Source organism: Patagioenas fasciata, chromosome 11, assembly GCF_037038585.1.
Source record: "Patagioenas fasciata isolate bPatFas1 chromosome 11, bPatFas1.hap1, whole genome shotgun sequence".
NCBI classification, from domain to species: Eukaryota; Metazoa; Chordata; class Aves; order Columbiformes; family Columbidae; genus Patagioenas; species Patagioenas fasciata.
Genome location: NC_092530.1, coordinates 20,981,940 through 21,194,119, shown reverse-complemented (window position 1 = coordinate 21,194,119; position 212,180 = coordinate 20,981,940). Strand labels below are relative to the sequence as shown.

The following is a 212,180-nucleotide window of genomic DNA, read 5'->3' as shown; positions in this document are numbered from 1 at the left end:
ACTGTGTCCTCCTTTGCTCAGACTCCAGCTATTACTTTATGCTAAAATCTGCCAGTTCAGCTCACTGATCCACTGAAAAATCACATTTTGGAGGTGTGTTGTTTTTTTAACAGGCCAGCAGGATGAACGAGCTCCCCCTGTATCTGCGTGAGCACTAGGGGCAGGAAAAAGCAGCTGCAAGGTGAAAAAGCTGAAGGAGAGCAACAGAAGCCCTCTTTGTCCTGCCGTCCCACTTTGCCACTGACCTGGGCATCCAGGGAACTGCCCTAAACACCCACCAAACTCTGATGAGCTGCTGTGTCCCAGAGACCTCAGAACGGTAACTGTGGAGCCCAACATTTCGGATACCTGTCACATTAATCCCTCTCGTGCATGCATGTGAGACTACAGAAGTGTTTTGTGCAAATATTATTGCCTGATAAATCGATTCAAAATTAAATAGTAACAGAAGGAGTTATCAAAACTCTCTTCCTAGAGGTGTACAGGTACCCTGTGCAGCTTAGTCCTCTTCTACTACAGAGGTAAATGATATGTGAGTTACAGCCACCTTTGGAAGCGTCCACATTCAAAGTGGCAGTTCCCCAGCAACATACTGGTTGCCCTCGCTCTGTAATTTCAACTGTTTTCGTCACAGTCCTAGTCTCCGGGACTGGCAACCTCTTGGGCTTGCCCTGAAAATGGGCTTTCTTATATGACATGTGTTATACCTCTGAACTAAACTGGTAGCTAAGGGGCACAGGAGACGAGGGAAGGAGAAATTGAAGTTTCCTGCTGCAGCCTGATCTCAGAGGAAGCTGTTGTTTCCTGCAGCTTGGGCAAGGAAGCCCTCCAAGCCAGCTAGATATTTGCTTCAAGAAAGAGATGTAGCTAGTCAAGAGCTGGGTAGGACAGAGCAAAAAGCGGTGCTGAACAAGGCTGGAAAGAATCCTACCAATCCTGCCAAAAAAAACCCCAGAAGCCACCAGATCTGCCTCTGCTACATAGCGGTACTTACATGTGTGCTATCAGGAAAGACAATCCCATCACCACCTGGCAAGAACATGGTGCATCCACAGTCCAGCCCGGGTATTTGTGGAGTCTCCTCTCCCAGTCCAATGACGAGCACATTGCAGAAGGGAATGGAGAGGGTCCAGACCTCACCGACAACCAGTAACTCTTTTTAGTGTTGCTTTTCTGGGACGTTCATCCTTCTCCTCCAGAAATGCTCTCCTTTGGAAACATGGGTCAGACAGAATCCATTTGAGAAGAAAACCACTAAAACAAAAATAAATCCAATGCACTGATACAAGAGTACGTGCTGGCTGATGTTATTCCCCAGCGTGCCCAACACCATCACCATCCCTGCTGGCACATCTCCCCAGCTTTCACCTGAACCAGATTAACTGAACACATCTATGTACAATAAATAACTTTTTCTTAATGAGGACTAGAGAGTGTGCAATACGAACTACTCCATCCTTAGATCTACAGGGTCAGTAATCTTTGGCAGAGGACTGAGATAAGAAGCTGGAGGCAGCAATATCTTCAGACATCTGGGAGAGAGTACTTGTAAACAGCACAAGATTTCTGAACACAGAGGAAGAACAAATATCTAATGTTACAGTTTGAGGAGGGTGACAGCTCTGTTTCCAAGTGGCTGGGTAGAAGATGACAGCAAGGTCAGCAAGGAAAAGTGACCTGAGGAGTGAAGCCACCGGATCCCAAGGAGGAGCTGGGTTGTGATTCCTCCAGTCAGGAAAAATCAGTCAATACCCAGACTGATGGTCGTAGGGTCTGAAAATGCAGAGTGCATTGGCAGCTTGTTCTTCTGCAGAGAAATGCACACATTAAAAAAACTGCTTCTCAGAATACTGAGAGCAACCTCTGTAATCAACCTTCCCATCTTCTGTTCCTCGCAGCTGGAGCTGCCATGGGGCAGAACCACTTTCCAAGGACAAGGACACCTGCCAGGCAGATAACATTTACAAGAAGGTGGCAGTTTACTTTTAAAGCATTGGAAAAAAACATGTCCATAACTTCAGTTTCTGGATTTCAGGAATTGTGAGACTGCATTATGCACTTACACCTGCAAAAAACCTCAACAAACTCACAGAAGAAAATCGCATTGCAGGAGGAGGAACAGGCAGCACTGCCTGAAGACACAGAAAAAAACTCCAATCCTTTTCATTTTCCTTTTATTAACACTTTCCTAATGCACAGTTTCTCTCTGCACCATGAACCACATACAAGATACACCAGTCACTTTGCTTAATGTTCTACTGGAAGGTGCTCAGACATTGCAAATGATGTACCTGGCCTGAATGCCTGTACAGAACAGCAGATTGTCTGCTGCTGAATTCCTGAGAAAATCTCCTTGAGAGACATCAGACCCACTCACTAATTCTGCTGGGGGCTTATTAGCTGCTTCTCTGAACATTCAGCAAGAAGCTTCTCAGGTCTGTGGCCTGAAAAATGATACATTGAGACTTGCTACCAAGAAAAGAAGGGAAAATTAAAGCTTTTAGTATAACTAATAAAAATGACTTGATGACAACCAATTTCTCCTGCACCTTTAGGGAGCGCATGGCACAAATTCATCCCAGATAAAATGCAAGAGGTTCTGTATTATCAAATCACAGTCTTTTGAGACATAGTTAGGAAGATTTTTTAAACTTTATAACATAACTACTTCTATTGAAATTTCCTTTGAGACCAAATATATTTGAATATTAAAGAACACAAATTATGGTGAATTTCACTGTAGATATTAGATACCAGCACAAAAAATCACCAGATGTTCTGGATAATATAGGAGGAAAAAAAAAGCAATTCAAAACCATCTCAAATACCTTTTATTCTAATTTGCATGTTTACATCCCCTTATCGTGTCTAACTTTAAGAATGAAAGTTGCACATACCTGAGCTAGGATATCTTAATTACATCTGAAAAAGTATTTAAGAAAGCAGAATGGTGGATAGGAAGAAAAGATACAGAAAATAAAGGCATTATTATACTGGGTACTGTTGCTGTTCTTAATCTGATTGCTGGAGATATTTGAAAAAACATGCTCGGAAGGTCTGGGAGCTGCAGGTAGGGATGGACAGTGTCTGCAGGTCTAGGACAGGCACGTTTCCTGGAACTGAGGGGGCCCTGGGGATGTTCTGTGACCAAAACATCATTCAGCCCCTCTCTGAAAAGCAGCCGTTCACTTGAGAATTCCCACCGCTAATCACTGTTTCCTGAGTTACAAGGTTTTTCTCTTTTTTCTGGCCTCCATTTACCCCTTTAGAGCCCTTCCACAAAATAAGTTAAAATTCAGACATGTTTTTGTCCATGAAGCTTTTTTTAACTGTAAGTGGGTTGGAGAAGCAGCTGTGGTTTGGAAAACATCCCTCACCTGACCCTCTCACACCTGACTCATGAAGAGCTGGACTCTCATGTAGGTTCCCAGATCTCCCAGCACAGCAGCAGGTTCAGCACTGTATAGTTAAGAAGGATTTTATTTCATTCCTTATAATAAAGATTTAGCCTTCTGGGGGTAGGTCTGTATTCCTTGAGAGCGAGAGGGTTTTGGAGATCTCATCTTTGCTTTGGAACACGCCAGCTATGATAGCTGTGGGTTGTACTGGTTGTCTGATGGGGTGTCCAAGTGTGCATTGGAGATGGCTGTACTCCATCCTCTGCTCTATCCTGTACTCCATCCTGTGCTCCATCCTCTGCTCCATCCCATACTCCATCCTGTGGTCCATCTTCTACTCCATCCCGTGCTCTATCCCGTACTCCATCCTCTACTCCGTCCTCCAGCAGAACAGCCCAGGGTGAGCTTCTGACAAGGTTAATGGAGTAGAGGGAGTCACAGCTGAAAGGGCAGAGAACAATTACAACTCTTCATGCTAGTTGCTTAAATGTATTTTTCTTTTCGTCAGACCAACTAACATAAAAGACATTTCTGAGGTGTGTAATAAAGGATGCTAATTGATGGAATATGAAACTTTAAATGTGAAACTATATAAAGATTATTTAAATTTAATTATATGGTTTGAAATATAATTTATGTCTGCCCTCCTTATATATGGTACTGGTTTACCCTGTGCATATATATTATGTCATGGAAATGTGTGACATATGTTACTATGTGTTTCAACCTCAACATTTACTTAGCCAAGGATATAATTAACACCTTGATAGAATGAAGCACCTCCCATTTGTATCAACTAGTGACTGATTAGTCTGTATTGAGCAAGGGCCAGACCTACAAGCATTCATTGGAATAAGCCTCTTAATTCTTTCTGTTTATTTCCTCATATTCAAGTGAAGCCCTGAACAAAACAGAAATTAACCATTCTTAGCCCCAAAATCTATTTTTTGTTCTGATATTAGCTTTTGTTTGGTTTATGTGATCCTGCTTAAAGTATCATCCAGGCTGCTGGAGGTTCTGGGCTGAGAGGGCACGTGGAGCTGGCAAGTCAGGTTTAGGCAAACCCTGCGATCAAACAAGACAAGGAAGCTTGGTAACAGCCATTGACTGGTGCTTCATTAGAAGTTAAATCTTCACTCACTAAATGTCGTAGCCACCAATTGCAAAGAAAATTATCTTGTCATAGCATGTGATTTGTGCATTGAACCAGAGAAAATACATCTAGCATTAAACACCAGTTAATTTGGTCTACCAATCTAGTAGTGACTGACCACCCTGGCACTAGATAGAGCCAATGTCTGAGCATTCCAGCAGCTGATAAATTCGTTTCATTTAATTCTGGTAAATTAGAAATACCTTCCATTTCCAAGGTAACAAGAAATCTGAACATACAATACTTCACAGGATCTATTCTTTTTATTTCCAGGTGCCCTCCTTTTGCTCTTAGAAAAATCAGCATTGCACTGTGAGAATACAGGGTTGCATTCTTCAAAAGGGGAGGGATCCATAAAATATCTTTAAAAATACTCTCTTATCTTGTTTTTCAGGGAAGATTTTAGAAGGCTTTGTATACATTTCAGTACAAAAATCATTAATTTGCAAATGGCAGTGTTTGTGTTGGGAAATGTATCCTGCTCTTTCTGTAAGAAAAATGGCTTTAACTTGACGGACTCTTTTCCAAAAACAAAAAAAAAGAAAGAAGCCAATGGATCAGAGAAGCCTCTGCCTGCCTTGTGGGAATCTGGCTGAAAAGGGAACATGAGAACATGAGACAATCCACTGACAAGTGCCATCAGGATTTTCCAAAGCAGACTATTTCAGATTTCACACACATCATTTTTTTTTTTCATTAGGAAACTAACCAGAACAACACTTGCTCAGAGATAATGCGCTTTTCACGGAATATTTGACACTGGGAAATAACTAGTTTTCTCTCTTTAAAGGATGCGATCAGCCTTACTCCTAAAGCCCTGAGCAGTCAGACACGGCACCACAGGCTCCAGCGCTTGGCATCGATAAATAAATCAGGTGTCTTATCTCAGCCCCCAGTGGTACTGGATGACTTTCCTCCCTTCCAGCCCGTCTGCCCCCGGATCTGATCGTGTGTTTGATCCCTTCCCGTCCCTCCAGGCCGCGCTGCGGGGCTGCTCCAGCCTCTTCCACTGTTCTCCACCCAGGAGCTGCTATTGCTCCTGCTCAGACCTTTAAAACCACTTTAGATGTGCACGTATGGGGGGAGAGGGACTGCCGGCTTCCTTCTTCTACAGCATTGACTTTATCCAGGGCGTGATACTGTCCAGCCACAAATTCCAACAATTAGGTGCTGGGCTGCATCTTCTCTGAAAGAGCCACCTTGTATTAGAACCCTGTATAAAACCAGAATCAACGATGGGAGCGTGCTGCAGGAATTTTAAAGAGCTATACTTCTGCAAATAACAGTATTTATTTACTTTAAGAATGAAGTACACATATTTAAGAAATGTGCTTAGTTCCTTCCTGAAAAATTTCAAAGGTGGGCTATTAAATTTCCTATCAGAAATTCAGTTTTCATTAAGAGTCCTTAAGAATCCTGATTTAACTGAAAGAGCAGACAACAATTTGTTAGTGTTTCTCAACAGAATTACAAATACATTGTAAATCCATTTTAAAAAGACACTAAAAAATTAAACAGAGCAATTCTAATCGTAGCTAGATATTAAAATAATGTTGGATTTCTGTTGTTTGGCGATCATTGTTTGAATGCTAAGAGATATTCAAGGATTAATTCTGTGATTTTATGAATAGATATTTATTCATGTTTGGATATTCTAACAATGTTTTTAATGGTGTCTTCTCTCTGGAATTGCAATCTTAACTGTAATTTAACAAAGCACGCAACTTAAGTTCTGCTGCACAAAATACCTTTCAAGCCTTAACCAACTTTAGGGTCCTTTAACTGCCTTTATAGAGAATTTTAGGCTAGGAGGAACAAAAGGATGCACTTTTCACGACCCTGGAACCCTGTGACCACTGGGAAATCAAAAGGGTGGTGACACGAAGGAAAACTATTGTCCACAAAAATAAGCTCTTCAAGGGGCACCAGGAATGCACAATAAAATCCCAGTTTCCTTTGTGTCGCTGTTTATGCCTATGGCTTGCATCATCCAGAGCTCAAGAAAAGATCTAAGCCAAAAAGGAATCCTGGTTTCTAAGAAAATTCCATATTCTTCTAAAAAACCGAACCCTATGTGAAATGGGATCTTTTAAGAATTCTTCGTCTCTTTACAAATAAAATACGTAACTCCAAGGTAATGAAAATCCTTCTGTGGGAATCAGAGAAGTGGATTTTCAAAGTGATTCCAGCAAACAGGAGCAGATGGGAAAATAACCTGATTTGTCAGGACTGGAGGATTTAGTGAATTCGTTGCCTTCTAACTCTGTCGTTACTAGAACGCAGCAGCATGTAAGAGCTTAATTAGGGAATCAGCTCTACTTTGACCCGAAAACATTTCAAGTAAAAACACACACACACATACACACACACACACACACACACACAAAAAGGACCGGTCCTAAATTCTTAATTAAGCAAAGCCGCTATTGAAGCTGGCAGCCTTTTTTTTTCCATTGAAAACTGCAAAACATGAAAAAATAGCTAATAAAAACCATAGAGAAATAAAAAAGTGTGAGCCTCATGTTCTAATCTTTGAAAATAATGTCATATATATTGTTTTACAGACTTTTAAAAAGTTATTGCTGTTAAAGTCTTTTTCAAAGACTTTTTCTAATTGAACTTGAAATCAGTGAAGAGAAAAAATCCCATCGACTTGAATAAGCTTTGTGTCAGGGCACTGCCTGGCAATTTATGCAAAACATTAGAATTAAACTTTCTTCTAATAAAACTGGTTATTAAAAATGTTTACAGCTAAAATATGCATTTAAAATGCCTTTTTTGGTGTATAAATGTTACTCGGAGATTTGCAGAGCAAAGTTAAAGTGCTGCTCTAGTGGAACAAATTCAGACAATGAAAATGGTCAGATACCACTTGTCAGCAGAACTGAAATCAACTGATTTTTCTCATTTATTGCTAGAGACTTTCACAAAAACGTAAGCAAGAGCATGTTTGGAGGGAAAAAAACCTGTTTGAAAGGCTGTAGCTTTAACAGTCTCGTTTATGTCAGGAAAGTGGAGAAGTATTTGTTTTAAAGATAATTTAAAAGTGTATAATTTTAAATGATTGTGAGAATATTTGTGGGGAAAGATTACCGATACATTTTATGTTGCAACTGTTGGTCATCTCTTCAGGAACATGTCATCTAATTGCTTTTATAAAACCAATTAATCTGTCCTGAAAGCAAAAAATTTTAAGTTGCTAATGCATGTTATTTTTTTAATGATTATTTTTGGTTGTGGATCCTGTAGTGAGGATAAGAGACTTTTAAAACTGCTTATGCACAAGCTGGAAGAAGCAGCAGAACAAAAGCCCCGCGGCCCCACAGGCATTCCGAAAACTCTGTAAAAACCCAAACCTACAAGTGACCTCTTGAGCCCTGAGGCTCCTCATGCACCCACCACAACTTGAAGCCAAACTGTACTTACTCCTCCTCATGTTTTCTAACAGTCTGGGAAGTGATTTAATATATTTTCTACAAAGCAGAAAATAAAATGATATGGGATTCTGTGTAATCTTGTAGCAAAAAGTAAAGAACTGAAGCATTCTTAATGGTTGATATATTTTGTTCACATTTAACCACAACGGAGGTCAAAATGAGATTACAAACACAGACAAATCTTAAGGAAAAAAAATCACGTTAGAATTCATATTATTCTCACTGAATCTTCAGTCTTCATGGAGTTTTGTGCTTTCTGGTGAGTACAGAGAGGAGCTATTTACCTTCTAGGCAAGCAAAGCACCAGCACAAAATGCAGGGATGCCACTGCGGTCACTCACATTTGGAAACTCCTCAGGAGGAATGTCAGACAATAGGATGTAAGGAAAAGAGGGATTTAGAAAGGAAAGGAAAAGCCAAGGTAAATCCAAAGAAACAAAATAGAAAGGCACATTGTTTTAATGCTTTACATTACAACATGCGTAAGGTACAGCATCCCTGATACATTGAATGTTTTAAATTATAGAGAAGTTGATATGGAAAATCCTGCTTCGGAATCTGCATTTCAGTTTTAGGTGGGAATGTGTGGTAAATGGAAAAATATATGTATACTGAGCACAGTCTAATTTGCCTTTAAACCTTTTATCTTCCGAACTACACAGTTTTAAAAATCAGAACAGACAAAATGTCATACAGATGTACATGGCAGAAAATATACTTTAAATCACTTTAAATCAGAGATCTTTTTGCTGTCTTTTTATACAAAATTCGAGGTCCATTCTAACAAAAGGATGCACTTTGCACGACCTTGAGAGCCTGTGACCATTGGGAAATCAAAAGGGTAGTGACACTAAGGAAAACTATTGTCCAGAAAAATAAGCCTCTCCAAGGGGCACCAAGAATCCACAATAAAATCCCTGTTTTCAAGAAAATTCAGGCATTTCCATAAAAAAAGACTGATAAGATAAATAGAATGTCCTCATAAGCCACAGATTCTTAATAATACAAAATGTCTAAGTCCATGGTAAACAAAGCCCCAAGGAAAAGGAACATCTCGGGACGGGGGCTGCTCCAGCCCCAGGTCGTGACCCGGCACCTCCTCACAAGGTACCTCAAAAAGCATTTCTGAGCTGCAACTGCATCGAGCTCGTTCTGCGTTATATATATTTCAGTTCCAGCTTCACTCCCGTGCAGAGCTCATTAAGCTCCTACAACTCCCTTCTCGCCGACAGATATGATTCCAGCGTTAACAATTATTGCTGCCGTTATCTCGAAGCGTCTCAGTTTACATGAGAGCACACGCTGATCCCAAAGCAACCCCAGCACGCCGCTGCTTTCTTGCTGTTTGCCCTTAAATTTTGTGCATTTGTTTTTTTTTTCTCAGGTGTTTCAATTAATCCATTTTTAAACATTAAAAAATCGACAGTAAATGAATTTTGCTATGCATTTGCGTTTTGCTTTATAATTTTGAATTAAGATCCTTCATTTTTCAATCACTTTGTTTGGACTTGATTCTCTTCAGTTTCTTCTAACGATTGTATGGGAGAAAAAGATATTTGTGATAGATTCAAATATCAGAATGTAGTATTTTGTGAAATAAAGAAGAGTGTAGCTATGATGACAAAGCTCTCTGCAGAATGTATGGTTTTGGATTGAGTCCTGCCTGTAGTACTAAACTCACCTTTTCCTATCTCAGTCCTGTAGGAGGCAGAACTCAACAAATCTTTCACCATTTTACCTGACACGAAGGAATTGTCATCGAAAGCCGCGTTCTTGCTAACCAGGACTGGCAAGGATTGATTGAACAGAGAAAGTTATACATATCAATATTTTTAGTGGATGTGTACTTTGTAAAGGCTCATCCTGCAAATATTTACATGCACGAGCAACTTTACTCACATAGATAAAGCTACTTGGATGTTGAGGCATTTGCAGAACTGGCTTATAATTTTCATTAAAATCTAAAGAAAATAATGTATGAATTTTCTCTATGAATTAAAAAAGTGCATATGTAATAGCAGGACTAAGGAAGTAGATGAACTACTTATTAACTTAGTTTAGTATAAATTCTTTAGAATTACTGTCTCCAAGAATTGCTACACATTGGCTTTACTTTTAATTGTTATTCTTGCAAAAAACGGTGGGGAACATTATGAAAGTTATAATGTAATGAGTGTCAAGGGCGGAATCATGATAATCTGAATGTTTTCACTCATTTTTGCGAAGCTGACAGCTCTGTGATGTAAACTGCAAATGTGCCTCAGCTGGTTGCATATGGCTCATGTTTAATCAGAAAATAATTTAATGCAATGAGCTGCACAGTAAACTGTTCTTAAACATTAACAAAACCCACTGTCCTGAGATACATGATTTAAATGAAAAACTATCTTTCATCCACATCAATTCCACGTTCTATCCAGGTTAATTAAATTACACCATAGAAACATTGCTTTTAAACTAGACTTAATAGGTTTATTTATACAGTAGGAATAAATTCATGCAAACATGGGGAAGCAGGTGTTTTTCCAAAGCCAACAACTTTAAGTTCTAGAAAAGGACTATGCCGGGATGATTTTTTGCAAATGTGATGGGGCAGGAGCTGGTCTCATATCCCGTCCTGCTGGAAGGCCAAGGACATGTGGCACTGCCAAGAGAGAGGACACTGCATCTGCTGGCACATCACCGCGGCTGGAAGCTGATCTGATCAGCTCTGCAGAGGAGCTTTTTGCTGTGCTGCAAATATGTGGTGCAGGATGGATGCTGGACAGACATCAGATGGATCCTGCACTGCCATGGGATCCTGGACTGCCATGGGATGGATCCTGCACTGCCATTGGATCGTGGACAGCCATGGGATGGATCCTGCATTGCCATCAGATCCTGGACAGCCACCTCCACCACAGGTGCTGCTGTGCGTCCTCTGCCAGCGCACACAACTCCAGCTGCTTCCAGCTCCTGTGCTCCAGGCTGGGGCATCTTCTCAGCCTCGGGCTTCACCCCAGATGTCCCTCCTCTCCCTCTGTTATTAAAGCTGGTGGGTGGTGTTCAGGATCCCTTTTCTCAGCGTTGTACTTCAGCCCGTTTGCAGCTGGGGGGCAGAGCCACACTGGCTGGTGCGGGCAGCCGGGAAAAGCCGCTTTCTGGAGGTTTTCGCAGTTCTGGAGGGGGAATTCCACCTCCTTTGCTCGGTTACACATTTAGTTACTGCACTCTGATGCAGAATGGAAATGATGCTAGAAAGGAAAGTATTTTTGCCAAACCCCCCCATCTTTGTGTGTGAACCCCACTCGGTATCCATCTTCAGCCTTATTATGAGGCTGGGCTGGGGCTGTGAACTTTATTAGTCCAAGCAAGCACATTTTCCTGATGCATCCTTCCTCAGGCTAAGGTTTGCTTACCTCCTGTTATGTTTTTCTTTTTTATCAGAACATTTTGGGCTTGGGACAACAGAATCTCCCATTAAGAATGCACATCCAAAAATATATTAAATTACTGTTAATACATTGATTTTTCTTAGTAGGGACCTGGAGGGCGCACAATACTTGCACTGGAAAAAAGCATTGCCTGGGGATGAGAGGTGAGATTCTGTGTTATGCCTCTAGCCATAGCTCTGGGAACATATAGCAGGTTTAAGCTGGTTTTATGCCCTTTTAATCCTCAGCTGCTCTGCAGGCTGGAGTACAGACCGTAGTGTTTAGTCAGCCTGAGGTCTCAATGTGTTGTAACTACCCTGTGAACTCAGCTCTTCCCTGGATTTCCAGAATGCTACTGCGAGAGGCAACAGCCTCTCCAAGATACACCCAGCTCCTGTACTAGTGTTTGGAAGAGAAATCACTGAAGGGAAACTTTTACAAGCTGCAGCACGAAATGCCTCCTCCAAATGGATGTAAAAATTACTTCACACCACCCTGCTCTGTGGAGCTCATCCTAATTGATGGGATTTTTTATTTAGTGGTTACATACACTGATTTCTGTCTAGGACATCTGCTTTTGGGCAGCTGGCACTCTTGAAGGTATGATGATGTTGCTGAAGAACAATCTGATGTGCAGAAGAAGAGTCCCTCAGGGACGCTGCGGTGCTGGTGGGATCTCGTGAAGTCTGAGCATCCTGCCAGCTGCAGGTGGGTTACAGACGCTGCCCCGCATCTGCGCGAGTTTTGTATGTTTAACAACCCGAGAGCTTCTGTCGGCAGCGCACTCGTGTTTCTTCTGAGAAAAAAAAAGAGGGGAATCCTAGCATTTCCTATTGCGTGTAACTGTCGGAATTCAACATCAGAAAAAAAAGTATCAGCTGTTTTTTCAGCTGTGCATGATGAAACAAGGCGTATGCACACTGCCAGTTTTATTATGTGCAAAAATATCCATACCTCTGCCTCTTTTTAGAGTCTATCTGTCAGAAGCAATTCTCAAAATCAAATATCTGCTCAACCCCCTGAAGTGTCTACAAGCTGATCAACAGGGAAAGGTAAATGTGTTTTTTACCTGAGATGGAACTTTTGGACAGAGAGCAACACACAGCCCACGTGATGTAATGCAAACACAAGGACAAGTTCTGGGTCTCTGGGTCTTCTCATGTGGCCCTGACATCAAACACTGATAAAACCTGTAGATTGCAGAGGAAAAAAAGCAGGTGATCCTGCACTGTGCCCTATAGTAACAGAATAACAAAGCTCGACAAAAAAACATTGATGTTATATGTAACCTGTAGTCAAACAGTAATTTATTGACTCATTTCTAAAATGTCACATGGTGTAAGGGAAGTGTATTTTGGTGTAAGGGAGAAGCATCATCTAGAAATGAGTCGAGCACATTCTTAAGCTAAGGCACAGTGAAGAAGTTTTAACCAGTCCTATTTCATTCTGCTGGCTTGAAGGAGACGCTGAGCGTGCACCCAAAGGTCCGCGCAGGGACGGGGCCACCGCTCCCCTGCCCTCGCACAGGGGGACGGGGCTGAAGAGCCAATCGCTCACGTCCCAGTGACCCCACGCCTCTGTGAAACGTTTGTAGGATCAGATTCCCACTGTAGCCACCTTTGTAACTTGCTTGGATGGAAAAATTACTGCTCCTCAAGACAGAGCTTTCATGGATTGCAAACTTACACACCCCTCATTTAACTTATTTACACAGTTCTGAGGGCCTACGCGCATATTTAGAAATGTGGCTCGTTGTGTGTAATGTTTTCTATCTCTGATGCCAATATGGAGCCTTACCAAAAAAAAAGAAGATTTACACAAAATCTAGACAGCTCACAACATATTGTGATTCCCAGCTGTGGAGCAAAAAGATCTACTAAGCAATTTTGCAATGGGGGAAGTTACGTGCTCTTACATAATAGAAAACTGTACCTCATATTTCATATGCAGGGATATATGCATATATACAGATAAGAAACTTAATTGAAATACCAGTAATATTTAGTAAAATTGGAAGCCTGTCTATGGAAAGTTATGGACTGAAACAAAGCAACGAAGTTGTAATATGACAAAAACCTTCTGATGAGGAAGGCAAATCCCAAACCACAGAGACTTTATCGTAGTAATTTGGGCAGGTATAATCCCTGATCGGTGGGAGAAGGACGCGTAGTGTGTCTGCAGGTGCATTTAACAAGAATAAACCCACCTAGAGAATCTGAAAGAGAAAATACACGGCCAGCTGGACTTCACCTTCAAAACTCTTGTCTTCAAAGAATTGATTTTGACATGAAAAAGATGCAAACCCCGTTACTGCACAAGTGAATATGCAAAGCATTTCTAATAGAGCAGCTCAGCTATTCTGTGAGCAAACACGGGTCGTTTAGTCACGCAAGTAACTGCCCTTTCAATTAGACAATTTACATCCACATTTCAGGACTTAACCCACCTGAATCTGTAAAGAAATAGATGAAGAACTCCGTACTGTGAAGGGAGGAGTGCATTTAACTTCTCATGATGGTAATGAAAGTCAAAGCAACTCACAGAATCAAAACCTATAGAAATCGCATAAAATCGCTGCATAGAAATGTCACTTCAGCCTGCTAGAAAATAAGTACAAAGCAAATGAAAAGGATTAGAAAGCTAAATGCAGAATTTAGCATCCTTACATAGCTACCAAACTAAGAAAATAAATGACAGAGCTTTCATTCTGTACATTTTGTTTTAATAAACTTGTTTATAAGAAAGAGCTCTTCAAAAGACAGGCTTGAGACATCAGTATGCAGCAGTCCTTTACAGCATAGCAGAGATACAGCAAATATTACATTCTTTATCACAGCAATCAATATTATATTAAAAAAATCAAAATCAGACATGAAGTCCACGCCACCAGTAAACATTGGTTTCTCATTTTACAGGTAGATGGGTTTTATTTAGGAGGGCTTAGTGGTTTATAAGCACATTTCACATAACAAAAATGCAGAGTAACACAGCTTATCTGTATCTTTTCTATATTAAATAGTTTTACAAATAAATAAATAGAAACTAAAAGGTGAATGCCAGTGTCAAATGTTTCACTAATACAATGACAAAAGCGTGAAGAATTTTGTACTAAAAACTCTATTATCAGTCATTTTTCATAGAGAAGAGCAAATACATACAGACTATTCAGAAAACTAATCTTGACTTAAATTTTTCATTAAAATGAGGAAAAATGTGAATAGTAATCTCAAAGTAGCTATTTTTATTCTGTCCTCACAAGAGGAAAATAACTTTAACTCTCCATATTTTCCAATGGAATGCTTTAAAACAATTTAGCACCAAGTGACAGGTCAGCCCCAGTTACATGAAAAATCCAAAGTGTGCAGAAGACAAATGACGACAGATTTTTAAGGCTTGAGCTCCGCAAAGATTTAGCAAAACCGTGACTGTGGGAGCACCCACAGAAAACGTCAGCAGCCTCTGCGGCATCAGAATAACTCTGTACCTAATGATTCAAGTATTTTCTTTTAAATAGCCCTTTAAATTTTTTTGTTTCTTTTTAAGACAACTTGATCTCTCGGAACATTTTCTTCCAAAAGTATAAAATATTACGTCTGAAAGACTCCAGACCTGGTTGTAAAATACTTTTTGGGCATTGATTCCATGCTGCTGTTCAACAAGTATAGTAGTTCTTCCTAAGACTTTTGACTCTGCCCAGAGTTTTGAGAAATAAGTTAGATTTTATTAATCTGACCAAAATCTCTCCATGAGCAACTGATGTGCACCTTTGAATAGTTTGTTTTGAAAAATAAATTCCTGTTTCATAAAGATACATCCCCTTTATTTGTTTCTGGTGTTAATTTATTTTATTTGACGCATCTGGGTAGTTCAGCACAACTTACTGTGCTTTCTCCATCATGAAAAAGGTCAGACAATCATTCTGCTTCTTGAAGGAACGAGAAGTGGAGGAGACAGTCCGAGGCAATTCTTGAACATAGTTATTACAGAATCAGTAACCAAGCTGAGATAGAACAGAATTATCTGTAACACTGAGAAGAAAAGTGCAATGAAGGAAACAGAAATAGATTCTCAGCGTGATTCCATTACAGAAAAAAAGGTATCCAGGTTTCTGTGTATTTGGTACAAGCAAAGAGTGAGCTAGAATATTTCACAATAAATTCTGAATGTGATTTTTGGGGAAAATACTTTTTCTTTGTATCTCCATGCATCTCGCTTGGTTTCCATCATGGTCCTCCTGAGCTGAACAGAATTTTCCCCCAGTCAGTAACGTGTTTTACAAGCGCCACCTTACAATCTATAAATCACGGGTGTTTGAAAAGGCCGTCAACACAGCGCAGAACTCGCTGCCCAGCTAACACACAGATGAAGGCTTTAGCAAGACAATACCCTTTAAAATATTAAAGAAACGTTACGGCACTTTTTTCTTCGACCATCACTTTTTTTAGCAACTGATGTGTTTGCAGACCCCAAGACTCCCTTCCAAGATACACAAAAATACAAGTCAAAGGTCGGCAGGAGGATGTAAAAATACCATTTAATCTTATCTGTGTAACACTTCATGTAGACTTATTTCACCATTTTCAGGCTCTCTTTGTTGAAAGACTAATTTATTTCTGACCTGCCAGAAAAGAGATAATCAATTTGCAGCATGCGTTGAGTAAAAGCTGCTACGCTTTCACATAATTTTATTCATATTTAAGATTTTAATAACTTGTGATACTTTCCATTTTAAATAATTTTTAAAATCGATGCAAAGCATTTTTTTTTAATGTAAAGAAGAAAGTTTTCTAGTACCATGCCACATTTCGTCCTTGTTTGCTACAAGTTTTTAAAAGTTTTGTTTTACAGAGTTAGACATGAATTGGCTTTAATTTGGGAATGTTTTCTGTCCTGCTGTGCCTCTATGAGTTGCTGGGGCACTCCTGTATTTTTCAGTTGTGTCAATTCACTGTTCCATTTCCGCAGGGGCATTGATAACAAATTTACACACCCACGCTAAATTATTGACTTTAATGTTGAGCATTTTGCTCTCTTTTAGCATTTGCAGCTTGAGACTTCAGAAAGGTACTTTGCCTAAGCAAAAGAAAATCTAAATTTCAAATTTTACTGTGTCCTCCATTACACAAAATCTCCCTGCAGCTCCAGTTCAGGAGTCAGTAAATTCAGTATCTACCCCAGACGCTACAACATAAAGTTTGCAAAAGACAACCCGGCCGAGCATTTCCACTGATAAAGAAGAAAACAAATTGCAGTTTCTGGAACAAATAATGAAAGAGCCTCCGCGATGGATGTGCCTGCGGAGAGCCCTCCCGTCTCGCTGGCGGAGCACTTTGATATGGTGGCTTTGTTTTAGGCCTCACACATGCACGCAGGGAGGAAAGTCTGGGAGCTCGGCAAAACTTGCCCTTCAAACCTGAAAGGACTTGGCCGGAGAATTTTAAAAAATAAATTAAACAGAAGTAAACACAGGCGGGGAAAAAAGCCCCTTTCTTGTTGTGTAACAAACGTAATACTGATAGATTACTCCCTCGTTTCCATGGGGACCTTTTTGTTCTAACTTCAGATACCAATGATTAGGGTTAAATGAGGCACCTTGTATATTTTTGCCGCGTGGAGTGGCTGAGGGAGAAGTGGGGCCAAACCGTTCATTATCGATTGATTTTTTTTTAAAAAAGATGATTACTTCCAATCCTTAAGGAACAGCGACTGCTCGCAGGGCACAATTAGCACATTTTTAGCATTCCTGCGAGGGCCGCCCGCCAAGGCAGCCCGACCGCGCTCCCCCAGCCCAGCCGCCCCGCTGGGGCGCGTGTCAGGGCCGGGGGTCCCCAACGCCGCTCGGTCTCTATCGAGACCCCTCGGGGTGCACGGCGGCGGTTCAGGTGTGGGTAGGACACGGCGGGAGGGAAACGGGAGCCGCCCGCGGCCGGGTGGCACCGCAGGCCGGGCCTGCCACCGCGTAGGCCACACTAGGCCGGGCCAGCCCAACCGCCACATCACTTCACGGCTTTTTCACCCCCAAACACCCACAAGTTTCCACCCAGCGCCGCACTGAGGGGGTCTTAAGTGGCCACGGCCACGCACGGCCATGGGGGGCTGCGCGGGTGCTACGCTGGTTTGTGTTTTAGACGAGGGGAAGGAAGCGGGGCCGGGGCTGCCCCCCGCCATGCCAGGGCCCCCTCGGGGCGCGGGGCCTCCCACCAGCAGCGGTGCCGGGCCCGGGGCGGACACGACGCCCCCAAAAAGTCCCCGCTGTCCTGCCCCCCGGAGCCTCGCAGCCAGCCCGGTCCCCCGGCCGTGCCGCCGGGCGCTGCCCGCCCCAGCCGCTCCCCGAGGTCTCCGGCCATCCCCGCTCTCCGGGCGGGAGGCAGAGGAGCCGGGCGGCGATGGCTGCCATTGGCCGGGGAGCCGCGGCTGCAGCTGCAGGACACAATTAATTATGCTAATGGCGTAGGGAGCGGATGTACTTTTTTCCCCCCTTTATTCCTCTCTCTTTTTTTGGCTGGTCGGTGCGGGAAGGAGACGCCCTGGGCTGGGATCACATGATATTGTCTTCGCGCCACTTTCGTAAAACCCTTTTTATTCCAGGGCTTTGCTCGGGCTCAAAGGTAACGTGTTTATCTTTCCATTTTCTCGCGCTTTCTTTCGCGCTTCTTTTTTCTTTCTCTTCCCCAAAGCCGGCGCTGCCCCGAGGCTGCTCCCCGCCTTTGCACGCTTTTTATTATTTTATCGCCTTTATTTTTTTTTTTCTTTTATTTATTTTTTTCCGCTTTTCCTTCCCCCGCTCTTACGCGGCTCCCGCCAGCTGCCGGGCTGCGCCGCAATCTCTGCCGGGCGGCACGGATTGCCCGGGGCGGGGGTGCTGCACACCGGGGGGGCAGCCCCGACCCCCGTCCCGGAGTGGGGGGGGCGGCAGCTCTTTGCGGGGCGCGGGCGGCCGCCACCCACCTGTAGGAGTGCGCGGGGCTCGCCCTGCCTCCCGCGTGGGCCCGCGGCTTCCGCGGTGCAGCCCCCCCCCGCATCGCGCCGCGCCCGGTCCGGCCCCCGCACACCCCGCAGCGGCTGCTGCCCCCGCCGCCCCGCGCCCATGGCCGGCGGTTCCCGCGGCACCAACAATGGACGTGGCCGCGGCGGGAGGCCGGAACGTGGGGTTCCCCGGGCGGCCGCGGTGCTGCGGGGCATCGGAGAAGGAAAGGGGGTCCCCGTGTTGCCCCCACCACCCCGTCACCGCGTCCCGTGCCCGCCCTGGGGGGGTCCCGCGCCGCCCCCGCGCGGCCGGTGCGTGGGGGGAGGGGGGGGGGGGGCGCGCGCGCGGCGAGCACATGGCGGCGGGCGCTGCCGGGCGCATGCGCGGCGCGCGGGGCGCGCTGGGGCCTGTAGTGCGGGGCGGGCCGCGAGGCGGCGGGCGGGCGGGTGCGCGCGCGCTCGCCCGCCGGCGCGCGGAGGGGGCGGGCGGGAGCCGGACCACGCGCTCGGCGGAGCCGCCGTCCGTGTGCCGCGCGCTCCGCGCCCGCCGGGCCCCTGGCGCGTGAGGCAAGACCGGGGGGAGGGCGGGAGGGGAGAGGGGTCGGGGCGGCGCGGGGGGAGCGGCGGCGGGAGGCAGCCGGGCTGCCCCGTCGGGCCGGGACAAAGGGGCCGCCCGCCGCCGCGCGGAGCCGCCCTCGGCGCAACTTAGCGCGGGGCTCGCTGCTCCACTTTCCCCGGGGGCGCGGGGGGGGCCGGGTCCCTCCCGGTGGCGGGGCGGCGTGGCTGGGGGGGTGGACGGGAGGCTTGGCGCGTTTTTGGGGCTTTGAATGGAGGACTGCATTTCCCACCGTGCTTTGTTCCTGCGCTTTAATCGCCGCGGCGGCAGCGCGCGCCCCCCGGACGGGGCGGGTAGCACGTGGCGGAGCGGCCCCGCAGCCCCTCGCGGGGAAGGGGGGCGAGCCGGGGGCGGGGGGGCGCGGGGTGCCGGGCCGGTACGAGCCCGCTCGGAACCTGCCGGTGCCCCCGGGGATGCTCCGGTTGCAGCCCCGGCGAGGCGGGGAGAGCGCCCTGCACGTGGCGAGCGCGGCCGAGTCGTCCCCCCGCCCGCCCCCGCGAGCAGATGGTCAGTGCAGGGGAGATAACGGCGGCCGCGCCGCCCCGGGGGGAGATAAAGCCTCACCCCGCGCTGAGCCCCACGCCGCGAACACCCGGAGCGGCTCAACTTTTGTAATAGCCACTTGGGGGGGGGTGGGGGGTGTCTCTGCTCCCCCACCCCCCCGAGCATCTGCTCTCCCTGGGCATCCCCGGCAAAAGCCTTCCTTCCTCCGCAGGTTTGTAACGCTGGGGCTTGACAGCGTGGCTCCGGAGGGAAATTTAAATTTGTTTTTATATCTGTATATCTATATATTTCCCCTCCCTTACAACAAGAGTCTGTCGCTTTTGTGCTGCTCTGCAGTTAATGGCATCATCTGGAGTACAGATACTCCATTATCTGGTGCGGAGGGTGCAGGATCATGTGTCAGAACTTTTCTTATGCTGCTTGTGGTGGGGGGGGAATGTTTGGTGGTTGGTGATGCAAGATACTCGGTGAAGCTCTGGGAGGGAGGTCAACTGAAGTGTCTCGCATGCTGTAGTAATGCATCAAAGGCACAAGAGTAGGAAACTGGGATGTTTTGATACCCATTACGGTGCTTTTTAACCACCAATTAAAAACTCTGGAGGAAGCCATTTTCACCTTAATTCGACTGAAAATTAGCTGCAAACTCTACCTTGTTTGGTGCACTCTCAAACTGCTTTCTCAAAACTCTGAAGCTATTCCTGCCCCTAGACTTTAATAAGGAAATCTGTGCTAAATCGAGTAGCAAATCCATATCTGTGTTACGCAACATTAATATTGCTCTTTTCTTTTGGCAGGTACTGTTGGCTCCTGCGCTTCAGTCAAGACACTTCTGCCATGCTTTAACTACTCTGCAACAAGGAGACCTTTTAAGTGGAAGAGTTTGTCTGGTGATGGGCCTTGAGTTGTGCAAAAGTGCTTACAGTGCAGGTAGAGTTTAGGATCTACTGCAGTATAAGCACTTCTGGCATTACTGTGGCGATTCAGTGACGGTGGTGGGTCACGGACACAACCAGGATTGTTGTTCTGCTGTGTTGGAGATGCCTTACAAATGGTTCTTGTGTTAAGGTGCATCTAGTGCAGTTAGTGAAGTAGCGTAGAATCTACTGCCCTAAATGCTCCTTCTGGCACAAGCTGCTGCCTGCACGTCCGAACAAAAAGACCACGCATCCATCTGGCTTTAGCTCAGCGATTATAACTTTAGTTAAGGCGTTTTTTTGTTGAAGGCAATTGCTCGGGAAGTAGTTTTGTCCTAGCAGTATCAAAGTGCTCATAGTGCAGGTAGCTTTGAATTGGACCTACTGTAATGTGGGCACTTATAGTACTGCTAGATAAAGTGCATCCCAGCTAGTGACAGTTTCTGGAGAAGACAGTGCTAATTACAGTCAGTTTTGCAGGTTTGCATCCCAGCTTACTAAAATTGCTGTGCAAATCCATGCAAAACTGACTGTGGTGGTGGTGAATCTGTGGTGAATAACGGGTTTTGAAGTGCCTTTCCCCCCCTCCCCCTTTTTCCATGAAAGATCTCAAGATGCCTTGCGCTGGTTTCTCCATGGGTGGGGATTTGTTGCATTACTTGTAGCTGTATGTAGAGTATTGCACTTGTCCCGGCCTGTGGAGGAAATGAGGACTTGTCTTCAGGCCGCACTGCCCTGAATTTGCCAGTATGGTAAGCTTTGTTTTGCTGTTGTCGGGTGGATCACGATGCAATTTTGATTAGTTTAGTAGGAGAAAAATTGCACGGTATCCATCTGTAAACCGCAAGACCTTCATCGCTGACAACTTAGCTTTTGTCAGTAACCAGTTCTTACAGCAGAGCCTGCAGTAGTGTGTACAACAGCTTGGTGGTGACTCCGCAGCTTGAAGGGATGGGAAGAAAGAAAACTTCTCCAGATACTAAGGTTTGTCTACCATTTAAAAAGACAAAAAAACCAAAACAAATCGCAACACCTGGAAGAGTTGCAGTGGTCCAAGGAAGGACATTTTGGGAGTTGGTTTCTGTAATAACATGTAAGTGACTGGTGGACATACCAATAAAAAGATTTTAAAATAAAACTTGTGTTTAATAATGTATCTCACTAAAGTGTGGTTGTGGTAGACAAGGGAAAATAAGGGGGACCCTTTTTTGCTGGCTTGTGGGTTACAGCCTTGTCTTGCCTCCTCCAGCAACCTCCTCCCCCTTGATTTTGAAGGGGGTAGATTTGCTACAAACCTCCTCTTGCTGCTGCTGCTTTGAAGGAGGCTCTTTGTGGAGAAGGGGGGGTGTTTCTCCCCCAGGCCAGGAGAAGGACGTCCTCAAGTGATAGTGCTCAGCACTTGCCCTCCAGCAATAGTCCTGCTCCTTTCTGTTTGTTGTTTTTTTTCCTGTTTAACTTGGTGAGCATTGAAGTTGGGAGTGGAGCTGGAGCTCATCTTGAGCTGCTGCCCCTGGGAGTGGGGACACCTGGCTTTGTCCCAGCTTCAGGGGCTGGCAGAACGGCGTGACCTGCTCTGCTGTGGGAGCAGGGGCTGGAGCTGAGGCTCTGCTGCATGAGCTGAACGTGGCAGCCCGAAATCTTGTGCTCTGCTGTTGGGTGTCAATGCTGGGAGAGTCTTTGACCGATAGGGTCAGGTGGCGGAGGGAGCTGAACCTGAGCTGTGTGTTGTGGGTGGGCAAGCAATGGTGTACCTGGGAGAGCTGTGTAGAGACTGCTGCTGTGTTGCTGTAGTGTGCAAAATGGTTTTTGGGTGGCCTGCCCCCTAAGGGGAATCCCTGAGTGTCTTGTGGAGAGGATTGTTTGGATGCTCAGACTTCTACTGTTTTTTCTCTTCTGTTCTGCCCTCTTAAAAGCGAATGGTTATGTGCATGTTATATGGCAGAGCTGTTCGGAGACTTGCTCCAGAACCGCAGCTTGGGGTCGCTGCAGTTGCCTCAGTACAAATAGATGTGGTTCAGTTAAGTCGGCAGCACCAGCAACTTTGCACCACCCTTCTTCCCCCAACTAAAATATTTTGAGATCTGAACGGATCATTTTTTCTGGTCTGTCTTAGAGTAGTGGCCAATGCAGCTGGGCTGATGCCACAGTGGGTGCCTGATGCAGTCCTGTCCCTGGGGTCCTGTGCCCAGGCCTGGTTTGGGAAGTGGTTGTACATGACAGGGAAGAAAATACACCAAGCAGGGCAGTCCTGGCTTAGTTCAAGTCCATTCGCAGAGCTTCTGCAAGAGCTTCCCTGTAGCTGGTGGCTCTGGGTGATTTTTCTAGCCCAGAATCTAATCTGAGTTGTAATCTCACTTGTGCTTTGGAGGGCTGTAATCTGGACTTCAAATCCTTGTGCAAACAAAATGGAAATATGTTGCCCAAGTGTAAGGCCCTTCGGGCCTCACCACTTGTTGACAGTGAGGAAAAATGGGTTGCAGTATGTGCTAACTGCGATTTACTGTAGCGCATTGTACTCTAACCGAGTGGAAGGCATCAGGCTTTGTTAAAATGGGGAATGAAACCCAAGTTTGCTACTGTGTTAACACGTCCTTGGGAGATGCTCCAAGCCTGGCTCTGTATTGCTGATACTGGAGCTGTACCTAGCTCTTGTGTGGGGTCTTGTAGGTGGTTTTTCTTGGGTGAACCAAGCCTGTGTTAATGGGGCCAGTGCTGGAGGGGATTTGGTGCCGCTGCCAGGTGTGCTCAGCACAGCTGGTGTGGTTGTCCCAGGACATCTTGCTAGCAAGGGCTTCTGAGCACTGTGGTAGGGCCAGAGCTTGAGGTGGGCACCCGAAACTGTCCCGCCCAGCCGAGCTGCTGGCAGGTGACTGATGGTCTCAGTGGTAAACAGGGTGCGTGTTCGAGTTATCAGGGCGAGAGGGATTGTTTGATCCTGCGAGTGAAAGCTAGCTATTAACAGCGTAGGTGTTTGCTGTGCTGCTGAGTATCTACACAGTCTGTTCTGAGTGACAAGCCTGCGGCTTGCAGTTTGGGTGGTTTGCGTGGAATTTACTGACTTTGCTCAACGTGCTGAAATTCGGGAGTGAGCTGAGTGTTCCTGCAGTTGTAAACTGGCTCTGCCATCAAGAGGAGTAGAATCCTCCGCTCTCTTGGGAGCAGCTTCTGTAGAACAGTGCGCTGTGTGTATAGGTGTGTTCCTACACCTATGGTAGTTTGGTTTATTGTTGTACTCCGGTGTTGCAGCACAGCGTGGGGAGGTGGTGCATCACCAGGACTTACGCGCTGTTTTTCTCCAGGGTGGTGGTGAAACGGTGAGGAGGGGTTATCCTGAGGGATGTCGGCATTGCAGGATTTGGAAGTGAAACGTGCTCCTGTTCCCACCTTAGCGCATCTCTGAGGCTGGTGAGGAGGAGTATGGTGTGATTAGAGGCTGCAGGGGCTTCACGTGATGGCGAAGTGTTGGCTCTGAGCTCTCATTCACTAGACATCTCCCACCGAGGTGTCTGTCCCGTCTCTGAGCTCTGTTGTCCTCTCCTCTCACACGTGGGGATAAACTACTGGTGTGCATGCATTACAGAATCCCCTTTCTGAGCAGGTCACCCTGGGCCACCCAGCCTTGTGTCAAACCTACAGCTGGTTTTACGCTGCCCAGATCCCCACATCATGGCTTATGTTTTCACAGATTTAAAAATGCTGACCCTGAATTTTGAAATAACAAATAACCTGTCTCTATACTAGTAGCACTGTGTGGGATTGCCTTGTCTTAAGCTCAGAACATGACTTTGGGAGATTTTTCAGGAGGTGCCCTTTCCAGCATTTTGGGTGCCCCGTATAACCAGGTGGAGCCCCAGGAGGCCGAAAAAAAGCTCAGGGGAAAAAAAAAACCACAAACAAACCCAACCCAAGGCAAACCAACCCAAGAATGGTGTTCTGTGTGTTTTGGATATCAGCTCTGTGAAGGTGGATGCAGAGCTGGGGTGAGCAGAGCTCGGCAGCGGGGTACCCATCTGTGGAGGGAGCTGTGGAGTTTGTCTCCAGCTCCCTGCGAGGGGGGAATCCGCAGGGTATTTTGCTTTTCTGATGTACCTTTTGACTTACCCTGTCCCTGCCCTTGGAGGAGCTGAAGCTGGGGGAACCCCCATCTGTCTGGGGATCCCCTGTCTGTCTGATCCCCTCTGCACCCCCTTCTCTGGTGGGCAGCCCCAGCGCTGCAGGTCTGGGTGTTTGGACGCTGCGTTAATGCTTTGCTGGAGGAAGGGGGTGAAATCTCGGCTGAGCGTGTGCTGCTGCAGTCATGGTGCTGGTGCAGGGTTTGCTGTGCTGCTTTTTAAACGAGGGTTTTTTAATGTAATCCATGCGAAGTGTTGCAGCCACGGGGCTGCTGGGCATCGGTGCCGAGGGGCTGAGGCTGTTCCAGGAGCTGTCGCAGCGGCTATTTCTGGGAGTGGGACGTCAGAAAGGAGTCGGCACCGGTAATTTTTTACTGGAAGTGTATAAATAGGTACGAGCACATGCAGACGTGAGGGCTTCTTGTGGAAAGAGACAACTCTCGTTCTGGAAACTTCAGAGGACTTCTAACATCGGAGTGCCTGGGCTATTTTTATGGAGCGGGAATATTTCATATTATTTCAGCCTCCTTCCTGCCACGCAACACTTTGTGTTATTTAATCAGCTTGTGGTTATTCCCAGCTGTAATCAGTGTTTATCTCACGGAGCATCCAGTGGGTACTTTCCTTTTCTCTTACAGGAAGCTGGTTAAAATCATTCTTAATTCTTCTGAACTGTCATTTCTTTTTAAAGTATTTTCTGCTGTTGATGGTCTTCAGGGTGGTGTGTTTTGGTGGTGTTCTTTTTCTTTTTTAATAGCACGTTCATGTCTAATTCAGTGCACCAAGCCCAGGTAAGTGTTTTTAACTGGTGTGTCTTTCACAGCACAGCCTGTGTGCTCGCTGCCCTTCAGCTCCCGTTGCTCCCAAGTTACATTGTCCAAAGTAATTACAGTCAGTGTCCATAAAATTCGGGTTTTGTTTTCACGTGTTAATAGGTTTAAATTATAGCTGACAGAAGGGTGTAAGTATTTCTGATTTGCTTATATTGGTCACTGAATGAAGCGTTGTCCAGATCCGAATGAGCTCTCAACCTGGGCACGCTGGCTGAAAAGGCGATTACAAATTGCATCCATCCGCAGTCTCCTCCCCAGCTGCACTTCTGTATCAAATCCCCAGATACACCAGAATAACACACCTCATTCTCTTTGCCGTTTTCCATGTACTTACTGATGTAAGTTACGGGACTTCTGCGGTCAGTGTTCCAGCTGCTGCAGCTGGGTCAGAAGTCACCAGTTAGTTGGCTAATTAACTTTCCCATTGGAAGTGTTGCTTGTAAAGGTTACGTTTCATTTGCCAAAGGATCTTATCAAATGTAGGGAATTGTGGTGCTGAACTAAAGGGGAAATCACCAATGCTGGTTTTACATATAATGATACGTATATATACCATCATATAAAAGAAGAAATTACCGTTTTGTTACTCTGGTGATACGGAGCTGGAGTAAAGCAATTTTTGTTGGGTTTTTTTTAAATGGAAATGGGCTCTTTGGTGCAAAGTTGCCATCCTTGTGCTGTTCTCTGCTGGTGGAGGGACCAAGCCCAGTTCCCTGGTAGGTACCCTGCAGCAATAGCAAATGGCTGGCAGGACGGACTGGAAGCTTGAAAGAAGTAACAAATCTCCGGGGACTTCAAAGGCCACGTTTTGTCAGCCAGCCTGCCTGCCTGCTCAGAACTTCATTGCAGCAATGAAAAGAAAATTAAGATCTTCCTGCCCTAAAAACACAGCCCCCCTCCCTCCTCCGGAGCCGGACCACTCCTCCGTGTTCCTTAACAGCAAAGCCCAAAGCGCTCGTTCCTTCCCGTACCCAGCAGCGGTGCAGATGCTCGTTAATGCTTTAACAAACACAATTTTCAAAGCAGCACCAGGTTCTAGAAAGTCCGCTCGTATTAATGTTTAGTGGTCTGAGATGGGCGCTTAAAGCCCTGGAAGTGGCTTGGAAAGTCGCAGCCCGTCCCCCCATGCTGTTGGTGATGGTTTTTCAGCTGCAAACTGGTGCTGCTCATAGCTGAGTTTTCAGCTTTCTGCTGGGGATGTGGGAGGAACTGGGGACTGATGGGGAAGCCCGGTCCCGGGAGATGGGAGATTTGTCCTGACGATGCTCCCTGGGCATTGCTGTTCCCTCGAGGACGCTGCAGGACTGGATGAGGTGGCTTCACTCTTTTATTTTGTCTTCTTTTTTTATTAAAAATGGTCTTTTGTATTGACAGAAATTTTCTGGTTTGATGAAAAAATCTGGATTTGCGTTGATATAGGGTAAAAAGGGTACAGAAAGATGGGGAAAAAAATCGTAGTCTTCACTCTCTTTTGGCTTACCAAAACCCCAAATCCTTGTTTAGCTCAAAGGAGCAACTTCTACTAATCCAAAATGTTTATGATGATGACAACAACCTTATAAATCAGTCCAATGATGCGTTTGAACGTTATCCTTCAATCCAACAGCAGCATATAACAGGGCTTAACTGATTAAAAATGTTTTAGTTCTTTTTATTATGATTATAGTGCAGAAAGGCATACGAGATGGCTACTCACCTTCTGTCTTGTGCAGACTTCATGGTAAGTGCTTTATTTGCTGTAAAAACCATGCTTCATTTTGAAGAAAATAAGTTTGAGTTAGGGCTGTATCAGTAGAATGTGGTCCTTCCACAACAAGCCTGCGTGTGAGCAGCGGGGACGGGAAAGAGCGTTGCCCTTGCCACCTACCTGTGCAATTTTAATTACCGTATAGTTACTGTGCTGTAAATGCAGCAAAATACCGTTGCATTCACTCTGAGCGTTGCTGATGGGCCATTCCCGAGGCAGCAGTGTGGTAAACAGACCTGCTCAGAATTATTTTTATATACCAAAAATCTCTCTTTACCCAGTTAAGCCTCACTCTCCAGCTAAAACATGAGCCTGGCTTGTTTTAGGAGGTGATGACAAGGAGATAAAATGGAATTAGAGCCTCTGCTCGAGTGCGGGCAGGGCTGCAGTGCTGCCTTTGGTAGTTTCTCACTCGGGCAGTTTGCGTTGTGACGCTGAGGCTCCAGCTGCTGGAAGGTTGTTGGCGCGGACCAGGATTAGCAGGTCTCCCAACTCCTCAGATGTGGACTTAGACTTGTGTGAGCATCCTGCTCTGTGGACTTAGACCTGCTCGTGCAGCCGCTTTGCCTGGGGTGCCCATGGAAAGCGTTGCCCATCGGACCCGCTGCTGCCGGAGACTGGGGTAGAAAGCGGGTGTTATGGTGAAACTCCGCTGCTGCTGCTTTTTCAGGCTATAAAAAAAAAATACATGAGCGCCATCTAGACTGATGCCATTTATTGCATTTCCCCCCTAATTTTCTAACGGGCTGTCACAGGTCAGTGTCCCAGTGGAGGCTGCGAAGCATCACAAGTGAAATGGGGGCAAGTTGTTGGTGCTCGGTTGTGCTGAATGGAATCAAGGAGCTTTGTAAACAGGAGCGTTAAATGAAGGAGCTTGGGAAAAGTGGGAAGGTGCCTCCCCCATGGTTCCAGGTCAGGCCCTGGTGCTCGGCTGGGCAGCAGCCTGTCCCTCAGTGTGGCTCGGAGTGACCGTGCAAGGCTTTGGGGACCCTCCTGTCTTGGCAGGAGCAGGTCCTGGGCCTAGAAACTTTTCACTTGTGTTGGGCAGGATTTGCCTCGCTTCAGCTTCCCGCTGTGCGATCCTGTTCTGCTTTTTCTGTGCTGTTAAAAAGCTCTTGGTGATCAGAACCAGGTCCACTTTGCTCGTGTGCCATCGGAAGCTGGGGGTGTTGGCACCAGAGGTGTGCAGCTCTCGGTGTGAGTGCAGGTACGTTATATCGCTGGGTTTTGGGTTCCTGCGAGCTCTGGATAGCAGCCACCGCGCTGGGTCCTGTTTGCATGTCGAGGGATCATGTCTGAGCTGTGAGCTGCAGCCACATACCGGTGCTCATTTTGGGGCTGGCTATGGGCCGTTTTGCTCCTGGCCCTGCAGCATCATCTGCTACCTGTTGTTACTGTCCGGGCTGCCAAAATGCAGCTGGTGTGCTCTGCTCCTCAATACCGCAGCCTGGCCTGGCACCATGGCTGGTTTCTCAGTGCTGATTTGGAAGATTCATTCATATGACTGATTATAAAAAGAATTGGTTGAGTGGGGAAGGTATGGCTTCCTTGGATCTGTTACTTGGGCTGGTTTTACTTATTCTGGAACATGTTGATTCTGAGTAAAGCTTTTATTCGCTGTCATGATGGGATGAGAGAAAATGACCTCAAGTTGTGCCAGGGGAAGTTTAGACTGGATATTAGGGAAAATTTCTTAATGGAAAGGGCTGTCGGGCATTGGAACAGGCTGCCCAGGGAAGTGGTGGTGTGTCACTATCCCTGGAGGGGTATAAAAGACACATAGATGAGGTTCTTAAGGACATGGTTTAGAGGTGGACTTGACAGTGTTAGGTTAATGACCGGACTTGATCTTAAAGGTCTTTTCCAACCAAAATTGTTCTATGATAAGCTGAGGCTGTCCAGAACTCCTATACGCAGTGTGAGTGGCATTGCCTTCCTGAGCCAAGCCTGCACCTTCACAGAAAGCGTTATCTCAGAGCTGTTGAAGAAAAACTACTTATTGTTCTCCTTGTAAACTGAATGCAAAGGGGACTTTTCCTCATTTTAGATGCTGGAGCCACAGGGCTCTGCCTCTGCTGAGGGCTTGACTTGCCTTTGTGCAGCTTCCCCCTCGCCAGTGCTGTGGGACCAAGCTGGGATTTGGGGGACCCGGCTGAGCGGTGGGAGCGGGTGCTGCAGCCCCTGTGCTGGGCACCCGTGGGCTCTGTTGGGGCACTTGCCCATGGCTAGCTGGTAATTACCAAGGCAGCAAGAGAAGTGGGTGCTGCGCAGATGGGAAGGGAGATTGGCACAAAAATGAGTGAGGAAAAACTGTGAGAGATTTTTCTGTGAAGGGCTCCTGGCCCTGGTTCCTGTTCCCTGCCACGGCGCATTTGCTGGACGGTTTTAGTCCAAAATCTTCAGCCTCCTGGTTTTCCATTCGCCACGTGAGGGCAGGCTGTTTCTAAATAAAATACAGTGAGAAATCCTCTCCAGCTCACGCAGCTGATAATCTCCAGCACAAGCCTCCCTCTTGCTGGGGAGAGCTGCGCAGTGCAGCCCCCTCCAGTTTCAACCCCCCAGTCCGAGGGGGGTTGACAGCGCTGGACGAGGACAAATGTGCCCGTAGCCTGTGTGTGCAAAGTCCATCTGAACATTACGGTTTCCCAAGGGAACCGTTCCAGCGTTTGCTGTAACTATCTCACTGCTTCGTTATTCCCCTGGGCAAACTCCATTTACTCTAATGGCATTAGCTCTGCATAATAAATGTCTCTTCTCATCGTGCTGCTGCGGTGCCAGCCGCAGGTTAGTGGTGTTTTCTCGCCCTGGTACCCGCATCCCCCCCAAGTGCTGGGATGCTCTTGGCAGCATCGTGGTTCTATCACCCAGCCCCATGGGGATTTACTGCCACGGTCTCATGCAACTTCACGGCTCTGTAAGTTAACACAGCTTCCAGTGGTTTTAGAGAGGACAATTGACTGGAGTTAGTCTGATAGTTTTTAATGCTGCCTCTGACTCAAGTTTATTCCTCTCCTTAACTCCTTTTTTTTTTTTTTTTTTTTTAATGGAAATGTAACAGCAAATACGCAGTGGGAATATATGGTTTTAAGAAAAAAAAAACAATGTGGATTTCTCTGTGTAGAAAACAATACTCATGGTTTTATGACTCATGGAGTTAAAACCAAAGCAAGGACACTTGGGGTGTCAAAGGGGAATGCTGAAGGCTTTGTTGTGGGTGACCTGGGTGGGGGCAACCCCATGAGTGACTCCAGGGAAAGTCCTCTGAGATGTTCCTCTTCAGTTGCGCTAACAAAACGCTTCCCTCCTGCAGACAGGGTGAGCGGGCAGGCTGAAATTTATGCGTCTGAGGAAATCCTCCTGCTCGCAATCCAGTGTCAGAGTAGCAGATGTCTGTTAATGTGTTATTAGAAGTGACAGAACAACAAGAAATGAGGGTAAAGCCCAAGCCCTATGGTGGAGCAACATGATGGCTGGTGAGGAAAAGCCCACCAGGTATTGTTAATCTTAAAATGTCAGAAATGTGTTTTATTGCAGTCACCATGACAAGTCCCTAGCAGTTATCTTGAGAACGATTCAGTCAGGGGATGTGATAGGGAATGCCCCCAGTGTGGCTGTGTCCTGCTCACCAAGGGCTCCAACAAATATATTGCCTTTTGCAGGTTTTTCAAAACTGCACTTGGAAAACAAACAAACAAACAAAACACACATACACAAAAACAGAACAAAAGAACAAACTTAGCGGTGGCTGCTGGTGGAATTGTCTGAGAAGCTGTTGGTGTTTGGAGCCCTGGCCATCCTTTGCTGTGACTTTGTGCCATCCTGCTTTTGCTGCCCAAGCCCTGCCTGCCCCCGGGGCTGTGCCGCAGAGCTGCAGGCACCATTGGTTTTAAATCAAAGTCTGTTGTCCTGATCAACTCTTCCTAGATACGCTTCCTATTCGCTTGCTCTCTCAAATAATTTTTCATGTCCTACTGTGTGGAACATCTGGGAGGACACCTCAGCTCCATTTAAAGGTTTTATTAGTGTCTTCAATTTGGTTGAACTATTGCAGCTCTGTGGGAGAAATGTGTCTCTGGACACAGTTGTGTCACGGGTGGAGGATGGGGCAAACCCACAGCAGCCTGCACTCCCACCGTCTCCCCACTATTGCTCATCCTCACTTAATCTGAACTCCTTGAGCCCAGGTCTCCCTGTGGTTGTGCCAATGACACTGATGATGTGAACCAACCAAATCTGGGGATTGAGGCCGCTGGAGCTGGGGAGATGCTGGTGCCATTGGGGAGAGAGCGGCATCGCTGATGTGCCCTGACCACTGACAACTTTATTTTCTCCTCCTGCATTTTTTAAAAAAAGCTGCCTTTTTTGGTTTTTTTCCCCCTCCATCCGGAGTAACATAAATAATTACTGCTGAACTGTTGGACTTCAGGACAGAAGGAGGCAGTTTCTTTGGTTGTTCGTGATGAGTCGAAGTGTGGAGCAGCAGCTGGGGATGCAGGTGTTGAGTTCGTCCTCCTGCCAGGCCTGGATGCGGCCACTCAGCCCTGGTGGAGACAGAGAGGTTATTTATCTTTTAAAATGATTGTTCTGCTCTGCTATCGCACTCCCACGGATTTACAGGAGTAAACAGCTGATGGGTCATGGAGTTTAAGGATTCAATTTGGAAAAAACAGCCCGTCTGTGTGCTACTAATGAGGGAGAAAGAAAAGGTGATGTTCTGTGGGGTGTTACCAGCTGTTGAGATAAAGCCTTGAATCCATTTCTGGTCACATCCTGACATGTCCCTCGGTGGTCCTGGCACCTGGAGCAGGACCTGGCAAATGCTGCGTTATCCTTTGGCTGATCTGTCACCCACCAGTGACTGCTGGCAGGACTGGAGCTGGCCGAGGAAATTCTTCGCTCTTTTTGGCTGCTAATGATAGTAATGAGTTAAAATATTAATAGCTCTTCAAATGAAGGCTCCCTCTGCCCCTAAATCCTGGCCGCCTCATCACCTAGAAAACGTGCAGCACTAATTTGAAAAATCATTATCACAGTGAATTAACTCCTCTGCTACATATGTAATCATGCACCAGCAGGCACAGAAACGAGCTGGTCGGAGGAAAAAGAACCCCAGACTTGGTGGGTATTAGCACCTGGTTTACAGTTGGTATTGTATCAGTCCCAGAATTCATGGTATAACAGCAACAATTCCACTGTTTCTGGGTACCGGGCCTGTGAGCTGCTTTCCTGCAGTACTTCGATGCCACTGTGTCAGGGTCTCTGATGTGATGCCAAGCTCAAATCCAAGGAAATCCAGAGCAAATACCTTTGCAGAGTTGTATGAGGTTAGTAGAGGTGGAGGAAAGCTTTCCAGCTGCTCTGCGGGGAAATCTGTCCCTCTGGCAAAATGCAGGGGCTGAACGTCAACGAGAAAAATCCCACCGACTTCAGCTGGGGCAGGATTTGGGTTGGGGGAGCGGGTTTAAAGGCTCAAAGCGCTGATGCCGAGCCCAGCTCTGCTGCTTCATTTCCAGCACTGGAGCCCTGAGGACTAACCTCTGTTTTAGTAAGGTTCAGCCACATTAAATTGGACTATGTTGTTCTGTATCAGGTCTGCTGCCATGGTTGCCGCAGGAACTGAAGTGCCATCGGATGCTGTGTGAGGTATTTGGGCTGGTCTCTGACAGAGGTTGTCCCCATCACAGGGGTTGTCCCCCACTTCTCATGGGCTGTATGATAACAGGGAACACACAGGGTTTCCACCATCGGCTTCTGGCACAATTGAGAACTTGAATATGGAAGAAAACCTGAGTTTCTCTTTGCTAGTTTGGGAACCTTGGTGACCGCCACTGGGCTCCTCATGTCTGGCACCAGCCCAACGGTGGGCTGAGCTTAGGATGCTCAGCCTGATGCCAAGCACCGGGCTCTGCCGTGCAGTGCTCTCCTGCAATTCAGCTCACATTTAAAATACCCACAACTACATTTTAAAACTCAGCACTTTTCCGGATCCGACCCCGTGAACACAAAAGGCTCCTCCAGAATGGTGTAAAACGCCCAAGGAGACAGACCAGCTGACCTAGGCTTTTTTTTTAAATTGAATTTGTGTGTGCATGACCATGGGGATGAGAAAACCAGGGCAGTTTGTGCATTAATTGCTTGCCAAACTGGCTAATATTGCTAATGTGCCACCCCTTTGATGACTGGGTGTAGTGATCATTTTTTAACATTGCCCATAATGGTTAAATACAGCAACTTCCTTTCAGATAAAAAAATCTATAGCACCGATGTCCTTGTGTACTTGGGGATTTGGCCTGTGCTCACACTGATTCACGGAACACGGCTCAGAAACTCCCTCAGTGCCAAATCCATGGCACTCCAGCTGGGTTTAGCTGAGATGGTTAGAAGCGATTTCCCAAGTTCTGTCGATGCTGAGTTGCTCGGATGAGCTGCTGCCTGGGTTGGTGCCTCCTGGGGCTGTGGGGACACGGGGGAGCCCTGGTCACCTCTCGGACACAGTCCTGCAAACCAGGTGAGCTGCCCAGCCCTGCTCCTGGCTGGGACTGAGTGGTGCAGAGGGGTTTGGGTGTCTTGCCCAAAAGGCACTGTTATTTGCCTTTTTTTAAATTTTCTTTTTTTTTTTCTTCCCCCAGGCTGTTTTCTGGCTGCTGTGTTTGCTGTCTGCCTGAGGCTGTTGGCTGCTTCTTGATGGTGTTGAGAAACCCAGAATGGCAAAGCTCCTGCTGGGATCCCCCTCTGCGTGCTGAGCCTCCGGAGAGTCTCGCTTTCCACCTGTTCCATCAGCTTCTGTAGAGTCTCACCTTGTCTCCATCATCACATCCTCGTGACAAGGGGAGATGTTTCACTTAGGAGACGCCAGATCAAGATCACAACAGTTTTTGGGTTAGGACATCCAGCCTGCTTGGTAATCAGAGGAAGCAAAAGGTGAAATCCTTGAATAAACCTTTGTAAAAGACTTAAGACCTATAATTAAATACCAAGCTAGACTTGGCTTGTTCTGCTCTATCACAGTGAAGCTCTTGCAAGTCATAAGGGATGGTCTGAGGTCTCCGTGGTAGTTACAGACTCTTCCTCTGGAAAGGCTGTGAGTGATGCATTTATAGACTATATCAAACCAGTTGATATATTAATAGATGGAGCAATCCCTGAGCTGGCAAGCTGCAGCTATGGGTTCTCCATCCTTGAAATAACAGCTGCCCAGCATGGGGCCTGATCCTGCTGTGCTCCAACCCAGACGGTTGCTCCCTATAACTCAAACCATGAAGCTCAGCATGGTTTTGTCCAAGTGCAACCTGGTGTGCTCTTACGCTACTGCACGCTTAAAAGCTGCAAACAATGCTAATTTAATCATTATTCTGTGTTTCCACACAGATGTTGACATTTCACTATTGTCCCAGAAATAAATGTCAAGTTATTCCCATTCAAAATGACAATTGAAATGTTCAGAGATTCCATCTGCAGCTGCATTTATAGCAGCCTGCCTGCCTGCTAAGCCAGCATTTCTAAGCAGGTTTGTGAATGGGCGGTGGTGAGTTCATGTGTGCATTAGAGAGCTACCTAGGTTAATTAATTCCCTTTCTAGCTATTATAACCTTTACAACCAGGGCAGCTGGAGGGGTAGGTTTTCTCTGAAATCAGTAATTATGCACACTGTGGGACCAGCTTTAGGATTTCTGCTGTTGTTGCTACCTGGAAAACAAGCAGCATTCAAGAAAGAGACAATAGGGAATGTGAACGATCCAAACAGGACAGATACACAATTAATCTGCAGCAAACCATAATCCAAAATCCAGTGCAGAAACACTGGCACAGTGTTTAATTTTGCACTTATTCTCACCGCTCACATTGTTTTAATCTCTAGCTGTGTCTCTGAAACCACTCTGAAACCACTGAAACCCATGCTCTCAGCAGCTATTGAAGCACTTTTTTTCCAGTTGAGAGCTCAGGTAAATCTCTCCCTGTATCACCGAGCCAAAATGAGCGCCACACACTCAGCGTTTGCCCTCTGATACTGAGCACCAAAAACCATCTCATCAGACGCCAACTTTTCCTTGCTCAGCTGTAGAATATTTTTTCAGAGCATCTTGTCCTGCAGCCTGGCCCAGGAGTAAAGGCCAGTGAGCGATCTGGGGGAGACACGGCAAGGAGGTGGGATGGGGAGGCGTTTTCATCTCTTATACAGCCCCCGATCTGCTCTGACCGCTCAGGCCCTGGCATCACTGTGCTGGTGACAGACGAGCCAGGCTGGGTGGCTCTAAGTGGCCTCACCAATGGCAAAGCTGCCAGGGCTGTTCAGCCTTGAGAAGAGGATGCTGAGGGGAGACCTTATCGCTGTCTGCAACTACCTGAAAGGAGGTTGTAATGTGGAGGGTGTTGGTCTATTTGCCCAAGTAACAAGTGATGGGACAAGAGGAAATGGCCTCAAGTTGTGCCAGGGGAGGTTTAGATCGGATATTAGGAAAAAATTCTTCATGGAAAGGGTTGTCGGGCATTGGAACAGGCTGCCCAGGGCAGTGGTGGAGTCACCATCCCTGGAGGGGTTTAAAAGGCACATAGATGAGGTTCTGAGGGACATGGTTTAGTGCCAGAGTTAGGTTATGGTTGGATTCTATGATCTTGAGGGTCTTTTCCAACCAAACTGTTTCTATGATTTAGTGGGACCAAAGATCCAGGTGATGTTAGTGCCCTCCTGCTTGATGGCTTTAGCTGCTGTGTGGTGTGTGTAGCCCATGGCTCGGCAGCTTAAAAGGTGAAGGCAATGTTTTCTGCCAGGGCGATCTGCTCTGGAGCAGGGGACACCAAGGGAAGGAAGGGGGCAGGCAAACCCTGGGGTCTCCATCTTATAACATCTTCAAATTGAATCAAATTGTCTCCAGACCGATACAGATGGGCAAGGGGCAGAGGCAACAGGAGGCAGTTTGAAGCTGTGTTGTACAGAAGGGGAGATAATCCACCCAGTGCTTCTGATCTCAGAGATTGTGAATTAATGTCTCCTCAAGAAAAAGCCTCAGGTGATCACAAATACTTCCAGAAAAGAGGCAAACCACCTCAGCTGGTCTCAGCCCAACAACACCATGAAATCAGCTGCAGCTCAACCAGTGCACACCTGCCTTGATCTGGGTCCTGGGGATGCTTTTTAAATTATAAAGCAGAAAATGTCCCTTTTTTGGAGGGAGGCAGCTTGCAGGGAGTGTGCTACTTTCAACCATATGAGGAATTGTTGAGATTATCAGCCAGAAGCATATGGAGCCCCTATTTCTGGAGAGTCTGAAAATGAAAAAAGATGGGTAATAAGGAATAATTTGAGGTTTCATTATTATTACATTTAGTGGTATGGTTGTCTCTTTAATGCTTTATATGTTTTTTCCACACGAGATAGGTGAGCTTATACTACACAATAAAAAGCTATTAGTTTTCTCAAAAGATTGTAGATTTTTTTTTTTCCAAATTGCTAAATTACTTTTTCAATTTTATGGGAATACTCTTTCATTTGTGCAAAATCCTGTGCTCAGACATTTAGGCCAATCTCATCATGCAAGACTATTAGGTGAACTAATTGGATCTGTCTGACTCGTACATTTCTATCAGGAACATCTAATAAATGTGGAAATCCATCTGGAAATGAAGGCGGCGTCTTCATGTTCCCAGGACCACAAAGATTTCTGGTGTTGCAGGCACAATCTAAGCAAAGCCAGTGGGAATTATCTGCTTTCCCATTAGCAACTTTGTGAAAGCTTTTTTCCAAGGTATGAACCTGAACATCTTCATAATTGTCAGAAGTCGCTAAATGCTGCAGTTTCTCAGTGGTATTAAATCGATGCTAATCCTGAGAAGATGCAGGGACATCTCTCAAATGGTCTGTCACCGCGGTGGGTGTGAGGGTGACCTTGCCACTGTGATTCCTGATCCCCTTCAGCCCACTCCTGAATTTATCTCCTCACTGCCCCTGCAAAGCAGAGAAAAACCATTACCCCCATGTTGCCAATGGAGAGCGGTGGGAGCAAGGTGGTGAAGGAGCTCCCAAGGCCGGCTGGTCTGAGGGCATTTGAGATGGAGCTGCTGCACCCTAAATCCCAACACTTAAATGTTCACCTCTGCTTGCACATCTTCATTCTTGTAATGCTGCACAGCTGATGCTTAATATGCTTATGCAAGACTATCACTAACGCCTTTTGTCCTGAAGTTTCACTTGTAAGGCTCCTGCCTGGGTTCAGCTAGGGGTTTGCACACAGACCTGCTTTTAGCGGGATCGCTCTGTAGTTTGGCGTTTGGTGGTTTCGTTGAGCGGGTCCCAGGAGGGCAGGTGCTGCTGGCCTGTTTGCTGGGCCTTAGCGCTGTGCTCGCAGGGGAGCCGGCACCTCTCTGTGGCAGGATTTCTGCTTAGCACCATGTCCTGTGACTGAGAATCGGTCTGTGTTCCCTCAGCACTCGGTAACGTGTCGTGTTGCAGAAAACCTGCAGAAAAAAGCGAAACTTTCATGCATTTGCAAGATGCTTGCATGGGCAGAGTACGTTGGTATTGGTTCAATGCTTTGTATGCTAAAGTATCTTGCTCTTAAACTGAACGCACTTTCTCCTTGAGTCACGGTCTTGCTTTCCAGGGGAAGCTAAACCAAAGCTACCCATGCTCATTCTGTGAGTACTAAATCCTGGTCACTGACAGCATCGGGATAGGTCAGTAAAACACCAATTCTCACTTGTGCCAGCAGTTTCTATCGGAGCCAAACCTCTTTCTCCCCATGATCTTCCTGCTTACTCTTGCCCAGGTCACAAATGGGGACAAATCCCGGAGGGGCCATGGGTGAGACCTGAGTGCTGCCTGCTCCATGCTGCTGAGATCAGCAGGACGTTTGCTGCTGCCCTCGGAGAGGGTGCAGCGAGAAAAAGGGGGGCACAGGGAGGAAAAGTCACTTGGCTCTAAGCGTGTATTGTTTAAATTATTCAGTTTTTCCTAAAACAGCCCATTGAATAATACATCGTGGTCACTTTTCTTTCTAAATGCTTGCACTTAGGCTGAGGTTAAAATGAAGTCCTAAAATGCCACTTGCGCTTGGGTTGCTCTGGAGACACCACCAAGCAGTGCCTCGGTCCCACCAGCTCTTCTGCCCAAATTTCAAAGCTCTGGCTCCCATGTTTGGGCTGTACCAGCTCCAAGTGCTGCCTGGTTGGGTCCCCTGCTTCCCGGTACCATGAGGCTGATTTGAACAACCCCAAATCACTAAAAATAACAAGCTTGGGCTTATTTCTATTTGCTTTCTCCATTGCTGGCCAAGCCTTCTGGAGTCACTTGTCAACAGCTTTATTCCTTCTTCATTAGAGTGGAATTTTGACCTAATTGCACTAATCCCTGAGTTTCTGGAAGATGTTTGAAGTGTCCTCCACTCAAATAAAAACATGGATCGGGGTGAAGCACAGCAGCTTGCTCTCCCTTTCTTTCCCATCCTGTCCCTGAAACACGCACACACAGAAAGATTTCTGCATTTGAGGAGAATTTCTACTTAAGACACCACATGTCAGGGGTGGGTTTTCAGTCTTATTTAAAGGGCTAGGGGGAGTCAGAAGAAACTACCTCTGCTTCACATTTATCTGCTTCTCAATTTCTGCTTAATGTTTAATAGTAATAATATAAACAAAACTCCAACCCCCCAAAGAGCTCTTTGAGAGCCCTGACATTTACATGTTATGCGCAGGAATGATTTAGCATTTAAAAACAAAATAAATCTCTGTATGCAAGGTGGTTCATTATTCTAACTGACTGGAAATGAGACAAACGTGGATGTCTACTGAGGCTCCTTTTGAAAGAAAACTTCCCTTCTGTCGATATGCTGCCCTCCTCTGCAGAGGGGTGAAACCTGGATAAGTATCCAGCAGGATAATTAGTTGTTGTTTGGGAAATGCCTTCAAGTGTGTAAGTATTAAATCTTTATTTATTTTATTATTAGATTATTTGGCTTGTGCGAGAAGAACGCAATCTTTATGACAAAGCCCTTCGAGACCTATTCATAGCCTTGCAGATGCAAGTGAGGATGCTAATAATGAGAAGCTCAACACGTGCTGAACTCCGAGCCTGTCTGAGCAGGAGGGAAACTCACTCGGCTTCTTGTGTAGCTGTGGCTCGAGTCGCTTCTGGGAGGGCCAGGCCATGAATGCAGCTGAAAAATACTCATCACGGCAAGGTTGTGATCTCCCAATGGGCAGCTTTTCCTCCATGGCGTCGTGTGCAATGACCTTCCTTCATAACAAAGAAAAGAGTGAGAAGCCCAAAAAGGAGGGAGAGAGAAGAAGGTGCTGGGGGGGAGCACAGCAAGTAACAGAGATGTTGTCCCTCCTGCTGCGCAGTGGCTGGCCACTGCGGGAGCCCATCGCTGGCCACTGCGGAAGCCCATCGCTGGCCACAGAGCTGTCCTGTCATTGATGGAGGCTCTTCATGCTGTTTGACATTGCTTTGTCCCACGGTCTCTTCCCCGGCTGGGACTCGATGCTCGCTGGGGCTGCTCCAAATACACTGGCTCCAGCAATGACTCCTGATCTGTGTCGGTGAGGGAGAGGAATGCTGTGTCCCTAAAATTTCTTGAATTATGGCATATAAAAGTTGCCACTGAGTCACTCACCTGCTCATCTACCCACAAAGTAGTGTTTGAGGAGCAGTCTAATGCTTCTGATACCTTTGGAAGAGCCTCATTACCATGCGATTGGAGACAGCTTCTGCATGAGCCTAGCAGAAATGCTCAGCTAATATATCTCTTCACAGAGTTTTTGCATGTAATATTAAGCATTAAAATAATTTAATAAGGCATAAATCAGATTTTATGTGGTGCCACTGTACAGGAAAAAAGTACTCCTGGAAAGACACTTGAATATGTCGTGGCCTCCTTTGGAGTGGGAGCAATTTATATATTCAATATAACTTCTATTGGTTCTGCTGTAAATCCCACCTCAAAGCTTGTGTGCTCTTTGCATTTTACAGCAGGACTTCAGGAGTGTGTGCAGCCACATAACTCTTACTGGTCTGCAAAGATCCAGCCTTGCTTTGCACTTAGAGCACGCACCGGGCGCCACCTCGTCTGTTACTTTGCCTGCTTGCGGAGCTCACTCTGTGCTGCTGAGCCTGTGCTGCTGTGGGGAAACGGGAGTGCAGCATCTTTCCAGAGTTAAATCCCCAGTGCTCCCCATGCCTGCGCTGAAGCTGTCAGTCTGCTGGCTCTGTGCAGGGCCGGGTCACAGCAGTGCCCAGTCATTTTACACCCCAGCTCCCGCATGAGCGGGATGCCCGTGGCCTGCAGCCCCAGGCTGGTAATTGTTGGCAGCACTTCATTTTCGTAGGTGTATGCTCTGGGTTGATCCCTTCTGGGCTGTCTCCTGGCAGCATCTCTTCAGCTGATTAATCATTGGGACCATGATAAATGAAAATATCAGCTTGAGAAATGTCTGCCCTGTGCTCCCAGCAGAGGCAGCAGTGCACAGTGAATAGTTTTCTTCCGTTTCTTCTGCTTTGATTCATCTCAGGTGATTCTCTTCTGCCTAGGAACCCTCTGGGATGGGTCTGCCAGCGCTCAGCCCCGCTCACTGTGAGCTGCAGAAGAGATGGGAATTGCAACTGAGGCAGTGGTGAGGAGTGCTACGAACATCCTCCCTCCCAGACGGCTGCGTCCCATGACCAGCATCCCCCAAACTCCAACATGCCGCAGGTTTCGTCCTTTCATAATGTGTTTTGGGTCCTCCAGAGATGTGGGGGGGTGTGGAAAAGCTTTTGAGCCACATCTTCTGTGTCAGTTCATTTTTAGTTTTACCAATAATTGGATGGTTAGCTGTAAATCTAGCTGCTCCCTGCAAAACTTGTGTCTTATCTACAGTTAAGAGATAGTTTGGAAAAGTTTGGGTCTGGCTGGGATTTTGTCCCATGAAATATTGTACAGTTTCAGAAAGTTTTCTGTCCCATGGTGGGAGAGAAGATTTTCACAATCTTGTAAACAAAGGGGAAATCCCCAAGACTGGAGTGCAGAGATTTTCCAAGGCTCCGGGAGGCATTTCTGATGTAAGTGTGACTGAGACTGGTACATACTTGCAAAAAACCTCCAGTTCTGAAGTATTTCATTTTTGGAGAGGTAAAGTAGTCTGTCCAGGTATTCTTGATGTACAGCTCTATTGGTATCTGCAGTGTCCTGAAGTGATGCATCTTTCTGAAGGCTTCGCTGCTTCTGCTGTTTGATCTGCTCCCAACAAACTCCAGAGAGCTAGTGATTTATCAGCCACTGCTTTTTGGGGTGAGAAAAAGGCTAATGCTTTATGAATCTATCAGCATTCCTGTATGGCACATGGAATACAACATCCTGCCAAGGAGGGGAGGGATGTTTGCTACCTGGCAATCCATCATCTCTCCCAATACCCCATGGCAAATGCACTTTTCTTTTTTCCATCAAACAACGTGAGAGTAGTGTTTTATAGCGAAGAGCTTCTCCCTTCTCCTCCTCCACAAGTAGTTATTAAACCCTACAAATGCAGCTTCTGCAGGATGCAGAATAAGATGGAAAGGGTCATTTTGACAGGGAGAAGCCATCATTACCTGCAGCTCTTGATTTCAACAGGACACGCAAGATCTCAAGCCACGGTCAGCACAGCGCAATCACAGCAGGGATGAGAAAGCCAGGCCAGAACATGCCCATGTAGGCTGACAGGTATCTGCTAAAGCATGGACACGTGCCAACAGATGCTCGAGGTTTTTTCTTTTCTCCCCTGCCCCACGGTGATTTCCTCTGCTATAGGCACGGCTCAGCTGACCTCGTCCCCATGGAGCTCACCCATCCCTTCCGTAGAGGAAGAGCAAGTGAAATGTGTTGATAGCCTGGTGAGTGTCTACTGGGGAGTATGAATCCCTCTCCTACATGTCTCCTTGGCGTTTTAATTGATTCAGGGTTTTCCCAGTGGAGAACTTCATAAGAGCATTTGATAAAATCAGCTACACGCGATCCTGCCTCTCATTACTTACAGGCTTGAGGCAGGTGGATGATTAAGTGAAATTTTTATGGTATGAGCAGTTGTAACAAAGGAAATTATCGTCCTGGATATGAGACAACGACTTGGCTCTTACTACATCTGCTGGCAGACAAGTAATCCAGTGACTTTGCCTCTGATCTTGGAGCAAATCGTCTGCTTTCTCCTCTGGGACAAACCTGCACTGGCTCCTCTCTGACATTAAAAGGACAAGACACGTGGATGTGCGGTGCTCAGGAAAATTGCTTTAGACCTCCTTTGGGCTGTTGTGGTCCTGATGGACGTGAGAGTGTCTGCTATTGTCACCCAGAGAATGCCTCTGCAGGCACGGCATGGAGAGTGCCCTTTGGGCTCAGGAACTGGCTTCTGACATAGCTCCTTGTTGATAAACTTTATTTTTGCAGGGAGTCATTGTCAAGATAATGACAGATCCCACTGTGAAGCCAGATGCAGTAAAGGGCAGTAATGTTGTTTTCTAATTTGGTTTGAAATCTTAAAGCATTCCCTCATCTTAGCAGAGATACCTAAATGCCGCCTATTTGGCACTGTATGTAATTCTTTGCTATAATGGCATGCTTGACAGTATCTGTGTACTTACCTGGAACAGTAAAAGCCTCCTGTACTTAATGAAATACACACAGCAGGTTTGAAGATGAACACAGGATATGCTCGAATGCTTTTTAGACAACTGTAATTCAGACCATAAACATAATATAGATTGCAATAGTGTATATAAAGGAGTGCTTCAAATACCAGCCTTTGTATTCTGCAGTTCAGCCCAATTGATTTCTAACATAAAGCAATACTGTACCCAAAACACAAACTGTTGCATAAACATAACAAATCCATCACCAAGTCAATGAAGAAGATGCAGAAAAGATATATGAACTATCTAGCACGACTTGGCTCACATGAGCTGAAGCACATGTCACGGTCTTTCATGTAAGGAACCAGGAGAAATGAAAATGTGTGAAGGATGAGTCCTCAGCCACATCACGGGGCGCATGCTGGCTCTGCTGCCTGCTGAAATCGGGAGCAGTTTGCTTTGTGGAGCACCTGCTCCCCTGAGCAAAATGAAGTTTCCAAATTCCTGCAAAGCAGGACTTTTTGCTGCCCGGTTAATGTGAGTTTTGTCAGCCGTGCTTACTAGACACAATAAATGTATAATAAATAGTGCAGTCTGCGGACAGCAACAGGCTCCGACAATCCATTAACCAACAAGATGTGTCGCACATTCCAGCTTATTAGTCTCATATCCATAATATATTTTAACAATGTCTCCCTGGCAGGCATTTTCTTAGAACAAACACACAGGTTAGACTTCCATTTTTCATCCCTCTTCAAAATTTCAGAGTGAAAAGGAGCTGGTAGCAAGCCATTAGCGATAATTTGATCCTGTGCTTGCACTAGAAATTTAAACCAGATTTTTTTTCTGTGTTTCTGCTGAAGCTTGCTCCCTCACTGTTTTGCCCTGCAGAAGCAGCACTTTGCAGGCTGGGGGTGAGCAGCGAGGAGACAGACTGGGCAAACACCATTTTGGCAATTTTTTGTATGTGGCCCTTGCTTTTTAAATGAAGCTTTCCTTCACCCTGCTTGCTTCTCTTTTTATACAGCTCTTGCCAAGCAACAAGCAGCCTGGGCCCCTTCCAGATGAGCACGCCTTGCTGGTATTTAGGGTTTTTTACTGGTGGGACAGAGCAGGGCTGTCCTGGATGCAGCAGTTTCTGCACCGAGGGTCCCTGTGGCTGGGGGACACGGGGTCCTGCCAGGCCCGGGGGTCCCTGTGGGGGTTCATCTTGGTAAGTGAGGGATGGAAACTGGTGGGGAACTGGCCTTGGTGGAGCAATCCAGCCTGCCCAGGCATGGCTGCCAGCTTCCAGCGGAGCCCCTCAGGTAATTCGCCCAGCACTCACCCAGGGGCACCCCAGGCTGTCAGTCGGGTGGGAATGGGGGTGGCTGTGGTGGGACTAAGCTCTTCCCCACAGCTCACCCTGCGGACAGCGGGGGCTCAAGACATGGTTTGGTTATTCCCGGCACAGCACAAACAGCTCGCACTCCACGTGTGTGTGCAAACCAGAGACCACAAACCCTCTGCACCCCACGCCAGATACACGCGTGGCACCGGGCCGGGTGGCACAGACAGCACCTGGGGACGCGCCAGAGCGACACCCGGACCCGCGCGACCCCGCAGCGCTGCTGCCCCCGGGCCCGCGCGAACGCGGAGCAGCTGCTGCCAGCGGCGAGGCCACACCCCAGCGTGTGCACGCGGCCACACCCCAGCGCGTGCACGGGGCCACACCCCAGCGCGTGCACGCGGCCACACCCCAGCACGTGCACGGGGCCACACCCCAGCGCGTGCACGGGGCCACACCTCAGCGCGTGCACGGGGCCGCAGCGCGGGACTGTTCGTGCGGCAGGTGGGGCGCGCGCCGGGCGGGGCAGGGTGGGGCAGCCTCCCGCGCGCGCCGCGGAGCCAATGAGCGCCGGGGCGGTGCCGCGCGCTGGGCAAGTTTGCCGGTACCGGAGCGGGCACCAATCAGCTCAAGGGCCGGCTCGGGCGGGGGCCAATGGGCGCGCGGTGGGGCGGGCTGGGGCGGTGCGCGCGGAGCCCGTCCCGGCGCTGAGCTCCGGTGTGCAGCAGCTGGTCCCGGTGAGACCCAGCCCGCGGGGGGATGCCTGCCGGTGGGGTGTAGAGGAGCGCCCCGGGAGGATGTCGGGGAGCGGCGGAGCGCTGCTGCTGTTGCTGGCCGCGCTGCTCGGTGCTCCGGGGAGTGCGCAGCCGGCGGGGGAAGCCGCCTGCCGCTCGGTCCGCGCCGCTTTCCAGGTGCTGCAGCCCGGAGCAAAGTGGGTGCCTGAGAGCCCCGTGCCAGGTGAGACCGCCGGGCCCCGTGGCTTGCTGGCCGTTCCCTCCCGGGGTTCGCTGGTGCCCTGAGGGTGGCGGTTTGCCGTGCCCGGGGGCTGCTCGGGTGCAGGGCGACACAGCTGCAGCGGCCCGGGAGGGGAGCGCGGGGAGGTCGCTGTGCGGCTGCGGGACCTGCGGAGCCGGGTGTGCGCTGCCCGCTCTCCCGCGGGGCGCTGCTCTGCCCCGGCAGCTGGGCTGCTGGGCTGCTGGCCGCTCGGTGGCGGCGACCGCCGGGCTCCGCACTTCGGGGGCCGCTCCGGGTTAAAACGGAGTCTGCGGTTACGTCCCTGCCATGGAAGTCTCCTGGCTGAGCGGGGTTCTTGCTGTTCGCTTTTCTTTTTTCGGAGGGATCTTTTACCTAGAGGACGCTTATGTGCGAACTTCTGCTGCCGGGCAGAGCTGTGCGCTGCCTGCGGAACCGGCCGCCCTCGCCTGCCGGTCGCGCTTGTCCGGTGCTTGGTGCCCGGGAGAGCGCGGCAGCCCCGCCAGCGAGCGGAGCCACCGCGCCCCCGCTGCGCCTCTGCTGGTCCTGGGGCTGCCGGAGCTGTATTCCACAGCGCAGTGTGTGCCAGGCAGCGCTGTGATGAGCAAAGCTGCCATCTGAGGGGAATCCCGCTCTGGAGCGGGACTCCGGGAGCATCCAGACCCGCATCCCCAGCCTGAGCTCAAGGGCTGCCACAGCTCCAGCAAACGGGGCTGCAAACAGGCGGCAGTGTGTTCTCTAAGCCGTGTGTGTACCATGCGGGGGTTGTTACCCATTTGGACGAGGTGTTAACTGTGCTGTGCAATTCCCCTGTGTGGTGCCGCACCAAATCTCACCACTTACATCCTACAAGGCTGCTTTCAGTATATGTGCTGTGTTCTTGTTTTAAAATGTGAGCGAAATAACTGAATGCCGTGGCTTTTAAAGGTCCCTTTTCAGCTTTTTGGTAACTAGGGAGTGTCGGCTCCTCCAGGTGGGTGGCTATGCGCTCAGAGTGTGTGTACACAAGGCGACAGGATTTGATAGCTGTGTTATGGAGCTGCCTGGAGAGCTCAGGTGCTGTGTGTTAGGTTAAATATGCAGCAGCGAATAACTGCCCTGAAAAGCTTAAGATCAAAGTATGAAAAGAAAGAGGTAACAGGCAAATGTGACAGGCAGGGGAGGTGCAATGACATCATTGCCAGCAGTAGCTGCTTTTAATAATGATGTGTTGAGTTACATTTCTTGTATTCAGTGTCGCACAGGCCAGAAATACAAGACTTGCTTCAGCAACGATCTGCTGCAGCACAGGAGGAAGGGGAGAAGCAGGGCGCCCAGGCTGCGACTGTGAGGTCTTGTCTGCTGGTGCAAATCCCAAAACCTCATGCTCTGTAGAACTGTAGCGATGGCTCAGCTTACCACCAGCTGTGAGATATAGAAGGAGAGTTTAGATTTAAATCTTGGTGAGAGAACACCTCCCTTGCTGCCCAGGGAAGTGGTAGAGTCACCATCCCTGGAGGGCTTTAAAAGGTGTTTAGATGAGGTTCTTACGGACATGGTTCAGTGCTAGAATTAGGTTATGGTTGGCTTGATGATCCTGAGGGTCTCTTCCAGCTGAAATGATTTTATCCCTTCCAATCCTTACATCCCCTTCCCATGTAATTTTTGACTCTTCATGCTCCCATCAGACTAGCTGCAGGAGGAGCGTTTCTTCTCTCCCCATCCTGCAGGACCTCAGTCTCTTGGTCAGCATGGAGCCAGCACTGGAAATGCTTTGCAATTAAATGTTTGCATGGGGAGTTGCAGGGAGGCGAAAGAGCTGCTCTTATTGCCACTAAAATGACAAATTCTGTTGTTTGTTTGTAAACAAAGAGACCTTCCCGTGCTGCAGTGTAAGTCAGTGAAATAACTTTCTTGGAGCTTTTGCCTGGGCATCTTCCTTTCCCAGCAGGATTCAGGCTGCTGGAGTTGCTCAGTTGTGCTCTTGCTGCCCTGGGAGCCCTGTCTGCATCCCTGGTCTTCAGAAGGTGGAAGGAGCCCTTTGCCTCTCTGCAGAGCCTGTGGGTAGCTGGATCAATATCTTGTAATAGGGCTGGTGTTTCAAGTGAATGCTTCCAGCTTGTTATGATGATAAAGTTCCCACATATCAAATAGAAAGTGGATTTTACATTTGCCTAAGTACATAAACTTGAGCGTAATTACAGCAATGACTGCTTGCTTATACCTCAGATCTGGCCCATCTTGCATGACTCTGTGTAGTAATTACACTTCAGAGGACTTGCTTCTCTTGGTAGCAGCTGCATAAATCTCTGTAATAGGGGAACATCACTCAAGGACTATTTCCCAGGCTTCTGTTTATTGCTTTTCTTCCTTTCATACATCTGTCAATTAAATAAAAAAAAAAGTTTTGGAGTTGCCAGCCACAAATCACTGTGGAATCAATTCTGAAAACCTTTGCCTATAGATCATATCACCCTGGAGAAACTGAGGGGTTTAAACAACTTATTTAAAATGTGGAGTTTCTTGATGCAAACAGAAAAAAATGACTCCTGGAAGCCACATTTTGCATTAAGAGCGGTCGTGGCTGAAGGCATAAGCAGAGGAAATGCTGCTGAGTTGCAACACATGCATGAGAAATGTCCCGCAGCTCCATTTTACTGGATCAGTGGTGCGTGGGCTGGGGGGACATCGGCACAGTGCTCCCCATAGGGGAGCCCAGCCACACCAGGCTGATACTTTTAATTAAAAAAATGCGAGGGAAGTGTCGTGCTGTTTCGTGAGCGGTATTAATGTTCCGGGAGCAATCGTAGCTGGAGGCGTGCATCAGGCATTGAGCAGAAACTTGGTCTCCTTCGGTTCTGCAGCCTGGGGACCAGGTTTTTGCAGCTCTGGAGCACGCTTTGGCAGGCTTGGAGGTGGGGAGCAGCACGACCTAAGTACTGTCAGCTGCGGCTGACTGTTTGGAGGGGTGGGAGGATGTAATTCATGCCAACGGTTTGAGCTAGATGAGGAGCCTGGTGCTGGAGAGGAGCAAAGGCAGCATGATGGGAAAACACTTTCCATAGGCTTTTCTGAAGTGGAGACTTCATGCCAGCTCGTGAGCCAACAACTTAATAACTGTGCTGGGGCAACTTAATAACTAAATCATTTTTTTCTTACACTGCCTGTCTTGGTTTTCTCCTTCCTTTTGTCTTTTCCCTGCATAATTCCTCAGGTATAAACAGTAACTTGAATTTCCATTTATTTTTTCTTGGTCTGTTTTTTCTCTCATTTTTGCTATTGGGATTTATTTGTGTTTGTGGTGACACTGTGGATAATTGGGCTGGTGTGTGTGTGTGGGTGGAGGGGAAGGGGTGAGTTGCTGCCTTGCTAAGATGGGGAGAGGGGATGGGTGCCTCTGCCCCTCATTGCGTGGAAGCTGAGGAATAATGTTCTCAGCAGAGATATCTGCTGGTGGGTCTGTCTTCCTCCTCCCACAGCACAGTGCAGTTTCTAACTTTTTGTTCATTCTCTTTGATGGAAGCAAATATAGATTTGCCCTAAGAAAACAGAGGAGGTGAACCTTTTGCTTTTGGAGTTGAGGTGTAAAGCTTTACAGCTGGCTGGCTGAGCATGTCAAACTTCCTTCTCTCTTTATTTTCTTTTCTTTTTGACAGCTGGTGTGTGCCAACATCCCAACTCTTCCCGCTGGCCTCAATGCACCTTTGCTTGTGAGCTGGCTCCCTTTGTACTCCTGCTCTATTATCGTGTTTTTCCTGAGTGGGACTAATGATACTCCTCCCTGTGCAGCCTTTCCATTTAGCTTAGTATGGTGGTTTAAGATCTTAGTTTACTAGATAATTGAGTTTTCTGTTCTTAATTATTTCAGGCCTGCAAGTTGCTCTCTTGATAGTTAAGAGAGCAGGAGCAGAACCCTAAAATTTAGTAACCTCCCCAGGCAGTAGTTTTATAGTGAGATCATTAAGTTTATTTTTTTTCCCAAGGGTTAATTTGAACAACATCCTGAACAGTGTTCTTCACAGTCTATGGAATGGCTATAGAGTATGTGCGTGTGACTGTAATGAATGTGTGTGCTGAGTGGGTGCCCACAAATTAACTCCATGTTTTTGATGACAGTGTTGTTGATCCATTTGTACATTTGTTAGGAGGAAACTCTTACTGTGTAAAACCTTTTTATTTTCTCCATAACTTCTTCTAGAAGATGTGATATTATAGAGTGTTATATTTGTGTGGCAATTGTCTGGCCAACGTTGTAAGACTTTGGGGGGAATGCGGAGCCAGATTGCCTTGTGAAACACAAGGTGGAATAGAAAATAAAGGATAATTAAGCAGTAATAAATATCCCATGTAGTACTAATGCTATTCCAACTTTAATCATCTATTGAATGAGGTTGGTTTATAATTTATATCTCCTTAATTAGGTTTTTAAAAAGATCAGCACTTAACCTAAGTTCTAAACAGTTGCATTTCCTTTTCCCCCCAAATTCTGAGCATTAAAAGCCAGTAACCAATTCATGAGCCCCTACTCACATAATTTAACAGAAGGTTTTTAATTAAAGAAAAAAGTATTGAAACAGTTGGGGCAAAATCCACTATATTTAAAGGGTGAATCACTGCTTTTATCTGCTTAAAGCATGATGCGGACTGTGAAACAATTAGAGAAAGAAGATTAACACAAAGCTGCAGCTTTATGGGTAATATTAACAAACTGGTGAGCTAAGAGGGCAGGATGAAGCCCTCTGACATTTCCAGACTGCAGGAGGTGAAGATGCCGCTGCACGGGGTAGCAGAGCCCTCCCGTCACATGGGGATAAGGCTGCAGGAATGTAACATTAAGCAGAGCCAGTTTCTCATTTTTGCAGTGCCTGGGGTGAATTTTTGGGGAATGTTAATCTGATTTAAGCTGCTGTTGGATCTGGGTGGGCAGGCTTGTGTGCCCAGTGGAAAGCACGGCTTGTCTGCTTGTATCGGATGACAGGATTGGAGCGATCCTGGGATGCTTAAAATCAAAATACAATCCTTAAGCCTTATGAAGGAGTTCACAGCTGCCTGTGGATGATCTCAACAGGCCTTTTTTTTTTTGACATTTATTCCACTTAAAAGTTTTTCACTTCTGCTGTGCTGACCACCTATCTGTGGGAATAATTGTACATCAAAGTAAAATTTAATGCTTTAGATTCGCTGCTAGCTGGTCTTTGGTGGAAATTCCCTGTGTCAGAAGAAGGAGCAAGAGGGAGAGCGCTGCTGAAATTTCTGCAGCTGTGGAGATTGGTTCTGTCGGCTAGGAGTGTATGCACAATTACTGCAGCATTTACACTGCTGCTCCCCAAGATGGCATAAATGGCCCGGTGCTGCGAGGGTGCCTGGCATCCCTGCGCCCGTGGAAGGGGCCGCATCCAGCTCCTCCTCACCCATACGAGTTGGGTGTCAGAGGGTCAGGCTGTAGTCCCTAGCATTGCATCAGTATCACTGGTCTTGCAAGGATTGGCAGGTGAGCATCAAAATGCAATTTAATAAAACTGTTGGAGTAATTCATGGGGCACTTTCTTTCAAAAAATGATTTTGTATTGATTTATAGCAGAAGGAGGAGGTTGTTTGCAAGGACTGAGACTGGCATTACAAGGCGTAATGACTTGAAACTTTCAGAAAAAGAGGGGGTGTGTGGGCTGGGAGATAAAAACAGTCTTAACAGTAAGGGCCATTAGGCATGGGAATGGGCTTTGCTATCTTGCAAGGAGCTATCACTGGGGGTGTTTGTGTTAGATAAAATGTCTAGAGGGGGTAGACTGGGAGGCAGCCGGTTGGATTTGATGACTCACAGGATCTTTTCCGTTGTGTTTATGCAGCCAAAAAATGTGTGGCAGTTTAAATCACGCTAGTGTCTGGTCCATAAGCTTGTGGTGTCCTCCCAAGCATTCGAGTCTCTGCATCCACCACGCTGCTGGAGCACCTGCACCTTGCACAGGTCTGAGCACTTGGGGTGCAGGATCTGGGTCTCTTGGGTGATGCTGCAGCAGGAGTGCAGAAGAGGGTCCTCCAAGCAATGGCACGAATAGACCCCAAACATATTTGCTGACTGGAAAGCTCTGTCCCTGTTTCATTGATGTCTGCTGGGGTCAGTGGGGTGGGTTAGTGGCTCCTGGGGGACTGGGCTGCTGGGCATCAAAACCTCCTTTCCTTACTACTGGGACTTACAGATGGGACAGCTTAGGTCTGCTTGCCATCTGGGAAAATAGCCGGCAGATGGGCGTCAGGCCCCTGTTCCTTGGCTCTCTGTAGCAATGCACTGCCCCAAGGACTCTGTCCCCGGTGGCTTATAAGAACCTGTATTGACCTGTTGCATTTACTGTGACGTTTCTGGTCACTGGAGTTAGTTGGCTATCTCTGTAAAATGTTTTAAGCTGTCAGAGTTAATTCCCAGGCTCTTTCCTCCTCCTCTGTGATTGCTCTCCTACAGCATGTGTCTGTCTTTCTTTACTTACTTCACAAAAAGAAAAATCCATTTAAGGGGAGAAACTGGCTTAATTGCTAAAAAGAAGGATGGGAGGTGAGTAGGTGACCTTGCTGCTTCCTATCCCTGGCTTTCACTTGCACAGCTCTCTTAATTGCCGACTCTCAGATTGTCTGTATTGGTATTTCCATTAATCATGGAAGGCTTTTTTTTTTTTTTAATTTGAAATGTGACCTAATATAATAAATATAGGAGGAAATAAGGTTTGTATTAACAATAAATTTATGTCTTTATTGTAGTGTTAAAGGGACCGTGCTAAGCCTTTTTGCGGTGTAAATTGACTTGGATTTGACTTTAAAAAACCTCTTAAACTTGCTGTTCTATTACTGCTTCTCTCATTAATGCAGTGTCTTGCTGTTACATGGTTTTATGGTCCCTGCTATTTTTTTCGATGCATGAAATACCTGTCGCTGTGCTCCTCTGGCATGGGCCAGCTCACAAACTGCTGAGCCTCCATCTTTAGGTGTCAGTGGCGCTCAGTCTGTCAGAGGGCGTGACGGAGGAATTTGTGCTGCGTACTCCGTTTTGTAGAAGGGAAAACTGAGGCACCAGGTAGGGATGGTGGTGTGGGTCACCCTTTGCTATGTGCTGTTTTGCAACCATGGCAGGATTTGCAGTGGTTAAAGCTGCTTTTGCATGTGAAATGCATGTCAGACGAAGCGTTTAATGTTGTTTTTCCCAGGCTGTGCCAGGGGAAGGGATGGGGCTGGAGGGAGGAGGGTTTCTGCTGTCGCTGAGCCCTGACAGCTGGTTTTCTCGCTGTGGTGTGCATTGCTCTTCTTCAGCAGGTACCTGGTTGAACTGACATTAGTATTAATCCTCTTCTTCTAGCGTATACTTGCAAAAGTGAGTTTTGACACTTTCTAGTAATTAGTGAGACAGTGGATGTGAGTAATCCTTCTAGAGCAAAGACCTAATTTACCAAACTTGCTTTTATTGAGGGGAATAAAAACCTCCATAGCAAAAGGGAAGTCAGAAAGAGGGTTGAGAGGTGTGTGGAGCCTTCAGCCCTGTCTGGGCAGTTGGTCCCTGGCTTGGGGGCTGCTTCCTAATCCTGGTTCTAGGCAGTGCTGAGCCTACTGGGAAGCTGCTCCTGCAGCCAGGGGCATGCTGCAGTTTGGATGGCAGATACTGAAGTGGGGGGTTCTTGCTGCTGCCTGGCCCTGGATGGCTGGTTTTAATGGAGTTGTTGCTTACTGTTCCAGTTTCTAACAGCAGCATTAGATTAGATGTAGTTTTGCATGATGAGGGCCACAGTTTGCTATTGAAAGTTGATTGGGAATGAGACATTTTGTTGCTGCCGCTTCCACCTCTTCTGTTCCATCTTCTGTTATGTGAATCCAAAATATGTGTTTGTGTGTGTTCTTTTTTTTCTTGATTTTATTTATCACCTTTTCGCTAGCAATACTTCTCTTAAAATTATCTACTCCTTCCAGGAGTGAGAGCTTTGGGAATGTCAAAAACCAAAGTTTAGCATCACTGACCAGTGCTTTGAGTTGCAGATTGAACTGCCAGCGCAAGTGCTGTTCCTTTTGCCATTGTCCCTGTTTGTTTTTTCTCTACCATTCTGGTGCCTGGGTGGAGGTGCTGCCCATGCATTCCTGCAGCCGCATGTCTGCTGCTGAAAATTTGTCCCTTGCAGTGCTCAGGGCCTCAGGCCCTGTCCCTCTGCAGTGGGACTGGCACAAGTGAAGTGATGGGCCTTGGGCTTTCCCTGTTGCAATGGAGGAAGGATGAGATGGTGAAATTGCTGGGAGGACTCAGGAGATGTATGCTATTTAGAAGTCTGCACTAAAAAAAAGGTAAATTGTTATTGTTGTGCCCTCCTGTTGTTACTGTTATTGCTGTAGATGCAAAAGGATGGAGATCCCAGGCAAATAACACAGTTATTATTTGGTTTAAGTTGTTTTAAATCTTCATGCAAATTACAAACATAGCTTGTGCGCTGAGCTACGCGCATTGCTCTACTCATTGTAAATCCACAGCTTCATATCCTGGCTCCTTTTTCCATCTCCTGCTTCATCTCTTCTGACTGCCTGCTGCTCTTTGCAGATGTCCCGGCAGGGGACGGCGGGGCGATGCTCCGGGTGTGCTGGCAGGGGACGGCGGGGCGATGCTCCGGGGATGCAGGCGGGAGACGGCGGGGCGATGCTCCGGGGATGCGGGCGGGAGACGGCGGGGCGATGCTCCGTATTGCTCGGCACTGGCACGTCGGTGGATGGAGCGTGTGGGAGCTGCAGCGAGCAGCGCGCTGGCAGGCGTGCGTACCAGCTCTCGGGGGTGATCGCTCAGCAATCCTGTCTCTGCCTTATCAGTCTTCTCCTTTGGCTAAGCCGCTTGCTCAGGACAAATTCCAGAAACGTCATCAATTTGCCCAAATAGTAATTGCAGCAATGTGGAGTTGGTTTCTTCTCCACTCCCAGCAATTCCACATCCTAATGCAAATTTTCTGCCCTTCTTGTGTGTCTCTCCAGGGTTGGATCTGCAGGTATGTGTCCCCAAGGGCTTCACCTGCTGCTCGAGGAAGATGGAGGAGAAGTACCAGGCAACAGCCCGCCTGAACATGGAGCAGCTCCTGCAGTCTGCCAGCATGGAGCTGAAGTTCCTGGTCATCCAGAACGCTGCTGTTTTCCAAGGTGAGCATGGTGGGTGATCCAGGCAGGCAGTGGGAGGAAGAGGCACTTCTGCTCCTCTTCGTCGGCGCCTGGCAATCAGAAGAGCAGGTGGTTGGAAGCTTTCTGTTCACTTGGTTTCGTATGTTTGTGTATATTACATATGGTTATTTGCGATAAATAATACACCTGATTTTGTATATGCCTGCTCAGCGGGGCTTGTCCTAAATATTCCCGCAGCTGAAAAAGCAAATGTAAATTTAAAGGCTAAACATCTTCGAGTGCAATTTTAAAAATAAATGAAAACCCACTTCTCCACAAATTAAACTATCTGTGCAAGTGCTGTCTTGTCTGATTCTAACAGTCCCAAAGCCCGTGTTGCAGCAAGGTGATCTTCTTGCAAAGCTGGTGTAACACTTGGTAGGCACCTGACTAAAATGTGTGTATTGATTATTATGATCCACCGCAAAACAAAGGTGGCTGTTCCATATAAAGATGGGTAGAGGCCCCTTGTTCACCGGCACTGCCCCTCGTGCTCTGCTTGGCCCAGGGTGCCTGAGTGCTTGGTGACCCCTGATGCCACACTGTTTGGTGGCCCCTCTCTTCCTTCTCTAATGATGTGATGTATTGCGTTTTTAGCAAAACTGGTCTTTAACAAGTATATTTCTACTGTGGATACACACCAGTTTGTATTACTTAAATCTGCAATCAATTTTTTAGGACTTTTACACAAGAAAAACTTATTCCATCCATGGTAATGTGCAGTGAAATGATTGCTTGTTTGAGTGCTCTCCTATTGAGGTTCCATTGTTCTCTATTAATGGCATTTTTGCCTATGTTTAAAAAAGAAGGCATGAGCAATCAAGCAGTTTTTTCCTTCATGCTGATATTTTTGCAGAATAATTGATTTATTTTTGTTCATGCCTTGCTAACAGCAAGTCCTAAAGCCTGTGAGATTATGGCAAAGCTCTGTTCTGGTCCACAACTGACTGATGAAGTCTAATGTGTTGTTTTTCTCAATGTGAGATCAAATAAATCGCTGAGGAGGTAACGGTGCATTTTTTTTTTTTCTTCCAATGCTTCTTAATACAGTGACCATTAAGTTCCAATTCTGCTAAACAGAATGGGAATGAAACTTGTGAGAGATTGGTTTCCTAGGCATTGAAAATGTGGAGTAGTTTCAGAGATGGTGAATAACCTGGCTGGAATGCATAGTGTCTACCTCCTCCCCTACCATTTGCCAAAGACATTATAATGTTAGAGTTTCTGTTGTGTGTAGGAATGACACCCTGTGTTACCGCAGGTTGTGCACAGCATAGCAGAATCGGGTGCTTTAGCTCCGAACTTTCTGCCACTTCTGGACAGAGTTAAATCACTTGTTTTGATATTTTTATTTTATTTAAGTGTGATTTCCATCCTGGTCATGAGAGCGCTTTTCCTGTGCAGGGCTTTCAGAGCTGATGTTACTCTGAAAAGCCTCGGTACGCTGAATTGCCATTCTTCTTTGCGGTGGGGAAGAAAAGTGTTTAATTGAAGAATTGCTCACTGCTGCCAGTTATTAAAAAAGATCATGACTAATTTTAAAGATCTTTTGCAATCCCATTGTAGAAGAGGAATGCCTAGCTGGAACCATTGCTTTAATTACCTCATATTAAATGTTTTGTACTTGCCAGGGCAGATTATTAAACTTTGAATATAATGTACTTTAAGTTTCGTCTCAAAGTCTGCAGAAGAACACTTTTAAATATAGGTGGATTTTTTTTGATTGCTGCTTGTTTAGGAGTATTTTGTTGGCTGCAGTGCCAGAGGCTGGTCCTGCTATAGAAACTGTGCTTGAACCCAACATATGGTGGGTGTCTGATTTCTTGTCTTTTGGCACTGCTAATGGTAGGAGATGGGCTTCTGCCTCTAGGCATCACTAAAGAGCTGGTGCTGGCAGGTGATGTCTCACATCAAACCCCACCAGTATGCTTTTGGCTTCATCCCATATCACCAAGGTGTGTGCTGGGGCAGCTGATTGCAGGAAAATTGCTGCTGCCCTGGCACAGCTGGGGAATGTGGGATGCCCATTGCATGGAGGTGTATGATGCCTATCGCAGGGGGGATTCAGCTACAGGGGGGATGCTGGAGCGCTCAGGGAAGAGACACTTGTGACATCAGAGCTCCTGTGGTCCCTGAGCATCTCCTGCAGGTCCTGCTGCTGTGTGGTGGCTCTGTTTGAAGCTGGGGACAGATGTCCTGTGGTTTCAGGAGTTGGGACCGTAGGAGTGGGACAGCTTGAAGCAGCGCCAGCTCTGCTGGGGAGAAAGATCTGCCCGTGTGTCTTGTGTCGGGTTGTTCCCAGTGTCTGCCGGGGATCCTGCGCTGAGGATGGGTAATTGTGCCAGTCTCTAGAGCAGGGTAGTGTGTTGGTATGGAAACACATCCTAAGCACTCATATTACAAACACAAGCGTGAAACCCTTCAGAGTTAATTTTAATAAGTTTAGCCTGGCATCTAAAGGGACCGCTAGTCTGACAAACAAAATCTCACCCAGATGTTATTATTTTGCACCAAATTTAATTTCTTTCCGCTGAAGCTAGAGAGGCATCCCTACTGATAAAGATCAAGGGAAATTGTCTGGCATTTGCAGAAAATCTCATCCAGGCCTATCTGTTACAATGTTCACCTAGCAAAGTTTATTAGATTATTAGTTTTAGACCCTTGGGCTTTTTCTTTCTTGCAGTTAAGAAGGAAAAATCCCAACAAAAAAAAATCCTCCCTTTGCTAAATTTAAATGGTACAATTAGCTCCTGGTCTTATCTTACAGGCATTTTTAGAAATTATGAAGATGATTTAAGTAGTGATATAATCCTTTGGAAACTTGCTGCGCTTGACAGTGTTAAAATGGATTGTAGCTGCCTTGGCTGCAGTTAAATCTTACTCTAGGATTTCTTTGGGACAGGTTTTCTGTTTTCATGCAGTATAACTGTGCTGGTATCTGCCTGTATGTGCACTTCTCAGTTCAGGTTCTCAGCTGACGGCTGTGCAGTTCTAAATTGCTCTGAAGTTCTCATCCAAATTAACTAGTGACTTAGTGCAACTAACCTGCTGTGGCAAACTGCGAGAGCCCTGCCTACACTTTGCTTTATCTCAACCTTAGATTTTGGCTGTTTGGTGGGGTTTTTCTGGCCCTGCAACCACCTAATGTTTTTCTATTAAAATAACAGGAAAAGCTCTCGACAGACCCTACTGATTTCCTAAATATTACATCTGAATCTGTGAATGTTTCAGCTTTGTGAAAGGTAAACTTGAACAGGAAAATACCAGGGTTATTCTTGTGTGGGGGATTTTTTATCTCTTTTTTTCCCCCCCCCCCCTGTTCCCTGGGGTTGGATTGTGTGCATGTTCCTCAGTGTGATCCCTCCTGCTTCTCAAGTGTGGGAATTTTCTTTTGAGTGATCACTTAATTTCTTGTCTTGCATATTGACTGTATTGCACTGTAAATAATAGAAAATGAAAGCTATAGCAGCCGCTCAGATACAGCTCTCCATGTTACACTCCTAGTTCTTTGTCCAAGTGAAAAGGTACTTTATAAAAGGGGGAAGGGCAGAAGGACCCTCCGATTGAAGAGAAGCCTCTGCACCTATTGCTTTATGTAGGCGTTGCTGGTAATCTTCCTCCTCCAGCAAGCATGAAGCACAGGCATGGGAGAACTGACTACTGTAATGCAATGTGTTTGTGGAGAAAGTTGCTTTCATTACTTTCAGTGATTGCTCAAAGAAGTGATGAGCAGGATCTTGCGCTGCCCTTCTGCAGCCCCGGCTGTCGACATGAGTCACATCCAGGAGCCGCTCTGTGCGTGGTGCAGAGGCTGAGCTGTCGGGATGTGTCTGGCTGCTCTGCCGCCTCCTTGCAGTGATGGACAGGCTGCTGGAGTGGAGCAGCGGTGGTGTAAATCTTGAGATATGCTGTATACCTGTTTCTGACCCTGAATCTAGCCAGCCCACTGCCTGCGTGGGCGCAGAGATTGCTTCCACTCGTTTCTCACGAGGTGCCGCGGGGCTGCAGAGCTGCTGGGACTTGGCTGGAAGTGTGGGGGATGTTGGGAAGGCAGGAGTGCAATTACCTGAACTGGAAAATTGGCTGGGTGCTGCAGTGGAATCCCCCTTAGTGAAAGCCTGTGGGCTTAAAATTCAGAGCTGATCTGTTTCATCTCAAAGGCAATGGCATTTAACCTTCTGCAAATGGCAGCTGGAAGTCTGAAGGAGCTCTGTTAGGTACCTAGTGGGAGCTTGCAGGGGCTATGGAGATTTGAGGAGCTTTTGGGATGTGTGTATTGGTGTAATTTCTAGAAAGACAGTTATAAATCATTACAGATAAACCTGCTTGTATGTGTATGATATTCTTGTATTCGTAGGAGAATTATGTTTTTTATTCCCTCTGGAGCTGAGCCCGCGGTGGTTCTGGCAGAGCAGGCGGTGTGTGGAGGATGTTGGTTCATCTCCTCTTGTGTGCTGCGGTAGGATGAAGGCAGAGCTGTAACTCTTAGTCCTACTGGGCGGCTCTGAAGGCTGTAAATCCCCCATTAGGCATAAATGAAGCCATTTTTGTTATTTATAGTTATTTACACTATCCATTCATATCTGTCAGGAACGAAGGCAGTTTTGACATTGCAAGCTTCTATCAGGTTATCTTTAATCAGTTTAGAGGCACCTAAGCCACAAATATATCAAATAGCCAATCCTAATGTCGGAGTCCTCTAAAGTATGACTGAATTATTTATTTTGTTATGATGAAAATGTCTGGGCTTTATTGGGTTTTCTTTGAAGAACTTGATTCTGCTTGAAGTCTAGAAGATAAAAGATCAGTGATTGTCTCTCCAAGTTTCTTACTCTGAATCCTTCAAGGCTTTTCATTTTTCACAAGCTGCTGTTACTACTTTAGAGTCAAGGTGAGGGAGCTGAAATTTCTTTTATTCTATTAAAGAGGTTTAAGTGTAGAAAAAGTTCTATCTTTACTAATTATGCCTTGCATGAGTAAATCCGAGATGCACGCAGCATCAATTAGATGAGATGGGCTGCGTGGTGGGAGCTATTGCACGTTAATCACTGAGAAGAGTCCACTGATACCAGCGCTGCCCAGCAGAGCTTGTGTCTTATTGTTTGGAATAGCTTAATACTCCAGTGTTGTTAAGCCAATTAAGTCTGACAATGCAGAAGAGTCTTTCAGGTATCAGCAGTAGGAAGAGCCTTGGTGGACAGGCTTTAGCACTGTGCTTCTGGGGACTTTGGCGTTAGCTTCTTGCACAGCTTTTCTATGCAGGAGAAAAGTGATTATGGTTAACCAAATAAATGTAAAAAACAAACAAAAAAAAAACGCAAAAAAAAGCCCAACAACTTAGCAGTAGTCAAATGTGATATAAGTGGAGTGGTCAGTTTAACACCTGCAGGTGTGTTGTGAAAAGTGCATGTGAAAATGTGAACTCTTGCTTGTGGGCCCGTAAAATATTAAGCTGTCATTTCAGAGTGGACTCAAAGAATGAATTCGTTTTTGGAACAGAATATCAGAATTCTAATTAGAGTAAATAAGCACCACAAATAAATCTCTGTATCATCTTGTAATTCCTATGCCTAATTAGTGCTCTGCTAACCCAAGTCTCTCTGTATCCTTCTCTGATCCACCTAGCTCCAGAGCAGCAGTTCTCTCTGAAAGCTTCTTGTTTTGTTGTTGTTGTATTTTTTTTTTTTTAATTAATGTGTATTTAAAATAGGAATTGTTTCACTGGGTCAATTCAGGCCTATATTCTGCCTTTGGCAGTGGTTCCTGCAGGTGCTTTGGATACACAAAGTTTGTACTGGAAAACTGTGGCGATGTGTTTCCCAGGTTGATAATGATGTTCTAAACCGATGATTACAGGTAGGTGGAAAGAGCTGTCTGCGTGATGAGAGATCTCTGGTTGTCAGAATTGGTCTAGGGAGGTAATGTTTCCTTTCAAATAACCAGAACTTATTGTTCATAAATCACAGTTAATCTGTTTATTACACTAGCATACGAAGCTGGAAGTCTGGTGTGTGCCATAATGCTTAGCTTTAGGAGCAGAGCTGTAATAGTAGCAGCAGTTTCAAATGATTTGGAATTGGGGGATCAGCAAAATGCAGGAGTTTGTGGAGGCTCTGGGCATTAAAAATGACTGCTGAGGATTGATGAGTTTCTTTAACAAATTGTAAAATCCATCAGGCAGGAGTTAGGCCATGAAACTGCCCTCCTGAGCCGCATAAACCATGGGTTTGGAAGTATTGCATGACAGTGCACGCTGCCAGGAAGGGAGATTTTGAAAGCTGTTTGGTTTTGCTTTTCTTTCTTCCTCTCGCTGCCTGACGTATCAGTGCCAGGATGGTGCTGGCACGCAGCTCCCCAGGCTCTGGCTGTGCTGGATGGGGCTGCTCCCAGGAGGAACCTTTTGGTGCTCCTCGTGGTGCTGAGCCCGGGATGTGGGGCTCTCCTCTTGTCTGGGAACGATTCTCCCTCCTCTGCTTCAGCCTATACCAGAGTGCTTGCATTTCCCGTCATCTTCCAGAACTCCAGGCACATCTCGGACAGCTCTGCCCAGCCCTTGCAGCTGAAGGATGGCTCAGCACGCACATCAGTGGCCTCTTACGCTCCCATCTGTGTTTCCATGTGGACAGGGCCTCTCTGGGTCCCCATGCTGGGTGTCCGTAAGCTGAGCGCTGCAGGATGAGGCTGCATTGTGCCCTTTGCAGGGGTCTGGCAGCCAGCGGTGACCCTCCAGCACACCTGTGGAGGAGTGAAGTGTGTGTGGAGGATGTTCCCAGCCTGTGGTCCCTGCTTTTGGGGTATTCATGGCTTGAAGGGTGCATCTGTAGGGAATTGTGCGCAGTTGAGATCCCTTCCCTGTGTCCTGCCTCTTTTATTCTTTCCCTTGCAATTAAATAATGCTGATGCCCTTCCCCTCATCAGTGAAATGAGGCTTGGAGGTTAAAGGGGGGCTTTTTGTAACTTCCTACATGCTGCTTCAGCAGGTTTTAAACATTGCACTTAGCGTCCGGGCTTAATGGTCCCCAATTCAGAATGTGTGGAAGAATTCCTGGGTACCCGTGAGCCTTCCTTTGGCTACCGGGATACTGTCCCCTGCCAGATCTGCTACTGCTTTTCTGCTGTGAAAGGGTGTTTTGGTTTAACAGCCATTCATTCACCCCCTTGACCTCCCGGCAGGAGGGGGAGAGAATTGGGGGAAAAAAGGTAAACCTTGTGGGTTAAGACAGTTTAATAGGGCAGAATGAGAAATTATAATAACAATGATAAAAGAATATATAAAATGAGTGATGCAGAACGCAACTACTCACCACCCAGGGGTTGAGGCTCAACCCATTCCTGAGCAACTTCCCCCAAATTATATACTGAGCATGATATTGTATGGTATGGAATATCACTTCGGCCGGTTTTGGTCAACTGTCCCAGCTGTGCCCCCTCCCAGCTTCTTGTGCAGCTGGCACAGCGTGAGAAACTGGAAAGTCCTTGACTACTTAGCAACCACTAAACCATCAGTGTACTATCATCAACATTATTCGCATTCTGAATCTAAAACACAGCACTATGCCAGCTACTATGAAGAAAATTAACTCTATCCCAGATGAAACCAGGGTGGTGCTTCCCTGCTTCCAAGGGCTGTAGGGAGGCATTGGCTATGGGTGCTGCTCCCTCTGTCCCTTCTGCTCTAAATCCGTGCTAGCAAAACATGATCTTCTGCCTGTGTGCCCCATCAGAATGTGAACTGTGAGATAACCAGGGAGCCAGGGCTCCTGTCTCCCTCCAAGTCTTCTGCTTCTACAGGTGAGCTGTTTTTTTGTAATTACCTTTTGAGCTGCAAGTTGTCATCTTTTGATAGTTCAAGTACTAACATTCTTAAAATGCCTCCTAATGCTATAAAGCAGTCAAATTACATCTTCCTAGCTTGTAGCAGGATGATATAAATGGCATGTTACCCTTGAATGTGGTATTTATAGAACTGCTTGATGCCATTGAAAAATGTTTTTCTGCTTTGTAATTCCAGTACAGAAATGGGCATGGCAGCATTTTCCATCTCTTGGCCTAAAAGGATAAATAGAGGTGTTCCCATTGTGCGAAGTGTTTAAAATGCAAACAAGCTGGTTTGAATTTGCTGGGGAGGAAAGGAGGGAAGAAGCCAGCACGTATCAATAAGGACAGGGACTGTCTCTGTAAAGAAGACTTTTTGCTAGATTGTCATCTGCTTGACTTTTAAAGCAGCAATAAGACATAGCGATAAAATGGCCAATGGTGCATTTCATCTGAGGGGAATGAACTCTTGCTGAGCCAATTAAACTGTCCATACGCTGTGGTTTCACGTTCTCTCGAGCAGACTGGGTCACCTCAGGTGTGTTACTCACTCTTTGTTACTTCACCACTGATGCAAAATCAATTTTAGCAATTTATAATCTTTCATTTTACTGTGAAAGTATATTAATCTGTGAAAAACACCACTCAAATAGTGAGGGCAGATGAGAACTTTCTACATGAACGTGTACAGCTGGCAGTGCCTCTTGGATTGCCTGGTATGTAGAAGCCCATGGCTTTTGCACACACTGGATGCACCGACAATCCAGTTTTCAAGCTTTGGGCTTTATCCTTAAAACTTTCTAAAATCTAAAGGAGTGCCTTGGTCTAGTTTTTCACTACTCAACTGCAGTAGGTTGAAATTAGCTTTATTCCTCCAGCCCAGAAGAGTCAGGCCTTTCTGCATTCTTTGCAGTATCAAGAGCAGCAAAGAAGTGAGCATGGCAAATTCATAAAACAGACTGCTTGTTAGAAAATAAACGCATCTAGCATGGGTGGGGGAGTGATGCTGAGGGATGTGGGATCTTCCCTGTTGTTTTGTTTCTGTGGCAACAGTATCTAAGTGTTTGGGTTTAGGTTTTCCTCCTGCTGCTGTGAAGGGGTTGCAGGCTGGACTACTTCCCGTTCAGACCGATGTGCCTGGGGAGGTGCTACCTGGAAAACCCTTCCATGCAGTCACACTGGGATGCTGTACCTGGTGCTGTGTCCACTTGCAGCCCTCAGAGTGGAGGTGTCCGTACTGTGAGATGCGGCACCATTGCGCTGGGGTGACCTCGTTGCTGCTGTGTTGGACATTGCTTCAGGGTGACCCCATTGCTTGCTGCATGGACACTGTTTCTCTGAGGTAGGTTTTGTTTTGGGAGCTTCTTGGATCATCTCTTGCTTTACGGGTTATTGGTGGGTACTCGGTGGACCTGGAGAGGTGATGTCCCTGTGGTGGTCCTTTCTCTGCTCTACCAAGCAGAGTGTGCCAAGAGGTCTGCTTTTCTGCCTGGGGAAGGGATGGCATTTGTCTCACTGGTGCCCAGGGTTGCAAATCCTCTCCTCAGCTGAAAATAGCAATGTAATAGTTACTGTCTGGCTCAGTTGCACTCATTGTGGTGGTGTTTTTTTTCTTTTTTTTAAGCCAATAAGAAGATTAAACGCTTCTGGCTTTCTGATAAACATTGGCCTAACAGGTTTTTCTTCTCACAAAGGGAAGATATTTTTGCTCTTAATCTTGATCCAGAAGTCTCAATGACACCGTAGCTGATCACTGCTCTGGTGCAACCTGTGTGCTGGCGGTGCGTGGGTGGAGGGCTGGACTCAAGATCAATTCCTGTCGCCACACGGTGAATGCAGGAGTTGGTTGCAGCACGCCTGACAGTGTTTTCAGCTCTGCTTTGCATTGTAGATCAGTTCAAAACTGCTACAAAACAGAAGCTGGTGACCAATGTGGTAACTTTTTTCCCTCCCTTCCCTCTGCCGTAGTGCCTGGAAGTGGCATTGGCGGGATGGCGATACCTTGGCATGCTCAGACCTTATGCTGAAAAGGCACGGGGAAAATACTTCAGAGTGTATTTATGCGATGAGCTAATTAACTTTTGATGCTGGATTTAGCAGTAGTTAGACTGAACCTAATTGTTGCAGTGTGCCCACCAGCTGGCTTTCTTGGTGTGGCTTTGATGTGATGCTGGATCAGGCCCATTTGTCCTGTGTGACACTGGTGGGTCAGAGTCGGACAGCTGGGTTTGCGTGTGGCAGCTGGGGCTGCACAGGGGATGGGTGAAAACTCTCACGTGTGAAAGTAAATACATTTCCATGAAGTAATATATGTAGGAATCAATGCACCTCCTATAACAAATGAAATGTAGGAAGCACTGCATATTTAATCTGCTAATATTTTTTTTTTAAATCTTAATTGGGAAAAAAATAATCTGAAAGTGTACTTGGAGAGAAACCTCACAAACCTGTTGGTTAGAAAGTGACAATTAAAAAACCAACCCTCTGAGACAAGGCAAAACAAACAGCAGTGTAGATCAATTGTAAATGAATTCTGTTGCTGATTACTTCTTCCCAAATTTGTCATCTTAAAGTCAGAAAATCTATGATTGAATGTCATAAAGAAGCAATTTTAAAAGCAGTAGAGAACAGCAAGGCTGCCTCTAGGATTACAGCTCACAGCTTTGGAATTCATTCTTTTTGAAGGAAATTGGTGGGTAACAGATTGCAGTAGTGCAGCTTATTTGTATTAGTCAAGTTCCTATTATGATTGCAGAGAAAAATGATGTTCTTTTTTTTAGGGAAAGGAAATTAAATAGGCCTAGTAATCCATGTGAGGAGATTGGCTTACACTAAAAGGGGAGGAAAGAATGTGAGGGCTAATCAGATCAATGCATTTCCTTGAATCTGTCTCATTAAAAAAAATCAAATTGCTACTGAATTTCTGAGGAATTATATTGAAATGACACACATGCTTTTACTGTTTTTTAATTACAAAATGATTTCAATCGGCATGAGTCTCCCATCTAAGTGGGCTGTATCAACTGTTCTTAAATATTGGCTCATAAATCCAGAAAGTTCTTTAAATGGAAGAAAATAGTATCCCTGGTCCTTCAGCTGAGAATGCCAGCCCAGATCACGGCAGGGTGAGAACTATGGTTTGTACAAGAGAAATCTTCACTGGCTCATTTAGGTGCACAATTTCCCTCTGGACGAGGCTTTTAAAATTGTTATTCATGCTGTCATTTTGTCAGGGGAGTGCTCGGTCTCTGATGTCTGGCTGCACAGCCGTGATGAGCCTTCTGATGAAACCTTTGGGAATGGCTGTGTACTTAGTGAGAGCTGGATGGAGGTCTTTGAGATGGCCTGAGAAGGATTTTCGTGCGTGGTGTAATGCATTGTCCCCCTTGGCTGGGTGGAAGCAGGGCTGGGATGCACAGCTGGTGAATGGTTCTGCAGCGGAGCCTCCTCTTGTGTAGAAAACACATTAAAAAAAAATTAAATATACAGTCCTGTCTAAAGAGAAAAATGACCAGGAGAATGCTGAATCTCTTGCACAGCACTTCTTAGAACTGAAATGTTTACTACAAGGAGCTGGCTCCTGCTGTCAGTGCCTCAGTAAGAAATGTTGAGAAGACACACTATTTCTTTTTTTTTTTAGCTGACAGAACAGCAAAATCCCAGTGCTGGGCAGCAGTCTTCTGCTCGGCCTCTTGTGGAGGACACGGTGATAAATGATGGTCCTCCCTGTCTTTGCAGAAGAGCTGTGCGTGCTGGTTGGAGAGGTTAATGTTTGACCCTCGGGCTGTGTGCAGTGTGGTTCTTGTGTGTGGGGCACCACAGTCAGCTCTGCAAAAACGCACCCGCGATACACTGAGACTGACCCGAGGCTGTCCCAGGATTAGGCAGCGAGCTAGTTTTAGGTGAGATTAGGGGAAGGGATGGTGACTCTTGCCTGTGGCCCTGCAGGAGGGTGGTGTGGCTGCTTGGTGAGCTGTGTGTGGAGCTTTACCTTCTGTAGAAACCGGGGGGACAAGAGGAAGAGGATGGTGGGGTGATACTGTGAGTTGTGCTGGAGACTGAATGCCTGGAAGCGCTGCAGGTGTTTGGTGTGTATACGAACTGCCCACTGCTCCTGGTTTGCTGTAGTGTGTTGGTTCAGCTGGGATGGAGTAAATTTTCACAGAAGGCTGAGAATATCCTGGGTTTGGCTGGGATAGAGTTAATTGTTGCAGGAACCTGGGAGGGGATACAGCCAGGACAGCTGGCCCAAACTGGACAAAGGGGTGTTGGATACCATATGGCCTCATGCTCAGTATAAAACTGGGGTAACTGGCCAGGGGAGGGATCACTGCTGTCTGTTGTTTTGGTCTTGGAACATTTGGCACAATGGTGTTAGAGCACAAATTGTGGTCTGGGGTCTCTGCTGTCCCAGGATCGGCTGTATGGGACCGGTGCTTGCAGTCACTGCTGGAGAGCAGGCTGGGCATTGGTTTTTTTTTTTCGGGTCAATGAGTGATTGCGTTGTGTATGCCTCACCTTGCATATTCCTTCACTGTGTTTTATTATTTATCTTTTCCCTTTTGCAGTTCTATTAAACTGTTTTTATCCTAAAACTTAAGTTTTACCTTTTGTTTTCCCATTTCTCCTCAGCCCTCTGAGGATGTGAGTGAGTGGCCATGTGGTCCTAGTTGCTGTCCGGGGCTAAAACACATACAGGTTCACATCTGCCCAGCTGTGCTGGGTTCCTACGGCAGCTCTCCCTGGGGCTGGGACCTGAGATGAGGCTGAGATACATGCATTTTCCATCTCCTGGCATGAGGGGGAAAGCACGGATTGCAGTGACCAGGAGGTCACGCGCTTACTGCAAGTTGTGTGATCAGTGTTGTAATAAATGAAGAAAGTGCCTGCTGTTTAAATGGGTAGTCTTGAAACGGGGGAGGAAAGTCTGCCTTGAAGAGCACTTGTGCTGATGTAGTCTTCGTTGTCCTTGGGAATGAACTTTGTGATTTCTGAAGAAAGATTAAAGGTGTGTTTCCATACAGAGTAGCTCTTCTCATCTGTGTTTGCTGAGAGATGACACTTGCGTGTTGGAATTTGCAGCAGCTTTAAAGCCGGAGGTGATAAGCTGTGTCTTCCCCCTCTCTTGCTTTGTTCATAGACTGTTTGTTTAGATAACAGCCTGGAAATTATATTAGTAACCCTGTGCATCATGTTTTGCTACCAGTGAAGAATAAGCAGGGCATTTGACATTTGAGGAAATGGTTCATTTTCTAAGGGATGTGGTTCATAATCTACTTCTTGAACTAATGGACAGTATAATATTTTTTTTTTACTAGATTGCATAGATTTTTGCCTTGAAGATGCTCTGTAAAGTGCACTGCATTATTAGTATTAAATAAAAGCAAATGCTTCACATCAAATGAGAAGGCAGTCTTTGAACTGGCAAGAGGTTGAAAACCATTTATTTCTTTAGCTTGTGATGCTTCACCGTGACATAGGTATGAAAAATAATTAGGCTCGCTAGCAAGTAAATATTTGATCCTGAAATGCGTCTTCAAGATACAGAGCTGAGAGAAAGTAACCTCTTCAGATGCACATTGATTCTCCTGGATTTGTCTCACATCAACAGCTATATTGCCATTTCTTTTTCTTTCAGAAAACTACATCAGAAGAACATTATCGAGGGTGAAAAGTTTATGAAAGTTATGAACAAGCCAAGCAATCCCTGCAACCTCAACTTGGTTTATTGTGTCCAGTGCATTAGAATACAGCTTTAAGTCATAGCATCATGTGTGTTTTTCCACAACCTTATTCTGTTGTGTAAGGGCACTGACTCAATATCCCTTAGTGAGCCATTTTCTTTCTCCTTGCTGTTTGATGCCTGGTTCTTAATACTTCCAAATTACACTTATGGACAGAATTCTTCAAAATTTTCAATTGCGTGTGAATACTTCATTTTCATGCTGTTTCATGATGTCCTAGGCTGAGTAGTAGCACATTGCTTCCACAGACAGAACAAATGAAATTCAGAAGAAGCTGAATTAAGACCTTTTTTGATTGTGTTTGCTGCAGTGTAGCAATATATATTCAAGAAGGTGGTCTTCGGTTTGGATACAACCTCTTTGGTTAATGCTGGCTTTGTATACCCCACACCTTTTGACTTAAGGAGCTGGAGGAGCAGTGTCCAGCTTCCAAGTACTTCAACTTTGCCTTTAAGTTAATAAAAAGGAGTAATAATGCACCAAAACTTGGGCTATCTTTCAAAACGCAGGTGGTTTCAAGGTTGAAAACAAACAAAAATTCAACTCTTGTTTTTACCTCCTCCCCTCAGTGCACAAGTGAGTTGGATCTGGGTCCGTTCTTGCAGACACAGCAAAAAACCCTGAGCTCCACCACACCCAAAAACTGTGACAGAAGTTTATGTTTATACAGACTTTCATGGAAGCCTGTAAAAAGCTGAGTTCTGTTTCAAAGTCTGGGAAATGCTTTAGCTAATTAAAGAAAAGGTCAGCAGCATTTTTTTACTGTAGACATAAAAAAATCTTTCTCCTTTGCCTTGTTCTTGTTCTTAGAAGCAGTCAAACCATGTTTGCTGAAATAAAAATTTGCCTGAGGCAGACAAAAGGCATGTGAAGTTGCAGTCCAGATGGTTAGAGCTTGGCAAAGTTATAGGTAAGTAGGAATAGGGTCTAAAGATGAGACTCATTAGGCAACTGTAATATGCAGGGCTACCAGCTCTGCCTATCATCAGTTATAATATTTAATCTGTATGTCCGTGACAGAAAGATATTGTGCTGTTCTGAAGCGTGATCAGTCATTCAGAGGCTTGGATGGGACTCAAAAGCTGTAGCTAAAGTGAATTTACTCGCAGAATATTGAGAGCGCTTTTTATCATCTATATCTATGATGTTAGGAACGTGTCACCTTGCAGCCAGATCTGCAGGAGCAGGACCTGTTGGGGCCATGCAAACCTGCTCAGGTGTCCACGTCTCTGTTTTACTCCTTCTGTAACCCATCTTTGTAACAGATGAGCATAACAAATTTTTGTTAATAAACAAATCTTTCATAAATTTGAGTTTGTTACTGTTTCACTGATGCATTCATAATGAGAAGTTTTCGCTCTGATCCTGTAAACAGCTATGCCTTTTTTTATTCACGTTTGCAGTGCTGCAGGAGTTGGTGTGAGCAAGTTAAAGCATATGTGGATGTTCTTGCATGGAAAGCATTTTGATATCAGTTTTTAAACTCTCTGGAGACTAATCCAGCAAGAGAACTTAGTTTATGGGCTGAGAAATGATCACCTGTACAAAGACTTGACTGTAAACGCTACAAATGTGCCAGAAAAATGTTCAGAGTTCCTTAATGTGCTCAGAGGAGGAGAAACGGAACAAAAGAAGAAAAAGATGCAATTTTATCTGTAGCAAGAGTTGAGCCTGTTTTAGGTGGTGGGCTGTGGAGAAGATGGTGCAGTAGCCCAAGTTGAGCCTGATGTCACCTTTTTGTGGGCAAAGCACTGCTAAATTCTGAGAGTAACGTTGCTGATCATGGTTCACAGGCAATAAAAAGTGGGAAGAACACCAGCAGGCTGGAGCAAAGCTTCCTTTTTAAGTTGTACCAAACTCTGCTTTTGAGTTATTCTCGGTTGGAGCTCCTCTGCCCCTTTAATACCAGGTTTTGGTACTAAAATCAGCTGTTAACTCAACAAAATGATGAAGTTGGGTGGTGACCTGAGCGCTTAGATCTTTAGGGCTGTAAACTCCCGTGGAAGTGGGGTTGGTGTCTTCCATGGCCAATGCCCATTGTGTCTGATCCTTTTGCCAAGGCTGTTCTGTGGAAACATGTATCTCTTGTTGTGTTTTCATAGGAGTCTTAAAGTAACTCACTGTGATATATTTGAGGGCTCCAGGAAGAGCGTTTGTGCATATATTGGAGAGCTGGGGTCACAGTAAAACAGTGGCAGCTAAGCTCAAGGGTAAAAGAGGACAGCAAATGGACTCCTCTGTGTTATTTCTGAAGACCTCCTGCCTTGTCTTGGCTGATGCACTTTAGGAAGGCTTAAGGGATCCCTCTAAGAGACAGGTGAGGTCAACATGGTGCTTTTCTCCCATCCCCTCTATAGACAATTATAATTTTGTGTTGCCACCTCTTCATGCAGAGGAGTTGGAGGAAGAATTTAAGACTGACTGGGAACTGAGGATCAAGTGTTGCCTCCCTGCTCTCCTCCAGGCCTTGAGTGCCCCTTCTCCAGAAGATCATCCAACTTTTCAGCCCACTCCTAAGGCAGAGGCACTTGGTTCTGTGCTCCCTATAATTTGAAACTAGTTTGCTGTTCTAACCTGCCGGTGGCTAATACTACTTTTAGCTCCCTGGCCCCCTCCCCTCCGCTCTCCGTGGCGTGCCCTGTCTCCCTCTCCCAGAGTGAGATGGTTGAGGAGGTCATGCAGTATTAATAGAGAAGCAGACCTCTGATTTTGTTTCTGCTTATGTACTCTGACATTTATGACGTTTTCTGAAGTGTAAAATGTTTCACAGAAAACAACAACTTGGCTTTTGCTGAAAAATTAATTATGTTGGCACTTCCACCTTTGCAGTGGGCTTTTGTCAGAGGACAAAGCCACTAATGCAGGGGGCCTGGTTGAGATGGCGGAAGGACAGCAGTAGCATTAGATAGATCTTTTTACCTTAGTGCAGATTCTCTAATTAAACGTTGATTATCAGGGAGCGATGTAAACTCTTCAGAAGGCATTACCTTCTGTGCACTTACAGTATAGAGCTAATTTATACACCCAAGTTTATCTGCTTCATAAATCAGTCATTCCTCTAATTACAGTTAACGGACTATGACTTTCTCTGCTCTTCGGTGGCATTTTCTGTTTCCTGATGATGCACAGATACAGCGGGTACAGCAGAACACATTGTGATCCTTGTGTCCTGCTCTGGGGAGCGTGTGAAGGTACAGGTGGGGAAAAATAGCTGGGGTTTGTGCTTATGTGTGTGTGCTTCTTAAAAGCTTTTGAAGAACTAGTTTAGTAAAAAGTACAAGGGGAGGCAGAACACTGAGGGGCTGTCCTCTTGATCCTTTCAGTCCTTTTGAGTGTTGATTTTCCTTTTGTCCTTCAAAAGGAAGGACTCACCAGGGAACCTCCATTTTGGAATAGGGAGATGATAATGTAGGTTCTTGCTAATATCTAGAATTAGGGGCTACATGTCCACCTGCATGGCAGTGATGTATATTGGGTTATAAATATACAGCTGTTTGTACCCAGCCCTAGCTAAATGGTGCTGTTGTGTCTGATCGTTTCTCTTAGGGGTTTGCAGTCTAAGTGTAAAACAAGTGACAGCAGTTGAGTAGGGAACAAAAAAGGGGTGCAAAGAAACAGGTGTAATGATGAGTGTGTGAGGAGCTGTGGTCTCAGCATCACAGCAAAAAAAGGTGGGAAGGAAGAACCTGAAGACCTAGAAATAAGTAGCTTTGTCCCTATCTCTGATAGCCCTTCAGCTGCAGTGGGGCATGGAAGAAAATCAAGTAGTCAGCCAGCTTATTCAAATTTCTGTTTTATTTCTTCAAACGGTCTTCAAAAAGAAATGGAGCTAGAACATGGGCTGATAACATGAACAGAAAAAAGGAATAATTATTCTAATCGGAGTTTGCTTGGCCATTAGTATTCTATTAAATTTTCCCCTGCTTCTAATGATATGAGGAACACTGGATACACTTAAAAGGATGCATGTCATTAAAATGATATTTGACAACAGTTCTTTCACTGCTTATGATGCTTCTGATTGTTAATATAGATAAAATGTAAATGATAAGAATATAAAATCTCCCTTTTGTCTTTCTAACGTTTTCATCTGCCTATTAAAAAAATTATATGGGAAAGTGAGTAGTCTGTTATTTAGTACAGTGGTGTCACCCAGATACTTTGAAATGCTTGATGGCATAAAATGAAGTGTCCTTGGTCTATTTTGCTACTAGTAATGACATTTTAGGCTAAGTTATGGTTGCTCTTTCAAAATGCAGTTGCAACATAATCCTATTTTTTTATGCATTATGCTACTGTCTTGCAGAATATTATGTCAGGTTTTTAATAAGCTTTTAAAGCCCTGTAGCATAGGGGTGGCTGTTTTATTTGGCTGAATCCTCCCTTACTGTAATGTAGCACTGCATGGAAGTGTCCATCTCTCTTTCATGGTGTGTATTGCTCTGAAGTTTAAAAGCATGCAGAGGATGCCGTGCAGGAATGGTTTCCTGCCCAGGACCTTACAGCATGTGCGCTTGTCAGATCCCCGTTGCCCGGCTGTAAGAGGTAAAGAGGAACAGTTGGGCGCTACATCTGCTTTCAGCCATCTGACTTCTTTTTTCAGTACTTGCTGCTGCACGAGTCCATCTGGAGGTTTTGCTTCCTCTGCCTCCTGTAATGTTATCAGGGTCGGTCTTGCTCAGAGGAGATGGTAGCTGTTCATTGACTACAGCAGGGTAGAGTAATAGGGACTGTAGTAGTTGCTGACCAACACTGTGTGTATTAATGGCATGTATAGGTGCAACTGAACGCTTCTGGCAGCTTTGCCGGTGACAACAGTTCTGCTGAAAGGTCCTCTGCATGGAGGCGGTTTGGGCTAGCTTGACTGAGATGTAGTCACTACAGCTGTGAAAAATGGAAGTGTAGTTTTATTTGTGCACCACTGGCCTTGCTCCTAACCAGGCTGCTTTTGCAGGCAGCTTTTACTCCATTAGAGGGAATATGCCTTGTTCCTACCGGAGTGTTTTCATAGCAGAAGGTCTGTTCCTTTAGTCACAGAACTGAAATATTTGCTGTCTGGCAGATGTAGGTGTACAGTGCTGTTGGGTCACTGGTTTTGCAGGATGTGTCCTGATTTCTCCATCTGAGGAGGCGGTCTGCAGCTTATGCAGCCCTGCCAGCAGCGAGGGACACGTCCTGGCCTCCAACCTCTGCTGGAGGCACCGGCTGCCCCTTGGCAATGGGCTGCAAGTGTCTTTCTGTGGTCGCATTGACTGCTTTTCTACCATCTACATTGTCCTTCTGCACAACTTCAGCAGCAAGGCATCTTGTACCGACCTGTCCCTGTGTAATTGTATGTCCTCCTTCGTGCTGTTTAATGAACTTCACAGACTTGAATATAACATTATTGCTGTTGCAGAGGCCTGCTAAATATTTAAAACCAAAGCTTAACGAATGATTACAATAAGGGTTGTGTAATATGGTTGCAATAGCTAAATAATTAAAATTTTAAAAAGCGGTTTAACACATCTTTGTGGTGCCTGGGGAGTAGACAAGGATATTGTTTTAATCACTTAATAGCAATTTAACAAGCAAGGTGGTGTAGCAGATTGAGGGGTGTTAGGAAGTGCAGTGTGGATGGAGAATTGAATCGGATTAAGAGACCAGCTCAGTAAACAGGAGCTGGTTATCACTGGTGGGGGGCTGGAAACCCGGGGAGGTGAGTGCTCCTAAAGTGCCCAGTGTTGCTTTTACATGCAGCTGCGCAACTGGTTATGTGTAATGGAAAGGGGCTGGGCAAAGACATGAAAATTGTGGATTTTCCAGCTGCCTCGTGAAGCCCAGTAACAGAGAGCATCCAGCTGCACAAGGGCTGGTCTGAAACTCTTTTAGAGGGTTTCAGTCCGGAGCGGCACATGGCCAACCGCATTACTTTTGGGGGCAGAAGTGCAGGTGGTGGAGGCATGGGGTGAGTTGGGGACTTGCCAAAAACCTCTACCCTGCAGCAGTTCGGAAAGAAAGTACGAAGAGCTGCAGTTGGGACTGGGGGCTCCAAAATGGGCTGCTGGGAGCCTCAGCACCAGGCGAGAGGAGCTGTGGGGCTGGCCGTCAGTCAGGGACGAGACCAGGGTTGGTCTGGTGTGTCCCCTTGGGCTGGATGTGAAGATCCTGTGCAGTTATCTCCAGTGGACACAGTAGAAGAATGAGCTGTAGGTAATGGGGAGCTGCTTGTTTTCCAGAGTGGTGGGGTAGGCATCAGTCATCCATCCACTGCTGCTGGTGTTTCACAGCATCAGGACATCTTGTGTATATTTCTGGCTGCCCTGGGACACCACCCAGATTTGCACTGAGGTGGTTGTGTTACAGGTCACTGGGACGAGTGGTGAATAACATGGTGTAGTGAAGAGTAAGGAAAAAGTTTTGAGGTTTCCTTATGCAGGTTTTCTTTTTTCCTTGTTACTCAAACTTGAAAATGCTGATTTGAAAGGCTGTTTCCTGTCTCTCACAAGGCTAGATTTGCCCTTCTTGATACAGTATTTTTGCATACAGTTCCCTAAAACATGGATATGTTCTTTAAGGAAAGAGAAATACCATCTGCTGTTGCGTCATAAGCAGTCTTGGGCAGATATAATTGGTAGCTGTAAGGAAGCTTTCTTCTGCTTTCATTTTTGGTTCCTTCTTTCAGGAAAGCTGCAGGTGTGTCCCTGGGTGTGTGATGCTTTTTGATGTTCCCTTTCTGTTTTAGTAAGGGTTACATTCAAGTAGAGCAAAACATTTGCCATCCACCTTCCACAGGCATTAACATTTCACACTTTGAAGCCGGCCTCTTCCTTTGAGAGCTGTAACTCTGTGCTGGCCTAGATGAACATAACTGCAAGGATTATCTTTCCTTTGCCATTGAGGGTGCACGGAGCCCGTGGGATCCCGCTTTGTGTTGGCACGAGCCCACGGTTGCACACGCGCGTGGAAGGGCTGGTTGTCAGCTATGGGGACGTGCTGGTTCCTGCTGCTTTGCAGTGGTGGAAACTTTGGGGTGGTATTTGGGTGTTTGCTCTTGGGAGCTGACCTGAAAGCTGAATATGTGTCTTGACAGGTCAGTGGTGAACACACACTCCTGATTGCTACACTGAAAAAACCATTTTTGCATAGTATTCTGCACTGCAAGTCTTTTTTTTTTTTAAGTGCTTTTTTGCTTTCCTGTAAAATGAGATAAGCAATTGTTCTGTATTGACAGCTGGCTTGTAAATCAGCTGCTCACTTGCCGGAGGAGAGGAGTATGTGGAAATGCCTTACAAGCACTTTCGTGTTTTGTGATCATTTTTAATTCCAGAATATTTAGAACCTCTTTGCATTGGTGCAAAGTACAATAAAATGTGGTCCCTGACAGATGCCAAGACAAGCATAGGAATTGTTTGTCTGGGAAAGGGGTTTGCACAGAAACTGCTGCAGCCCCCAGGGAAGGGGCAGCACTGGCTTTTGGCAGTTAATTTCATTGTTTAAGGTCAGATTATGTTGAACTACATCATCCAACTAATTCCATCAACAAGCAAGATTATTTACATAGCAGAAGAAATTTAATTTGGGTGCTGCTGCTTCTGCATCTCTCTCTGGTTTTTTTATTTAGTTTGCACCTGAAAAAACAAACTGTCCATGATAGGAATGAGTTTATTATGCTTACCTTGCTTGGAGAGGTGTTGAGCTGAGTATTTCCCTTATGGCAACTTTTTATTGGTGTTTTTACAGTCCTTGCTGTAGTTGCCATTCATCTTATCCAACTTCAGGGCTGGTTATGCAGTTCCTGTTTCTTTGATTGCAGTGGAAGGAGAGTCTCTTCTTCTCCCCATAGAGAATTGCTTTCCTTTGGCCTCCATTCCCTGCTTGCCAAAGTCCTACCCGGAGTTAATTTGATGCCTTTGTAAATATTTTCAGTGTATAACACAGCAACATTGGCGCTGTGTAAAGGATCCAGGAAAAAAAAAATCAATTTGAGAGCTGGACAGAAAAATGCCTGTTAGCTAAAAACATCTGTTTCAGCAAAAAGCCAAATGTCACAGCTTCCATTTTTCATAAATCCAAGCTGTTGTCTTCCAGCCAGTGTGACTGGGGAGGTTTGCGGAGCTGCCCTCGCCTGGGTCCCTGGGTTGTGAACAGAGCTGGGATTTTTTACAGAACATCCACGGTGGGTTTCCCAGGGGAGGGCTGAGCTCTGTGTGCGCTTCTCTTTTGTTTTGCTTTGTTGTGTGGTACCTCTGGCAGCGGGCATGGATGACCCGATACCTCCACAGCCAGGGGGTTGCACAGCAATGTCCCTCTGTCTCCTTCCAGAGCCAAAGCAGGTGCCAGGGCATTGGCAGCAGTTCTAAGGGGAGCATGTGGTTTTGTACAAGAACAGCAGCATGTTTGGTGTTTGCACTTGGCAAAAATCTGGCTGTCAGAGAGAGCTGAAGAGCCATAGGACAGGGCTGTGTTTGGTGCGGGGTGCTGCAATGGGGGTCTGGTGGCATACACGGGGGTCAGCAAACCTCCAGCTTCCCTGATGTGAGAGAACTGGTAGGTTCACTCTGAAGTCTTGAACATAATGAGCAAATTGTGCTTAGAGATTATTATCTCACGGGTTTTAAAGTTTGTCAAAAACTCTGCTGTGGTAGGACTAGGGTCTGTGACCAGCTCTTCCATAGCCCTCAGATAAGCTTTCATTAGGAGATGAATGGAGATAACCGATGCCTTGATACGATCTGTTCTTTCAGTAAAGGAATGATTACAGTGCAGTAGAGTTCAATTCTGTTAATAGAAATCTCTGTTATCATTTTCTTTTTCATCTTCTAGTTAGAACAGCTTCTTGTCTTTGGTGCTGGCTCCCCTCTTCCTCCTCCTTCCCCCAAAAGAAAAGCAAACAAACGCACAAAAACTTTGAGAAGTAGTTCAGATCGGTTTCTCAGATCAAGGCACTCCCATCCCTTTGGGTCTGTGTTTCAAGACTGCGAAAGGAAAGCATCACCCTTGGACCAGAGGCACAGGCAGGACAACTGGCCTCAGGGAACTGGTTTCCCCCTGACAAACTGGTCACCTGCCCAAGATTGCATGGCTGGAGCTGCCTGGGATCATCTCCTTTGGAGGGCGATGACATTGTTCTGTTCTTTGGAGGGCGATGACATTTTCTTGCCTGTTTGGGTTTCCAGGTAGATAAGACATTAAATGGAACTAACCCAGCATTCTGCTCCTGAGAGCGGGGATGAGATTTTTATCTCTCCTGAGACTCTTGTCTCCAGTATTGTCTTTCTGCTGGAGCCCTACTAAGTGTTTAATAGGTGCATGGGCTTCTGAGTTTACAAGCACTTTGCTGGAAACCCCATTTTGTATACTGATACCCCCTGAGGGAAAGTAATACTCAGGTGTTAAGAGACTGGATTCTGTTTCACCCACCTCACATTATTATTACAAATCATATTATCTTAATGAAACAGGGATCCATGTAATAGAGAATTGGTTGTGTTGGCAAAAATTAAAGATGCATAGGAATTGTGATCATGTTACAATAATTGCCTCTACGGTAACATTAATGCTTTTTCACTTCAGTTGCTCCTTGTTGATTGAACAACCTTTTTCTGTAGGCTATGAATCTCAATGGCTCTACTAATAAAGAACTAAATAGTCTAATAATGTTTCCAAATGTAGCTTTGCTTCACTGTTTCAGGAGACAGCAATCTTTTGTCCAAACCCCAGTCTAATCTAGGAAGCGTGGCTTAAAACAGCATCTATTACTTAACTGCTACAAGAGACAGGTTCAAAATTTAAAAAAACCCAAAAGGTATAGTTCACGGTAATAGAGAACTTTTAGTCATTTAAAGCAGGAGATCAAGAACCCCAGTGACATGTATGTGGAGATGGTGCCCTTCTTGTCATGCATCCAGTGCCAATACTGAAATGCTGCTATATATACGTGGGAGGTGTTTGAAATCTGTATTTGACACTGTGAATGAAGGACTGTTTTGTGTCCCCGCCAGATCAGTGCTCATCGCTGTGTTTGCACAGATGGTGCTGCAGGTAGAGGTGCCTGGTTTGGATGATGGAAAATTGGGTGATGTGGTGTGTGTTTGGGGCAGGAGAGGTCTGGTCTTGCAGAGGACAGAGCTTTTCTGGGTCCTGTGCCTTTCTTCAAATACAGAAAACAGGCATGCCCTTTGCCTGAGCACTTGCTGGAGAGCTGTAGGTTTTCTCCTTGAAATGTTGGTTATTAAAATTGGTGAGAAGAAACATTTAAAAGGTTCTTTGCTTCATAGCTGCAAATCTTATGAATGGTTTTTCTTGCAGCTGTAGCCAAAGTAAAGCCCCGAAGTGTTAGATGCTGCTTTTTAGCTGTCACTTGAAGGGATCAAAAAGTGTTTAGTCATTTGGGATTACTGGGTTTGTCAGATTGCTCTAAACAACTTCTTGAGGAACCGGAGAATAAGATGCTCACACACACGGCTGCCAGTATCATTAATTTTCAAATCCAATTGACATCGCAGCCTAGCAGCACTAAATGTAGCAGCATCTGTGGTTTTTTTTAAGTGGTGTTGTTTAAGTTTTAAACTTGAATACTTACTAATCCAGCCACTGACCAGAAACGCAATAAGGAGCTCGGTGTCTCAGGGATCAGTAGCATCTCGCAGCGCTGCTGTCACAGCCCGGTGTTGGTGCGGTGCTGGGCTCGGTGATCCTGTGCTCTCTTTTGCAGAGTCAGCGAGACGTTTCTGGGGATGAAGTCACTTTGAGAGTTTAGGCTACCATAAATTATTGTTGCTGAATTGAGAATGCAGTGACCCTGAAGCACAAGCCTCTCATAGAAAACCCTCCTAACTTTTTAGCCTTACAGAAAGTGTGTTTTCTGAAGCTGCTTTGTTCCCCAGCCTGTCTTGCAGAACCACATCCACTGGTCCCTGGGCTGGGGACTGCAGTCTGCACATCCCCTCCTACCAGAATCATTTCTATACCCGCTGTGGTGCAGAAATCCTGGGTATGCCAAAACCTGTCTTACGCAGGGAGTTTGTTAAACTGAATTATTTTAATACTTTTTTCACAGGGGATAGAGAGTCAGCTGGAAGCCTGTAATGAGGACAACTTTAGGGCCTGCTAAAAGTGGCAGATGTGTAAGAACACTGTAATAAACATAATATCTAATGGCATGGTATGCTTTATGGCAAACAATACTGCAGCCAGTTAATGCTACTCCTTTCTCTCTGGAGATGGGCTCCAGCTGCACTTTCTTCAGCTCTGGTTAATCTGTTCAGTTCCCAGCTCGTTAATGGACTGTGAAGCCCAGATCCTCAAATTCTTCTCAAGTCTGGCTATGACCTTTAGTGGCTTTTTTCTTTGTGCTTCTAGGATGCAGCAGCTTTCCACACTGTGGCAGCCTAGAAGGGAGCTGGTGTTTTACCAGGAAGCTTGTCTGCAGGTTTGTTGCTGCGGGACGTAGGCAGTGGTGAGATTCAGAACCGGACCGACATCTTCAGTGGGTTTAGTGGGATTTTACGTGCTCTGAAACATGTTTGTATTGCACAGACAAAACTCTGGCAATGGACTTAACCCCCCAAGCACAGAGAAGCAGGAGACAGACCAACTGATGTAAAAGCCTCCCTTTAGAGCATTTTCTTTGCATTCTGGTAACTATTCCAGCCATAGATGACAAACAAGCAAGGCTTAACTTTTAAGAGATAATGTTAAGCTTCCACAGCCAGGCATTGTGTTGTGAGCAGCTATGCACACAGAGAGCTGCCGTGCCTGCATAATAGGATTTTCACTCAGACAAGTTTCACTGTAACTTCAGCGCAGACTGGCAGGAGCAGAGGGGTCTGGGGGGGGAACAGGGCTCAATTAAGTCTGTGTTAATGGAGTGCAAGGAGCCTGCCAGCAAGCAGCAAAAGTCCTGCAGGGGACTCACAAAAATGACCATTTTGTGCTCGATGCCTTAATTTTTTTTTTTTCCTAAGTTTCAACTGTAGTATCCTTGAAGGCATGTGCACACCTTTACCTGCTTACACGTAAAGAATGCACATATGTGTTAGAGACACCAAAGGCACCCCCTGGCACTCCTCCTCCTTCCCAGACTGCCTGCAGAAGCTGAGTTAAAGCTTTGCAGGTGTGCCCAACATTTCCCTTCCCCATCAGCGATACCACTCTGAGCTCTGGAAGCTGAAATCCGGTACCCAGGTAACACTTAGTGGAGAGACTGGGAAGAAGCTTGGCTGCTCTTGGCTGTTAACAAAGTGTTGTGACCAACTCTGTCACTTTATGGGCAGTGCAAAATGCTGGGCCAGCTTTGTTAGCTGAAATGTTTTAGGTGGCTTTAATGTCTTCATTGCTTACAAGAGGCAGAGGATATGCTTTTTGATTTTTTTCTTTTTTTCTGGGGGGGAGGTGGTGGTCATTGATAAAGTGTGCAGGGAAATACATTTCTTGTATATACTTGAAAATCCTTAGTTTTGTCTGCATTCCACTTACATCTTACATTTCCTGTCAATTGATATGCTTTTGATGAATGCCTTCTTCTGGTATAAAGCAACCTGAATATTTTAAATATGGCATTTTGATTAGCTAAACTGTAGATTTGCTTTGACGTGTCATTTCTTTTGTTCTAAAATGCCCTGATAATTCATATCTGTGGCAGCCAAACAAGCGAATTTATGTATGAAGCTATTGTTCATTCCCGAAGTGTCACTGCTAAATGCGGCAGAGTTTAAGCATTTGATTTCCCCCTCCCTTTGCATGATGGGAGGTCCATTTCTCAATAATGAAAACAGTTTTCTTGCAAAATTCAATTAAATGAAATATCAAACGTAAATCAGAGTTGAGCTCTCATTGAGTTCACATATGTGCCTATTGCTGCGGTGATAACACTGGAGAAAGCATTCATTCTTCAGACTGTTCTTTTAGTCTTTTTTTCTCCTGGGGGAAGGACCAACACACAACAATGAAGAGAAGCAGTTAGAAGGTTATTGGGCTGCCAAGCCGGTCTTGATGATGCTGTGTCTCTAGTGGACAGATGCAGCGTAGGGCGGAGGGACCTGGAAGGGCTTTCTGGTCCCCATTGCCGAAGGGCAGGACTGAACTTGCCTCCCTGGTTCCTGCTGGGCACTCGTCCGCTTCGGCTCTCAGAAACTTGGAAGTTTGGCAACTTTTTCCCAGAGCTTTCCTATAAACAGAAATGACTTTTGGAAAAGGCTGTTTTCCTGTCCTCAGAGCTGACTTGGACCTCAGTTGTTCTCCATGCACTGGAGACTCTCATTACAATGTGAAGTTCATACCTTTCTGGGAGCTGTAATATTACATGTTTTGAGACATAATTTCAAGGAAGCATTAATGTCTTTTATTTGAGACTCTGATCCATTCGGATGAAATGGGAAAAGGTTGGGGCTGTGAAGCTGTCCCTCAAGTCCTGATTTCTGAAAAAATTTGCTGCCAGAACCAAACCTTTTTTTTTAAAGCCATTAATTTTAAGTTTAAAAAGCTGCTGGTGGAGCTCTTAGTGTGAAACTACTTTTTTTTTTTTTTTCCTGTGTTAGAATAAGATAATATAAATGCTTAACAAGGTAAGATAGGTTAAAATAATCCAGATATATCTTGGAAAATCTATTTCAATTATGCTCTGTGTGCTTTTAGTGGAGACTATAAATTCTACAGAATTAAGAGAGCCATAAAGATAAGTGTTATAGGAGAGTACAGTCTCACATTTCACCTTCAGAAATTAAAATATTTGCTGTGAAATCAGATGTTATAAGGGTCACTGCATTGCTTGTGGTCATTAGTAGCAGGAGGTGACTGTTGGAAGAACTAAGGGAAACCATTTCCCATAACATGGAAATTAAATGTACAATTTACTGAAAATTCCTCTCCTATTAAATGGCTTGCTAATGCCAGAATGGGTGCTAAAGGGAACTTTGCTTTATATTTCAAATTTGCCTATGGACAGACCATTTCAACCTGTATTTACCTTGCATGAAATATTGATTAAATTAGCATAACATGAGGTCATTTTTTTCGTTTGTCCAGTGTAGCTGGGCAGTAAGGAAGACAAATGAGTTGTAACCAAGATGTTAATGTTTTTAAGTGAGAATACAGGGCAGCTCAGATATCAGGTACCACTTCACCGTACCCTGTACTCGTGTGTTCCAGGGTGCATGTCTCTGGTAAATGCTAGTCTGCCGCTGTTTAGGTAAAATTTGTATGACAAGTAACTATTACTTTAGACAACCGCTGGTATTGCACTCAAAACCACCTCCAGACTTTCACGTAACAACATTTTCCACCAGAAAGATGGTCAAACCAATGAGGCAGAGCATGCCTGGCCTCCTCCTCACGGCTATGAATGGAGGGAGGGTGTTGTTGCAATGTAATAAATTGCATAATGTTTCTAAATGTGAGACTTAACGCTGTAGCTGACTTTCCTGGGTTTTTTGGATGCTCACTTTGGTGCTCATCTTACTTAATTGTTAATGGGTTCCTGTGGGTTCCAATCCTGTGAAACGCAGCTGTGGGTGCTCCAATACTGTTGGTTTGATACTTTATTTAACTTCTCTTTTTTTTGCGCTCCTCCCTGTATTTCCTTTGGATAAGGCTGGTGGTTCCCCAGCTCCCACCCTGTATCTTCATTTGTTTGCAGTCCTGGTCTGAGGTGGATCAGAGGGTTCCTGGGGGCAGGAGCAGAGCGGGCACAGGGTCTGGGGTCTGTGTGCAAACACAAGGAGCAGGACTGGTTCTTTGGCTAAGATCACCCAGCAGTGTGGATGAGCTGTTCGTATTTGGAGAAGCTATATAGAATTTAGCTCCAAAATGTTGTGTGTGGTGATTGTGCTGTTTTGTCTCTTTTTCCTGTCCTACGAGGTAAAAACCAGAATCCCAGAAAACAACCTTCAGTCTATAAAGACAGTGCAAACGTTGCATTGTCATGGCTCACGTGGCAGCTTTTATTTCTGTGATCCCAAAGCGTTAACTGCGTTGAGGTGGATTTCTACATCTTGACCGTTCTGCCTTGTTTTGCAAGAGGAATGATACCCAGGAACACAGCCAGGATGCTCTGGTGACTTCCTCGCACTGAATGACGTGGTCCCCGGGGGGCTGCCTGGCAACAGTTGGGTTGACAGATGAGCATCTTAGTCCCGGGAGTCACACGCTATCAGAGACTGCTCAGCAAATACAACTGTTAGCATTGTTGTGGCAGTCCCCGGGAGGTGGAGGAACGTGTGCTCCAGCCAGCCTGCTCCTCGCTCTGCTTTTCCGGAGAGGAGAGAGAGGAAGAGATGCAGCAGGAATCAACTTTTTCACTTAAACTGTCTTTTGCACCGTGTCTCTTGTGTTAATATCAGAATAGTTTCTTCCAGGTCTTTACTCATAGATGACTTGCTCATGAGCTGGTCCATTAATAGATACTGAATTTTTTTTTGGATGATGAAGTGGTGTGGTCTCAGAGGTGATATTTTGAAGCTAGCCTCTGGATTCCCCATCTCTCACACCATTAGACCCATCTTGTATTTTGGTTCCTGCAGTGAGACTAGAGAAGTGTTAATGCCTCCTTTATTAATTTGTTTGTTTGGGTTTTTTTTCTCTGTAATGGCTATTAAAAACAAAGCCGATAGGGATGAGTTGTTTAGAGAAGGCAAAAACATGTTGCTGATCTGGGGCAAAGAGACATCTGTTTAACCTTGTTTAAAACTGCGTCTTTATGGAAAGCAGTGTAAAGGGTGGGGTGAACACTATCAATAGACTTCAAACCAGCTTTTCTTTAGCCAAATTAGCTTCTAGGATGAAGCAGTTTGTTTCTTAAACCATCCCCTATTCTTGCAGCTTTCTTCTGGATTTCTTGTAGTTCTCTTGTGTCTTCCTTAACATCTGGCACCGCAGGGTGGATTTGGTATTCAGATAATATTTCTCCCTTTGCAGAGCAGAACAACTTTCTCCTATGGCACTCAGCATCACCACTCGTGCCTGTGTATTTTTGGCCCGTGAGCAGCGTTGGGTGCTTTGGCTGCCACGTTCCTGGCTGTCCTGGTGTTTGTTGGTCCACGTGGCTCCTGCTCTCCTGGTGGAGGACTTCCCTGGGCTGAGCTGGTTGAATCGCCAGTCCAGTTTGTTAAGATGATCTTGAATTCTAGTCTTGTCTTTCAGAAATTTGAGAGGTGTTTTTTAGCCTCCCCAGGGAGGCAGTATTCAGGCCTGGGAGAATTCCCTGTTCCAGCAGAGGAGGGGGTGTCAAACAGGACAGCTGGTGCTGCACCCCAGGTGCAGGTGATGGAGTGATACCCTCCTGTAAGCAGCAGTGTTTTTTACAACCCCTGCCTTTGGCAGTTTTGCTGTTTGCTATTCATTAAGCAGTAAGACCAGGGAGAAGGCTATTTGCAAAAATCAGCTCATCCTCTTTCATGCTGAGGCTGTTTTTTCCTTCTTTAAATGCTGTTAACTAAGGACAGCAGTTTTGCCATATGGGATAACAACTGGCAGGTTTTGTTCTGCCTTTGGGCCTGGCTCTGTTTGCCCGTCGGGACTCGGGGATGCCCTGTGTGCCGTGCTGCCCGCCAGCAGCATCCCCATCCTGCATGGGCTCCTCTCCCATGGGACGTGGGAACCTCGCTGCCTTTTTCTGAGACTCCCTGTGTCCCTCGGTTCATGTGGATATCACAGTCAGTCTGCATAAATGTCCCTGGCCTCGTTCTGTCTAAAGCTGAGGGTTTTAATTTGTGGACCCCTTGCTGGGTCCTGGGGTCTGCTTCTGAAGGAGCCATGAAACTTAGAGCACCACATTGTTGTCATTTGGCACAAACTTGCCGTCCAAGCACCTGTGTGTGTCATCTTTTGGGAATTTAAGTGCAGAAAACTGAATGGTGTTGGAAAGCAGCGGGATACTGTGAAGGGTTGTGCCGTTGCAGAGGGAGGAGGAAGGCGGCTGTGCCTGGTGCTGTGTTTGGTCTCAGAGGTGGCTGTGCCTGGCACAGTTCTCTTCAATATTTGAGCATACAAGTGAAAACTGTGATTCAGACTCGCCCAACCTGGACTGGGCTTTGTGATTCAGTGACTGGAGAGGCTGTAAAATATTCATATGGTGAATATATCATGTAAAATGTGGGAGATGGTGCAAGGAGCTCAGTGCGGTGAATTGCTGGAGAAATATGGAGTTGCTGGGTCCTCTGATCCTCGCTGGGCATTAAACAGAAGATGAAAAAAATCTGCTCCTTAGGGAGCCTCCTGTCTAGGTATAACATCTTCAGTCTATTCACTGAATAATTTAAGCTGGAAAGGATGTCTGGAGCTCATCTGGTCCAACTGCCCTCTCAGGGCAGGGGTTGTGGTTTCCAAGCTCCCTGTGCTGCTCAGTGTGCTGTTTTCAAAGAACTCTTCTCCCTAGATTCTGGTCTATACACAGAGTTGCAGGGTTTATATGAAGAGGTGATTTGCTATTGATTTAACTGGTGCCATATATATGCATGAATTTTTCTGTTCAACTTATTGAATTAACTTGGGTCAGTAACTTTACAGGGGGCACCAGTTAAACCAATAGAACCAGCTCGAAATGATTACTGGATGCCATGTGCAAAATGCATGAGTTAACAAAAATGATTTAGGGTACATAGGGCTCACAGGGTATAGTAATGTCCAACTGCACATAACTGTGAAATATTAAGCTTCATCCTGACATCATTAAATGTGATGAATCTCTGCCTCTGACACCATTCAGTGAGCAATGCCTTGAACATGCATGATTCTAATGCAAAGGTGTTTGATATTTGGGGTGACGTATGAACATCTCAAATGTAGTCTGCTCTGAAGGCTGAATTTCCTACCTTGGGGCTGCCCAGAGTTTCCTCGTGCTTGTTCTCAGCGTTAGGATGTTTGTGTTTGCAGTTTCTCATCCTTCATTAATGATGTACACAAGTGTCATGGAGCCTTCCTCTTGTGTTTGTTATTTCTTGCAGTCATTGACACAGAGGTGTGTGTGATAAAGACTCATCAAAGTCATCATTACTCTACATTTATCGGCACTGAAGTGTCTAGTTTGTCTGTAAACCTCTTTTTGATCTAAGCCTGTTTCTGGCTACGTGACTCATTATTTACTTTCCTGTAGCACTCCCTTCTGAAGAGCACACTTCTGTTTTCTTCTTCTGTTTAATTCATGATCAAAATATATTAGTGTTCGTATTTGTCTCACTTTTTAACGCAGTATGCATAACGGTAACTTAAAAACCACACAGCTTCCCGATACTGCTGCTTGTCTTGATGTCAGACTCGGACGCCTTGCAGCTCATTTCTGCTCAGAGCCCCAGGCTGGCTGCTGTGGAAGGACTGTGGGTCTGTCCTGGCCCATCACCAGAGAGCTTTTGATCAGAGCTAGGAGAGAGACCTGGATTTGTGGCCGCCTCCTGGCACAGCACAGAATCCGTGTGATGAATTTTAATTTGTGCATAGTTGTGTTTTGCTGGAAAAAACAGCCAAGGAAGCCAATGGCAGCTCAGTTTGTTTCATTGGGTTGTTTTTGCATGGAATATGTTTAAAAAGGTGTATTTTGTGGGGAAAAGGAAGTAATATGGTGGATGTAAAGTATGTCTAATCCATCTCCTTGTTCAGGCAGATGTCCCATAGCTGTCCTCTGGTGAGACCCTGGGTGGCCCATAGCAAGGACCAGCAAGCTGGCACATAGCCCCGAGCACCGTGCCGGAGCAGCTTTCCCACCAGCCTCCCATGACCTCCAGGAGGTGACTCCTGGAATGTTTACCCATAAAATATTGCTTAAACCCTAATTATGTGAAACAATTTCTTGCTGCTAGATGGAGGGAGTGGTGACTGCCTGAAGGTGTGGCTCTGAGCTCCCAAAAAAATCTGTCATGCTCGCTGTTTTTCAGTGCATCTCCTTGCCCCGCTGTGGGGGCTGCAAGCAGCATTTGAGGTTTCTGTGTATTTTTGTACAGGGGAAGGAGGCAGCTGCGGAGAATTGCAGGGAGGCACAAGGAGATAATGTTGATCGTCATTGCGTAGAGACCCGGGCGCTGTGTTCTCAGTAGTGATTTGGCACGCTGGTGTGAGCTGGCCACACGAGGTTGTGAGTTTTCATTATTATTTTGTGCAATGAATAATAAAAGCTTTTAAGTGATATAGACGAGTAAGAAGGAAACTCCGTTTATTGTGTAGCATCTCTTTTTGGTGGTCTGAGGGCTTGGTTGCTGGTATTCCCATCCCTTCCTCATCTGTCTTGGTTTGCAGGTAGGTAAAGGTGCGGTGGTTCTTTATCCAGTTTGAAGGATTAAAACCATAAAATGGATGTTCTCTGATAACTAACTACTGTAGGCTGCAAGTAAACGTGGCAACTAGTTGGGAGCTGTTGAATGTTGTGAGAATTACAGAGTATTAAATGACATTGAGAAAATCCTTGATGAATGCACAACGGCTGTCAAGGTCAGGGTTTAGCGCAGCTTGTCATTCCCATAGCTTGAAATGCGGATCGCATACCACATCCCAATTGGCCTCCTAATGGCACTGAGGGTTTTTTTTCAGCCTGCAGTGGCACAGAAGTTTGAGCATTTCTCCTGAAATTAGTGAACTGTTCATAATGTCAGGTGCTGTTGTGAATTTAGCTCTTAAAAAAGATAGTTTAATTCTGTTTGGACACTTGAGAGCTTGTTGGTTAACAGTAGTGGTAGTTTTCTTACAACACTTGGTATGCTGTTAAAAGAAAGACCTTGCTCCCAGTTTTAGACAACTAATGAAGGAAGAGGGGTGTTTTGTGTGTGTCTTTGTTTTTTGCTTTGTTTCCAAACAAAAGCTTAGCTTGGGTAACTGCAGGGAGAAGGCTGAAAACCCAACAAACTAATGCCTTACAGCCTAAGACATCGAAAGACAAAATTTGTCTGCCTTGTTTTTTTATTAAAGAGTCTTGATTTTAGCCTAATAGCTTTTCTGTTTTTCTGCTTTGGGTGGGCATGCAGTGAGCGCAGTCCTCTGTGATCCTAAACCCTCTGCTGCTGAGCAATATCCGCATCCGCCCCAACCCCAGCTCTCCTCTCAGCTGCTTTCCCACCCTCCACCTGCACTGACCTTGTCACCTCTGAGCGAGGCTTCAGCCTGCCCTGCTGGTACCTTTGCTGCCTTGGGGAGCAGCTGCTATGTGTGCTGCTGGCGGGGGGCTCTGGACACGCTGGTGGGGCCTCTGCTCCAAGGAGCATCCCGGCGTAGAGTGACTCTCCCCACCTCTCCATCAGAGCTTGCTGAGCCCGTTGCTGAAGTCCCTTGTGGTGCGGGGCACGATGGCATTGGAGAGTGGGGGATGGCCAGGTGTGTACTACCATGTGCCCCCCAAGTGCTCTTATTAGCTCCTGGGAGCATGACAGCATTGCTGGTCCAGCCTCACCTCCAGCTCAGCGCTGGCACGTTGGACCCGGCAGCATCTGAGAGGCGCGTGCTTATCACTTGGTTTATCCAGACCGAAGGGGATTACGCTGCTTCTGCTGTCGCTGTGACGGATGCTCGCGCTTCACGCGCTGAAGGCACTTGCTGTGGTTACGTTTCAATGGAGGTGTCACACAAAAGAATTAAAAGTAATAAGGGAATCCCAGTAACACAGCTTGAGAGGGACCAGGGGGCTGGTGACGGTGGGGGAAGGAATCAGCAGTCCTGGGCAGCGTTTTCTCTTTGGATAGCCATTACTCATTTGAATGGGGACTGCAGGCACTTGCTTTGCTGCTTGTCCTAGCAAAGTCGTGCTTCCTGAGAAGTCTGCTGAATTATAGAAGTTTTGCTTAAGTCCATTTGGAATGTGTTTTGACTGGCAGGTATGAATTGGAATTGAATCTCTTTGGAGCACAGAGATTGCTCAGGGATAGAAAGTGTAAGAGAGGAAAGTTACTTTAAAGTGGAATAGATCTTGGGAAACTTGCATTAAACTTTGCCTGGATTTATGACCCAAATACCACTCATTCTAACATTCATGTGGATGGTGTAAGAGAGCAGAATGTAGCCTGCAATTCGGGCTGCAGCTATTCACAGTGCAAGGCAGCTGTTGCATGCTGGATCGCTAACCAGATATCAGCTAAATCGGCCAGCATCCTCCTCTTTGTCCCCTTTTTGTATCACAGAGTTGTCTGTAGTGAACATGTTCTAATAATAACTATTGAAAAGGAGAACTTGCCCCACTAATAATGAGCTTAAAACAGAATATTTGTCCAAAAGTTGTTGCACACCCTTTATGCATCACAGCTTCTGCCTTGTGCCCTGTGCTGCTCGGAGGTTATGGAGCTGTTCTTGGCCAAACACAGAGGTCCCCTTTAAAAAAAGCTTCCTTATAGTAACAGAAGAGGAAGAAAGCTTTTCAAACCAAAGCACGTGTTGTCTGTCTTGAAATTATTAGTAAAAATCAATGCAAGAGACCAAAATTGGAGAGTGGAAAGTATAAAATGTCTTTTTTTTTTTTTTTCCTCCTTTTCTGAGTGAAATTAAAATATTCTCTTCCTGCAGATGGCTGGCTGCACTGGAATGCCCCATATGTGGCGTCATGTGTGCACAATTACACATTTCATCTTGATAAGTTTGATGCATTTATGTAGCTGGCTACTTGTCAGTCATCAACTTCAACCCCCCTCCAAAGAGCCGGGGTTGTTTGTCCTTAATAACATTTTAGATCCGCTTTCTTCTTGGCTGAGTGACAGATATTAGCATATTGCTCTGGAGGGTGGCTTTGAGTGTCTGTGCGCAGTGAAGAGCAGTTGATGGGGTATCGGCAATCACAGCTAGCCTGTTTGTCATTAAGCTCAGTATGAACAAATGTGTCTGAATCTGATAATGAAGAACACAGAGGCAATGCTGGCAGCCAGACTTCTGCTTTAGCCTTAAATCCTTTGTTTCCTAATAGGAAAACAAATCTGAAGTATGGAAATACCTTGGAGAACATCCATCAGTGGGAACTTGCAGTTACTGATATAATTTGACATGTTGGGTTTATTGGGCTGAACGAGCGGTACTCTTGTTCAGCACATCTTTGTTTGAAGTGAAGAAAACATATGTTTTCTTTCTGAATAACTCTTCCCTGTGGATGTCTGGGACAGCTATTCTTTCATTGCTTGTCTGTCAGTATGGGAGGTGGATTCTAGGGATCTGTTGAAAGAAGCCTTATAAAGGGCAAAGTGGATTTTTGGGCTGATTAAGATTCCTGTTGCTTCTAATGTGGCAGATTCGGGTGACTAAACCTCCAGCAAACCCATCTGTTTGGAATTCATAGGAAATATAGGAAAAGCAGGAAAATGCCTGTTCTGTCAGTAGTATAGCATTAGAGCACACAATGGGAACAGTTCTAGTCCATCAGCTGCAAAAATGATCTCCATAAGTAAATACCACTTTTCCGCATGCAGTGTCTGTTTCACTCTTCATGCATGTGCCTGAATTAAGGATGATGCTATTAAACTGTGAGCAGAGTGGTGCGTGCAGACAGGAGTCAGGGCTCTTTGTGCCTTGTTCTGCAAGGGATGCAAAGGGAGGCAAATCCCTCTGCCCAGCGCAGCTGGTGGACTCAGCAGACCCCAGGCTCATCGCTTTGTCACGTTTTTGGGTTCAGTTGTCAGTTAGGACTACAAGCCAGAAATTCATAATCCTTGTATAAAAGCTTGTGATACTTCTGCTCAAAGCAGAGGTGACAATTATGAGTTGCATTGCAAGCCACAGTTAACAGTGCTGTAAGTAGCACGGTGCAGCAGGACAGATGAAGGTGGCTGTTGGACTATGTCTAGTTTCCCCAAAGAGGCAGAAGATGAGCAACGCACATATCTCCTGCCTCTGGTCTTTTTCTTGTCTCTCTTCTGCACTGCACCCAACTGTATGCATTGCTCTCCTCCTCTCCTTTTGTCCTCATCTCTTTGTTGAAGGCATCTCGACCCACCTGGTTTGTCCTGTTCCTGATCCTTTGCTAACCCCCCAGGGCTGGGGACAGAGTGTGGGTGCCGCAAGGGGACAAATGTGCTCGGGAGCATGTGTCTCTTCATGACCTTCACACAGGAATAGCTACAGGAGCTTCGATTCAGGTCTGTTCAGTATCTCTTTGGCATCTTCCAAGCAACAAAGCTCAGAAATTTAAAAAAACCCCACCAACCAAAACTAAAAAATACATTGCCCCGTTGAGAACAATAACTGGTGAACAGTTGCTGGCTTGCTGCTTTTATCCCGCTCTGCTCAGCTCTGTGTGATCTCAAGCAGTCTGTGGGCTGTTCTGATGTTGTGCCCCGTTTCTGTTGTCCTACCAGATGCAGGATGGAGGTTTTTGGGGACAGCCCCTGTCCCTTCCGCTGGGGATGGCTGCCACATCCCTACAGCAGTTCCCTGCTGTTATTCGGTATTAGCTTATCTGCCGAGAGGCCGGTTTTGCAGCCAGAAGGGTGTCAGACCTCTGCATACAGCACTGCTGGGCTGCCATTTGATCCATGAGCTCTTTGTGGAGAGATGAGGAAGAAATTCCTGCTGAGGCAAGTTTCCAGCATTTCTTTTAGCAGCTTATTAGCCCTGGGCATTCTTTGGTGTGTAGGTGATCAAATCAGTTTGCATCCCTCCTGCAAGATGGCAAAACATTTGTTTTTGAAATGCAATAGATCTACAGTTGCCACCCTGCAGTGTTAGGCTGACCATCCCCATCAGAAAGTCCCAACAACGATGCAGTTGAAGCAAACTGGGTATAAAAGACATGTTGCCATTTTATTCTTCATGGCAGAATATTCTGTGTCATTTCTGAACCGAGCCCTGCGGAGCGGTGCAGAAACAAGGGGCAGGGAAGGGCTGGAAAGTGGGGTGATCTTGGGCATGCGTCAAGTGGACATTTCTCCTACCAGCAAGGGAGAAGCAGAATGTGGGGGGGAGAAAGATGCAACTGGGCACCATCAAGCAGATCTTCCTGCATGAGGCAGGAGAGGTGATTTCTGGCCTCTCCTGTGCTGAATTTGGCAGCTGCAGGTGCCTTGTGATCAATGCGATGGCTGCACAAGTTAAGAATTGGGCTCTGAGTTTTAATAGACTGATGTCTTCCTGGAGAAGAAATCAAGGATGTATCTGAGACCTGGTGACTGTCCTGACTTGTGCTTTGTGGCATAGTTTTGCAACCTTCCGCACTTTTCTTTAAATTATTATCAAGCAGCCAGGATTCTTGCAAAATGCTATTAGTTGCTTTAATTCTGTTTTATTAGTTAATAAATTGTTTTAGCTGTGATTTTTATCTGTAACTCTTTAGTATGGAAGTGCCTGGGGAGGAAAGGAAAAATCCAGAAATCATATGAAAGCTTTTAATAAACCATCAACCCTCCCTGCAACGCAGCCCGGTGGGAATGGACCGCTCTGTGCGGCACCGCAAGCACCCTCAGCCTTCTGTGGGTGGCACCTTGGGCAGCTGGGGTGCAGCCTCGGTGCTCACTGTCAGCCCCCTGGAGATCACAGACCCCCATTGCCAACTTCTTTTTCAGAGAACAAGCTCACCATAACATACGTAGCATCTGGGCAAATGTTGGGTTTTTTCCTCCCCTTCATTTCAAGATCATTACAATCCACCCTATAAATCAGCGTGTCCTTTTCATGCAATTACTCTGGAAAACAAAACGAAAAAAAGAGAAATCTTTACAGCAGTGAAACTTTGTTTGACAAGTGACCACATTCCAGAAGCAACTGGAAAATGTTACTTCTACTCTGAAAAACACTTTGAAAATTGCCTGAAGGATGTAACAATTTCGAATTCCTTTGAGAGACTGATTCTTTGAAATGAATATTTGTTGATACCTACACCACACCTACTTAGTCATTTACCTTTTTAAAAATACATGCATTTTAAACCAGGCTTACTCTCTCTGCCAGCTGAGGGCAAAGCAGTGCCACCCATGGAGGGCTGGGGGTTTGCACTGGCGCACAGGGTGGTTTGCTCCCACCAGGCTGCACTGCACAGCTGGCAGAGCCCATGCTTGACTGCTGTGCTGCACACAGTAAATGTGGCTTCACTCCTTCTCTGTGCGTTCAGAGCAGCAGCTCCAGGAGCTGGACAAATCCTGGATGAGTCCTTTAGAGACAATGGGCTTGAGCATGTCACTAAGCCCTTGCATGGCCCTGGGCTGGAGCTCCGGAGCGTGCTGGGCCGATACCTGGCATTGCTGTTTTGCACACTGGTGTGTGCACACTGTTCTTGCACCTCTCAGCAGAGCTTTAACAACAGCTGCAGCCAGTTTGCAAGCAGATGAGCCCAGACCAGTGTGCTCTGCATGCAACGGATACCCCAAAACCTGGGAAAGAGCCGTATTCCCCAGCACAGGCTTCAAACCGCCCCGTTGGAATTGACTCAGCCCATCTGCAGAACTTGACGTGTATCTCTGCTGCTGTGTTCATAGGATACATTTTGCCATTTTCCAGGGGTTGACTTTTTAAAATCTTTCTTGTGAGTGGGTAGAAATTAATTATCAGCCTTGTTTTTTGGTGCTGCCCTGCAGATCAGAAATAGTCAGGAACTTCTTAATGTTTGAATGGCTTTCAGAAACAATGTTTCTAAACGTCAAGTTAATGTGCTCTGGGAACAATGAGATTCAAGGACCTGGTATGAACATCAAATTGCATCTGCAGCCACAAGGACTTGTGGGATTCTCTGAGGCAACCACAGTGGGGAGAGTTTATTTCAATTTTTTTTCAATCTTTCATCTGAAAGCAAAGTTTTATTTTTCTCATGCCTGTCCTTGCCACAGATGCAGACCAAACCTGTTTGAGATGGCAGATTAACAATGAAACCCTCATGAATGAGAAATGTAGCCTGCATTTTTTATGATGGAGGAAAAAGTAAACCCATTTTAAAATGTGCATATTTTTAAAAAAGTAAATGACTAAATAGGTGGGGTGTAGGTATCAATAAATATTTATTTCAAGGAAGCAATATCTCAACAGAATTGGGAATTATCTCACCCTTTAGGCAATTAAAAAATCGGTGTTTGTTTTTCAGGGTGAAAGTAACATTTTCCAGTTGCTTGTGGAATGTGGTCATTGTCAAATGAAAAGTTTCACTGCATGGCATTTTTTTTTTCCAAAGTAATTGCACTAAAAGGACACGCTGATTTATAGGATGGATTATAATGATCTTGAAATGAAGGGGAGGAAAAAACCCAACATTTGCCCAGATGCTGCATGTGTTACGGTGAACTTGTTCTCTGAAGAAGTTGTCATCAGTGGGGGTCTGTGATCTCTGGGGGGCCTGACAGTGAGCCCCGAGGCTGCATTGCAGCTGCCCAAGGTAAAGATGTGAATGATGTGGCTGATCCTTGTGTTTGTGGGGTTTTCAGGGCCGGCTGTTGGTACCTGCTGCAGCCGGTTCCCATTTCCCATCTACCTTTGGAAATCTTGGCGCTGGGCTGAAATGGGACAAGGAACAGAACGGCGTTGGTCACGTTGAGCTGTGAAAAGCTGGGGTTGCCCTGTCCTGCATGGTGTCTGTCAGTCATGGCCCACGTGTGCTTGGGTGGGGACACCGTGTGGCAGGGTCACCGCATCCTTTGTGCCCGAGGGACCCCGCTGCATCGGCAGTTGGTGCAGTGAGCAGCTCCTCCATCCCTCTGGGGGGTCCTGTCTATGTCTCCCAGGTGCCCCAGGGCTGGTCCTTTGGGGCTCCCTGGCCAGACGCTGGCCCTGTCCTCCTGCAGCACTCAGCACCGCCTACGAACTCATAATACCCGAAAGATGGCACCAGTTAGGAGAGAGGGGCATTTAATTTTGTGGGAATAACCAGGAAGAGTGATTTGATTTCCTTCCCACTTACCTTTTTAAAAATGCGTCATCTTGTTAACCGTGGGCATGTGCACACACCTTGCTTAAATGGTGCTTTTACACCAGCTGCTCTGAATGCATTTTAAAGAGCTGAGGAATGCATACACATCAAGGTCAATATAAATTAATAATTATCTAAGTGCTTTTGCCCTTTTCTGCCTCCAGAAAAGAAGTGAGGAGGAAGAAAAATAAAAGTAAAAGGCAGTTTAAAGTTATTTTTCTTTTAAATCTCCCAAACTAGATTTTGGGGATGATCTCAGGTATTGTTGTTTAGACTGCACCCTTGGGCCAGTTCGTACTTCATCACACTTTTTGCTGTCGTGGTGCCTGTGCTTGAACTAGTGCATGAATTTTCATTTCCAAGTTTGTTTGGGTTTGTAGTTCATATGGTTCAAATAGATTAATCATGAGCCATGCAGAACTTGTAATTATCAAAACCTGGAGTACAGAAGACATAAAAATTGACAGCCCTGCTATCCAGCTGCCAATTAAGAACAGGAATTTAAGCTGCCTGAGCATGGAGGGTTTAAGCTGGGAAGTTTCTGTTCCTGTGCTTTGCAGAAGAGTTAATGAAGAAAGGGCTCGCTCATAACTTCTCATTAAGCACTGACTGAATTTATGAAATGTTGGCGCTACTGGAATAATTAGGAGTTTTCTATTATTGATGGTTTGGATCTTAAAAGAGAGACACAAATCCCACAGCCCATGCCAATGCTCCGTGCAGTGGCTGGAAGTGTCCCCGAGCTGCGCGGTGCCTGCCCGCGCTGGGCAGTGTGCCGGGGCAGAGGAGCACGTCACTGTGGGGTTTCTTACGCTGTCAGGTTGAGCATACAGTTCATGGGTGACGTTTGGTCAGGCTGTTTGGTAGAGAAGTGGGAGCAGTATCTGAACACGTGTGTACCTGCGCTCCTTCCTCCTTGATCAGCTTGCGGTGATGCCCAGGGTAAGATGCATCATTTGCTGACTGCACCCCCAGGCCATCGGGGGAGGAGGGTCAAACACAAACAGAAGAGCTAGGAAGAATACTGAAATGGTATTTACTGCTTTTTTTGCCCCATCCTTTTATTTGCATCAGTGATGCTTCAGCGGTACCCGATGCACCAGGCACCGCACACCAGCACCCTGGTGCGCTGGGCTCTGCCAGAGCTCTGGCTGCGGAGCAAATGTCGGTGACTGTGACTGTTGCTGTTGTACCAAACCAGAATGTCTCACCTCGTGGCAGTGGAGTTGGTCTCGCACGCTCTGCGGGGAGCCCTGGCGAGGCAGCATGGCAGCTGATGGAGCCGGGCAGCCCCCGGCTCTCCATCACTATTCCGAGAGCCGGTGGGGACGTTAGGCAACCTTGTAAGCCTGTTGTAATTTTAAAGTGTTTTGATAATGTTCCCCTCAGCTTTAATGTTACATATCCCTGCGTATGTACCATAGTAATTGAAAGGGATATCGGGCAAATTTGATCTGTCTGGCTTTGACTTATGCTGTCCTTATCTTGGCCTTCGTGTCATTAAGAAAAAAATTGGTATTGATCTGAGACTATACCACTACATTGTGCTGCAATTTTTCTTCCTTGCTAGTAGAATATAAATCGATAAAAGGCAGCTGCTAGCGACGCAGGCCAGATATGGTGCTGTCATTTCTATATTGTAAATCCTACGATAGCCGATCAAATCAGTGCGTCTGCTGCTCCAAACCTGACATGATTGAATTGTCAATAAAAAAGATTTTACTGTAAGGGAAGGGCTGCTGGCAGTGTAAATGCCCGGAAGCCTCACTAAGTTTGATACAAAATGAAGTAATAAGCTAGGCTATTATTATATAATCCAAATAACCAAAATACTTGGATACTTGTGTTCTTATGTGGAACTGAATCTCTACAAGGGGAATCCTTTCATTGCAACCTGTTTGAAAAATAATTATTCTGAGACTGAGAAATCTGGATGGCTTCTTCTGAAGTGAAGATAGTTTATGTATTGGTAAAGACTAATAGAAACAGTGTAAGACTTGTACGAACTAAAGACGTGCAGTTTCAGGGCATTAGGAGGAAGTTTATTAGCATTTCTGTTTGCTCGGAAACAAATGGTGCAGGGAGGAGTGTGACTGATAGGTTGCTGAGAACAGGCTTGCTCTGCTCTTGTAGAGTCTCTGTGAATATGAAGCCAGAATATGGTGCACACTTTTCCTAGACTGCAAAAAAGGCCAGTTTATTACAAACCTATTTGTGAGCTTTTTCTTGGAAATTAGTCTGGAAGGTGCTGCAGCCGGCGTAAGGTGGTGCCGAGCTGTTTAAGCGCAGATGGAGTTTGCTGCTCCAGCTTCCCTGGGTTGAATCCCGTTCTGCCACCCAAAGACCTCCCTGGAGCCGTCTCTGCCCAGCTGGAGGAGAACGGCCGGTGGGCAGAGAGGCTGGTGTGTGATCCGCTCCCCCGCGTCCCCCTGCAAAGTGCAGCAAAGTGGAGCTGGATGGGAAGAGGAGTCTGGGGAGCACATGGAAATATGCAGTGAAAGTCAGGAAAAGTGTACCTTGCCAAGCTTCAGAAAGACCCCGCGTGTTCAGAGCACATGAGACTCTTGTAATCAGTCCTACATAGTGAGGCTTTGAGATGATCCTACAAGATCTTGCCTGGATCCTTGAAGGTATTTATGTAGATGGTCACCTGCAGGAATAGGTCTGCATCCAGCAGTGTACTATTTTAAATTTGTGTGTTCTCTTTGAATACATATTCCAAAATGAAATTACCAGTTGTAGAAAAATTATAGTGAGCTTTCTTGCCTGTATCGATGAGCTTGGATAGAATGCTTCATGGTGCCAAAGGCTTCCTGCGTTTCTGCTCCCTTTTCCCCTGCTTGGTTGTTACTCCTGGTCCTTGCTGATGGCTGGCAGCTTTTTAAGGATGTGCTAACTCTATCGCTTCTGACTGACCATGCTCTTAATCTCTTTATTGTGTTGCAGTAATTTAGCTAAATCCTAAATCCATTAGGTGCTCTTGGATTGCTTTACAAGTGTCCAGAGGAGGTGTTTGCAATAAATCCTGCCTAGTTCTCTCTGCAGACAGGATTTTAGAATTTCAGGCCTGGGCTGGAAGAAGAGAAGAGTGTTGCAGGAGTGCGCTTGTGAAGGGCGAGAAGCAGTTTAGCCGCTGCCTTTTTGCTTTTTTCCACTGTCTAGTTGATGTTACTGTCTCATTAAATTCAAGAATGGGCACGTTCTGAGAAATGACTATGGGGACTCCCAGTCCGCTTTCATAAAAACCAGTGAGGAGTGGCAGGGATGCTCTGTTTGTTTACATGGTTTTAGCAAAGCACTGAGAATTAAATAAACTTGCAAATACTTTCAGTCTTCACCTTCCACTCTCTTTTATCCAACATCAGTACAAATTAAATCCTTCAGTGCAATAAGGCTTTCCCTGGCTGGCAGTGGGCACCTGAGGTCTCCAGCAGAGGACGGTGCTGCAGGAGCACCAGGCAGGTCTTCCACCCATGGACTGCATGGGAGATGCGGGTGCTGGTGGGGATGCTCTCCCATCCAGGCTGAGAACACTTTGCGTGTGGCTTGGGGTGGTGTCTGTGAATCACCTCCACACCCAACTGGTTATTTAATTAAGCCAGACCCTTTTTGCCTTGTATTGGTGCTGGAAGAAGGGAGCGTGCAGTTAAATCCATGTAAAAGTATCTTCAGGAATGGCCACATTCTACAGTGAGGTGTCATCGGCCTCTCTTTATGAATCAATTATTTTGGTTTTTGACGTACAAAAGTGAATTGCTGTTGTATATATATTGCATGTGAGGCCTGGGCTCGCTCTGCTCACAGCTGCAGTTTCTCCTCCCTGCTCAGCGTGTTCGCATGGGGATGGCAAAGTAGTGTAAGAGCTTGGTGGTGTTGGAAAAACTGTTTGCACATGTGAGGGATTTTCAGCTTTAACTTCAGATTTGACAGCAGAAAATGTGAAGTAGCAAAGCTCAGAGAGGAGCCCTTAACATTTCCCATAATAATTTTTCTTTTCCCCCTTTTTCTTCTGTTGTGTGCATGTTAATGTACTGGACGTACTGGCATCACTAAACATGAGCCTGCTGCTTGCTACCTCTCTTTTTCCCCCCCGCTCTGTCCAGTTTGGTTCACTTCCGTGCTTGTTAGGCCTTTGTTTAGGACAGGAACTGTAGTGAGTAACTCATTTAGAGGCAAAGGAAATTAGCTTTTTCTACTTAGTTTTCCCTTTCTACCTCTGGAGGCGAGCACTGAAATTTGGCTATTTTGGGGATTTCGGTGGGCAGCCCCAGCGCTCCGCGGGGTGTCGGGGCTGCACCCCCCGGCTCCAGCACTGCTCAGTGGCCAGATCTCCAGCGCCGCATATGGGGGAAATGATTTGTGGTTTGGGGCCGTCTGAAATTGCGTCTTTTGCTTATGTGCTGCTTGATAGGTCCGGGGGATAAGTTGTGTGTCAGCCTGGGAGACGGGGAACAATAAGACTCCTGTGTTTTAAAACGGGTTGGTTTTGTTAATTTGTAAAATTAAAGGCTGGGACTCCTCCCAATCAGGGCAGGGTTGCCCTGATATTCTGGGGGAAGATGGGAGAAAGAAAAGAGAAAAATGCTGAGGTTTTTGTGGCACTTCCCCATGTCCTAAGCTGGGGGAGGTGAAGAAAAAGCATCTTCAGAGGAAAGATGAATTTGCGAAATGTTTTGCTGTCTCATTTGAGTGGAAGCATGTGGTTTTCAGTGCCCATAACCTCAGGGCATTACGAAATCATGATTAAAGCCATAAGAACAATGTGATTGGCATTAAAAGTGGTAAGTTTGAAAAAGGATACATTATGAGGTTTTCTTTAATTTGCTTTTCTTGTCTTCCGGCACTGCAGGTCACATTTTCAAGCTTTTTCCCACAGCAGAGAGGGCTGGATTGTTTTGGTTTTTAATTGTAAACTGAGGTCTTTATGTAATCTGCTCCGTCCAAAGCTGGAGCTTCAGGAAAACAACAGATTGTGCAAGATGTGAGAGCAATTCCAGTGGTTGGGAATAGGTTCAGCCTTTGTCAAAGGTGAAATTTTGCTACAAATAATCACTCATTGCAGTGGGGAATACATCAGATTAAATCCTGACTGAATTTATATACCTAATATAACATGGTATGAAAACATTCATTACGGAAAAAACAAACTTTCTCATTAAATACGTGTATAATAGGTATCTCTATTTGAGCTTTCAGGGAAGAAAGCTCTATTTGCTGCCTATACAAATTGGACAATAGTTTCGATTGTACTTCCTGATCAGAAATCAGAACCACAGAAGTTGCTCTGGGCAGCAGAAATGTAGATGGCGTTTCTAGATTTTTATGTTGTTACCCAGTTTTTTGAAGCTGTCGTCTGTTTACCTGGATGGTTAATTCATTCACGTGCAATTAAAAAAAAACCCAATGCAGACTTCATGGAGACTGCACATTAAACGCTGAGGCTTAGTAAGGTATTAGAGTTTCATCTGGGAGCCTGGAATACAGAGGATCTTTGGTTTGGTTTGTGTCTAAGTGGTCTTTGTTTAACTGATAGCTGCTAACTTTGTTTAACCGATAACACATGTCGTGCTGTTACTGGTCTTGACCTTTGTCCAGTTAAACTGGCTTAAAATGAAAGTGTTTATGGGGAGATTCTGCAGCCCTGGCGTCCATGGGCTCTTTGTCTGGGCAGAGTAGGGGTTTGGTGTCTGGGGGGAGTTAGCAGAGAGCTGCATGTTTGCAAATTTTAATGGCTCTTGCGCCACACGGCTTTTAACATGCTCCCCGCACAGCCACCATGGGCAGGAACTGCTTTTTCCATTGCCAGCTTTGGATTTGTCACTGTGGTTTTATTGCAGTTTAGATTTCTCGGGTACGTAAAATGCCATCAAATTGGTAACAGAAAGAGGAGGGAGGTTTGCAGCGTAACCTCAGGCTTAGCAATCGCAGAGCAGGCTGCTGCGTGCAAGGAGCAAATGAAAAGAGTGCTTTGTGCCCAGCTTTGTATGCTTTAGAGACAGGCTGGGTCCATGTTTGCGTGGACCCCCTTTGAGCTGCTGCTGCTGGAAGTCAGGAGGAGCTTTTCCGAAGTCCGTCACAGCGAACGGACCATGTCTGAGGAGAGGTGTCAGCAACAGAGCAAGTCCGTCCCGTCTGATCATTGGCAGCATTTTCACTCAGCTCTCTGTGCTGGCGATGCTGTTAGCTTTGCTCACTTGCTTTGCCCATCTGCCTTGAAGACGAAGGGAATCTGGGAAGTGTTTTGTGACAGAAAATCATGGGGAGGGTGGCCATGGACTTGCAATGTGGCTACAGCCAAGTGTATTTTCCAGAAAGGCTCTTGAGGGTGCGGGGGTGTTGTAGAGCATCTTTGCTCCTTTGCTGGCCCAGCTCTTTCCCTGCCTGCAGTGGTCCCTTCGTTAGCTGATGAACAGGGGGTGCAGGTTTCACTAAAGGGGGCTCAGGGCATCCATAGATGAAGGGTTGCAAACTGCCCATCAGTGAGGGCAAAAGTGCCCTGGTGCCTTGGCCTTTATGTCCCTGTTCATGGGGAGATTGTTCTGGGGGACCTTCAGGAAGAACCTTGGGTCTTGTAGGAAAAGCAGAAAATTTCAAAGAAGAGTGAGGACAGCTGTAGAATAATGCTATTTACTTCAGACAGGAAAATATGGTTTGGTAGAGAAATGGGATACTGTCTGCAAAGAGGATGCTCACTCCTCCTCGTCCATGTTGAGAGTCAAATTTGTTCCTAGTGCCAGACACAGGTAACACAGGTCTCCCCTTCTCTCTTTCCAAGGCTTTTCTCCATGCTATGGTGCTGTATGCTGCTTAAACTGAGCTACAGCTTGGGTGAGGGAGGTCTGAACCCAGATCTGAGCTTTCTTCTACCCTGGAGGTCGAATCAAAATAGCAAAGTCACGCGGACTTCCAGAGACATGGTGAGAACGTCAGCATAACTCTGGGCTGCTGGTGTTTAATTCCTTCTCCTCTCCATCCCTTTCCTCTCGTGTGTGTGGCAGGCTGTGCTGTGGCTGAGCTGCGCTGACAGTCCGTGAGTTCTGCTTCACTGATGCCTTCAGAGGGACAAACAGCAACTGATCAATTCAGATAGCGGAAAACGGGCTGGCTCTTCTTTCTGTCTCTAGAAGCTGGAAAAACTCCCATTACTCCGTTATCAAGAAGGATCCATCTCTGGCATGTCTGAGCCAGTCAGTTAAGTGCAGACCTCACAGGAAATGAATTTTTTGATTCTTGACAAGAAGTAAATGAAGAATAGCTTTTCAAGGGAAAATATTCTTCCTGGCAGGAACAGTGGTGGGCTTGGGGTAGGGAAGGCAGTAGCTTTTGGACCAGAAATCTTTGTATTTGAATCTGAGCCCTTTCCCCCTGCCCCAGATATTAAGAAAATGGGTGTTGATTCCCAAAGCAACTGAATAATTTTGCATATGTTGTTGTAACCTCTCAAATATGTCAGTGCTTCCACTGCAAGAGGGGACTATGGAAGGAAGGAGAAGCAATGTGAAAGTTTAAAAAGAGGTGATGTGTTATTCAGGAGAGTATCTCTGTAGAGGGAAGCGTGCAAGGACTTACTCAAAGACTCACTGACACAATAAATACCTGGATTGGGGCCTTTTTAGACAGGCACATGGTGCAGTATGTCTTTGAAATGAGCCTCGTGGGCTCTGCCCTCCCTGTCCAACAATAAACTAATCCTCAGGACTAATGGTAAAATTCTGCAAGGCGTGAATTCCCAACTTAAATAGATTTACAGTAAGTTAATAGATTTCCAGCATATCTCTTGCAACCTATTTGTGGTAGCATCATTTTAACATGAACAGTAATTGAAAAAATTGTCAGGTGGTAGAATATATAATCCTCTCTGACCTGTGTTTTTCACGCCTAGGGAAGGCTCCGTAATAAACATAACATTTGCGGTAGGGAACTACCTCGTGTGGAAGTGTTCAGAAGGGAGGTGTCTCCAGGTGGTAACTTTTCTTTGGAAAAAAGGATTCTGGAGGTATGAGAAGCTAATACTTAGCAGATGTCACCAAGAGGGCCACATACTTCTATATTGAGAGGTGCAGAGTAGATGACTCAGAACACTGGGAAGATGAAGATGAATCTTCAGCTTCGTTAGAAAATATATTGTGTTGGTTTCCACACACAGCCTTTGAAAGATGTGGTCTTTATTTTGAGAGGATTATACTGAAAGTATCCTTCAGAGAACGTGTTTATTTTTTCCCAAGCATATTTGTCCTTGCTCCTATTGTTATCATTATTTATAAATCAAAAGTTGTATTGATCTGGAGATTATGCATTAAACCACGTCTGAGCAGTGGTTGCTCTATTACTGAGACAACTGGCTGCTGTAAAACTTTTGGTAAATTATCAATCGATACTCTCTATGTTTCCCTTTAGAAAAGAACAAGCTGAATTTGAATTTACTGGGAATGTGGTTGAACACATGCCTCCCCGCCCCATTCAGCAAGGGATTTAAGCCTGCGAAGAACTTTCGAGAGATGGATAGTGCCATTACTTTGCAGAGGATTATTCATGTACTTGAAGGAAAGCCTGTTTGGAGCAGGTGTTGGAGCCTCGGATCGATTCCTGGCAGCAATGGTTGTGAGCCTTGCTCTTGAAAGCCAAATTATCATCTTGCACTCCTGTTACAATGGCTACCTCGCTCTTACAGGGGGGAGTAAGGAGACAATAAAACATCTTCCTTTTAAAATGGGCGTTAATCACGATGGGGCTTTGAGTCAGGTCCAAGGGGGGATGCAGGAACCAAGTGGGATGCTGGGAATGGCCCAGCCATGGCATCAACTGCTGCCACCAGGACATGTCCCACCTTCAGCTTCGTCCCCCCCCCACAACTCAACCAATCAAAACCCCCCACCAAACAAAAAAACCCTAACAACCGAACTCCCCAGAAACCAAGCAAACAATCCCCTAAGCAAATAAACAAACAAACATCCCCCAAAAAACACAAAACCAAAGAAAAACCAACCAACCAAACAAAACCCCTCCAAAAACTCCAAAACACACAACCCAAACCAAACCCAAAGCAAAAAAGACAACAAACAAAAAACCCTACAACCAGCCAAAAAAACCAATACCCAAAGGCCCCCAGCAAAACAGATGTTGTTTTGGGGAACCCTACTCAAGACACCACAGAGGAAGGAAAGAAGCTAGTCCAATTTTTGGAAAGTGCTAAATCTGGAAACTGGGGCCATGGGCAGGTCCCTCTCTTTCATGGGTGAAGATGGTGCCTGAGGTTTGCGTGTCTGGCGTGTCCTGAGCCCTGCTGTAGTGGTGCTGGCGTGGGTATGGTGTTCTGTGTGTCCTCATGGCATCTCAGACAGGACAAGGCTTTGGGTACCTGCTCTGTGTTGAGCGTGATGCTGCTAAAATATCCTGTGTGTACCTGGCGAGTTGGATGCTGCCAGGGACCATCAGAGGGACTGGTTGTGCTTGTGCTGCTGAGATGATCCATGCTATTATTTCAATGTTGGAAACCCCTGTCTTGAGACAAAATCAGCTTAAAAAATCACTAAATTGCTTTTGAGAGCCTGGGCACTGTTCTGTGTCTTGGGAACAGCTGCTTCTTAGGGAAGAGAGTTACACCGATGTTGGTTGTTGTGTGTTACTGAGCAAATGCCTTTCCCAAGTTCTGCCGGCACAGGTAGAGCACTGAAATCAGAAATAGAGGGGGTGGAGTGACTTAAAAACAGTCAACAGGTGCCCTTAAATAAGTGCAATTCCTTTGTGTCACTATAGGGATCAAGAACTGATCATCTGCCATTTGCTTTTCATCAGACAGTTGTGCTAACTTTAAAGAGAATTTGGCCAGGGGAGATTATAAAGGAAGGAATTTGCTTCTTAAATAAGTAGTCTGCTCTCCGTTGTCGGAGACTTAACAGGCTGATAAAAGCCGGCTGGAATGAAAGGGAACCTGGAAAACCCGTCTCAGATCTGTGTTGCTCTAAAGTTACTGAGACCAATGCACTTCCAAAGAATTTAGTTCGATTTTTGAGTGCAAGCTCAACTTGACCTAGTGCCTTGCTTTATCTTCATTTTTTTTCTGATGAATAAAGGAATTTGCTAGGCATGCATTTTTTCAGAAAGTGCTTATAATTTGTAGTTTAAATGGAGAAACTACACAAACTGATGTCCTGGTCTTTAAAAATGCTTGACTTATAAATTTGGGAGGGAGTGTATGGCATCATTTGCCCTCTGCTTGAAATGTAGCTTATCACTTACCTTTTAAAGGGCATACTTCTTTTTCAGTATCTTTATAACCCCATTAAGGTGGACGTTGGAACCTCCAATTAGTAAAATATGTCTGAGGGGGTGAGGTGTGACCAAGTGCTGTTTCATCTCTCTGTTTTGGAAATGCACTTTGTGTTTAGAAATAAAACCAAAACAACACCAGATGTGGCTTTGCAGTGGTAAAGTTCCTGAGTCTGTGACATTTTTTTCTGGCCAGTTACCCAGGGCAGAGAGGCCCCTTTCCCAGGGTTTTTGAAACTATTCCTGCTGTGCTCCCTGCCTGCGCTGCTGGTTCAATGTAAGAGTTGTAGATGGAGACCATCACCTCTGCAGCAAACTGGTGAGGTAAGAGGGAATAGAAGCAAAGAGAGTAAATATTTGGGGCAGAGAAAAATGCTGAAGGTGAAAGTTCCCTAGTTATGTGACATTAGTTCTGGGCATGTTATTGATATAATTATAGCGTAGCAAAAGCCTGGTGGTGCTGTTTTCAGTGATTTATTTTCTGTTCTGTGGGATTGGTTTAATTAACTTTTCCCCTTTAGAAGGAAAAAGGAAAATATGAAATATTTGGAGGGTACATATTTCTGTGTGTGGCTGAAAGCGAACTCCTGGTGGGCTGACCCCAAGCTCTGCCCGCTCAGTGCCCCCTGTTACCCTCCTGTGGGGCTGGGTTGGGGTGAGACCCCTGTGACCCCCGCGGTCCCTGCCCTGTGGAACTGCAGTTTGCCTCCTGCTCTCTCCAGTGCAAAGTCCCAGCCATCTCAGAGCACAGTGAGTGAGGATAAAAACAACATTTCCTTTGCATTAAATCGCTTGTGCAGGAGCAGCATTCACCCCACGCAAATGGTGGGTGGAGAGTTAGATGCTTTCCAAGCCCAAGGCTTCCCTCCATCCTCGAGCACTCCTGTGTGCAGGCTCTGCTGTGCCTCTTCCCTGTCGTCCTGCTGCGTGGTGCATCCCTAAACTGATGCCCAGTGATGGAAAGAGGAGCCCGAACTTGAACCCCAGCCCTTGCGTGGTCTTCAGCACCAGGCTGGGGGTATGAGGTGCATGGGGAGAGAATCATAGAACAGTTTGGGTTGGAAGGGATCATCAAAGCTCACTCAGTGCCACCCCTGCCATGAGCAGGGACATCTTCACCAGCTCAGGTTGCTCAGAGCCGCATCCAGCCTGACCTGGGATGTCCCCAGGCATGGGGCATCCACCACCTCTCTGGGCAACCTGGGCCAGTGTTTCACCACCCTCAAGAGATTTATCTTTCTTTAGTTTGGCAGGTTACCAGCCCAACAGATCCACTTTTTTGCTGCAGAAGCCTCTTGCATCTCTTCCTCTCTGCTTTTCTTATGGTGGTCCCAGGGTTTGGTTTGAGCTGGCTTCTCCAGGTGTTTAGTCCTCCTTCTCCCCTTGGTTTTTACAAAGAATCATGTTCATCCACCACTTGTGCCAGCCCTGACTGTTTACATTTTTAACTTCATATTAAATTTTCAGGAATCTCTCAAGCATTCACACATCTGTCATGGCACCAAGCGGAAATTTCCTGATGCTCAGGAAAACAAGTTACAATATAGATGTGCAACCCATATTTAATCGAAAGCACCGCCGCCATGTGTTCAAGCACGAAGTCCCACAAAAGATTTTGCTGCAGAGTCATTCTCAGAAGAAAAGGTGCTTTCTTGTGGTCCCCTCCAGCATCTCTAACCCTGGCACAGGCACAGACCACCACAGGACCTGCCCCAGGAGGGACCGGTTGGAGGTGGGAAGCTGTAGGCATTTGTGTCCTTGCTTCTGGGCTTGTAGCATATTGCATTGGTGGGCTCTGCTGTCTACATTAACAAAGTTTTTATCCATGGGATATAAATAATACATGGGTGAACCGCAGTGTGACTAATTTCTTAACAGTTGGACCTAGTCTGTGTAACTAGAATATAATAGGAGCACGTTTTCAGGGTGTTTTGAGTGGGTATAACGAGATGCTAACCTACACTATTGTTATTAGAAACTTCAGGGAGTGTATTTCAAAATGCCAGGGCACTAGATGAGCTGAATGATTAAAAATAAGTGGCTTTGGAGCTTAATGTTTTGATAGGCACAGATAATTAGGAGAATATGCTCTTTTGACAACAGCATGATGATTTGACTTTGGCTGGTGAGCAGCATTGGCTTTCAAAATGTTTAACTTGGCATCCATGGGAGCGAAGGTGAGGGGCAGGGAGCTGGAAGGAGCCCCCTCTCCTTTAAATGTTGGACAGAAATCCTGGTCTGATGATGATGGAGCAAAGGTAGAAAGTGCAAACCTTGATGGCTTAAAATTTGAAAGACAGAATAACTAAATCGTTCTAATTTTTATTACTAATGCTTTGGAGCTAATCTCATAAGCTTGGGAGCTCGAGTGCATAATTGTTGTAGTGACAATATTGTAACAATAATCCAAAAGGCTTTGTCATAGTTGAAAAAAAGCATTTCCTAAGCTCTAAACCCAAATGTACTCAGAGAAACAAACCCTGTAAGAGCAGCAGTGGCACCATCTGATGGGTTCTGTAATGCCACAGACAAAAGTAATTATGCTGCTTAGAAGAGCTTTTGTCTCCAGATAATGTTGTTAAAAACTTGCAGTGCGGTGTAATTCATAACGAAACAAATCTGGGGTTTGCTTTTATTGTTGCCAGGGGAACATCTCTTGGATTTTGTTTCCTTTTTGCTCAATATATTACAAACCTTTTCCAAGTTGGTAAATAAATATTACCTGCTGTTTGAAAAATGACTTGTGGTTCGTCACACCAGCAGTGCCTGTGGCAGCCCAGGCAAACAGTTGTTTCTCTCTCGGTGAGCTCTTTTGTGCGTATTTCAAGATCACAGGATGTTGCAATGAGTCTGAAGTTGTCTGATTCATTGGAGATATTACAGAAGCATTTCCTTTAGAGCTCACTCACATGTGAATGCCTATGGCTTTGTAGCAGTACCACGGCAATTGTGTCAGAAAATATTTTGGCAAGGTTACAAACCCCAAAACTTTTAGCATTTCCTTGATCAATGTTTGAAGTTCCATCCATCAACACTGGCGTTTGTTTTGGAGGGGCTGAGCATTTTTGGTTTTAGGTGTGTGGGGCTTTTAAAGGTTTAGAAACCCTGGACCTGAAGGGGATGCAGCAGTTGCCTTAGGACCAGGTTAATTCACTGATGAATTTTCTGCCACCCTGCCTGGAGACCTGTGTTTTTACTTCGGGGTGGAAACAATTCCCATGGGCTGAGGGATTCCAGTGCCTGGTTCTTTCCTGATGTGATTTGTGTCCGGAGGAGTGAAGCAAGAGGAATTTGCATCAATAGGTCATTTCACAGGCAATAAATGAGGTTTTACAGTCAACAGGGAAGTGCCAGAGAGCAAGAAGAGCTGAAGCAGTTTGGGAAATGGGTCTGGGGGCTCTCTGGCCTCTGTAGTTATTTCTGTACCTTGCACAGAGAGCTTGTGAGTAAGGACCCTCCAGGGAAGGCATCTGAGGAGCAAACCCAGATACATGGGGAGAGCCATTGGAGCCTTAAAGAGGGACCTCAGCAAATCCACCAAGCTTCAGGAGCTGGTTCACTTGTTGCCGTGGAGCCGTCTCATCTGTAGATGAGACTTAATGGGGGAGAAGGGGCACATTCATACCTAAAAGGCATTTAAAGTGCATTTGGTTATGTAGAGCTGGTGAGATTGGAAAATGGTCCCATGTGTAGGACAGGGAAGCGCCGCATACAGCGTTGCAACCTGGGGCGCTTCCAAGCAGGAGCATCCTGGGAAGGATGCAGTGGATCGTGAAAGGCATCACCATCTGCAGAGAGAGAAATTCTGCTCATGCCAGTGATTCCTGTTGACCTCCAGGGAGGTTTCTGCTGCACAGAAATCAGTTTCTTGTTTGTTTTACAGTCTGGGATAGTTTGTGAGGATTTGCCAATCTACTATGAAGTCCTGGAGGAGATGGCCCTGAAGCTTTAATGGGGAGGTAGCAACATGGTGGTGACACTGTGACTTTGCCTAAAATTACCTGCCTGTCTCTCTCTTTCCCAAAAATAAAATAGGGTGTTGTCTTTACCAGGTCTTAGCAGTGAAATAACAAACATGTTGTAGTTCCTCTAGAGTGAAGACATATCTTTATGTCATCAAGGTAAGGCTTTAAATGTGGGGAGAAAATTACCCAGCTTTTAAGATAGGAACATTTTGCAAAGGTGTAAATGGGAGCTGGGAGCTCAGCTCCTGATGGGCAGCGGGAGCAGCCATGGTGGGAGCTTCCCTGCTCAGAGAGAGCTTTACGGTTGCATGGTTTGTGTGCCCAGGTGTAAAGAAACAGTAAAATCAAGGTTGTAGGTGCAGTTTTAATCCCTTGGGGTCCACGTGCTGGGGGTGACTGGATGTCACACAAGCCGGCATTTCCACATCACTACTTTGCTCTTTGACAGGATGCACTATGGAAGCTGGGCTGCTAATGCTGCCAGTTTTGCTGTGCAGCTCCCTCACCTGTGCTGTGCCTTTGCCAAAGAGCACTTGTGCGGTGCGCCGCGTGGTGCACAGAGAAGGGCTCTGCCCCTGCGAGAAGGTTGTGTTTGCAGCAGAACAGCAGCGGCACGGTGACGGAGTGTCACACACAAAGCCCACAGCACGTCCTGATGTCTGATCTCCGTGGTGGATCCTGCTTTCCCCCCCGTGACAGCTCACACCTTCTGCCCATGGCCACAGTGATGCAGGGAGGTGGCTCCACGTGACTGCTGTGATGCTGGTTTTTGGTGAGCTGGCATGGGGGTGGGGGGCAGAGGGAGGGTGGACTTCCCTGTTCCTACCAGCAGCACCTTTCCAAACAACTCCGGTTGCTTGTGAAGCTGCACCCTCTGAGCTCAGACCTGGGGATGCTGGACTGGGGCTGGGTGCTGTCTCTGTCTCTGCTCTGGCTCTCCAGCTGCTGTCAGATTTTGGCTTTCACCTCTCTGGGAGGACACTGTGCAGGAATGGCTCGCTGGGATTGCTCCTGCCAGCTCCTTGCAGCTCAGGCAACTGCATCACATAATTTCTTAAATAAACCCATCAAGTCCCAGGCTCGGCTGGAGTCTCCTGCAGCCTGGGGGAGCCAGCAGGTTAATCCAAGCTCCTCCAGCCCCGGTATCGGCCCCTTTGAAGTAGCTGCAGCTCAGGAGTGAATGTACCTTCTCAGGAAAACTGACGTTTTTACTAAGCAGCAGACTTTTATTATCTGAGCTGAGAACGCAGTGATTTCCTTCTCCTGCCAGTAATCCCCACTCAGGGCACTGTTATGCTCTTTTACAATTTATTTTCTTTTCTCTAATTGCCACTTTGCAGTGGCCGTGCAGCCCTCCCTGGGCTCAGTTCTGGGGAACTTTTGCGCTTTGAAAGCATCTTAGTCCTTCCCTCCTGGCCACTGGAACCAGGCAGCAATTCCTCTCCAGGGGCTTCAGTGAGAGTCTGGCTGGAAAAATAAGCAGTAGCCCATGCTTTTCAACTGGTGCCTGATAAATGCACTCTGGAGTAGAGGTTCAGCTGTTTCACACCATCTTCACGAGCCCTGATAAGCTGCCCTGGGCAGAGGTAGCTGACAGATGTAGGGTACCACTGTGGCAGGGGTGATGCTTTGCTGATGGTGTTCCAGCTCATGTCCTGCATGTGGTCCCTTTGTTTCACCCTGGCACAGTCTGGTTCTCCCAGTCCATCCTGGGACAGAGCACCGTGGTGCTGTGTGGCGCTACAGTGCTCCCACGTTTTGTCCCTGTGCTGGCTGAGATGACTTTGGAGTACAGTTTGTGTGTGCGTACAGCACCTCTTGGTACTTGGAATGAAATGTGCTGAAGTCCTACCCAGACAGGACTGACTTTCTGGTGTGGTGGCTTGCAGCTGCTTGGGCTGTCATGTCTGTGACCCAGCCTTCTGTGCAACTGGAGTTTCAACAGTGCCACGTTATGAGCAGGGCAGGTTTTACCAGCAGCAAACCCAGGCTGTGGGACTTTACGGAGGAGCAGGAGCCTGTGCTGCTTCTGTAATGTGACGTCCCCTCCTTTTCCCCGTGAGGCTCATTCGTGGGAGCACAGTGGACTGACCCACGAAGTTTCCTCCTCTTTGAAGTGCTCAGAGTCTGGCTGTGGGTCACTTCTGCTGCTGAGGCTTTAAAATTCTTGCAGCCAGCCCTTTGAGAGGAATATTTCAGAATACACAACTACTAGGGGAGCTGGGTGTGAGAGATTTTGGATGTGGAATACTCTTTTTTCACAAAGTTTTATTATTTCTTGCATCTATTAATAGGGCAGCAGGAGGCTCCATGTGCTTTTATAGTCCCTGTTGTGCTCTCTAATGGATATATGCGAAGGCTCCAAGGCGCATAAAATAGACACTCTTAGCCAGTTATTATGATAAAAATTATGTGCATGTCATGACCTTTAAAGCAGTGGGACTGTGTGTGCATGCTCTTCTGATACGCCACTGCTCTCAATTCCTTTCTGAAGCATTTCTCGCCGTAGGAGGTTTGCATCGAAGCTTGGAATATTTTTCTAATCAGCGAATAGTCTCTTGGCTCTGATGGTAACTTGCAAAGCAGAGAGGAGCAAGAAAAGGGAAGAGGGAGGACTTTTTTCTAAGGGAACTAACAGAGAAGAGGTTAAAGGCGAATGGTGAGGCACAGCATGAAAATCCTGGCATCGTCTGCAGTGCTGTCAGAAAAACATTGGCCCAAAGAGTGCTTTGTGCTCTTTGAGGAAAAAGCTATTCTGGTGCCCTTGAGGATAAAGAAGGAAAAAAGTTTCATAATCCATGTACCCTATTTGAAAAGACTTTTTTTCTTGTTGTTTTAAAACTTTTAATAGCGCAACCAGAATTTGCTCTGCTTGCATAGCGCGCACGTTCACCCCGCTCCGTGTTGGACGCGCCGTTGTGTCTGGAGAGCTTTGCAATAGTCTGGCGGAGTGTGAGGAGCGAGGTGCCCGTTGTCACAGCGAGGGAGGCATGGACAGAGGGGTCTGTGTCCTCGCATGGCTGCATCCTGTGGTGCCAGGAGGGATTTGGGTCGTTTGGGAATGCAGATGGTTGCTCTGGGGTTGCTGGGGCGGTGTTGGGAGCTGTGGACAAAACGCTTCAGTGGTGTGTCCGGGAGGTGTGCAGGCAGCAGATGGGATGGAAAGGCTCTTTGCAAAAGTATATCGGTAATTTCTGCTTTGATCACTGCTTATACCACAGCTTTCTGTGTGCTGGTGTGGGGGGCAGCAAACAGCATTGGGTCTCAGCATAGAGTGCACCAGGGAAGGGAAGGGCTGGAAGTCCTGGAGATGAGATGTTTCAAAAGCTCTCGAGCGATGTGAGAGGTTATGCGGGGCGAGTGGCAAGGCTTGTGATTGCGTTGATATCGAACCCCCATGGAGAGGTGTCAGGCCACGCTCAGCTGCATCCCAGCCTTAACAAATGGGAAAAATAACACTTTCGGTTTTAAAAATTAAACATTCCCTTTAATTATTGAACATGAATAATTTTCATGCAAATTGAGCCTGGATGTGTGTTTCCAGAGTGACACAGTTGAGAGTGGTTACATCGCGGGGCATCAGTGACCTGTGAACTGAGAGGTGGTTCATTATTTTTAGCATTTATGAATAGTACCCTGGAGGGTGGGACACAGGCTGGTAGAGAGAGTTGGCTGAAGAAAAAGACTGTAGTTTGCCATTGTCACCTCCCCTTCTAATGCTTTAACTTGCAAACTGAGGTGTGCGTAGGCATGTCTTTGCATCTCTGGGTACGGGTATTTTGGCAGCCTCCTGGTGAGGAGGGCTGTAATTAAGGGAATAACCACCCAGTGACTCTGCTGCATGGAGGCTCTCCTGCTTGCTGCATGGAGGAGGTATGAGCAGAAAGTCCCCGAGTCTTTAAAGGTGGAGAAGGGAAAATGCACCCTGGCTTTTCTTAGCAAATTAATGGTCTTATAAGAAAACCTGAGCTTCACAGGGCAGCTTGGCACAACCTGATTTATGTGAGAGTGGTCCTGGCAGGCACCTGCCTACCACTGCCTGAAAGGAGGTTGTAGCATGGAGGGTGTTGGTCTCTTCTCCCATGTAACAAGTGATAGGACAAGAGGAAATGGCCTTAACTTGCACCAGGGAAGGTTCAGGTTGGATATTAGGAAAAATTTCTTCCTGTAAAGGGTTGTCAGGCATTGGAACAGGCTGCCCAGGGCAGTGGTGGAGTCACCATCCCTGGAGGGGTTTAAAAGACATGTAGATGAGGTTCTTAAGGACGTGGTTTGGTGCCAGTGTTGGGTTAACAGTTGGACTTGATGATCTTGAGGGTCTCTTCCAACCAAAATGATCCTTGATTCTATGGACACTGTTGCTGGCTGTCACCACCGCTTTGGACCATGGAGCAGCTCTTGTGCAGGGCGGATGAAACATTGGATCTGCAGCTGAAGTGAACCTGGTGCACTTGGGAAACCTACGGTACTGCAGGGGCTTTTCAAATGGCTTTGAGGATGCTTAGTGCATGGCAGGTGCTGGTCCAGTCCGAATATCCCCTGTGATTAAGCTCCTATAAATATTTTCCTTTTCATAATGGAATGTCAGTATTTACTGTTTCCTAATTTTAAACACTGTACAATTTGTCAAACATTTATCTCTGTCTTAAGTCTTGAGATAGAATTCCTGTTAATTTCAAATCAATATCAAAGAGGGAGAGGAAGAAATTGCAGTCTAGCCTTTTTCTTGAATCAATATTTTCTTTAAAAGCTGAAATGTTAACTAGCTCATAGGTTTTGCCATTTTGAAATGTGGCTTTTGTTTAAAGAATATATGCATTTCCCCAGAAAATCGCTGATGCTGGTAAGTTTTGCAGTAGGCAGGGCTGTGACCCAAAGCTGGCAGGAGAGGACGAGTCTTGGCAGCAGGAATGGGGTAAAGTGTTAGCCTTCCTGGTCCTGAGCTCATCATCTCTTAATAACTTCTTTTTTTTGTTCTGTTTTGCAGAAGCCTTTGAAATTGTAGTACGGCATGCAAGGAACTTCACCAACAGCATGTTTAGGACCCACTACCAGAGCATGGGGCCCAGAGCTCTTAAGTTTGTTGGAGAACTTTTTACTGATGTCTCACTGTACATATTGGGCTCTGACATCAGTGTTAATGACATGATAAATGAATTTTTTGACAGTTTATTCCCTTTGGTTTACTCTCACTTGCTTAATCCCGGCTTCCCCGACTTCTCTGTGGAAATGACTGAATGCCTGCGGGCAGCCAGGAGAGACCTCAAAGTCTTTGGTAACTACCCGAAGATGATGATGACGCAAGTGTCCAAGTCGCTGCAGGCCACGCGAGTCTTTTTGCAGGCTCTCAACCTGGGGATCGAGGTAATAAACACTACTGACCACTTAAAATTCAGCAAGGACTGTGGCCGAGCGCTGCTGAAGATGTGGTACTGCTCGCACTGCCAGGGGCTCCTCCTGGCCAAGCCCTGTGCCAGCTACTGCAGCTCGGTGATGCAGGGATGCTTGGCAGGCGTCGTAGAGATTGATAACCACTGGCGAGAGTACATCAGGTCACTGGAGGGGCTGACCAAAGGCATGCATGGCATCTATGACATGGAGCATGTCCTCCTGAACCTCTTCTCCCTCGTGCGGGATGCGATCGTCCACGTGCAGAAGAACGAAGGAAAGCTCTCAGCAACTGTGAGTGGTATTCTGCAGTTCCCCAGCTTGCGGCCACAGCAGGGCTTGGTTGTGAACCGCTAGCTCTGTGTGTTGAAACCAGCCTAACCCTGTCCTGCAGCCAACAAACCCTAAATGCTCCAGTTACCAGCTTCTCCCTTCTTCTCCCCACAGTTCTATGATTTTTGAAACTTTTGGTAGCATTTGAAATGTGTTTGCATGGGCTGGGCATCAGTTATGGGCTTTGCCTCTTTTCAGGTTGGTCAGAGCAGAAGGGTCTGGAGTCATGGAATGATAAAATAGTTTGGGTTGGAAGGGACCCTCCCAGCTTACCCAGTCCAACCCCTGCCATGAGCAGGGACATCTTCAGCAGCTCAGGTTGCTCAGAGTCCAGTCCAGCCTGGCCTGGGATGTCTCCAGGGATGGGGCATCCACCACCTCTCTGGCCAACCTGGGCCAGTGTTTCACCACCCTCATTGTAAAAAATTTCTTCCTCACGTCTGGCCTGAATGGTGTCCTGGCATCTGCCTTGTAGCTGGGGTGTGAGATTGGGAGCTGAGATGTCCCAGCATCTTCAGTACTCCCTGGGTGCTGTGCTTGCCTCAGGTAGCTCTGGAAGGCTGGTCTTGCACTCTGGGTGTCCCCTGCCTGCTTTAACATCACTGAAATGTACCTCCAATAGATGCCAAGTGAGAGTGCGTACTGTGGCATCCCCTGCTTCCTGATTTACTAAAGGAGATCTGGTTTTCCTCTCTTCTGGTAGCTCATTCCAGTTTTGGGCTGCCTTTAATCCCAGCGGTGAGGTTATTTCTTATTTATTAGGAGTGACCTGTCTCTTTGAAAACGCATTGTGTGAATTTCTGAGCCTCCTGAGAAACTGAGGCTTTCTTGTTCAGAAAATCCCACTGTTTAAATGCCAAGGACAAATGGGCTAGAGTAATATAACACTTGTTTTGCAGAGGAGATTTTTCTTGAGACACAATCGAACTGCTCCGTGCAGGTAGGATAGAGTTGGGGATGAGGGCAAAGGGCAGGAATATTGTTATAGTTTGCTTAAAGCCAACGATGATTAAAATCTGCTGCTGTTCCCCTGTTAGCTGCTTGTTCCTATCATTCTCGACTCCTGTTTGCAAAGGAACTGTGTTATGTAGGTCACTGCAGAACTAGCACTGTAACTAGACACTTATCTTTTTTGGGGACTGTGGAAGTGTATCGGTTTATGGATTTTGAGCTATGTGGCATTCAGCCAGCAGCACTCTACTGTGCTGTTTTATGTCCCGTCTTTGCTGGGTGATTGCCCCAGACGTACCACCGCACATATGCGGGCTGTGAAATAACATAGTGGCACCTGAGCAGTTTCACACCCCCCGGGTAGTTTGGCACATGTGGTGCAAGATCTCCTCATTGCTTAGAAGGATTTTAAGGACCAAATCTCCAGTAAGTTGAATTATTCTTGTGTTACGGTGACCAGGAGGAAGCTGTGGCTGAGGGCTGGGTTTTGGTGTTGGTTACCTGGGCAGATGGATGCGGGCAGGACTTGGTCTAGGGGCAGCAGTTCTGCTGGGTACAATTTCTGCTGCTGTAGAACCAGGACAGGTGGTTCTTCTGTTGGTCAGAACCTGTCAGCCCTCTCTGGAACAGCACAAGAGCAAAGGTGTGACTGTACATTTGGCCCTGAGGTTGGGTGAGATGGAGAATTCATGTTACAGGTGATAACGGTGTATACAAGAGAGAAAATCCAGCTCAGCTCTAAGCCCAGTTGGCATTTCCAAGGCAGTAAGAAACAAAACTTCTACATGTAGTTTGATCTCAAAAAATTGGTCGACATACTCAGCTGTGGGCACAAGCATCCAACATGGTTCGTACCAGCAAACCTTCCGTGCTTGTGGGTGCTGAGGCAGAACAGAAGCATCACCCTTGCAGGCTGCGTGCCAGATTTGGCAAGCGCACACGTCGGTCCTGAAAGGAGGAGTGTTTGTCCTCCCATACCCTTCTTTTATTGGCACAACAATAAAAATGTACTTTTTCTTGAAGATGTCCGTGTATACAGTGAAGGAACATGACTGTTATTTTATTGATTACTGAGACCTTAATCTGTTTACTGAAAGCGTGTTTGTGGGAAGACAAGTAGACGGAGCGCTGCTGAAGTCAACGCAAGCCATGGCAGCAGAGCCATAATCTGCCCGTCCTGTGCCAAACCAGAACATAAATTGGCTTACTTTAAAATAAAAAAATCACTGAGCATTGCAAAACCATTCAGTGCTTTCATACTTCATAGAGCTGTTGGAATTTATTAGTGTCATATATAGTTAGGTACTTATTTAAACATAACTCCTCTTGATCGTTTAATACTTGAGTGATTCTTTTATTTGCTCTAGAGACGTTTTTGAGTTATAGGAGTGTGGAGGATAAAAATCCAAGCCAAGCAAGCCAGTTGGCCAGCAATTGACGGTGGAAGAGAATGGCCACTGGGTTTTTAAAATTTATGTTTAAAACACCAGTGTTGCCCAGTTAAGGCTCTTATGTCAATCCTGAGCCCAGAGCAACTTTTTTTTTACAAATGAAGGTATGAGATGTTCAGTGGAGGAACAAAGCAGTAATGGAAGTGCTGACGGTCTTCACTACAGCGCTGCAGATGGCCTGGCTCTGACAGCCGGTCTGCATCTGGGATCTGGGGTAAATATCTCTGCCCCTAAGTCATAGATACAATGATTTTTATTTTTTTTTAAGCTGTGCTAGAATGAAAGTTCCTCTGTTAAACTTATCAGAACATATTGCGTTTTAAAGAATATACCCAGAAGCAAACAGTTGTGCGTACTGTTATCCTGTAAATATGATTGGTTTCAGACACCGTTGTCATATCAAAGTACAAAATGCCGCGGGAGTTGTCTTTGAAAATGAGGGGCTGTACTCTCACACTGGCTTCTCACATCGACCTCTTTTATTACCAACCTTGGCCACCACTGCTTCTGTAGGCAAAGTTCAATTCACCTGTATGTTATTACGGGTAATGACAGGTTATTTAATTGTCATTAAAATCCCCTGGAATTATGGAAAACTTATCTTCCATGCCCATAGTGATTATATCCTGACTAACAATGCTACTGCCCTTGCCTGCCCTTTGGGCTTCTTTGGTTTTTCACTTCTCTGGCAGTGGTTTTTCCTCCCGGTATTTCAGGTCCCTGGGTGCGTTACCTAATCGAGCATCCTTGCTCCATGTGGCTGCCCCTCTGTCCTCTCACCACCCATCCCCAGGCTGGGTGCCAGCATTTGCACGGGGTCCTGGACCACTTTTATAGCTTGCAGCAGACCTGGCTACAAAAAGCATGTGAACTTGAGCTCCAGAGGTGTTGCAGAGCCTCCAGGTAGGTTTCTGAGGAGCTCTGCGCTCCTCAAGACGAGGAATCGTGCTGCTGATAATCTGCTTTTGGACATGGTGTGCCTTCAGGCATGCATCTAGATGTAAGCCTACATACCGATGTTGTTCCTGGTGTGTAAACAGCCCTGTGGAAGAGTGAATTCAGTAATGTGGCAGTGGGCAGTTCCCAGCCCAAACCTTGCTTTAATAGCTGGTTTGGCAGCGATGGTGTGTGTTAGGGCGTTTTTATTTCTGCAGTTTGTCTGTTTAAAAAACTTCACCCTGAAAATATGCTATTAAAATACTTTATCAAGGAGGCTAAGTCTCAAGGCAGATTGACAAAAAAGAAATCTGTCTAGGGCTATATCTATATTAATTTTCCTATCTGCTCCTTTTTCTGTAGTTGAAAACGTACCTAGTGCATCCACCTCTTGTAGATATTTTAATCATGAGTGTAGGGAAAAGTGATTTCAGTCAGTCTGTTCATGCTTTCTACCACAAACACAGACAATTGGAGAGACACAGTACAAATAAACTTCATGAAATATTCAACCCCAGAACCTCTTGAAGTTAATGCTTTCTCTGCTATTGGAATTACAAGAGAGACAATAGGTCTGGGTGTCTTATGTAGCTAATAGTTGATCTCTTCTGGGGTTCCTTACCTTAAACCAGCACTGTAAATTTGTTTTGAAAGGTTATGGCGTTGAAGTGTGAAGGCTTGTCGATTTGACACAGATATTAATTTATCTACTTAAATATTTTTTTCTTAATGTTTTTCCCCTCCTTGTAACTCATCAGGGTTTTGAACCATCCCAACAGAGTGGGAAGCAACAGGTGACTCATGGCATAGTGATACACCAACCAAAAATTGTATTGCGTGTGAGGAGGAGGATGCACCGCAGGTGTGAGTTGTTGGGGAAAGGGAGGTGGATTCTGGCTCCGTGAGCTGAATTGTCCTGCGCCCTCAGCAGGACACATGTCCCCTCCCGGCCCTTGGGACTTCTGCCCTTCAGCTGTCGTGTGGTGCCTCTCTGTCTGGACACGGAGCCGCAGTTGCCGATCCCTGCCTCGCACAGCGGGACTGTCTGCTTGGCAGGACCCGTGCGTGTTGCTGTAATTAGGGTTGGGCACTGATGATGCTGTGGAGCTGATGCGTCTGTAAAATGACTGACTCTGGGAATGAGAACTGGTTGCAAAGGAGCACAAGATTAGTCTAACAAGTCTTATAGAAAAAGAGCATTATGGAAAACACCAGCAACCCACTGCCAAAAATAACCCCAAAACAACCATATTGAGAAACTTCAGTTAGTCCAGACTTGTCAGGCAGGTGTGTCCCAGCCTGGCCATCTGCATCTTTAGGAGAAATGTGAAGATGTGTGCTGAGAGAGCTGCCCAGCCCCAGCTGCTCCCCTTGTAGTCTGTGGAGGTGTGCAGCTCTATCTGCAGAGTATTGCCTGGAAATGAAAAAGCAGGGAGCTCAGCAGAGCATTTTTCTTCGCTTAGAGAACTGATGGCTGAATTTCTAAAAAAATCCTGTTAAATCACAAAATGAAGATAGCCAGACCTTGGTTCAACCGATTGCACCCATCTGTGCGCAGGAGGAAGGAACCAGCGCCAAAGGGTGCAGTTCTCAACGTGCACTGTCAGCGGATCCCTGCTGTTTTACTTCCCTGCTCAGGTCTGGGCTAACTGGGTTATATAGTTGAGCTGCAGAGCTGCTGAGGAGGTTTTATCCCAAAGATGGAGCACTCAGCACAGGCAGAGCGCTGGGTGTGAACCCAGCTCCGACAGGGGCCTTGGGAAGCTGCCGACATAGTGTAGGGAGGAACAGGAGTCAGGCAAACTGGATCCTTGTTTGCCATTGACTTTTTGGGGAATCCTGGCAGGAAGACTGAGCACGCTGAAAAGATAACCAACTACTCTGCTTGTACTGCCACAGAGAGAAGCGTTGCTCTGTTGCAAGTTGATGTAGAAATTTGCAGTACCAGTGAATACACGGGGAGGAAGATCAAGGATATGTAAGTAAAGGGGCTTTTGGTACCCAGGGATGAAACTATCACCTGTCACCATGTGCAGTGATTCAGTGTGTTTGTCAGCACAGTGATGCCAGTTTTCCCGGGAGTTGGTTTTGGAACCGGCTCACCTGGTGACTTGCTGGAAACTGCTTTACTCGATGGGTTGTAGCATCAGGGAGCTCTGCTGAGTTTTCCTCTCTGCTAATGGATTCTTTCTGTGCTGCAGCAGGAAGGAGCCTTGCGAGGAAAGCTTTGAAATTACAGCGCTGGTCAAAAAGTCATTCCCTTTGAGACGCCGAGATCGGTTTCTTTGTGCTTTTAATGTGGGTTGCTTTCTGTTGGCATCGCTCATGGGATAGTCAGCTGGATGTGCAGCCTCTGTGTTTTTGCTTTATTATTGGCAAAGTTTAATCCTCAGGCTGTTCTCTAATGCTTGCTGGTAGCTAGCTCCATTTTTCAGTTAAAACTGGAAATACAGGTGAGGTTTTGGTTTTGAGTAAGCTCAGACCCACTCATAGCTGTCCCAAGGTGCGTTTATCATGTACTTTTGTTAACCATTTTGTGACGGCCAGTGTAACATGCCTGGTAAGAGTGTTAAAGCAAGCTTCTGTTCCCACTGCAGGGTCAAAACAAACCTGATCACTGAGGACAGTATCAGCAACATTCCTGTTTCTGTGAAAATACCCTGGGAGTATTATGATTAGTTGCCTGAAGAGGTCTCAGATATTAAAGGTTTTCTCGTAGTTGGGGAAGCATATGGCAAAGTGCTGAATTATTTTGCTGCTAATGAGAGCTTTGGCTCTAGAGGACACGGGTAGCACACTTTCATAGTCCTAGGTCAGCCTTGCCCTTTTTCTGATGGGGTCTAGCGTGGGTGAAGTGGCATGCTGGTCTCCTCTCCTGCTTGCCCTGACGGTGTGGTGAGGCTTTGGGTCAATTTGTCACCAAATGGGGTCCAGCTGAAGCAGGTCAGGTGTACAGGTCTGCACTTCGGAGCGTGCGGGGCTGTGCAGAGCTGGTAGGTGGAAGCAGTGCATGAGGCCAGCGATGCTCAAACCAGTGCAAAGCCAGAGGAGATGGTTTGAGTATCAAAACAGGCTTAATTTAAAACAGCACTTTCCTTCTATTTGTGAACTTTTCTACTGTCCTCACCTTTTTTGTTCTGCCTCTGTCCTTTTAACTGGATGTGTCCTAGCCTCTGGTATGCTGTGCCATTTCGATGGAATTTGCAGTGATGCTTTTAATTAAAATACAAGGTAGCTGCTGGTGGTGCCCCCTCCTCCCTGCGCACACACACGGCAGCATGGGGAGCACCCTTTGACAGCATGTTTGATACCCAACCCAACTTGGCACTGAAGCTCACATAAATCTTTTTATTGACTTCAGTCAAAGGCAGATCGCTCAGCTGGTGACAACTGCATCCCCACTACTCGGTGGCTTAAAAAGAGCTTTTTAAGGCAGCTGCATTTTATGGGCGGGAATATCATACAGCACCCACTGAGTCTGGCTTGATCTCACTTCAACTCGTGCTGGCTACAGCACGAATGAGATGCACAAAGGCTGTACACGGTGGGATGTCTTGCATCTTTTCTGAGCTGAAGTCAGAACAAACCTGGAGATCTTGTGCAGATTAATTACTGGTTCTGTGTACCTGTTTGTATGTCCCATGGCTTGGCTTGTTCCTTGGTTCCTTGTTTGAGTGGAGGAGCTGATTTGCTCTTTTGCAACTGGCTCCCCAGCATTTAAAAAGATAATTGGTTCAGAGATGCCCTTAGTACAAAGAGCTAAAGGAGGTAATGGTGCACAATACAGTCTGAACAGTTGGAAACAATAGTACACAGCTTTGCAATATTATGTAGCTTGCTTCACTGCACAGAGCATCTTTTTTTTCTCATCTCTCTTACATTTCATGGCCTCCATCACAGTTGTATTTGGCAGCTGGACATCGGATGCTTTGGGATGTAGGAGAGGAGAGGAGAGAGCTGGTGGTCATGTCATCCAAAGCAGACTGTGCGCATTGCAGGAGGGGGTGTAGGGGGGTGTCTGTTCCTTGGGCGCTGGGCTTTAGGCTTTGAAGTTTCAAACTGTCTGATTTTGTAATAAATTGTAATGGTCAAGGGCATAACGTGAGGTCTTGAAGTAGATTGGATTTAAGCAGAAAAAAACCCAAAGTTTCAGGCTGAACCAAAGATCACAGTATCAGAAAATTCCGTCTGGGTGTCTTGAGGCTTCTGCTGCTTCAGCAGCCGTGGGAGAGGTTCTGGCCAGGGGGAGCTGCCCCTCTGGAAGGGGAGGGCTGGGGCACAGCCCCTTCACTGGGAGCTTTGCAGCTGGATCTGTTTCAGAGTTAAATCAGCCTTATGCTCAGGGTCCTTGCCAAAATCCAGGTTTAGTTTACCCGAAGGACGCTATAAGCTGGTGCGTGGCAGAAGCAGAAGGCTTTTGGGTCTGGGCTGACCTGCCTGGCTTCCGAGTAGCCGGCAGAGAAGTTACATCCATGTCATGAACTGCGTTTCTTCTTATTTAGCTTGGTCCAGACCATCCCTCCAGACAAGCCGTTGCTCTCTATGCTTACTGGGGAATCAAGGAGCTGCCTCTGGGGTTCTCTCTTAAAACTGGCCACACATCTTCATTTTATCAGAGAGGTGAAATTCCCCAAGTATCAGCCCTGCGGACACGGCTCCCTCGCTTGCTGTCCAGGTTGCCGCGACCTCCCGCAACCTCTATTAACACAGATGCCTTATTAGCAAAATGTATTCTGGCCCATTTCCTTTCCTGAAGAATTTCATCCTTGCTAAGACCCGCAGCTTTGCAACGCCAGTCTCATGCTCACCAATATCCATCTCTTTGTGCTTTTTACGCTAAACCCTCTTTTGGCCTCATTATCCGTGACTGCAGTTTCCACTAAGACCTCCATCTGGGGTCATTCGCCGGGCATCCTTCATCTTAACCGCGCTGAGTTTACTTCCAGTGACAGTAACCCCCATGAGTGTTCCTGCCTTAAAACTAGAACTAACTCTCCCATTAGCAATGCTGATGAATGAGCCAAGAACAAACCAGAAACTTTAAAGCGACCCTCTGCAAAGCAGAAATAGTGCCCAGAGCTGCCCAGGCGGAGCAGCAGCATTTTGTTTTGCACTGGAGAGGCTGAGGGGCTGGGTTGCAATGAGATTTTGTGCTTCATTTTGAATTCTCTGCCCATGTGTGGTGCTGTGAATGATATAATTTTTACGTCTTACTGAGGTACCAGGCATGATGCCATCTACAAATACACTTAGTTGGGAAAAAAAAAATTACAACAAACTACTGAGGCAGATTTTTCAGCTGTGCTCGGCAGCAAAAGCACCTCTCATTGCTGGCAGAGCTCTGGAGCAGTTCTCTCAGCCTTTTGGGGTTATTAAAAACACGAAGAGGTGGTCTTTTCCATCCCTACCTGTTGCATTCCCCCACTAATAAACCTCTGAGAGCGCAGAGCCTGCTCTCGGAGGGTAAAGTGCGCTGCTAACTGCATTATTCTTTCAAAGCCTGGTTTGATCAAGAGCAGGCTGGCTGCAGAAAGCTGTGCTGATAGCCTACAGCTACTTTGGCAGAGTTATTTCTGTTTAAAAAGTAAAAGACAATAAAAAACCCCCCAACAAACAAAAAAACCTGCAGCAGCAGTAGGGGAATTTAGCGATTCTTTATGCAGGTGTATCTTTGTAACCAAATCTATTTTCACACCCGATTCTTTTCTGTGTTGTCAACAGTGGTAGAGATGATGCTCTTAGGCACTGACCCGGAGAAGGCGAGTGAGTCTGGTGGTTAGTGCGGGTAATTCGGGGGTGACTGATGTGCTCTAAGTTATGTCTTTTTAAAGCTTATTAACTCTTGGATTGCACGTATTGATCTGTATCACTGTACAAATAAACGTCATGCTGCCGCTCTCCCGGGTAGCAGACCGCAGGTATTTCCGTGAATATCTCAACTGCCTGTGCTGGTATTTAAATCATCCATCCTCTGTCTCCTCCCTGAGGGACAGCCCAAAAAACAGGGAGCGGAGGGAAACCACACAAGGTGATGCTGGGCTGGCTCTGACCAGCAAAATGACACTGGTAGCTCAGAGCAGATGAGCCCAAAAAGGTTTGCCTGGCAAACACTGAAAAATGTCCAGGACATCTCTGAGCCTTGCTTTATGCAATCCTCACTGTCGGTTAGGAGCCAGAAAGCACTTCAGTACCATTCTACCTGAAGATGTTGTTGCAAAGTATTTTTCTTTGCAGTGAGTTGTGTGGAAATGCCCATCTTACAACTTGTGAGGTGAGTGGAAAGCAAGGAAGATGCACGAAAATGCATTAAAACCATTTAGTCCATTTTTTTGTTGTTGTTGTCAATCTGATGCTTCCCCACCCCATTTTGAAATTGTTGCCTGTCAGTTTATTGGTATCCACTTGTCATAATCAAATTCTAGTCCTCAGTTTGATGACATGAATAAAGGTGTTGTGATAAAGTCAAATTAATTTCATTTCTGCCTGCAAACAGCCTATTGTTGAATGAGCCACTTTTAATATATTAATCAGACACATAATATAGCATTGTAACGAGGTTAAAAGTGCACACCGATTTCCATTATAAAGATATTCTCAATCAAGCAGAAGCTAATCTAATGCCGTAAGTTATTCTGTACTACAATTGTACTAGCTGCAGTACATGTAAAAACAAGATGTGTTACAACAAAGTCTGAAAAAAGCCCTGCAGATATTTATATCTTTATAGAAAATAATGATTTACATTTTCAATAAGCTGGATTTGTCTTTGGGAAAATGCAATTCCTTTATCATGAGCAAAAATCTAATGGGAGTCTTTTTACCTGGTCTGCCATGTTTTGGGTAAGTTATCTTGGTGCTGACCTTTAATTGGATTAGGCTGGATAGGAAGAGGACTGACTGTCAGGGAAAAGAATTAGTATGTGTCTGGTAGCTTCAAAACTAAGAAAAATCAACAGATGAAGGAAAAAAGAAGGATGAAAAAAGAACACAGGGTGCTCCTGAGCCCTTTTTTTGGCCTTGAATGGATTAATTTTACCAGCAGCTAATCTCTGCTGTGCTGAGATATTTTTACCCCTTTCTGTTAATAGCAATTGTTATGATTCTGTTTTAGGCTTTGCTCGGGGAGGTCCATAGCTTTGCTGTGGGGAGAGCCCCGTGCACCCCTCACCAGAGGCTGGGTAATGTGCTGTGGGGTTGCTGCAGGTTTATCTGGAAAACAAATGGTTGTAATTATCCTGCTGAAGATATTCAGCAGCTTGAAAACAATTGAAAATGATTTGGTGAGTTTTGGTGCCTCCAGCCTTCTTGTTTTACTGGAAAATGGTCTTTGGAAAGAGAAATGTGGATGGAGGAAGCAGAAGGTGGCTGGGGGGGTTATTCCCATGGGGAGGTTAAAATAAGTGGGGTTATGGTCCTTTGTAAGGGATGGGTGAGTGGGGAGGAATGACGGGTACCAAACCTTTTGGGGTCTGAAGCGTTTTCTGTTTGGCACAGGAAGGGAGGAGGGCATTTTATAATGAAAAGTACTGTTAGTGGTGTAAAAACCTTTGGGATGGTTTGGGTACAAGCATTTACTGAAGTATAAATCTGAAAAGCTGCATATACCTGTGAGCACAGTCTGCTCAGGTTGCAAAACAGTTGTTGCTTTTTACCTGCTTGTTTTGATATTACCAGTTAAAGCAGGGTTAGCGATAAGCCCTGTATACTCTATTTTATGTAAATATTACACTTGCTATTGGATTGCTGATAGAGAGAACTAATTAAGGAGATGGAATATCATCAGTAGATTTTTCTTCCCTGAGATTTTATGAGTAGTAATTTGAAAAGAGCCATATTAAAGTCATTGAGGAACAAGTTAATGCTGCGTTTCTAAGAATATTGCCCTCCTACCCAAAGATTATATTCAAGAACAAACAGTGTACAGTAGCTAATTGCTAGCTGACACATTTTAACGGCTTTATACTTTTATACTTCAAAATCTGAATTGGTCTTTTTTTAAAAAAAAAAAAAGCCATGCAGTAACTTCTTAATTATTTAACAATGTGTTTCTCAAAAAATAATTGAATCTCTGCTGATGGCTGCAAGGGGGAAGTTGGACTGGTAGGTATTGACTGCATTTGCAACCCAGCTGACAGGGCTGCTGTTAAACAGCCGATTATATGCGCTGTCTCCAGCTTGCTGGCTTACGTTCCGGACTGATGGCAGGTATCTGTTTTTCCTCTCTAAATTAAGCTGCTAGGAATTTATTTCTCTCCGATTGTTGCTTTCTGTAGTGCCGTAGGCACAAACACTGTGCGATATTAAAACCCGCAGAAATCTGTGAAGGAAACCAATTAACTCGCGGAAGGAAAATCACAGACGCGCGGCGCCCGCCTGGAGCCCTGGTGCTGCCCGGCTCCGGCGCCCCGGCCTGCGGGAGCCTCTGCTGTGCTGGCTGCTGGCAGGACAGGGCAATCCCGGCATTTTCACCGCTGGCAACGTGCACTTGCAGCCCAGGAGGCCAATTATATCCTGGGCTGCAGCAAAAGCAGCGTGGGCAGCAGGTGGAGGGAGGTGATTCTGCCCCTCTGCTCTGGTCCGGTGAGACCCCACCTGGAGTCCTGTGTCCAGCTCTGGTTCCTCAACACAGCACAGACATGGACCTGTTGGAGGGGGGCCAGAGGAGCCACAGGAATGATCCAAGGCTGGAACAGCTCTGCTGGGAGGACAGGCTGAGAGAGCTGGGGTGTTCAGCTGGAGAAGAGAAGCTCTGGGGAGACCTTATTGCAGCCTTTCAATACTTAAAAGGAGCCGATAAGAAAGATGGGAACAGACATTTTAGCCAGGCCTTTTACCATAGGACAAGGGATGATGGTTTTAAACTAAAGGAGGAAGATTCAGGCTAGATAGGGGGAAGAAATTTTTTACGAATGAGGGTGGTGAAACACTGGTCCAGGTTGCCCAGAGAGGTGGTGGATGCCCCATCCCTGGAGACATCCCAGGCCAGGCTGGATGGGGCTCTGAGCAACCTGAGCTGGCGAAGATGTCCCTGCTCATGGCAGAGGTGGCATTGGGGGAGCTTTGAAGGTCCCTTCCAACCCAAACTATTCTGTGATTTTTTTATGACTCTCCCAAGAGAGACAGAGCTTGCAGCCTGCATGGACCGTGGTGCTCTCAGAGGGGTTATTGTCTGGTTACTGGCATTCTTCAACAGCTAGAAATGCAGAAAGTAATTTTTTAAGTTCTTGGTAGAAACTGCTAGTCCTTCCAGCCAATTCCTTGCTTTGCTTTTGAGTCTGTTGAGATGAAGTAGATTTAATTGCCTGCAACAGGAGGGTCTTCTAGGGGTCTGCAGTAGCAACTGGGCAAGTATTGTAGTATCCGCAATGCACAGTTGTATAATTGCAGTGCATTTAGCATCCTTAGCAGAAATGGGCTTTGATACGTTGAGTCCAAATTTTCTAGCAAGTTAGTTGTTTCAGTGATAATTTTGAAATCAGCTGGTTGAGTTTGGAGCTGTTTAGGGTTTCTCAGGGATTCAGAGTCCCGAAGGTGCGATGGCAGCGTGGGGTGAGGATCGGCCATGTCCCCAGCCTCTGCTGTGTCCCCGCAGTGGCCACACAGCACCTCAGGGGCTCCAGGTGCTGTCATGTGTTGCACCTGAATCTGGCTTGAGTCAGTCTAGTGTGCTCCTGCTTTTCTCTAGTTTGTGCTCCCATGTTTTCCCTTTTGCTCTATTGTCACCTTTCAGACAAAGCTGACTTCTCTTTCCAAGAATAAAGCCTTAGTTTGGTTGTCTAAGAAACATCATATTGCATAGATCTAACTTAAAACCATAATGGGAGTATTAGGATACTACGGGGCCCTGTTTCAGGAAGTGTCTCCACTTGGGAAAACTGCATAAGTGAAATTTAAGCCAGTGCTTTTTTCTTGGCTCTCCCAGTCCGCCGGCTGGGCTGGTGCGAGCCCTGGCTGGGGCACCGGCTGCCTGTGCTGTTGTTTGCTGCCGAGGTCTGATGATCGGAGCTGAAATACCAAATTTTGTGTTAAATATGGAATGAACAAAACACTGAAGGGAAACACTGACTTGAAAAGTTGTGCTTTAATTGTACGTCATGGATTATAAAGGGAGAAGGAACAACTGTGATCATTTAGTCTGACTTCCTCTCTACCTATAAATAACAATAAACAGCCTTTTGCTTAAACACAAAGCAGCTTTCTCTGGTGGATTAAACTCTGCATGCTGGGGACGCCAGGAGGAAGAAACATCTTGTTTGCGTTATTTTATGTAGGTTTGAAAGGGCCCAATTCAAGCCGAGGTCATGGTTCCTTTGAGGGAAAGGGCATCCAGTGCTGGGAGAAGCTGGGTCAGCCCAGGGGTCGGGATGTGGTGGGACACAGTGTAGAATCATAGAAACATTTTGGTTGGAAGAGACCTTCAGAATCATTGGGTCCACCCATAACCTAATTCTGGCACTAAGCCATGTCCCTAAGAACCTTGTCTAAAAACCTTTTAAAGCCCTTCAGGGATGTGACTTCACCACTGCCCTGGGCAGCCTGTTCCAATGCCTGACAACCCTTTCTGTGAAGAATTTTTTCCTAATATCCAATCTAAGTATGGAGGTACCTCAGATGTTGTATCACATGCATGGGACAACAGGTATCAGGTCCTCCTGGGGACAGGGTGACATGCACTAACAGGAGCAGGGATGGAAATGCAGTGCTGGTTTCTGACTGATTTAAGCTATTTGAACGCTGAGCAGCAGGGGGAAGTGCAAATGGGGATCATCCAGCTTCAGCAATTAGCATCAAGGGTTGAAATGCTTTTGCTCCCCCATGCTCTTCTGACCTGCTGCACCCACACCCTGATGCAGGTTCTGGGATAGAGTGGCTGCGTAACCATGTGATGCATGAGACCTGCCAGCTCTTGTGTCACCTGTGTCACCAGTACGTGTGGCAACACAATTCTCCTTGCCCTGAGGAACCTTCCCAGTTAGTCCTCAGGTTACACCATGGCATGGCAAATGCCTTGGGCAGCTGCTGGGGTCTGCAAGGGCAGATGTGCTGTTGGCTCCTCTTCCATCCAGTCTCAAGCTCTCTCTTATTTTTCTCTCGGTGAGCAGTCAGAACTGTCTTCACAAACAAGAAGTGAGCCCGGGGATGAGGCACCCATGGGTGCTCCCTGGGCCCTGTGTTCCTGCTGCAATGCTGAGCCACTGCAGAGTGCCTTGTCATGCTCTACATGAGGGATGGGATATAAAAACAAAGTTATATTTCCTTCTGAAAATTCCTCCTTCATGCCTCCTTGGTCTGCAGGAGGTAAAGACCTGGTCTTCAAACCAGGTGGTGATGGTCCTCAGTGTAACCTGGTCTGGTAGCTGCAGGGGTCCCTCAGCATTTGTAGCACGTGTTTGCAGCATGTGTTGGGCGTCACCACAGGCACTGGTGTGACAGACGCTCTGTTATTCTAAGCATTAGTGTTTGTGTGCATTTTACACATTATAGCGTTGCATTATTTAAAGGTGATGCATTATTAAACGCTCTTCTCCTCGGCACAGAGAGCAGGTCACTTCCCGCGATCCCTGCTGCTCCGCGAGAGTGAGTTAGGAAGTTGTCTCTTATGTAATCCCTGCAAGATGATGTCTGAATAATGGAAATCGTAATGCTATAGAGCTGATTAATAGCATTTAATACTCCATTAATAAGGAATTTTAGTGAAATGTGTGTAGAAGACATCTATGTTATCACACTCAGTTTGTTCTTTCTGCTCGAGTGCCTGGAACCAGAGGAACAATCATTACTTAGCTAATAATGATGTGCTTCCTAAAATAAAGGCCTGTAAATTCATTTTATGCCCCTAATCATATTTTCCGCTGTGAGAAGAGTGAGGAAGCAGGGAATTGTCTCTTTTCCATCTTCCTGACAAAATGTATATAATGATTACAAGCATATAATACGAGTGTTTGTCCTATCTAAATGTTTCTTCATTTCTGTTAATCAGCATTCGTTTGCGAGTGCCGTTTATGGAAGGCGATGCAATCACCGGGGTAGTGTGGCAGATTTAAATCAGTAATAAAAGCCTTGGGGAAATTAAGAAGACAAAACATTAACCACAGACTAAACATTAACATATATTAGCATTTTTATTACACCTGTAGAAATGGTAAATGTGCTTGGTTACTACTATTAAAAAGTTTATGTTCTATCCCATATCATCACAATGTATATTTTTGGTTTAAGCCCTTTAGAATTCAATTAAGCGGATTTCTATAGCAGCGCTTGAGTAATAGACTTCAGGTTCACTTTTATGGTGACTTTGTAGATAAAGAATGCATTTATGCCCCATTTATAATGCTAATAATATGTGTGATGGGTAGTGGAGTAGGTTGTGAAAAAGAACTGGGGAAGAACTGCCAAGGCAGGCGGCTGCTTTACTGAGGCTTTCACCTTACTGGTCAAACTGGGTTCCATTGCTTGGACGATGCACAGGGTTTAGTGGGCACCAGTTGTTTCCTCCGAAGGCAGCACGTTTTCTTGAGGTCTGTGGTCAGCTCTTCCGTGCATACCGTAGCAAATCATCCTTTCAGAGGCTGTGTTCAAATCAATTATAATAGTTAATCGCTTTTCAGTTTAATGTGCAGCTTCTCCCAAAGGAAACTCGGGAATAGGTATTAAAATGACATACGGGAACTCCAGAGAGCAGAGAAGATTGTGGGAGGAAATCTTCCAAAATGAGGCCAGCACCTAGAGGGGAAAAAAAATACTGAGTCTTCCTGGACAATGAATCTATAAGCAGAAGAGTTCACAGAGAAGACAAATGGAAACTCCATGTAAAGTGTAAGTAAAGGTCAAATATAGCAAACTCTCCTTCGGAGCAGAGTGGAGCTCGTGGGCTGAATGAGAAGCGACAGCAGCAGGTATTCACCAGTGTCTAATGCACTCTCTTCTCTTCCAAGGCGAAGCTGATTAGCCTTTTCTTCAAATCTTCTAGAAAATTACCTTTAAAACGCTCTTACTCTTGAAAGCGATGCTCTGATTGGCGCTGAGGATCACGCATGTCCTGCTTTCCAGTCTTTCCCCACCTGGGATTTGCTTGCTGGCGTGCAAGGCGAGAGGGTTTTCTCTTGTGACGGGGTTCGGTCGGTGGCCACGGCGGTGCGAGCGCTGTTGGGCTGGGGGTGCCCACGGGGGCTTTGCCCTCCATCAGCAGCACCGAGGCACAGCTGCTCACGGTGCATCGCTTCCATGCAGCTGCAAACAGGTTCCCAGCAGTTCTCCGACACCTCTTGCTTTAAATTAACGGGGAAGCATTAGAGTGGGCTGATAGCGCTACTCCATTAGCTTTGTCCCCGTGCTCCTCTGAAATCAATGTTCCCTCTAAAGCACAGCCATTATGTGCTGTGTGGCTCCCCAGGGTGTTGGGAACCAGCTGTTTCCCCACCCGGCACGGGGACTCTGGGCAGCTGGTGGGTCCCGGAGAGCTGTGGGTTCCCCAGGGAGCTGTGCCCCACCAGTGGGCATGGGCTTGCCCTATGGCTGGGGTAAAGAAATGGGGTGGTGGGTAGTAATCAGCAAAGTGTTCCCCTCGTGGCCAGGGTCATGCATGCATGGAAGAGGCTAATGCAATTGGGTAATTAGTGAGTTTGTTAATGAGCTGGGGCAGGGAAATTTAGCTTCAGCTCTTAAAGTATTGGTTGCTCTGGGGGCTTATAAAAGTTCAGGTCTTGGGGAAGGTTTTACTTGCCTTGTATCCATTCGAGGCAGTTTTTCAGTGGACTGGCAGCTTCTCTTAAAAAGGAACAAAAAACCCACACTGCCATTTGATTTACTTATTCATTTTTTTCGTGGCTTCAAGTTCCAAACTTCAGCCTGCTCTGGGACTGTGTGTGACACGAAAAAGAGACTGCACGGCTCTTGCACTGAATGTACGTTAGGTAAGGACTCCTGTGTATTTATGATCCCATAGACAGCATGCACAGCCTGCGGTGAAGAGCCAGCGGTTCCATTCTGTTGATTCACTTTGAATTTCAGATTTATGGTTGTGTGGTGGGAGGGAGCCACGTATTACCGCTATTGCTTGATACTAGTTTAGCACATGATTAGATGTGCCGCTTTCCTTTTGCTCTCGCTCTTGCAGGCATCCCACCTTGCTGGGGATCTGGGTGCTCTTCCCAAAGCAAGCGGTGCCTGTAGAGCTGAAGCATCTCACTTTCTGCCCCCGAGGTCTAAGGCTTTTGTTGACCCTTCTCTAACTGCCCTACAGTGCTATTTTTCTGGACTTAGTAAGATTGGGAGCTTGCTTTAAAGTAGCAGTGATCAGGAAGAGACTGGGAAACTGGATTGATTTGTTCCTGAGCTTGTGGCGGGGACTCAGAAAGGGGGAAAGATTGAAACACGATTTCTGAGCTGTTGTCCTAGGACCACTTGTGGCCCACAGACTTTGGCAGATGGCTTGTGAAATCCCTCCCTCCCTCTAAAAAAGTGTACACAATGCCGCCCCTGCACATTAGCAGGCAATCTGTTACTTCTACATTTTCTCACTTCATTTAAAGTTCAAATCTTAGCCTTTTTTTTGACAAAAAAGTGACAATCATTTCACCATGACTCTGCAAGATGTGCTTCAGGTTCTTTTTTTACAGAAAAAGTTAATTGGTCCTTGGATAAATAAATAAGTAAAAATTTGCATCCGCTGCTCAGACTTCCCAGCTTGTATCCGTGAAGACTTCATCTGCTGTCCCATGTCAGGGCTAGCATGATCCTGTTTGTGCTTCCATCCCTCTCAGGAGCCTGTGGTACCCAGATGCCGAGTGGGGCTGCGAGGACATGGCTGAGCCGGAGCAGAGGGCCCGTGGTACTTCAGTGCCCCGGTCTGCTCGGCCGCTTTGCTGTTTGAAGTGACATTGTTCACACTGTGTCTCAGGCCATCCCCTTGCATTCAGCATGTCTCAGTACCTTGGGGAAAAAAGCCTTGATCCTGGCCTTGCTCTTTTCTCCGTGTTCAATAGGCTTCGCCAGCTGAAAGACAGGCTTTGGAAAGGGAAGGGGGGGCTCTTCACAGAGCTGGGAGAATCAAAGAGAGTCATTGCAAGTGGCAGCTTAAAATATCCAACCTTTTCCTGCTTCTCTTCTCCGCTTTACATGCCCCTGCAGAGCGTGGGTGCAGCGATGCTGCTTCTGTGGCGTCACTTACTCTGTGCCCTCTGTCCTTTCGCGTTTGCACACCTTGTGTTTCCCCAAGGTGGTTTCAGGGCAGGTCTCATCTCTGGACTCCCTGTGGGCTCGGAGGGCATCTTTGGGGGTGAGGTCTGCAAACCCTGGTGCATCCTCGTGCCCTCCTCCCAGTCTGCCTGTTGCACGGGACATGCAGACCCATTCTGCAGTGCTGGAGTCTCAGGTGTCCCAAATGCCCTTGTCCAGCTCTCCTGCTGCCCTATAGTTTCCTTCTAGACCTGCCTGCTTGCATTGGGGGATTACCCGACAATTTCATGGGAGAGCAATGGGTGCTAAAGGAAAAGCCAAAAGGCAAAGAGAAGAGCCCAAAAGATGGTGTTCATTTTTCTTACTCCCTCACTCATTTTTTTAAGCCTGCTACATGATTTAGGGAAGGCAGTAGGGCTGATACATTCTTCTGCAAGTCTTGGGTTTGGCAAGGCCGAGAGGAAACACAGCCAAGGGAGGCCAACAGAGGGAAAAAACCAGGTAAGATGCTGCAGAAGCTGCTGCCCCGGCAGCTGCAGGTGGAGCTGCTTCAGCAGGAGCAGCCACAGGTGCAGAAGGGACTGGTGGCAGCATCTCTTCCCACCATGCTGTGAACCAGAAATGGCAGTGCCCTGGCTCCCGGGAGGTTTCTCTTTGACTCTTCATTGTACGGCAGCCTGAGCAAACAAACCACGCTGCTCTTGATAATGAAAGAGGTGGCATTACTAATTTATTTGCCCACCCAAATGCAGGTTGTAATAGAACAGAATTAATCTCTTCTCTTTACACATCAGATGCTTGTAGCTTTGGGCAATGAGTGTGCTTTTAGCCTCCGGTGTGTGGCTAACTTGGAGTTTAGCTGGCTGCCTTGGTTTGTGTGGCATGTAGATAAATGAGGTTCTGTGAGGAACAGGCGTTTTATGAGTATGTGGCTGGTCCCAAGCCTGGATGAGGCTCCAGGCAAGAGAGGTCGGTGTTAGCCATGGTGCCTTCGTGGTCCAGCAATTGGCCAAGACCCCTTCACAACCCAGCACAGACAGGTCCTGCAGAATAGCATGGGATGGTTCAAAAGGTGAGTTTCCCAGTGGCACCAATGCCTCGGGGGAACAGTTGTCCCTTGGTGATCTCCGTGAGAAGGAGATGGCTGCACATCCGCAGAGGCGGCTGCAGCACTGCTGGCTGAGTCTTGGGACATTGGCTGCACAGGAGAGCTTTAATGAGGCATTTTGGATTCCTTCCCTTGCTGCTCCAGCCAGTTATGGAATCATCTGTGTGCTAATGAGCTAATTTGTGTCATTAACAGAGCGCTGTTAATCAAGACCTCCCAGGGTATGACTGGGCTGTAGCCGTAATGCTTGCTTTATTTTAGGTCCTGATTTTTTTAATTAGTAATGATGTGTGTGATGCTCATCTCTGGGCACCTGCAGTGCAGTCCATGTGGATGCCAAGCTGCCTCGAGATGCAGAACCGGCATCTCAGGATTTACTTTTGGAGGGGAGATGTTTGCTGGAAGTCTGGCTAGAGTGGTGGAGTGTAGCATCCTGAGATGCCACGGCTTTCACCAGGGGCTGGAGAACGTCTTGAACGTGAGTTTAACCTGGCACAAGGAGCTCTGCTGGTCACGCCTGCAGCTCTGGGGTTTTGAGAATCACAGGGGCACTTTGATGCCTGAAAATCTTGCCTGACGTTTCCTGCTTTCTCTCCCACACATGGGGTATTTGTACAAGAGTGGGGTTGTGTCGTTAGGGCAGCAGTTTTCTTTCAGGCACTTGCAAGAGCTGTGGGAGAGATGGGGATGAAAGGATGACTGACCAGCTCTTTTCCTGCAGTATTTCTTGTCCCAGCGTTTCCTCATGCTGCTGTGTTTGTGTTTTCCAGATCAGCCGGTTGTGCGGCCACGCTCAGCAGAGGCAATATCGATCAGCTAATTACCCCGAAGACCTTTTCGTTGACAAGAAAGTCCTGAAGGTGACTCGCATCGAGCAAGAAGAAACCCTGTCGAGCAGGAGGAGGTGAGAGTGCCCAGGCTGAGCGTGGTGCCCGAGGGGTGCAGGAGCGGTCACCGTACGGATGGCCCCGTAGAAGCAGATGGAAGAGCTTATTTCCCTTACCCATAAACCTGCAGCTGGTTTTAACTGAGTATCAGAGCTTCTCTATGGCTGGCTCTGAAGCACAGCGAGTTGTCCACGTGTTTCTTCACCTAGAGCGTAGTTTTCATTTTTACTTTTTTTTTTTTTTTTTAAACTTGTAAAACTTTTTCCTGCTTTTCATCTTTGTTCTGCCTTTTTTGCAATGCACCAAGCACCCAGATTCATACACCAAACACCACGCCTGGATTTCATGGGCACTGCTATAGTGCCCAGTATATTCACAGGTGTAGTTAAAGGTAGAAATGGTGGCTCTAGCCTGGAACATTGTGCGTAACACTGTGTGTGTAAGTTAGGGGGACTCATTTCACTTTATTTTTGTGCAGTCTTTTACAGTAGCTCAGGAATGTTAACAGCCTTTTACTGAATATTTTTGAAGTGCAGCAGGTGCCTCCACTGCTGGCACTACCTCCTGTGCTTTGCACAGGGACTGTGTAAATAGAAGCTGTAATTCAGTGGACTCAGACTGGTGTGTTGGGGAGAAGCATCTCCCCTCTGGATCTGAGAGCTCATCCAGAGACGTGCTGTGCTTTTGCTGCTATCTTGAATACGAGAAAAATCCCTTGGAAGAGAAACAGGAAAACTTGGCAATTTTGGGAACTGGGGATAGACTCAGTTGAATGGATTTCTCTTTAAATAGTAACAGAGCCACATTCTTGATACAGTTCCCATGAGATATAGCACCAGGGCTTGCATTCCTCCGTTGTCTCGACGTGTCGGAGTGTCACACATCCCATGCTCTGATGGAGGTGTCCTTCGAGGACCGTGAAGTCTAATGAAATCTGCTGCGATTAATTACGTGAGCTCATACCTGCAGATATGGAGGGGTTTCTCACTTCCCTTCCCCTCCTGGCCCGGAGGAGAGCTCTGCTCACCAGGAAGGTTTTCTTTAGCATAAGGCTTGTCCTGCTCAAGGTTTGGTGTAAATGAAGACCCAGGTCTTGCTTCATTTTGGTTTTCAAAATGGCGTTGGGTGGAGCTCCTGCCCCACTGTAAGCCCAGTGCAGAGGTGGTTCATGCAGGTGGCAAATGCTTGAAGCTTCCCTCCAATTTGTGCAGGGGGGTTGTGGGCTGAACTCCCACCCTTTGGAGTGGCTTTGACTCCTCAGCCAAAGGTTTATTGGGATGAACAGTGATGGGTGGGTTGGTGCTTGCAATATCCCATCAGGCTGCATTGTGGTGAGTAGGGTGGGACCTGGGTGGCCCTCTCTCTGTCTCCGTGGGCTGTGTTTGTCAGTCTGGAGCAGAAACAGGCTCCTCGTTAGCAAAAAGGCAGCTGCAGCTCAGGCTGCCTGCGCTGGACCTGGGTGTCTTCTCCTTGTTTCGCCTGCCCCCAGCTGGCAGCCGTGGGCTTCGTCTGCAGAGAGAACCCCATGAAATCTTCAAGCAAATAGAAGCGAAGAGGGATGGAGAGAGCTGCGCACCCCCCTGCACCCCAGCCTGCCCGAGCTCACTGTGTCTGACAGCAGGGTGCTGGGGCAGCTCCCCACAGCTGGCAGGGCACGGCAGGCGTGTCCCACCACTACGGGCACCAAGACGATGCCCCTAGGGGTGCTGGAGGTGCTGATCCCTCCTCATCCCTCCCAGGGAGAAAGAAGACCAAGAAATAGCCCCTTACCGAAGGGGGATATGCACTTAACCCAAGTCAAGAAACTGTGAGGCTAAGGCTTACTTTCTCCAGTCCTTGCTCTTGTATTATCGCGTACTTTGTGCCATTTACTGAATTAAATCTGCCAGTGTTTCCCAATGACAGCTGCTGAGTGCCTCTGAGAGGATGGACCTGGGCTGGGGGGATGGGCACATCCCACTCCCATAGCCCCTGTCCCCTTTCTGCTGGCTATCAGAGTCTCTGGGGTGAGTTCCTGGGGTCAGCCCATGTCCTGGCACCTCTGTATCACTGCCAAAGGGGACCTGCCAGGGACAGAAGTCCTTGATTCTGGGAAGGGAGGGTGCACGGTGTACGTACAGCCTGATTCACATCCCGTTTGCCCAGTGCTTCTGCAGCTCCTCCTCTGTAACCTGTGCCTTTGAATGCAGACTGTGACCCCATGGCCAGCCCACCATATACCTTGAAATGCTGTGTTTTTGACAGTGCATCATGAAAACAAGTGTTACCCATCTTTATACGCTTTGGTGTGCTGCATGGGTGGGCTGAGGTCCTGCTGCCCCAGCATCCCCCCCATCACAGGCAGTTTTGCCCTAGGAAGCATGGATTCAGCCCCTGACTGAATACAATCAGGGGACAATGCAAAGTGCTACCTGAGGTCAGAAATAAGTCTGATGCTTCATGGTTTGTTTGCACCCATCTGGTTTCTTGTGTTTGTTTGACTACCTTCACTGGTTAAAATGTACCAACCCAGTCTTCTTCTTTTAACTGAGCACTATCTTTTTCCCCCTTTCTTCCAGGGAACTCATTACGAAGCTGAAGTCTTACAGCGGTTTTTACAGCAGCTTGCCAGAGTACATCTGCAACCACAGCTCCACTGTTCAGAATGACAGTCTTTGCTGGAACGGACAAGAAATCACGGAGAGGTGAATCATGTTTCCCTTCCCCCTTTTGCTGACCAGGCGCAGGAGTGGTCTGTGTCTGGGACATTGTTCATTCCCTTCAGAAACATTTGCAGAACCTGCTGCTGCAGCTCGGAGGGATGTGCGAAGTCTGCGCAGTGGGGAGAAGAGGTCGTGTGCTGCCCTCCGCTGAGTGTTCTGCATTCTGCTGTGAAAACCCTGCAGCCCTGACTGGGTTTGCTTGGGGTAGGCTGGTAGTGGCGAGCCAAGAGGAGATCAGCAGGAGCCCACCGCAGCCGTGCTCCCATGGGAAGGGGCATCATGATGCTGGGGGTGGCTCTAGTGGAGCAGCAGTGGGGACATTTGCCGCCACGCACCGAGTGGCAGCACAGCAGTGTGGCTGCCGTCTCCTACCCCATCCAAGCAGTAACAAGGATGACAACCTTGGTGGGCTTCTCCTTGGCCGTGGCTCTGTGCTAGAGGAGGTCAGGACCACTGAGCTCTGGTGGTGCCACTGTTGCCATCTGACCGTGTTCCCGCAGCCGAGCCCCGGCTGTCCTCTGTGGATGGAGCTCAGCACACCAGGGTCCAGCTCACACCCTGGCTGCTTTTCCCTGCCCCACTTGCCACTTCTGAGGATGTCCTGGTGGTAACTGTGAGGTTAATGAAGACAAACAAGTACAGGATTAATAATGTAAAGGGGAAGGAAGTGTTAATAGAAATGGAGATTTTTTATTATTATTATTTTTTTTAATCTTGCAAAAAAATGCCCCTCAGGAATGTTAAAGAATGTGGAAATAGAACTTGGAAATATTTTTTATAATTATGCATAAATCTCCTCTAATCACCCTTCTTTGCAAAGCATCCTTTGCTGTTAAGTAGTTGCACAAGGGAAGAAATAGAAATAAAATCAGGAAGTGGTGAGATGTTGAGGGATTAATTATGACTTCTTGATCAGTAACCTCAGGTGGTAATTAGCCTGTACTTGCAATACTGACCCACAATGCTGAAGAGACCAAAACAGCATCAAACTGTGCTTTGAAAAAAATTGCTCAAGCATCTAAGATCACATGCTTTATAATAGGTACCTCATTTGCCTGAAGAAAAATGTGTCCTCTATCTGTACCTATTTCTGGAAAATATTGAGTTTCCATGCCTAAGTGAGAAGAACAATTGAGGAAAAAAAAGTTCATTTCAATATTATCTCACCGATTGTTATTTAAAACTGTCTTGAAACAATCCAGTAAACACTGCAGCTTTGCGGGGGAGGACCTGGGGTGAGGAAATTTGAACAACCCTGCAATGGCAGGTGTTTAGGAGGGAGAGCAAAAGGATGTACAAAACGGAAATAGCTGTTGCCCCTTAAATACATCAACCCACCTTGTGTTTTTAGCATCTCTAGCTGTAACGCTTCCCAGGGTGACCCTCTCCTCTCCATAGGCTGCTAAAAGGTGTTGTATGTGGTGGAGCTTCTGACAATAAAATACAGGGAGAACTCAGCTAAATAAAGCTGAACTAAGATAACGGTCCAGGGTGCTTCTCTCCCAGGATCTATTTGTAAAGTCTGTTGCAAATGGAAGCAAAGAAATGGTCAAATTTGTCCAAAAAGTCGATTGTGTTGTTTCACGTGAAACCAAAACTGACTGCTTCATATGCTTGGACTTCCCAGCATGGCATCTCTTTCAGAGAGTCTGTGAGGATTCCTGGAAATCAGGAGCATTTAAGGTACTGTTTCTTGAGTACTCCCAAGCACCAGTTTCATTATTCAATGTTTTCCCCAAGAGGGAGCCAAGCAGCTGTTCACTGCCTAGGAGCTCTTTCCCAAGCTACTCTGAGAATGTGTATTTTGTACTCGAGTGTTTCTGGCATGGCTGCCGCAATTCTTCTCCTGGACTGATGTGCACTTTTTTTGTCATCAAACTCCAGCTTGCCACTTTTTGCAAGAAACTTTGCATTTTTTAATATCCCGTATTAATTTCAGGATGCTGACCAGGTAGTTGTCCCATGTCTGTAACAGCTGCCAGAAAGACAGGTCTGATTTTCTAGGTTTTGTGCATGTAAAATGTATTTCACATCTTAATGTTTCCTTCTTGTTTTGTTGGATCTTGGCTTTTGCAAATCAGATCTTCCTGGCTGAAAGTTCAACAGGCTGGACAGGAGGGGACGCTCATGCCTTGCACTTAACCTGCTGCGTGTGGTTGCTGTAGCTGGATACGTTTCACCTCGGGGCAGGATTGAGTTGCCTGAGCGTGGGCATCATGTGCAACCTGAGACGCCTTTGGGTTTCTGGGACATCCGCAGGGAGATCTAAGACCAGCCAGGTCCCTGTGGAGTGGTTGTTGGGGCTCAGCGGGGAGACACCTTGCACTTCCTATAGCAATATTTGAGGTGCCCACCCTAGGCATAGGTTAGAAAGCACCTGCCAAAGCTGCTGAAAGCTTTGTAGAATCGGGTGAAGACCAGAGGAGAAGGATGGTTGGGTGGATGCTGTGTTTCCACATTTCCACATTTGGTTCTGCACAGGTGACGGATAAAGCTGCTTGGGCATTGCTATTTATCAGTGAGCCCAGTCTGAACACCCATATGGGCCTGTCTGTGTTCCTAGAGCCTGTGGCTATTTACCTCTCACATCTTTAAAGCAGTACCTGAGTGTTAATTAAGTGCTGATGAATCAGCATCGCTCATCCTGCTTTGTGTATTCTAGCATTTTTCATGTTTCCTTCTTCATTTTCTTTAACTGAGTCTTACTTGGTGGTCCTTTGTCCATCTCATTTACTTCTCCAGGTTGGACCATCTAATGGCAAGAATTCATCCTCCTTCATGAGGTTTGATCTGTGGGTTAGTAGTTTGATCGCCACCCCTTATGTGGGTTTAGGACATGCTGCCTTGAAATAATGGCTTGCAAACAGTGCCAACTATACAGGGAAGGTTGATTTTTTCTGGTCACACAGAGCACTGCCTGCGTCTTGTGCTTTGCTGTTGCTGCGTGAAGAACATCAGCCAAAGTGGGAATTAGAAGTAAAAAGCAACACATTACTGCTTTTCACACTTTTCAAAGTGTGCAAAAAGATATTGTGCTTTTATGGGACACCACAGAGATTCACGGCAAAAGCCACATGCGGCACATTCCACAACTTGCAAAGATCTTATGGAGGGTCACAGCGTGTGGCTGTTCGTGGTAGCTGGGGACCAGACCTGCTGGATCTTCCCCCGTCTCTGTGCATCCCTGCACACCTCTTTGCAGCTTTCCTGGGCTCAGTTAATTGTCAGGCACTTCCCTGAGATAGCAGAAGGCTGGACATGTAGACAGGGTGGGTGTGCAACAGCTTGAACCTTCCCAAGCAAAGGTTGCCATCGTGCCTTTCCTTGTCTCTGTTTGTCTTCATGCCCCATCCTCTGACCTGCCCTCACACTGGTGGTGTTGGGTGGCAAAAAGATGTTGTCCAGCCTCTCTTATTCTCATCTCCGTCACACGTAGAGAAAAACCGAAGGGTGATTCTTATCACTGAAGTCCTGACTGGATAATTGGCTCATTTAAAGACTTCAGCTTAAGTCAAGTGGGTGTTCAGATATTGAACTCATCTCAGTTTATATGGGAGTTAGGCACCTGAATTTCAAAGGTGATTTGCAGCATTTAATACTAAAAGCCTTTTAAAATCTAGATTCTCAGAGTTTAATAATCTGCTTACATGAATATATTCCTTTCAAGCTGTTCTGAATAGAATGACAGCATTTGCCTGCTGCAAAACTTGTAAGCACATTAAGTATTACTGTTAGATGCTGCAATTTCCAGATTTCTCAAGACAAACTTTTACATTAATCTAAATCACCCACATAACTCTTGTTCTCTTTATACCAATTCCAAATTAATATATTTTTAGCACCTTGCCAGATTCTCTTCTTCAAGATAGAAGTCTCAGATTTCCCTGCTGTTGCCAATGTACTGTGGTTTGTTTTAATCATGCAAACCATAAACAATGAAAGCACAATTGGAAGCAAGAGAGAAAAACGAGATTCTGTAATTGGAACAAAGGAAATTCCATGCCAGCAATAACCCTTTAGTTCATGAAGGGTTTGGTTATTTCTGGCAGTGCTGCAAAATATCTGATACAATGGAGTCCCCAAAGAGGGAGGCTGTATAACTTTTCAAGCACATGAAACACAGCTTTGTAGCAAATGTAAGCCATAATGAAAGTATAGTAGGCAAATTCAGTGGGGTTTTGACTGGCCATAATTGTTTCCAGAGTATTTCAGAAATGAAGATCATGAATCTTCCTCTATTAAGCCAGCTGCTTGGTCTTGGGTTTAGCCAATTTTTCCATCATATATTTGTCTTGAACTTTACTGAGCTGAAGGAAGAATGGAAGGAGACTTCAGCTTGTCCTTTTATGCTACAAACTCCTGTTGGTTTGCCATCAATATTAGTTTTTGCTGTTCCTTCTTAAAATCCCATCTCCCAGAACCAGGATTACCTGAGACTTCATGTTTATAGCCAAACTAACATCTGCAGGACGCTTCCTGGCTGTACCGTGTTGCATAGGGTGGTTGGGAAGAGGCCAGGAACTGATGCAGCAGTTTCTCAGGTGGCTCCCAGAGTAGCGAGACCAGACTGCAAGGTGATGATATTTGGAAATCCAGCAGAAAATGGCTCCTTTTTATTTAGGTGAGAGCTCCCCACTGAGAGTGTTGTATCCTCCTGGTTGCTTTTGAAGAAGCTTGCTCAGAGCTGCTGCCAATGTGAATTGACTGTGGCATTTTGAGCTCTGCAATGACTTTAGGCACTCAATGCAATCAAGCACCCAAGTGCACTTTGCAAGCCAGGAAGGCACCTGAGAGCCGCACATCCCCCACCTCTCTCGTGCCACTCGCACCCCCGTATAACAGGTGTCTGCATATGGTCCCCGGATGGTGGGACCATGCACCCCCTATGGAACAGGACAGCTCAGTGGACCTGCACTTGTCTGGCCTGCAACCCACACCCAGCCTGTGTCTGGGCTGGGGTAATTGGTATGGTTGACCAGGTATCTCTGGACAGTCTCTCTTTAGAGAGGAAACTATCAGGGAAAGAAGTTATTGCATCTTCTTGGAGGCTTATGGACTCATCCAGGAGTTATTCCTTGTCTACAGGGCATGATGAGTGGGTTGGAAGCAGCTCTTCCAGCCTTTTGGCTCCTACCAATCGCATTGCTGATGTGACACTAAGATTGTCCCGCTAAACTAAAAGGCAGCAGGGCCAGAAAGAGTAAAATGTTGGCATCACCACTGCACCCACCTTTATTGACTCATAAAAACCAGCTGGAGACAAGGCTTAGGCTCCTGCCAGGTCTGTGGGGGAGAAACTTTTCTGTCTCTCCTTTTTCATATCTTTTTGCCTCCTGTGTGGTGAGGACTCTGCGTTACCAGCCCACATGGCCTGCAGTAAGTCATGTATTGAAATGCAGAACAGCTTCAGGGGATTGCAGGTGCTGGAAACGCCACTCTCTCCAGCTCGGTTATTAAGTCCTGTGCAGTGAAACCTCTTCTCTTGTGTTGTAGTCCTGTCTTGTATCAGACTGTTATATTCATCCCCCATCAACTCCCTCAAGCAAGTATGATTCAGTGAACAGAGATAGTAGAGGAAGAGCTGGCAAGCGATACTGTGCTGTTTGAATTGTGGAACTGCCTTTGAATAAATACTTTGTGGCTGGAAAGCAGGCAGAAATTAATTGTTATTTGAATGACAAACTTGCTTTCCTTTTTTTCTAAAAGGTGCAATTCTTTATGTTTGACTTACAGGATCACTTTCTCTAAATCACACATCAGGCATTGCAATAACTCATCTCTAAGCCTAGTGTGACCAAGTAGGACGAACACACATTTTACATTCATCGCCATTTATTTAAATTGCATTTGTCATCTTGCCTTCATTGCTCTGAAATGCAAGCCTGGAAAGAGCTGCATTTGGACTGCAATGACCAAACGTTCACAGAAGACATCTGTGGATGGTGGAGTGGAAAGGAGGGGAAAATCCCTTAATTTGACTGCATGCTTTGTCATTTATGGCTGGTGGATGAGAAGGAGCAGAAAGGGTCTGTAGCTGTGCTGTCCCCACGGAAGACCTCAGATCATTAGTGTTTTCACCAGGTGATTGTCTTTAAAGTTGTTTTTAGTGAGGGCTGCTTATCAGCACAATTTACAATGTGACATTTGTCTTTGGAAAATACCATGTTCCCAGCAAAAGCCCATACCCAGGGAGCCCAGGCAAGGAGATGCTACTGACTGACGTCAAGACACGTCAAAGAGGAAAGTATTTTGGGCTTTGCTTATGAAGTGGAAGCCAGACCGTGCTCATGTTGCAACACTGATATCCCCTTGGCACAGGGAGCCCCTGGAACCATGGGGTGGACTTTAACCACTGTGCATATTTGCTGTTCCATGCCAGTATCACCATGGCAGAGGTATGTGATGGGTTGTGTGGAGTGGCACAAGTGTCCTGCAGAAGGCACTCTTTTATTGGCATATGCTGAAAGCAGCCCAGGATGGCTCTGAGATTTCTCCTTTGTGGCTGCAGAACGTGGGAGGAAGGTGATGCTTTGCCTTTGTTTTGTAATGAGACCTGCAAGCCCACCGGCCCTGCAGCAGCTCGGTGGGACACAGGGGAGCCTGCATGGGGACCGCTCGGAGACCCCGTGTCCTCCAGCTTGTTGGGGTCTGCAAAGGCGCATCTCTCTACCATATTAAGGTCTGACTGCCTGGCCCAGGCTGCAGGGAGGGGTGCCCAGCTGCCTTTTCCAGCTTTTCTGGCATTTCAGGAATGTCGGTCTCTCACTGAAGCTACATTTCAGAGTCTTTAACCCTTTGTTTGGCTGCATCCCACATGCCTGAATGTGTGCCAGGGGCAGAGAGGGGCACAGCTGAGGGGAAGCTGGTGTCCCCCTTGTCCCCAAGGGCACCAGGAGGTCTCAGCTTGGCCATGCAGGGGCATATCGTGAAGCACTTAAGCTGTGCGGGAGCTCGTCTCTGGCTCTTTGGCTGTAGCGTGTTCCCATGTCTCTGCTTCTTTGCGATTCATGCTGCAGGATGTGCAGCTTGCAGATCTCACTGCCATGATGCTTCAAATGACTTGTGTAATGATGCAAATGGCTCGTTTTGGGCTTATTATGTACCCTTGTAACTGGCCAGATGGGAAGCACCAGGCAGTGACACTCTGCTTTCCCAGGATCACTGTTTTAGGGAAAGATCCCTCTGCAAAAGCTCTCAGGTTTGCTTCCTTCTCTGGTAGACTTGTTCCTCCAGGGAGGGTGATCTGAGGTCCCGGCCACCCCAGCAGAGCCTTCTCGAGAACAATTTCAATCTTTGAACACGTAGTTACGGTGACTTGCCGTAGCTGTGAGCCTTCCTCCTGTACGACATCGCGTAGGCTGCAGAATTCCTCTCATAGCCATGGGGATTTCAGGAGGAGTTTCGCCCACTCAAACCCAAGCTATTGAGTTTCTATGTATAAAACTGTTTAGGGGAGAGATTGTATTAATTTAGGTATGCACCAAAAAGGGCTTTGGTTCTGCTTTTACTAAAACCTGGGGGAGATTTATTCTGCTAGTTAAATCTCTTAAACCACAGGAGACTTTTCAGCAATGTACTTTAAAGTTCCATCAGTGTTTTAAATTAAATTTAAAGTGACACCAAAAATGGTAATTTCTTTGGCATATAAAAAGTCATGTGTCCTTTGGATGTTTATGTTCGGTCGCCAGATGTGTTTGTCAGGTTGACGTGGTGGCATTAAGTGACTGTGTGACAAATCAGTAGCAGGTTTAATGGTTCACGGTTCCCGATGCCTTATTCCCCTGCACAAAGTTAAGGCCGAGAAGTGTTCACAGAGCTGGGCAAGTCTGTGCTTGCGGCAGCAGCATCTACCCACGAGATGGTGCTCGGAGCTTGCGGTCCTACCGGCCGCCTGCTCTGGGAAGCCACGACCTTCTCCTGAGCATGGGCTGCTACAGGCTGGGGTCCAAGCCTGGCACTCTCTGGCCCCGCTTCTACCGGTCACTTAGCTCTCAGCCGACAGCAAGCCTCTGCACATGTACGTTCTTTTATGAGCTGGGAGCTATTACATCTTGAGTATGGCTGTGGTTTATATTTCCCAGGACAATACAACTATTAAAAATAAATTAATTTTTAAAAGTGTGTTTTGTACAAAATATTGAGCCCTAGCTGGAGGCCCCAGCATGGGGAGGGGTGCCTGGGTGGAGAGCAGAGCTGTTGGAGTCGGTACGGTATGGCTGAGCAGCACTGTGCCGCAGGTGAAGCGCTGTGGGGTGGATTGACTGTGCTGCCCCAGCGTGGAGGAGCTAGTGGGGCTCGGGAGACCCAATTTGATGTCTCTGCTTTGCAACGATGCTTCTTCTGTACTTGGACAAGATGTTTATATCTAGAAACAGGAATATCCACAGGCGTGTGCTCCTCTGTTAGAGACACAAATGCCTCCTTTCTCCCATTCTGCTTTGGCTGTCATCTCTTTCAGTGAAGCATCTTGCGGGGTGGTCAGGCCCCAGCTCAGATGTGTATGGGGGGTACCCAGGGCTGTGGACCCGGCTGGGGAGGCAGAACGCTCCTGTACATATATCTTCTGCTCTGAAAAAGCCTTGGAGTGGAAATCAGCCTCAGTGCTGTATTGTAAATTATGTGAATATTTGAGGCTGGGGGTGGATTCCTGCTGCACCAGTATAAATCTGAAGTTACCTTTGTATCCTCGCATCTGAGTCAGTCTCATTCCTCATTTAAAGTTTAAGTAAAGCCAACCCCCTGTGTGTCCCCAAAATCCTCTGTGTGCCTCAACAACTGTTGTGGCTGATTGTCCTGGTGCTTCTTGCTTTCTCCCCCAGCAGAACATCCTCCCTTAGCCAGCACCACCATCCCTCCCATCTCCCTCCCCTCCTTTTAATCGCTGCTGAAGTTCCACTTCTTCCCCAAAGCCTCTGTGAAATACACTGTTTGTCATCACCCAAACTCACCCAGCAGCACAGGGGTGAAGAACTAGTGGGCAGGGGAGTTGGCAGATGGGCAGTCAGTCACCAGGGTTGGTGCTGGGAGTTGGATAAGGACGTGATGTGTAGGAGATGGATCACAGAGAGGAATATTCATGGTGTTTACCCATGGCACCAGAAAAACAGACGTTGAGTAAAGCAGACTGATGCTCGATGTTATCTCTGTGATCTCGTAGACTGTGCTGGGGTATGGCAGTGCGTGCTTGGGCCATCAGCTGTTGGAGATGAGGATTTGCTTTGTGCCTGTACAGCGGCCCATCACCAGGCCTGTGGTGGGTACTAACAACCCGGAGCTCGAGAAGGCACCGGTGTGCTCTGTGCCACTGCTGTGGCCACCCGCAGTCAGTGGTGGTGGCCGCTTGCTCTGGTCCTGAAGCAGAGTTTGCGGTTGGTGCAGATGCATTTATCTCGCATCCTGAGCATCATGAGCTGTTACCCAGGTACTGAGGGTAGAAATGCGTTCCTCCAGAGGCAGGCACATGGTGATCCCTCTGTCCCTCCTCACTTTTATCACTCTGATAAATTTCGCCATTACATAAATTTTGCAGCAGTGGTTTTATATTTATTTCCTAATCCCCTGTGAAAAAGCTGAGTGCAAGCTTGGCTGCACTCCTCTGCAGAGCTGGCCTGGCAGCTCAGGGAGGGTCCCTGTGGAGAGCTGCATCTGCCAGCTCTTTATCTGCTTTACAGGTGCTTTACTGACTTGCATGATACCTGTGTAAATTGAGATATTGCATGGTGCAGAGCCCAGCACCATACCAAAGTCAGGATATGTTCTGTCTAAGCAGTTACTTTGATCCCTAAGGCTGGATCTCATCAAAGACTAAAATCAGGATTGTTTGACACCACCTCTTTTCCATTAGCAATGTTGACAGCATTAATTATATTCTGATGCTTTAATTCTTCATTATTGAAATCACACATCAGTGACAGTAATTATTTTGCAAGGGGGTTGATGTTATGCTAATCAGCTTGCAGTTAACTGGGTCATCCCACTCTTTTTTTTTGGCTGTGGGCACAACACTACTGCTCTTGTACTGGAGTCTCTGTGGTCTGCCAAGATTTATTTTAAACAAACATGAGCAAGCCAGAATTTCTGAGACAGCTTTTTTTAGGACTCTTGGGTGCAAGGTATGTGAAAATATTTATCCCTGTTGTATACTGTTTAACATCTTCCTTGGTTACTAATGGACTGGAAAGGACTTCATTGTCCTCAAGTGATACAAGTACATCATCTTGCTGCTTTGCAAAGGCAGAGCAGAAATATTTATGGGAATCTTCTGCCTTTTCTTTGTCGTTGTTAACTGTGTTGCTCTCTCTGTTTTGGAAGGGGCTGGTGCTTATCTTGGAATTTCTTTGGTTTGTACTGAACTTTAAAGATCTCCATATTAGCCCATCACATTGTGGTCTCCTCTGTTCTCATTCTCACAGGTACAGTCCTCAAATGACAAGGAACGGAGCAAAAGCTCAGCCTGGCAACCACGAGCTGAAGATAAAAGGTCCCGAGCCAGTGATCAGCCAGATTATTGACAAGCTGAAACACATCAACCAGGTTGGTTGCAGACGTGCCAGCGGGGATGGCTCCAGAGTGGGCGGTTTCCAAATCAGTCTGCACTTTCTCTGGGCTGAGCCAGACAACCCGGGGCAGCTCCGTCTGCAGCAGCTGCGTGTGGAGCCGGTGCCGCCTCGGCCCTGTGCAGTACCAGCCTCGCAGGGCACGTGTGGCGGGTCATGGTTCGTGCCTGTTGGCCTGCGGGTGCATGGATGTGTCCCTGTGGTACAATTCTGCTGAGCATCCAGGCCCCCAACAAGGGAGGACAGGAAAGATGGGGCTGCTGTGCTTGCTGAGGATGAGGTGCTCGTACAGCCTGGTGTCCCCTCTCGTCAGATGAGTCCCCTTTGGCATTGCTCATGGCTGGAAAAGAAGGGTCTCTTGTTTCTTTGCTGTATCTCCCTGGGCATCCACTGCCAGTCACTGCTGTGGCAAGTTACCATTGAACGAGGAAGTGGCAGAGCTGGGTGAGACCCTTTCTGCTGGGGAGGGAGTGTCCTTCCCACGGTCTCAGACCTGGCATCGCTGCTGGGACAAGCATTATCTTGTCTCTACCCATCATGCCAGGCCAGGTTAGGTTTGTGAACAAGCCCCACCACTCCCAACAGATTAGATGGCACCTCTGTACAGCGTTCAGCTTGTTCATGTCCCAGAGCTCTTCTGCAGCGCTGCCTCGAGCTGCCCAGGCTGGGGTCTGGCTCTGGACTCTGCCCTCCTCTCTGTGACTGAGTAACTCATCGAGGGGATGTTTTTCAGGAGGCTGATAGCTTGGACCTTTGTACTTTCCAGGGACACAGCATTGGGACCTCACAGGGCAAACACTCGGGCGGTGATGCTGTTTGTTAATATGGCTGAGTTACCCGTTCCCTTCTGGGAGAGCTCTTACTTGTGGGGACATTGTTCAGCATCACTCTGGCACGAGGCTTTGGGCAGTGGTGTGTTTCCTGGGGTTAAGCCCGGCTTAGCTTCCCGGCTGGGTGGGCTGCAAGGGCTGCTCTGTCTGGAGTTGCTGGCTTTGCGACTTTTCTGCTAACCTCTGCTTTCCTGCTTCTGAGGCTGCCAGGGACTGTTTTCATAGCCGTTCCCGGTCTGAACCCTGCGCCCTCCGACGCAGGCGTGCCTCATTAGCTGCTATCTGGGACCGGGATGCAGTGAGGGATTTGGGGTCCCTGGGAGCACCCCAACATGCGGGAGCCAACGTGGGCAGTGGCAGCACAGCCCGCGCTGCCTTCCCATGTGCCTCGCTGAGCCATCTGCCAACAACCCATAATTACTAAAAGGAGGGGAAAAAAAAAAAAAGCATAATCAGCTCCCTATTAAATGGGGTAGAGGGCAGGCTTCAACCTGCAGGTGATAATGATATTTTGCCATTCACAGTGAGAAAGTCGCACCGAACAAAACATGGTTATTAGTGCACTTGAAACTGCTGACATCAAGTGGTTGTGAAATGCTGGCTGCCAGATTGGGTCAAGTTAGGTCTTTGCTGAACAGATCAGGCTGCTGAGGAACAGAGATCCGTGGAATGACAGACCCTGGGTAAACATTGCCAGGCTGAACTCAGCTGTTTGCAGCAGCAAAGGGACTTTGTCAGCTGCTGCTCTGAGAAAAATAGTGGTGAGGGGTGAATATGGTCAACTGGGTCATGATCTCTTACAGTGCTTCCCCTCCTTGGCGTGCAGGAATGGATTGGAAGGTGTTATGGGCGGCAGGTGAGTTGTTTTGATTTAAACAGCATAAGAGTCTGAAAAAAGAATAATCAAACCCTCTTGTAAAGTTGTGTTTGAGAAAGAAGGGGCTTGAGGATAAAATCAGGAGAAAACGGGAAGTAATTTGTGAAAATTAGTTATTAACCTAGGTGTTCCTGCAGAGGATCTGTAGTCTCTGCTAAGTGGTTTATATACCAGGAAAGTAACTGTGGAGACTTAAATTTGGGATTTGAGGTGTCAGAGCTCACCATCACACTTCTTTTCTTGGCCTACTGAAGTTTTGCGCTCTCCTCCACATCTGGAAGGCATCGTGAATACTGAAGAGTAGGAAATGTGGAAGGAGCAGCTCTGGATGAATTACAGTTGTGTTTTTCAGGTGTTGGCTTCAGATCTGGGAAGCGGTGGGGACTCCTGAGGTGGGGAGGGGTGAAAATCTCTGTATCCACCAAGCTGAAGCCAACAGTGGCTTTTAATGGTTTTCAAGTCTCCAGAATCTTTTGGAGAAACGAGCATCTCTTCAAGTGTTAGTAGTTTTCATAGCTGTAAACTGGATTCTACCAGTAGACTGTGAATCTAGTACCATATGATTAATTCCTCCCTGTTTATTGTGTGGAAAATGCAGCTTAGATTTCATGGGTATGGGTAGAGTCAGCAGCCATGCTAGTTGGTGCAGTTTTTGTAGAGTTCCACAGCTTCTACTAGTAGATTTTTTGCTAATGTCTGTAATTTGCTGACGACTTGGCTTCAATTTATTCCAGGCTGCTCATGCTGCTGAAAAATGTGTGCCCTTTCAGCAATATGCCACATTTTTGAGCTCGCTTGGGTTTGGCGAATGTGTTGTGTGCGGAAATCGTGCTCACTCATTAGTTCGTGTCTTCTCAAACTGAATCTGGGAAAATGCACATATAAATGAGAAATTCTCATTGAACTTCTGCAGCTTGAAATGAGAATGTTTTTTATGCATTAGAACAAAATCCACAGGGACTGAAAGGAGTATAGAAAATCTAACCCAGAGAGAAGGGGAACTAAAAGTTTGCCAGATAGTATTAGTTTGGTTCAAGCACCTTTTATCAAGCTAAAATAACTAAATGAATAAAGCTCTCTGCCTGACTAGTTGCTGTGTCAAGTCTGTCCTTTCCACGTGAGTCCCCCTTGGTGGTACCGACTCATCACATCAAGACCCCGGACCATTTTTATTTCACCTGAACGTCTGATTGTGGGAGGTGCTATTTTTCGTGCATTGGTGGGCGAGATGGTTTATTATTGCCATATTGGAAGTAACGATTTTTTTTTTCAGTTCTGTTAGATGTCTTCCAAGTCTTGATTTGAGTTATTTTTGCTGTGTGCCCAGAGGCATGAACAGCCCATCCATAAATATTAGCATTGTTATCTCAGCTGGGAGGCCAAGGGTCACCTTCAGGAAAATGAGTTGGAATTGGTTCCTAACTTTTATTTCCCAGAGTGGATGGGGTCTGTTTCTAGCTAGAAGGGTTTTCACTCATCCCACATGTGAAACTAGATCGAAATGAAAAGGTTATTCTGTGTCAGCATGAGGTCTTGCTCAGGTTTTTCGTGACTTGATAGCATCCCTAGGCAAAAAGGGGTGTGCAAGGTGAGCTATTTCTCTGGTCACTCAGTTTGCCTTCCCCTATTGGGATGTTTGTATGGCTGACAGATGGGGATGGGATTCAAGTTTTAACAGATATGCATGGTGGTGGGAGCCATGATGTCCCATGTCCTGGGCACTGTGACACACCGGTGACCTCCTATTGAAACTTCTTCCAAGAAAGGCTCCAGAGAGTTGGCCTGAGTGATGCTGGTGCGACGATGCAGCAGGGATGGAGACTGTGGGTACTGGATTGGCCAGTGTGGCACTTTTAGTCCTTTCTCCTGTCCCTTTCTGTCCCCAGCTGACTTGTGTGCTCTCTGCAGTGCCTACAGGGCTGTGACACCATTGCGATTGCAATTACTCACCTGTTTAAGCTCATGCCCACTTCCGATCCCTTTTTATGCTTAGATAAATCCTGGTGTTTATCATAGGACCATCTCTAGGAGGAAGAGCACAATTTTAGAAGAAAAGGAGTCAAAAAAACCCACCAAAATGAAGAATAAAACCCATAAAAGGAAACTTAACTGGGGGAGATGTGTCTTTACAGGACTGAGGGGCCTGGAAACATATTGTACATTTCCAGACACTGAAGTTAAGGGCTCATTTAGAATAGTTCAGATATACTGGAGTTTGACAGTTCTTTGGTTTCCACATCAAACAATCTGTAATTTATTGCCCCGTATAGGGACTGTGTTTTTATCATATTGCATATTCTCTAGCCAGAAATCTAACTACCATGTAAGCTCTTGAAAAAAAAGAAACAACCCTTTGGGGATCGAAATCCAGGCAATATGCTTCTACAGACCCTGAGAAACTCACTTTGATTTATTTCCTTGGAAATAAGGGGAACACACAATTTCTTCGAGTATCACAGCTGTTCCTCCAAGCAGGATCTCACCATCTTTCTTCTCATGCTTGGTGTAAAGACCCAGGTCCTACAGTGAGCCCCATGTGAGAGGGCCTTGTGTTGTTCTTCATGGGGTTTACAGGAGGATGAGGACAATATTTAGAAGTTTTACAAGTCAGTAAAACACAGAGCTGGAGCAAGGGGGAGGGAAGAAAAGGAGGGCCAGAGGTGCGAATGACTGAAGACAAAATAGACTTGAAGTGTGCAAAAAGAGCATGTCCCAGCATTTAAATTCCCGTGTTTGAAGCTGGGTTGATCAACCAATATGTCCTATATTTGTTTGTAGGTTTAATGGGCTGTTTCCCTGCGGCCTGGCTGCTGGGAGAGGGCACGGCAGAGGTCACCCAGAAGTTAATTTGGAAAGAGGCCAAAAGGCCACAACTTGATTGAATCAAATATAAACAAAATGGGCCTGGGAACAGCACGATGCCCTTGGGCCTGAGTCTCTCTTAGCCCCTTTGCTGAAAATACAGAGTATGGCGGAGCATCAGGGACTAGCGAAGGGGGTTCATCCCACCCTGGGGGGGATGATGCTTGGGATGGCTAAGGGTCAGACCCTGATGCCACTCAGGGCACACGGGGACCCTGCAAATGGGCCATGGGGACAGTGCCATGATTGCTCGCCATGCACGAGGCGACTGTGAGTGCTCCCGGGTAAGATGAGGGGCCTCAGGGGCCCCTCACCAGGCCCTGTCCCCAGTGACTCCAAGCAGGGAAAATGACCGAGTTTATTATGGGAGACCCTGGGGAGCTGAGGAATTTTGAGGAATATATTTCCCCTTCAGAAAAATCCGTGACTTTGACGGGTTTGGTGGAATTGCATCTCTCTGTGGCCTGCCAGGCTTTGTGAGGTTTATTATTCCCACTGTATTTTAATTCCCCGACTAGATGAAGCAGCATAATAATTAGAAAAATGCACAAACTGCCAGATTGTTAAATAATGTGATGCACAACGCCTATCAGTTGAAAGTACAATATTTAAGTTGCATCAAAACAAGTCGCTTTTGGCTAATTTTCCACTTTTGAATTTAATAAGTTTAACACTACAATGTCTGAAGTGCTGTATATGTGTAATACAATTTATCAGGTCCTCAAAAGAAATGTTAATAAACACAATAATTACTTGGACATGTCTTTTGTTCAACATTATTAAACAGTTTGTAACAATTAAAATATTAAAACCACATGTTGTTGAAAGCAACCAGACATTGCAATTATTTCTTACTAAGGCTATTAAATAAAATGACAGAAGATTTTTATTTTCATGATAAATGCATTTTGGAATGGATCAGCTAATTCCTCTTTTACTACACAAAATAATCTATAGCTCCATCAAGTCTAGGCCTGGTATTTAAAGCCTAACTCCATCATCCTTTTGAGCTGTTCCTCAGCTCTCATTAACATGCTGGGGAAATGTTCTCTGACTCCGTATCCAAGTGGCAATTACAGGATTTTGCCAGGCCAGTTAAATCAGGAGAAGTGTGACCCTCTGTAACGAGACCATAATTAAATTTGAACTTATCTGACTGTTGGGTTGCTTTTTAAACCCAAACCCTTTCTTCCCCTCCTTCCCATCTTAGTAAGAGTCGGTGTTTGCCCATGCCACCTATTGCCCATCGGGAGCCTATCTGCAAACGTCTGGGCTTTATCAGGTTTGTTGTGGGAACACTGTACTTGTAGATCACCCTAAATGGGTTTTCTTTAACAGCCTGAGATTAATTTGACCTGGTGTGTTTGCATGTGTGTTTTTAAACAGACACATAATCTGGGCTGTGTTTGCCTGAAGTTTCTTGCCTGTTTTACCTCTGGTCTTGCAGGACAGAGAGGAAAGTAAGGGGTGCACTGTTAAGCCCCATGCTTTTACTGCTCATACAGTTACGTTTGCTGTGGAATGTGAGGTATTTCGCATTTTCAGTAAGGAAGGGGTGATAAATAGACACATTTCTGGTACTGTTCTGTGACACCGAAACTTGGAGTTGTGCTGAGGGACTGAGCATCTCCTGTGTGCTGTGTAAACCCGGCTAAGAGTGCTGGATCTTACTGACCAGTTGTTTTTATTGACGGTAGTGTCAAAATGCCCATCAATAAACCAAGTTCTCATATCAGCCAGTTTTTGCAGAAAATAATGAATTGTAAGATTTTCCTCAGAGCACACAAGTCCTTTGGTCCACCTTGATGTGTCTCTTTTTTGGTAAATAATGGATCTGCAAAACTGTCTCTTTTTGAAACGAGATTCAGTATTTCCGTGTTTTTTCTACTTTGTCCTTCCCCTGGCAATTTCAGGAACACACAGGAGAGGACTGGGAAAGGTAGGTTCCTGCACGAAGCCATGTGTCTCCTTTATTGGTATGAAAAAGGAATGTCTCACCTGTGCTTCCTTTTTGCTAATCCCACTTACCTTTCTGAGGGTCCCTTTATTCAACCATGATGTTTCACCATTTATCTCTTATTTGAATAGATGTTTAACTTAGTTGAGACTATAAGATCAGCAAAGCTTTCCCTGTTCTCAGCAAGATGGGGAAGCTGGGGCTGAACTTGGATGGGTGGCAGTTTTGGCTGGTTTCCACACTAGTTTATTGTTAGGCTTTCTAACCTTTAGGTAACATAAATAGCGTTTTATCACTCTCCTTCCCTGAAATTCCCTGGTTGCCGTGGTCTTACGCACAAGAAAGGATTCAACTTTGCCCCGATGGCTTCAGCTCCAGTTGGAAGGCAGGTGCCTCAGGCGTGTCCTGCAGGGACCAACCTCCAAACAATGCTGTGGAAACCAGCTGGAAAAAAAAATACCTTTAAAGGGAATTAATTTGCTTTTGTGTCCAAAACATGCAGCTGATGCACAGCAGTGCTTTAAAACAAACACCAGATATCCTGTACCAGCTCTGGAGTTTGTCCTGTTGTGGAGGAAACAAACCTGGAAGAAATCCTTGTGCAGCAAAACATGGTGTAAGTGGAGCTGTTGATACCAAATTAACAGTTAGTTACAGTTATTCTGGGCCTGTTAATTGTATGGAGTGTTGCCTTGTTTGTGCTGTGACTTAAGCTGGTTATTTAATCAGTAGATGTCTGAGTAGGTGTCCTCCCCGATGGTCATAGTAACAAAGCAGGCAGCCATCTCTGGCATTAGTGGGGTGATTGGTATGTTTCTTATTTATATTTTTCTCCAAAATTTTCCTTAATGTCAAGGTATGGAAAGTGTGGTCCAGAGTGAGATGGGACTGGGATTCAGGGAGCTTATCTTCATCATCCAGAGCAGGCCTGGAAGGTAACCTCTGGTCTTCTTGGCTGCAGAACAAATCTGATTGCTTTTGTTCCCAAGAAAAAGGCTTCTTAACAATAACGTTACTTCTGATTCTAGTTTGATGGTGTGTAGCTGCTTAATAGCGATGTGTTCGGGGGAAGGAGGGAGAAGCAGGGCTGCAGACCGGCTGCGGGCAGGGAGGGCCAGCCCGCTCTGCACCCCCGGCCCTGCTCGTGTTGTGCCGTCACGGTGTGCAGGTGGCACTGCTGTGAGCCGGGATGCCTGGGTGATCCCTGCTCCATCCCCAGCTGCTCCGGGCGCTGGGAAAGTCAGAGCTGGGGATTTCCCCAGTGCAATTCTGCTTCTTCACCAAACCACTCTGTCTGCAGTGGGAACAAGGCACGCAGGGCATTTTTTTTCTCCCAGAGGTGTTAATGTGTACCTGGTCCACAACACCAGAAGGCATGAATAGTGGAGTAGTCCTTCCAGATCCTTCCTGCTCAACCTGCTGTGTGTTTCTGTGTATCTTGTATCAAAGGAACTGAAAACACTCACTGGTTTGGTATCCGTTTGATAGAAAGGGCAGTGTAAGGTGTCTTGCTGCTGTGCGCAGAAAGGTGTTAACCGGCTGAAGCAATTCATCTGCTGGTCTCAACAGCTTCATTCTTGTAATAAATGTCACCAGAGCTTTCCTGGTCTGAAGCAGAAGAGGCATCAGACCTACAGCTTCCCAGCAATTCTGCTCGGGGTAGGGGACGTCTCTCTTTTAAAGCACTGTCTTGGCTTGGTAAGAAGCTGAAGTGGCTCCTGGGACCTCTCCTGGTGCTCTGCCCCACCTTCACAGAGGTAGTGGCTGGCACAGGCCGCTGTGGCTTTCATCCAAGCTGTGCCGCTGTCAGAGCAAGAGGTTTTGTGCATTTTAGGTAATGAATAATTTGTAATCTTTCTCCTTTTGTTATACCTGCTGATGAAGCAGATGTTTGTAATTAGGCAGGTCTCTATGCTGGCAAACCCTGTCCCCAGTCAGCTTTGACCTGTCTGTGTTGGGGCAGGTGTAAATAACCCTCAGAGCTCAGGAGGACTCCCAGTTAACGCTGTTGCTTGTTAAACTTCTTAGCTGGGTTTTGACACGTAACTAAATGCAAAGGCCAGGTTGTATTTTAGCGCTCTTGCTGTTGGAGCACGTGCTGTGAGAGATGGCCTGTGCAGCACTTAAAACCCTGAGAGCAAATGGGGAAGTTTAGGTCGCAGCGATATTTAATGCCTATGGCCTTGCTCGACTGTATTGCAAGGGAATGGTATTTAACAGAAGAAAATGTGCTTGGCTGGCCTTTCTGAGAACACATGTAAGAGGATGCTGTTCCGAGAAGTGTGGTCAGGGGGGAGCTGAGGCAGCTGGCTGAGGATGGGTGTCTGAGCCGTCAAGATTTGTCATGGTGGGCAGGAAGTTACTCTTTATTTTTGGCAGGACCTCTCACATGCCTCCTGCCTACCAGTGAGGAAGGAGTTTACTGACCTTTTTGAGTAGCACATACGCTCCTAAATGCTGAGGAAGAGACTCATGTAGGTGTATTTCAGGGCTTCCTCTGTGAGTGTTGGGTCTTGCTGGGGGAGGGTATAAAGTCACCAGCTTTGAACCTGATTTAAATGCTGAGTTGCTTCAGCTGCTCAGCTGCTGCCTGTGCATCTGTGTGGGAGAACCACCCCGGGTAGGGCTCCTCTTGCCTGCAGTTCTGCAGGGCTGAGCCTTGCAGGGTCTGTTTCTGTTGAATGCATTCGGTATCGGTGATGAGTTGCACCCCAGTGTATCAGCAGTGCCCGTACTGGAGCCTGGATGTTTCCTCAGCCTCTTTGTAGACCTGTGCTAGGAGCCAGGTGCCACTATTGACACTAGAAAAGCTGTGTCCATGAAGTTACATTTTCTTCCCTTTGTATTTTAGCAAGCAGCAGCCATGCCCTGAATACAGAGGAAAGCTGTGACCTTGCCCAGGAGCCTGCCCAGCCATCAGCCATTAATTAGGGACCACGGAGGCTGGAGAGACCCCATTCCTGGGATTACTTCTGGTCTGGTTTGTCTCAGTCGAAAGCCTGTTTAATGTGAAGTGCATAAATACTTGTGGCAGCAGGGCTGAGGCTCGGCTCCCTGATCCAGCAGGGCGCCTTCCCCCAGCAGCACCAGCTCCATCCCACCTGCGGACCCCCTGCTCTTCTCGCCATGCAGGACGGAGCGGTGGCAGAGGTGGCCATGGGAGGCTGGAGGCCACCACACCTCCTCAGCTCCCAAGGAGCATGTCCAGGGCTCAGCTAGGCACAACCTGCCCTGGTGTGGTGGCCAGCGTGTCCCCAGGGAGGGTCAATCAGCTGCTCGCTCCTCCCCAGCTAACAGGTCTGGGGGGTGTTTGCCATGGCATCTCCCTTCTCCTGCCTGATTTAAGTCTCTGTGGAAATCAACGGTTTGTTAATTAGCCCTGCACTGGAATTTTCTAACAGGAGGTAACCGGCTTATGAGGCAGTTGTTTAGTGCCCTGTGAAAGCTCTGTGGACCTGGGGACGTTCAGCAGAGCTGCTACCTGTTGCTTTTTGGGCTTTCAGTGCCTCGGGGTGAAGTGAATGCAAAAGTAGAGCTAGAAAGAGCAGCCCCTGGGAGGGCAGGGTGCGGCCAAGGGGAGATGGGCTGCTGTTCTGGCAGAAACCTCTCTAAGACGACACCGTGCACAGAAATACATGATTTGAGAAGTCCCTCTCTGCTGGGAGCTTTAAGAGAAAAAGAGAAGTGGCTGGGACAGAGATAGATTTGCTTCTCATTTATGTGCCAGAAGGAGAAGAAGGGAAGAAAAAATCCTTCCGGCACAGCTTTCAGCTCGCTGTTTCTCACCTGGTGCCAAGGACGAGATGTTTGTCTCGCAGGCAGCCCCAGCAGACGTTGCTCACAGCCGGTGAGCGGCCACGTGTGCCAGAGCCTGAGCCAAGAGGAAATCGGGAAATCTCCCTGACGCTGGGCTGAGCTGGCCAGGGGACAGCGGGGACCCACTCACTGCTGTGTGCCCTGCCTTGGACACACTGGTCCCCCTCTGTGGAAATGTGGGACTTTTTTAGCAGATGGCTTAAAGTGTTATGATATCTGCCAGTCCTCCTAGGTGCTCTTGCATCTAGGGCACCTTCCTTCCAGGCCATCTCCAGCCAGGTGCCTGAAGGACGTGATGGCGATGAGGTGGCTGATTGCTCCACCTCCACCTCTGTTGTCTTCTTGTTTCTTGTGCCCCTACTTTGCTTGTTGTCTCATGTTTTGTCTTCTGGTGATGTGCACTTTGGGCCTTCCTGAGTGGTGTTTGGATGGCAGAGTGGGGTTCTGCTCCAATGTAACTAAACAAAATATGGAAAATATGGATAATAGCGGTGATGAGTCCCAGCCCATGTAGGCTCCCACACCCCTCCTTCGCACAGTTGCCAACCCCCTGAGGGGTGGCTGCTTGGCAGGTAGAGAAATTGGTCCAGGTTCTCCTGTCTAGCGATTCAGAGTGGGTGTAAAGGAGAGGGGAAGGCAGCTGGGGCTGCTGATAGGAGACAGAAACTTCGTGGGGAGAAAGAACAGGGATACGATGCCAGTGAGGAACCAGTGTGGGAACGGATTTAGGCAGACAGCCCTTGCAGGTAGCACAGAAGGGAGCATCTTTGCAGTGCCTTTTCTGCCCTTGACAGGTATGGGTGGTTATCTGCCTGGTGGGGACAGCTTTCTTGGTGACTTACTTTCCTTGTTTCATTCTTCCAGGCGGTATGGAAGTTCAAGTGGTCTTGATATACCAGCTCTTCCCCTGATGCAGGTATAAAGGTCCACCCACGGGATTACTGTGGTGTTCTGCTCCCCTTTATCAAGGTACAGGTGTAAGCACAAATGGTTTCCTGGGTTGTGCACCAAACAAAGTGTCTTCAGGAGGTGCTCTGGCATGAGCAGCATCAAATCCGGAGCAGTTATGGACCCTACGACAGAGACTGACACTGAGGAAATGTTGCGGGTCAGGCCAGGCAAAGTGAAGAAGAGCTGGAAGAGGGGGTGTTTGCAGTGCCTAGGTACATTCCTACATCACTTCTAGAGAAGTGGTAGCTCATAGAAGTGTGTCTGATACTGGTAAGAAAAGGTCCAGGCAGCCTCTAGCAAGTTGCTGAAGTTATCTACTGCCTGGTCCAACTACATGTTCAATGATTGGTATAATAATTGGGTTTTGGAATGTGAGGCATGTCTGTGTTTGATGGAGGAGGATGGTGGTGTGTAGGAAGGAGTGCTGAAGGACTGGTGATATTTTGGTCTCCAAAATGCACAGGAGAAGGAGCTGTAGCAGCTCACAGAGGGAAAAGTGAAATTTCTGCAGTGTCAACACTGATGTGGGCTCGGGGGATGAGCCAGAAGCAGACGGGGACTGCCGAGCTCCCCAGCAGGCTGGGCTGGACGCTGCAGCCCTGCTTGGCACCCACATGGTCATGTTCCTTCCTACCGCCACACAAAAACAAGCCATAAATAGCTGTGGGGTGGAAGGAACTGGATATAAGGTGAATGAGCTGATCGTAAAGCCTGGAGTAATCTCTTTTTCACATGTGGCCTGTGATGAATGAGCATTTGTTCGGGCCGGGGAAGTGACACCTCCCCTGCCTGGGGGACAGCGGGCAGGAGCTGGGCCTCTGCCTGCTGCCGTGCCAGCCAGCGCTTAACCTCCGTGTCCGGGAGAGCATCCTGTCCTGGGCATCAGCCTGCCGTCACCGACCCAGAGCGATTCATAACGGCTTGGCAGCCCCTTCTGCTGCCTGAAGAGATTTAATGTCCAGTGCGGACTCATTTTAATTACTGCCAGCACTTAGGGGTCTTCATCTGTCTTCCTTTAGCCATAGAGATACTGTCAGTTTTGATAGCTAGTCTAGAATTAAGCTGATGATCCATAAAGTAGGGCCACCCTTTGGCCAATAATTCATTGCTGTCACCAACTTCTTCATCCTGTCAGGAGAGTGACCAGCAAAACTGACTTACTGGCAGCTGAGAGCATCTCCTCTGGAGCCTCTGAAGGCAGCAAAGGGGTCCTGCTGTGCCTGTAGATCCTGGGTAATGCATGGTAGGGATTTTTCCTCTTCCAGGAGATGCTATTTCGAGTGCTAGAAGTAAAGACGAAATAATTTTTATGGCTGAAGAGCCACAATATAATCTCAGAGCTGAAGTTCACCCCTTTTGGAACCCATTGCCCCAGGATGGTATGGAGGATGGGGAGGGCATCTCGGGGCCCTCCCTTGCCCTCCCGGCCCAGAGCGGGCAGCAGGCACTGCCTGGGGCTTGGTCTCTAGAGTCTGCCTTCATCAGTACAAAACCTGAGACATCCTGAAGCAAGCAGCACAGGGAAGTGCAGAATTTGGTTTAAGAGCAGCTGATAAAACAGCTGACGTGACCAACTCGTCATTTTTCCAAGCAAGGAAAATTACTTTTCCAGCTCCAAAGCCTGCTTCAACTTTATTAACATTTGATTAGCGATCACTTCTTGTTCTGCTGAGCTTGAAATAGAAGTACAATTAGGAACACGTTTCTTCTCTGCCACGTCTGCTCTGCCAAGGTGCATCCAACTGGAAGGGCCATAAGGAAACCACAATTTTGGGTGTCTTCCTGCCCAAATGGGTTCTTCTGTCCATGGGCTAATGCTGTGGTCGGGAGAGCAGTGATGCCTGCCTGCACACACATGTGCTTGCTCTTGCAAGACAGAAATACAAATCCTGGATTTAGAGACATTTTAAAAGTATTTAAATATCCTTATTTTTAAATGGCATTTGGTGCTTGGTGCCAGGGAACACTGAGTTTCTCTGTAATATGTGTTGCATTTTGTTGCCGCCCAAGAGAGAGAAAGCCCTCTAGAGCTTGGAAAGAGTCGAGTGAAAACCATGCTGTTGATGTTGCCTTGAGTTTCTGCTTGTGCACGCTCCTGTGCCACCAAGGCCCCCATCCACGGAAACGATCAAGTGAGTGGAGCTGGGAACCTCTCATGATGAGGGCTGGTTAAATAATAAAGAAAGTATTTGCTAATAAAAGATAATTTTTTCCATGCTATTTCCAGGGCTAATAAGCAGAGGAAGTGGAGAGAATCGATTCTCCTGTTGCATGCTTGTGTGTGATCAGGCCACAAAATTCAAAACACATGAGTTTTCAGAAAGTCCACAACTTCAGCCTTTTAAAATGGGTTCCTTTCCTCAATTCTTGCTTGTGATCAGGTAATGACTTTCGTAAGCAAAACAACCCCAGCTGTATTTCATAATGGGAATATACTTCTGTACATTGTAATGAGCTGTTAACAGGGAACAGTATCGTGTGAAAATCTGCACGTTTCCCATGATGCTGCCCTGATTTAAAAGCCATCCATAAATTACGCACTATTGCAGTTTTCGAGGTCAGGATTGGCCATAAGATCTAGTTTTTCCACCCCCAAAACCAATATTTTCAGCAGGCTGGAATTTAAAATAGAAAAATGTGACCGGTTGGGAATCTCGGGAGTTGTGTGGGAAGTACCGCGGCGTCTGTGTCAGGCACCCCAGAGCACATGGCTGGAGTAGGTGGCTTGCGTGATGGAAGGGGAAATAACACCTTTGCTCCTCCAAAACTCTTCCTCACCGAGGCTCCTGAAGAAAGGCATCCCAAAGTTTTGCAGACAGGCCTGAGTTGGTGGGTTTGGCTGAGTTTTGAGAGGTTTTTAGCAGAGCCAGGGGCTGGTTTTCACTGCCGGGTTTGGTTCCCAGGGTCCCTCTCATGATGCAGCAAAGCAGCACTTGGACACGCGGCTGGGGATCCGGGGGAGTTTCTGCACTAAAGCACTTTTTCTGCTGTATGTGAATACTTGATTATTAAGCACATATTACAATTCTGAATATTATTTTAGCTGCAAGTTCAGTCTCTGTCCTCTCCAGCTTTTTAGGTTTGATCGTATTCCAGAGGCTTACTAAAAACATGTGAAGAATTTCTGCAAAACTCTATGGAACACTTTTATTAAATTCTTTCAGTCATGCAAGCTAAATTAAATGACAGCTCTGTCCACCAAAAGATTACAAATATCAATCAGACTTCTCCCCTAAACTCATGAAGGAATTAAATATTTTTCTAAAAGTCTTCTATTCCCTGTAATAATCTGTTTGACTGTTCTCTTTACTTTACATATTTTTGAAGTATGTTGAAAGGGCTGATTTCTGCCCTAAAGGAGTACAGTGCTTGTAGCTCACTGCAGATATTTTATCTGAATTTGTGGGCACAATTTTGGGTATTGCTCAAATTGATATTTGCAATACCCCAAGCATAGTTTCCAAAAGGAGAAAACAGCTCTTAAACTCTAGTCCGAGAAACATAATGCTGATTTCTTTTCAGAGATGGGAGATTAATAATAAAAAGTATGTTGCAGCTCTCACTGTTTAAGTTAAAATTGGAAAAACAAGACCAGGTGGCTCAGTGGGCTGGTGGGATGGTGAGCTCCGAGTAAAGTGGTTGTAAAGAATGAGGAGTTATAAAGATTTCAACATACGGTGGCCTGTCCAAATCCAGCTGAGTCATTACCCCACGATGCTGCATCTGTTTTTGTCTGGTCAGTGTACGGTTATGAATAATTGTGTAAATCATGCTGAGATGCCCTGGGGAGCTTTCATTGCAGAAAGGCTCAGCACACCATTCCCAGCTGGCTTGTTTTTTAAGCTGTAGGGAGACCACAGGACAAGCCAAGTAATAAAGACATAGATGGAGACCAGCCGGGACTGCCTGGTGTCCCTCGTGCTGATGCTCTGGCGGCTGATGTGTAGGTGTGGGTACCACAGCACTGCCTGCCTCCCTGTCCGGGGGGCTACGACTTCAAAAGGGATGAGATTGAAAATAAAACTGATGCACATTTGAGGTGGTGGACCTTGTAGTCAGGAGCAAAGGGAGTGTCTGGCCATGGTGGTTGTGTAGGTGGGATGTGAATGCCCTGCAGACACCTTAGAGACGTGTGTGTGCGCAGTGACTCCCGCAATTAGTGCGCTAGTTTACATTGGGTACATGATAGTGTATTTTTGCCATTATGGTTTAGCACAGAAGAGTAGATATGTGTGTAAACTGTTACATCTGGATGAATCGTGTTGAAGTTAAAGCTATGTCGCTGTTACTTACTACTTCAGTGATCACTGGACTATGTATTTTCCTGCCTCTTACCATAGGCTTTAAACCACAGGACATGAATAAACTGTAATGTCAGGGTACAGTCAGCTCCACTTGCTATTTAAGGATGGGGAATCTATGTTCAGTCCACCAAATATAATTTTACAAGGCGTGCAGACCATCAGGGAGGCTGTGTAATTGTTGATGAGCGGGATTGTGGCTGCTGCTCCAACCGAAGCCAAGGCATCCAACAATGTTCCCAGGTCTGGAGGCACTAACAGAGTAGGGTGGTATTTCCACCCCATGCCAGGTCTTCTGCTAATGGTGCCAGTAGGTTTTGTGTGACAGGCTTCATTTCTCACAGACCCAGCTGCAAAATTTGACTGATTGAACCTCCGTGTGTTTATCAGCAGCTGGGGAGCGTGTGGCTGAGGATGGAGCTTTTCTCCTGGAAAAGGAAGGAGCAGCATGGCACAGGGATGTCACATGCGCTCAATCCGAAGTCAGGGCCCATGTGGCATTTTTCGGAAATTTCCTGTTTTATCATGGCTACAAAGGTGTAAAAATTAAGCTGCTAATTTATGGCATGCCAAGAAAAATGTAGTAGTACAAGAAATGCTCAGTAATTTTAATGTTTGAAAACTCACAACTGAAAAATCCTGATTTTCTCCTGCCCCCTACTGAGCTTATTAAATCTGAAAATATCCCAAAGCTTAATTCTCTCTGCGAGAAAGTTCTCTGCTGTTTCGAGTACGTGATGAAAGTTGTGCCTGTGAGCTGTGCCTTGGATGCAGAGGGGTGAGCATCCCGAGAGCATCCTGCTGAGGACTGAGCATCCTGCCGCTGAGCAGTCGCGGTCCCCTTCTGCTGTGGTGGGATTGGATGCACTGGAGCAATGGGTCCAAACTGGTGCGTGTTGTAATTAGCTGCTGTGTGTGGGAGACCCTCGTTATACCTCGAGCTGATACACTCTGTGCTGAGGGCTGCTGTTAGTGGTGGACTTCATTTAGAGGAGAGGAATCCAGTAAGTGATGGTGTAAATACTTGAGCAGTTGGCATGTTTGGTTCCTGTGCGAGGTTTTCCCCGTGTTAGCCCAAGCACTGCATTTGCCTTTTTCTTGTTTGTTTGTTTGTTTATTAGTTGGTTGGTTGTGTTTTGGTTTTTTTTTTTTGTGGTTACGCTGTATTCTGGGAAAGGCCTGTAAATGTCTAAATAAAATAAAATTCCTGAAAAGTGAACTTACGTAGTCTGAGCCAAAGCCTACTGAAGACCACAGACAAGCATCCCCTGAGTTGCAGGGAGAGGAGCTGCATTTTGCTTCCTGCCGTGGATGCAGGACTCATCAGGACTGTCACTCAGGATGGACCTTTGCACGTGCCAAGGAGAGGTTTGCTGCATTGTTTGATGCAGCCAGGGGAACCCGAAGGGGTCTCATGTCGAGCCATTTGGTTTTGATTACGTTATGCTCCTCTAATATAAACACTAAGGTATGTGGACATTGCTGTGGACAGAGGGAACCAGATGCTGGAAGCATTCCTCCAAGGCTGTATAAACTTCAGCAGCTAAATATTTTAGAAACTGTTTTCTAAGGCTAGCTTAATAGTTTAAAAATATAACCTAGATTCCAGATATTAAAAAATGCCTTGAAAGGCACGCATGTTGCTGCAATAGGCAGAAGTAACTAAACCCCTGAAGTATGTGGAAAGCTCCCATTTTGCAATATCGTCTCTGTTACTTATCCTTTTCATTATTTTTTTTATTTAGGTCCAAGATTAAATTCAAGAAGACTTTTAACAGCAGAGTGATAGTGATAGAAATTTTCAGCATATATTAACTGGCTGACTCACTCCTTTTCAAAGTGGATCTGGGTTTATGATGAAATAGCTGGCTGCTTTCAACAACAAGAAAATCAGAAAAGTCAGCAGGAAGAGGAAGCCAATAGCTTAAAATGTGTCTAATTCCTCTGTGCGCTGTGAAGGGGCAGGGTTGGGAGCTCCCACCCGTGTTTGGAAAGCTGTCCTGACCTTGTGTTTGGTGGAGGGGTTCAAATCGCCGTCTCAGGAATGTGCAACCTGTCACTGTTATTTAGGACTTGGCTTTAAAACATCCTTTAAAAGATCCTGTCACTGCATCGCTTGGCTATCCCAAAAACTTTGACTAGCATCCCCTGCACTTCAAGAGTGAGAAATGAGATTTTTAGGTTAGGTTATTTTTGTGAGGAACCCCACAGACCCGAGAGATCTGCCGTTTCCTTTCACACATGTTCTTTCTCAGATGGGATATAGTCCGTGTAAGCTGTGAGAATCCCCGGACAGAGTTTCCTCTTGCTACTGGTTTTTGCCCTGTCTGGTCTAACTCTGGACATGTGTTTTATAGCCAACCGCTGAGCTTGGGTGATCTTGGGGTCTCGCAGGGCTGGTAGATGTGCTCCAGCTCATGTGAAGCTCACTGAGGAGCTTTGTCCGTGAATGAACCTGAGCTTGTCGGTGCTTTGGCATGAAAAGCGTGCAGGGGTCCTGTCCCACCATCCTGGCTCCACCAAGCCCTGTCCCCCTCTTGTCACCCAGTCCCCCTGTAAGCATGGGATGAAGAGGTGGGGAGGGTGGAGGGAAGCTGTTGAATGACTGTGGCACCTCTTGTCTTTCAGCTACTCAAAGGGATGGCTCTGCCCCGCCGAAAAGCTCCAGGCAAAACCCCAGAGGAGGAGGAGGAGGAGAGTGGGGACTGCGATGATGAAGATGAATGTGGTGAAGGCTCTGGGAATGGAGATCTGCGAGTGAGGAACCAGCTCCGGTTCTTAGCAGGTGATGGGGATGGTGGTCCCGCGGCAATCGCCCCTTTGGGGGTTGTAGGTCTCGGTGCTGGTGCAGGGAGCTGCTCTCTGGGGTCTGCTCAGGTCTGCTTGCTGCAGGCACCACCGATGCTCTCTGCTCAGCATCATCAGGTTGGCCTCAGCGTCAGCTGAGACAGCAGCTGCAGAAGAAATGCAACTGCTTTCCCTGGTCGGATTTACATGGGTGTGTTGAGGGCAACCTCATGGGAGAAGTTTCAAGGCAGGTTGCAAACCTGTTGTAGGTCCCAGAGTCGCCCTCTTCTCTCCTTCCCACTGCTGCCCACATTCATGAGCTTAGAGATGAGCCTGCCAGCTTTCTGGAGGACATCAGGAAGGCAGTAAAGATCGTTTGACTGCAACAAGTTACGGCTATTTCTGACAAAGAGTTGAGAGACTCATGGTAATTTTTTACAAATAACTCAGGCTTATTTTTCAGAAGTGATTTAGGTACTCAGGAGCCTAAAATTGCATGGCTTGCTAGTTAAGACTCATGTCTTTGGTTGCTTTCAAAATGGCCATGAAGTACTCGTAGTGCTTCAAGGCTACGTTATTAATGAGGTAGTACATGGTCACCCCTCAGGAGGAGGAAGCAAAGGACCGGTTGTGACTTGGGCAGTCGCAAATGCTGTTGGTGTGTGTCTTCTCCCTGACCCAATATCCACTGTCATCCTCCTGCCGGCTCTGTGGGGCTCAGCAGCATCATCCTCTTTGCTCGCCTGAGCAAACCAGGTGGTTTTGAGGCTGTGTCTGTTGTGGATGAGCGGTGTCTGCTGCACCTGGGTCTCCAGCCTGGAGACTTGGCCCAATTAATGCTGGTTCCAGTGCTGCACATTGCTCTTTGAGAGACCAGACAACTGAACCTGGATAAAATCAGCTTTACAGCTTTGAAATTTAAGAGGCAAATTTGGGCTCTTAAACGAAGCACAGATGTTTATAAATTCCCTTCCATTGGTCTGGGATAATTAAAAAATCCTTAATGAAGTGAGAGCTGAAATATTAAACACCAGTTTCATATCAAAGATTATTGACACATTATGTAAAATTTATAAAATACATATATTCAAATATTGGATAAGGGAAAGAAAATACTTTTTAAGTTCTCCAACCCAGGTCTGAAAGTGAAATATAGAATTTGGAGTAGGATAAAATGTACTTTATTTCATCCAAGAACTAAATATCAAAGTGAACGTTAAAGAAATACAGGTGATCCGCATTGTCCTGAGTCGGGAGCAGAGATATGTGTTTCATTTTCCATGATCTTTGTGTCACACCTTTATGCTATTTTTAATGTATATCTGATTTCCTCTTATAGCCTTTCCCATAATATAATCAGTGATATCCAAAGCCACGTAATAATCCTTTCTGCCTTTTTCTGTCTCTCTAGGCTAGTTTAATCACTGTATTGATCTCCCCGATAACCTGCCTGTCTAGCAATTTAGACCTCTCTTGTCACTGCGGTATGTGAACATGAAATAGGAAAGGAGGACTTGTCCTCCCTGTGCTACTCTGCTGGAGGGTGTTTGCTGCTGCCTTTGTTACGGGATGGGTAAATATTAACTTTAAAGCAGCGGTGGCTTTGGGGCATTGTGTTCCTGACAGGTTAAGTCTTTCAAGTTGCCAAGAGTGAGGTTTGTCCAACACAGTTTTTAGGCACCGTCTGCACTTGCAGGACAATGAGCTGTGCCATTGTGGTGGCCAGGGAGACCTTCTGGTGCTTCCTCACTTGCTGTAAGGCTCTTTTTTTGTGCACGTTTTGCTTTAGAGCAGAAAGGCAAAGCTGATCTGACAGTGACAGAAACCTATTTGGTTGCTATTGGATATAAACTGTGACTCTCTTCAAGTTCTATGTTGGAAACAAGCCCAGGAAAAGTTGCTGATGGTGTGGAAATATTCACTTTCAACATTTTAGAGAATGATATTTCTTTTTGCTTTGAAAGGGTATTTTTCAATTAATTTTTTTCCATCATATCGCATGTGCATAGTACGAAATAAAAGGGAACAGAAGCCATTTCACATTCCACCCCCCCGCTCTTCCACAAATTCTAAATTTTAGGTTAGTGTGCTGATTTGAAATGATGCCAGGCTTTGGAATCTGGAAGTAGTTTATAAAATGAACTTTTACATTTAGTTTGGCTTTATCTCTCTCCTTCCCAAGGTGGTTACGCCGTAATAGAGGCAGAAAGGACTGGGGTTGAGTTACTGACTCTGGTTTTATCCTGTGCTGGATGCTCTGTAGCGTTAAGGCAGGAACATGGCTGGAAGGCTGGGGGGGGCTCCACGTTGTAGTGTGGTGGACAAACCCCAAAACCCCCTTTGAGTGCATCTGAGTGCCTCCGTCAACCCTCAGAGGTTTGCAGTTGGGGAATGCAATTTGGGTGCTTTGCTTTCCTTTTCCTAGAGGCTTTGTTCAGCTTAGAAGGACGTTTTCTTGGCTCTATGGTGGCAGTGGGGAAGTTCTCCCTTGGGGACGGTTGCCAGTGCCTTGCGGATGGACTTGGTGATGCCCTGGGGAGGCGGAGAGGTGGGTCCCTTGGGCTGGCGTTGGGTCTGGCTGGTGGTTGAGTGAAAACGTTGGCAGAGTTTGTCACCTCCGAGGTCTTTGCATCTCTTGGATGCAGAGGAAGTTTCTCCCGCTCGGTGTGGGTGCTGCTGGTCCTGCTTGCTAACTGCAACCAGCTGCTTGGTCTTGGCCGCACCGACATGTCCCCTCAGAAGGTCTTGAAAATGCGGAGATGAAAAAAGAGCAAAAGGAAAAAGGAAAAAAAAGTCAGTCTCGAATACAGACTAGTTTTGATTTATCGCCTGTTGTATAAAATGTAACCTTTGTTTCCTATTTATAATGAGCCTGTAATAACTGGACAGTCAACTTAAACTTTTAATGATTTAAACATACTTGTAAACTGTCAAGTCAAAAGTTTGTGAGTGACTATAAACATATGTTGGTGAGCGCTATATGCTAATAAATTCATTATTATGTTGCCCCAGTGGGAAACGTGGAGATGGCAGGCTTTTTTTTTATGATACGTCTTTTATTGTTTGTCACATCTGCAACACATTAAGGATTTTGAAGGCAGATAATGTTTACAATAAGGGGGAGGACTGAAAATCTTACAGCTCAGAGAGGAGCCCATCCTGTGTGTCAACCGAGTAACTGTGGAGCCAGCACCCTGGCCGTGTAGCTCTAAAAATAGAGCTGTGTACATCCACGCACATGTATTTATTCCACACCAACAGCAAATCATGCCTGTGAATAAATTATAGTATTTTTTCCCCCAAATTACGAGTTGGTGCAAATGTCTTCCAGGCTGCACGGTGCAGACATGCTCTCGCACACCACTGGGATCGGCCGTTCTGCATCGGGCACCCAAAGCAAACAGAGCCCGCGGTGGTTGGCGCTTCGCTGCCGCTCCAGACAACCACCCACTAATTAGCTCACCTCCGGCGTTCTCACTCGAGATGCCACTTATAACAGATGAGCTCGTTGCCAGGAAGCCTGAAAATAAAACATGGGTGCTGGAGAGGCTCCTGCACCGGGCGGGTGGCTTTTGCAGGCGCTGGGGGCGAGGAGGCGCTGGCTTTTTGCAGCGTTTGCAAAGGTGGTGTGGTCCAGCTCACCTCTGTGGGGATGCTGTGTGCCTGGACATCTCACAAGCTTTGCCGGGAGGAAATAATCCATTATAGTGGCCAGAGCACATTACCCAGCGAATGTTCTCAGCAATCCAGCAAGGGGGAGGGTGGGAGAATGAGGGGAAGATTTACCCTTCCAAAATATCTGTGTTAGGCAGTAACAAAAGTTGTCTTGGGAACAGATGGATTTGGCAGAATTAAGTAGAAATAGTTTGTCCTGGGAAGGGAAGTTGGCCTCATCCCATGAGATATGTGAGGATAGATGCGTGCAATAAAGATATGTAAAGATGGCTCTGCAAGTTTGCATGTGTAAAACAGCTCCCCTTTCTGGCTGTTCGTGCTGCAGTTAGTTGTGCCTTTCTGCTCTCCCTTCGTTATTTCTAAGGCAGAGATGCAGTTCATAGTTTGAGCCTGAGGAAGCCCCAAGTTTTACTGCTCCATGTGCTGCCAGCGCAGCCGGGGGGGCTGGACCTCTGCACCGGTGTCCAGCAGTCCATGCTGGAGCCAGGTGCTGGATGAAAGTCAAGATCAGCACAGTGTGTCCCTTGGTTTACCCAGATCTTTAACTCTTCAGTAGCTTCTGGCTTGCTTTGCCACTGGTTTATCCTCTTGGCAGGGTTGCTTTGAGAGCTCTTGTTAAATTATGGGTTTAAATGTCACCTCTTCCTGGCTGAGTGTGTTCTCTTCACGGATGGAAAAACTTTTTATTGGTAAGCCCTTTATCCAAGTTACAAAGGTGGTGTTGCTTTCAAAGGGGAATATGGGCAGGTTGTGGAGTGGGTGACATCTCTGACTGCCACGTCCCCAGAGAGAAGGGGCTACCGTGTTCCTGTGGCTGTGGCCTGCATGAGCACGGTGTGGGACACTGCTGTTTTCTGCCTCACGCTGTGTTTTTGGAAGCTGTTCTGAACCTCTGCGAGTTGCAACTTGCATCCTATTCTGTTTTTTAACATCTCCAAATGTCCCAGGAAACCGTTCCACATTTTGGAGTTCTCAGTGCTGAGACGTCATTCCGGCAGCTCCGCCTTTGGTAACCTTCCTCTCATCACCCCATGAAGGTGCTCAATCTGAGATCCTCCCACCCCACCGTGCTGTGGAAGGGAGCAGGAGGTGCTGCTGCTACGATGACACGTGAATTGATTTTTCATGGGGCATGCAAAATGCAGTTCATTTTGGGGAGCAAACGGGTTTCCCAGTTCAGACAGTGGCAGCGCAAGGGCTGGGCAGGGTCGCTTTGAGTGCAGTCCTCCTGGTTTCTGCAGCCCATTCCTGCAGGAGTTTCCTTACAAGTGTGTTTTCGTGCTGGAAAAGGGGTCGCTCCCAAGCTGGGAGTGCTCAGGCATCTGCTAGGGCTCACTTGGTACATTTGCTGGGAGACAGACCAACAGTTGTTAAAATATTTACAAGATCATGTCTTCTCATCCTTTATCATGGTGATTGCTTCTCTGCAAATGCCTTTAGGGTGCCTGTATCTGAGCAGCTCCTATCTACTGATACTGCTCTGCTCAATTTAGTACTGGGTCTGGAGAGATGGTTCATTGCCATGTTCATCTATCTGCTGAGAAAGACATTTTCAAATACCTGATTGACTTTTAAAATACTCCTTCTGCACGTGCAAAATGTCCCCATCTGTGTGCGTTTGCTGACAGCGTGAGGCCACGTGGCTGTTGTGCCTGCCCAGCGGACAGCCTGCAGGCTTGGATTGTCCTACTGAAAAATAGCATGCGTACAGTATCAATATTTATTGTACGTGGCTCTGCTCAGCCTCCAGCAGAGGTGCCCTGTCCTTGGCTCAGGCGGCAGGGTGAGCTGTGTTGGGTTGATCCAGCATCCTTCCTAAAGGGAAGCTAAAAGCTTTAGGACTTTTAACGTGTATTTTTTTTTTCTAAGGAGGATGCTGTTGAATGCTTGAGTGAAGTGAGGAGCGCAGAGGCATACTGTTTTACAAGACATTCATCCTGTCCCAGGGCGAAAGAAATGTTAAGGCCAAATGTGAGCTAGATTATCCTGATGGAAAAGCTGGAATGGTACCAACTAAAACAGTGCGATAGCTTGATTATTGCTTTTCTGCTTCAAGTGTTTGTGTTTGTTGAAATTTCTCCTTTTAATGAATATTTGGTTGGAAGTCAAGAATTCTTTGTCGCTATTCAAATGCAAGCTAGAAGATGGAGAGGGAGTCACATGTAGCAGTTGGCTGAAGCTCTAATTGAATGGCAAGTTCATTAATTTGCTTTTGACGTCAGCAAAAATTGACAGACTGGGAAAATTATTGGTGGCTTTCAGAGACAGGCTTGTTTTACATTATCCTTCAGCTGGCACTTTGTGCTGCTGTGACTCTTCCAGGCCTCACATTGTACATAATGTATACATTTTGAAGGGTTCTTTTAACTGTTGTGCTGTGAGTTCCTCCATAGAAACAGCAAGTCCACAACTGAAGAACTAGGAATTCATCTACGAGAATCAGTTTGCACTTTGAGAAAAGCTACATATATGCAAAAAACATCTATGAGAACAGCAAGTAAACCCACTGGACATATTAATCACACGCTCCTGTTTTTCTGGTTTCAGTTTTGCCTCTTTTTTTTAAAACTTTTTCAGTGTTGTGCTTACAGGTTGCAGATTAAAGTCCATCTGAGCAATTTGTATCTGATATGTTTAGGAGCTGAATTCTACTGCCTCAGTCCATTCTGACCCAAAGCAAAGAATGATGTACTGGCTGTTTTAAAGCAGCATCAGTGGAGGGCATGTAAATCCCTGATGGCCTCATCTCCATAAATCACATGTATCACATTCCCAGTGTGAGCAGATGTTGGCCTAACATCCTTCTTTGGGAAGCCCAGATCAGTGCCAGTGAAGCTGGTTCTTGGGCTCAGTCTAAGGTGACTGGGTGAGGTTGAGGTGTTGGAGGCACACTGAAGGTCAGACAAGGTGATGCTTCTGCTCGTACGTGTACAAATGCACAAAAATATTTGTAAAACTCCGATTGTTATCAGTCCCAGATGTTTATAATGCCAGTCTGCTGGCAAAAGATTTGCCTTCTATTTGGGTTGCAAGTTGTACAGCTTGTATTATGCCAGAGAGTCTAAGGAGATCCTTTTCAACAGTGTAATTTGGAAGCTAATGTATCTTTAAATTGTCACTGAGTGTAGCATTTTACATGACTGAACGCATCAAAACAATTTAAAGTATGCAAAAATCTGCCCCGTTGCAGTAGTGATAGTCATATTTACGTTTAAAGGATGATGAATCAGTTTTTCTGTGGCTGAAAACATGTGAATTCTTCCAAAGCTGGGAAACACAATTCCTGACTTGGATACAAACTTGCTTTTTTTTTTTTTTTTTTTTTAATATATATATATATAGTTTCTTGTTCTGGAGAGACAAAATAGTTTAACTGGATTTCTTTTTAAGGGATGACAATAAAAGGATATTTCAGACAGAAGCAGACCAGGTGCTACTTGCTGATGGATGGACAAGATAACCTTACGCTGATAGTCAGGGCATCTGTATCTGGGCAGTTTGTTGTACAAAGACAGGTTTGTCTGCGAGCCTGATAACAATATAACGTGTTGATTGACTTTTCACGTAGGAGAGGGTGTCCCTTTCATGAGTGGCTTGGCTTTTACTAATACCTTACTGCAGGTAAGCTGATAAGAGTGATAACGGGGATGTAATAAATGAGGCTGGAGGGTGCAGCCCTGTTTGGCGTTGCAGGAAAAGGCTCTGGCCACAGAGAGTGTCCCAGCCATGCCGGCCGATGGGTCTGCCCAACACTGGTGTCGGGGTGCCAGCACTCAGCTGTAAAACATCACGGGCCCATCCTGTGGGCATGGGGCTGGACCATGCCTCTCTTGCTCTGTGGCTGTCGTGGCTCCTTGCCTCAGAAAATGGGGGATGTGCCATGTTTGAAGAAGGGCTGCCTTCTCTCCTGGTGACATTTCCACTCCCCTGTGGTCCAGGACAGGCTGGTCCAGCTGAGATTCCTTCCATTGGAATGCAGGATCAGTGAACCTCACTGTGTTGTCTTTAGCTCTGGTACAAAGACAAGCGGGTGCTGAGTGCCCATATTAGCTCATGGTTTTGGGGATCCTGCTGCAGTTTGTCATCACCTCCTTGGGAGCCTGCTGCTGGTTTGCTTGGAAGGGGTCGAGTACATCTGTCACACCCAGAGAGGTGGTGGATGCCCCATCCCTGGAGACATCCCAGGCCAGGCTGGACGGGGCTCTGAGCAACCTGAGCTGGTGAATATGTCCCTGCTCATGGCAGGGGTTGGACTGGATGAGCTTTGAAGGTCCCTTCCAGCCCAAACTTGTCTATGATTTTATTATATCTGTGTATACTTCAGGTGTCTTTGACTACCTGGGCACCACTGAAGGGGAGCAGACATGGGACAGCACCAGAGCTGTGCTACTGCTTGGTGGCACTCAGGAACCACAGCCATCAGCAAGACTGGGATAGGTAAGGCTGGGCTCCTTTGGCACATGCCCACATGTTGCTGGAAATTTAACTATGGGCAGTGACAAGGACTGAACGGGAGGAACATCCCATGGTGGGGACACTCAAAGCTTACATGGAGTCAAAGACACAAGAAGATGGAGCTAAGGTCCATCAAGGACTGTTAAACACAGCTTGGCTTGGAATGAGCTCAACATGTGTCTGCCCAGAATGTATCTTGGGGAAATACAGCTGTGTGACAACTGTATACACAAAATGAGGCCGGGTGGCCCTGTCTCATTGAAAGGGCCTAGGAGAGGGTCTTGGACTCTCATCTGTGGCTGCTGCATCATCTGTCCATCATCTTGCCCTGAGAGAGGTGTCCAAGAGAACAGGTGATGTTTCAGGTGGACCATGGAAGCCAACGCTTACTGCAAAACTTTTACGTAAAACTTTTAGAGCACTATTGAGCCCTAAAAGGGAGAAGATGGAAAAGACTGAAATGCTCCAGACTGACTTAAAAATCTTGACCTCTCAGTTCCCTTCTTCAAATTTGAAGAAATGTGTTTGTTTTTACCTAGGAGATTGTGGCAATGACCTAGCAGTGCGAGTTGCAGCATCACATTATAGCAACAACTGAAAGCTCTGGGGAGCTGATGCTTACTCAGATGTGGTTGAGTGAGAGCCCACACAGCAGTGATCTCCTTCCCTGGGATCCAACAGGCTCCTACTTGCTGCAGACGGAAGCATCACTTTCTTGAAAATTAGTTTTTACATCTTTCAATATATATAAAAGTATGTATCTATGAACTAATCAAGCCGGTTTGAATGAAGCTGTGAGTTAAATGTCTGTAAGATGCCTGGATCTTTCCAAATACCGATGCTCCCTGGGAAGTCATGGATTGTAGTCTGGTTGGAGGAAAACACATTGCTGGATGTGTGCATGAGACTGATCCTGGAGCCTGGAACTGGTGGTTGATGCTCTCCAGCAGACGGAAACACAGACCCGCCCGGAAAGCAGCCTATCTTTTTAGTCCTTGCCAAAAAGATAGCAGAAAGAGGGAGAGGGATGCTTTTCCAGAGAAATCTCTCAGGACTCATTGTTTTTAATCCACGTTTTCCCCTCTTCTCCCTACCTCTTGCTTTGCAAGTGAACATAGTGTGTGTTTGGTTCTGTGCTGCAAATCACTCGTCAGTCAGTGTATTACCAGGACATGATCGGTTGCCGAGTCAACGCCACTCTGTGTGCTCCAGAAACGGGGGATTCATCATCCGTCAGGACGAAGCTCTCTCCAACTGGAGTGCATTAGCCCTGACCCGTGCACACACATCTGCCGGGGCTGACACCAGGAGTAACATGAACTGAACCAGGTGTGTCTGTCCCAGTGCTACTCCCCCAGTTCCCAGGTGGAGCTCCAGCAGATCCCTGACTGCTTGCGCAGTTGGGATGGATGAGCTGTGAACTGGAGGAGGGATGTCCTCCTTCCCGCGTGGCGGCTGCGCTCTGCCTTCGCCATCCATCCACAGGGCTTTCATGGCTCTAAGGAGAGCCCAGGTGGCTTTCTTCCATATCAGCAAATTTCAGGTAGCCGAGTGCTTCTGAAGTTTACCGGCCTTGCCATCTTCCCTGGGTCTATAGTGCATCTCACCTGGGGCAAAAAGCAGCTTGACCTCAGAATTTAACCTCCCCATTATGTTTCTTTTATGGCAAGTTGGACACTTTCTGATGGGAAGACTTCATGTTGGAAAATGCCTCTCTGCTGGAATCGGGATGCAATGAAGGACACTGTGGTTTTGGATGGGATTTTTTTGTTTGGGAGAAAAACTGAAAGGTCTTCCTCTGCTCCTGGAGCAGCAGCAGCCTGCTTGTCCATACTGCAAGGTAGTGCTGTCAGATTTCATTCAAGAGCGGTTCCTTGTCTAAAAGTCTGCTCGAGATTACATTTTTAATTATATCACAGAAAAAAACCTGAAATCTAAATGAATTGATTGGACTTTGTTAGAGTGGTATGTTTTGGCCTCCCCAAGTCAGTTTGCTTTTTTATACAACAAACAAACAAACAAAAACAACAGAAAACTTGGACACATTTTGCCTTTGTTCTGCTTTGTAGCAGTAGCACATTCCCCATTTTCTGTGGGAATGGAAATCTGGCGTTTTGACCAGCTTCTGTTGTTTAAGAAAATATCTTCAATGGTATTTGGGGCCCTTGACAACATCTTACTGTCTGTTCCCACCTTTCATTTCCTCTTTGCTTCCAGCGGGACCTGGGATGATGCTCTACCCTTCCCTCCCATGGGAGGCTGGGTCTGTGCCCAGCGCGGATCAGAACACAAACCCAGCAGTGCCTCTTCCCGCACCTTCCTTGGTCCAAGGGCGCTTTCTGCGTATCCCATCTCTGAGCAGCCAGGAGCCGGTGCCCACAGCCCTGCCCTGGGGCTGGCTCTTTGCTGGGGGCTGCTGTGCGCTGCTGCATCCCTTGGCCGGCTGCTCCCTTGTGTGATTATATATACCGCGATGTGCGGGGATGTATGTATGGTTGCGACAGGTACTGCTGGCTGCTGTGGGACCTCGCTTGCTGTGGGCTGTGTCGAGTTTGGCAGCTGGACAGACTGCCTGGACATCTGTCACCATCTCAGTGCAGCGCAGGAGTCCCGACAGGATTTCTAAAATGTAAATTACAACTGCAATGTGATACACATCCTTTTTATTTTTTCCTTCCCGCCTGCTCCCCTCTGCCCCCGCCCCTTTCCTGTTTTAATTCAATATCTTGAGTCCCTGTAAAATTGTTGGACTCGAAGCTATTTTGGAGTTGCTTGTGTCCCATGGATACTGGAGACGCTTCCTGCGTGGGGAGACAGACATCTGCTGCAGCTTGTTTTTGGACTTTTTTGTGTTAGGCAGACTGGAGTTGACAGGTGGGAGCTGGTGGTTATTATCAGAGTCTGAGTAATATCCTCTGCCTCTCTGATAACTCTCCGCTGGCTGCTCTGCAGCTTCAGTACGTTTGCTCATCCTTTTCTGGTTCTGGGTAGATCATTCCAGTAAAGAGTAAATTAAAAAAAAACAATAGTTGTGTGCTCCCCAAAGTTACTGCAGAACACAGCCTGCAATATCGCTTCCTCTTCCCTTGTCCACATAAATCATCTGCTAAGGCAAACGCAGAGCATGTGAAAGAATGCATTTATACCCAAAACGCTCTCCTTTCCCCTTCTCTCTAAGGGCAAACGTCTGGCTTGTGCTCCAGTCCCATCTGATGTGCTGTTGCCTTCCATTTCCCTTCCTGGCACTTGTAGCTTCATTTCTACCATTGTGAAGACTGAAAGAGGCTCAAGGTCTAGAGAGGAGGCCGCGAAGATGATCAAGGGGTTGGAGCACAGAGGGCAGACTGAGAGAGTTGGGGCTGTTTAACCTAGGAAAGACAAGGCTCTGGTGACACCTTATAGGAGCCTTCCAGTACTTAAAGGGGGACTACAGGAGAGATGGGGAGGGGCTCTATCAGAGAGTGTATTGGCAGGGTGAGGGGTAATGATTTAAAACTGAAAGAGAGTAGATTTATATTAGATATAAGGAAGAAATTCTTTACTGTGAGGCACTGGAACAGGCTGCCCAGGGAAGCTGTGGATGCCCCATCCTGAAAGTGTCGGAGGTCAGGTTGGACGGGGCTTTTTGAGCAACTTGGTCTGGTGGAAGGTGTCCCTGCCCGTGATATGGGGGTTGGAGCTGGATGATCTGGGGTGCCTGTGGAGTGGGGCACCAGCTTAAGTATCTTGCTGATAGTTAAGTGTCTGCTAGGCCAGACAGTTAATGCTATTAGCAGATGCTAAATGGTTCTTTCTTATTTAGTGGCCTTAGTTTATTAAATCAGGCAGCAATACTCTAGGAAAAGTAGTGCCGGAAAAGGGAGCAGAGCAAGCTGTAAGTTTCTAATTTCTGCTGGATCAGGCCCCTGGAGATCCATGTGATCTGGTGCATTGGAGGCAGTGCTATTGCAGTGACTCATAAACAGATGTGCCCAATTTACATTGCAGCTTAATACCTTTGTTTAAAAAAAAAAAATGTTTTTTCAAGACAAATGTGTTAAAGCAGATGTTTCCAGTAAAACAAATACTTGTGTGATTTACAAACAACTTCCCACTGCCAGAACTCATTAGAAAATGTGGAAAAAAGAAAAATGGTTCCATGTACCAACAAAAAGATAAAATAAAATCCAAAAATAAGGACGTAGCAAGGAGGTATTTCTACACATTAAATGAAAAGAACTGCTGTGCTTGGGTTGGGGAGCAAAGGTTTGAGAGCTGTTTTGGTTGCTAATAGCAGTAAGACTAACTCCGACCTGTTGTGTATGTTAAGGAACAGAAACCTGTCTGTAAAAATACTTAACCAGCTCCTGTTATGTAGGATATGGGGTAACTGTGTGGGATTGCCTGGAGGTTCCTAAATCACTTCCATCCCATTGAAACCTACACTGGGAGACTGGACAGCTGTGGGACTCCACTGACCCTAAAGCAAAGTGAACAGATGCAGCCCCATAGCAAACCCTGCTGCAAGGGATCCCTCCCTGGGCATCTCACCCTCTGCATCCCACAGCTGGGGCTGGGAGATGCTTTCTCAGCCTTGAGCCGCCGCTCAGGCTTCCCAGGGCCCTGCAAACCCGACCATGTCTCTGCGTTCCCTCGGGAGGCTGTGCCCGTTCAGCTGCTCCTCCCAGTTTTTGGGACGCAAAGGCAGGCATATGCCGAGAAATTCTTGTCATCTCCGGTCTCTTTGGAGCTGCTTTCCGCCCGGCTCCATAGTGGGGCCGCCATCACACAGTGCCTGCAAGCCCAACACTCATGTTACATACAATTTGACACCCCATGTGGTCTTAATGGGTTTCCCAGGCTGCAGCTGCAGCACATCCAGGACTTTTTGTTAGCTGGCAATCCCCCTTCGTGATCCAGCTCTCCGCTGCACAGGTATGACATTTTTTTAATGCGCTTGTCACATATTTCATCCAGGCATTTGTTGCTAAAGAAACAGTGACAGCGAATGTTTGTGGGTTTGTAGGCTGCTCATCTAAATCCCTCATTGCTTAGCACCTGTGCCTTGGAAACATGGTTCAACCAACTTCTGAGAAGACATGAAGTCATCCAGGCAGGTGACCACAGTGTCGTGGTTTCAGCCCCCGCCGCTCCCTGCTAGAGCATCACAGGAGTTCTCTGCTGGCAGAGCTGGATATATATATATGTATATATCTCACAGCTGGATGGCTTGGAAGGATGGGCAGAAAAAGGCAGCCTGGCCATCTTCTGCAGCCTGTCCCACCCAGAGAAGGGTGACGCAGCAGCCAGTGGCACATGTGAAAGCGATGAGGGTGATTTGAGGAGCTTCTGTTGCTTCTTGGCACATGGATGCAGGATGTGTCTTATCAGGGCTGTTGAGTTCCTCGTTTGGAAAAAAGACCACTAATGTTGGAGACTTCTTGAGGTGTCCTTAGAAACAGGGGCTGAGCGGGTGCACTGCAAGATGGCTGTGGGACGGGACTGCTCCTTGTCCCTGCTGCTCCCTGGTCTCTCTGGTTTCCATGCTTTGCCGTCAAGAGTGTTTTCAGAGCAAAACCTCTCGTGGCTACCTGCACAGGGGGACTTGCTGGGACAAGGAGGAATTAAAAGCATCCCAGGAGGAAGAGGCCACTGCTGCCAAATGACTCGGGGTGCTCAGAGGTGCTTTTCCCAGCTCACCCATCGGTGCTCATGAAGCCTCATTGCAACCTCAGCCCAGTTGTCATCAGTAGTAAATGGAGGCTTGTGCTCGGTTCTTGGAGACCATGAAGCTCGAGTGGTTAATTAATGTGCAAAGCAGAGGGTGTAATTAATGCCCGCAATATGCTTTGAGACCTTTGGGTGAAAGGCAGTGTGCTATTGCTGTACTTCACCTTTCCAGACAAAAACCACACGGCTGGGTCTGTGAAAATCAGCACTGGCTGGTACTGCATGTTGTGTGTGTCCATCCCAGGATGGCTGCTCCTCATATCACAGTATTTTTGGGTCTTTTGCTCTCTGATGGTGCCATCTCGGGGAGGGCTGTGGGCAGATGTATCCCTATGTGTCTTCTCTCCATACTGTGATGCTCCTGACTGGTGCAAATTGTCACAGGGACATGGAGCCAAATGGAGAAAAAAGTCTCCCCTTGCTCCTTAAAGAGCAATGATCAGGGACATCTCCATCTGCTTTCCTGATGTTTCTACACAGGCTTTTGTAATTTATTCCTGAAATACCTTTGTTTTTCAGCCATTTCTTCAAACAAAGAAGCAAAATTGCTGCTACTTGCTTAGTGCTGGTTTTAGATTGAATCATCATGCAAAGACTAAGAAAACTTTGTTTAAAAAAAAAAAAAAGTATATTTTGGTAGCTTAGGGACAACCAGGCAGATTGCATTCCTTATATCTGTAAAGCCTTTTTTTCTCACTGTCAGCATTGTTTTTGCGGATATTAAACATAAAGGAAAGTAGAACAGATTGCAGGTACGTTGAGTTCCAGCACAATCAACTGTCATTATTTAAAGAAGATGCTTTTAACCAAATCTTTAAAATTATATCATCATTTATCAATTGTCAGGTGTGAAACTGAGCATTGTACAGAATTGTTCCCTGTCACAGCCCGTCCTGACGCGATCACGCCTGCTCGCACTTGGATGATCTGCAGACGTTTTACCCCACTTGCCACTGAGCATTAACAGAAATAAATTAACGCTTTCAAAGTGTCGTATTAACTAATTAACACTTTAAAAGCGTTGCAGCGTTTTAAATGTTGTATTTCATAGGAGTCAGGCAGAATATTTGAAATGGAAAGAAATGTAAATAGAATGAAATTCTTAAGCAAGATTATTGATATGACAGGAATAAAGAGCTTGGGATTCTGTGAAAAGTGCCTCTTTTCTTCCCTCTAATAAGTCCATTACTTGCACTCGGGAATATTTTAAGGTCCTTTTCATGCTGAATCTGGAGTTGAGCATGCTTTGCATTTCAAGCTTTGTCTATGAATCAGTGGAAGCCAAAGTTATTTCTGCTTTAAAATAACAGGAGCAGGGAACAGCTAATCTCTTTTCATTCTGAGTCCTTACATTATTTTACTGGACAGAGTTTGTGTTGGCTACAAAACAGGGCATTCACAAAATCTATGAGAAGGAATTTAGTCTAAGAATGAAGCCTAGATTGCAGTATGCATAAAGACTCCTTCTCCTAGGGCCATTAAGAAATTCCAAATCTGAGCTATTTTGAACAGTGACATTAAATTAGCCTTGCTAATTCCAGTAATTCAAGCCGATAGCTGAGTTTACAAATCTACTAGATGAGGCCTTCCCATAATTACAATCTCAATGTGCTTTTCAGCTAAGGTGAGTTGGCACAAAAAAAGATAAATAAATAAAAGGGGGGAAAATGCTCTTTCTGTTCTGGCTTTTGAGATGAATATCTCTAAAGAACAGTTAACCGGCTGTATTACACCAATAAGACGTCCCCTGTCCTGGACTGGTAAGTTCATTTTGCCTCTAATGTGCCAGTGAAATGCAGAAAAGAAACTGGATTTTCCCCTGCTTTGTTTTTTCTGTTGTCTCTTTTCAAAGGAGCCTTAATGCTGCTGGTTCTTTTAGTTCAGTATTTAGTTGTTTATTTACAGTAGTGATTCCTATTGGGAAAAGAAGTCTGTGTTAGCTTTTTTTTTGTTTTCCCAGTGGGGAGAAGGGGGCAGAAAAACCAACCTTTGGTAGATAAATTCAAGTTGAACAGGTGGAGCAAGGATCGAAAGCAGCACCCCTCCTTATTCCTCTGGAGAAGTTGGTTTCCAGATGCTAACACATCCAGATGTTCCCAGAGTAATGGAAAGGTTTTGAGAGGGTATGTTTTCAAAGCTATAAGGCACAAAACCTTGAAATAAATAAAAATAGAGTGCATTGTTTAAGAGTCTTAATTTTATTAGAACTGAGCTGAGATATTGTAAGGGCAAATATAAGTATTCACATCAGCACTTAACTTGGGCTGCAATGTTCATAAAATGCCCTTTTGATCAAGCTGTGTTTTGATCCTTATTCTATGAGCATCATTCAAAGTGACCGAACTGTAGCTCCAAACCGGCATCTGCAGCTGCAGAAGTCCTTGAGCAATAACAGGTCAGAAACTTGAATGCGTGTTCTGCCGGGAATGCTAATATTGCAATCTTTTCTGTTGTTGTTCCAAATAAGAATGAAAGCACAAAAACTCTCATGAAATAAAAATCCCCAACAGAAAATTGTCCTGCTGCCGTTGACTGTGGCTACTTTCGTCAAAATATTTAACAAAATGTGGATTTTAATCTATCAGAATATTAATAGCGTGGCCACTAAATATTTTTGTATCATCAGCACATGAGTGTTTGACCTATCTCTGTTGATAACAGTGTCACCATTGGCACAGCCAAGTGAAACATCTTGATTTTTAGAAGACCACCCTGATTTAAGGGGGCATTTTTCCACTGGGCACCCACAGGGATGGCTGCAGCTCTTGCAGCTCACAAAACCACAGCAGCACAGTGCACGGTCCCATGGAGCCTGTGCAGAAAAGACATGGACCAAAAAGTGTGCAGGAGGCTGGCAGACATCTCCTCTCCCTGATGCAGGCAGATTTCCTACCATCCATGCACGTTGCCCATAGGCTCAGGTAAATACAGCAGATAATGCCTCAAAATAATGTTTAGGGCAAAATCAGGTAGAAACATCTATGCTGTTTCATGGGGCTGGAGGGAGCTGCTGTTGCTCCCCGAGGCTGGGGTGATGGCTAAGGAGGGGTGCAGCGGGATGGTGTGGGGCATGAGCCCCCACATCTTTTCCCTTTTCTGGGAGGGTGGGAGAGGAGTAAGGCTGAGATGCAATTCTTGATTTCCAGGAAACTTTTATCTCTAATCTCTGTAATCCGTTTTAGAGAGGATTTTGTATTTTTCAAGAGATTTACAAACTGGATTATGTAGCCTTTTTATTTTGATTTTCCACTGCAATTGTTACATCCCTGAGACCGAGCTGTGAACGCTACAGATAGGATGGAGGGGGAGGCATTTGTGGGCTTAGACTTTGGAGTCCTCTTGCATTGTCATCTCCGTGTTTTACTGCGCGGCCGATAACTGCTCGCTGTGCTGATGGATGTGTCCCCAGAGCAGTCCGGATGCTCCCACATGAGCTGTGTGGCCCTGTCCCTGGTATCCTCTGTGGAAGCTGACCCATAGAGGTGCCAGCCAGGATCCTGGAGCCGATCCCCTCCCTCCCTTGCTCTCTCCTCCTGGGTTAGGAACAGTCAAGGTGGTCTCCTTGAGCTCCACCATGGTCCCAGCCATGGGCACTGGCTTGGTGAGGTCCCAGCCGCAGTTCCCCAAGCACACCGGGAGGCCCCTTGGCCCCCAGGAAGGAGCGAGTGTGATGAGATGGGTCTGGCACACCCCACATACCACAGCCGCGGTGTCCGGGTACTCAGCTGGGAAGATGCCAGGTTTTCCATCAGAGCTGCCATCACCATCCAGCTCCAGCATTCATCACCATCATTCCAGTGGTGCTTTGGGACCAGGGTTTGCTCTCAGTCCAGGAGAGAGGCAGGGAGCAGGAATCAGTCCCATTTGTGCATCAGGTGTTACATGTAGCTGCGTTTAATCTGAGTCTTTCTCTGCAGCCATGCAGAAGGCCATGCAAAGCCATGTCCTGGCTTCAGACTTGGGTGGCTGTTTCTGGCACTCTTTTCAGTGCTGAGAACATGACCTGAAGTTGTTAAAAAGTTCCAGTTTATGAACCCCACCGCTCTTTTTCTATATAAAGTGGGAAAGTTGGATATGGTAATGTTTCCCAGGGCCTCATGCATTACCCCATTTTTATAAGCTGAAGTCACTTTAATGTTGTTTCAATGCAAAGCCAGGATTTTATTCACTTATGTATTTATTTATTTTAGCAGCTTAACACAATTAAAAAACATGGGTGGTGCTGTAGCCTCTCAGCTCCCCTCCCTTGGCAGCACTCTCACCTCGCTTCAACCCATGCTCTGTGCAAATCATCGAGCGCCAGCTGGGTTCCCCGGCATGGGCAGGGCAAGCTTGCTCTCCAGCCATGCTGGTAATCCTGGGCAATATAAAAGCAGAAAACCTCGGGGAGCTTCCTCAGGAGCAGAGACAAGCTGGGCAGATGCCTGTGTACCACCATACCTGAGCCTACCTGCAAGCTCCATTCGTGGCTTGAGCAGGTATGTCCATGCCCAAGCTGAATTCTTGGATTATGACCTGAAATCTCCCTCTAGATGTTTTCCTTGGTGCCGTGAGTTGTAGCCTGGTACAGCCTCTGTCGCTTTGATCCCCAGGCTGGGAGCACTGCTTGAGGGCTTTCCTTGTGTGCGTGCTCAAGGAGCAAAACATCAGCCACCTTTGATTTTTCTTTTCCTTATAAGTGTAGGGCAGTGATGGATGTCCAGGGATTTTTGACTAAGCGTAGACATTGCACAAAGTCTCGGTCCTTTCTGAAGAGGCACATTTCTGCTCGCTTAAATGGAGCACGAATGCTGTGGCCTGGGCCCCGTCCAAATCCGGTTTCCGCACATGGTGAGTCACAAAAGAAGATGTCAGATGTTCCTGGGTGCCGTGACACCACTATGGGTTTTCTGATCAAGCATTGAGAAACATCCTTCTGCCTTGAGGGCTGCTTTAAGCAGCTGGCATCCGGAAGGCTGGGACCATTGCCGTTCCCCTTAAGGCTCTGTCTTGGTGGGTCTTGCTAGTACATGGGTGTTTAATCTCTTTATCAATGATCTGGATGAAGGGATTGAGTGCACCCTAGTACGTTACACCAAAATAGGTAGGAATGTTGATCTGCTGGAGGGTAGAAAGGCTCTACAGAGGGATCTGGACCGGCTGGATCATTGAGCTGAGGCAACTTGTATGAAGTTCAACAAGGCCAAGTGCTAGGTCCTGCACTTGGGTCACAACAACCCCAGGCAGCGCTACAGGCTGGGGAAGAGTGGCTGGAAAGCTGCCTGGCAGAGAGGGATCTGGGGGTGTTGGTGACAGCGGCTGAACATGAGCCAGCAGTGTGCCGAGGTGGCCAAAAAGGCCAACAGCATCCTGGCTTGTATCAGGAATAGTGTGGCCAGCAGGACTACAGAAGTGATTGTGCCACTGTACTCGGCACTGGTGAGGCTGCACCTGAAATCTTGTGTTCAGTTTTGGGCATTGAAATACTAGAGAGAGTGCAGAGAAGGTGATGAAGCTGGTGAGGGGTGTGGAGCACAAGTGTTATGAGGAGCAGCTGAGGGACCTGGGGCTGTTCAGCTTGGAGAAAAGAAGGCTGAGGGGAGACCTTATCACTGTCTACAACTACCTGAAAGGAGGTTGTAGCATGGACAGGGTTGGTCTCTTCTCTGAAGTAGCAAGTGATAGGACAAGAGGAAACGGCCTGCAGTTGTGCCAGGGGAGGTCTAGATTGGATATTAAGAAAAAAGTTCTCCATGAAAAGGGTTGTCAGGCATTGGAACAGGCTGCCCAGGGCAGTGGTGGAGTCACCATCCCTGGAGGGGTTTAAAAGGCATTTAGATGAGGTTCTTAGGGACATGGTTTAATGCTAGAGTTAGGTTATGGTTGGACTTGATGATCCTGAGGGTCTCTTTCAACTAAAATTATTCTATGGATGTCACTAAGTGTCCTGAGCTTGAAGAGTTGAAGGCCAGCAGGTAGCAAGCAAGAGCTGCCCATCCTGGTTGTATCTGAAGAGCTTTTGGGGGAGCAAAAATAAAGGAGAAAATTTCAGTTTGATGTGATTATGTTGGTTTTGGTCATTAGAGGAAATACGAAGCATTCCATTTTGCTCTGCTGTCACTGGGAACACCAGCTCCCAAAATCAAGACTATGCTGAGATGCCTTAGGTGACAGCAGTGATCAGAAGGGATTCCTTTGTGGGTTTAGACCTTGAAGGTCTCCAGAGATGGGGATGGGTGACTCTACGTCTGGGTGGTCTGAGGTACATGGGGAATATGCAGGGCCATTGCTTGACCCAGTCCTATAGCACTGCCTTGTAAATCAGTTCACTTCTATTCCTACTCTTCTGTTTCCAGCTTTTCCTCATTTTGTTTCTTGACTCCTGCCCTTGTAGATGCTTTCGATTGTCCATGTTTAGTTCTTCTGTCCTAAGTTCCTTTAGGTAGCAGCTCTTTTTCTGGACAGTACATCTGGATATCACACCGTGGCATGATGCTTCGTCATCGAAGTGCAAGGACTCTGGCACTTCAAATTAATAATGCTAATGAGATTTCTAAATTTTTAATAGATTACATGAGCGTGTTTTGCTAAACAGTTTTTGTGGCTCTGCTCTGCAAGTACAGTTCAGAAACTCTTCCACTTGCTGCCAAAGGGAAGATGATTAATGCAATTGCAGACGCCAGATTCTCTTTGAGGGAAATGCTAGAGCATACCAAGGAGCAAGGAAAAATGTAATGAGTACATTTCCAAAGTAAACATAGTCCGAGGTCATAAATGATAGCCCTTCCTTGCCACCAGCCTCCAGCCAAGGTGGGGTGGAGGACTAGTCCCTTGATTTGGGGTCACGATGCAGCCCCTCTGCCTGTACTGTGTAATGTGCTGGATTTTGGGGTGTGTTTTGTGCCTTTGCCCCATGGAAAGCTTGAAGATATCCATGGATGAGACTGGATGCTGGATGTTGGGGTTTGAGGAGCCAGAATGTGTGTACTGGCTGCCTCACAGAGCTCATGGCCAATTGCCCTGTGTACCCCGAGCAGCACCCGGTTGCACCCCTGGTGTGGGGCTGAGCTGGAGCTTCCTCACTTCTCTATGCTGGATTACTTGATCCCTCCAAATCAATCTCTTTGCTGCCCTCCAGGTTGCTTCAATCCTGGGGGAACTTCCCCTGAATTGGTGCTGGTTTTGTGGTGGCACCTGCGGAGTTTGTGTTGCTCGGGGACACACGCTGCAGGCTGTGGGCCACCAGAGGCACGCTGGCAGTGGGATGCGCGGAAAAAGCAAGTGGGGGAAAAGTCTTGGTTTGCAAATTGGCAATCTCAAACCAAATTCCCTTGGGTTTCTGCCCAGGAAGTCGTTTCTACCGCTTGCTGCCGAATTGCGCCAGGATCCCTCAGCCGCATTGCCAACGGCAGCGGCATGGTGTTAAGCTGGATTTTTTCTTTTTTATCCAAATATGTATTGCCAAGAGCCGCACCTCCTAAATTGCTGCGGAGGAGGTGGAAAAGCAGAGGCACAAGACCATGCACATGCTGCACATCCATCTCGGTGATTTTGCAATGGTGCCAATACAAGCATCGCGGCCAGCCCTGGCTCAGTGCTTTAATTACGCGCCGGCGCGGCCGCACCTATGGCTGGGCTGTTGCAGCTCGTTGCGCAAGAAGGGAACTGGCAAACCTGTTGGTGCTCCAGGATTTTAGTGGTAATAAGCCAGAGGGCAAAACCTCCCTGGTGAGACGAAACCATGGTTGGCTTGGTGTTTGGAAGTGTTTAAGGTGTTTTGGAGAAACAGAGGGTTGGGGATCCCAGCTCTCTCTGCACAGCCGTGGCCACATCACTCCATGGATGGGTTTAGATGTTGTCTTTGTAGATGCAAAGGCATGTTTGTAGTATGAGCTGTTTGCATGAGAAAGCTGGGTAACTGGAGGCTGAGGTGAGCAGAGCTTTTGGTATTTCAACAGGAAGAGTTTGGGATGTTCTCCTAGATTCCAAGTGCAAACAGTTGTGAGAGTAAAGTGGTTGGTGCTGTAGAGATGGAAAGAATTGGAAGGCAATCTGGTCTGTGGGATCACAGGCTGTGATGCTTCACCTTGTAATGAGTCAACAGCTTGAGCTTGACTCAAACATCTCTCCCTTTAAGAAATCTAGTCTTGCTTTGGAGTCTGCTGCATCCACTGGCAATTTGTTCCCCACACTGATAAGGCTTGCTGCTTAGAAAAAATAAAGTGATACACCCCAGAGAATGTCATTCTAATCAGTGATGGTTTCATGTGCTTTCCTAGACCAGTCCTGAAGGACACACACAGGCGGATGTTCACAACTGATCACCAGAGCTGCAGAAGCTTGCCAGGCTGCCCTGTTTGTCTCTGATATTTCTACTCCCTGTGTTTTGCACTTATTGGAAACACATGGTCACAATCCATTCCCTAATCCCTTCACACCACGGAGTTTCCATCATTTGCAAACAAGGGCCATCACCACGTCCCCACAAGTGCTTCAGCCCAGTCAGCAGCCTCATTTGGTGAACATGCTGCATTGGGCATGATGGTTTTGCCCGTTTGCACCCGTTGCGGCTGCCCGGTGCACCAGCAGAGCTATCAAATGACACCAAGAAGCGGTTTTCACGCATGGCCATCTGCGACAGCTCTGTTTCTGTGTTAGGCCCATGGCTGGAGCCATCTGCCCGGTTAGGCTTGGCAGCGGGACAGCCCAGATGTCTGCCCGTGAGGTGACATTCCCTGGCTCTGGGCAGCGGCCGAGCCAGCCCACGGGAGCTGGGCACTGTCCTCTTGGAGGTGATTTGCTGCAGTGCCATTTGTGAGCAGTTCTTTGCTTAAGACCGCGTTGCCCTTTAAGGGATGGAAAGGGGTGTTTCAGGAGGCAGCGGTGGATTTGGCAGGGGAACTCCTGTCCAAACGCTGCCTGCGTGCCAGTACTCATCCCCCCGGCTTCTCCTGCGCCAGCTGCCATGGGACTTACACCAACTCAAAACCAACCTCCTCCCACTTCAGCTGCCTTTTGTAGCCGTTTCCAAAGCTCGTGTGCTTCAGCAAGAAGAGCTTTTTAATGATCCCTGCCCAATAAGCTTGTGCAGAGTTGGTACGCCTAATTCTAGTCCTAATCCACGGAAGAATGCCGCCGCTTTATTTTGCGGATGCGGAAAGTGCGTGTTGTAGAGCTGGCGGCAGGTTTTTGTCATCCACACTGCGAGACCATTGAAGCTTTTGCCATCCTGGGAGCAAAGCGCAGCAGCTTTGTGTTAGAGGGGCTTTTGTTACAAAAGATGCTTCCGGAGGGACTGGCTTGTGTTCGGCTGGAGACCTTTCACCAGCTGCGTGAGGACTCGGGAAATGGCATGGCACGCTCGGCTTGCATGCAGGCAGGGGGGAGAAAAAAGCAGAGCTAATGATTGACTATTATTTTAAGGGGATTATCTAATCAGCAGCCCAGAGGACAAGAGGGGCCAAAATGAGTGAAGATTGAATACATAATTAGTGCAGATTGTTGATAATACCCTCTGGACTCCAACTGATTATAAACAGAAACAGATTTTTCTAGTTCCCGCCCCTGCCCCCCCCCAAAAAAAAACCTTTGCAGGCCAAAGAGCCACTTTGTAGGAGAAACTTGTGAATTAAGTGGGTGACCACAGCTGGGAGAGGATGCCTGAGTAGCAGGGAGGCAGAGGAGCAGCTTCTCTTGGGTTATTTTGTAGCATAAAGACAGAGTTTTGGGTGGAAGTGACTGAAATGGTATGTGTGTGCGGGGGGGTAGTTTCTGTCACCTCACCAGCCATCCTGCAGCTCCATCCCTGGTGCTGGGGCTCCTTCTCTCCTGGTGCTGTGAAAACAGAAGGTGCAGGGATGCAGCCTGGACTAACTGCAGATCCTAACAAAGGCTGGAGCCCTAATGAAGCCCTTCCAAGAAGTATCTGCTTAGGAATATTTGCTAATTTGTATTCCTGAATTTGAAATATGATTGTTATTATACATTTTTTAGGTTGTTATTGCCTGTGCCTCAGGTCTGTTAAAGGCTAATATTTTATTTTCTTTTCCTCCTGTGTACCAAAGGTCATTAGAAGTTAAGTGAAGGGGATTTGCAAGAGTTACAGATCCATTATTAATACAAAATAAAGGATGTACGTCTAAATCTGTCAAGCCTAAAATACAATTGGGCAAAAATAAGCCTAGAGAAGGAAACAATGGAAGGAACAGTGAAAACAAATGGCACACCCAAGCCCTAAACTTCTGAAGCAGTTCAACAAGGCTAGGAAAATAGCTCTCAAATATCTAATGATAAGAGGATTTCTATTAACTTCTCTGTAGTTTGCTCAAAGAGGATGTATGAAAGAATTGCCATCCCCATCTGGGTTAAATTACATTATTTCAAAAATTGTCCCTACTCAGGTTCACGTGATATCTCAGAATTTGAAAATTTCCCATGTGAAAGAATATGTCTGCAATGTTAACTTCGGTATGCTTTGGCTGAACGTATCCAACACCATTCAGCTGCTGCATTGCGAACCAGGCAGGAACCCGAATCTTATAAATTACAACACCGCAGAATGAGGCTTTAAATGGGAACGTCAAAGTGCTTTGTGCCGTTAAGGACCTTGCTGAGGCACTCTTTTCTTGCAAATTTCTTTTCTAAACTGAAAGCAAGAGTTGTTACTCTTTTCCTGTGATTTTTTAAATTTGGTTTTGCTAGGATGCGCAAGAAGAGACTATTCTGCCCCAAAAGCTCTGCCCACCAGCTGCAGATCACTGACCTGGAAGCAGGCTTTAGGAGTCTTTAGAGTTTGTTGAAACACCTTCCAAAACACACCAGGGCTGGCCGACTTCATCCTGGTGGGACAGCGTACCAGCTGAGGAGTCTTGTGTAAAATGACCAGCTGCGAAATAATCTGCTGTGGTTTTATTAACTCAAAATCCCTTCACTTACACTGCAAAAATGAGCTTGGGAAAATATGATGGTGCATCCAGGCTGCTCTCAAAGTGCCCTGAAGCCCGAGCATCCTTTGTACCAGGGGGACTCTTTCCTTCTGAGCTTGGAAAGTGGCACAGGATGGGCAGAGGTGGCCTCGTGGCACATCCCTTCCAGGGTGGCACCTTTTCCTGCTCTGCCTGTGGGCGTGCAGCTCCAGGGGACAGCAGAATATCTGTAATGTTAAGAAAATCAGGAAAGCTGTGGAGAAGAGGAATGCCACCACCTGTGGGAATCTCTCGGATAAGTTAGAGTTTACCGGGCTGGCTTTGCTTGCACCTGGCCCTTTGTGCAGGTGGATATCTGCTCCCTTTCAGCCATTTCTGACCCTCTGATGGCTTGGGCTGACTCATTTGTGATGCTAACATCATTATGCTTTTGTTTTGCAGTGTTTAGGTATTTTTTATTAAGAAATACTGCCTGTTTGCCTTGGCAGTGGTGCTCGCTGGATTGATGCAGTGTTTTTTAGCTGCAGTGTTTATTCAGTCTCTTGGATTCTTTCTCAGGGGTGGGGTGGGATGATCCAAGCCCGTCAGTATGCTGGTGATCCATGAGGGCTTGTGAAAGGCTGGAGCCAGGGCCTTTTCTGATGGAAACCACCAGCTTCCTCCACTTCCAAAGGCCAGGCTTAGGGGATGAGATGGACAGGCTCAACTGATTCCCACCCAGACAAAAAACCTGGATGCCAGAAGGAGGCACCAGCAGCATGAGAAGGGAAGCGAGGGACCCCTTGGCTTGCGTCAAGCATGGGTGCACCCTCTCAGTGCAGAAGCTCAGCAGGTACAAATGCCCCAGATGGATCTGGTTAATGGCATCTTAAAACACCTTTTGATTTTTGTTTTTGGCCTTGAGAGTTGCTGTTTTCTTGCCTTTCCACAGCGTCTATGTGGACTTTTTTATTCCATGTCCCAGGGAGACAATGGCAACTGTGACTTACTGCTCAGCAGGTCCCTTGCAGCCAATGATGGGTTGTCACAAGATTTTCCCCCATTAATATCATGCTTCTTTGCCAGGACTATAAAAACGTTTATACTGGACATTGTCTTGGGTTGGAGCTCCCATGTGCTTCATCTCAAAGTCCCCATGTTGCAACACCAGTGTGGCTGGGGTGTGTGATCTGTTCACATTCCTCACTCGCCAGCACTTTGATGAGGTGGACAGGGGATGGGATGGGATGGATGTGTTGTAAATGCTGTAAGGAGCATATTTTGCACACATTTAAATAAGACTGCAGAAATACAGAGCTCCTCAGATCCTCCAACCAGGAGGTATTTGGTGAGCAAGTCCTTGTGCTAACTCTGGGTTCAGGGAAACTATTTGTGTTCGCCTGGATTTCCTCACTCCTGTACACATCCGTACAGTGTCTGGGGAGAAGACGTGATTTGCATTGCTAAACACCCGCTCCAAAGCTCAGCTGGTTTTCCTTGGGAATAGCTCTCCAGTAATCCAGATCCCCCAGTATCTCTTTTGTTTTCTTACTGGGGCACCTTACAGTTGTGATTTTTTGGTCTTTCCAAATGTAAGGTTTGGTGTAGGGTACTGGGAGGTGCTCTGGGACCGGGGCTGGCTGCAGGACTGACAAGATGTTTGCTGAACTCTTCTGACCCATCCACCCTTGTTGGGATGCCTTCTGCCACACTGGACCCTCCATGGGCTGCCCTGGGGACCCCAGTGCTGGTGCGGGCTGGACGTGCCGTGCGCTGGGATGCCGGCACGCACCGCCTGTCATTAACCACCTCTCTCCTTCTACTTTCAGAGCTGGCGTACGACCTGGATATGGACGATGTCTCTGCAAACAAGCAGCTTCTGAATCAGCAAAGCAAAGACGGTGCCATGATCCCCAGCGGCGGCCCCGGGAGTGCAGCCCCTCGCGCCGGTCCTGCCACTGCCGTCACCCTGGTCCTGCCGCTGCTGCTGGGCCTCTGGCCATGAGCGGTGCCGGTGGCATCGCTCTGTGTCTCTCCATGCCTTTTTTTAATGAGGAAGACTTTTGGAATGTCTCCTGAAATATATGCACATTTCCAAAGACAGGGCAAAGGACTTGAGTCGGTTTTATAACAGAATACAGTATCTTCACACAACTCCCTCCCCCAAAAAAGTGTTTGTTCATGGTAAACTAGTAAATGCAGTGCTTTTTAAAGATAATCTTGTTTAATATAAGAAGCTTGATATTAAATTGTGTTTCTCACAGTTTTTGAAGATTGAGGTCTCCCTTGCTCTTAAGTTGAAGACCATTTTTTATCTTGAGTTGTTCAAATGTGCATGGGATACAAAACACCTACGATTTATGAAATACTCTCAGCAAATATCAGACCCCTGATTCTAGTTGACTTAACACAGATTTTGTCTGTGGTTCAGGCAGTTTTTGTACTTACTCCAAATTTGAGGATCACCCCTAGGAATCTGGCCAGGCACATAATACGGAGGGTGTGTGAAGGTCAAACACATGGCAGGAGGAAAGATGCTGCAGAAGAGGAGATTGTTGTGGAGATGCACTCCCGTGGGCATGACGCACACTTGCATCATGACAAGTTGCAGGTGATTTTGCTGCTCGTCTCTCAGCCAGGTCCTGCAAAGCCCTCCAGTGCAGACAGCCAGTCCCCTCCAGCATCCCCACAGCCCATGCAATGCCGTGGTTTTATTCGTCAGAGGAGAAGCACCTCCGTTCCCACGGGAAATCTGCAAACACAGCTCCAGCCAAAGGACAGACAGTGTGGATGTACACGCCGTGCTTCACAGAGATGAATAACGGGCGTCCAACACATTGTGCTACGAGGGAGGAAAAGAAAAGGATTTGCAGGAGCCTGAGGCAGATGAGATTCCTACTCATGTGTTTCTTTGCATGTTACTTTACTTAAGCTATCTCTGAAATAAAGATTGGTTGCTCTCTAAAGGGTGCACTGGAAGTAGCCTGCTGTGGTGTGAGGCGATGCTCTGCCTTGTTCCTGGAATGGGCAGCCTGGAAAAGCCACCGGATTGGGCTAGGGCACTGCAGAAAGGCTTGGCGTAGTCTGATTACATGGATGGGCTGAGGCCAGGGAGTGTTTGGTTTGGTTACTGGCCAAAACGATTATATATTCCTGTTCAAAATGCTACTTTTCTAGAGCGATCATATCCGCACTATCTTAAGTTGCAGTGAGCGCATGTGTGTGTGCACGCACACACTCACACGCACGTGCATGCTTTAAATATTTGTGTTCCTTAGACCTTTCTGAAAGCCACTTTATGTTTGGAAGACAGTAGATAAATCTGAACCGTGCAATCAAATGCTTTGGAAAGCAGAAACTTCGCCCGGTCTTACTTTGAAGTGGTGGGGCTGATCTGGCTGGCCCTGCTTTGAAGCCTCGTGACGAGCAGTAGCAGAGCTGGCTGCTCACCCTGCTCCTCTGCCTGGGGACCTCAACTCCCAGATCACCTCTCCTGATGGAGGGGAGCGGATCTGGGCTGAGCCCTGGCGTGACCTGCTGGTTAATAGTCGGAGAGTTTTCCACTGGGTTTCAGATGCCTCGTGTCCCATCCTCATCGGGGTGAGCACCAGGGATGTTTGGGCAGCGCTGGTGCCGTACGGTGTTCCCGTAAGTGCTGATTTTTTACATCCATGCTGGTGCGATGCGTATTTGTATTTCACATGTTCACATGCCAACCTGCAATTGTCTGTCTATCGGGACCTCGTTGGGGAGCCCTAGGTGCACAGGGGTGACACAGGGAAGAGCCATTGTTGTTGCTGGCAGAGATGTTTTGTGACTCTCCTGCTGTTTCGCTCATGTTTCAGCCCAGCTGTCCCCATCACCCTGCTCTCTGTGCCGCAGCTGGCTGTGCCTGTGAGCCTCCGCTGCACCAAAGGGAATATTTTATTAGCGCCACCTGAATTCTCATCGCTTCTTCCCTTCTGATCATTTCCCTTCATCCCTCTGAAGCGCTGGGGGTGGAAGCGGCTGCTGGATTTGTTCAGAGATGATGCGCTGCCTCTGCCTCACCAGGTATCCCTGGTACCAGCGTGGGGATGTTCTCTCCTTTAATATTGTGTCAGAAATATTCGGTGCGCTCCTTCCTTGGATAAGCAGCAGGATGGGGTGGTGACACTGGCTCTTTGGCAGTGCGTGTCCACTGTGATTCTTCCCCTCTGAGGGAGGTGGCGTGGGCTTTGCCTTGCTGTGTGTCTCACAAAGCCTGATGGGTTTCCCACCCTGTATTACCACAGCGCGATGCTGGTGCTTGTCAGCAGCAGACCCCTCCACAGCACATGGAGCCTGGTTTCCCATCACAGACATGCTGTTTAGCGAAGCTGTGCTTGTTGGAGGCTTTGGTATGATAAGAGATCACAGAAAAACAGCCTTTGAGCTCACTTCCTGCCAAGTTGACAACATAATGCATTATAACTTGAAAAAAAGCTGTTGAATTTTACCCTGTCGTGGGTCTGTGTGCATGTTTTAACAGGTTTTGCAAGGGATGTCCTAACCACCAAGGTGAGCGAAGCTGGTGTTCAGTTTTGGGCAGTGTTTCGGTCCCATCTCGTGAGAAATAAGGAATAATTGTTCCCCGTTCGTTTCCCCACACCACCTCTGCTTACTGTGACCTATATTGCCATGGGATAGGACATCTCCATCAGGAGATGGGCACTGTCACCTCCCCTGTGCATGTGTACCTGGAGCTCCACACCTTGTCCCAGGGCTTGCAGGTTTAACTGCTAACACACAATCAAGACGTTTCCATTTTTCTTTATTATTAGTAGCATGTATATGTAGCTGTAATGAGCATATGTGTCACATATATGATAATATATTTGTATGAGTCGAGGAGGTGCGGGGCTGGACCTGACGGTAGGTGCTGGGGCAGCGTCTCAGGTGCAATCACAGCACGGTGATAACGCGGCGATGTGACTCCAGCACCAGTGGTGCCGCGTACAGCCAGTGAGGCGTGCAGCCAGAGTAAACACCTGCCTGGTTTTCTGCCAGCGAGAAAAGCGGCCAAACAGAGAGGTTTGTGTCACAGAGGTCCTTATGGGAAAAAGGAAAAAAAAACCCTTTTCTAGATAATTTCCAGCCCTGTGGTGAAACTCAAAGCTGTCACTGACTCTGATTCCTGAGTCTCCCGTGCACTCTGTCTGCCAGCACCGTGTCCCAACAGTACCCTGTGGGCTTGGTGCTTTGTGCCGGCACTGGCTAAATGCCCAGAGACCTTGGGGAAGGTTCCCAGTCTCGGGTGATTGAGCCCTTATCTCCTGTCAGTTAACCTTAGCACTTCCAGGTTGGCTTTGCAGCTCTTGTTAAACTCTGGTGGCAGCAGTGGGGTGGCCGGAGCCTGCTGCCATTGTGCATATCCCATGCACGGGCAGGAGTGAGCAGCATTGTGCCACACACAGAACCAGCATGTCTCTGGGTAGGTTTGCAAGCAACCTTGAAAAGGTGGTGACGCTGACACCTTTCCCCATGGTGATGAGATGCAAACATGTGCTTAGCATGTGTAATGTATTTCTCTACTAACCATGCATCAAATTATAATTTAAAACCAAAATATTTTTGTTGGATGAGAAGTCCCGGTTCATTAATCAATTGACTAATAGTTTAGTGCTGGAATGGTATAATCTAACACACTTAACAGCTGCTAGAAACAGCTGGTGCTTACAGCTTGTGCTGTTTTGGAAAGTGAAATCTAGAACGTCTCAGTTTTGTTATAGAGGGTGTTTTTCAGAATTGCTTGTGCAAAGTCCTCAGGTGCTCTGGAATGGGGACCCAACAGTGATGTGGGACTGGATTCACTGGGATTCCATGTGAAATAAAATCCCCCTTGCACAGAGGATGCAGAGAGCACCAGCTACATGTGCAAACACGGCAACTGGGCACAGGGGTGTTCCTGTGGGTTTGTGTAAGGGGGACATGCACAATCCCATACTGTCAGGTGGTTTGATTTGCTTTTGGGTCAAAACTGGTGTGTGCTGAGCTATGGGTACAGCAAGGGAGATGCCACCACCCAAGAGCTTCCTGGCCTCTTGAGGCACAGGCAAGGTCGTGGTGAGGTGACATGCTGGGGACTGCTTTTTTGGTAGTCCTGGTCCATGGTGTGACCTTCACAGCAGTGTGGGAGGTGGGGGGGGGGGGGGGGGGGGCAGTCCTGGGGTAGAAGATACGTGGGGAGCAGGGGAACGAGTGGGCTGCTGGCAGGGACCAATGGTGGGATGTGGCGTAAGTCTCTAAAGTCAAATAGAGGAAACCACACAAAGACGTCAAAATGCTCGAAACAGAGCCACGTGTGCTGCTGAGATGTCTCCTGCCAGCCTCGGACCACAGAGCTCGGTGGTGAGACCATCCATGGCCCCAGGTCCCCTGGCCAGGTCCTGCCCTGCAGGGTCTCCAGCTCACGTCAGCTAAAGCATCTCAGAAATGTCATTTGGTTCCCAAACACTTGGGCGCCTCGGTGGGAATTTCCTTGACCTTTCCAGCAGCTCTGCAGCTTAATGATTGACAAACGCTGCTAAAGCTTTATCAGATCACAAGCCACACGCCCCACAAGCAGGTGTCCGTTTCACAGAAACCCAGGGATTTTTCAGTGTGAGCTCCACAGCTGAGGGTGGCTTGTCTGGATGTCAGCGAAGTCACAAATCCCCCTTGTGCGTTATTTGTAGCTTTAGCAACGAGCCAGGTATAGCGGTGTTGGGGGGATTAAATCTGTAGCTGGAGGGGAATGAGATGAAACCACCACGCTGGAGGATGCTTGCAGGTCCTCAGCCTGGGAATATGTGTTTTCTGTTAGGGACACAGTGAAACTCGCCGTGTGAAGAAAAGTGGTGGGTTTTGTTCAGCTCCAGCCTGCAGCTTGCTTATGGGAAACCTCACTAAGAGGAAGAAGTGGGGAGAAAAAAACCCCAAACAAACCAGCCCACAAGCAACCCCCTAAATAAGCTTGTCAAAATGTTACTGAAGGACATTCCCTGGAGATGAGGCAACAGAAATTTTGATACAGGCAGATGAAGCAGCCCTGGCATGTTTATACAGTCAGCGAATTTACTGCCTTAAAAGAAAAAAGACAGAAAACAAAAAAAAACCCGCAAACAGAAAAGCAGTCAGTATTAATCAAATATAGTTTATTTTGTCAAACATTGTATCCTTTTGAAAATAAACATCTTGGTGTTGTTGGGCTGGAGAGCTCGCTAGGATCTGAAGTGCACATCCCTGCCTCTGGGCTGCAAAGCGCCGCATCCCACAGCCCTTCCCGACGGCTGACGCCGTTCCCGGGAAAGCTGTCGTGCCCGGCTCCTGGCCAAGCTCCCCGCGAAGCCTGCGCCAGCCCTGCAGCCTAGAATGTTTGGGGAGGAAAAAGAAAACGCACTCACTGCTGTGGGCTTTTTTCTCCTGAGCACCATGCAGTGGGGTGGGAGCTGGTGCTGGTACCCGAGAGCACTTTGTGGGAGGGGGGGGGCGATTAGGGACCGTTCAGGGTTGTTTGAGGTGCTCCTTGGTGGCCACAGGGACACACAAGGCTTCTCCTCATTGCTCTAGTGCATTCCCAACACTGACAACCAGACTTTTCCATAACAGAAGTACAGATCTAGCCTCAAGCCCCGGGTTTAGTGGCTGCCTCCTCCCTCGCAGGAGCCAAGCAGAGACCTCAACAACGGCCTGCAACAAGTCAACACATTTGGGGATCTCTACCAGCAGTTTTTGTTTGCTTTCCTTGTCCTCTTTGCCGCTATTATTTCAGTGCACAAAGATGCTGCACATCCACAAAGGAAGTCACTGCTGGATCCAGGCAGCACAACCACCTTTTGCATCCAACTCCCTGCAGGCAAATCACCAAAAAGAAGTCGAAAGCCTGTCTGTAGCAGCCTGTATCCCTTCAGTGTCGTCTTATATTACCATCCACCACGTTCACAAATGGGAAAATAAACACAGGCTGGATCGCAAAGCAAGAGGCTGTTTAATTACAGATGTGAAGAAGAATGACCTTTGTGTACATTCCAGCCAGAAGCGGATTAAAGTGGTGACCTTTCCCGTGGTGTGAAATGAGTTTGTTGTGGAGCGCAGGCATCTCGTGTCACTTCAAGATCTGCCAGACATTTCATTGCTATGGTTGTTTATGGTTAATGTTGGATGATGCCTCTTGAAGCTGAATCTCAACTGCTGACAGCATTTTCTAAGAACTTGTCATCTGGACTCTATCTAGCAAAATTCCTGTATTTGTTCCCGTTTGAAGGAAAAACAATGTTCTATGGAGAAGAAACAAAAAAAAAAAAGAAAGAAAGAATAAAGGAGGATGGTGGCATACGCATCTCATAAAGTTGAGCTTGAACCTGCAGAAGGATCCAGGATTTGACTCGGGGTGCCAGACTTCTGGTGTGAGTCACTGCTATTGCCTGTCAGCATGTGTGTGATAAACATCCCCAAGCATGGCAGCCAGTGCAGACACTTGGCCGTGGTGATGCCAGAGAGGCACTGGAACCAGCTTAACTGTGCACGGCCTCCTGTGACCATGTCAGAGGAGAGAGACACTATTTCCAGCCCATCAAGGTACCAAGGTGCAACCTTGTCTTGCTTTCTTGCGATTCTTCTAGCAGGTCCCTTGCTCCAGGTCAGTATTTACTGTGACAAACATGCAACCAGCCAGTTCTTCGCTTTTCTGCCTCTGGTGAGGATGATAAAGCAGGAGGGCAAGGGAAAAAGAGCTTTCACACCAGTATCACAAGCCTCGCTGATGTGAAATCCCCAGCAAAGGACTTGCTCATCACCTTGCAGCCCATCAGAGCAAGCCCAGACTGAGCACCACAACCAAAGTGGCCCTTTGAAGTCCTTGTCAGAGCTTCCAGCAGATGCTGGTGGCTCAGAGAGTGAGGCCAGGCATCTCGGAGCAGGGAGATGCTATCATCTGGCTGAGGACCAAAGGCGCTAATTGGCCTGGGTAATTGCAGAAAGGGTCAGACCAAGTCTGTGGGTGGACAGTGACTTTGTAATGAATGATGGATGGCAGTGAGGGGGCTGCTCTGTGCACGTGGCCAGGTGCTCTTTCCTTAATTGCTGCCTCTTATCAATTTACAGCCATTGAAGGATCATGAGGTGGTGCTGCCCTGAGCTCAGTGCCATCCAGCCTTCCTTACTTCGGGTGGTAAGAGGTGGCTTTTTTGGGGTCACTGTGGTTACAGATGTGAGAATAAACCCTTGCAGGGGTGGGAGGGGTGATTGTCTTCATCATGGTCCCACTCTCCTGCCTGCAGCATCAGCTAATTCCCACTCACCTGTGCAGAAGAGGCAGCTGGGCTGTCCTGCACGGTGCTGGCTGCACCTTCCCTTTGCCTCCAGGAGCTCAAGCCCAGCAGTTGCCTTTAGAATCAAAGAATGACACAACAGTTTGGGTTGGGAGGGACCTTCAGAGGTCATCTCATGCAACCCCCTGCCATGAACAGGGACATCTTAAACTAGATCAGGTTGCTCAGAGCCCTGTCCAGCTTGGCCTGGGATGTCTTCAGGGATGGGGCATCCACCACCTCTCTGGACAACCTTTAGAAGCTGGGAGCTCCATAAATTGTCTTCTACCCCCAGCTGCTGCTGCTTGCTTTCCTAGGTGTAGTTGGTGTGGGAATTTATGGAAGGTTATTCATCTGGGGAGGAACCACCGACTCCCACAGACACTGGGGGTACTGGTGGGATGGGATGGGATGGGATGGGATGGGATGGGATGGGATGGGATGGGATGGGATGGGACCGTCCTTGCCCTCTCACCACCTCGAGATGCTCCTGCAGAGAGTGAGGGAGACCAAGGCCTGAGCTAGGGAATGGTGACTGACCTTTACAAGCCATGGCAGAGGTATCACCTCTCTGAAAGGTGCAGGGGAGAAGAAAGCTGTGGCTCCAGCCTCTGCCACACAGGGATGTTGCTGGGGGCCTGGACCTGTCCAGGGGTCTGTAAAGCAAGGCTGCTTCAGGAGGGAAAAACTGCATCAGCAGAACAGGGGGTGTCTTCAGACCCGTGGTGCTCAGTCAGAAATACCGGACAGAAAAATGAGCTGAGCTGTGTCAGGTAGGTGCGTCCCACAGCTTGGAGACAAATGTTTAGCAGATGCATATCTGTTGGTGAAAGAATAAATGGAGACGTGGGTCTTGCACCTTTTAAACACTACTTGTCTGCGGACTGCAAGTGTGGAGATGGGATTTGCATGCTGCTTTATTTAGTATTGTATAAGTTGTGCTGTGTTTACAGTAACAGCCCTGCAGACACCAAATGTATGGCCACAAAAAAAAAAAAATACAAAGTTTAAATAAAAAAATGCAGAGAAGTGGAGGCAACCTCTTGTCACCAGCTCCAGCTCTGCCATGATACTGAAGGGGAAACTCTTCCCGGACCCCCTGCTTCCCCTCATGCTGTTGCTGCATCACAAGGCTGAAGGGTTTCATCACTAACAATTTACGTTTTTCTGGAGAAATGCACTGAAGTCAGGGACTAACTTGTCCCTCCGTGGGGCCACCACTCAAGGGATACAAGTGGCAGATACAGGGGGCAGATGGCAGCAGCTGCCGCAGGTGGCACAAGCCAATGTCCCCTGTTTTGGGGGACAGAGCGGGGGTCAAGGGAAAAGCAGGAGCCCATTGGGAGGTCCTGGCACAGAGTGCAGGTAGGATGGGAACACTGAGGGAAGGAGGGGACCCTGCGCTGCTCTGTGTGTGGCTGTCTGATGGCATCAGTATCACACTGCCACAATGATCACGCACTTCTGGGCAGGAAGGGAGCACTTGTATGTGATAGTATGACAATAATAACAATAATAGTAATAATAAGAATTATAACTACTCTGTGGCTCGTGCTGCATGACCCTCAAACCTCTATGCATTTCCTGTGTTGCTTGCGTGAACCTTTGTTTTTGCATCATTTAAAGAACGATGATTTTGGGCGAGATATACGTAATTTAATTATTTTTAAGGCGACTGCTTGATCCCGCTGCCTGATGGGCTGCTGGACTCCACCTCTGGCAACTGTCTGGAAGGAGCTCCTTGTCATTGTGACCTTGACCTGCTAATGCAATCTCTAAAGGAGGAACTCAAGATCCTCACCATCCTCTGCCCACTGACTATGGGATAAGTGGATTCCCTGACCGCTATTGAGATGGCTTTTACCACCTCTTTTACACAGCCTCACATGGCATTTTGGTTAACTCTCTGCTGTTTGCTCTTGATCTTATTCCTGACAGCATGGGATGGGGGTGCGGATGGTTTGCAGGGTTGCCAGAGACCAGGCTCTGGTTATTGCTGTGAAACCCAAGGGAGAGCTGCTGCTACCTGGAGTGCAAATGGCTATCAGATCAAGCCATTGCCAGCGTGTTTTTTGGAGGGTGCCAAACCTGCTCTGCCCCTCACAGGGGGTCAGGGGATCTCTGCCACAAGTGCTGCTCATCCCTGGGGAGCGTTTGGCCAAGGGATTTGTGCGGTTTGTGGTGCTTCATCCCAAAGCAGCCAGTTAGCCAAAGTGTTAAATAAACATTCATTTGCTCAGTGTCCACAAGTGTGGTGAGCACCAAGATGTGCACCCGCTGTGTAAGGTGCTTCACGCTCCCCGTCGTTTCTCAGCTCTGGCTTTCCCGTCAGCATCGTCCCTTCCACCAGGTTCTGGGCAGGTACACACCAGCCTTGATTTCCAGGCTAATTAAAACCTTCCTTTTTCTATTTTTTCCACTTGAAATTGCCTCACTGAGCGAGGCCAGATGCTCTTTTGAGGCACACTTCTATTGATGGCTGAGAACATCCCTCAGCCCCATTGTCGCTATTGCCAAGGGCATCTTTTGCAGAGAACCAGCTCGTTGTCCCCACAACGGGACAGTGCTGAGGCTGGAGGCACAGTTGGTAAAGCAGCCCCTGCTTCACCTCGCCTTCGGTGAGCCCGCTTTTGGGAGCAGGCTGCTGGGTCCTGCAGTCGAGATGTGGCCTAAGGGACTCAGGAGTGTGTCTGTGTCTCTGGGACGTGTGCTGGCTAACAGGCTCTGGAAAAGACCACCCATGGGAGCCGGTGCCATTGTCAGTGTCACGGTATCATCATCCCAACAGCATACGGGCTGGTGAATGAGGCTCCAAGGCAGCCTGGCCTGTCTTAGAAACCAAATTAAATTTAAAAGAACTTTTTAAATTAAAAAATAATTAGTTTAGGGTTCCACTCCTGCCATCTGGTTTTGCATGTTTTTGGTATGAGTTTTCAGTTTTCCCACTGCAGCCGTGGGACTTGGAAAAATAAAAACCTCTTTAAAGAGCTGAGACAACAATTTCAAGTGCTGGGCACTTACATTAAGTATTGTGAAACCTAAATTGCAAGAGCTCAGCACTGCTGACGATTACTTTCAGACCTGTGTCACAGAAAAGGAGCGAGCACACAGCTACCTGATGCTTCGCTTTCTCAACCGAAACAAAGATGTTGTGAGTCAGAATGAAATTTTCCATGGAGAACTTTTGCATGGCCATTAATACCAAAAACAGCTGGGTGTTTTGGTTTGGTTTTTTTTTTCCCTTTGTACAAGAGCCTGTGGTGAGCATCCATAGCACGGGCTCTGTGGGGGCTGGTTGGTTTTGGGGGGATGGGATGGTGAGTGTGCTGCAAGGAGGAGAGATGGTAGTTTCGCACACAGGCAGTTTCAGAAGCGCAGCACAGAGGTGGCATCCCTGGACCTGCTCTTTCAGACCGACATGAAGCCAAAGAGGGGCAAATCGTGGCTGTAACAGCCAGCAGGATGCCAAGTTCTCCAGAGAAGGGCTGTGCACTTTGCAGACCCATCTCCCCCCAGGTTACTCCCCAGGGGAAAGGGACATGGGGCTGTGCCCAGCCCTGCCCTGGTCATCCCGGGGGGGTTCCCAGCCTTCACACCAGGGATCATAGAAACATAGAACAGTCTGGGTTGGAAGGGACCTTCAAAGCTCATCCAGTCCAACCGCTGCCACGAGCAGGGACATCTTCAACTAGATTAGGCTGCTCAGAGCCCCGTCCAGCCTGACCTGGGATGTCTCCAGAGATGGGGCATCCACCACCTCTCTGGGCAACCTGGGCCAGATGCTGAGCACTGTGGGCTCTGAAAAGTGGAAAGAGGAAGTGAGAGAAGTCCTTTCTTCTCCTCCTTTTTTTTTTTCCTCCTTTTCGTGCCCTTTTTTTCCTTTTTTTTTGTCCTGGCTGTGGCTGGAGGCCATGGGCAATCCCATCCTGCAGGCTGGATTTCCAGGGGATGGAGCGTGCAGGGTAGCTGGCCTCGCCATGCAGCCCTCTGCGGTGGGGACAGTCGGGGCAGCACATCAAAGGGGCAGCGTCTGCTCCCACCACCCCCATCTCGTGGGGGCACGCTCCCAGCCCCGTGGCATGGGACCACCCACACCGCCCCATACATCAATCAGCCCTGGCTGAATTTCGCCACTGGCCACCTCCCTGACCCGGCTATCTCCCTCCTTTTCCCCTGGGATTCAAGTGCAAATGCCTCGGGGCTGCGGCTGTACAGTCCGAGCACCTCCAGGTTCACCCAAGGCTGATGTGGGATCTTCTTCCAGCTGCGAGACTGCCATGTCCCGGCTGATTTACAGCAGGAAACATCGACCTGCGGGCTAACAAATGGCTGAATTTTTTCCTGTTTTTTTTTCTTTCCCTCCCTCCTGATCAACTGTTGCAATAAAACTACTTTCATTTTTTTCCCCTCCTTTGTCCCCAATCGATGCCCAAACTGCAATATTGGTTAAAAATATCATCTGTAAAAAGAAAAGGCAAATAAATGAGCACATCAAAGGCAGCTGCCTGGGGCCTTTGGGTTGGGAGCAGAAATGGGGCTAGGCCCTGGGCCCATTATCTTGCTGATATCTAATGCCACCACTTCAGAGTGTGAGAATGGAGCCTTTTTTCGCAGCCGAGCACACTGGCCTCGCTGGTGTTTGGGAGCACAAAGGCCGCCATCCACCCCGGCTCTCAAGACAGACTGTTGACATGTTGCTCTCAGATTTCATTCCTGAAAATCTGGAACTTTATGCCGAACAAATAACATGATCTTTTTCCTTCATCTGGAAAGGATAAAAACAATTGCTGGCATTTGGAGCAGATTGCTCTTTCTTTTCCTCCCTCCTGGCTTTCCTCGCAAGCCCCGACTTGCTCCCCGCAAGTCACAACTCGCATATTTTCATCTGAAAACTTTAAACCACGGGGGGTGAGGGGCAAGAGAGGAGGGGAATGAAAAAGAATATTAAAAAAAACCCAAAAAGATTGTGAGCAGCACCGAAATAACCATGAACGTCTGGCAGCCCGCATGCCACCCTGGCCCCAACGTGCAGGCGGGATGACGTGAAATGCAGAGAGTTTGGTGTTTGGAGGGACACAGGCAAGAGCTGCTCGTGTTCCTTGTGCGGGAGCGGGGCTCAGCCCCCCAGCGCATCCCTGCCGCGGGTTACCTGGTGGCATCCATGCATGGCAGAGAGGGTTGTGCCTTCCAAGCCCCACGTTGTGGGCATCACACTGGGGATGGGAATGGCAGCTCTGGCCACTTTGCTCTGAGGTGGTCTGGCGAGTCGTCCTCAAGCTCAAGCTACGCCCTGTTCATCTGGGCTGCTCCTTCAAGGGATTTGGTTTTGGCATGACACTACTGAGGAAAGGAGCCGCATCAGCCCATCCAGCCGTGCTGCCGAGCCGGTGAGTGGTGTGTGCGCTGCCAAAACCTCCCGCCGCAACCCTGCTCGTTCTGAGGAGGTTTTGTTTCCTGCCACCTGTGTAAGCACACACATTTTTCACTGTGTTTACAAATTATTTTGAAATAGCCTTTAAACAGAATGAAGGGAGTGCTTCGGGGTAAAACAAAAAACAAAGCAAACATTATTTTGTCATTATTTATTTTTGTTAATCATTATTTTATTGATACTGTGGCCCTGCACAGAACAGGACTGGGACAAACGTCACTCAGCGCCCGTGCTCCCCCTGCTCTCTTGCTGACCCATTCTGCCTCCCACGTCCCAGGTGAATTCAAAGGGGTTGGCCACTTCTGCTCTCATCCGCTAACGAAATCCTCAAAGGCGCTGATGCGCAGCCCTGCTGTAACGAGGCAGATGTCCACAAACGAAGTGCTGGCTGGACCGGTGCCCGAGTGGAAGTGATTTGAGGGGAATGAAAGGCCCCAGATGAAGTGCTGGGTGCAGTAATTAGGATCTCTCCCTGTCAAACTCGCACTGATCATCCCAGGCCCTAAGGAACCAACTCTGACCTCTCTGCTGACCACCACAGTGCAGCTCCATCCCTGGGCAAGCACAGCTTCACCTGCAGCACAGCACCAGCACTGCTGGTGGAAACCAGCCTCCCACCCCGAAGGAGAGAATGCCATTAATGGTGACGCCTGGCGTTGGAGGGGACCAGGATGATCTTGCTGACATGGGTGCTCCCTCTTCCCCTGGCCCTGCTCCATGGGTTTTTAGCTGGCATGAAGGAGCTCAGGTAACATGTAGATATTACTCATTTTTAAGCAGTGCCAACGGGCTGGGTTATCTGCTGCTCTGAACATGCCTCTGGCCCATTCTCTCCTTTCCATGGTAGGACGCTATTTCCTTCTGCTCCAGACAGTACTTGGGATTGTTGCCCTCTGCCCCAGGTCTGCAAGGACCAAGGCCACGTGGCCAGCAAGGCCACCAACATCAGCCAAGGCCATCTCCAGCCGTGCCATGCTGGCCATGTTTGCCGAGAGCTCCAGGGCCTGCCAAGAGCAGGGTATGTTTTCTTTGTGTACAGGAGATAGGCGAAAATAAATATCAGGTTTGAACTGTGGCCAGGGAGGTTTAGGTTGGACATTAAGAAATGCATTTGTGCAATAATATTCTGAGTCGGTAGCTGGGACAGGCTGTGCAGTCTTGATCAAGGAGGGATTCTGAGAACAAGGAGAGAGGGGTCAGCACAAAATTGGTCCTGCCAGGCCAGAGAGGGAGGCATCAGATATCTGAAACTTTTTCCTGTCCTAATCTCTGCAGCTCCGGGCTTCTCTGAACCCATCAGCTGGGTGATGTGCTTATCTTTGGAGTGGGAGACTGCACGTTTAATGCGTGAGACTAACCCGAGTGGACAGGCTGGAGCGTGTGGGCTGGCCATGCCACCGCTCCCAGCACCCACAAACCTCACTCTGCCCCTGTCCTGCCAGTGCCCACCCCGTGCCACGCTGGCACCAGTACCGAACCAACTCTTAAAAGGGGGGAAAAAAGCAGCCCGGGAGGTGATGCCTACTGTAAATATAGCCCAGAGCGCCTGGGGGAGGGCTGATCAAGGGATTGCCGCTTGGAAGGGATGGAAATGCATGAACGACTTGTGGGTTTGTTGCCTCTGTCATCCCCAAATTATGCTATTCATCTTCTCCCCATCCTCCAACTGCTGCTCCCCCCCAACCCACCCTGCTCCATGCACTCCCGTCCCCTTTCATGTCTGTAAGAAGATTATGCGAGTGTGGATGGAGAATTAAACGTCATGGCTGTAATTCACACCGAGAAAGGCCTGTGTGGGGCAGACGCAGGGTCCCCGCAGGGTCCCATCCTGCCACCCAGCCTCCTCAGCAGCAGCCAGCTGCATCGGGAAGCCAACACCAGCACAGGATGCACAACCACCCGGGGCAGGGAGGACAGGGATACATCCGTGGGGATGCTGGACTGTGGGAAGGGATGTGGATGAGCCGGCGAGGATCCAGGTTGCCAGCCCAGCTTCCAGCATCAGTCCGGTGAGCCATGTGGCAGCCACTGGGGAGACGCAGCCCAGGGACGTTCCCTGTGTCCCTGTGGTGGGGCAGCGGGGAGGAGAGGAAGCCGTGGCCAGCTCTGAAATGATGGTGACTGACGTTTGCTTGCTGGGAATCTGTTGGAGAATATTTTTATCTGCTGGGTGTGAGTGTGCTACACGTCAGAGCCATCTGCCACACAGTCATTTCTGGGAGAGCTGGGAAGTACAGGCATGAAAATCTGTGAAAGTGAGTGCATTCCTCTGCCCTTCAAAGCTGTGTGTCCCCAAGTCTCCTTCCTGTGCTGTCCGGGGACAGAGCTGGGACAACTTCTTGTCCCGTTGGGGGAGAGACAAGCATTTGCATTCCCTAAAATGGAGATGGTCTTGAGCTCTGCACACGAAGCCCCTTGCATTGCAAGCCAGTTCAGATACAGGAGGCTGAGTGAAACCTTTGCAGCAGCTTCATTGCATGCCCATCCTCTTGCCTTTGCCCTTAGCCTGTTCCCTCCTGTGCTCTTAGCGCTTTTCCATCAGTTCAGATTGCTTTGAGAAGTGTGCTCAGCACCTCGCACCCTGTTGCGACAGAGCCCAGCCAGCATTGCCCCTTCTTGCAGAACCCCCCTTATCCCAGAGCCGTGCAGTTGCTGTGGGAGGTTTCTGTTTGCTGGACACGCTGAAGGAGCCCTAGGATAAAAATAAGTGATAAAAATAAATGGAGACATCAGCCCATGCTGAAACACCGGATCTACTTGGCTTGAAATATCAAGCCGTTGACATCCAAAACCCAGATTCAGAGCAACATTTTGCAACTAGCAGAATCCCCCCATCCTTGTGACAGATGCTCTGGATCAAACACAACCCAATTTGTGGCATTTGGGGTTTTATCAAAGGAAACTGTTACCACTTGAGCCTTCTTCGCTCCAGCCCGACCGCTCTGCCGCAGGAGAGTGAAGGCGCCTGGTTCGGGTTTACAATGAGCCGTCTCCTGCTGATGAGCTGTAGCTGGGAAGACATGCCTGTCCAGTTCCCTTTCAACACTTTCTAAACTCCTTGTGGCCCAGGCTTTCCCGCCAGAGTGTAGGATTTAATCATCCTTAATGATAGCCAGCCCAAGGATTGCATTCAGCCAGGTTTTCCTAAAGGGCTACATCTGAAATCTTTATCTGAGTACAACCCCCCAGTAAATTCCCTGATAGATGACCGGAAACACCACAGGGCTGCAGCAGAACTCTGGCCAGTACCAGAATTAAACTGAACCAAAAGCTTAAGCCATTGTAGGACCCCAGTGGGATTTTTGGATGTAATCAGTACCACTGCTGGGCTTGGCGTTCCTCGCTGCTGCCAGAATTTGTCGGTGCAAGAGGAATGCCCTGCTCGCACCAACCTGAAGTTCAAATCAATCCAGCAAATCCCACACAGGTGGGAATTACTTTTATTGATTTTTAGTGTAAGCTGATACATCACCAGCATGGACTTGGTTGATACTGGTAAGATTTATACTGATTCAACCGCACCCCCATGAAGGGTTTGTGCCCACTTCTCTAGAGCAGATTCAAAGTGGTTTTAATTAAACCGATGCAACTTCATCACGTGGATGAAGGCTCAGGCAGGAGCAGCATAGCCTGTGCTGAAGAGGAGAGGCAGCACAGGGGAGCAGGCTGGGTCTCCTCTTGTTTCTCCTTTCCTATCTCTCCTTCTCTCCAACAAGCTGGCGGGCTGCAACTTTTCCACGGAATGAGATGACGGAAATTTGAAATGCCAAGTTGTGCAAGGCCCGTGGCATATGCTGGAAGAGACTGGGTGCAGATGCAATGCGGGTGATGTCACCTTGTCTCCTGCACCAGGGACAGTGACAGCTGCACCAGCTGGTCCCCACCACAGCCAGCTCTGCCCAGACCAGGGGTGCACACACCAGTGGGATATATTGGGGTTCCCCCCAAGTAGCAGAGGAGGCTCACAGGTGACTTTGTGAGTGGGCAGAGCTGAGACAGGTCCAAAAGCCCTGCAGGCAGCATGGGCTCAGCTCCCTGTGCAGGGAGACGAGATGGGGACACCAGCCCCAACATCCAGGACCATCCCGTGCCACCAGGGCAGGCCTCCACGTATCTTCTAGGGCTGGAGAAGAGACACTGACTCTGGGGACAGAAATAACTAATGGGGAGAGAGGAGAATTTGGGGGGAGGTTGGAAGTCAGAAGTTTTTGCCCTGAAAGAGAGCTTCAATGTCTGTTTAAAACTAAACCACAAGTTTTCCCATCTGCTTTTCTCCATTTTTTTTTTTCCCCCGGGAAAGGGAGACAAGTGGGAAAGGGGAACTGCTGAAGCAGTTTTGGGTGAGGGGGCTGGGGAGGTTCTGTCACATTGGAGAAAACATTGGATAAGGGGAAAAACTCAGAGGCAAATTTCCATTTTGAGAGAGGCTGCTTTCCCATTCCTTTAGAAAAAAAGTTTTTCATGAAAAATTTCAGGCAGTCCCATTGTCTTGCTGCAGCCTTTGATTTAACTACTTGATCAAGTATTCGACAAAACCCTCCGTGTTTTTTCAGGACGTTTCTTAAATCCTGCCGAGGTATGGGATTATGAGAAACAACAAATGGCAAGCTGTCTCTAACCCCACAGACTTTCTCACTCTCGTTTTCTCTCTCACTTTGGAATAAAAAATGCAGTGCTCCCTGCTGAGTTCTCTTTAAAATTCACATTGTCTCTTCAAATAAAGGCTGGGAGGGTGAGGTAGTGCTTTGAAAACCAAAACTCAGTCATACATTGCAGGGCCAGATCCTAGAGGATTATTCTCTCTCAGGACACTTTATAACTTCATGAGAACTTCTGGCCTGGCTTGTCTCACCAGCTCGGTGTGAGTGGCCCCAGCGGATGGCAGGGTGGCTGAGATCCCTCCACCCCTTTCCAGCAGGGTGGCTGGATTTGCCCCGGGAGACTCTTTAAACCATGATGAAGCAGATTCCAGCTGTGCCCCCTGGCATGCCTTGGCCCATTTCCCGTGCAGGCGGGGGATGCTCCCTGCGCCCTGCTGGAGGGGAAGCCCTGCCGCAGCAGGAACCTCTCCATTGCGCTGGCCCAGGCTGGGTTGCGGTAACAGACAGCACTTTCTGTTGCTTTTGGTGTAATTCCTGGGCTGCAGCAGCCTGTGCTGCCCTAGGGCTGTGGTGAGCTGCTGGCATCGCCCCTGGAACGCTCAGAGCTGAACGAACCTCTTGTTCCCATGAGAAGTGCTTGGTGGGGCAGTGTGGCCATGCTTTGCTGTCAGCACTCTCTCGACAGGGAAATGAATAGAGGGTCTTTTCCTCTCAACCCACCCGGCGTTTCGCTGACAAAAGCTTGAGAGCAAGGGGGTAAAGCTGGCAACTTCCTTTGCTTTTGTTTCAGTCTGTCCTTCCCCAATGCAGCAATGAGAGAAATGAGTATAATAAAGGAGCATATTGAATGTAAACCACTGCACATGTATTTAAACAGTGCTGTCGCCAGGCCATTACACCATAATGGGGCAAATTACACCATGCCAAGACAAGGCACCGGGCACAGACATACAGATGCTGCAGCAGGACAGAGCTGCCAGCACAGTATCCACACGCTGGGACATGGACACTGAGACCTCACCATGCCAGACAGGGAACAAAGTCTCCTTAAGCAGACCCTTTAAGTGACATTACAGCTCCATGAAATTCTGACAGCGCCTGTCATTCTTGTAGTACCGTTTCTGTGATTTTCAGTAAACAAAAGCAAGTAGTAATTGTTGGGCTGAAATCCCTGGTTCAAGGTTTTAGCGTGGCTTGTGTACATTTATGCATGTGTATGTGTGCTGGGCCAAGGTTTGAGGGAGGAAAGGTGGCTGGAGCATTTTGGTGTCTGTATTCCTGAGGCCTTGCCGAACTCTTGGAAACAGAAAATCAGTGTAAAAAACAGTTTTGACGAGTCTTTCATGCACATAGTTCAAACCTGTCACAGCAACGTCAAAATTAATCAGCTCAGTGAACCTATTACACCTGGAGCAGAGCTGAACAATCCACAGCTCCAGCTAAGGAAGAACAGCCAACCCAGCCCTTTCCAACCCCTGCTAGGGAATTTCTCTTTCCCTTGTGGGGCACTTCAGAGCGGGGGATGGATGGGAGCCTGGATGCCAGGTGGGAACTCCCCACGGACTGGGGATGCTCAGACCCGGCTCCAGG

General features: G+C 47.0%; 1 protein-coding gene across 1 annotated transcript; it reads left to right on the top strand.

Annotated features, from left to right (window-relative positions):
* Positions 1-44,702: 44,702 nt before the first annotated feature.
* Positions 44,703-194,216, top strand: GPC3 (glypican 3). The gene is made up of 8 exons (XM_065846453.2): positions 44,703-44,951; positions 53,931-54,092; positions 113,646-114,340; positions 134,773-134,906; positions 137,448-137,573; positions 148,004-148,124; positions 166,370-166,526; positions 193,080-194,216. Exons 1-8 carry the CDS (start codon positions 44,792-44,794, stop codon positions 193,253-193,255), a joined length of 1,731 nt encoding a protein of 576 aa, XP_065702525.1. The 5' UTR covers positions 44,703-44,791; the 3' UTR covers positions 193,256-194,216.
* Positions 194,217-212,180: the final 17,964 nt, after the last annotated feature.

Coding starts and splice junctions, on each gene's coding strand:
- GPC3 (XM_065846453.2), top strand. CDS start 44,792: ATGTCGGGGAGCGGCGGAGCGCTGCTGCTGTTGCTGGCCGCGCTGCTC. Junction 54,093..113,645: donor GAACGCTGCTGTTTTCCAAG/GTGAGCATGGTG, acceptor TCTGTTTTGCAG/AAGCCTTTGAAATTGTAGTA. Junction 166,527..193,079: donor CCAGCTCCGGTTCTTAGCAG/GTGATGGGGATG, acceptor TTCTACTTTCAG/AGCTGGCGTACGACCTGGAT.